This window comes from Sminthopsis crassicaudata, chromosome 4 (assembly GCF_048593235.1).
Source record: "Sminthopsis crassicaudata isolate SCR6 chromosome 4, ASM4859323v1, whole genome shotgun sequence".
NCBI classification, from domain to species: domain Eukaryota; kingdom Metazoa; phylum Chordata; class Mammalia; order Dasyuromorphia; family Dasyuridae; genus Sminthopsis; species Sminthopsis crassicaudata.
Genome location: NC_133620.1, coordinates 216,214,305 through 216,502,662, shown reverse-complemented (window position 1 = coordinate 216,502,662; position 288,358 = coordinate 216,214,305). Strand labels below are relative to the sequence as shown.

Here is a 288,358-nt window from a genome sequence, read left to right as displayed (position 1 = left end):
TCTCTATGAGATACAAACGCAACATTAATTGGAAATTTTTATTATTATAAATTTATCATTTTAGCTATTTTCAACTTTCCCTACAAAGTATCTCTCTCTATACACTTCCCGAGGTTGAGTGACAGAAAGCTATGCCTTCATCTAATGATCTCTAAGATTTAAAGCAAGAGATTATGGCATAAATACTTCTGACTGAGGCAAAAGTTCAGAAAGAGGTCAGAGCAGGTTGGAAAAAGGACAAATGCTATAATTATGATTAAAATGAGTTATTTATAGGTTATCTTCACAGAAGTCAATCATCCCATAATATTTGTAAATATCATCATGGAAAAGGAATAAGGTTATCAAGGTACAATCAGTCCCTAGCAGCCAAACCCAAGCCATGATATAAGTAAAATAAGGTGTAAACTTAGAAATATGTCCTGAATATAGCTGAAATGAAGAAAATATTGCTTTTAGATGTGCAAAAAAAAAAAAAATGGAAATAACACTCAATTAACAATTCCAGATTGTAGTTTACTGTAAGTATAAGCTTGAATTTAGTATATAACTTGAATTTAGACCAATTCTCTGGTACGTATTAGTGTCCAAAATTATGTCCCAAAACTAGATATTAATTTTAAGGATACTGGGAAAAAATGAATAGAAAAAAGAGGAAGAATGTTTCAGTATTTTTCCATCTCTATTTAAGGAAGAAGGTGACCTGACCAGCAGATGAAGAATGTTTTTATCTCCAGCGTGTTACAGGATTTAGAGATAGAAAAGAACTTCTGAGATCATCCAGAACAGCCCCTTTATTTTGTAGATGAAGAAACTAAGCCCCATAGAATTTAAGTACATGAATATTCATATAGTCAGTACGTGACTAAAGTAGGACTGGAGTCCAAGTTCAGAGTTCAATCCACACTTATCTCACTTTTTTTTTCATTGCAATTGAAGAATTAACTTTCTGATTTATAGGAGTGTGTGTGTGTGTGTGTGTGTGTGTGTGTGTGTGTGTGTGTGTGTGTGTGTGTGTGTGTGTTTAAGCCAATGATCTCAGGGTCTAATTATGTGGAAATACTCTGATCAATGGTAGTCCAGACTCTAGGTCTAGGAGAACAAGTCCTACACTGTATTGACCTCATTCAAGAGATGAGGGCCAGGCTAAAATGATTTACCAACCTCAAAGTAATGTTTCCTTATATTTGTAGAACAAATTACCATTTCAAAGTGCTTTATAAACATTACCTCAGGCTTATGGCAGACAGTTATATTAATTCTAAAAAGTGTAGCTATAATTCTAAATAGTTTTGCAATATTTAGTGTTATATTGTGTATTAGCAGTACCTAGACATCACCAAATGCAGAGAGACCTTTTTTATGTAATATTATCTTATTCAGATTAAAGATAATTCCTTATGCCAAGAGAAAGATTTATTCTGGATCCTTCAGAGACCAATACTATGCCACAAAGTAAAAAATATGAATTTACAAAGCTCCTGAGCTTTTGCTTTCCATTGTATCCCTAGTACTTAGCACAGTATCTGAAATATTATGTTATTAACACAGTATTTCTGTTAATAAATGATTGTTGATAATCATGATTATATCTAAAAATAATTTGAATGATAGTGAAAAAACTCACTTCCTCCAATTTGTTTTTTCCACAGACATATAAATCCTAAAATTCCTATCATAAATTTGCTGCTGCAATACACTTTGGAGATCATTTAATTCAGATAAAATACAAATTGAGACTCAAAGAAGCTAAATGACTTGTCCAATTTTACTCTGGAAATAAGTGACACATTTGAGATCTCCTAGCTACAAAAATTTGAGTTCCAGAATCAAGCACTAAATGTAAGAGGAAAGATTTCCTACATAGCATATAAGTAGAAGAAAGAAACCTTGCAGCTGCAAAACTAAAGTCATACCAATTCAAAGCAGGCAATCTGAGCTTTGACAGCTTCTCATGGCACCATCTTACTAAAGGTTGATTGGAAGGTGCAAGTCTCATATAAATGGAAAATATTTGTTCAACGGTTCCACAAAGCACTTCTACCTTACAGGTCAAATCTAATAAATATAACATACTATTTGAGTGTTTTGTCTGACCTGCATCTTATCATAAATCCTTTTAAATCCTTTGTGATTTACACACTTTGGTAGCTAAAATAAAAGCTGTCCCATTCCTGCTATCCATATTATACACAAATTGAGTGGAGTACCTTTGTGGAAGAGAACCATGCTGCCAAAATTTGGAGAATCTAAATAAAAGCCATAGAGATTTCCAGGGGTTTATATGCTGAAGTGGGATATAAAACAAGATAAAGAAAAGGAAATTGACATTTATAGATTAGGGAACAGCCCCCAAGCTTGAACCCTAAACTTGGAACCAGCAGACTAGGGACTGTAAATGGGTAGAAAAGATACTGAAACGTAAATGAAATCTTGAAATATTGCTTTGAGTCTTATCTACATGGAAGAATTGGAAGCCTTTCTAGATCCCCATCCATAAAGTATCTTTGACTGGGATGTGATGGCACACATTTAATAACTGTCTCCATGGGGGAAAAAAAGAAAAAAATATATACTTTTAAGTTTAATCTACATTATGAAGACTTCCTTGGGTCAAGAATAAATAAATAAATAAGACACAGGTTTCTATAATTTGCTGATTTTCAAGGTGTAAATGCTCACACTGAAAATCTAATAATTTGCTCTTGACCTGGATGAAGCTGACTCCAGTCAGATCTACTCATTCGTATTACTAATTAGTGAATTGATGATTTACTAATTTGTAAATGTATGCTCATAGAAGAACATAAGCTCTTTGAGGGCTGGGACTGTTTTTTGCTTTTTGTTTTGGTCTTTTTAACTCCTGTGCCTAGCACAGGGACTAACAAATAGTTTTAAAGTATTTGCTTTGGATTTGAATTAAAGACTACCACCAGCTTAATATTTAAAGAACTATACACAGGAAATAACATCCATCATCTGTTTTCAGAGTAAGTACTGATGTAAGTCATTAAAAGGAAAATCTTTCAGGAAAACAAACAAAAAATAAAACTACTAAACAGTATTTTTAAAAACCATCAAGTCATTTCCCATAACAATTGTAGGGAGACTGTGACTGTCATTCTTGTTTTACTAATTTTTTGGGGGGAGGGTCATTATGTTCTCAGTACTTAGCACAATGCTTTACAAATCTTTGAGCCAGAAAGTGTGGTGAATATGGTTCTGTGATTTCACTGGTGGAGGGAATTCCTTGTAGAAAACTCAACACATATGGACTGCCATTCTGCAACATATTCTTAGAACAGAGATTTACTTTTTTTCTATGTCATGGACCACTTTTATTTTAAGATACAGCTACAAAAAGTTTTAAAAAATAAAAGGTCCCAGGTCCCGGGTTTTGAATTCTTGTAGATTGTTGCCTGGAGGTTGCCTGAGCATTAAGTAACTAACTCAGGACCATAAATCTTTGTGTTTGTTAAGGATACCAAGAGGAATTTGAATTAGGAGGAATAGTTATACCCAAATATTTTTGACTCTGAGGTTAAAAGGCACTTAATATAATAAATGATAATTGAATGAATGAAGGAATTGAAAGAACAATATTACCTAACATTTATATGAAGCTTTAAGGTTTTAAATGCGTATTATAAAAGCTCATTTGTTCCAATTTTTGTTGGACTGTCCTATTCAATTAAATCATCAATTAAGCAGTCACAGATATTAGAATATAGTTGTTAATAAAGACAGGTCTTAGAAGACAGTCTCCTGGCCATCTTTGGATTTCCTCTAATTAGCTTGTATTTAATGACTTTGCCATTATTTGTATTTATTTATATTTAGACAGTTGTCTTTCTATTTATTCTGTTGATATTTATGTTGTATACACAAACATGTCCTTGCTGTTTCCCCCAATCGAATATAAGTTCCTTTTGAACAGAAATTGCTTTATTTATTTTATTTGAATCCCTAGTGCCTAGCATGGTGTCTGACACCATGCTTTTATTAAATACTTTGATTAAAATAGAAGGCTTTTATTAAATACTTATTGCTGAATCAATAGACCTTCCCTTTAATACCTCCCTTAACTGTGATCCTTCCTAAATATTTCCTTATCATTACCTGCCTGCTAACTGCTTGTACATGGAGGTCAGGTGAATGCCAGAGAAGTCAGGCTGCCTAGAAACCTTGCCTGACTTCTGGAGAGCTCCTGTTGAACTTGTCGCTTTGAAGGGGGAAATGTATTATGGAGCAGTAAGAGCACCTTGATATGTGTCACTAGAATTCATATCAAAACTGACACATCAGATAAACATTCAAACACTGTACTGGGCTGTAATAATAATGATTCAGAATGCTGGCATCATAGTACTCACACTATTGCCCAGATAAATTGCACCTTGAGATTATAATGTTGATTCAGATTTGAATCTATTCAAGTCCTGAGGAGAGAAGGAGAGGGAGAGGGAAAAGGAGGGGGGCGGGGAGACAGAGACAGAAACAGAGACAAGAGAAAAGAGAGAAAGAACAAAATAATTTCAAAATCTCTCCTCTATAGAAATTATTACATCAGGCATTTTCTGAAAGTAAGTTGGATCTAAAGCACAATTCAGCGACCCAGGAGAAAATAACTCTGAGTTTCATTTATAATTCCTTTCCTGACACATCTTTGAGAAGGATATTTTGTTTCTCTGTATTTCCACTTTGCTTTAATGTTAAATAATAAAAACAATAGGAAACATGGATTCATTCTTTTTTTCCTCACATCCTTAATAAATACAGAAATCAAGTGGCAGAGCAGTCAGTACCCACCTTGACATACTTAATCTATCTTTCGTATAATGAGAATAGGAATAACATATTTTAATACAATTGTTAGAGCAATAATCAACACTTGGTAATATTTACAAAGTATAGTTTAAAATCTGCAATTGAAAAATTCCTCTTTATAAATGCATTCACAAAGAATCATATGGATAAATTCATCTAACAGTGCAATTTTGGATTTAGAGATGAATTAAGTCAAAAATTCTTTTTAAGAAATAGCCTTAGAATTTTTCAGGATAATATTTCTTCCTTTGGAAAGGAGATATTATTTAAATGTGCTATTAACCCTTGATTAAATACTTTCAGAAGTACTCTCTTCTCTTTCAGGAAAACTATAGTTTCATTAGTGTAGGGAACATAGAGATGAGGAAATATGCTGAACTAATGTAAATCTAATACTCTTCTGCCATAAATATAGCCACAGAGAACTTCCTGTGCCACGAAGAAGTTGTGACTTGTGCAAGATCACATAGTCAGCTGCCACATCTTCTCTTGAAGAAGGCTTTTTTTATGATTGACCTATTGCCAGGTGCTCAATGGCATATGTGTCTCCATTTCATAACTGATTGACCTGACTGTGTACCAGGAAGTTCCTAGGTACCCAGGGTACCTAGGTATATTTAGGCAAAGAATGCAAGGTAAGCAAACTATTATTTTAGCAAATTTCACCTAATCTACGTATGCAACAGCAGTAAAGTTTATTAGCCACAGGGTCCTTGTGGTTAATAGTGGAGTGAATTATAGTCCCAACCACCTGTTGATTGACACTCCTCTAAATTCTCATTAGGGTTCACATCCCCCTATAAGCTTGAGCCACCCCCATTTGTCTTGTGGAGCTGTAGGGTTAGGGAACACATAATTGCATTCCTGTGAGTAACTAACTGCCTGACATATAATCCTTTGACTGCTTATGTTCTTTTTTGGTACCTATAATTTCTTCGCGTGTTTTTCTTTGTTTCTCTCTTTTTGAATCTCTCACTGTCTCTCTTTGTCTCTGTCTCTATCTCTCTCTGAATCTCTTTCTTTGAAACTCTTTTTTTCTCTTCCTTTCTTCCTCCTCTCCTTTTCTCCCTCTCCCTCTTTCCCTCCCCCTTCCCCCTTCCCCCTCCATTTTTCATCCTCTCCCCCTCCCACTCCCTCCCCTTTTCTGTCTTTCCCCATTTGCCTCTTCCTCTCCTCTAAATATTAATAGGTTCAAGTGTGAATCAGCACTATAATTTTAAAGTGCATTTCATCTGGATAAAACGCAAGCACTATGATGACGGAATTCTGAATTATTATTAGAGCCTAATATAATGTTTGAATCAAAAGTTGGTTTTGAACAAATGCATCTTCCCTCAAAGGCTAGCTCTCTAAGCTCCATGCAACTCTGCTGTCAAAGACTGTCAGCACATTCTATACTTTTGTGTGTTTTCTTCTCCTATAATAAATATATGCCAAATTCTCCCTGATTGGCTAGTTCTCTATCCACTCCAACTGCATAAACCGCCTTATAAATTAACTCACATAAAGCAGATAATGTCTGGAAATGATCAGCACTTTACTACATTCAATAGATCTAGTTATGATGTAACAATAGTTCTGAGTGAAGACACTAGGCAAAGGCTTATTAAATAAACCATCCTGTAGTTCAAAATTGACATGAAAGAATGAAGTAGAAGATTCTACATGTACACAAATTACTGGGGAGGTGGTAAGACATCAGCATACATTTTCCCATGCTGGCTAAAGGAAGATAGAAATTTTGTGACATCGAGAAAGTAGGTCCAGTCAGTCAAAAAAACAAAAAACAAAAAAACAAAAACAATTAAGCACCTACTATGTACTATGCTACAGACATCTACTATACTAAGTGCTAGGGATATTTAAAAAAAAAAAAAAAAAAAAAAAAAGAGTCAAAAGAAAGCCCTGTCCTTAAGTAAGGCACAATTTAATTAAGGAGACAATAAAGATGAAAATATGAATAGTCAGTCAATTATGATTTTTGTTTGTTTGTTGCTTCCCCACCCCCTCATCAGTTCGCCCATTCTGGAATTTTTCAGTGGGGAATTTCTACTACCAATGTAGATTGACACATTTTCTGTAAAGCATTTAGAATTTATATGACTTGAGCAGGGTCACAGTCACCAGTACTTCAATTTGTATCTTACTGGTTTCTAAGACAATTCTGTTTTTTTTTTCACACCATGTTGCCTTTCTTATCTTTCATGTTATTAGTATGTCACTTGGAATCACTTTCAAAAATAATCCTTTGTTGAAGGCTCAATGTGGTTGTTTTAGGGAATGGAGGAGAGGAGGGAGTCATCTTAAATATATGCCATAATTGGTAAAACTCAGATACCTCTTCCTTCCTCTCTCCCTCCCTCCCTTCCTTTCTTCTTCCTTTCCTCCCTCCCTTCCTTTCTTCTTCCTTTCCTTCCTCCCTCTCTTTCTCTCTTTCTTTCTTTCTCTCTTTCTCTCTTTCTCTCTTTCTCTCTTTCTTTCTTTCTTTCTTTCTTTCTCTTTCTTTCTCTTCCCTTTCTCTCTCTCTTTCTTCCTTTCCTTCCCTTTCCCTTTCCCTTTCCCTTTCCCTTTCCCTTCCCTTTCCCTTTCCCTTTCCCTTCCCTTTCCCTTTCCCTTCCCTTTCCCTTTCCCTTTCCCTTTCCCTTTCCCTTTCCCTTCCCTTTCCCTTTCCCTTTCCCTTTCCCTTCCCTTTCCCTTTCCCTTTCCCTTTCCCTTTCCCTTTCCCTTTCCCTTTCCCTTTCCCTTCCCTTCCCCTTCCCTTCCCCTTCCCCTTCCCTTCCCCTTCCCTTCCCCTTCCCTTTCCCTTTCCCTTTCCCTTCCCTTTCCCTTTCCCTTCCCTTTCCCTTTCCCTTTCCCTTCCCTTCCCCTTCCCCTTCCCTTCCCCTTCTTCTTCCCCTTCCCCTTCCCCTTCCCCTTCCCCTTCCCCTTCCCCTTTCCCTTTCCCTTTCCCTTTCCCTTTCCCTTTCCCTTTCTCTTTTCCTTTTCCTTTTCCTTTTCCTTTTCCTTTTCCTTTTCCTTTCCCTTTCCCTTTCCCTTCCCTTCTTAAAGGGATATTTACTTCAAATATATAGCAAGATCAAGCATATAAATATTTTGCCTCCTCCCTCAGTATATCTCATGAATATACTTTCCCATGAACCATTTCTGTCTCTGTGGGAATAGGCTCAATTTAGCTCAATTCACCAAAACCTTATTGTAAGCTACAAATTCATTCCCCATGGGAATTGTTCAAAGGAACTTAGGATTTATAGCCGAAAGAAGAGAAGACTTGGGAGGTGGATCATGACTGTTGTCTTTAAATATGTGAAGGGCTGTCCTGTGAAAGAAAGAACAAGCTTGATCAGTTGGCCCCAGAAGGCAGTACTGGAAATAATGAGCGAAAATTGCAGACAGGCTTATTTTGAGCTTAATTTAAGAAAAAAAAATGCTGCAAATCTAAAAATGATATTCTTGGGATGTGGTGGCTTTTCCTCTCACTGAAGACTTTAAACAAAAATTGGACAAGCCCTTGTCTAAAATGTGATAATGATAATTATTGTCTTAAGTGTAAGTGGAATGGATGCCATCTGAAGTATTTTCTAGTTCTGATATTCCATGGTGCTGTGAATGATCAACATAAATATAGTCTATTTTTTTAACCTGAATATTGGATTTAGAGTTAGAAGGAATCTTAGAAATCACTTTTTCTGCCATTTCCTATGTTAAAGATAAGAAAATTAAAGTAAAGCAATTGATTGATTTGTTCATATTATAAGGAACATTTGAATTCAAATCCTGTCTCAGACACTTTTTAGCTATGTGAGTCTAGGCAAATCACTTAGCTTTTTATTTATTTATTTATTTATTTATTTTCCTCATCCGCAAAATGGAGATAATAATAGCACTTACTTCCCAAGATCAGAATAAGGATAAAATAAGATATCATTTGTAAATCCAAAATTGATAAATAAATATTTTTCCAAGACATAATGGTTGAACTGAGATTTGAAATAAGTTCCTTTAATTTCAAATTTAGTGGGGTTTTTATGCCTGATTATTGTCAAATAATCAGACACCAGATAACTGTATTTGCATGATTTTATACCATGGTATAAATGATGGTAGGGGACAAGCAACTCTGAAGAGTTATTAAAATGGCAGATGATGAAGAAGCTATGATAAAAGTCTGAATTACCTGAAAGACAGATATTTTGGAAGGTATTTTGATTTATATCAGTAAGTCTGGCACCAGAATGGTGAATATCTCGAAGTGGGAAGGGATAAATAAAAAAGACAAGAGTTGGGGAGAGGAAAGAAAGACAATCAGAAAGAAGTAGAAACACAGAAGAAAGAGAACCTGGAATCAAAATTATTGTAGAAATTAGGAATAGAGAAACCAATCCCAAATGGAGTACATACAATTGAAAATAAACGAAATCATGAGTCAAAATTTGTGACTAACTTTAAATAGCAAAGTGAAGCCTGCTAATGACCAGTAAGGGAGTGTGATGCAAGTTTGGGTGGGTAGTCAGAAATCAGATCATTAGACACCAGAAATAAGCAAGATAAAAATAGATGAAGATGCTGATAGAAAGTTTTCACTATCAAGTTAACTGCTGTCTCTTCACACCTCATTGTCTTCATTCAAAACATCAGACATTCAAAAAATATTTAAGTGCCACTCTGTGGACTATAATCTCAGAGGAAGTTTCAAAGGAGTGAAAACACTTATAGTGGGTGTAAGGAGACTATGATATACTCCCAATGATATTGATATGCAGAGATGATATAAAAAGCAAAAAATAGGAAATGAAATAGGTCAGACATATAACCAGAAAGAGAGATAAAAGACAGTTTCAGAGTTACATCTAATCAGTAGTAAATGAATTAGTTGGAAGAGAGCTGGATGGACTTTCTATGGAGAAATTACATGGAAATGTGATTGATAATTGCACAGGAGGAGGTTATTAACTATGTTTGTTAAAGAAAGTATCCATGATAGTAAAATTCACCAAAATATTACACAAAAAGCACTAAAATAAGTACTGAAATGTGTCCTAAATGTTCTAAACTAAACTAAAACTAAGAAGAAACAGATAATTTCAACTGAAAACAGAAAGTCTCAGATCAAGAGAAAAGGCATTTAAGATGAACCTGGAAGGAAGAGACTTCAACAGATGGAGACTTGGATAGGAGAGATTTCAGCCATGAGAGATGACATGAACAAAGACAAGGAATACCAAAAATTTTGGATAATAATGAAACATGGAGAACAATCCTCTTTGGACCTCCTACCCAGCAGAAAGAACCTATTCTTGAAAAGGGGCACCCAGGAGACCTGCCAGAGAAAGTTATTGAATTCAGCTGTTTGGTAGGAGTGTGTAAGGGGGCTGAGGGGAGGGGTACAGGGAGCAGATGTCACTTCTAACAGAAGCAATTCTTAACAGGTGACCATGATAGCAAAGCAAGAATTGAACATTTCAGCCCTTAATTTATATGCTACTTTAGTCTTCTACCAAAAGATACTTTAACAGATTGTACAGGTGTTCCAGGGTAAAGATATCTGGAAACAGGCCAGTATATTCAAGTTAATAGGAAACGTGTGTGGGAGGTGAGGGGGAGGAAGGAGGCAAGAGGGCAGGGAGAAACTTAAAAGAATTACAACTTTTACTTTAGATATAAAGATAGGAACATTAAAGCTGGGGAAAATCACTCTAGTTTTCAAGATTTTTACATATAGATGCAGAAGATGTCATAATTGTAGTTCTTGAGCTGTCATGACCTACCTTTACTGAAGAAGGTTGTTCAGATAAAATATTTTTCCCTATTGTAAGTATACAATGCCTCCAGGAAAGCCATTCTTTGGAGCTTCCTCCCCTCCCTTTAGTATGAGGGTAATGCTGTGTTCTTGAAGCCTTTGCCAGAGGAATGCAAGCTTTGGCAAACTTTCCAGTGTGAGCTGCAAAATCTTTGAGTCTGGGTCCAGTGACAGACTGTGTGTCTGTCGCCTAAGTGTGAGTCTGGCTAAGTTTGGAAAGCTCATTACCAGAAGGTTGGCCACCAGATGAATTTTTTTTTTGGCCACTGCAACTCCTGAAGTAACTTCTATTAAGGTGGAGGGGAGGGTATAGGCCATAACAGTATGGAACTTTTAAATAATTGAAGGAAATCTATAATGAATGGAACTCTAAGAAATAATTCTCTTCCTCTCCAGTCCTGAGGAAGGCATTTGAATTCTAGGTAGCCTACATCAGTGTAATCTAGGGGTGATGATATCTAGGAAACTATAGCATGTGGACAGTCCTAGCATAGAACCATAGTCATAAAAGGGGAATCTTATAGGATCATAGATTTATAGTATTGCTGAAATTAGTAAATATCCTTCTAGACCAATCCTCTCATTTTACAAATGAGGAAACTGAGTCTTCGAGAGCATAAGCACATTTCCCAAGGTCACACGGTTAGTAAATGACAGAGTCAAGGATTAGCATCGACTTGTCACTTCAACTTTATCAATTATCTTAGGTCAGAAATGGACTTGGGGCTTAGCCAAGGGTGAATACTTATAGAAGGTGGCATTGACATTTCCTGACAAATACCACCACAAGACAGTCATTTAACTTCTTTGGAAATCAGTTTTCTCATCTATTAAATGAGGGAATTATACTTGATGACCTCTAAGGTCTTTTCCAGTTCTAAATCTGTGCTCTGATCATCCTACAACATACTCAACTTAAAGTGGCAGCCTAAACCTAAAAAAAGAAACACCTAGCAAAAGAAATAGAGCACAGATATGAATCTAAGTTAGAACCTGGAAGAGTTATCCTTTACCCAAAAGAAAGAGCCAACTATAATGACTGATTAATGAATATACTCAAATTAGATATCCAAAGAGAAGGAAATAAGTAAAGGGGATTAGGGACGTCAGTTTGATTAAAGTTAACATTTTTTTTTATTGAGTGCTTCCTCTGTAACTGGAGAAAAGCAACATAGTATAGAGAACTCATTTTAGAAATAGGAAGACATGGATTCATATGAACTGTCCAACTCTAAACAGGATGTGTGACCCTCCTTTAGTCAAATAACATTTCCCACGAAATTCACTTAGATTCTATTCATTACCCAATGATTATAGATCTGCATTGGTATTGTTTGCCTTTTTATAAAGAATTCCCTATACTCTAGAGGGGTTATAAATGGAAATAATTTAAGAAACTCTTCCCTATACCATTGAAATCACAAATCTACTATATAATATATATATATACATATATATATATATATACATATATATTACATTTATATGCATATATCTACACTTATTACAATATAATATACACATTGCCCATGGTGGATATGGATATGCATATATGTGTACATAAAGCACAACTCACTATATATATATATATATATATATATATATATATATTCCTATGCTTCTATATGTACAAAAATATTCATATATGTTGCATAGATATACTTATATACTTATGTACCTGCCACTGGGTCTAACAAGATATATCTATATCTATATATATCTATATCTATATCTATCTATCTATCTATCTATCTATCTATACACATAGTTACTGCCAACAAAAGACAAAGTTTATTGAAGTTGTAGGAAAATAGTGTCATAAAATTACCATGCCACAAGATAGGTAAGGTGATACAGAGATCAAAGATAGGAAGACCTGAGTTCAAATATTGCTCAGCTTCTTTCTAGCTGTATGATCTTAGGTAGTCACTTTATCTGTTTGCTTCAGTTTCTTCAACTATAAAATGAGGATAAATATAACATCTACATTACTGAGTTGTAAGGATCCAATGAGACAATATTGTAAAGCATTTAGCCTCTGCCAGATTGGTGTTATATAAATGATAACTATTATTATGTTATTATTAGAAGAGATTATGGTCAGTTTCTTCATTTTTAGATAATGAAAAGATGATAAAAAGATAAGTAAATGAAAAGATGGGCAGGTAGGTGGTATAGTAGATAGAATACCAGGCCCAGAATCAGAAGTTCAAATCTGACCTCAGACATTTAGCAGCTATGTGACTCTGGAAAAGTCACTTAATACAGTTTGCCTCAATTTCCCCAATTATAAAATGATCTGGAGAAGAAAATGGTAAGCCACTTCACTGTCTCTGCCAAGAAAACCTCAAATGAGGTCATGAAGAGCTTGACATGACTTAAATACAACTGAAATAGTAATAAAGTAAAGATCAAGAGAAAACTTTTAGCTGGCAGGATCAGGGAAAGTTTCATGCTGGAGATGGCATCTGAAATAAGCCTTGAAGAAAAAAAAAGACAAAAACAAAAATAAATTGTAGTAATAATAAAGAAGAATATGTTTCAGTAATAGAGGCCAGGATATATGAAACAACCAAACCAGAACAGTAAAATCAAAAAAGATTTAGAACTCCAGTTGTCTAGAACATACAGCATTTGAAGGAGACTCTATGTAAAGAGAAGAATATGAAGTACAGCTAAAAAAAAAAAGGTTTAATTTGTCCTGAAGATAATACTTAAGTCATAAGTATCATAATGGCTTAGATCTATGAATAAAGAGGATGATTTTGTTATCAGTGTGAAGCATCTGTTGAAATCAAATGCCTTCTTCTTCACCTTACCCCTCAACCCCGACCTGTGTTAGATGATGTCTATGAGGGGAGAAAAGTTAGAAATCTCATTGAAAAGTGAAGTGGATCAACAACAATGCTGTATGAAGATGTATTCTTATGGAAGTGGATATCTTCAACATAAAGAAGATCCAACTCACTTCCAGTTGATCAATGATGGACAGAAACAATTACACCCAGAGAAGGAATACTGGGAAGTGAATGTAAATTGTTAGCACTACTGTCTATCTACCCAGGTTACTTATACCCTCGGAATCCAATACTTAACGTGCGACAAGAAAATTGGATTTGCACACATATATTGTATCTAGGTTATACTGTAACACATGTAAAATGTATGGGATTGCCTGTCATCTAGGGGAGGGAGTAGAGGGAGGGAGGGGAAAATTTGGAAAAATGAAAGGGATAATGATATAAAAAAATTACTCATGCATATATACTGTCAAATTTTATAATTATAAAATTCATAAAAAAAAAAAAAAAGAAAAGTGAAGTGGAATAGGGAAAGTTAGTCAGCCAAATGCTAAGGCTCATGGGCAAAAAAAGTGGAAATATTGGAGTGCCAAACATAGTGGAAAGTTTCCATTCCATGATGGGAGGATCTGCACACAGAGAACTTTTAAAGGGGGAATAAAGAGGAAACTTAAATATTCATTTCAGTTATAGGGTGTCTTATATTCCTTACATGATAAGCAATACTTTTACATAGCACTTTTCAATTCATAAATTTTTTTATTCACAACAAATGTAGGTATCCAATTAGTATCATACATATCATTCTCTAGCTTCAAGTTTTAAAATTTTGTAAGCACTTTTCTTTGGTTACTTAGAATGATGATTACACACTTTTAAATCAGGAAGGCACAATGTGATTACATAATGATTCCAAATTACTCTTCAGAATGGTTAGATAATTTCATAATTCCACCAACAATGTATTAGTGTCCCAGTTTTCCCATATCTCCTTCAACATTTATCATTATCTTTTCCTGTTATATTAGTCAATATGAGAGATATGAAGTGGTACTTCAGTGGTACTTGTTTTAATTTGCATTTCTCTAATTAATAGTGATTAGAGCATTTTTTTATATAACCATAGATGGTTCTAATTTAGTTATCTGAAAATTGTTCATATCATTTGACCATTTATCATTTGGAAAATGAAGCTAATTTGTATTTTTAGAAATTGAAATGGCCACTTAAAGATATACATGAATTTATCCCAATTAACAATCTCTTGGGAGAGGACAATTAGAGGACAATTTACACTATTATTTTAGAAAAAAAGAAAATAAGGTATTGAAAAGTTAAATAGGGGTAGCTAGGTAGCACAGTGCATAGAACACCAGCCTTGGAGTCAGGAGAATTAGAATTCAAATCTGCCCCCAGATGTTTGACACTTAACTAGCCATGTGATCCTGATACTTAATTTAGTAACTTAATCCCAATTACCTTACAAGAAAAAAAAAATTAAGTAGAATTTTTAGCCACATAAGTAAATAGAGAATTTATTTATTTATTTATTTTAGTATATCTCAATATCTTTCTAGGTCATTCTATATTTTATTGTTGTGAATCTAAAGAAATAACTAATTAACAAGAATTTCTTAAGCATGTAATTTGCATCAGGTACTGTTTTAGGCACTGGCTCTAAGATAACAAAAATAAAACAATTCCTACCCTATTAGAGTTTGCAGTCTATGGGAAGAAATTATATATGTGTGTGTGTGTGTGTGTGTGTGTGTGTGTGTGTGTAAACATATACAGAAAAAAATATATGCAGATTGAATACAAAATAAATATAAGACAGTCAATTATAAAATAGTTTTGGAGGGAAGGTACTAACATGGGAGCATCAAAAAATGCTTCAGGTGATGCTTGATTTGAGTACTGAAGGAAGTAAATAATTTTATTAGGCAATGTATCACCAGATCAGTCTCAATCAGATCTCTCTTTTCCTAATCTTGGATTATCTAAAAAAGCAAAACATATTGTTTGGCATTGATTTCACATGGATATTATTCCTGTAAAACATTAAAGATTTCCTATGGATTTCAATCCACTTTGAAACAAATTTCATCACAAGAAGACCATAGGATGAAAACTTTAATTTGGTTTATTGCGTCATTTCAGTATTTTTCTTTTGACAAGATTTTTCTTACGGTTCAGTTTCTATTTTTTTTTTTTTTTGAAGGGAAAGAAAACAAGTGCCTGGATTAATGTACAGTTGGTGATGATTAAATAATGTTTTGGATTTATTAAGTCTAAGAATGTATTCTGAAAACAGAGTCAACTACTGAATAATGTTCATCTTCCCACTAAATCATGGCATAACACCAGCTATGTCTAAATGGCACCAAATGTTTTGATAGAAAGTAAAAAGTTCAGATGTTACTTGAGAATGTTTCTATCTTAATATTTTTTGTTTGGTGTAGGACTTCAGTTCTCCTGAAGGTTGCCTTAAGAGTAGGTACAAAAGTATAATCAGAATTGAATAAAATAATCAAATGCTATTTACAATACCGTGTGATGACTTAGGGATTTTAGAAAAATTGCACTTCCCTGGTGATCCAGGTTGATAGTAGCCAATAAATGTAATATATAATAAAAATGAAATATTTTCCAAAAAAGCATATGAATATTCAGGAAATTGTGTTGGCTTTCTGTTGTTATTTATTTTAAAGCAGAGGTATATTGGAGATGCTTCTATATTTCAGTTAATAAGATTAGCACTTATTTTCAGGATAGTCTTCAGAACTCACTTAGCCTTCTTTTGATTTAATTTAATCCCATGTAAAATGAAGCTAAACATATTTACTTATCTCATATGGGTTATGCAAAAGTGAACCTTAAAATAATTCTCGATAATCTTTTGTGCGCAGAAAGTACAAAGTGTTTTTATTCTATGACTGAAAGTTGTTGCTCCATAAAAGTGTTAAATGGGAATAGCTGAGAACTTTTCACAAAGAAAAACCATGTCTAGTGTAGAGTTAGAGGTACTCGCTAACCTATTCACTTATAACCCTGTAATAACATTTAGAAAACTTTAAAAATCTTAGCTTTTGGTATTGTACCATGTTATAGAGAGACCCATAGGGAAATATGTTCCCGCTTCATGAATCCCTGACAAACCCGAAGGAACCTCCTAATGTGTTCAAGTTTCATAAAAACAATTTTATGGCAATAATCAACATATCCATGGTGATCCAGAGGGATGATCTCAACTTCCCATTTCATAGCTGGGAAGGATTAACGTAATTAAGATGAATATTCTTCACCAGAAATTCTTCCCCCCCTCCCCACTTCCATCCATTATAGATGCTTCTAAAGTTCTATGAAAAATTGCAAGACACTGGCAACTGTTTCAGTTTACTTAGTAATTTGGAAGGAAAAATAAAAGATAGTTTTCACATAATGGTCTTTTTATAAACATATTCCAAGTGGAGTGGGGACTGTTTTAGGTTGTTTTGTAGACAGCTGCCTAAGCTGAAACTTGTGATTCCACAGATGGGCATATTAACATGAAGCCCCCATTTTAGCCCCCTCTATCAGGACTCTTATATAATAGGTATTTGCAAGCTGAAGATTGCTTTACCCTCAAGCAAAAATTTAGCTGGAATCTCTACTTAGTCATGCTTCCTATCCTATGAGGTTTAGGCTATCAAGTAACCAGATCCTAAATTAGTGCACAAGTGAGAAAAAAAAGGCAACACTGGCATCTGGTGCAGTTTTAAAGCTGATAAATATCACCATAACTAATAGGGAGGAGTCCACAGTAGCAGAAGACAAAGAGACAAGAACACAATCACCATCAGTAGATTTTATATTATTCATGAGAGACAAGCTCCATCTATATTATTTGTAGAAAAATATGTCTATGTTTATATATTTGTATATTTATATGCCATTATATTCTTATATACACATACATGTAAGTTTCATGATGGCATGCTTAAACTGAATAATAGATGATACTCTTAGACTTTCCCAGTCACCAATGGAGTGAAACAGAGCTGTGTGCTTGTTCCCATGGTTTTTAGCAGGAAATTTTCAACAATATTGTCAGATACTTTCAGTAAGAATAAAAACAGCTTCAAAGTTATCAACAACACTGATGGTAAATTATTTAACTTGAAAAGACTGCAAGCCAAGACTAAAGCAGAAGGAAAGTTGATCTACAATCTTTTGTTCACAGTTGATTGAGCACTCAATGGAACCTCTGAAATGCCTCTGAATGAGGCTGAAATGCATCAGAATATAAACTGATTCTTTGCACTTGTGTTAATTTTGGTCTAACACCACCAAGAAAATAAAGGTTCTCCACCAGTCAGAATCACACTATCCCACATATAGAACCATTACTTACAGCGAATAGAAAAATGCTGCACATATGTTTACTTGCTTTGGAAATATATTTTCCAGGGATATACACACTGACAATGAAGTTGATGCACCCATTTTAGGAGCAAGTTCAGCACCATTTAAAGATCACTTGGTAAGATAAGGAACCAGACACTAATAGTTTCTCAAGCTGAACTGCCAAAAATTCCAACTATATTGCAGAGGGGCAGCTAAAAGGTACAATACAAAGAGTATCAGCCCTGGAGTCAGTAGGGTCTAAGTTCAAAATAGGCCTCAAATTTTAACACTTATTAGTTATGAAACCCTGGGCAAGTCACTTGACCTCAATTACTTCACCCAGAAAATAATATTGCATTGTTGAAAGTACAGCTCCACTGGTCTGGCCACATTGTTTAAATGCCCAACATGTGTTTGCCTAAAAATACTGCTTTCCTGATAACTCACACAAGCAAAGCACTGACATGGATGCCAGAAGTGACACAAGGACACTATCAAGGTTCTCCTGAAGATTGTTGGAATTGGTTGGGAGACATAAGAGACACCGCTCAGGACCGCACAGTGTGGAATGCCTATATCAAAAGAGTAATTATGGTCTGTAGCTAAAGCAGGATTATAGTAGCTCAAAAGAAAAATGACACCATCATTACTGTAGACAAAATAAAATACTTGGTGTTCTACCCACCAAGACAAACCAAAGAACTATATGAACACAATTACAAAACCCTTTTCACACAAAGTCAAATCTATACAATTGGAAAAATATCAATTGTCCATGGCTGGGCTGAGTTAATACAATAAAAATGATAATTCTGCCTAAATAGATTTGATCAGTGCCAAATTCCCAAAATATTATTTTATAGAATATCAAAGGAATTAATGAAAAAAATTACAAAGAATGGTGGCTTGGTAGTAACAAACCTAAAACTTTATTATAAAGCAGCAGTAATCAAAATCATTTGATACTGGCTAAGAATTAGAGTGGTGGATCAGTGGAACAGATTAGATAGATACCCATGACACAATAACCAAGGCCTTTTGCAATGTGGTATTTGGTAAACCCCCAAACTCCAACTTCTGGAGTAAGAACTCACTATTTGACAAAAATTGCTGGTAAAACTGGAAAATAATGTCAGAAACTAGGCATAGACCTACATCTCACACCACATATCAATATGAGGTCAAAATGCATATATGATTTGGACGTAAAGGATGATACCATAAACAAATTAGAAGAACTAGGAATAATTTACCTATTAGATCTTATGAAGAACTAGAGAACATTATGAAAGGCACAATGGAAAACTTTGATTATATTAAATTAAAAAGGTTTTGCACAAACAAACCCAACTGAAACAACATTAAAAGGGAAATACAAAACTGAGAAAAAATATTTACAGCCTATTTTTGATAAAGGTCTCATTTCTAAAATATGTAAAGAACTGTGTCAAATGTATAACAATAAAAGGTATTCCTCAGTTGATAGATGGTCAAAGGATGTGAACAGACAATTTTCAGATGCTGAAATTTAAGCCATCTATAATCATATGAAAAAATGTTCTAAATCACTATTGATTAGAGAAATGCAATTAAAACAACTTTAAAGTACTACATCATACCTCTCAGATTGGATAAGATGACAGGAAAAGATAATGATAAATGTTGGAGGGGTATGTGGGAAAACTGTGACACCTATGCATTGTTGGTGGAGTTGTGAAATTATCCAACTATTCTGGAGAGCAACCTGAAACTATGGCTAAAAGGCTATAAAACTGTGCATATGCCTTGACCCAGAAGTGCCATTATTGAGTCATATTCCAAGGAAATCATAAAGGAGGGAAAAGAACCCACATATGGAAAAATGTTTGTAGCAGTTCTTTTTGTAGTAGCAAAGAATTGAAAAATGAGTAGATTTTTATGGTACACGAAGGTAATGGAATATTATTGTTCTATAAAAAATGATGAACAAGCTGAAATTTTACATGAACTGATATTGAGCAAAATAAGCAGAACCAGGAATACATTATATACAATAATAGCAAGAATGTGCAATTATCACCTATGAAAAAGTTGGTTTTTCTTAATGGTTCAATAATCCAAAACTATACCAATAGACTCTGAACAGAAAATGCCATCTGCAACCAGAAAAAGATCTAAGGAAACTGAATGTAAATCAACATATGCTATGTTCATTTCTTTTTTTTTTTTTTCTGTTTTTTAAATTTTGCTCTGATTTTTATCTCCCAATTTGATTCATAAAGCAATGTGTGTTAAAAAATAAATTAAAAAAAAGAAATAAAAATAAGAAGAGATATATGAGACCATCCAGTTTAGAGACTTCTCTACTCCAAATGTCCGTATAAACCATTTGTGCTTGACTCATCAAATAGGCTTTCGAGCTTGTATTGGTCTAATTGGTCACAAGTGGATGCACTGCACCTTGAATTGACATAGTAATATCATTTTGGTCATCTTTGAGCACAAAGGACAACCAACCAATATCTACATATATCATTATACTTCCTTTCACACAAAAAAACATATAAAACTCTGTTTCAAGTTATGAGAAAGAATAAAGCTCTGTCACTACACATTTTCTCAAGCAAAATTAAAAATTTTTTAAAGAAAATTACAAATTCTCTTGGGTTTTGACAAATGCTTCCAAATTTGGTTACAATTTCAGAAAACCCTGGTTGTCATGGTGATTCTTATCAAATGATGTTTCTATTTTATTTTTTCCTGAAATATTGTAGGCAAATTGCAAATGTTTCAGGATGTTGTCATAAAAGTTATAGGACATGAAACTGAAATTCAAGTGAATTATCTATTAGTGTTTGACTTATTATATTTGTTTATTGCTCTTAATATTTTTTCTTAATTCATGACTCCCACTTATATAATGAAACTAATTTTACACCTAGGAAATATGTTTTTAAACACAGGGCTAATTAGAAACCATTCCCTCTATTTCAAAGAGGGAGGAGGGGGAAAGAAAGAAAAAACTTAATATAGCAAAAATCAGTGATAAATGCATCTAAATGAGAAGGCAGTTGCCACAAGAAGACAGGATAAACATAATTATGTAAAATTTCATCTTTCTTTGGAACTAAAATAAAAGATCATCATTGGAAAGCAAAAAATCAACAAAAAAATGTCAAGTGTCATGTTACTTTTCATGTAGAATCATTACCACATATATCATTAGTCTAGCTAGAATTTTTTAGTTCAAATTGCTTTATACTATCTGATGTGGGGGAAAAATCTGAGGTATACATGATCCTATTTTAAAATATTTATATAAGAACAGAGCTTAGATACTCCTGAGACTTACTTAATACTTATTTGCCCATGTTCTTTTTTATAGTTATTAGAATAGCTTCCCTTATACATGTAGAATGATGAATAACTTCAAGATGGAAATTTCACTCCAGTGACAATAGATAAAGACAATGTGAAGAGAGATCTTATTTCCCTATAATTTTCATGAATATCTAGAATGCATTAGGAAAAGAAAAAAAAAAAAAAACAGCCTTTGTATGCTTACACAGTTCCAGGAAGTCAGATTATGGATATCTTTTACTTTAAATTAACCACCAATGAGATAGTTTGGAGAAAAGAACAAGATTAAATGTAAAGGGAAAATAATTAGATATTCCCTTCTCCGGGTTAGATTTCCTCCCCATTAGATTATGTTGGCCTTTCAGGGACAATTAAACAATTGTTCAGTATTAGGTTATGTTATTTTTAAAAGTGTCATGCTATCACATTTGATCACTTTACCAGATTAAGTCACTTGATTTAGAGGGCTGGATGGGAATGAATGGAGAGGAAGTCCAAATCTGTGCGTTCATATGGATAGGGAACTCCTGGTATGGAAATTTCCTCAACCTCAACAGTCTGTAACTTATAGTCTTAGAGATTGCCCAGGGACCGTGAGGATAAAAGTAAGTGAAGGATAAAGTGGCTTATCCTTTGTCATACAGCTAGTATGTGTCAGAGGCAGGACTTGAAACAGGTATTCTAGTCTCCTAGGAGGATCCTCTATTTCTTCCACATACAATTTTAGTTGCTTGGGGCACTTAAAGATTAAATGATTTGTTCATAATCACACATCTGGTATATGTAAGAGACAAAGGATTTAAAACAAGACATACCTGACTCCAATGCTGGTTTCCTATTTACGATACCATGCTGTCCCTTATTTAGATAGATGATAAGCATATAGATACATTCATACATGTAAAATACATTTAAAACAATGGACATGCTATATACATATACAATACATATTTAATATGAGTATGTATATATATATGTATGTGTATAAGCATTTGTATATTTGCATACTCTGAACCTAGTTGATTTTTTTTGTTTAATCATACATGTCAAAATTTTCATTCTATTTGTTATTTTTGCCCCTAATCATATTGCCTTGTCCCATTCTGTTTACATTTTCTGTATTTGTGATATCTTCTCAATTATAAGAATATGCTATTCACTTGTTAATTCAGAATAATTTAAATATTTTGCATCTATAAGAATCTGGAAGACTGGTTAAATATAAGGTATCCCCAGTTTATTGCTCCCTCTACAAATAATTTTGCTAGTCATAACAAAAATTAGACATGGTAACATCAGTGCTTATGGACCATAGCAAGATCTGACTTTGCCTCATGAATGGAGGGAAGAGTTGGGGAAAGTTTTAGATGGGGCCACTATAGGGCAATATAGGCTTTCAGATCTCACTGTAATTGAATAGTGGACAGTGTTTTGTTTTCTATTGCTGTTTCTAGCATGATCCCTGTTACCTCCTCTCAGAAATAACTGTCAGAAGATCTGCTTCTGAATCTGTTTTTCTCTTTTGATATCATGTATGGGTAAGAGGCTAGTTATCTATGCTCTACACCTCATTTTGTACCTCTACTTCTCAGAGTAGTCATGAAGAAGAGAGGACTTTTAACAAGTAAGGACTTCCTTAGTTATGCTTTTGCAAATCCTTATTCATCCTAAAACTCCAAAGCAAAGCCTGATGAGATTCATTTGCTTTGTTTCTTTGTTTTTTCATTTTTTCTGAAGTCACTTACTTTATCATAACATCTTAGAAGCCAACTCCAACTACCTCTTTGTAGTGGACTAGAGTCTTTAATCTGTATCTCATTGGTGCCTGCCAACACCTCTGCCAAGATTATTAAAATTAAGGGAAATACATCAATATTGGATGATATACTTGCTTTCTTCAGTGTCATATGCACAGCTCTACCAGATTACTCTCCTGACTTTCACGTACAGCCATAGGTTAGATCCCCAAAGTTTGGCTGGTACCTCAGCTTTTAGTAGTTACTTTGAGGGTCACTATCTTTGCTACTCTATCTCATGAATATGTACCAAGATTTTTCCAATTAATAATAAGTTAACAAATACAGTTAATGTTTAGAGATAGAATTTACTTAAAAAGCAATAGTAAGAATATTAGATTCAAAACATTTTCCCTTATAAATCTGGGCTATACTATTCCATGAATACATACAATATCCAATCAATAGTTTCTGGACAATGTTCACAAAAAGAAATAGAAAGTAGGCAATCAGAAACTTAATATTCAAGAACTCCCTTCTCACTTTCTACTGAGCAAGCATAAACCACTGTTCATGTAATTTTCCTGAAATTTTCCATTTTCTATTCCTGAGTGGAGAGATACACAGAAAGAGGGAGGGAGAGAAAGAGACGGAGATAGCTAGCTAGCTAGCTAGATAGAGATTGAGAAAGAGACAGAAAGGAGAAAGAGCAGGGTGGAAAGAGATTTTGTTCTCTACTTGCTGTACTCCAATCTTTTAGACTACAGAGTACCTTAGTTAGCAGATTATAAAGAGACAGTTCCAGTTCCTAGGAATTTTTCAGAGGAATTCTCTGTTTTGTTTCAGTTGACATTCATTTCAATGTCTATTATATTGGGAGATGATCTCTTAAAAATGTCCTGACTCTATAATAGCTAGACAATATTTGTGTTGTTGTTGTTGGTAGTAGTAGTAATTGTAGTAGTAATTATGATTAACTCTTATTGTTAAGGTATAATCTAATAAAGTTGATTGAGTATTCATTGAAATGATTAAGGTCTTCCCTTATCAGTATGCCATAGTGATGAAAAAACTGAGGCTTTGAGATGTTGTATGACTTTCATATACTCACAAACTTAGTAGGTATATGAAGTCGCATTTAACCACTACTGTATTGGACTGGTACAGTAAGCTATACACTTTCTCATACTGCTTCTATATGAGGCAATTTGATAATCATCTACAAAATTACCAAAGGAACTATTGTCAAAAAGGAAAAGAGCAGGGACCTCTCTTAGCCCCTTTTTCTATTAGTTATCATGAAGACAGAATGATAGCCTTTTCCTGAAACATCATATATACATATATGTACACATACCTATATAGATACAAACATGTTTGTTGTATATATGAGTATACATATATACATATATTTACATAGCTAAAATATTGGAGCTCAAAAACTGCAGTAAAATAATGATTATATTTTATTTTTATTGAAAAAAATCACTGTACTACATCAGAAAAATAGTATTGCAGTCTTGACTCTGGTACTTATTAACCATATAATCTTGTATAAATCACAGTTTCCTCATTAATAAAATAAAAAGATTTGACCAAATTGCCTCTAAGGTCTTTTTCACCTTTAAGTCAATCTCTCTGTATTTACTTTCATAAACTGTAAAATGGTGATGTTGGACCAGATTGTATCTAAGATGCTGTACACCTCTATAATGATATGATTTCAAGACATTTAATGTCAAAAGTTTTTTTTTTTTTTAGCTATCTGATATATTGTCAGTCATTTTATTTCATTTCCAAATGACCTGAAACCTGGGGAGAAGGGTCAGATGAGGGTTCCCATGACTGAGGTAAGTATTTACATTCAGGTTGTAAATCTTTAAAATTACACTAATCCCAAAAGAATTATTGACCCAGTCCAGTCATATTGTTTCAATTCAAGATGTCCTGTTTTAATCCTATAGTTGGCACTTCACAATGAGTCAATTCTCTGTAACAGCAAGACCAAATGCTTTCCTTCCACTAATAGCAAGACCAAATGATTTCCTTCCACAGTGTGTTTAACAAAACAAGCATCATTAGAGCTACATAAAAACAAGATTAAAATAGTTAAATAAAATTGTACACCCTTCCCCCCCAGAGTGGAATCAAATAAGCAAAAATAATTGATTAAAGACATAACACTGTTAAAATTCAGCTTACACTTACACTGAAGGGACTAAAACTATCCCCCTCCTCAATTCCCAGCCCATAACCTTGGGGCCAAAGCACTGAATGTGTGATAGCCAGGGAACTCCAGGTGGGCTTTAAGAACAGATAAATGGTATGTAGTTTAGAGCGTGGAAGACATGATTTAGAGTTTATGGGATTAAGAGACCTCACAGGTTATGTGCAGTTAGATCGCAGAAAGCTTGTGAAGTTAAAAGGGAAGGAAAAAAAAGAACCTTGAACTTGAGTTTGCGCTTGACTGGAAGGCACTGAAGCGAGAATAACACAGGGGGTAATGTTGAACTGCTAGAAATACGTCACTCTCCAGTCATGGTGCCCACATAGCTGCAAGAGGTCAGGAGACACCAAAATATTTGGGGATGAAGAGAGATATTTTTCCTCTCTGCTTTCTTCAAAAGAGCCATTTTTTAAAAAAGTATGGTTAATAACCTTAGGTAAAGCAGATACGTTATTATACCACTGGTGAGTTGTTGTTTTTTCTCTCCTAAACACAGATTGGAATTTGTCAAAGAAACTAAATTGAGACAGATGGGGAAGCAACTGGTAACATAACCAATTCAAGCCAACTTGCTCTGGCACTCAAAAAGTAGAATAGGATCTCAGACAATATTTTTGTTATGAGGCCTCCAACATGTAGCAGGTAATGTCTCATCTTGACCAATAAACAACTGTATAGCAAATCATTTCACATTTCTGGACCTTTGTTTCTGTTTTTATAAAATGAGATTTGGATCAAATGATCCCTGAATTCCTTTCTGACACTGTTATTCTATACTTTTATAGCTCTAAAACATGTTTCTTTGAGATGAGGTTAATAATAGCACACTGGAACAAATGATAGTACAATTGTTCAATGTAGGAAAATGTTGCTCAAACTGATAAAGCAAATGAAAGTCTTTTTTTAAGATGAGCAAACTACTTAAGGAAGAAAATGATTCTTCTTAGTCTAATGAAAAAGTAAGGGGAAAAAAAAGAAAATATATTTCCTACAAACACACAGACAGAGATATGCACATCTATGTGTGTATAGGTACAGACAAAGTAATTACTAACATTCATATGCCAATACATTAAAAATAAATAAGAAACAATATTTAAATAGTTCAAAGATTCTATTACTATGGAAGGCTTTTTTTCAACCAACACAAACTCCAACTTGTGACTTTTAAATGTGATATTAACCTTAAACAAACAAACAATAATATGTTCTTTTTGGTTTTGTTCCCCAGAGGCAATCTTTTGTCCCAATTCTTTGGGAAAAGTAAATTCTAAGGTTTACATAATAAAATGATAATACTTGTGTCAGTTCAGTGATATGATAGTAAATGTTCAACTACCAGCTCTCCAAAAAAAAAAAAAAGAATGCATAATACAGTTTGAAGTTTAATCTGCATTAACATTTTCTCCATTACTTTATTAAATCTACACAATCAACAAAGTAATAAAATCTTAATTTAAGGTCCTTGATTTTTAAGGTATACATGCTCATATTGAAAATTTAATAAGTAGGGGCAGCTAGGTGACGCAGTGGATAAAGCACCAGCCTTGAATTCAGGAGGACCCGAGTTCAAATCTGGTCTCAGACACTTAACACTTCCTAGCTGTGTGACCTTGGGCAAGTCACTTAACCACAGCCTCAAGAAAAAAAAAAAAAGAAAGAAAATTTAATAGATACTTCTTGTGAGCATTAGTGATTATTGTATTTAACTCAAGTAAGAACCAAATAATGTGAAAATCATGTCCTACTTAGATAAATATAAAAAAAAAAATGAGGGAGAATATACCAACAGCTATGGGACTCAGGAATACTTTTTGCAGGAGATGGCAAGTGAGCAAAGATTTGTTATGAGAAGGAAGTACATTCCAGGAAAGGGATACTACTTAGTAAAGTCATAGAGGCAGGACATGAAAGAATGAGAATAGGAAACAGCAATAGAACCAATCATTGGGCTTTAGAATGTGTGGAAGGCAGTTTAGTGGAATAAGATAAAGTAGGCTTGATATTATGAAGACTTTAAATACCAAAATGAAGAGTTTATATTTTATCCTATTTTTCATTCTTGAGCAGGGAAGACAAATGGTTATATTTTGTGCACTAGAAAGATTATCTTAATAGCTGTGTGGAGAATGGATTGAAGAAGAGAGGAGAGAGAGAGAGGGGGAGAGAGAGAGAGAGAGAGAGAGAGAGAGAGAGAGAGAGAGAGAGAGAGAGAGAGAGAGAGAGAGAGAGAGAGAGAGAGAGAGAGAATGAAGAAACCAATGAAGGCGCTATATTGTAACATCTTAGGCAAGAAGTAGTGAGAGCCTGAACTAGAGTAGGGGGTATTTAAATGCAAAGAAGATAGATTATGTAGGTGATGTTGAGGAAAGGTTTGACAAGATTTGGCAAATAATTTGGATACCTGAAGAGATAAAAAGGGGGAAAACTCTAGGATTACTGAGGTTATCAAACTGGATTACTAAAAGGATAGAGATGCCATAGATACATATTTAAGAAATTTCATTTTCCTGCATGATTGGATCTGCCTGGTACTTATAATTTATCAGTACCATATGTTCTTCTGGTTCATCCTTTGACTGGAAGGCAGGGTCACAAGTTCCAGGTTTTCTTTAAAAACAGAATTCAACACAGTCTTTTTTTTTTTTTTTCCTTTCTTTTTCTTTCATTTTTTTTCTCTCTCTCTCTTCCTTCCTTCCTTCCTTTTTAAACTTATATCACCAATTGTTAGCATAGTGTCTGATACATAATAAGTGCTTAATAAATGTTTATTGACTGATCTTCAGAAATGATCAAAATTAGTTATGTTTTGGTTATATTGAGTTTGAAATGCTAGTGAGATATTCAAGTATAATTGTTCATCAGTCAGGGCTATGGGAATGTAACTCAAGAATGAGAAAAACATTAATTACATAAAATTTGAGGCATCTGAACAGAGATGACTATTGAATGTTGTTGATAATTATTCAATTTTCTGTAGAAAGGAATTGATGAAATTATTGAGAATACCTTGAGTTACTTAGTCTTTACCTTTAGAACCTAAAGAGACGTATCTCTCTCTCTCTCTCTCTCTCTCTCTCTCTCTCTCTCTCTCTCTCTCTCTCTCTCTCTCTCCTGCAATGAGATTTCTACTTTAGAATTATAGAATATATGGAATCTACAAATTATCAGAAAGCTTCCTTATAACTGTATTATTTGAAATAAAGAATATTTTTTCCTTTGCTCCAATACTGTAAATTGTGTTTTGGTTCATGTGATGTCTTCTAAAGAACTATATTACTCATGAATTAATATATTATTAATTCAGCTAGCTCGAGCTCTGAGGAGAGAGGAAGAAAAACGGGAAAAAAGACACTGTCTTTTTCTAAGTAAAGGGTCAATTCCTGAAAAAGAATGTGAAAGAATAAAATTTATCTTTGCCATTCTCTCATCTTCGTTTATTCACCTTTCTCACCTTCTTGTATCCGGATCTGCAGGCCCTTAGGCATTTAATAAAGAAAATCATGTTAGTCCTTCCTTATTAGTATGGCTCCATTCACCATGTCAAAAATTACTTATCCTTTTTTCCCTGATGAAAACTTGTACTCTTAGAAAATGTTAGAAGTAAAGCAATATGACTAAACTAATTTATACTACATTACAGTGAAAAGAAGCATGTTATAGTAGATGAGAGTTAGCCTTTAATTCTGGGGGAAAACAAAACAAAAGCAAACAAACAAACAAAAAAATCAGGTTCGAGTCTCCTGTCAGTTCTTAGCTGTGTGATCTTGGACAAATCTTTTAAGTTTTCTGGTCTTTAGTTTCTTTATCTGTAAAATGAGAGTATTGGATTATGTAACCCCTTGGTCCCTTCTCGTTCTAAATCTACTATGCTAAATCATTTGGGCCATAAATGTCCCCATGTAATACTTTAAGACTAGAAGTTGTTCATCTTCATTGATAGAAAATTTTCCTTCCTTACAGTTTTCACTGTTAAAGAAATCACAGGTCTGGACATTCCTCCCCCTCAGTCCCACAGACATGTATGTGCCTGATATTTACCTAATTCAGCTGTTTGCATTTTTTATTTTTCATTCATTCATTCATTCATTCATTCATTCATTCATTCATGCATGCATTCGTTTATTTATTTATTGCTAGGGCAATTAGGGTTAAGTGCTTGCCCAAGGTCACAAAGCTGGGCAGATTTGAATTTAGATTCTCCTGACTTCAGGGCTGGTGTGTTTGCATTTTTAAAAAGAGACTCTTCATTATTCCAAATGGATCTTTAAGTGGTAAGATTTTAGAAAGTGTGATAAAGTGAAAAAAATTCAGGTAATATAATATGGCCAAATATATTTTGGTATGGGGGATAACTCCTATTGCTAAGTGGATCAGCTCTATTAAGAGTCTGCCTTCTTTTGATTCCACATTTTCTCCCTTCACTGCACTGAAAAGGTACACTCAGAAAATAATAGTTTATATGAAAAATACAAGATTTTTCATGACTACTCCAAAGACTAGGGAAACAGATATTCTACTACCACTGGGGACAGAGAAAAACAGTGGCAGTGGTTGCATTAGGTATATGATTCATTCATATGACTGAACTTTGTAAATCAGAGACTTTGCTCAGTATTCATTTTTATTCTTAAGTGAATCTGACCTGAGAATAAAAAATGTTTCTAATCCAAGTATATGGTAATGCCTACAGAGTCTTTGAATCTCCTATCTTATCTTAGCTACTTCATGAATTAGCCCTGGAGTTTTAAAAATAATCATATCTAGCTTCTACAAAGGAAATTTCAGGGGACTTAGAAGGTGAGAATGGGGTACTGTCTTGAAGCTCTAGACCCATAGGAATCACTTATATGCTTGGGGAGAGGACATTATTGGGTGAGGGATGACATTAAAGTATAAAACTTTCACTGGGCCAACAGATGCAGTGGAATGATTGCTATTCAGTGGATTATCTATTTTGCAAAGGCCAGGATCATGGGAGCTTAGTCCATGGAAAGTCTTCAGAAATGGAATTGTGTTCTGAGCCATGAATTTTGTCATGAATGGGATTCTGAAGGGCTTTCCCACTCTGAGGCCTGGTGAGGATCTTGATTCCTGGGAAAGACAGTGAGTTATGGAGTTGACAATAAAATGCATAGAACTGCATACAAGATAGCACTAACTAGGGAGACTAAAGTGCATAGTAGAAAGGATTTTGACTGTAGAAAGTGGTGTACAACTTCTGTTGAAAGTTATAGGTATTAGAGAGGGAGCAGACTACAGGTACAGGTAGCAGTTAACGGTACAGTGGCTAGAGCACTGTGCCTAAAATCAGAAAGACCTGAGTTCAAATCCAATCTGATATTTATTGACTATGTGGACAAGTTAGTTATTCTCTGCTTGCCTCTATTTCCTTATTTGTAAAAATAATATCTATCTCTCAGGATTGTTGTGAGGATCAAATGAAATAATTGTATTTAGTATACTGATACATAGTGAGTCCTTACATAAAAGCTAATATTTATTAGCTATTATTATTACTAAGTAGAAGGCATGAACTGCAGGCAGAGAGAGGTAGTGAAAAGAGCCAGGAAAAACAACATAATTCACCTTTCATGAGTCTTGACTTTGAAAATAATGACATAGAATATGTAGATATCTATGAAGGATTACATTGAGAACAAAATATTCTTTATGTATGGTATCAAATTTATTATATATAATACAGATTAGATATAAGAAGTGGGGAGTCCATTCTCAGAATTAACATAAATGAAAGCATATTACAGTGGCAAATGATTCAGTGATATGATTTGAAGTCTCTTATGCTGCTATTTTGCTCACTGTGAATTTATTGAAATAGTTTATACTCTAGAAACCTCAATTTCCTCTTCTGTAAATTAGGATAATAGTATTTATACTACTTCACAGTCAATTAAAATCTTAAAATTAAAACCTGTATTATATGGGTTAATATAATTATTATTCTTCATAATTGGGTCTTTTTTCTCTAAAGTTATACAAAGAAGGAGCAAAATAACAAGTAAATTATATATTCCAGAATTTCTATTTATTCTATCCTACTTTCAAAAAAGGCAAATCACTATAAAATTCCAGAGCATTCCTGTGAGCCTAAATCTGAAGACTGTAACTATATATTTTCTTTATTTGAGTCATGTTGCATTCAACTAGTACAACCACCTTCTTTAGTAAAAGAAGGGTTTTGTTTCAAGTGGTTTAAAATAAAATGAAAAATAAACATTTAGTAATTGGAGGTTACATTATTTCTAGAAGCTTCTAGATCAGAAATATTCTTATGACAAGAATTATATTCAAGCATAACATTGTATATTTTAATAAGTAACTTCAATATTAGCATATTTCAGCAGAGCCAAGGAATTTAAGTTCACCAACCTATTTCATGTGTTCTGTAGTTTAGACATCATCTTACATGTTACATGTTACATGCATACAGGTGCTAATTACCTCCTATCATCATTTATAATGAATGGATGGAAAAGGATTTATTTATTACTTTATGTCAGACACTGTACAAAATAAATGCTAAAGTTATAAATGCACAAAAGCAAGACAGTCCCTATCTTCAAAGAATTTATATTTTAAATACTTTTAGTGGAATAGTGGACAGTGAAGCATGATTTGTTTTGGGAAGTTATAGGACAGTGAGGAAAGTCATGGGAAAAGTGATTGATAATTCTTTCCAGAAATGGTAGCATTGATCTGTGACTGTTGTTGCCTCTGGAACTAATTAAAAAAATTCTTAAACCTTGTCAAGGAGCAGAGAAAAAGCTTTGAAACTCATCTAGGCTATAAGGGAGAAGATTGTGATATCTTTCTTCAAAGCTAAGTAAATATGCCACTTCTTAGGGGAAGCTTTCATTACCTGTCTAATTGTTGAGTAGTCTCTCCCTCTTCTAATTGTCTGAAATATACCTATCTATCTAGTAGAGTACCTGGAAAGAAGGGATTATTTTTATTTTGTGTTTGGATCTCTAATTATTTGACCATAATAGACACTTAATAAAATGTTTGGTGAGTTGGACTGAATCAAGAAGGCCTTATACTACCAAGACAAATTCAGGAATTATATGAACACAATTACAGAACACTTCTCATACAAATAAGGTCAGATCTATTGAGTTGGAAAAATATCATTGCTCATGGATAGACTGAGCTAAAAAATAAAAATGACAATTTCTACCTAAATTGGTCTACTTTTTCAGTTCCATAGCAACAAACTGCCCCCAAATTTTTTTTTAGGAAAAATAAAAGCAAAATTCAAATGGAAGAACAAAAGGTCAAGAATATCAAGGGAATTCATGAAAAAAAATTCAAAAGGCAGTGATTTATCAGTACTAGACCTAAAACTATATTATGAAGCAGAAGTCATCAAAACCATTTGGTATTGGCTAAGAAATAGAATAATGGATCAGTGGAATAGTTTAGATACAGATGACACAATAATCAATGGCTACAGTAATTCTGTATTTGATAAACCCCAAAACTTTAGTTTCTGGGATAAGAACTCACTATTGCACAAAAATTTCTGGGAAAACTGGAAAATAATATGTCAGAAATTCAGCATAGACCTACATCTCACACCACATACCAAAATGAGGTCTTAATGAGTACATGAATTGAGCATAAAGGATGATACCAAAAACAAATTAGGAGAACAAGGAATAGTTCACCTGTCAGATCTTTGGACAGGAAGGGATTTATGACCAAATAACTAGAGAACATTATGAAATACAAAATGGACATCTTTGAATACATAAAATAAAAAGGTTTGGCATAAATAAAACCAACACAAGATTAAAAGGGAAGTACAAAGCTGGGAGAAAAGTCTTACAATCTGTGTTTCTGATAAAGGCCTCATTTCTAATATACATAAAGAACTGTGTCAAATTTATAAAAATATAATTCCACATTTGATAAATGATCAAAGGATGTGAGCAGACAATTTTCAGATGATGAAATTAAAGCCTTCTAGAGTCATACGGAAAAATGCTCCAAATCAATATTGATTAGAGAAATGCAAATCAAAATAACTCTGAGGTACTACTACCTTATACCCCTCAGGTTGGCTAAGATGACAGGAAAAATAATGATAAAAGTTGGAGAAAATGTGGGAAAATTGGGAAACTAATGCATTGTTGCTGGAGTTGTGAAATGATCTAACTATTCTGAAGTGCAATTTGAAACTATGCCCAAAGGTCTATAAAACTGTGACTATCTTTTGATGCAGCAGTGCTACTCTTAGGTCAGTATCCCACGGAAATCATAAAGGAAGGAAAAGGACTCACATTTGCAATTTTTGTAATAGCAAAGAATTGGAAAATGAATAAATGCCTATCAATTGAGGAACGGCTAAATAAGTTATGGTATATGAAAGTAATGGAATATTATTTTTCTATAAAAATGATGAACAAGGGGCAGCGAGGTGGATAGAACACCAGTTTTGAAGTCAGGAAGACCCGAGTTCAACGCTGGCCTCAGACACTTATCACTTCCCAGCTGTGTGACCCTGGCAAGTCATTTAACCCCAATTGCCTCAGCGGAAAAAAAAAAGATGAACAAGATGATCTCAGAAAGGCCTATAAAGATTTACACGAACTGATACTGAATGAAACAAGCAGAATCAAGAATATATTGTGTACACTAACAGAAAGATTGTGTGATGATTGACTATGAAGGACTTGGTTCTTCTCAGTGATTCAGTGATCCAAGGCAATCCCAATAAACTTTGTATAGAAAATACCATCTATATCCAGAGACAGAACTATAGAGACAATGTAAACCAACACATACTATCATACTATGTTCAATTTTTTTTTTTTTGGTATTTTTTTTTTTCTCTCATGGCTTTTCCTTTGTGTTCTGATTTTTCTCTCCCAATATGATTCATAAAGAAATGTATATTTAAAAAATTCAAGTACACATATAACCAGGAAAAAAAAAAAACTTAAACTTTTAAAATAAAAACAGCTTTATCTCTTGATTTATACTTAAGGACATTTTAAACCAAAGAATGACTATAATTAAGATGTTTTTGAAGGAAGACTGATCTGTCAGTGTCTTTTACCCAGTGACATTCTCAGAAATTCCTTTCTTTTGTCTGAGAGAGAATGTTGACAGCATTCTTTACAAGTACTAAGGAAGCACCTTAGTTTAGAAGGAGTTTGGCCTATCAAATAGGAATGTTTCATTTGTAGGCCCTGTCTAACTACTATAATAGGCTAAAAGAAAAAATCTATGGAAAAACCTAAAGTTCAATCTATAGCTCAATCTCACCTGGTTCAGAGCCTTTTAAAATAAATTAGTAATTCTAGAAGAGTGGCAAATAAATCTGAAATAGGTACAAAGATGGTAAAATGGGATTGAATGAATAAAATTCTGTGGATTTTAGGGAAATATCCATGGGATTCTTAATATCTAGGTTAGGCCTGGAGACAACAGAGAGGTCTTTCTACCAGTGCCAACCCTTAAATAGACTAAAAGTTCCTCATAGGTAGAGACTGCTTTGTTTTTATTCATTGTCCTCAGCATTTAGAACTGTGCTTACTCATAGTAGATGCTTAATAAATAAATGTGTAACAATTGTCATTTTATTTTTAGCTCTAGCATCTCAGGTTGATAAAGAATAATTAGGCCAGTTTATCCTCTCAACTTTTCTGTCTTCATTAATGGAAGCATAATCTTTTCATTAGTCAAAGCTAAAAACCACAAAAATTTTATTCATTTTCCCCTTAATTCCCCTTTCTTCACCTTTCACTATGAATTTCTCTTTTTTTCCATGAATTTCTCTTTTGAAATGTATCTTGTGTCTGTCCTGTTTCATATATACAACTTAGAACTTCTTTTTGATTTCAAACTTGCATTATTTCAAGAACTTCCTCGCTAGCTTCTGTGCATATCACAGCCAGACTAACTTCCTTCAACATTGTTTTTATAAATTCAGAGGTGTCTGCTTATATTTTTTAGGTTTCAATTGGCCAGCATTGGCCAAACTATCCAATATCAAGTTACAAGTTCCTCCAATGAGGTCTGTCACTCAGACTGGGTTTGAGCCTGAGAACTTGACCTATATGGGCATCATTTGTTCTTGTTGGCTTGTTGCCCCCATCCTACAATTTTAATTGAGAAAAATCTCTGAAATAAAGTTTGGTTATAACTCAATGCTTTCTGAATTTGGTTTTTGAATTTAGAGATTCTTCAACTTCCATATGAATGCTTTATGTAAAGTATGAACATCAGAGAAAGGGCAGCCTTTATTTATTGTATTTTTCACCACTATAGAAAATACATAAGCCAAATGACTAGGATCTGGGATCCTCAAGCTTTGGGAATCCAAACCATAACTACATCTTCTACACAGAAGATAAGGGGGTCAATGCAATTATCTGTGTATAACTGTTTTCAAACTACAATTAAGCATATATATCCACTACTTTCTTGTGCTTCTGTAAAAATTCAACCAATATTCCAGTGGCTATGATATAGCAGAGTGAAAATCCATTTTCAAGAACTGTAGATCTGGGTTCAGCAAAGAAAACAAAGGCAGAAAGTGACCACAATTCCAAAGTCTATGAATTCTTATATCAGATCATTTGGACATCAGTATAGCTTGCTATATCCTTAACTGATAATTGCCATGGTCTCTTCTAAGGGAAATTGCATTCTTCTTTGGAAATCCAGGAATTAACAAAACACATGAATATTGGTGTTAAACTCATAACACCATAAACTGGTATTTTAGCTAAATTTTGCATAGCAGAGGTGAGATATTAGTTGTTCTCGTGAGATTCCAACCCCTTGTTCTTCTAACAAATACTTTTAAAAAAACCCCAGTCTATCAAAAGGTAGTCATTATTAACCAATTAGGAAAGTTTCCTATGTTATGTCAAGAAACTATTATCATGAGAAGTGTTACAGTTCTGTCTAAGATCCACACCTGATAATTTCAACCTATTGATGGGGAAAGTAATCAAATTTATCAGGGAATCCCCTGAAACCCCTCCCTCACACTTTTCCCCTTCACTCTTTTATCAAATGCAATCTCCTATGTGATTCTGTATTTTTTAGTTTTATCTTTCTACTTAGCTTATAAATTCCATAAGGAAAAAGATTGTGTTTTATATTACTTCTGAATTCCTTTCCATATATATATATATATATATATATATATATATATATATATATATATATATATATATATATATATATACACACACACACATATACTATTATCCCAGAATATAGTAGACTCAAAATATTTCTTGACAGAACAGTCAAATAGGTGATTAAAGTCACTAATCAGGCAAGTATCAGGTCATGCTTCTTTGCCCCATCAATTGAATTTAATTAATCAAATATTTATTAAACATTTTCCAGCCATTTCCACGTCATGCCACCAATTTTCCTTAAGGAATTGAAGGTCCCATTCTCATTTTTTTTTTTTTTTATCCATTTTTACCTTGACTTAGGCAATTTATACTATTTCTTGGCTACCTCAAGGCTACCACAATCAATCAGTAAACATGCATTCATTACATGCCTGATAAGCAAGTGTGCTTTTCCCTGATAGCTCTGATAGCTATAATCAGATCAATCCTTACCATTCTCACTTAGAATATTTCAATCAATTTTCTTACCAGTAATGATTCCTTCTGATTTTACAATTCAAGACAATTATCTTCACCTATTAAAATGAAAGTTTTCTGAGGGCAGAGTCTTTTTGCTTGTTCATATTTGTATTCTCAGCCCAGTCACATAGTAAATATTTAATGAATATTTTAATTAATTCATTTATTTACCAGTTAAGAATTCTTAACCTTAAAAGTATATAAACTTTTTTTGAATGTTGATAACTGTATTTCAATATATTCATACTTTTGTAATCTTGTGGATGCTATTTTTTGCACTTAAAAACATTATTCTGGGAAGGCATATACAACATACATAAAAAGGTTATGAATCTCTGAAGCTATACTGCTATCCTTTAAACCTTAAAGAACTAGGTTTTCATTGAAATTAAGTGCTGGGTCTATGGCATAAACATATAAAAGGCCCATGAGGCTTTGTACTAAGCACATAACTAAATGGCAGCATAGAACTATTACAAAGCCTCTGGAGAGCACCCTCAGTTTATCTCAATAACCCTGCCTAATCTCAAAATGATAGCCAGTTTCACCTGCTCAATTGACTCAAGATGTTAGAACCCAGAAAATGGTGAGCCCTTGCTCATGTTCATTGTAAATTTAAGCTTTCCAGTCAGTCTTGCTTTGAATGTCCCAGTGTAAGTTATTAACAAAAAAGATGGGAAGAGGTCAGGTTATACCTTTGAAATTTCTAATGTGATTCATTACCAAGTCTTCTCTGATGCTACTATCAGTTTCAATGAAATCCGGGTCATTGTAACCTCATTATCTTTATAAAAAGTTAAAAAAAAAGCTTTGTAGGTTCCTCCATCTATTCTATTCAATTTTTAAATTCTTATTAAGAAGAATATTAGCTATAATTCATAGAACCAATGCTTCAGAATGTATGTTCTTTCTATTATTTTTTATATCCTGGTTCCATATATCCAGTTAGTCCATTTAACTTGGTTATCTTCAATGTATGCTGTTATTGGATCTGTTTCATGCTCATTATTGTTTCTTTTCCTGAACACCTATAATGTGTGGAACATGTGGCTTCACTTAGTCTAATTCTTCATTTCTTACACATGCTTAAATCCTGTAGGTATGCTCCACAAAATACTATCTAGATAAGATATCTACTTAAGTTGAATAAAATGTGCATTTTAAATATTTAGACACAAACATGTCTACCTATATCATCTGGTTCAACCTCCTCATTTTAAAGATAAAGAATATGCCATTCAAAAAGATGAAAAAGCTTGCCCAAGTTTACACAGTAAGTTGTGGAACTAGATTTAAAAATGGGTTTTCTGATGTAAAATTCAAAACTTTTCATTATGTCATGTCATAAATTTAACTAAATCATATGCAGTATATAAACATATATACATGCACACATATAATACTTTGAAATCCTTAGATAAATACTAGTTACGCATACTAAATATAGACACATAAGCAGATATACACACAAATATATATATAGTTATATACATTTTGGTGTTCAGTAGTATTTCAGTCATGTCTGACTTCATGATCTCATTTTCTTAACAAAGATACTGGAGTTGAATGCTATATCCTTTTCCAGCTAATTTTAACAGATGACACTGAGATAAACAGGTTGAGGGACTTACCCAGGGTCATTTAGTTAGGACGTGCCTGAGGGCAGATTTGAACCCAGGTCTCCCTGATTCAACTTACTGTACCATCTAGCTACTTTATATACACACATGTGCATACACATACATATACCCTAATACATATATGTGTGTTTACAAGTATACATGTACATACATATATGTGTATGTATGTATGTATGTATGTATGTATATATATATATGCATTTGTGTGTATATATGTTATATACTTTTATATACTAAATTGTCAGCTAAACTTAAAATCAGAAAGGCTAGCTTCTGGTCTTGCCTCTTGAAATCCATGACCATGACCTTGGGCAATCTCTTAGTGCTCCATATGCAATTCTTTAAAATGCAAATCTGAATTAGAAGAGGAGATTTCCTCATCAGTATTATTCAGTATATTAATGAAATCACAGGTCTGATCAAATATGCAGGCAGGAATACGTGCATATGTATACATACAGAAGCACATAATGCAGTCTTGACTATATCCTGGTTTTGCCATTTATCATGTAACCTTAGGGAGTTATTTCATATTTTGAGATCTCATCTCAATTTCTTTATCTCTAAAAAGAGTGGATGAACTTAAATTCTTTTCTAGTTCCAAAATAATGATTTCACACAAACATATAATTATATATACATATATAAATTATATATATGCATCTATATCTATACATACATACATCCACACCCATATCCACACACATACATATGATATGCATATACACACATATACCTGTATTTGTATATGTCTATATCTTATTATATCTTATTTACTGACCTATCTCTCTAGATAGGTAGGTATATATTTAAATATCTAGATAAATAGATACATACATATATAGGCAAGACTTCATCATTTAGAACCTATATTGTTGGGATAAAAGAAAAGCACAATAACAAGTCATTTATATAATATTTGAAGGTTTGTGAAATGCTTTTACATAAATTATATTTGAGTCTTGCTGCAACCCTGTGACCTAGCTACTAAGGGCATTATTATCTAAATTTTATAAGATCTTAATAGAAAAACCATTTACCTTTTCATATGAATAGTAATTATCAGAGTTCATCCTGGCTCCAAGTCATATTGCCTACCTTACTTCACCACTGAGTCCACTTGACGTAGAGTTCAGATAGAAGGGTTTGGGTTTCAGGAAGGAGACTGGAACGTCAGAATTAGTTGGAGTCTTAAAACATTATCTAGACCTTTGGGATCTTAGCTTCTATTTGCTAGCTGAATGATGTTGAGTTAGTTATTGTTCTGCTCTGAAATTTCATTTACTGATTTCCTGATTTAGGAATCCAAAACTTTGTACTACCTACCTTACAAGATTGTTAATAAGGGAAATACTAAAAAAAATAAGATTATTAGACTGAGAATGTCATATTTAAGTACTATTTTAAATTCAGTTTTAGAATCTCTTCTCCTGAGAACTTAAGATCAGTTGTTTGGACTCTAGGAAAATTTGATTAAGGCAGGCCTATTGATACTGTCAATCAACATGCAATTGAATCATTGTCATTGGATGAGTGCATTCATTTTGTTCCATTAGATGGTAAGCTCCTAGAGGGAAGGGATTTTCTTTTATCTCTTTGTTTATCTCCTGAATTTAGCACAATGATTGATTCCTAGTAGGAGCTTAATTAATCTTTATTGTTTGATTGATTGGTTGATTTTATTCCAAAAATCAATGAGAAAGAGAGAATATTTTTCATTTCCTCAGCTCACATTGCTATTGGAAATCCATTAAAAATATTTGCTCTTTAATGAGGCTTATAAAAAAGGCTTCTGAAAAAATATGGAGGTTTCCTTTACCTATGTTTCTAATTACATTTTGGTTGCTATTACTGGAAGAAAAAAAAATGTCAGATGGAGGCTCATTGAGCAGGGTGCAAACATAAAGAAAAGAAAGCTGCTATTCTCTTCATTGTTGCTTTAGAGAATCACCCAGAATTTAATGAAAATGCTCTAACTACAGAGAATCACATATTTTATTCAGTCTTTTCTGAATATCAATAATTATGATTCTGTGACCTTAGCAACTTGATCATTTCTCAGCTTTGTATATATGTTCCTTCCATTCAGCCACAAATCTAAGAAACCATGGATGGGCCTGCATTTCAGATATGCACATAACTCAAAAAATGAAAGGGAAAAATGTGTATTTTAGCAGGATTTAAATTAGAAGACTGCACTTTCCAAAGACATGTTATCTTTCAGCAATATTAAAGTTGTATTGATATTCATGTAGGGAGGGTTAGGAGAAGGAGAAAAACACAGAAAGAGTCAGAGAAAAATCATTGGTACTAGTACAACTTTGTATTTGTATATCATTTAAGAAATCCCATGTTTTAAAGAAATATATAGTTTTTATTTCAATTAACCAGTCTAATCATCTTTTTGTATATTGTCCAAAAGATGATATATATATATATATATTTTTTTTTTTTTTTTTTTTTTCCATCTCTTGAATGTGCTTAATTGGTCGGGTACTGTGGATAAAGAAAATGAAGGATGTTTTGGGGGCTATGTATCTGATGGAGAAGAAGTTAAAGCTACTAGCCAGAATGAGCTTTATGGATTAGTTGTGGGTTTTAGTTATCTACCTGTCTGCCTCTCATTTTCACATATATGTAACTAATAGCATCTTCCCAGATCACTGTTTATAAACTCATGTTTGTGAAAACAGAAATATTGTTACCAGGGGTTATTAATTATTATGAATTGTTATGTTCAGGCAATGACAGGCTAAAGCATATCAATGTCTATTCAGTAGGCCTCAAAGTTAATGAAAAGAAGTGTGGAGGCAATAATTTTGCATTATTCAAAACCAAAATTTTAAGCTAAAAAGAGATTTAGCCAGCCAATAGGATTATATTTCCTCCATCTATCTAAGTCATTGTTTTTTTCTGCCTGTATTTCTCTTTGTCTTTGTCTCTCTTTTCTAGGATCTCATGATCACTACAGGCAGCAAATTAGCTACTGTGCTAGAAGCTCTCTATTAGACAGAAGTGTTATGTGGGAGGTCAAGAAAACAAATGGAATCATTTGCTTTCTTAATGAAAGCACAGCATCCAAGGGGAGCATGAGTGTGGTGATGTAATAAGGAGTGAATCTTGGTCAGACTACAACTATAGTTCTATCTCTCAAAGATATTTTAGAATCAGTATTGTCAAGTGGAGGGCATTAGAAAGAAAATGACATGAGTTCGAATAAAAATGAATGAAGAACAGATTTAAAAATGCAGAACAAAATCTGTAAGTCTGAGTGGGGGACATGATTGCAGTTTTCACATCCCTCAAATATTTGAAGTATTGTTGTTCACTTAGTTTTATCCTAGGCCAGAATAGAGAACAGAGCAGAGGAAATTGTGGAGGTAGAAATACCTGAGAGACAGATTTGACCATATCTAATTGGGGGAAAAAATCCTAATAAAATTGTCAAAAATCAATGGAACTGGCTGCTTTGAAAGGCACTGAGTTTCTGGGCACTAGAAATTTTCAAATGATATCTAGATAAAAGCTTCTTAAATATTGGATCATGATCTCATACAAAGTCATGTAACTGAAAGTGGGGATCGCAAAACTATGATTTATTATCAGTATTTTACATACCTATATACCTTGGGTCACATAAAAATTTCATGGGTCACATAAAAATTTCATGGGTCAGAAGGGGTTAAGAATGGAAAAAGTTTAAGAAGTTCAGATATAGATGACGGCTATTAGAGAGGCCGTTTTTATTCTGGTATGAATTGAACTAATTTCTGAGGTTTCTTCCTATTCTATGGTTGATTTACTAGTATTCAAATATCCCAAACCACTTCCATTGACTTCTATACTATACTCATTTAAATAGAAGTTTGAAGAATATAGGGAAATTCATTCAATTTTTTTTCTTTGAAATTTTTTCTTGCTATAATAATAATAATGATAATAATAATTCACATTGTTTATAGCACAATACATTTTATAAAGCACTTTCCCCACAACAACCCTGTGAGGTAGGCAGTGCAAGTTATGTTGTCCCCATTTTACAGATAAGGACAATGAAGGCTCAGAGAGGTGAATTGATTTGTTCAAGATCACATGACAAATACTTGCTATGAGCTAAGACTCTAATACAGTTCTTCTGACTCTATGTCTACTGTTCTTTCTATTCAGAAATGCTATCTACCTACCCTGTATATGAATGACCAAGGTAAAAAGCTTTTGGCCCAGGTGCTTGTCAATAGTGTTTTGAAGGCATACCTTTCTGCAGGCATGTATAATAGTACCAAAGGACTAGAAGATTAAAGGAGTATACACAAGTAGGGAGTAAAGTGTGAGAGAGGATAGTTTCTGGCAGAACCAGATTGGCTCAATTAAATGTTTGAATAAAACACTGAATGTTCTGGGGCCTCTTTCCTAACACTAAATAAGAAAATAAAGGATGGGTAGGGACACCAAACAATCCATCAATGATTACAGACAGTGTATTCTTTACATAGTCTATTAGACTTGTTTATTATTATTATTATTATTATTATTATTATTTTGCGCTGGTAAAAAGACTTTTTTAAGATTGATGTTGAAGAAAGAGTTATTTGTGCTTGATACATTAAGATACTGTTCAAAGTCAGTTTGACCTTATAAAAGGATGACCCTTGTGGTAATTCTTAGGCAAGGAGGGACAAATCCAGCAAACAAAAAAAAAAAAGCATATCTCTCCCCAATTCCCCCATGATTTCTCAACATCTAGAAAGAAAAATTTACATTGACAATCGCTTTGCACATGCACATCTCCTAGTCATACAGTGAATGAGCAGTCTGCTTTTCAGGCTGCTCATCATGAAACAGAAGGGAGAATACCACCATTGCCTAAATAATATATTTTTTAAAAGGTGAATTACACCCATTTTTTCAATTGATGTAAAAACACTGATAAGAGCAATTAAAAGAGTTCCAAATAGTCCTAGCTAATGTAGATTACATGAGTATACAGCATGATCCAACTAATAGGGCTCTGACAAGCATTACCCAAGAGTTCCAGCAAACAAGGCCCAATCCAATTGCTCAGAAAAGGTTAGATCCAGATTTAATAAAACAGTTATTTTTATTTCAGTACTGAAGGCAAAACACAAGTCAAGTGTGAAGACAGTGTTCTTTAAAAAAAAAAAAAAGGTGGCTAGATTAAATCAAGGAGGCCATGTCCTTTGCAGCTTTATAATTTCGGAATCTTATTACTGACTCTCACTTTCTCATCTTTTCCTCCCCTGAGCACTAATTTCTCAATAAAAGTTTCAAGGTGCAATTTGTACATTCTTGTCATTATGCTGTCTCATCTCTTTCTGAAAGAAAGCATTACAATCAGCATTACAATGTTGAGTCTCTCTGAGTCAATACTTGGTTCACATACATGTAATCCAAAATGATAATGGTGAAGGGGATAACTGACCTAAAATGAGATAGCGGTGTAAGCATACATTTCCTATTGTGCTCTGTGTCTTTCCCATCCCTTCTCCCTTTTCCCTGTATTGAGCTGTAAAAAATTTAAGGCAGATGAGGTATATTGCTGAAGAAAAAAGTCATTTCTGAAAAAAACAAACCCAACACTTTTATTCTGCCCTTCTACTCAAGAAAGATTACTCAGCTATAAATCTAGTGCTAGAAAAAAGCAGGAAAGACACAATTTGCATGTACCATATGCTATATCTCCTAGGTCTAGAATGGCTTTTTTGTTAATTTGATTTCTAATAGAAAAAATAAGCACCTTAAGCTATGAACAAGAAAAGAACCCCATTATTAGTGAGTTTAAAAGCTAAACTGTACTAATAGCACTCACTCAGTCTCTTTCACTCACTCTCTCAAAGGCCAATGCTACTGATTAGAATTGTAAAGTGCTGTACTTAGTATAAACACTGATATACACTGCCGACACTGAAAAATAACCCTCGAGCACATGGTGTTATAGTTCCAAAAATATATTTACAGTCTATTACAAAGATTACAAATGGAAGTGTCTATGGAACGGGATTATGCTAATTCAAAGCATTTTTTACATTTTTTTTTTCTTAAGGGACAAAAGAAAACAGTTTAGTGAAATTATATTGACTGCTTTTCTAGCTGATCAAACGAAAAATAAATAAACTGTCAAATAACACTGTACAGTGATCTAAAAGAAAAGTAAAAAGGGGGAACTAGAAGGTCATGGGGAGGGGTGGGAGCAATCCATTTAAATTTTTCTGTAGCCATCTTTGGTCCTAAATGTGGGAAAACACATTATGTAGCACTGAAAATACCTGTTCTTTTGTGATGCTCTGCAAGTAAAATAGAAAAATATAGTGCATTTTCAATGTATTCAGAGCTCACTACAGAGAAATATGTATACAAAACAAGACAGTATAAATAAAATTTACAAGTTTTACAAAGGAACATTTACAGTTTTTGTGTGGATGCCCACATTATCAAACAAGACCAATTTATGACCGATCCCTGGGATCTTTTCTCTATTAAAATCAATATAAACAGCCCAATTCTCTTTGGAAGTACAACAGTTCTCTTCTGGGGTAGTTCATCATTTTCCTGACTTTTGAAAGCCTCACTTTCACTTTTTGTATACATTCTTGCAATATCTATAAAGACACATTTGATTATTGCTTATGATATTCTAACAACTTTGTCAAATCATATACTTCAATAAATAAAGTTAAAAAAAAAAAAAAGCTAGGCCCTTCCCACTCTTCCTCACTGTGTGAAAGAGTTCTTTTTTTTAAAGTAAAAATTTTCTGCATCAGTGTTCCCAAAGGAAAGACTTTTCACTGCAGTGATAGGATTCTGAGCAGCAAATTTGTTCTAAAAAGGAGAAAATTGTGAACTGCCCCTTTCATCATGCTCCCAAGTTCTAATATAAAATCTAATTCTTTAAGCTCACATTTGGACTGCATTCAACTGAATCAGATATAAAATATATGCCAACTATTTCTCTTAAATTTCCTAGTGTTCAGATATTGAAAAATCATGATGTGCTCAGATCAAATTTTAGGTAACACTGGATAACTTCCTGCTCTGAGACATGGCTACACACATGTTCATTACAGGAAGCGCTTCATCCTTTTTTTTTTTTTTTTTTTTTTTTTTTCCCCTTTTTGTTTAAAGTTGTGGATCTACAATTTGAGCTTTCTTATTAAATTATGTCTAGTAAAATCATCCTACAAATAACTTTTTTAAAAGTGCCTTATACTATTTAGGGGTCATTATTGCTTTTAAATTTTCATTGAAAAGATAGTGTCTGATTTTTACAAAAAAGTATTCTAAAAATATCAGAGCTCTTGGCAACTTGCATTTTCTTGATGACCTGCCAATTAGCAAACCATGTCAGAACAGCACTGATTTAACAGAAGAAAATGGCACAGAAAAAATACCAATGTTCCGACGGAAATACATTTTCAGTCATGCTTTCTATGTTTCTAACAACTTGAGATTCCTTCAAAGGTACCCAGTGTAGTAATGTGTCACAGAATTAACACTAAAAAGATCCAAAGCTATAAACAACTTACTAAAACAAAGTCCTTATGAAGAATAAACAAAACTGATTTTAAAAAAAGATTCTGAAATCACATATTTAAGGAAAATATTTTGAATTTAACAATAAGATCATGATTTTATTTGACAAATATATTCTTTCTTAAATTTTTATGTACATTTTAAAAAGTCTATAAGATAAAAAGGAGGTTAGAGAGCTCAAGGTGTTTGGATGTTTTTTTCAGGTAGTACTTTGTTTATTGTCACTGCTGTTTTCCTGGCCACCAGTGGTGGATCCATATTCCCTTTTTGTGAATTCTGGTGGCACTTAGGAGTTCAAGTCTTTAGGTGCTTCTTGTAGATCTGTTTACTGCAGGAAGGAACCAGCAAATCAAGTGTCTTCTAGCAGCACTCCTCGCCTATAATGAAGGCCAGTACTGTTCTCTCACAGTCTGTCACCTCCCTCATAAGGGAGAAATTTTGTCTATCACACTTGGATGCCAGTGCCATGTAAATGTAGCATTTGTGCTCTCATAGTCTGAATGCTGCTCATGATTTTCTTTTGATGACCAACCAATGTGATCCCTAAACTCATCACATCCCTGGGGAAGAGAAAGAAATTTTCAATTAGTTACCTTACATAGTGGTTATGTGGTGTTTTCTTGCTAACAATCATGTCATTAAGTAATCTTTTGATCTTAGCCACCAGTCACTGTCCTCATGTTATTATAAAAATGATTCAGCTTTGTGCCCTAAAGTCTTGCTCAATTTTGCAAAAAATTTCATTGCTCAAATGCTCAGTTTAATAATTATGTGAAATGATTTTGATTTTATTGATTTGATCTTTGATAACTGAATTTATAAGCAGTTCAAAAATTAAAATTTGCTAGCTTTGAATCTATGTACATTATAGAATCATAGAATTAGAGCCTGAAAAAGACCTTAAGGACCATCTATATAAATTCCTTCAAACCTCAGACCCCAGAGTGATTATGTACTTGTTCAAGGAAGCCTTAAAAGTTTTAAGTAGCAGAGCCAGAATTCAAGCTCATATTTATTGACTCCAAAAACAGAAATGTTTCCACTTGCCACATGAAAAGGAGTTGCAATATTCATGGTATCACAAGATGGAGAAAAGGAAGAGAACTAAGATATAATCTAATGAAATCATCATTTTATGTATTATTGCTTTTTTTTTTATTTAAAGGATATGAAAGCTCAGGTGCTTTAAATGTGATTATACGCAAGTGAGTGAATTTGAAACTAGGTTCTCTGGTATCAAACCTTAGCTAGTAGTAGTAGCAGAATTTAGAAGTAATTGAAATTTTCATATTTATATACATATGCATATACACATATACACACACACATATATATAGACACACATACATATATAGATTCTCTCTACACATGCACACACACACATATATATACATACACACACACATATATATAGACACACACACATATATATAGACACACATACATAGAGATTCTCTCTACACATGCACACACACATACACACACACACATATATACACACACACACACACACACACATAGAGATTCTCTCTACACATGCACACACACACATACACATACACATATATATTGGCATAGGTTTTACCTAGCTCATTATTTATGAAGTGCTTATTGAAGATACCATTACTTATAAATTTTCTTTAATTCAGTAAATTGTTATGACTGTATGCCATAAAAATTCATGGTGAGAATATTGAAGTCAGGTGCATAAAATAATGAATTCCTCTCAGACATGTAGTTGAAGCTTGTTTTTCTTTTACTCCTTTCTTTCTTTGACCTTTCGGCTCAAAATAGATGTTAAAAGTAGGATAGTATGCATTATTCAGCATAGAGACCTCTAAAGTCTGAATATAACACAGTACTGAAGCGCTCCACAGCTGTTGTATAGTAGGATTTTGATAACTCTTTTGGTTCATAGGTAGTAACTCTTTGAATAGTACATATGGGAGAATCTCCAGGCTCACTGCTGTGACCAGCAGAGGTAGAATCAAGAAAAACTGATGCCATCAAAAAGATGAACAGTATACATTTACTGATCAATGGCATCAAGTATATGTCTTCTGGGAATGTCTCATTTTGATTCTAATTCTATGATCATCTGCCCTTGAGTGTAGAATAGATCCTTCATAGTACTGGTTGGCTACCAAAACAATGAATCATATTTCATATTTGCATATATTTTTACACTTTAAAAAATCATATTATGTTATAGCATTATTTTGACATACATAGGCTTGCTGCTGCTTTCTTCATTTTAGATACAAATAAAGTTCTGGAGGTTAAATGAATTCCCTAAAGGTCATAGGAAGAAGTAACAAACTGGTACAAAATACTTGGTGATTTGACAAGCCAAATGTCAGAAAACTAGGAGATGCAGTGGATATAACATGGGATCTGGAATAAGGAAAATGTGAGTTCAAATTTCAGTTTTAGATATTAATTATATAATACTGGGTAAGTCACTTAACTTCTGCTTGCCTCAATTTCCACATCTATAAAATGAGAGTAATAATATCATCTACCTCCCATGAATGTTATGTTGATAAAGTGAAAAAAAAAGTCGTAAACTACATTGTAAATCATAAAGAACTATATTAATAATAGTTTTACTACGCTTGCTGCTGTTGTTACTGATTCACTTTACAATAACATCAAAGACATTTAGGGCAAAGTGTTGCAGCAGAAATTTCAGCAAAAAAAATTAATTGGGTTAAGTAAATAACAAGTTGAGAATCATGGTTCCCTAGTTCAATTCAAAGGAATCACCATAATGCATTCCTTGGTGCACTTTGGTTATGGTATGTTCAAATTTTATGCCCAATAGGATTGCTGTTCGTAAACTGTCACTTTAAGCACAAACTTTCTTCCCTACAGGCTTCTCAGCATATGTAAACTTAAAGGTATATGGAGTGGAAAGAAATGGTCCAGAATGAATTTTTGCCTCATGTTTGCAGCACAAGACACTTGGCTGGAAAAGACTAACTTTTTAAGCATGGCAGACGTAGTAGTATAATTTCAAATGAACCCAATAAGCCACTTGATCTCTAACCCCCTTGAAATAACTCAAACTCACACTTACTCAATAGTCATTCTGGCCACTGATTCAAGAGAGTTGTAGCCGGCTGCTGTGAAATTATCCTTATATCTTTCCATCTTGATTGCTTGTAACCATTCTCCCACAGAACAGAAGGTAGTGAAGTCAGGAGTATTCTGATCCAGAAGAGGACTAATTGGCCTAGTTAAAAGCGAGAGCAAGGCAAACCTTGACTGACCAAAGTAAAGGTACAATACAAATTTATGGCACAAATAGAATTGTCAGCTATGTTTCCTTTGTTTTTATATACTGAAAAATAAAGAAAATCCTTTACTACTATCTTTTTAATATAAAAGTTGTAGCCACCTAGATTTTGTCTTTATTCAGATTTTAAAACTACTATGCTAAGTCTTCTGAGTGTGTGTGTGTGTGTGTGTGTGTGTGCGCGCGAGTGTATGTGTTTAAGTACAGACTGCACTATTTATATTCAGTAAATATTTGCTCAGCTTCTTCTCTGGAAGTAACTGCTAGTAAATTAAGCACATTTGGCGCTACACTAACTTGTTCAGGCCACAAGGGGACTATTTAGTAAATTACTCTTCCACCGTAGTAATGGCACCCTTGTGGGCTGCATGAGTTAATACACCTTTAGAAGGGTCTAACTTACTACCAATAACAACCAAGGAATACCAGGATTACAAGGCAGCTGGGGGCTAAATAACAACTCCTATGTTACTATCCAGGAAAACTACTCATGAAAATGAATTAAGTGTCATGATTCTTTTTACTAAATAGATATTCCTCTTTCTTACTTTATTGTATTGTCATTTATAAATGTGTTCTCTGCACAATTACCTCAAGAAAAATTAAAAAACAAATTTAGAGCGATAGAAATAAAATTATAGGTTAAAAAAAATGATTATTTAAACAGGATATTACTTTGTCACAAAAAGCTAGAAGAAAAATGTCTTTTAAGACACACCTTCTAAGAATGGATAATATGTGGCATAGATGGCAACTTCTCATGGGGGGGAGTTGGTTAATGGAAACTAAAACTAGTAGTTAGGCTTAACATATTTAAACAAGATATCAAATAAGAATATTTGGGGAAAGATTACTATATTTAAACTAGCATTCATGTTGCAAGTATAATTCACTTTTCTAAGAAAGCTTGAATTTATCCTGTGCAAAAATTTTCCAACATGTCAAATTCTTATCCCTGATAGAAATTGGCACTTACCTGCTACAGGTTCCCAGGGGTGTTTTCAAGCTATTTGGGTTTCTGATCATTTTATCCAGAATTCCAACTATCTGTTCAAACTTTGGCCTTTCAGCACGATCCTTCTGCCAACAATCCAGCATTAGCTGATGGAGACCAGCTGGGCAGTCCATGGGTGCTGGCAAACGATAACCTTCTTCAATTGCTTTTATAACCTAATAGTGAAAATGGCATTAAAAATAGTGATTGACAACACTGAATGAGTTATCTGTGTATAATCAGATTACTAACAATGGTCAACATGTAATGCAACAATGAAACAATATACAAAAGCAATATCAAAATAATAAAGAAGGTCAGAAAGGATTTAAAAAATCAAGACAATATGGACATTAATATTTTGAATGAAATATAAGCTTCTTTCAGTGTGAATTCAATAAATGGTAAAAAGAAGTTTACAGACAAAATTTTTGCCAATCTCCTTTTTAAAAACTTATTTCTTCTTACATGATCATTTTTCTTATGTTTTTTTTAATGTATCCGACTTTTAATACTCATTAATAGAAGAAAAAATAAAATGTAAAGTTTTCAGCCCTCCATATTGATTTATTTTTAATTTTGATCAAAATTGATCAAGTAGAATAGAATTTGTTTGAATAAAGATTTTTCAAATAGCCATATAACATTCAGTATATTTTATACATAACACTTGTGAATATTAAAGAAGTTTGTCTAGGACAGGATTTCTTAAGCTTTTTATTTATTTATTTATTTTCCCCCCTGAACTCTGGGAAAAGTATGGATACATTATAGGAAAAATATTTTAAAATGTTTAAAATAAATTACATGAGATTAACAAAGAAAATCAAATATATTGAAAAAAATAAAGTAAATATAAAAAAGCTCAAAGACTCAAGGTTAAGGATATTAGGCTAAAATGCAGTATAATTTTTAAACCAAATATAACTATTATATCATATATTATATTTAATATAACTAAGTTTTCTAGTTAGTTCAGCAGCAAGGGAACTATATTTAAGTTCATATGGGATACAGTAGATGGCAATATTATTAATGCTCTCCCAGAGATTTTCAAAATAGGGAATGTAATAGAAACAACTGACTTAGATATAGCAGGAAGCAAACATATTTACCCACATATTTCCAAACTGTGCAAAGTATAATGGAAAATTGCTACCTAAAATGATTAGTTTCATTGATTTTCCAAATATTTACAATGACACTTTTTCAAATGGGTATGCATTTAAATTGCCATTGGAAAAAAAAAATAAGTGCTAGTCCTTTATCACATTGGTAAAATGCTTATTTTAGGAATCCAGAGAGCACCATAATATGCATATATAACTGCTCTGAAGCTTGGAATTCTATATTCTTACATTGCCTTTTCCTTGAGCTAATCATTCTATTTTTATGCTAGATATCATAAAGATATTAAGATTCTGAATTTAAAAATGGAGTAAATAATAGAAAAAAAGATGAACATTATGAACTGATAAGACAGGCATAAGAACTAAGACTTAAATTTATTTCTTTCAAACTGGACCATTTGGATTTCTATGGAAAGAAAGATGGAAGGGAGAGAGAGAGAGAGACAGAGACAAAAAGAGAGAAAAAAGAGAGAGAAATTGAATTGCAAAAAATATAAAAATAACTGGAAGATAGGAGGATATGGCACAAAGGGTTTGTTTAAAAAAAACAAAATATGTTATATTACCCTTTATGAGGGTTTTCAAGAACATTGAAACTGACAGTCATATCATTAAAATGCCTAAAGAACTGTGATTGTACAACAATAATACACTGCTTCCAAATATTTGACAAAATAAAGACTTGAAGTGAACAGAAATATTTACTATAAGAAAAGTTAATGAACCCTATATTGAAAATGATTTTAATTTTTTAAGGAAAAATACAGAAAATATTCACTGACTTTCAAGAATAAGATTATGATGTAAAAAGCTACTTAAGAAATTGAAGATAGCAACTGACATGAACAATTTTCTAGATAGAAGCTTCTGTGAAAGGAGAAATGTAGAGAAGTTTAGTTAGAGATCACGAGCTTTACTTTTGTGTAAAATCAACATCCTCATAGGTTTATGATCTTAGAGTCATCAAGAATCTTTGAGACTATACTCCTTCCTTCTCTTCCACTTTTGGAACAAACAGGAAAACACTTGAGGCAAGGTAAATGATTGATCACACATGTAGTAAGTAATAATACCAGAGTGTGAGACATACCAAATTCTTGTGCTTGTGGGTACTTTCTTTCCATAACACTATGCTTCCTAAAACTTGTATGAGTCACAAAGAAAAGAAAACCAGTTGTGACAAAGGACAATTATATCATGTAAAGGAGGGGAATCTGCAACAGTTATTTCATTAGTTTGGGATATGCTCGGTATGGAGAATCTTTCCTAATACATATTAACCATTTTTAATTTTAGAGTTTGCCTTTGGCAAAAATATTTAAGTGACTGGCATAGAGTCATATAGCTAATGTGTAACAGATACTAGAATTATTTGAACTTTGGTCTCCTAAATCCAAAGGTGGCCTTCTATCTAACATATCATACTGACAAAAATTCAGAAAATTTAGTATGAGCACTGGAAATTTAAGACAGAATAAAATACAGTATAATGGTGCTTGAAATTATTCCTTACAATGAAAAATAAACAGCAAAGCTGAAATACACTAAATAGTGCCTACTATAGTGGGATAAATGAGTGAATAACCTATCCTGAAGTCTCTTTCTTATTACAAAGGAATTATTTTACCTTTAGAGAGATTCAAGTTATAAGATATTTTCATGGAGGGTAAAAATTGGATATATAATTTTACTTCTATGGGTTTCAGTTTATAATATGTAAAAAGAAATGAGATAACAGTCTATGATATTATTGTTTGTTATGGAGTAGAGGCTCCTTTATCCTGCCACAATATGAAATATCAAAGAACTGAAGATGTAGATTTTATCTCTCTGTTACTATACATATACCAAATTGGAATTTAGTTCAGCAATCACAAAATCATAAGATCTCAGAATTGAAACAGATTTTTAAAATCATTTCACATTTCTGAACACAAATTTTCTCTACAATATTATGACATACTCTAAAAGGGAACCCCCCCCCCCAGACTTTGATTATATCTAATGAAGGGAAAGACATTTGACACAAACTTGCCACACTTTGGGGTACCTAAAATTATTAGAAAGACTTTCCTTGCAATGTCTTTATCTGAGTCTTTTGCAATTTTTATCTTAAAATTATATTTTTTCCTTTGAGGCCAAGTAGAATGAATTTAATATTCTTCAATATGAAATCCCTTAACATTCTTAAAGACTTCTCATTTCTCTCATTTCCTCTTCCGCTATCCCACAAATCACAACTTCTGATTGCAACTGAAAGTAAATGTTAAGAAAGTCTGTACTATTGGAAACCACTGAAAGTTTCTATTTGTATTGGAAAGGTACCAGAATTAGAGGCCATATGAATAGCTGAACTACAAAATATAATCCTGGTTTAATATAGATTTCCAATGTAGACAGCTTAAAATGGAAATAGGAAAAGGGAAGGGAAGAGTTAAAACATCCCTGGTACTAAAAAGTGGCTAATTTATGGATGGGGTCTGTCAACAGAAAGGTGTCTGCAATTGTCAAGGGAATTCTGATAAAATCCTTCCTTTTGTCTTTCTTTTGGTGGGAATGGAGGGATATGGAGAGCAGAAGGAAGGAGTTAGAGCTGAATTACTCAAATAATTATTCTTATATTTGGCTTTATGGATCTGAATTTAAGTGTGGTTAAAAACTCAGAGGAAATTAAGGAAACAGTTAGCAGTTTTCCAAGTTAGATTTGTTCTGTACCCAGAAGTGACTAAGGTAATGACATTTTTTTTTTTTTTTTGAAGGCCATATGTTGTGAAAAAATTCTTTGAAATGTTAAAAAAAAATCACTCAATTTGGAATAATCTTAGCAGGATAACTATAAGAGTTACTAGGAAGTAAGAAAGAAAAAAGACCCCAAATTTAAAATTTATTGATATGTTTACATGAAAGATGAAAATTTTTAACTTAGAGGTTACTGCTAAATAAAAGTAGAAACCCAAGAACTACTTATTAATGAGAATATAAATTTTAGCCATGAACTGATTATATTTTCAAAGGCTGAAACTGATTACTAATGCAATATTTTAAGAACTATCTAAACCCCTGCCCTTATTACCTTTACTCCCATTTATCTTGTTCATGAAAGCTAGTCATCTCAGAAACTATTTGTTGACCTACTTAAGTTTTCAATAACACTTCACTGGGAATTGGGTGAAAAGCAACTTTATTAAAGTTTCCTTAACTGGAGGGGAGAAAAGGATAACTTAAAAATCAGCAACATTGGAAGAGAAGAGAGTACCATAATCAAGAAAAAAAAAATCGTGAAAGAATATTGCTTTGAGTAACTACCTGGTTACTATCATGAAGTAGGTATTAAAAATTTATCCACAACCTTCTCTGAGTACCCCTTTTCACAATGAAAGGGTTCTATCAGAGAATCTTCAATCTGGTGTAAACAGGATTTCAATCAGCTATGTAAGTAAAACTCCTCAAATGAGGAAAAGAAGGCCCAAAGAGCTGACTAATCCAAAATTAAATGGTTAGTAATTTTATGGGAAAGTCAATCTACAGATAGTCCCTCTGACGAGGGGGAGACCCCAAAATGCTCTCTAAAACTCCTTTAAGGAGAGATTCTCCTTGAATCCTAGCCTTTGTAAAAGACCCCACTGGAGGGAAACAGGACAAACAGCTTCATTCTATTATCTAGTTGAGTCCCAGAGCTGGAGAATGCCACCCCTATTGAATTAAAGATTAGCCCAGAGACTCATTCAATTCCAAGATTTTCCAGTTCAGATCACACCCAGCCCCCATCAAGAGCAAGCCCCAGCTTGTAGCCAAAGCTTATAAAATGAGCCAACCTGGGGCTCAGTCCTTGCAGAGGACCTAACATGCCAAGGAACCTCTCCCTGGCATAGTAGCAACCTCCTCCCGCTAAAATGATATTCTCTTTCAGTGTTACCCTCTCTTTATCTTTTTCACCTATTTCCTTAATAAGACTTTATACCTCTCTGTAGGGATTTCTCTGTTAGAAATTCTCTATCTCTCTGCCAGGAGTTCTCTACTAGAAACTTTATATCTCTCTGCCAGGACCTTGCCACTAAGGAATTCAGTTTCATGCACAGCAAAGGCTGACTTCCTAAAACGAATAATAAACTTCTTTTTACCAGTCTAGCTTTTTGAGTTGGTAAATTACTTTACGAAGGACCTCTGCACCACCAGAAGGGGGTTCCCAAAATTCCCTGCCATGCGTTGAATCCTAGGGGAATTTAGGGGAGCCAAACCTCTTCATTTCGTTCCCTGAAGCCTGAACCTGCCACTAACCTAATCATTTAATTCCCTGACCACCAGGAACCCTAATCTCATCACTTCCAACTAATAAATCAAAATATACATTCTTCCCCTCTGAACCATACTTTGGGGATGAGTTTTAAATGAGTTAGGATTTTATTTTTCTTTGGGGGAGAGCCAGGGAGAATAGTCAACATATTTTTGAATTATATAAGATCTGAGTAAAATGAAACTGAGTATTTTGTTGTTGGTTTTTAAAGCAAGCTTTTCTTGGACTTCTTTTCCAAGTTCTTTAAGTGATTTTTCTAAAGAGGGGGTCTACCCTGAGTCATTGTTAATTCTGCTTCAAGTTAGGTAGACAATAGTCACCTGACAAGCATTTGTTAAGCACCTATTATGTTCCAGATACTCTATTAAGCACTGGGAATACCAAAACAACAACAACAAAAACACAAAACAAGCAAAATAAAACAAAACAGCAACCCAGTCCCAAAAGAGCTCCTGGAACCTATAGGTGGTAAAAACTCAAATAAGATTAAGAAAGAAAAATTTAGGTGCTCTTCTTGTTTTAAATATAAATTGTTAAAATATGAGCATGGCTAGAGGGCAGCAGCTGCAACTAATTTCCCTAGGGCCTTCCTTTCTTTCATGTAAGAGCAGCCTTATATGGAAAAAAGAAAAGACTTCTAATGTGGGCATGTGCAAATTAACCCTCCTCATACTTTATTTTCAGTGTCCTATAGTGTTTGGAGAACTGATTGAGGAACTTTTAAGTTTGGTTCAGTACAGTCATGGGATTCAATTTTAAAATGGGAGTAAAAATAGCATCTTCTTTCCAGGGTTGTAAGAATGAAATAAAATAACATTTGTTATATGTTTTGCAAATTTTAAAGTACTATGCAACACTAGATATTATTCTTATATGCCTACATATCTTTCCCTGTGAGTCCAAAAGTGTGTTTCATTCTGTACTTCCTTGATGATTACACCAGCTACAGTTGCTCCAAATGAATAATCAACAAATACAAAGATGGCTGATTTTGTGAGACTTCAGTTCATTCTATTAGTAACTGTACCTCATTGAATTGGTGGAAGGCATATCACTCACTCTACTTGAAGTCTGAGTAAAACAATGTTAAATGCTGCTTCCAAAACTTGTTATTTAAATATTTATGTGTTTTACCATTCACCTACAGTATGAAAGACTTGTGTTTTCTTGTCTGGTTAAAGCTACTATTTTCTTCCTGGAAATTAATTTGGAGTCCAATTTTATGCTATGGGCTCATCCTTTCTTATGTTTCCAGACTCTGGTTAGCTAAATTTGAATTAAATTTATCATTATCCTTTCTACAAACCTGCTGTTCCTGCCTTTAAGAAAATTTCCCTTGATTTGATAAGGTTGCTACATAAAGCAACAATATATTTTGCAACTCAGCCATTGAAGGACTATATCCTGGACTTCTGGCCTTTCTCATAGACAATACTTTATCCTTAAGGTTTAGATGATACAGTGAATAGAATGTCAGGCCTGGAGATGGGAAGACCTGAATTTAAATCTGAATTGCTGCACTTATTATGTTATCCCAGGATAGACACTTAATATTATTGTCCTCAGTTTCCTCATCTATAAAATGATCCAGAAAGGAAAGAGCAGACCACTCCAGTAGCTTTGCTAAGAAAATCTCACAGGTCTTGCCACAGAAGAGAAGAGATGGCAGGTCAACTGAAATCATTGACAAGAGGTTATTTGGCATATCAGAATTAGTTGCAGCAATGATAATAAATTTCTAACCATACTTCTCCTTCTTAAGTCATTTCAGTATCAAAGATGTGTGTATCATAATAATGAGTTCTAAGAAACTGACACCAACTTGAAAGTATTCATGTCTTGACGAACTTTTCTTCTCCCTGATTCTACCATCTCTTTAAAAATTCCTGCACTCTTTTCCTTGATCTGGATAGCAGGCAAGCTGTTCTTGGCCAAAGATCTTGGTCTTATTATAAAGAATCATGTGAATGACTGGTTCTTCTGTGCTGCTTCATTTGTCTTCAAAGTAATAAATCCCGTGTCTTTCTTTCTTCTTTTTCTACTCAAAGCTTAGCTAATTCTTCCTCAACTCGTCTCCAGCATTCTCTTTGACATCTTTGTCTCTTCTAACTCATTTTTACTTTGTTAGCTCTGAAAGGTCTCTCCTTTTTCCTCTCTTAATTTGTGAGAAAATATGATGAGAACAGAATAGTACCAAAAGTGGCACATAGTTGCATAAAAAGGGAAAGGCTAAGTTTTAAAGGGAATGACTTGACAAAGTAAGTATTTGTGACATTAACTTCTAAAGTCTTGAAGAAATGTTCACAAGTCTCCTTCAGAATATCCAAAATTCCTATCTAATAGTTATGAAGTACACTAATTATATACGTTATTTAATTTTAAACATTCTTTAGGATAAATTTTTATAAAGAAATATATTCAAAAATAATTTTTGAACTATAGCTGGTAGAATTAAAATGTTAAATTTGGAGATACTAATTTTCTAAATTTAGACCTTATCATTATTCCTTTGTGAAAGGTAAGTAAACACTGAATTTTAGTCATCTTAAATTCCTGTCAGACCCCTTTATGTTTGGATCTACTACAGAGGGAAGGTGTCAAAAGAAATGAAACTCTATGGAGTGTCTAGGGAATGTAAATATTTCTCTTTCTCTGCCCCAAGGATTTGTTTGCCCACATTTTGACAGTCCATGAAATCTTTGACACTGAGACCTGTCAAATATTAACAACTTTGCACTCTGCCAAACTGACTCATCATTTAGACTTTTATCTTAAAAAAAGAAAGAGAACTTTCATGTCGATCACTCAATCCAAAATTCCAAAAAAAAAAAAAAAAAAATTGAATTGATTTAAATGTCTTTTCTAACCTCGTTTATTTTGTTTCTGAGGCTTAATATCAATCTATAAGTTTTGAAAATACCAACAAGATTATAGTAACAGAATATCAATTACTGAAAAGGGTATTATTTTTGTTGATTACATATGATTATGGAACCAGGAAACTATTTCAATTTCATTCTAATACACACTCTTATTGCCTTATGTTTAATACTACTGCATCAATTCTGTAGTTACCTATATGCAGACTTTCACAAACACGGATTATAAAGCATTTTATTATTATTGTTATTGTTATTATTATTAATTATTATTATTATTGTTAGTCCATCATTTTGAGCAGGAATTTCCAGGGACTTCCAATGGCCTTTTGCATCAACCTTGAACTCTTTTGCCTGAATTTTAAAAGGCCATTCACCAATCTTCCTTCTCATCTTTATTTCCTAGCTTCCCTAGCTTCCTTCAAGGCCCTGCTAAAAACATCGCCTCTACAGGAAGTCTTTTGCAATCTCTTTAAATTTTAGTGTTTTCCTTTTATTGATTATTTCCAATTGTGGCATATATAGCATTATTATGTGGTTATTTTCATATTCTCCATTAGGCTGTAACAGCAGGGATATTAATTTGCTTTCCTTTTTATCAGTAGTGCTTAGCACAGTACCTGACATAGTGCAGACACATAACGAATGCTTATTTTACTGACATCTTATTTACTTAATTTCTTTTTTATTTTTTTCTCCATTTCCTCCCCCTTCCATCTCTAATAATTACTCTCCATTAAAATCTGAAGCCTTGAAATTCTGGTTAGGTGACTGTCTGACAAAGAATTTGCTAGTTTTCAACAATAGAACCTTTAAGCACACTCTCTTGGAATAATCTCCTCCATCTAAATCATTACTTAATCTCTCTTTTAAAAAATAGAAAAGAAAAAAGAAAAATCTATCACAAAATTTAAATAAATGAAGACTTCCTTGATTGACAATTTCATTCAATATTTTCTTCTAACAAACTATGTATGTTACAGTTGTTATATATTCTTCTAAATATGAGGTAGCCAGGGGTAGCATATAGAGAGTTGGTCTCAGAATCAGGAAGAGCAAGGTTAAAATTCTGTCATAGCATATGCTGACAAATGACCCTGGGCAAGTCACTTAATCTTTATGTGGCCCTGAGCAATGCTCTAAGAGTATAAATTGCAGTTCAGTAGAGAAAGCTTCTTCATTGGGACTCTCCTATACCAAATTGCAATAACTATTCCTATTCATCCATACAAAAATGCTTCTTTTTAAGTCTTAGTTGAATGGTTTCTTCTTTCAAGAGACTTTAAAATATTTTGGCTTTCTCTTAAATGAGTTACTTGTTCATCTAATAAAACTGACAATAAGATTCTGAAAGCTTTTATGGTTACAATGATTTAATTCCACAATTTCTATGTGAAGTATATGTATCAGTGTTGATCACAAAATATTGGTTTTTTGATTAAAAATATAACTATTAAGTAATTAAGAAAGGAATAAGTAATTAATAGTTTCATTAGTTAAGGTTCAAATTTATAATATTTTCTGATAAAGATGTGGATATAAAATTCCCTTCATTTTAAAAATGATATGGAGTATAGTATTTAGATAAACTTTCTACTCAAATATGGAACATATTCTAATAACTGGAAATAATAAACTTTGAACTTTGTTAGTTATTTGAAAATGTACTATCATGTTTGCATTGTCAGTTATTTAAAAATTACCTATCAAATTTGCATTACCCATTCTAAAGGAGGTCATATTTCATAAGATTTGTCCTTCACATTTTAAATTGAGTAGATGAGATAATTATCCTGATTCTCCCATTTCAGCTATACAAGTAGAACAAATCTTCCTAATAAAATCAAAATCCTTCTCTGAATATATTCTTGTAAGACAGGCTTTTGAGGCACATTTTCTAAATATCAAATCAAAACATTGATTACTTAGAAGGTTTATGTTACTAGGATTTTAATCTATTGAGAAGCAAGAATTTGCTATGTGTTTTCTTTTTCTATTAAGTATTTTCATTATGGATAAGAATGAAGAAAATGTGAAATGTTACTTAAAGCTTACCTAAATAATATATAAAACAAAATATTTTTATTAATATAGTAAGCTCCCTGTATGAAAATGCTTTTCTCCCAAAAGAATTGAAATTTAGCATTATAGAATCACAGATTTAAAGTTAGAAAAATCTTAGACACTAATGATTTGACTTTAGTACTAGGTCCTTGAGAGATTGAATTAACTGCCTATAAGCACACATATACCCAAAAGTAAGCCCCCCAAAAGTCACACTATTAAAAGAAAACCTAAAATTATTTTAGGAAATTATTTATAAATATTATTATAGTAAAAAAAAAAAACTAGATTACTTTTTCATTTTTCTGTATGTGTTGATCTTAGAATGATTATTTACAAATCTCTAAAGACATAAGCATAAATGTATATGGGCACATTATTTTTGTGCCTAGGTAAAACCTACATCTTGATTTGACATATCCCAATAAGGCCGTTCTCCATAAGACATTACTTCCCACATGACTATTCCATAGCTCCATACATCACTGGCAGATGTAAATTTCCGGTACTGGATGGCTTCTGGGGCTGTCCACCTTACTGGGATTTTCCCACCCTATTTTAAAGAGAGATTATCAATTAATATACATAATTATGTATATGTGACATATCCATTGCATTATATCAATAAATAAATATTTATTAAAAGCCTACTATGTGCCAGGTACTTTGCCAAGTGTTGGGAGACAAAAGATAGTTTTTATTCTCAAAGATCTTATAATCTAAAGGTAGAGACAACAAGTAAATAGATACGTACAAATGGGCTATATATAGCATAAATAGAAAACAATTAAAAAAGGGAAGGCATTAAAATTAAAAGAAGGAAGAAAAGGCTTTCCATAAATGGAATTTTGATTGGAACTCAAAGTCAAGCAGAGAAAGAGCATTCTATTTATGGTGGATAGCAAAAGAAAATGCCTACAGCCAAGAGGAGGATCTTGTTCATGAAGCAGCAAGGAATTTGTTTTATTGAAGGACATTTGATGAGGTGCATGTAACAACACTTAAAAGGTAGATGGGACAGATTATGAAGGGCTTTAAATCCTGAGGGCTATTTGGAGTCACTGACATTTCCTGAGGGTGAAGGTGACATGGTTAGATCTGTGCTTCAGAAAAATGATTTGTTGGCTGAATGGAGGAATGATCAGGGTGGCAAGAACTATAATATAATTAGAGTTAGAATACTATTTGTTATAATGTGTAATAAAATATAAAGTGGAGTCTGTTTTCTGTGTCCAATAGGACAAAATGTGGGTTATAATAGGTCTTCCTGGCAGGAGTGTTTTGAGGAAAAATTAAATCATATATATATGAGGGTACTCTGGAAATGGCTATAATGATTTCAATATTATTGAGGAAATTTAAAGTCACATTCAATTAGAGAAGAAGTACAGTGTATTGGACAGAGAGTTGAATTTAGAGCCAGGAAGATCTGAATTCAAATCCTACCTCTAACACATACTGACAGTGTAACACTGGATAAATCATTTAATCTCTAACTGACCTAGACAAATCTCTTAAAGTTATTGAGAAGATGCCTACTTTCATTGATAGAGGGATTTTCCTCATCCAGGATTCTTTCCACCAATGAAATGAAGTCAGAGTTCCAATACCTATTTCTATTTTCTTGTTACAATAGAGGATATTTTAAGTACACTTGATTTATGGGCATGTATATGGCATTTGTTTAGATATCGCTATAAAACATGATGAACATGTTTCTGAGTCCAAAATCACTTGGCCTGTTGTAGGGTAAATGTATTTCTAAGAGATCTATTATTTCTCCAAAACAAGGGAAGCTCCATTATTTTAAAAGGTTTTGCCTTGCATTTTGATCTTGCATTTCTAGAGTTCTGTAAAAATTATTATTGTCACATTATAATTTTTAAATAATTTCAAATAGTGGGGAAATATAGAATATACATGCAGAATATAAAAGAAGGAGCACAATAACATATTTTTGAAAAATACTTACAGTAGTTGTATAGACAGCTTCTGGATCATCTTCTATAACTCGGGACAGGCCAAAATCTGACACTTTGCAAACAAGATTGCTGTTGACAAGGATATTACGGGCTGCAAGATCCCGATGAACATATCCCATATCGGCCAAATATCTCATTCCAGCAGCAATCCCTCTCAGCATTCCTACAAGCTGAATGACTGTAAATTGTCCATCATGTTTCTGTAGTAAAGACAAAAGGTGAAATCCAGTTAATTCAATTTTGATGGAGAAAATGCCATCATGGGATATTTTCTATATACTAACCCATCTCCCCTAGTCAGAGAGGAACAATTAATTATTTATTGAATTCCCATATCATATTAGACACTTGTAAAAGGATAAACTTAGAGATTATCAGATACATAGACTGTATCCAGATAGCACAGAACATAATGGGAATTTGCCAGTCACCTAGTCACTGTCATAAATGTCAATAGCCAAGACAGATAATTAAAACTGAAAAAATCCACCATGAAAAAAGACATAACCAAATATAAAAGCTATTAGAAAAATGCTGTTCTGGAGAAGCAGACACAAATATTTAAAAAAGTATAAAAGAGATACACAAAAACCAATGTTATCTTATATTTCTCATCCTTACCCCAAAAATATTGGTTTGAATTATAGTAGTTTTATTCAAATACACATATTAATTTTTTATTGACAATTTTTACTTTATAATTGTATAATGTCTTAAGGGTAATTCATTGAAAGGGAAAGGAAGGAAGTTCTGGTTGGTTTCTAAGCCCTATTCTCAGCCTCAAATATAAAGGCATGGGAGTGGGAGGTAATGATGGTGATTAGATTAGACTATTTCTTATTGTTTATAAGGCTGGCCCTCTAGAGATTTGTGGCAAAAATGGGTTTAAGGAAATTAGGGTCTGGAACAGTTTCTGTGTTCTATAGCCTATAGGCCTGGCATGTATTCCTAATCTAAGAATATTTATAGTCCTATGATTTCTTCTTTTAGGGCATGAGTTGTGGGGTGACTGAAGATGAAGGACCACCTCTGGGTTGTACTGCCTACTGCTAAATAAAGGGAGAAAATCTAAAATAGTGCAGAAGTTTAGTAGAATAAAAAGAGCCCTGAAATTGCTGTCAGAAGACCCGAGTTTGAGTGCCAGTTCTATCACTTACTAAATATGTAGTAGAATGAGGCAAATCACTTAACTGCCTGGGATTCAGTGTTTAACATCTGTAAAGGCAGGATAATGATACTTACAGTTCATACTTCACACTATTTGGTCAGCAGTGTTATAAGAAAAGCACTTTAAAATTTTTAGAACAAGTACATGAATGTCAGCTATTGTTATTGTAACAATTTTAGTTTCTACAAGTTCTTAAGCTCACATGGTGGTCAAAAAAAGAAATACAAGAATACTGTCAAGGGCTCTCTTAGCTCCAGAACTGATTGCATGACATGGGAAACACTGATACAGGACTGCCCAGCATGGTGTACCCTCATCAGAGAAAGTGATGTTCTCTGTGAGAAAAACAAAATTGAAGTACTTCAGAAGAAACTTAAGATGCAAAATTAGAGAATCCACCCAAAAATGTTCATATGGGCTATTTGTGCACAACCTGTGGCAGAATCTTCTAATCTCATATCGATCTGATTAACCACAGTCAGATACATTGTAATTTGATTCTAACATAGTGATGTCATTTTGGTCCTCTTTGTGAATAAAGGACAGCAACCAATATTTTTAATACTTGATCATGTACAAATACTAGGTGGTAGAATGGATAGAATCCTTGACCGGGAGTTAAATCTGATCTCAGACACTTACTTTTTAGGTATGTGACACTTGTAAAGTCATTTAGCCTGCCCAATTTAGTTTCCCCATCTATGAAATGGGTATAATTATAACACCTACCCTGTTGGGTTGTTTTAAGGATAAAATTTTAAAAACTCTTTGTAAACCTTAAAGTGATATATAAATGCTAGCTATTATTATTGTTTATTGCCATAAAAGAGAATTCTGACTGCCATTCTATTCTGTAGTTGAAAGCTGACATTTATGTACATATTGAAATGGAAGGCATGTAATTGTGATTAAAGAGTCAGAAATTATTTAGAATTTATTTATGAAACAAACCACATAACATTAAATTATTTTAAATAGTTTGTACAGCATTTTTTTCATTTTCTGCTTTGCTTTTATATGTTGTTAGGATAACTAAAAACACTCCACAGTCATACTGTGGTTTCTACTAGAAATCACTGCATTGTTTTGTCACTTTTCTCATCTTCTTAGAGCTTTTCCTGTGTTCTATTTCAGATATCTTTATGATTACTTCCACCAACCTGAACAAATGAAATGCTACTTTTTAGCATGTGTTCATGTGTTCCCTTTCAGGTATCTATTCTTAACTTCAATATCTAACAATAATGAAAACCACTTTTGCTCTACCACATTGTATAATTTAAAGTTTAAGGTTGTCTCGTCCCCTGATGTTTAATCTGATTTAGTTCATATACATTCCTGATCTGTTCATGTTTATAATGTTCATATTTTATACTGCAAAAAGTAGCTTATGACATTTGGCCAGTAGTATGCACAGTCTATTTTGAAGTAGTGTATATTTTAAGTTACTTACCCTAAGAAATGCATCGAGAGCTCCATTTTCCATGTATTCTATTACAATCATGACTGGTTTCCCTAAAAAGCAAGGGGATGGCAGTGAAGAAACAGTAGAAATTGAGAAACTATAGCCTATGTTGGAAGTGCCACTGTGTGTATACATATGGGTGAATAAAGCACATGTTGCTCTTTTAAGCATTGAATAGCTGAGATATGAATGTTTCTAATGCCTCCAGCACTGTTACTAAATTCTAATAAGTCTTTAAATGTCTGCATGGAGCATGGTCATGATTCACAAAATTAAACCATACAAATCAAAATGTCAGTATGTTCTCTTGATTCCTGCTGTGAGAATAGAACTCCTAGAAAGTGACACTTTATATAACATGTACAGATCTAAGAAAGTGTATCTTTTATTTTTGTATGACCTTTTTTAATAAAATGAAAGTAAAAACTGCATATGCATGTGTGTATATACATAATTACAGATGTATAAATGTACAATACAAAATATCTTTATTTCTTAATCATGCATGCTCCTTTTCTATTGTTCTCCTCCAGGATGTAGAACAAAATAGATACTTTTTTAATTAGACATCAAGAGAAAATCCATTAAAAGAATGCAAAAACGTTTGCAATTTGGATTTCTGATTATGTATACAGCAAAGCTATTTTTGTCATTCAGTCCATTAATCAAATAAAAATGTAAGCAGTACTTACCCCTTGTGACAACCCCTTCTAAATGAACAACATTAGGATGGTCAAACTGCCCCATGATGCTTGCCTCACATAAAAAATCTCGTCTTTGTTTTTCCGTATAACCAACTTTCAGGGTCTTTATGGCTACTGCAACATCTCTCTTTCCTGGGAGTTTCAAGCGGCCACTGCAGACTTCTCCAAACTCTCCTGAGGTAAAACAGTAGGGAGATACATGTAAATTGCAACTCATTCCATGTCACATTCACTCTTACAAAGTAAATGGAGCAAACTTCTAAATCACATATTTTCCCATAAAGCAGCTATTTCTATTCAATAGCTTTGTAAAGCTGTCTAAGTTACAATGGACATCATCACTGCTGCTGGCTGATTTTATCCTCAGGTCTGAAAGTAATGCAAACACAATGAAGCCATTTGTGAAATGGAAGGTGTGAATTAAATCAAACATAAAGTGATTTTAAAAAGAGGGACATTTTTGTCCACTCAAACAACCTTTCTAGCCTAGCCTAATCTATGTGATGGTTCCATATCTGACATAAATAATGGGTTATTTAGAAAAAAATTTGGGGTTTATTTAAGGTTGAATTTTTAGACTGGATGCTGGTCGTATCCAATAATATATGAGGAACTATGAACATTGTCATTGTCACTACTTCTTCCACCCACCCAAAGTTAAAACCTAAAGATCTTTACAAAAAGCTTATAATTCATGTGTGCAACTTATGCCAGACATAAGACTCATGGTTTCAAGGTATCTATTTTTTTTTCATGAAATAACATTTCCCTAAGAAAATTAAAGGAATTTTTTTAATTTAAAAATAATTAACAGTGAATTTTGTTATATATCTTGAATAATAAAAATATTAATATTCTTGTGCACACATGAAAATGTGAAGTCCTCAGAAGATGGTAGATGTTCAAAGAAGTAAATTAAATTTATAACCCTGACAAACATAATCAGGGACTTTTGGTGTTTTTTTAATGTGCCACCAAATTGTTTCCTGAACTACAAGTAGTAGTTACTTTTTCATCATCTATAACAAACGCCAGTGTTTTTTAAGCCAACAAAAGAGCAAAAGTGTATGAGCTCTTTGTGTCACATGGTTCACTTTCTTAAGATTTTTATAAGTGCAGGTTCATTGCTCCCAACAGCTTCAGTAAATGCAAAAGTTCTATACGTGAGGCATAATTATTTGCCTGTCATTATGATGTATGACTTTCGATCTTGGCTAAATGGAACAGCTGAATAAGGAAGCCACAACAGCCTTACCTGCGCCAATCACACGCTCAATTTTAATACAAGAGGCATCTAGCTCCTTGGCGAATTGATGGACAGCTCTATTTGGGTCCTCATAGGTTTCAGGGTCAATGTAGGTTTTGGTGCCTGGAAATTTAACTGTAATGATGTAAGAAAGCATGACTGTGATGAAGCAAAGCACTTATTGTGCAGTCAGCCCAGGAATTTCATTATGCAGAGTGCTCCTTGGAACAGTGAGCTTGCAGCCACACCACCTGATTCAGAGCAGTTTTAACAGACTACTTCAGTATGCTGGAGATATAGTCAAGATTGGGATCCAGCTCAAACAGGGCTAAACTGCATCCTTTTCCTAGTGAATGAAAAAAAAAAAAAAAAAAAAGATATCCTCCAAAATATTCTGGCAAGCTTCTTATCTGATTTGGTGACTACTCAGATTCCCTGCTATCACGGCATACTTTGCCATATTGTGAATGTCTTCTCCATGTCCCTGATGCCTTGAAACTGGCTCAGGCACATTTTGGTAATTCCAAAAAAAATTTTCAAAAACAAAAACAAAAAAAAAAAGAAAAAAGTAGCAGGCAAAATGCCTATAACATGAAAATGAAGAAATTTAACTCAAAGTCCATTTACTTCTTTGATAGAAATACTAAAATAATTTAGACATTTTCTTTTTGCTTTTTGGTTTATTTGTATATAAAAAAGTTCAACCACTCTTGACATTTACATAAAATTAATACAAGATGCTAGTGGCTGTGATTACAGAATCAAAGAGGTATACACAAAAGACAAACTTTGTACTCTAGCTTCAAGGGCAATTGAGGCCAGATATACAGAGCACAAAGTGAAGTGGATGGCTGGGCAAATGACAAGAGAATTCAGGCTGCACCTTGGATCTCGTGACCGGGTATCAGAAATGGGGGAATATTGGAGGGGAGCACCATGGAATACAATTCCAGTGATTTTCTGTCACAAGGTTTTAGCAGATCTTAATTAATACGTAGAAGGAAGCTCTTGTCCTCCTTAAAAATCAGCCATATTTTAAACCACATAGGGCTTCAGGGATAAAAATCATCTTTAAATCATACCCAGTACATGCAGGTAACAAATAACGATTGTGACAAGTTTAAATTGAATCCATTCATAATCATGTGTTCCCAATCTAAGAGTTTGATTAAAGATGTAGATAAAAATGATTGGCATATTGTTTGGTCAGCTGATGCAATGGGAAAAAATTATGTCAGAACTTAAACAGTACTTCCATTGTTTAAGGAAGCATTGGAACAATCTTTTAATTAAAGCTTAATGCTTTTAAAATAATGTATTTCCATACATGTCATGCCACAACTTAAGTGTGTTTATGTCATCAAATGATATTAAGCATTTATTAAGTTCCTTGAACATAGTAGGTGCTTAATAAATGCTTGTGGAATTGAATTGTTTGATATTTTAAAAAAGGATAAAAGCATAATGAAAAATGAAATAGAAACATATAAAGAAAAGAATGGAATAATTTTGAAACTCTAGGTTTTTCCTCATGGAATTGTTTATCCAAATTTGATTATTATATATATATTTTTTTGCTGCAGTTTATAGAACTGACAGATGTTCATTTGTCACTAAAGCTGAACAACAAAAATAAAATAAGAAGAAAAGAGGAAGACAAGAAGCAGAGAGAGGATAGAAAGAGATAAGAGAGAAGAAGCAGGAGGACAGGGAGAAAGGGGGAGAGAGAGAAAGAGAGAGAGGGGAAGAAAACAATAGGTTAACCTCCTATATTGTGTTTTCAGGCAGGCAGATGGAGAATAAGCCATCCTCTCTCTTTTTTTCTTTCTTTCTTTCTTTTTCTCTTTCTTTCTTTTTCTCTTTCTTTCTTTCCTTTTCTTTTCTTTTTTCTATAAGGGGCCTGAGCCTACATTGGAATTAACCCTCTGCATTTCAAACAGTTCTCTGATGGTTCTTCATTCAAGCTGTCATAAAACATTTTGACAGGCCAAAGCTATTTTGGCATACCAACATGAAACATTGCTGGCTTGAATTCGAAGACATTGTAAGATTCAAATGGGTAGGAGGAAACAAAATGTAAATTGGAATTGCTTCACTTAAAACTCCTCCATTGTGTTTATACCTTTAAATGTAGCACTTGGGGCCATGGAAAGTTAAGAGTTTGAAATAAAGGACTGGACATTTTATTAAATCCAGTATTATAAAACCCAGTTAAATGGTTGCTTTCAAGTTGTTGTGAAAATTAAATCTGGTGTCTTAGCATATAGGAAAATTGTACATACATGAAAAGAATGAAAAGATATCAACTTGTAAATAGCTGGTGACCCTAGTGCTGTACTTTGCCCCCATCTTGGATACAGTCATCAGAGTAAATTAGTGTCAGAATTTCCATCCAGTGATCCTGAACAAATATTCTCTAAAAAGGAGTGATTTACAAATATCCTAAGCCATCAATAATATTGTATGCCCACTGCTCTGGCAGATTTTTTTCTGGTTATTGGATTGGAAGTAACTGGATGTATTGAATCAAGTTAAGAAAGAAATGACTGACACAATCCCTTAGTATTCTGGCCAGTTTTTTGGTCTCAAGTATAAGTATGGGTAGTTTTAAACTGATTTCCACTTTCAATGAAAGTTTAAATATTTGAAAACCAGCATCATTAACATTCTGGGCTGTCAATGAAAACTGTTACTGTATAGCAATTTCATTTTACCTATGTTTGAAGGAAATAAACACAATTGGGTTTTCCTAGTCCAAAACTGAATGTCAAATGTGAAATAAATAAATGGCATTAAAATATTAAAACTGGGTGATGACAACTCAGCATATGGTGTTTAGGCAACTGTTGGAATTCCAATTTTACCTTAGTTTCAAAATGCATTATAAGGAAACAAATTGAAATGCATTGTGTAAGTGATATCTTATTACTATTTTCCTTTTTTTAAGTATTTAGAAAAATATTTGTGGAGAAGTGAGAATCCTCACATTAATTGGCACTGCTAATCACAAGTCAAATATGAAAGGATCTATTTTATCTTGCTCTCTTCTCCATAAACATGAAATGTATGATACATAAAAATTGAGATATTTTCATTTTGATACTCTCTTTAATTTCTAGAATACTGTTGAGCATGTTCCTTCCAATTATATAGGTCAGGAAGAAAAGTGTTCTTTGCCTCTCCTAAGTGTTCTCTATTTTAAAGAAAATCCAAATACAAGAATTTAAAAATAAGAAGTCATTTCAGAGTTGGCTTGAGGATAAAAGTCTACTTGGGAGAGGGTGATATGAAAATCAAACTAATAAAAATTTTTAAGTACTATATGTCAAACACTAGGGATGGGATGGGGGAGAAGGATACAATTTAAAAGAATAAAGTGACAATTTATGTTTCCATTATAGAGTAGCCACAACTCTTTTCAGACGTCAATTACTAGAAGCTGAACTTTAATTTGTAAGTATATAACTCCTTTTTTTTTTTTCTAAAGAGGAAGAATGCCAACTATGGGAGAGTAACTGATCTAACAAGTAAAAACTCATACATTTAAAGGGATTAGATGAACACCATCAAAATTTTCAGTTTTTTGGAAATTATTAATTCCTTGCTTCAAATAGTAGATGTTACATTATGTTCTCACTTCTTTATAGTGACCCTAAGAAACTTACATGGTATAATCTTATTAAATACCATCACACAACTTAAAACCCAATATCTAAAATAAAAAGCAATGAAAGATGTCATTTTATGCTACTTCTTTGAGATCTGCCTTTTTTGCCATTATCACCAGCCAAGCAGTATAAAATAAGATTAAACTAGTAAGGGCAAATAATGAAATGGTTTAGCTATTATTTAATTAAAGTAAAAGAAGGCCCTGATCTTCTATTTTAAAAATAAATAAAATTAGGTGGCGTCAAAACTGAAATGAATTATACGATGTGTTTTATTGGCATATTTTTATTTTTTTCTGGATAAATCAGTATTTATACATAGTCTTATTTCCCATGGTTACTATTGCCCAGACTGTCTATATATCTAGTTAAGAGTTTTAAATGATCTATCTAGCAAAATAGGATGACAAATTCTTGGCCCAGAATTTAAAAGTACCTAAAACTTATTGACTTCAAGAATATATAAATTTTATGGTATGAAAAGTGTCCTGGGATAATATAGTGAATGATATAGAAATATGAACTTTTAAAATAAGATATCTATATCTATATATCTCAAAAACACAAAGAAAGCAAAGTAATTATGTATCTTATTTTTCCTGTGCTATTTACATTAAATATATTTCATATGATATCAGTAATATAAAGTTTACAATAGCAAGAACAGAGAGCATTCTTGACCAGCTTAGCATTATTTGTGGGGGTGACATGGTGACCCCATGTTTCCTAGTGAGGAGCTTGCCTGAGGAAAGTCACTTGGCCAGGCAGCTATCAATTATAAGATCTCATGGGGAATCATTAGGATGGTGTGACATACTTAGGCAAAACACCACAGAAGGAAAGAATGCCAAAGAAAAATAACCACATAGCTTACAAGTGCATTAAACCCTAGAGAATGAAAAATGTTTATTTCAGTATACATTTTGTTTGTTTTTCAACTGCAGCATGCATTTTTCATTCCAAATTATTTTCCATTTAAATGCTCTTAGAGCAGTCATTTAAAGCTTTTAATTTAAAACCAAGCATGATGTTTTAGTATTTTTTCCATGTAATTATTACCACTAATCGATTCTCTATTGTAATTTGGCTATGTATTAATAAAGAAAAGCCAAACACTTACAATGAAAGTAAAGTTCTTCATCTCCTTCTTGGTCGGCTTTGCTATAACCACAGTGCCTAAAAAAAGGGAGGGAAGAAAACATTTTTAGGATCCAATATGGAGATTTTACTTTAGACATTTATTTTTTTAAATAGCCATTTCTTATTTAATGATGATGAAATTTCTAAAAAATAAAATCTAAAAAAATTCAAATAATGTATATTTTCTTCATCTATTGACAAGAAAATTAAATTAGGAAAACCAAATCTCCCACATTATATAAAATGTGTCTAATGACATGGAATTAATTCTATTAAGAAAAATGAATTTATTACATCATATTAATGTTCAAAGATCTGAGACTCAATGGAATAAAGGAAAAGTTTGATTTTAGTTCTCCAAATGAGTGATCATTCTAAAATTTTCAAGCTAAATGTAGAATCATTTTAAATTTAGCACTAGACACACATTTTCAAATACTAATACTTAACTTCAAGAACGTAGTTTTTCTAGGTTTGCATTGGATATGCAAAAAAATAAAATCTGAAGGCAATGAAATTAGTGCAAAAACTTATAGAAGACATATTATCCCACATAAACAAACAAACAAAAAACAAACAAAAATGAAACAAAACAAAAGAAAACAAAAAACTAAAACCCAAAAGAAACATGGGTTCAAACTACTTTTCTGCATTGAATGCATGCATTTTATGCTGCTATAATGAGGAACATTTTCATTATGATTTAATAATTCTCATATGTCAGAATCTAACAAGTTACAGATCTGTCTAGCTCAAAAAAGACCAAACTAGTTAAGCTAGAAATGTGAACAACTGTATACTATACCTTCTTCCAATGATGAAGCCAAATACCATGAAGACCAGAATGATGGTTCCTGCCACAGCAACCACAGCTATGATAATTACAGGATTCTGTTCACTGGACACAGCCGTGGCTGTAAAAAAGATAAAAAATAGCAGAGGAAACTCAAAACTATGTAGAACCACAGGTTAGGTTAGATAAACTTTTATAAAGTAAAAATCAGTCTATTTACTTGTCTTTGATAAAGAGGTTCTTAAGCTGGGACTTAGGATCTATGAACTTTTTTTCTTTCTTTCTTTTTTTTTTTTTTTAAACTTCCTAAAACTATTTCAACATAATGACTTCCTTTGTAATCATACATATTTTAAACTACTATTCTGAGAAGGGATCCATAAGCTTCAGCAGATTGTCAAAGGGGTGTTTGACATGATATTAGATACTTTGACATGATATTAAATACTTTTGAAAATATCATAAAATTTAAAGATAGGAAAACACCAGAAATATATAGATTTGCCATTAATTTTTTGACAGGTTAAAAGCTAAAGAATCTAAACTATCTCCTTGAATAAGTGTACAGATTCTGAATGTAATAAAGATTAAGGGATCCAGATTCTAAATTTAGTTCTGCTGTTGGCTCACTGTATGAACAAGAACATGTCATTTTGCCCCTCTTCATTTTGTTAGAGCACCATGCCTAGATTCAGGAAGTCCTGAGTTCAAATATGATTCTCTGTGCAACCCTTGGCCAGTCACTTAATCCTGTTAGCATGAGTTTCCTCATCTGTAAAATAAGCTAGAGAAGAAAACAGCAAGCCACTCCCTTATCTTTACCAACAAAAAGAACTGAACACCTACAAAAATGTTATGATTCCCCATTGGTACAATGTCTATAGTCATTATGAGTTAGTTATTTCAAAAAAAATTTCTAAGTCATTTATGGATATATAATTTTATTTTTTGATCATAACTGTAAAGCAATAAAGCCTCAACACACTTAAGATTTATCATAATTCACAAAAGTATTTGACTGAAATTTACCCTACATTTTAAAAACATATATCCTAAGTGAAATGATAGTAAACAACATTACAGGAGAAAATACAGCCTAACAGATTTTTTTTCCTTTCAAAGCATTCTTAAGGAGAGTTTACAAGTCCTCATTTTAATTAAAATGTAAATTTACAAATGAGGGATAACTGTATAGCAGAATGGACTTGGAAGATACCTAGATACCTGAATTCCAATCCTGGTTCTGTTATTAACAAACTCTGTAACCTTAGAAAAATAATTGTCTTTTTTAGGATTAGTTTTCTTATCTATAAAATTAATGAATTTTGATGATTCTTGAAGTTATCTCTGTGTTCATATGACCCTTTAAAAGAAGCGCAGCAGGAAGACCTTTTAAGATACTTTGTATTAAATGAAATTAAGTTATTATTTGAACCTTTTCACAATCCTAAAACACTAAATTTCTAACAATCTTGGTTTCTCTTTCTCTGGCTGCCCCCAAATGGATTAACTTTTTTTCTTTTTTGCTGTATTCAATTAAGTTAGGTTAGGTTAGATAAGGTGACATTCAATAAGCATTTATTCAGTGTTCACTATACTTCAAGTATTGTATTTGGCACTGGAGATGAAAAAGGCAAAAATTAAAAGAGGAACAGCATGATGATCATATTTTTCTTTTTTATTTTAGATATCCAGTCCCCACTGAAATAATGAGGAACAATAAACTTCATATACCCATCAGAGACACATAAAACAATAACTGATAAATGCTCATCCCATTTTAAGATACAGTTTGCAAGTAATTCCTTATAATTTGCAATGTGATGAAAATGAACATGACTTTTTCCTGAAGCAAATAACATCTGTACTCTGATGCAAGGCAGAATGAATGGAAAATCTTTCACCCTCTCTGGGGGAACAAAAGACTGTGTCTCCAGATAGGGCAGGAGTAGTATATTACAGGTAATCTTACCATGCCTCACCACAGTGGGGAGCATAAAGTTCTTTCTATTGCCTCCCCCCCCCCTTTTCTTGAAAGTGTGATTCATTTGCATGCTCCAACTTTGTGGACTGCCATTATCTGAGGTCATTGTATGCATACACTGGCAACAGGTATATACCCTGATTGAAAAATGCATCAAATAGTAAAAACATCTTTCAACCCTGGTCTAGACAGTTTCTGAACTGAGGTCATTATATATACTTTAATTCAGCACCTGCTTCTTTACTCCATCTCTTCCCTCTCTCTCCTTCCCTAGGGGAACTGAGGAGAAAAACACAACTGTTAAGCTTTAATCTCTGAATTATTACCTATTGTTAAATAACTGATCAAAGACAGCTTTCAAGTTTTTGGTGTGTTTTCCTCTCTCTTTCTTAATCTGCCTCTTCAAATATATTTTAAGGAAAATGGAGAAGCTCTGTTCATGTGGGTGGAAAGATTTATACATATATGGGTTGAAATAATTTTCCACAAATCAGATTGTGTCCCATGAGTCTAATTCTCTGCTTGTCTTAGGTTCAATACTCTCATTAGATTCAGAAACAGGCTCCAATGAGAGATCTGGACTAAGATAAATGGCAAACTGGAATTTGTGTGTCTTTGTTTATTCTTTTCTATATATAGCTAATGCTGAGAAGTTTGGAAAAAGGTCTCTCAGCATCACTCACTTTTTAAATCAGGCATAAATATGAATTTCAATCTTTCCATATTCAACACTAGTGGCAAAAATTACAATCTATTTCATCACAAATTGATTTTGGAAAGGAAGTTTGAGATGTAGTGATATTGCCTAATTTATGATCACAACAATCCTTTTCTTATATACATCTTAAAATTTTATACTTTTTCCCTAGACAGATTGGCAAAGTGACTGTTGTGATTATTCTGACTAACAGATAAGATGTTATATACAAATACAATGCTCAGGTTCCCAAGTTTTCAAGCATTAGGATACAAAAGGAAAGAAGGAAGGAAGGAAGGAAGGAGGGCAGGAAAAAGAAAAGGAGGGAAGGAAGGAGAGAAAGAAGGAAGGAAAAGGAAAAGGATGGAAGGAAGGAAAAAGAAGGGAAGGAGAGAAGGAAGGAAGCTATATGAGCACAATTTGTTTTTTCTTTGATCATAACCCCATTGGGATCTTGAAAGGTTACAGGGTGATTAATATAAATACCAATTATCTCTTTACACTAATATAAATGTAAAGGTTGTGAAACATAGGACCATAGATTTTAAAGCTAGGAGGAACTTTACTGGCCATCTAAATTCAATCTTATCATTTTACACATGAGCAAACTGAGGCCCAGAAAAGTTGTCAGTTGCCTAAAACCTAAGAAGGGATAAAGGAAGGAAATGAAATCAAATTGATTTGACTTTCTCTATAATTATTCTATAGTATAAAGAATAGCAAAATGTTAGAATTTGAAGGCATCTACTTTGGGTACTATTTAATTTAATTTCCTATTTTACAGATGAACAGAGATTTAAAGAGGTGAAGTAATTTGTGCAACATCAAGGAACAGGTAACACCATTACTGGTATCAAGACCTCTACTTTCTTGATTTGCTATGAAATTTTCTCTACTGCAGCTGCCCCAGAGATGCTTCTTAAATATAAGCTTGTGATACCAACTTATTGGTTTTTCATTTGTTTCATGAAAGTAGCACACAATGTTCCAAAAAATCTATTTGAGCTTTCAATTGACTAGTTTAAAAAAAAAAAAGAAACCAACAACAACATTTCCACTTCTGCTTTAGGCAAAGTTGCCTGGTCAAAGCAAAATGTTTCTGATAGCAAGCATGTAGTAAGCAACAAAGACTTCCAGGGCATATACCTGGATCAATACATATTTAACCAATCAATTTCTCCTTGAATACTACTGTACAGTGAGAAAGATATTCTGAAGGATTAACCTGAAATGTTACAATATCCAGTATTATTTAAAAACCAAAGGGTTCAATTATACTAAGCCTGTTATATTTATTAAAACAGAGAAACAAAAATTATTTTGGAAAGCAAAACCAAGAATAATTCCCAATTACCACCAAGATAAAGTTTAATTAACCACATACTTACCCTAGCCTCTAAACAAATAAATTTAAAAATATTTTAACTATAAATAAATCAATAAGTATTATAAATATAAGCAAAAATGTTATTTTAATAAGACATTTTTTAATTACCTCTTACCAAATTAGAAATTGTGAGAAGTAGCTGCAATCACAGAAAATATAAGAACTTTAGTCTTTCTTGACTAGGTGAGGCACTTTTTGAAAGGGTAACAATTTGGAGCTTTGATGAAGATATGATAGAGATGAATTGTCAAAAGTGATTCAAGTTAGATTGCAGCAATCTTTTATTTTACAAAGAATCATACAAACCTATTTTCAAAATATTTTAATAATTGCTGTAGTATCCAAACATATGAATTATCTACCCATCTATTGAAATAAAGAAACAATGACTTCCCCCCTTAAAATTAATCAGATCTGGATCTTCATATCAACTTAGATTATCTGCCTAGGTATATGGCAATTTTCCACGTTTTTTGTCTTGCCTAAAATTTTATCTTTATAATTTCTATTTCAAATTTATTTTTAAAACATTTTTGTTTCTTAGCCATATTTTGTAACAACGATAAAAGGCTCAGGAGACCATTGTTATTTGGCCACTCTTAGTGAACAACATGTTAACAAAACCATGAGAATAAATTTATAAGTTAAGGATTAAATATATTTCCCAGACATACTCCATCAAATTCTACAAAGATCTACAAAATAGAATAGATTAAAACAAAAAGTGACCAATATAAGTAACATTGATTTTCATGAAAATCAGAATCAAGATTCACATATTATTTCCCAGAGTACTAAGAATGTCTATAAATATTTTAACATGTAAAAGCTTAGGCAACTTCTTTGTAACAACATGTGTACAGGAACAGTTTCTGTGATTTCACTGATACAGGGAATTCAAATATGTTCATAGGGAAATAATAAAATTTTGAGTTCCTCTTTTGTAAAGGTTCAACAGAAGCATCTTTCTTCAATAATAACCAATTCTCTCCATCTTGCCCCCTCAAAAACCACAACCATGAACTTTAGCCTAAGATAATTCATAAAACAGAGGGAAAATAGTCTAAGTTCCCTCATATTCCTTCTTTACACAATTCACAGAACCAATGCCCTTATTCCTAATTTCCAGGCAAGATGGTAACCCTCAATCCCTATCAACTCTATAAATTATAATGAAAGGATCAATTTTGATTGCTCATTATTGTGTAGCATACATATACTATCTAGTGGAAAGTACTGTTATTTTTTAGAAGATTTAGGTATTTTTCAATATGTAAAACTTTGGCTATTAATTATTCATTAGTTGCTTTCCAAAATAAGTAGTGATTTAATTCTTTCAAAAGGACCAAAAACTTATTATATTTGTTACTGAAACAAATTTTAGTAAAGAAAGGATTACAGTTCAACCTCAGCACTACTATTTTCGGGGCTACCTTGGGTAAATCGCTTCATTTCCTTGACTCTTATCTTCCCTATCTATATAATGAGACCTTAAACCTGATATAAATACAAGTATTCCAAAATGTTTAAATAAATGGATTCAATGATAAAAAGATTTAAAGGCACCTATTTTAATATTATAATCTGGGATTAAGATTGGTTTTGTGATGTGGAAGATAATCAGCTCATCTCCTTTTGTAAGGTATCTAAATCACCACAGAGTTTATGGAACTACTACCACATATGCCATAAATGCTTCAGTTAAGAGGCTAGAGGTCAGGCTGAAGTATTGGAATAGTGCCTCCTTGTTGATTCACTCTCATCTGTAATGGCCATGGATTATAACAATGACCCATGTATGTGCAGGATATCAATCCCACACTGAATAGCTAGGCTGATATCTTCAGTCCAAGGATATGAAGTTTTATGATATAATTCTTATTCAAGGGAATCAGAGGTCCCATTTAAAAATAAGGTTTCCATTATGACTAAAGACTGATTCTAAGTCCCATTAACCTATGGATGACATTTTATCTAATCATTAGATTCCATCTCTCCTCTCTCCATTTTATGTTCCCATACAGCAGACAAATTGATATTCCTGTAAGTCTGACATATCACTCCCCTGTTACAGAAAGCTTCAGTAGGTCCATAGTACTTGAAATATAAGTGTGTATATATGTGTGTGTGTGTGTGTGTGTGTGTGTGTGTGTGTGTGTGTGTGTGTGTGTGTGTATTCAGCCTGGCATTTCTAGCCCATCACAATCTAGCTTCAACCTATCTTTCCAGAAGGAATTCATGTTGCTTCCTCCAAGTAGATTATAATTTCTGAGTGCAAGATTCTTTTCACTTAGCCTTAATACCTCACCACCTAGCACAGTGCCTAAAAATACGTATATAACTGAATTGAATATAACACCACAAATTTATTACTATAATTAGCACAAGAATTAGCCACAAATATATATACAAAAATTCACAGACATTTCATAAAACAAAAGGTAGGTAATTATACATGAAAACAAAGAGTCTATAAAAATTCTTTAGGAATGTTTCTGATTCTCAAGACCATAGGAACCATTCATCTGGTAGTTTATTGAATGCTATAAATTTAATATGTGTTCTATGCTTTGTATTCTTCAGAGAAAAGTCTACATTTATCAAAACAAAGACCTCTTTGGTAGGGAGAAATTTTATCTTATTTTTTCCAATTTCCTTGAAAATTCTTCAATAATTCTGTCTTTTGAAATTCAGAATTTATTATTCCCTTTTCAAGAGAGGGAAGGCATTGTAATTATTTTGTTCCTAAGCTACTTTACATATCTTTTGAAAAGGTACTGATACTACTGCTATTTTAAAACAGGTATGATTTATTGTACAAAACTAAAAATTTATCTTTGCCATATAAAAGTATATAATTTACTCTTCCAGTAGTGTCACAATACATTTGAAATTTTGTCTTCCTTTTTACTTTACAAAGACTATATATATATATAGTCTTTGTAAAGCAAATATAGTCTTTGTAAAGTAAATATATAGTCTTTGTAAAGTATATATATATATATATATATAAATGGTACAAATGAAAATTGATCCAGATCCTTACTACACATTAATCTTTGGAGATTGCATCTGACTTAGAGAGGGTCAGAATCCAAAGCATTGATGGTAATTACCTTCAAACATTTTACCTGTAGCTTCCTCTAGTGTAGCAACATCAAGCCTGGGACTGTAATTTCCATAACCAGCAGCAGTGAAAGCACGAATCTGGAAAACATACACTGTTCCTGGTTTCAGGTTATTAATGGAGGCTGAAGTGGACTTGGTTTTTACTGTCGAATAGGTTCGTTCCCTTTGATCCTAGAAACAATATTTACAGGGCATATTTAATTATTGTTGCAACCAGGCAATGTGACAACCAATTCTTGCCCATTTATTTCAATTTGCCGTATTGTTCTCATAAAGATTACACTGCACCCTGTGGAGTGTTACAACACTGCTGTTTCATTGAGGTGTTCCTAAGTTGATATAAAATGTAAATGACAAACACATGCCTTTAGTCATAAAATTTCTCAGAGAAAATGAGCACTTTATTCCAGTTATAAAGCCAAAACCAATCATATTTATTTTTTGGGGGATGAGTGTTTTGAAGAGGGAATATTTAGGTATAAATAGACTTCAATTTTTTGGTTAGTTGAAACAAGGAAAACTGACTCTCAGTAGAGGGCCTTAAATCTAAATATAATTTTAAAATGTTGTTTGTTTTTTTTCTCCCTTAAATGTTAATAAATGTTAATAAAATTTTCTTTGAATATGAAAAATATTTTAGGAATCTTCCATTAGTAATTGATCTCTTTTTTATAAGTTTTAAAAAATAATTTTAAAGATTTGTTTTGGAACAAAATTGCAAATAATACCAAGTAATTATTCACAAGTCCTTTCAAAGTATGCAAAGAAGTAAAAAGCAAATGAAAACTCTTTGCATGTGTCTTTCCTTTGGTTGTGTAGCTAGATCCCAATTAGTGAAAAATGAATCCCCAAAAGTAGTAAACTTATTCAAATTCATACTACCTATTTCCTTTTGGTTAGAACTATCATATTTGTACTAATTAAGACCTAGCTATTTAATGGAAGAAAAATATTACTTAAAAATTTACTTCATTTAATTAGCTAATCAATCAAGGTTGTTTTTTTTTTTGTTTGTTTGTTTTTTTTGTTCGTTTGTTTTGTTTTGTTTTTGTTTTGTTTTTGTTTTTTGTTTTTTGAAGCTGAGTCTATTTCTCTATTTCACCTAGACTGGAAGTACAATAGCCATTTATGGTCCTGGACCCATGGTGATTTGCAAGGAATTTCTGAGCTGCTCTATTTTCAACTGGGGCTGGAATTTACCTCTCCTTTGACAGTGACCCTAACTGGTGTTGGACTTACTGAAAATATCTTATTTGCTTTATCCATACTACAACTCAGAATTCCTAAACTCAAGTGATCCATCAGCTTCAGCTTTCTCGGAACAAGGATTTATGGGCATGTGCCGCCATATTTAGAAAAAGTCCATTTTAACACATTCTATATTTTGTGTCACGCTTATTTTAAAATATGTAGCAAATGACACTTAATGATCTTTAAGTGTATGTGTCAACAATATCTAAATATTTTTTCCTAATTCCATAGATCAGAAATCCATGTTTTGGATAAAAATATGTCAAAAGTTGTACTTTTAGTTATTTAAGTGTGAATCAGTCTATGTGACAGAAAAACAGCTAGTTCTCGAGTGAAAATTTCTGTCAAACAATTTATTTACCATTTTATAGATTTAGCTAGGTTTAATTAAGCTAATGTGTTTTTCATAATTGGTTTATCATAATCATGTGCAAAATGAACTATGAGCCATTTATTAACTTATATGTGCATAGCTTGAATTAAAAGAATAAAAGGCTACATTATATTAGAAGATAAGGCTCTTCATTTATGGTACTCAATTACAACGAAATAAATCATTTTACCAAGTTAAAAATGTATAGCAAATTCAATTTGAATGTTGTTACTCTGGATATACATTATAACCAATTAAAAAATAGATTTGGCAAATAAAAGGATAATCAGTGAAGACCCTCTAGGTAATTCTGTAAGGTCAGATTGTTTTCCCCATTAATGAGGGAGACATTCAAGAGGTAACTTTTGTCAGGAGAAACAAAGAAATAAATAAATGTCAAAACAATATCATTTAAAAGTTAGTCTTTAAAAACATATCTTCATATCCTAAATTCTACAATAGTTTATGAGAGAAATAGATAACCTTCAGTTATTGAAATAACTTGTTTGTTTATTAAAAGAGCTCATTTTTTAACATCATTACTCCAGTTTTGTTAATAAGACAAACTGGTTGTTTGCATATAAAAAATTACAGCTAACTTAGGGAAGGTGAAAAACTGCCTAAGTTATCAGTTTTCTAGGATATTTAAAATTCTTTCTGTCAGTTATAACCAATATAGTATTCAATTGTTGGATTTAATTTAATTCTATGTTATTAACTTTTTTTTTAAATGATTTTTTTCCTGACAAAAATATTAATAAATGGAAAATATTTTAAAATTTGATGAATGGAAATTGTTCCATTTTTTTCTGTCACATTTTAATAATTACAAACATGTAATCATTCACATACTAATTAGATCACATATATTATATTTATATCACCCATTAATTTGTCCAAAATAAATTTAAAATAAAATATTAATAAGCTATATATATATATATATATATATAGCTATTTTGAACTGAGAAAAAAATAAAGCAGTATACTGGCCAACAATTAGATATCTACTTTTATAAAATCAAAAGTGTTTTAATATTAATGTCATGACTTTATAAACTCTTTTAAAATTGTTCCCTGCTATTTGACAGGTACTCTCATGAGCTTTATTAAAAGAGCCTTTCTACAGTGATCATTTCATACAACACCAAAGTTCTGCCACAATTAGTGTAGGAAAGTAACAGATTTTCAATTTTAGTAATAATATAAAGAAGAATCCAGAAAAGTCCAGAAAAACACATTATATTTTCTATTACTGTTTTGTTTATTTTTAGTTAAAGAGGTAATTGAGGACCTTTATTTTATATTAGTTCAGAGTTATAGAACAATCTAATATTTCAATATTAAGGACACATGTGGTATCATAAAACAAACAGAACAATTAAAAGAGAATATTGGGTCTAAAAATTTCGATGTTACAAAAACATACTGAACCTAATTATTTTAATAATATTAAAACTGACTAGAAAAGTATGCTATCAAATGGATTATTTTCATTTGTGTAATATACAAATATAACACACAGAAATTATAATTATAGTAATTAACCAGAGAATCTGGGAGATAGTTATTAAAAATGGGTAAAATTAACTATGAATTTTGAAGTGGCTCCAAATAGATGGCTGACAGATAATAGTTGGTATAATTACCAACTTTTGTCTCTGATAGAGTCGGCTGACATGATGTGCACAGCACACCGCTGTACATTTTAGCTGCTCTTAGCACTTACTTTCTCGTAATACTTGATTTCATATTCAGTGATGACTCCATTGGGATGCTCTGGCTCCTGCCAGGAAAGCTCGACGCTCCGCTGCAGCACTCTCTCCTTCATTACTCCACTAACTTGCGAGGGAGCTGTTTGGACAAGATGTGTCAATAAACAATGAGAAAATTCACTGGATGCTTCAAATCAAATGTCACAACTGATCAGTCCCATGCTGTGCCAGTTTCATTAAGGTAAAAGAAAGCACCTTTTCATAGCTCACAATTCAAAAGCTAATGAATATTCAAACAGGACCTTATTACTGTTCATAAACCTTAATAGAAATTTAAATTAAAGTGCAAACAGCAGAAGATAGCATTGTTCAAGTTAGTGAAAAACTGGAAGTGATGGGGATGAGAATGACAATTAAGCAAATGAATGCTAATTAAGGCCAGAAAATGATTTCAGATAAATCTCTTGCGATAAATTAAAAGTACAAATATTTATTGTACATGCTCCTGCAATGAACTTTTTAAAAGCAAAAACTAGGGTCATGCTGGAGAATTCTTACAAGCAGTTACTTTAATTTTCAATTCAGAGAAAGACCTATCATTTATTAATGTTTCTCTAGCAGTACTGTTTAGAGAATCCTAAAGAACCTGAATTGTTATTGCAGATAAATTATGGCCTCATCCAAGTCATCCTCAAATCTGTCCCCTTTTTCTGGGAGATAAGATTGGGAAAGGGTGGGAATAGACTTCTGCACTGCACTGATGCAATTTTACACCAGCCTTACTGAGGCTTTGTGCTTTGGCCATGGCTGAACAAAACCTCAACCCTCCTCTTTCCCTCTCTTTAGATAACAGAATGCTTAGAGTATTTTCATTCTAATTAGTGGTATATACTTCTTTTGGTAGCTAAGACTCTGGAATACAGCGAACTAATTTGCTCTGTCTAATTTGCTCAGTGATGATTAACTAGTTGTCTTCTCCATCTAAACGAGAGACTGAAGTACACTGACTGAATTTCTGTGGGGTCATTATGTTTCATGTATCACATTCTCTCTCATTCTGTAGAATATTTTCAGGCTGTTAATTTAATTTTCAAATGTCCAAAATCATTAGCGTTCCTGCTGACAGAGAAACAGTTAGACATGGCCGAAGCTATCTAAGATTGTTCTTCATGTTTATCCCTTTGGCTTTATTTTGTTTCTTTAGTGATAGCCTATATCGGTACCTAGAAAGCATAATTTTCTGCTTCCTTCTGGTCTCAGCTATCTTGAGGGAGTAAACAGGCAAGATATATGACTCCCATTTCCCCTCAGACTGCATTTAACAATAGCATAACTAGGGCAGATTAAGTGGGGCAACTTTCCCTGAAGGGAATGCTGAGATTCAGCTACTTAGTAAACTATGGACTGACTGGAGGAGTTTCAACAGAGTTGCTAATAAAGCAAAAATGCTTAATTCTGAGACTTTATTTTCCTGTTAGACTTTAAATTTGGATTTGTTCCTAAAGAGGAAAACTTGGCTCCAAGACATAATAAAATATTTTGCACTCAAGGCATGTTGTCCTTTGCAGGAGACATAAGCATCATCGCTGTGTCTATTGGGACTCATATTCTTTTTCTTCCTTAGGAAACTGAAAAAGCAGTCATGTGTTAACATACACGCTAGAAGATATAGGGACACACAGGAAGGGAAAGAAGACTGGGACTTAAGAATACCAAGGTTCACATCCTAATCTGTAAACTATATTGTGTTACATTGGACCACATCACAGCCTGAGACTCATTTTCTCCTTCTGAAAATGGCAAAGACACCATTGCTCCCCTCTTATAGAACTTCTCTGGGGATCTAATGAGAAAAAAAAGTATTGAAAACTTTTTTAAAAATTATATAAAATGTATATAAAAAGAAAATCTACATTAGCACATAGTATATGCAAGATTATAAAGGAAACAAATATTTATTAAGTATATACCACTATGCTAAGTACTTTATACACAGCTCATGTGATGTTCTTAACAACCATAGGGAGTAGGTATTATTATTCCAGTTTTGCAGTGGAGGAAACTGAGGCAGATAGAAGATAGTTGACTTGTCCAGTATCACATAGATTTGAAGTCAGATCTTCTTGATTCTATACACTGTGTACCAAGCTGCCCCAAATCATGTAAATAATATGTACACATATAATTTTTGTTGTTGTTGTTGTTGTTGGTAGAGACAGGAACTACAGAGATACTCACTGCCATAGGAAAGTCCCAGTCAGGAAACTAGGGTCTTAGAGCTTCCTGCGACCCTGAAAGCATAACTGACTTGTCTTGGGTCAAATAATCTAATCTAATCTAATGTCAGTATCTAATAGAGTCAACAACTGAACCAGATCTTTCTGACACCCAGCTTGGTTCTTTACAGATTACATTATTAAACTGCCTCTCTGTCGACAATTTATGTTATCTACTTTATTTTCAAAACAAATATTGTAAAAATAAATTTAGTATGCTCTTATGAATTGACAAAGTATTTAATAATAAATTAAGGGGGGAATGGTACTAATAGCCACTCTAAGGCATGGTCTCATGCATATTCACATATAAGCAAAAATAAGATACATAGTATGAGACTGTATGGTTCAGTGCTAGGCTTGTGGTCATGAGCACCTGGATTCAAATCTTTCCTCTGACATTCAGTACCAAAATGACCCTATACAAGTCATTTAAACTTTCTATAACTTGAACAACTCATTAAAATTTATCTAATAATTATTAAATGTGATTGACACAATAGATCATTCATGGATATGTATATGCAATATTCTATATAGTAGCCATAGATTATAAGGTGAGATAATAATTATAAAATGCTTAGCATATACCTAGCATATAAAAAGCTATATAAATGGTTAGCTATTTCCTATTATTAACAACTTTGGCTGTTCTGTTCTAGATAGGATAGAAGCTATTTATTAGTCTGGATATGATCATGCTGTGGTCTTTGGAGAGAAAGGTACTGTGTATAGGCCTCTGTTTTCCCAAAAGTGATCATATAAACTTTCATAAATATTAAACATATATCTAAAATTATAGAATTCTTTCTGACATTCCAATTTGTGAAGAAAAGAGTAAGAAAAAAGCAATATAGGTATGTAACTCTACAGGTCTGTCTGGAGTAAATAGAACAATTTTGACTCAATATTAATTAAGGTATATCAGAGATAATTATGATACCAAAAGAATGATCACATTAAAACACAAATTTCATTATTTTATTCTTATTCTGCTTTCTCAAAGAAACATTTTAATAAGAATTAGGGCAAATCAGGATCCAAGGAAAAAGAAGGAAAATATATTATTTGAAACAAACCACCAAGGTATTTTAAGCATGCTATTACCTGAAGAGACACATTATTACAATCTTAGGCTAATATCACGTTATCATGTAACAACAGGCAATGTCATATTTCTATCATATACTAAGGATACATCTCTAGGCAACAGTATACCTCATTTCCTGCTTAAACAGATGCCTACTTTTTCTTTGTTATCCCCTGCTGTTACAACATTTAGTCCCACAGTAAAATAAGTAGACAAGCAAAAGTAACAGCACATGTCACATAAGTAGCATCTCTTAAATGGAAAGAATTGGAACTTTTGCCTTTTGAAAAGTTCTTTAAATATAGCATTTATCAAAAGAAAATGGATTTTTCACTTAATTTTAGTGTTTAAAATAGAACTTTATTGGATTTAACTGACAAAAACTCCAAGTCACCTAGGTTTCAAACTGGATATTATTTTTCTATAGCAGGTTGTCCAGAAAACTCTAATGTAATAGTAGAGGATCAAAATAAACTTAACATTTCTCCACTATGATCCAGAGACAATGTATGTGTGTAGTATACCACACAGGACATGTTGAACTGATCTTGGAAGCAACATGTTCACTAAGCATGTGAATATTTATATTTGTAGTCTTAAAAGATTAACTTTTGAAGGAGAAACATATACTTTTATAGTCCTATGCACTCAACTTATACTCAAAGGTCAAAAAACCAATGTGGAATCTACTCATTTAAATCTAGATTTTTCCCTGGAGAGGAAAAATGCCAGACATTCCATTATATTAATATGAAAAAAAATACATTTTAACTTGTATTTCTCTGAGGATAGAAGAGGAAATAGTCAACCACAGTGAACATAAACTAGTAAAAACTGACCTTGTGGGAAAACATGACACTCCTCCCTCCCTTTTTTTTTTTTTTTTTTGAGTACTGACATATAGTAGCTAACCTAAAAGACAGACAAATCATTTAGTGCTTACTATGTGCAAGGCACTCTGTTAGACTACACATGAAAATAAAAACAAGTAAGAGTATTCCTACTTTTAAGGAGCTTATATTGTAATGAAAACAGATAAAAGATAGAAGAAATGGAGGATGCACCTTAAAGCACAGGGGCTAAGTAATACATTTCATTTCAGGGATGGCAGTGGAGTGGCAAGGAGGCCAGAGTAGAAAGAGGAATGTTTTGGGCAGCTGAGGTAGGGGGTTAAGGCTCATTTCTATTATTTTCTCACATGATTATCTTCAGTCAGTCAATAAGCATTTACAAATTAAATATTTTGGCATTTTAGGATATTCTCATTATTAGCACAATCTAGAGAAAGATCAAAAGGACCCTCCTCAGCTCTGGCATTACATAATTTTAATAAAATAATTAACTAGACCTATGATAAATAGTGCTTCGGAAGACAGAAATATTAATTTTCAAGTTGAAAGTAATGAACTCTGATTCTTTTTTTAAGAGAAAAAAATTTTGGATAGAAATTTTCCCAATTATTATTTTTACCAAAAGAGAAAAAACTCACAAAATACTGTTCTCGACTAGTACAACAAAATGGTGAAGAATAGTATTTGGTTCAAAACAGTGGATGACATAACAATGATGCCTTCAAACATTATGCTAAAATATATATCTAAAGTTAAGAGAAGAAAGTAAGGTGGCCATGATGTTAAAACAAAATAAAGTTTTGGAATAAAGTAGAGATATTGATGAAACTTTAATTATTATCCCTATTTAGGCAGAAAATATCAGCTTTAAAAAGAAATTAATGTCCAGGAAAATTTTTGTTAAAGAAGAATACTTCTGTGCGTAAAGACAGAATTAGTAAAGATTACACAGCAAATTATACTTGGTATTTTGGATTGGAACTTAACTCATTTGTGGAATGAGCCATTACCATGACAAACATGGTCTATATATACATATATGTAAACATATATACAATATACATATGTATGTATACCTTCAGCTACATATACATATGTAAATATATAGAAATATATGTAGCTGAATCTTGTTTCCTAGAAATAGAAATGGATGAAGTACATGGGAATAAGAAAACTCCAATTTTTTTCCAACTATCAAATAATGTCAGTTAGTATGTAATCATTTTAACTGATAACATAATTAAGATAGTTTAAGTCAAGCTTAAAGAAGCTCAAAAAATTGGCATACTATGTGAATAAAACATTAAAATACATATGAATAAAGAAATGTAAAATGGATTCAATTCATATACAAAAGAAAAGTGATAGAGAAAATACTACTGTACTGACCACATTTTAGCTAGCTATCTTTCATTTTTAAATATCATCTTATTCAATTATCTGTAATTCAAGTCAAAATCATACAGAAGGGGGAAACTGACAAATGACCCCTCAAAAATTCCTTTGATTTTCAGCATTCTATCAGTAGAATAATAAAAATGCAAAGGTGTAAACACCACCAAATTTCTATAAGACATAGGGTGCCAAATATAGAATAAATTAAGTGATAAAGAACAAGTGATGGAGTAAGTCATGTATGTAATTAAGAGAAGCTAAATTAATGAAAACCAAATTAATTTACAGGAGGTTGAAGTAGTATTTGTTGGATTTTTACTAAGTTGAGGCAAGTCCTCATGATGTCCTCCTAGGGAAAAACAAAACAAAACAAAACAAAACAAAAACAAAAACAAAAAAAACCTACCACATCCTGATTGTTATTAAAAGGGTCAAGAAGCAGGAGGAGAGTTATTCTAACTTCATCTCAAAAAAATCAGTTGCTATTTTCAAACATCAACTAATAGAAATGTTAAAAGATCTCAGTAGTGTATTAAAGGATGGGGAAAAAAGAAAGGCAAACACTTTGACCCTGCTCTCAATACAGAGCCACTCACATAGTAATGGGGGAGACAGTATATAAATAATAATATAAATGTAATCCTTTCACTTAAAGGTGACATGGGGAAGTTCTTTCATGGACAGGATAAGGACACTGCTAAGGCAAAAATTTCTACTAAGGGAGATATCACTCATTAATGGCTGAAAATTCTGTGCACTCACTATACTGTATGTTGACAAGGGAGAAGTAGAACTGGAGAGAAGAAAAAAAGGTAAGATGTAAACATTAAAATGACTAATACTTCTTTGCTAATCATAGGTATGTGAGAGAGGTAACTCTTTCTGATATGTACCAGGATTCCTAATTCCTAAAACCCCTGAGACTGCTAAAAATAAATATTCTGGTAAGACTTTTCTCTTTGGAGTGAATAGGTTTTATACTGCCTCCCAGTAAAATAGCACATCCACTCAAATGCCTTCTATTTAATTTGTATAATGCCCCTGATTTATTTCCTATTTGCTCAGATACATGTGAAAGCTTGCTACTTAAGACTATTTCTTTATATAAGGAGGATTTACTGAGAAGAAGCTAGACTTGGGACAGTGGTATGCTCTTTTATAGAACAACCAGGTAAATTGAAATTTATCTTGAATTCCAAGAGTTATAATCCTAGACTAAGGCTTCTTTAACTTTTTCCATTTGTGACCCCTTTTCATCCAAGAAATTTTTATATAACCTCGGGTTTATAGGTATATAAAATAGATATAGAATCAAACATTTACAGATAATAAATCATAATTTCACAACCCCACATTCAATTATGAGACCCCATATTAGATTGTGATCCATGCTTTAAAAATATGAGCTTGAGACTACCAGTATTTGAGATACAGTATATAGTTATTCTAGACCAAAGGATCTATTAAATATGTGGACTGATTCCACTCCTAGGCAAAAGGCAGAAATATTTAACAAAATAAGTAAAAATATAATGGAATACAGGTAATGTTAATATGTGACTTTCTAAGTGAAAATGCATCCTATAGGACTTTTTATATATGGTTTAGTGATCCCCTTTTGTATGAGTTTAATCACCCCTCTTCTATACTAATAATCTTTCAGGAGATAGGAGATCCAATGAATGATTACTCAGTCAGAGCTATCCTGGAAACTACCTATCCTTTCTCTTCAAAATTACTATCAATGCATCCCAGCTGTCATCCATAAGGATGGAAATTTCAGCCATCTTTTGTTGACTTGGAATGGCGCTTTCCAGATCCCAGATCATATCTTGATTTATTCATACCATATGTGGATGAACCCATATTATATTAGATAGTCCATATATCCAAATCACCTAACACACACACACACACACACACACACACACACACAGAGAGAGAGAGAGAGAGAGAGAGAGAAGAAGAAGAAGAAGAAGAAGAAGAAGAAGAAGAAGAAGAAGAAGAAGAAGAAGAGAGAGAGAAGAAGAGAGAGAGAGAGAGAGAGGAAGAGAGAGAGAGAGAAAGAGAGAAGGGAGGGAGTTAGGTAGAACACACAGAAAGCAATCTCAAAAGTAAGGCAAAAGTATCAGGAGTAGTGGAATTGATGAAAACTCCTGAAGAAGATAAGATCTGAGAGGAGTCTTGAAGGAAAAAAGGAGAAGCTAGGAGACAAAGTTGACAGAGAATATTCCAGATATGGGAAACAACTAATACAAGGCACTGAGGTGCAATATCTTATCTAAGTAAGTAACAACTGCTGGGCTAATATATTTAGAATGTAGAAGGTGTGGAGGTTAGTAAAATTTAAAATGGCTGGGTAGGTAGGAAAGGACTCAATTATGAAAGACTTTAAATACCGAACATTTTATATTTGATCCTAGAGATAACAGGGAGCCACTTTAATTTATTCAGTCAGGATGTGACATTGTCAAACCTATACTTTAAGAAAATGATTTTGAAGCTGAGTGGAGGATGAACTGGAAGCAAGGAGTCCAACTAGACAACTACACAAAACTTAGATCTTACACATTTATTCTATGATGTTCAGAAAAGCCACAAAGAACATGTTTACTTTTTAAGAAAAACTTAAAATTCAGTTAGTAGGAAAGTAACTTGAAACTTACTGTACATAACCAGATTTGTGAAAACATGTAGGTAGAGTCTACAAATATGAAACAAATATGAAATTAATTTGCATACTTTTAGAATTCACCCAGCCAAATTTTGATATGATTTCATTAATACATGTTCAGTCTAGGAATGGAAAATGCAATAAGAATGTTTATAGCAACATCTTCACTACCTGGACTTCTAAGTTTCTAAAGTGGTAAAGAATAACTTCCTTGAATAATAGAAAAATAACATATAGATGATCTAAAATAAGTCAACTTTATAAAAAGTGTATATTCCCTAGAAAGTCATCGATTTTATTACCTCTGACTGACAATATGGTATATGATTAGTCTAAACTTAATTATGGGATTTCTCTAAACAATCACTAAATGTGATTTCCTCTGTCTAGGGAACTTTTAACTTAGAAATTTTCTTCATCAATACAAACCACCATTCCCTCTATAAATTAAAATCTTAGTCTCTTAAGAGCACTGAGAAGTTAAGTAATTTGTCCATGCTCACCCAACAAGTATACATCAGGGGGAGACCTTGAACTTTAGTCTTGTTGACACTTCTCAAGTCACCCTACTAATCAGAAATCTCCAAATATTTGTTTATGCTACTTAGGGAATGGTACTTAAAATATCATGATTGAAAGGTGGTGAAATATGTTATGTGATATAGATGAACAATAAAAAGAAAGACTAGAGAACAGCAAAAAGAAACACTCAATTATTTGGAAGCCCAACCTAAACATAATATATTTGATCAGAACATTTTAGATAGCACAGATTTTAATGTATTCAGATTAATCATTCTTTAAATTCCTAATTTTATAGTTGGTTTTCATAAAAAAGTCAAATATGTAGAAAAACACATTCTTTTAGTTTATCTATGCTTTTGCTTTTACTCATACTTTTTATTATATTTTCAAAAATAACTTTTATATATTTTTAAATTATATTTTACTAATAATGGTAAATAATTTATTATTTTTCCAAATTAATTTTGTTATGTATATACCAATATAGAAGTAAGCAGTATGCAATATGCAAATACTCATAAGATATGAAGTATAGTAGAAACAGCACAGGACTAGGAATCAGTAGATCAGTGTTCCAGTACCACTGATGTAACTAACTAGCTATGTGATCAGGGTCCAAATATAACCTCAAATATTTACTAGCTGTTTTAATCTAGGCAAGTCACTGGATCTTTATCAGCCTCAGTCTCTTTATTTGTAAAATGGGGAAAATATCAATTACCTTGCAAAAATATTAAGGGAGAATGTTAAAAGGAGTATTCTAAATTAGGCAATTTAACTCAGCCCAACATTATTTCATGGGACCTCTAAGGTCCTTCTTTATACATGCAAAATTTTTAATGGTATGGGAGAGCTAAGGAACTAGAGAAAGGAATAGTGGATATTGGTACTCCAAAAAAATTAGTAAGTGCTTTTCCTAAAGTATCTATACTTATCTAGCCCCAGGAATATTTCTGTTAATTGATTTAATACTCATTTATTAAGTGATAGCTATGAATAAGGCCCTGTGTCTTTGAAGATAACCATACCTAGATTCCCTATCTCACAAGGTTGTTATGAGGTTCAAAAGAGATGACATATAGAAAGTAGTTGGGAAACTCTAAAACACTACATAAATTCCAGTCATTATTTATTCTCACATATCACTTTTGTCCTCCATTGCTTTTTTGCTCCTATTCTGTTAGGAATGCAGTGAATGACAGGAGACACATTTGAAAGGTTGCTGAGCCCTGGGCCAGTGAGTCTGATTCATGATTTCTACCTTGAGAAAAGCTAGGGATGCCAGAGATTAAAAAGTGACTGAGGACATAGACAAAATATCAGGGTTCTGGGACAATAAAGACAAGATAGGGACCATTGGGTGGTTTCCAGACAACAGGCAGCAGTCACAGAGCATGCAGACACTGAAGGACAAGGCAAACAAAGATCTATAAATAGGCTGGCAGGCAGGATCCTAGAATGCTGGAATGAGAGGGAGGGTGTTAGCATTATCTGTGCCTATCAGAGATTCATAAACATCAGCAGTTAGATATCTGAAACATGCTATTAACAGAGGGCAAGATGAAGTAGTGAGTCAGGTACCTGGAAAAACAAACATGTAGTGGATCAAGGTCAAGTAGACAAGATAGTAGAGCCATCAGAGGTGAGAATGAAGCAGATGGTGAGAAAGCCAAGCAAATAATATAGGGACTACGGAAAACACAGTTACCAGTAGCCAGGGTGAAGCAGTGGGTCAGGAATCTGGACAGACAGACAAGCAGACAGCAAAGTCAATATTAGGCATCAGCAAGCAGAAGACTGTGAGGTCTCGACGGTGATAATGACATCTAGACCAGCCAGGAGTTTCTTATATGCTTCTTGTTAGGACAGGAACCAATCCCAGGACAGGGAGAGCAGGTAGGTTGAACGCACCTGGCTAGAAAGGGAGAGGGAAAGGGCAGCCATTGGAGGTAGAAGCTAACAATGACAAACCCCACTGGGGCTCAGTGCTTTTAAAGGGACCTGATGGCTACAAAATAAGAAAATATAACTATCCTTGAGCACAAAAACAAATACACAAATAGTATGTGTAGTACTCAGTACTAGAAAAACTGGGTAAGATAAAGCATGAATATAAGATCCAGTCTCTGCCCTTATGGAGTTTCCAGTTCAATAACACGTGACACCAATATAAATGGCTGTAATACCCAGTTTTCTATGTCAAATGCATTAAAATTAGTTCCAGAAAATAGATTGTTAAACATATCTCCCTTAATCATACATATATGAGATGTTGCATGCACTGTCAGATATGATTTCTGTGATGATTAGTTTTGCTTCTGATTTTTTTATGATAAAAGAATGCACCATGGTAGGTGGGGGCCTCCCACATGTATCAGGACATATTTATAGTATAAAAAGCAAAAATGGCATTATAAAGCCAATAATTATTAAATATCTGTTTTCAAAATACTCTCTAGATGCCATTAAGAATAAAAAAGTGCTTTCCCAAATTCTTCTATTCCTAAGCTTCCCATATAAATCCCTGCCTCCATGTCTCAGCAGAGGATCTTATTTCATGCTTAAATGAAACAAAAAAAGGTCATTATCCATGATCAGAAATCCCTTTTCTCTATTATTCTACATCTCTGAATTCTGACATTGTCCCTCATTTTGTATTTCTTCTCCTAATATATGAAAACTGCATGAAGGCTAAATACTCTCTTTTACCATTGAACTTATGATCCACCTTTCTTTAACAGTTTATCCAGGCATTGTCATTCTCCTTTTCTGTCTAACCTCCTCTCTCCCTAAATAGCCTCTCTTTCTTTCACTTATCCCTCTCACTTCCCCCACCTTTCCATTGGATCTCTCATGGATAATCATAAATATGCAGAAGTCTTCCTATTAAAAAATGAAACAAAATCCTTTCACTTGAACCTCCCCCAAACTCCCAACACTGCCCTAAATCTCCTTTTCATAGTCAAACTCCTAGAAGAACACTTGGTCTATAATCAATATTAAGGACTTCTTTCTCACTCCTCGATGACTTCTTTACCTTTCAACATCAATTGTATAGTCTGGCTTCAAACTTCATCACTCAACTGAAATTTCTGTCCCCAAAGCAAATAATGATTTCTTAACTGTGAGATCAAAGGTTCTTTTTCTGTGATCTTCTATTTCTTGACTTCTTTGTAGCATGTGATTATTGACTACCTTCTCCTCCTTGATATTTTTGTGACTATTGATTACCCTTCTATCATTCTCAGTCTCAGTCTGATAATTCATGCATTATCCCCATAAATATGAATATAGAAGACTTTCTCCTTGACTCTATTCTCTTTTTTTTTTTTTTTCCAACAGCCTTTTATAAGGTGATCTAGTTAACTCCCATAGATTCAATTATCAATCTCTATTCAGATTACTGCCAGGTTTAGATATCCATTCCTAGTTTCTGAGTTCTAGTTTCCTATTGCTGTCTATGGGATACTTTTCAATTGTTACACTTGCATCTCATGTTCAAAGCAGAACTCATAATTGATCCTCCTTCAAATAAATATCTCTCTCCTTAATTTTTTTACCTCTTTCAAGAGAATTTTTATTGTTAGCCCTGGTCTGTATTTTCAAAGTCATCCTCAACTATTTCCTCTCACCACTCATATCTAATTCGTTGTCATATTTTATCAATTCTTTCTCCATACATATCTTTCATCTTTCCCTTTTTCTCCATTCAAAAGCTGACATTCTGGTTCAGGGCCCTATAGCCCATCCCTGGATTATAGCAATAGCTTTCTAATTTGTTTCCCTGCTTTCATTCTCTCCCCTCTCCAATCCATCTTCTACACACCTGTTAAAGTGATATTCTTAAAACTCATAGCACTGCCTTATTCAAGAAGCACAACAGGCTTCCATTTATTTTTAGGATAAAATACAACCCTACTTGTTTAACAATTAAAGATTTTCAAGATCTGTGCTATGCTGTTTTTCCAGTCTTAGTGCACATTATTATCTTTCTAGTACTGTATATTGCAGTCAAGCTAACATGATTGCTAATCCTTTTCCATTACATTTAATATGCTATTCTTTCTTTTTACTTCCTGACCCCATGTATTCTATGATCACCTTCACCTCATAGAATATTTTTCTTCCTTTTCTCTAATCAAGTATTCTTTCTAGATGAGACCTAGCTTGCTATAACCAAATGTTACTGCCCCTCTATTGCATTGTTTCCCAGCTACACTGTATATACTTTGCAATAACTTATTTGTATACATGTTATTTCTGTGCTTAGAATGTAGACTCATTGAGTGCAGAGATTATTTGTTTTTGACTTTTTATTCTCAATATCAAACATGATATCTGACACATATTGGTGCTTAATAAATGTTAGTTGAATTAATTGTGTGAACAAAAGACAGCTCCTATCTAATCCACTGAAGTAGATAAACACAACCCTGAATAATAAGACAAGCAGAACTATAATAAAGCATCTATAATTACTATGATATGAGAATATAGTAAAAGGAGAGACAAGCAATTCAAATAATTTTGTTATTGCTTTTATCTTCAATGGACTGATAAATGTAAAAACAATGTGTCCACTATAATTAGTGCTTCTATTTACATAAGATCTCATACTGTATATGATAGAAATTTTTCCAAAGGAAGACATATACCAAAAACTTTATTTATATAATAAATATTACATATACACCAGTCTCAGGAATAGCTTCAAACATGTTTTTAATGTTTTTTATGCTTTTGAGCATAAATGTCAATATTTTCTGAAGCCAACTTCATCAAAGTAAGAAATAGTCCATGTAGCACTTGGATTTAACCCATCAAATTGTTTGGTTGGACAGGTCTCCTTCTGTGCATGTAGAACTATACTGTACATTAAATAAAGAGATTTTTTTTCAAAGACAAGTTAACAAAGCACTCTACTATATTAAAATGAATATATTATGTTGGGTTTCTTAAGTGTATTGTGATCTTGGTTGCACTCAATAAAGTATGGTTCTGGAATACTAATATGGAATACTAAAATATTGGATACTAATCTCTATGTTAGTAATGGAAAACATGAAGATGATAAAAAAAATCATGAACATGCTTAAATGCCTCATTCTTAATGATAATCTTACATCGCTTATTACCTTTAGTTGTATGAAAGTGTTTTCCATCAAGTTATCACAGTTTATTCCATAATATCCCAATAAGTAAGATTTTTTCATAGATAATAAAGTTAAAATTACTTACAATGTAAAAGAAACATAGACAACAAATAGTTTTGTCAGTTTTTGCTTCTCAAATAAGAGTACTTTCTTGGAAAAAGCATCTGCAATGGTAGGAAATTACAATTAAAATGTCCTTTCTTACATTCTGCCCAAGTACTACATACTTTTATATTTGTTTTATACAAACCACTACCACTTACTGTCATGCCTAGAATGTTCTTCCTCCTTACCCCCTGTATTCCTTCAAGCCTCAACTCAAATCTCAAATACTAAAAGATTTTCCTCGTCTCCCTATCCTTCAGATGATATTGCTCTCCCTCTAAAATTGCTTTTCATTTGCATAGTATACACTTTGTATATGCAAAGTTGTTTGCATGACACCCTTCTCCCCTAAAATGTGACCTCATTAAGAGCCTGGAAGAGAGAGAGAGAGAGAGAGAGAGAGAGAGAGAGAGAGAGAGAGAGAGAGAGAGAGAGAGAGAGAGAGAGAAGAGAGAGAGAGAGAGAGAAGGATGAGAGTTAGATGAGAATTAGTTAGTTTTCAGGTATTCAGTCTGAAAGTCTGACTTTTTGTGAACCTATGGACCATACTGTTTAAAAGGTTTTCTTGTCAAAGAAAATGAAATGATTTGCCATTTTCTTCTCCACTCTGTCTTCATTTAACAGATGAAAAACTAAAGCAAATAAAGATTAAATGATTTGTCCAGAGTAATACCGTTAGTAAGTATCTGAGGCTGGATTTGAACTTAGATCTTCCAGGCACTAGGCCTGATGTTTTATCCAATGTACTAAACAGCTGTTAGAGATAGTACCTAGAGAAGTTTAATTCTTGATGATGAGGGTCCTCTTAAAATTCCAAAGAAAATACATATTATGTTTGGTTTTTTTACTCTGTCATTTTATCTGAATTACTTAATTGCACACTGATCATTCAGAAAGAGTAAAGAATGACAGATGGACAAAACTAGTGCTATGTAGTACCAGGGAAGTAATAAAGAATCAGAAGAAGGTCTTAATCTATTGGAAAATGCTATGTAGGAAATTTATGGAAAGATATCATAAAATCATACAGGACCAAGAAGAATAAAAATAACACAATGGACAGTAATTAATAAAGTATTTGATCTAACAAAATTCCAGATTCTTCCAACTAATGAAATAATTTCCTCTCTGGTGGCACAATAATTACACTTTCCTACATATAGCATCTTTACTCTTATTTTCTTCTCTGAATTCTAATTGTTCACATTATAGAATGGTTGGTATTGTCACAATTCAGCACTTTTTTCTTAATAGTGTATGCTGTAGGGAAAACTTATACTAATTATTTAATGAATCAATGGGAGTGGGATTTTTTGTTTTGTTTTTGTTTTTGTATTAGTTTCAGCTCTCCAGTTACACTGTGTAATACTGGAGGTCTGAGAATATATGGCACTGAAAACAAATGTTTATTAACTGTCTACTATTTGTAAGGCACTGTGTTATGTCCTAAGGATATGACGTTTTTTTAAAAAAAGAAGAAAAATAGTTTCTGCCCTCAAAGAGCTTACAAACTTCTAGAGAGCTTTAACACATGCACAGAGATGTATGTATGGCAATCTGATGAAGAACAGATAGTAAATGATTCCTGAATACCTAGAAAGATTTCATGGAAGAGGTGCAATTTGAAGAGAATATTGAAATGAATAGTAACTATCTTATGCTTCTCAAATCTCAGGCAAAAGTTATATTCTTTTTTTAGTTAAAAGTTATATTCTTGAGGTTGTGCTTTTAGCATTCTATATGAAAATTCTGACAAGTTTTTAACCTTTTGTTATTATCTAGATGGATCTTCTTACAAATGAGAGGTTGAAATGAATAAAAATCCTCCCCTTCTCCCCCCCAAAATTGTACTTGGGAATACTGTAAAATTTACAATATGACAAAACTCAAGACCTCCAAAAACCTAGAGTTTTGGGGAGTTATGAGACACTAGGAGAAAAAACACTGGAATAAATGAGACTAGCTAAAAATGGAGGGAATTAATTTTTTTCAGATTGAGAAATTATCACTTAATAACAACAGCAAAACAACAAAAATAATATACAGCATTTTATAAATATTATTTCTTTAATCCTCATCACCACCCTAGAAGGAAGGTACTATTATTATCCCTATCTGACATAAAAAGAAACTGAGAAACAATTATTAAATGACTTGCACTGGGTCATACAGCCAGTCAGGTGTCTGAGGTTGTGTCTGAACTCATATCTTCTTGACTTCAAATTCACTGTTATAAGAGTCTCTGATATCTATGATCATATATATATATATATGCTTTTTACATTATAGGGACATAATTGTTATTTTTCTATTTTCTAATATATTTTCTATTTTCTAATTTAATTTTCTATTTCTATTTTCTAATATTTCTAATATAAATCCTATTCATACTAGGCAGAATACCAGAATTTCAGAAACACTAATTCGATTCTATTAAATAGGTATTAAGGGCTTGCTTTTACAGAATACTGGGGAAGTTGCTATTACATACAAGATAAAATATAAAATACTCTGTCAAATCTTCTTATACTTTATTCCTCTGTTGTTCACTGTGTCATAATATCTGCCTTTTTGCTGTTCTTAGAATATGAGAATCCATCTCCTGACACCATGTCTTTGCATTCATGATCACTCCATCGAGAATGTTTTCTTTTCTTATTTTGATCTCTTGCTTTATTCAAGATGACGAATATGAATGTCTACTTTTCTTGGTTTCCCTGCTTTTCTATTGCCTTCTCTCTAAGATTATTTCTTACTCTTTATATATCTCATATATGGATTTACAAGTTGCCTTCTCCCAGAGCTCCTTGGAAGAAAGGATAGCATTTTTGCCTTTTATTTTATCCTGACCCTTAATACATTTACTGGCATATAGTAAATTCTGTGCTAGATTAAAAAAAACACATTTTGACTGAATAGCAGATTCTGTACCTCTTCTAATTTTCTACATACCTGACAAATTAATTTTTGAAAAATCCTTTCTAGTCATATAGTAAAAATAATCTAGTAAAAGCAAAAATACTCTACCTCACTTCTCCAAAAAGACTAGTATGCCATATAATCTTCAGTATAAATAAAACAAAACAAAAACGCCACAATCTATAAATACTTTCTTTCTTTTTTTTTCATAATGAAAAAAAAAGAAAAAAGGAACAAGCCAAGTTCATGAGAGTTTGAAATTAACAGAAATTCTCCTTCAATGATTAGAGGGCAGAAATAAAATTTCCCCCAAATTTTTCCTATTTCTATATTTGTCACAAAGTAGAATTTTAGGTGATCAAGTTCTAAAATGTGCTGATGAGGCCATTGCTAGCCACTAATTTATTATCAACTCAGGGTTATTGCCTTATTTTAGCTTTGGGAAATTAATGAACTTTTTACATTTTTCCACTTTTCTCACAAGATTATTTAGTGGGATACATAAGCCAGCTGTAGCCCAACTTCAAGTTCACAGTGGTAATTTCCACTGTTACAACTGAGCATCTAAAAATGACAAAGATAAATTCCACTGGCATCCTGTGTGTCCTACCTAGGCACAAGGACATATATCTTATTTGTATAGGTTTACTATAAACTTTCAAACCTGTTGATGCAAACCATAGAAGTAAATATTCTATCCAATTGGTAAGGGTCATGAAATTTTGGCAGAAAATTTTAGATGCTTTATAAAAATGCATTTGCAAAGATAACCTACTCGTATTGCAATAATATAATGAGTGAGGTATACACAATATAAAATTTTCTGGTTTTTATTTTTACTTATAGCTAAAGATAAATAAATTATACCAATTTGAGTGTATTGATAGTATAATGATAAAATTATATTTAAAACAATATTTCATCTGTCATTATTATAAAGCATTTATGTATATGCAAATGCTTATCTGGAAAAAATTTACATAAATGAAACATTTAAATAATTCAGCATATATATACATCAACAACTATTGCTATCTGCATGTGATTCTGTTTATGCATATTTAAGACAATTTATCCTTTTTTAATGTGATTTAGGAAATTTTTAAATTTAGGAAATTTGATTTATTATAAATATTATTATAAAAATGAGTATATTGGGTTTTCCTATGTTTATATATTCTGAGTATGACAATGTTTTTTGTCCAGTCCCAATGACATTTATTGTTCTCCCAGTGCTTGCTTAACACTGTAAGATATAATTATTAAATTTAATCCCGGTTCTAGATAAAATCATATGCTACATTCATTTGCTGATATAAAACAAACATATGCAACAAACCAAGCACATTTACAAAATAAAATGAGTGAAAATTAATAGAGTAAATTAATAGTGATAAAATGAACTTGTTAATAATTAGCATCTGTATAGTAATTTAAAGTTTGCAAAGTATGGAGAAAGTATATGGAGAAACTAAGGCACTCAGAGGTTAAGTGATTTGGCCAAGTTCACACATTTGGTAGAAGTCTGAGAGTGGATTTGAACTAGGTCTTTCTGACTCAAATCTAGCTCTGTATCCACTCTGCATACATAATTCCATTGTTATTGTTTAATAAAGCATGAATTTGGGGGAAAGTATGATACGCATTAATTGAAAGAATACTTATACCAATGAAATAAAAAACACTTTAGAAAAGCAAAAGCTATCCAATATTGGGTCATATTCCCACCTTTAATCTGTGAAACTGCAATGATGAAAGAGACTATTAGAAACAAAACTTTTTGACGTCATCTTTTCTACTTTACAACTCCTCCCCTGCCCCAATGCCTCTATTTAGCTCATACTTATTGCTTACACTCTTCTATAAAACTGCCATTTTTGGTATTCTTTATAAGTTCAAACTTTATATGTATGTAAGACAACTCTTCCACAAAATATTTTACAATACCTTATATTTTTGTGCACAGTGGTTTCTTATGGAATGATTTTTTTAAAAAAATTCAGTAGTTTTATTATGCTTCAAGATTAATTATATTCTAATTTTATACCATTTTACAATTCTCCTAGTATTCATATGTACTTCACGCTAAAAAAAGAAGGTAACCTGTATAATTAAAATTGTTCAAGATAGCCTAATATCTTATATTAAAAATAAAGGAAATCCAAGCCTCTTCTTATATAGTCTTAGAATCTATGCTTATGTTAACCTAATTAAAAGATATATTTGCTTATACAATTATCACATAAGTGTATTCCTGATCAACTTCTTTATGAGGTGTACCTACTTCAATGCAATGTGATAATGCTTAATACCATTTGACTAGCTGACCCTTTGTAAATTAAAGAGTTATTGATCCAGATTTTTTCAGGAATAAACTGCCTAGAAATAAAGTAGGTACTAATGAAAGATGCATTAACTTTCCCAAGTCACTTGGGTGCCAACAGCACATGGCAGTTGTAATTTCCTAAATGACATCCTAGTGGCCATACAAAATTAATGCAGCTTCCTAAAGTGCCTAATTAATACCCAGGAGTCACTTAAGCACTGAGAAAAATATGGCTTGTACAGAACCATTGTTTATAAGGAAGTTCCCAACATATGAATGGACTGTGTCCCAAAAGTTCATTGCTAAATGGCTTGTTTCAAACATTGAAAGCACCTATCCACACAAAGGACATTATCAAAGTCAAGTAGTTTTCTTGACTGATAATTCCACAATGTACCTGAGATGCTATATAATTTCAGCATAGGGAGGTGGAGCCAACCAACCAAAACAAAAATAGGATAATGACCTAATCCTATTATAAAAGTAAAATAAAAATGTTTAAGATATGATTTTATTTATATTTAGTATAATTATTTTATTATACAAAGATATTCTCCTTTTTGGAAATTCGCTTTCTGCCTGAGAAAACATCTCTTGGCATCTGTTCACTCTTCTCCTTTCTTCCTATTGCCTTTTTCCCATGTTTGAAACCTCTGTCCAGACTGTCTTACCTCCAAAATGTACTGTTTTAGTTACACCTTCACTTTATTTAATAAGATGAACTGGGAAGAGTGCTGAACTTAGATTCAGAAATATCTGGATTAAAATTTGCACAAGATACTCACTTAGCATTATGACCACATAAAAATTGCTTAAACTATCAAAGCCTCAGGTACTTTATCCATAAAATGGGGATCTAAGGCCTTCAGTTGGAAAAGACTTTAAAGGTCATCTAGATCAATCCCAGGTTTCACATATATTACATATCTATAGTACCAACCAGCCTCATAAATTTTTTTGTGAAGCTTACCTGAGATCATATATGCAAAATGCTTCACATACTTTAAAAAAATATAAATTTCCTGACTATGCTCTCATCATTTTCAGACTCCTCAAAAAGAATTAAGAGTTCAGAATTATAAGACATCATCCTCTCTGACTGCCTTTAGGAGAAGAGGAAAGTATAATACTTATATGCCTGTCCCAGTTAAATTTCAATCGTCTTCTCTGTCCCTTCCCTCTCTCTTTGAAAAAAAAAAGAAAGAACAGAAGGCAGCCAGGAAGGCTGGCTCAGCAAATTCACCAAATCAGTTTCTTAGCTAACCTAGATTGTATGCTCCATTGATAGCAGGGACTGTGTCTTATTTATATTTGTGTCCTTGTTAGGGAATTCGGTGTCCAGGGCATAAAAAGCTCTTAAGAAATGTTTTCAGAATTTACTGGAGAGGTTCAAAGGGAACTAAAGGGAATTCACATGATACATATCTCTCTGTCTTAAGGATAAAATAGGAAAGGGAAGTAGACATAATGATTATGAGGAAAATGAGAAAAATCTTTCCCTATCAGCCCTTTTTTGGGGATGTGAAGTTTTGCATGATTCTGGTGTTTCTATGTCAACATCTAATTATATAGACTTATCCTTTAGAGGAAAGACACAGCATAGGCCCCATTTATAAATAAATGATCACAATTGACACTGACATAAGGGTTTGAAGTTACTATAGGTATCATCATCTTTTTTTTACAGATGAAAAGAGATACTTAGAGGTTAAGGAAATTTCCCACGAGCAAACAATTAGGAAATTATTAGGTGGAATTTGAACTCAGATGTTCCAGTCTAACAATGTGTGTCAGAAAAATAAAGTATGCCATAAAGAGAAGAGAAATAAGTTAAGCATCTAATAACTAATGCTCATAATTAAATAATATACACTAAGCCATTATTAAAGTTTCAAATAATGAAGATAGTGATATTGTCATTATTTCTAATGTCTTTCAACTTTTGATAAATTTGGAATGTTATTATTATTTTTTACCAGTACTTACAGCAACAATTGTTTTTTTTTTAATTATATTTTTAAAATTCCAATTTAAATCATCTTTCTTATCACAGTAAAATGTTTGCTGCTAAATGACTTCTACTCATAGAACCATAAAGTAACTGGGGGAACATTTTAAAAGTCTAGCTAAAGCAATCATGAAGCACAAAAAACCACTAGAGAAAATATTAATTTTAAGTCTTCAATTTTTACTATAAATTCATTTCTTTTGAAGAAAAAAAATCATAATTTTACATACCCTCTTCCTCTTCCACTTAAAACTTCTTTGGCTAGAGGGAGAATGTTCAAGAACTCATTATCTTTGCCCCTCAACCTTCCCTCCCTTCTTTTACTGTAGAGGGGTAACACTATTGTCCCTCAGGCTCACAACTTGGTGCCATCCTCAACTCCTTACTATCTCTCATCCTCAACCTCATCTCCATCCCATGGAGGCCATCTCTTGCCAAGGGTTGCTGAATTCACCTTAGCAATATTTCTAAACTACTTCATCTTCTCTCCACTGCCACCACTTTGATGTAAGCTCATTGCTAACAACATGTTGATAAGTCCTACTGCCTCAAGTATTCCCACATCCTACTTAATAAACTCCAGGGGCTTTTGATTGCCTCCAGAATGATAATGGCCTCCCAGCTGTAGAACAAAGCAGACATGTTCTCTGTCAGCTCTAGTAAATTTCTGTTCCTCATGCCTGCAAACCTTCCTCACCTCTGCTTACTGACTTCCCTGGCTTTCTTTAAGTTCTATATGAAATTCCATTCTCTATAGGAATCCTGAATATAACATTTTTTGCATAGTTATTTGCTTGTTCAGTCCATTAGAATATGAGTTCACATTGGGCAAACAACAAGCAAACAACTAACTGCAAAGTAATATTCAGGATAAACAGGAAATAGCTAATGAATAGAAAGCGCTAGAATTAAAAGAGGATAAAAAGAGATTTCCTGTAGAACATGTGTATGTATACAAACATATATGTACACTTTCACACACGTGTATATGTATCTTTAAAGGTGTTATAGATGACATATGACAAAGCATTTTCATTTTTATGTGTCAGTACACTACCACAGTAAAAATAGACATGTAAACAACTCGCAAACTTGCAGGTAGATTTTAAAACTATTTTTTTGGTATCCAATAGCCAACTCCCACATTGTGGCTTGATAAATTAGATAATATAAATTAATGATATTTGGATTGGTTACTGAGGACATTTTCTCTTCAATCAAAATCATAATATCTATCCATATTTTTTCTGTCACATATATTTATAACTGGCTTGTTTCCTAAGTCATGAAGCAGTAACTTATGAACATTTTTCACTGCATATTCAAATAATACTATTATCTTACTGTGCAACATAGCATGACTCTTTACTTTGTTTGGTTCCCTAGCATTTTAAAATTACTGACCTAGCATGAAGTAGAATTAGCACTTTATTTAAAAAGCACATAACTTTCAAGTAAATACTAACTTGATCATCCATCCCAATGACATGAGAAATCATGCTGAAAGGACTCATCTTTCCAATCAAATGTAAATATAAGACCATGATCACATTTTGTCCCAAATATCACACTGATAATGTACAATAAATGTTCATATACTTAATGCTGGACAAAGTAAGTACATTTTTAGTTCAATAATACAATGTCTTTTTATGCCCTTACTTTTTAAAGTCTCCATTATATTTTTTGAAAATACCTAAATTCCAATTCTAAATTATCTGAAAATCTGATGAAAGTGATGATGTAGTGAATTTTATACAGAATTTGCTACACAGCAGAAGAAAATGGAGTGAATTTTCTACATAGCTAACATTTATGTAGAGTTTGATTTTACCTTGAAATAAAAAAGTATCTTATTAAGAAGTATATGAATATTCAAAACAAAGAAAACTTCAGATTTGATTTTAGAGCTCTTTAAATTATTAATCAAGGATTAAGAAATAAATGATTTTACCAACCATCTGATGTCTGAGATGGAAGCAACAACAACAACAACAAATAGTTCAGGGAACAGGGAACATCAAATACTCACAATTTTAGACCTTGCTACCCCACCTCATCCTAGAAAACATTCTCAGGAGGTTGAAAGTTATATTGTCAAATTCAAACAGAAATGGAGTACTGTTGCCACATATTAAAAAGCCACAAATTAACATTTTTATGTTGTATTGAATTTAATGTGCCAATTATATTTTCTTCTGGTTTATGGACTTTTTTTTTGGCTCCTCATGGTGAACTTGGCAACTTTGGTGTAGAGGAAAGAACATGAAGAATCAGAAATTAAAGGTTCTCATGTTGGCCTTGCTTCTTATTAAATATGGTACCTTGGGCAGCTCATTCAACATTTCTTTCTTTAATTTTTTGACATCTGTAAAATGGAGATAAAATCTTTCCTCATCCTATCTCACACACTTGTTTTCAGGATCAAGTTAAGATCACAGACATAAAATGATATAAAAACAAAATAAAAACTTATACACAAGATATTTTGTGGACACTACAATGTCAGAAATGTATAAATATTTTATCTAAATGGCATTTAAAGAAAAGAATATCTTTAGAGCCTGTCCTAAATATATGTCTTTCTCCATATCTATACCAAGCCAATTATCCTCTTTAACATTTCAGGTATAACAGTATTAAAATTCTAAGTCAGTAGAATATTTAGTTTATTAATGTCCATGCAAATAGGGAAATATTCACATGAAACCAAATACACCTTGAAGTCCTCTGCTATTTCTTATCACTTAGGGTTATAATGGCTAAAATTCAAATTATAAAGAGTGTGGAATGAAAATCAGATTTTAGAAATTGTGCAACAGAAGCTTACCTTTAAACTCAAATACACCTATAAAAAAGGTTTAAAATTTAAAAAAAATACACTTACAAAAATGTTTAAGTAAGTTCATTGACTTAATTCAATTTCCAAATAAGCTGACTTTTTTTCTTAGCAGTTTTTTCCCAATGTTATTTGTTCAAGATCCATGAGTGTGCTATTTATTATTCATTTTTAAATTTAAATGTCTCTTTATGATCTAACAGTTTTTTGCATCAAAATGTTATCCTAATTCAGTCCCACAGAGATGTGCTGTACATTCAAACATCTGTCGAGGTGTGGAGGCATGCTGCTTTATTGAATTATTGAGTGCTACTGAAGTTATTTCTCAGCTGTAATGAAGGAAACTTTATTTGTTAAATATTTGGAACACTTAATATTGTTCCTATCAGTTATAATAGCTTTTTAAAAAATACACTCCCAAATGCTTACTATATATTGGCAGATAAGTTGAAAATGTCATATTGTTAATTATAGTATTTTCTTCCAACCCTCAATCCATGATTATTATCTTATAGCCAACCAAAAGAGCTTTCTCTTATGCTAATGTGTTTTAAAGTTGTATCTGAATCTAATCTAAGTATGAATTAAATCTAATATCACAGTTCCAATCAAAATACTTTCTATGGAACATGGATAAGTTATTTATTTGAAGAAGTCTTTAATAATACAATGTAACTCTTTTCTATTTAGAACTTACATTTTTACATCTCATCTATTTTATATACTCATCTATTTTAGAATTACTTAATACGTTTCATTTTAGCCTACAGTGTTTTTCATGGGTGGGTCCAAACTCATAGTCGTAGTTAGAAAAGCAGCAGCAAAAAATATTTAGAGCTGGCAAAGTGAATAGATGAAAGTGGCCCCAGTGCTCTCACTTTTGTTGGAAAGTATTTCTTTGGTCTTCAGTTAAGTCACCGCATGACAAAGCTGCCTGTGATAAAAGGTTATTGAGTACCACTGTATTATGCCATTAGTACCTCTTGCTCTGGATCAATGCCGGAGAAATTCCCCACTGTGTTTACTAGCTCCAGCATACTGAAACAGTTTCAAATAAATCAGTGATTTTACACTTGTAACAACCTACAGAGAAACCACTTTTACTTCCTCTCAGATAGAATTTTCCTTTCCGGCTCATAAATATAGCACAGTCTGCTTACAAGGTTCTGTAAACTGTGGGTAGATAGGCAAGCATTCCATAGAACCACATGGGAATTTGAGCAGTTGCAAGTTCAGGGGAAGGTAGGCCAGTCAAGCATCGCTGCGGTACTCCATTACTATGCTTTTGCGATTGTTTTTTTGTGGTTGAAGAGCTCTTGTACCTGCTGCTCTGAGGCTAGCTTTGCAGACAATTCTACTTTGAGTATATTTGTAAAAGAAGTTGGAGAATCAAAAAATAAACTGGGACAAGAAGGGTGCTGGTAACATTCACAAAGTATAACTTATCAACTACATTTCCCTTATATTCAATCCAAATCTTTGTAATGTTTTGCAAATTCACTCATAGTATACAAAAGAATGATGCACCAAAGGAAGCATCATGTAAGATAAAGCACATTCATGAATTACTACATAATCATTATTCTAACTCACATTGTACTTGGTCAGGTTTGAGTTAGTGTTCACTGGAATTCATTCTTGTATATTTATATTCTGACTAAAGGCAATTAGACTTTTGATAATTACTTAAGATATGGATTACAATATACTCAAATGAAAATATGATCAGAAAAATACTGAGATCTGAAGAATGCTTCATAAACTGATAAAATGTGTAAGATATAAAAACACAGTAAAGCATAAGTATATACGTGTGCATGTGTGTGTCGTATTGTGTGTGTGTCGTCGTGTGTTTGTGTGTGTGAACACTTAGGAGAAAGAGACATGCCAATAGGTGACATAGAGAAAACAGATGTGAAGGCCTTGTCCTGTCATACTTTTACAGTTAGGGTCTGCTCCTAAATCCTTCTATGTGAAATCACCTGTTTATTTCTCTGACATGCAGTACAAAAATATTGTCATCTGAATGTCCTATTTTTTTTTAGTCATACTGCTGACATAAGTATCAAACATCCTTTGAACTGATGTTGAGTTGTGTAATAAGTGACAATATCAACTCCCAAGGCAGCTACAATGCTTGCTTCGTGAATGAGTTTGACAGTCAGAAATGAACCTGATTCTTACAAATGTGCGACAGCAGTAAACTAGCCTTTCAAATAGTAGAGAAAAGCTTTTTATTCTGCAGTATGATGCATTTTCATTCACTGAAAAAAAATGGTTCTATATTAATTATTTTTCTTTTGTCTTGTCATTGTTGGGATTCAGCTCTTGTGCCATATTTTTCAAAAGAGAACCATTTGCCACCTGCTTTTGGATTAAAACTCTGGCCCGCAGCAGGTATTGCTGTTTGTAAATGACTCCCAAAGGCAACAAGACATCGTTTTCCCAGGTGGGCTACTCATTTACTTTCTGTTTTCTTTCTCCTACTATTCATCTACAGTGACAAGTGTCAATTATGGACACAAGATTTATGGGAAAGGAAAGATAAAGCACAATTTACAAATCATTTCCTGTGGAAGCAGACAGGTGTAATGACAGAGACTGCTTGCTGTAATTGAATTTCTTGCTGCTCTCTACTCAGTCACAAGAAGATGTCAACTTCAAGGATGTTAGTCATGGAAAAAATCTTAATACATGCCGATTCTGACTGTGCAGATGACAATGCCATCCAAGTTTAACTTGTCTACAAATGAGAACAATATTTGCTGTGGTGAAATACAAAGCCAAAATGCACAAAATCATGGCTTCCAAACAGTACAGCTTTATCAAGCTGGCTAAGGAATCCCTGCATATATTTTAAACACATAAAACAAAGAATTTTATTGTTTTCCACACAACTGACAAAAACCTAAAAACACAAGCTATTTACACAAGAATCTCTGGATCACATAATACCATTCATCTAATACCCCTTTACTTCCAAACAAAAATTACTTCATAGCAGTATATTTTATCCAAACTATTCAAGTTGATGACAATAGTAGATAAATCATTTTTAAAAAATGTTCTAATAGGATTTTTTCTTATTTCCATGTATTTTATAAGCTTGAATTCTGTCATGTAACAGTGTATACTCATCACTATCTCATATTAATTATATAATCTCACTCTTGAAGTGGAACATATTACACAGTTTTAGATGAAATTTGGATAAATTTGGATAATACACTACAAAAATGCAAGTTCAAGAAAAAATATTTCATAAAAAAATCACATGTAGCATCCTTTGAGAAAATATCTTATGATGGAATAATTCTCCATTGTATGGATTTTAAAATGAAAATAAAAAAGATATGCTTAGCTTACTATTACAAAATTCCACAATAAGCATGGTAAAATATGGTAGTTGAAAAGAACTTAACTAATAAGTTGCAAATTTAATTATCTGTCCAGAAAACATACCACGAAGGCATATGTATACATTACATTTTTTCCCTCTGTTTTGAAGAATTAACATAAAAATACTGCTTAGCAAAATTATTTGCTTTAGGTTTTATGGTTTTATATGTGCTTATGGATGGACTTAATCTATATAACAAAAAAAAACATAGATCAGATGAGAATCATGCAATAAGATGTTTAAACAAATATTATAATGTATCCAAAAATGTACAATTGTATACGTTTTCCCATTTCAATCTAAGAATGTATTGTTATAACAGAAGATAGATATGATCTATATTAGTAGCCCTATAGTATCTCCTCAAATTCTAATTTTTTAGTAAACATAATTAAGATATTTAGAAAATGTCAACTGTGCAATGATTCCATACATTTCCTAGTTTATTCCAGGATTGTTAGATATAATGACACTTTGATAGATTATATTTTCACATTTTTTAATGTACAACATATGAAACATCCCTGTGGTTTTAACTAATAAAAATATTGAAACAGATGATGATAAACTTAGGCACATTATTTATATTACTATTACTTCATTTTTATAAGCATTTCTAGAGCTTTGCAATGTATGGATTAAATCCTTTAGATAATATTGGAAATTCCCTGTTGATGGAAATATAATACACCTGAAGAAAAAAAAAATGTTCATATAAATCTAATACAGTGCACAATTAGTATACATCCAGAAAGTACTAGATATATAATCAAAAATTATTTTTTGTTGTTTTTATAAGATTTGAAACTGCCCAAATCTCAAATTGTTAAGAGAAGAAAGTTTGTTTTAGACTCTTCTATCACTCAGTTTTCTCAGTTACAATGTATATGTCCTAATTTTATTTTTCTAATGTTACATGCCTTCCCTTTTGTAACAATAACAAACAGAATGTTAAGAATTTTGAAACAAACTTGAAATAGCAACTCTCTCTTTCTTACAAAAACACAAATATGGTGCACATTTCATCAAATAGTAAAAACTAATATAATGATATCCAACCCCTTGAATTTAATTTAAAACATCCCAATTCTTTATTAGTTATGATTTATAGCCACTTAGCTTTAAACTTCTCTACATTTTCAGTTATTACAAATAATGCAATTTGAAAGTCAAATCATTTGTAGTAATTTCTAATTACTAGGGCATGCAGAAAACAAAATATATTATAGGTATCTATATACATAATTGAGCATCAGGATTTTCATTCTTTTATTTGTAGAGTCTTTGCTAATACTGTTATTTTAAAAATATTCCTTTACTAAAATTTATAAATGTTATAAGCTGTATAACAATTTCTGTTAAATAGTTTTTTTTTAATATTTCTTTTCTAAATTTAATATTTACAAAAGGCTTCTGATTTTAAAAATATATAATAAATAAAAATTCTATAATCATATTTTTCAATTGAAAATGAAACAAAACAACCTAATCTGTACCAAACACAACTTCCAGCCACATAAATAAGAAATGTATCAATCATTTCCCTGGCTTTCTAATGACTCCAGACTGTGCTCACCTGTATTCCTTCATATTGGTCATAATTGTCACAAATCATCTCAATGTGTTTCTGAACTTCAAAATGCAATATGCTTTTCCCCCATGAAAGAAAAAAGGAATAGCTGAAAATAGTTCTACATTTTGGCAAGTAAGAGGGTATTACCAAGCAAGACCATTTGGATTTTTAGAGACCTGAATTTGAATGTTCCTTCTCTTTTTTTAATCTTTCTGTGTTATCTGTTCTGTTTTAGAAAAAAAAAAAGTCATGATATAGAACTAGAAAGAGTCTTTGGAGATTACTTAGTCCAATTTCCTCATTTTACAGACGAGTGTACAGAGACATTTAACTTGTCTAGGCCTTCATGTCTTCATCTCTGAAATGGAAGAGGTTGCACTAGATGACCCCTAAGACTACTTTATCCTCAATCCGAGCGAGTTATATTCTAATGAGCCTCACTGGAGCCTTATACTGACACATTCTATTAAAGCAGTCCAAGTCTAAGTATTTTATTGCATTTCTTTTTGTAGTGTATAAATGCTAACATCTAGATGCAACTAGATTGCACTGAAATATAAAGATTAATATGCATTAAGTTTATATGAAATGAAACACAAATAGCTTTCTTCTCCTTCTTCCCCAAGAAGTAATACACACTTGACAAAAATTCAGCTTAGAGCAATGTGTATGTGAAACATCCCTCAGCTACTACAAGTCACTGACACAGTAAATGTACTGCATGGAAAATGGTTTGCTGGTAAAATGATTACAGCTGTATAGGCTCCTCTTCCAACTTACTGAAAGCTCTTTCCTGACTGCATGAAAGCAACACAACTGGATCTTGTTCAGCAAAGAAGGAGAATTTAATCCCTTATGTATGTTGCTTTTTTTCTAATGAATCAATAAAAAATAAAAAAAAAATTATTAAGTACTATGTGTTATTTTCAGTTTACTAAATGCCAGTGTTTATGATAAGTAACCATGAACTCTAAAGTCCTCTTTGTCATATTTGGTCAGAAAAAGGCCTCAATTCCATTTCTTAAGAATGGAGTTTTGGCTTTTCAGGTATGCCCAAATGGGCTCCTCTCAAAATGACTGCAGTTCAATAGTACTGATTATAGCCAGGAAAGTCCATTTGTGCAAGAAAGGGGATATTCAAATGTAAGCTGTGGTTGGTTATTTCAATTGTAACATATTTGTTTCCAATAGAAGATATATATTTATGCATGGTTATCTAAATGTTGGTGTGGGAGACAATAGTAGGTGTCACCTGATGCCTAAAACCTGTTTAAAAAAAAAACACCTTTTCATCAGTAATACTGAGAATAGGGCAGCTGCTTACTACAAACAAGAATTTAACAAAGTGGGACATTATGTTCTCCTTTCTGAATCTAATTATGGTATCAGATACAAGTTTAAGCTTATTCCTTTTTAATGGCTACTGAAGTCCCTATTTTATTATGAAGCTCCGAATGGACATTAAAAATTGTTACTGTTGTTGAATCATTCAGTTATAGCCAATTCTTCAAGATTCTGTGGATCATACTGTACAGGTATTTTCTTAACAAAAATATTGGAGTGGTTTGACATTTCCTTTTCCAGTGGATTAATACAAAGGATTAATGATTTATACCAGGTCCCATAGCTAGTAACTGAAACTGGATTTGAACTTAAGTCTTTCTGATTCCAGACCTAGTATTGTATTCATTAAAAAAAACCTAGTGTCCCTTCCAATTACACATGGAAGTCTATTAATGAGAAACAAAGGGATAGAGATATCCCTCAATGATTAAAAATAAAATAAACCACCTTCAGGTGCCACCTTTGTGAACACTGTGATATTTTATATATTGATTCTAAGTGACAGAGAAGAGGGACATCTCTGGAAGCTGGGTTAGGATAAAACTGGCTTTTACAAATAGGGGAACAGATTGCTTTCAATTGTAGACAGGTGTCTTTTGGGAATCTGCAAATTTTAACAGGTGTTTGCTTTAACAAGGAAGATAGGATTGGGAGTCCTACATCCTGTTCAGTGTAATCTTACCTCCTCCTTCCTTTAAGCATTCTTTTTGTCCTTATAATAATCTCTTATTATTATAAGGACGATGTCAAAAGTCATCTCAACTATTATAGGATTCAGGTACCTGCCTGGATTGGTGTCAGGAAGTATATGATATCACAAGTGAAATTACTGTCCAGATTAGGGGTTCTTAATCTAGGCTCTGTAAGCTTAAAAAATGTTGATAACTATTTCAACACAATGCATATCAGATAATTTGTATTTCACTTCTTTGAAACATTCTTTCTTGAAGCATTCTTTAAAGCATTATTCTGGACAAGATTCCTTAGGGTTCATTGGCCTGCTGAAAGGATCCATCACATAAAAATGTTAAGAAGTTCTGACCTAAAGAATTATGTATCTAAATTAAGGTTTGACTTTTACTCAAAGATCCCAAAATAATTCTATCTTCAATTACTTTAAAGACAGTCTTACTGATAATACTGTATAACAGTAGTAATCTGTCATAACTGTTACTTTCCTGATAATAATCCCATAGGTCAGAAATCTGGATGTCTTTAAAAAAGCTATGAAGGGCCATTACTTTTGAAATTCTCTTTTCGTTACTGCCAAAGAGATGGACCTTTAGCCACTGTATAAAGTACTTTTGTGAGGCTTTCAATTGAATGTACTAGCTAAAGGAGAATACATAATTAATTATTTATAGTATATTATTTTATTACTCTGGACATTGAGTCCAGAGACCTATAATGATTTTCTGCATTTTATTAATTAGAAAGTAGATATTTTATTGTACTCAATTCTGAGTTATTTTTATTTTTCTCCCTAAAAAAATCAGTTTTGGAGAGAGCACACATTTTATCCTATTCACAAGTTTAATATCTATTTTGCTGGCAATGTCTTACTACACATTCTGATGGATGCTTTCTAAAAAATAATAAGTGAATTACTCTTTTGAACAATGTAAGCTTTCAGAAGCAATAAAAATTAACCTTTCCCTAATTCTTTTGCATTTCATACACCTTATTTAATAAATATTTTCAAAAGACTTAAATTCTTCACCCATGGAATATGTGGTAAATCCAAATGAAATATGTTTTAAAGCTTTCAAATTTCATGTGAAGAATTACACAACCTTATTCCTAAGGGTAATGGTGACATTGAACAGTTTACAACATTCACCTGAAGCAGATCTGACTAATGCTATTAGTATAACTTCAGATAGTGGCATTATCTATTTTTACAGCTGACTTTAAAAAGCTCATCTACCTCATTTTTCAAAACTTTGTCTTCTTATACAGATGTTTACAGTTTGAGCTTATATTCTTTGCACAAGTCCAAATGAAGATCTTTGCTTGAAAATGTTGCTAAATGTTTAAAACAAAACAAAACAAAAAACAACTGTCGGATCAGCATGAAAAAATGGTCACCAAAAAGGATTTACCTCTTCTTCAACCCTTATTTGACTGATGACATCAGATTTCAGTGTAGTTTTCCTGTCCCTGAAACAAATTAGAATGGAGCTCTTCTGCTCTCAAGAAGCAAGCAGAACTATTTTCATCTTGATGTGTAAGGCTCCTCTTATGAAGGCCATGTCAAGGAGTGTAGACATCCTTTCTACTTGTGGGCTGCTTATCATTCAATCAATAAATATCTATTAAGCACTTATTATGGACCAGGCACCAGGGACAGGGAGATTAAAAATGAAACATTCATGGCTCTATAAGTTTTTATATTTTATCATGGGAAACAATATGCATTTGTAATAAATATGCAAAAAAATCAAAATAAAGGATTCATGTAAAAACACAAACAATGGTATTTAAGCTGAATTTTGAAGAAAGGGATTCTGAAAGAAAGCAACGAGGAAAGGCATGCATTTCAGAAATTAACCTGGATAGTCGATTTTGAAAAGGCAGCATATTTCATCTTGCAAAAATAGCCAGTGCAAAGGTTCAGAGATAAAACAAGTAGTGTTATATATGAAGAACAGCAAGGAAGTCAGTTTGACTGAACCATTAAATATAGGAAGGAGAGTAACATAGACTATTAAGGTAAATCTTAAAGCAAAGCAAATAGTTTTTAAAGCCGGAGGGGTTCAGATTTTATCTTACAGACAGTTGGGAGTCATGGAAGTTAATTGAATGGAGGTAGGTCGGAGGCAAAGGAATAGCATAGTTAGATTTGCACCTAAGCATACAAACTTTAGCAGTTATGCGGAGGTTGATTTGGAGTAGAGAGAGGAGGGGAGATAATTAGAGGTGATTGCAACAATACAGGTGAGAGGTAATAGCGATTTAAACTAAGGTAGTAGCTCTGTGATTAATATGAAGTAGAAACAGCAAGGCTTGACAAATGATTGTACAGGTGGGGTAAGGGAGTGTGAGGAATATTGGAAAAACTCTGTAATCATCAACCTAGAATACTAGAATGATAATAGCATCCTTGCAAAAATATGTAAGATTGAAAGGGGTGAATTTTAGGGAAAGAAAATGAATCCTGTTTTGTTCAGGCTATATATATGGTGTATCTTAGTCATTTAATTAGAAATGTCTGATCAGCAGAAGCTGATATAGTACTGGGGTTCAAGTGAGAAACTAACACTAAAGCTAGGAGTTGTTTGTATAATTAAATGGATGGACTTGATACATCACCAAGTTAGGAAGTCAACAGAAAAATGAAGAGAGCCAAATAAAAAAAGGAATACCTATAGTTGATATAGGTGATAGACCAGCAAAAGAAGCAGAGAAGCAGTCAGGCGGCTATCAGAACCAGGAGAGAATTGTGTCACAAAAAGTTAGAAGAGGAGGAGAAAGTGTTCAACAGTGTCAGATACTGTAAAGTTCAAGAAGTTTGAGGACTGAGAATATAATGTCAGGTTTCAACAGAAGAGAAAGATATCATTGGAGACTTTAGTAAGAACAGTTTCAATTGAGAAACAAAATTGGAATCTAGATTGTAAAGATGTGGATTGGGAATGGAGGAAAGGAAGTAGAGGCACCAAATATAAGTAGCATGTACAAGGACTTTTAACTGAAAAAGGGATGAGAGATATTGAATAACATCTGGAGATAGTATGGTCTACTGAATTTTTCATTAAGAATGCTTAAGATGCAGTTTTAAAAACTGATTTAATAATTAGTTAAGTAGAGAAAATAAAACCTTTTCATCTGTTCTTTAGAAACAAAAAGAAGAAAATATCTATTAACCAGAGAACAATATTTTTAAGTGCTTGAGGAGTGCCAGATGTGTTTTATATGTGGGCAACTTAAATTGTCAGACCTCCCTCCATTGATATAGATTTTAGCTTGTTTTAGAAAGAAGGCTCCACAAAAGAGGGAAGAGGATTAAGAACCTTATTGATCATAACAATTTGTTAAAATGTTCTATGTTCATTTTTCTATTTTTTTATTTTCTATTGAAAAAGCTTTCAAATAAATGTCCTATCTGATATCATTTCAATGTGATTTTTGGAAGGAGAAAAAAACTTGCTACTGATGAGAACAATGGACACTTTTTAAAAATTTATTTTTTTCTGTTTTTCTTGCATGTGTTCAGGGTGAGCAAATGTGAGAAGACAAAACATTAGAAAATACTATCAATAAAGAAATGCAATGACCTTAAAAAAAAAGACAACTCCAGAAAGTTAAACCTATGGCTACACATCTCATGTATCAGAGGTAGTCCTTGAATCCAAATCTTCCTAACTTCAATATTGGCCCCTCTATCCACATATATCCATGAAATTACATAGCTACTCATGTTCACATGACAAGTCAGAAAGATCAGAATAAGATTTCATGGTTGTTTGTTTATTTTGGCAAAACTATACCCATAGAAATTTAGAACTAAAAAGTCCCTTAAAAATCACCTGCATCAACACTTTCATTTTACAGGTGAGGAAACTGACATTTTGATGAGTAAAGTGATTTGTGCAGGTTATATATCAGTTATTCAGGATTTGAATCCACATCAAGTCAGTGTCCCTTCCACTACACCAAGCAGTTTATCCTTCACTTTAGTTAAACTAAATAGGGATTCATGGGACATTTTTACTTTTGAAATTTTTAACTGCAGGTGGGTGAACTATAGTTCAGTTAAAATAAGCACTGATATAGAATCTTTGAAGTACAAAAAAGTAAGTTAAAGACCACTCTTTTTGTTCCTGTGAATGGCCAGAGGAACCCCACCTATCTTCTGTAAGCCACCTTTCCCCATGAATTTTTCCTCTTGCTTTTCTTTGATTGAATTGTCAAGCATTTTATCTGCAGAAACCTTTCTTCAGTAACCTGACTACCACTTAATATGCCTCTCACATGCTGTAAGACATAAATGTCGGGGGGATGTATAGCAGAAAGATTGTTTTGCATCTGCCCTTAAAGTAAGCCCTTAGTGCTTTCAGGGGGAGAGGACATTACTGAGCTTCCTAGGATAAATCACATGCTCCTTTGTAGAAATAAATATAATCAGTCTGTGCACAGGGAGGTATAGAATTTACAGGGAAAATAAAAAAAAAAGAAGAAGTTTGGGATAAATGATCAAGGTATACTCTCCTGTTTAAAGGCTTATGATTCCTATATTTTTCTAGGTTAATTATGGCAAAAAAAAGTCTGTTGAAGTGTGTGTGTGTATGTGTGTGTGTGTGTGTGTGTACATGTGTGCATATGTTTTGATCTTCCAAGTGGGATTAGCATGGTATTCAATTAAAAATGAATGTTGGGAGAGGGAAAAGTCCCATAAATATAACAATTATATAAAGGAAAACAGCCCTGAAAGACTTTACAGAAACCTAATCAATTCAATGACAATTTAAAATTTCTCAAAAATGAGAGTGAAGCATGCCTCCTTTATCACAACAGAAATGCTAGGCTCGAAATAGGGAATGAAGCATACATTTTCAGACATAGTTAATGTGTTAACTTATTTTTCCTGACCATACTTATTTTTTAGAGGGTGGGATGTATTGATTAAGGGTCAGAAGTCAGTGGAATGTAGCAGTAATTTTTCAGAGTACTAAATAAAACATTTAAAAAAAAAGAAAAAGACTTGACTAATTTCTCTGTCAGTCACAGCTATAAAGCAGAGAATAACATAATCTCTTTTTATTTCACTCTCTTCTCACTCTAGTAAATTTCATCCTGCATCAAGTCAAACAAAATTAGTTATATGTATTTAGTATCTATAATGTACAACATGTGTAGTACATGGCATGCAAAACTTTTCTCTCCAAAAAATCTGACAAAAAGTAGTTATGTATTTGATCTCTATTCTTCTTCTTCTTACTTGAAAAAGTTGACATTAAGTTTAAAGTTTTCTTTTAAAAAAGTTACATCTTTATAATTTCTGCTTTGATTACTACTATGAACAACTCAGATAAAGAAATGATTGATCATAATTGCTTGGTTTTTATATCCTTTATCATTTTTGATTAAAGTGATAAAAAGAGGGAAGAACAGCAGATAAGTCACAAAACAGTCAAAATAAGGAATTATTGAGGGCTCAGCAAGATGAAGAATCTTACTAATTATTATTTTTCTAAATTTCATGTAAATTAAGTCTTTTCTAAAAGAGATAATGTGGCTGGCTAACAATGGTGGGGCTGCCTTTCCCCATTTTTTCCTTTCACATGGGCTCATAAAAATTCTACTTTCGTGACAGAGGGAAGGGAAATGAAGGTAGAAATGGAGCCTAGCGTATTGACTAAAAACAGGCAAGCTATGGCAGAAAAAAAGAGGGGCTCCAAAGGATTGGTGAAACCTGTATTCCATGGGTGAGGACCATCAAAGAGGAAGTAACTAACTTTCCTTCTAATCTTTAATAGTCAACTTGTATTGCCATATTGCTGCATATATAATATGTTAAATCTCACCTCTGTGTTTTTGCATGGGCTTTGCACAGTACCACCCCTATTCCTATTGAAACTTCTATTTTTCTTCAAAGGTTCCAGAGATTTTACTTGATCCTACCAGCTACAAGTGCACCATACCCTTGGAAGGTACTTTGAAAATCTTTTGTATGCAACATAGTAAGTAGAAGTAACTATTGGCATTTTTATAGAGAATATTAACTATCAGTATCCTATACCAATAAAATCACAGTTATAGTTTCCATACTTACTCCTATACCTTACAATTATCTCTATGTGGACATGGTTTGACATAAGGTAAACTCCTTGTATCCAAGGACTATTTTTATTTTAGTCTTTGTATCTCCATTGATTAGTACCATTTATAGCACAGAGAAGGCATTTAATAAAGTATGGATTGACTAATTGAAAGACAATGTCAGGAGTCAAAAAGATCTCAATAAGATATAACAAAGGGACAAAACCAATAAAATGAACAGTAGGGGTGCATGTAAAATCACTTTAGAATAAAAAAAATCTACAGCACAGTTATGAGATCAAGTGCATGAGGAAAAAAATGAGGATTTTCATGCACTGTAAATTCACAGTATGACATGCTAGGTTAAAAAAATGGAGGAAGCAAAGCAATTAAGAGAAGTATAATGTCCAAAACAAACTCTCAATGGTATTGTGACTTTGCTAGCATATATTTGAACTATTTGGCCACCACATTTTTTGGATAGGCACAGATAAGCTAGAATAAGACCAGAAGTGTGCAACCAAAATGCTGAAATAACTAGAAACCATGCTATATGGAGTGTCTTTGTAAGACTAATAATAATTGTATTGGAAAAGAGATGGTATGGGGGCATGGCAAGATGCAAAGAGATATCAGATTCATATTGCTTGTCTCAAGAGAGCAAAATTAACAGGAATGAGCGTCATAAAAAGAAAGAGTCTGGCTTTGCATAAGGAAAAAATAATGAAAAGTTGAATTGTCAAAAGATATAGTGAGTCTTGGGACATTGTGAGTCTCCCTTCCCATTTTTTTTTTAATTAGGCAGAGGCGATTGATTACTTTCAAGACTGTCTAAAGGAAGTTTCCTATTCAGGTTTGGATGGACTAATGATCTCTGAAGTCTCTTTAAACAAAAAGATTATGTAATTTGAAGACAGGATAGAATATAATTAAGTAGGGGAAAACTGTAAGAATTAGGTAAGCTACAATTTCAGAGGAAATAGAGGTCAATGTAGGTTGGAGTGTTAAGGCTTCAAGGAGGGAAAGAATGATTAACTTGTTCTAAAAGGATGGTTAGGATTTGCCTATGAAAATAGCAAAGGAGAGGAATTCCAAACAGGAGACAAGGCATGAGCCCTTAGGCAGAGGGACGGAAAAATAAACTGTGAACAGGTGACCAATGACTAGACAGAAGGTTGGTATATAAAAGTAGGGACAGATAAAATCAAAAAGCTAAGTCAGGGCCAAATTGTTGAGAGTATCAAGAGCCACATAGATGAAGGCATTTAGACTTTATTCTATATACACCAGAAGGGGACAGGAAGAGTGTTATGTATCATTGCTGCCACATCAATCTTACTGAAATATTACAGAATAGTAGAAAGAGCACTGTGAAAGAGTCAGGGAAACTCTTCTATTTGTAAACAATATATTTATTCAAAAAATATCATTGGCTTAAGTGACAGCTTACTTAGGAGGTATTTTTAATACCTCCCACCTAGGAGTGACTCCCCATATCTGTTTTTGTTTGTTTGTTTGTTTGTTTGTTTTGTTTTTGCACAAACATATTTATATATAAACATATTTACACATTTTTATCATGTTATATCCTCCATTTGACTATAAACTCCTTGTAAGCAGAAATATTTTGCTTTTTTTTTTTTTTTTTTTTTTTAAACTCCAGTGCCTTGCACAATGCCTGATACATTTTAAGTACTTAAAATGTTTACTGAATGACAATTTGGTTCCCTATTTCCTGCTCCATGAATTCCCCAGGAAAGGCACTGTGGTATGTAGCCAATTTTAAAAAAATAGAAAAAAAAACCCCAGCATTCCAAAAAAAAAAAAAAAAAAAAAAAAAAAAGCCTTATATGCAAGTCCTAATCTCTGTAATTCTGGCAAGTTATGTAACTGCTTGGTGTAACTGAAGCAATTGAAGTACTTTAGATGCAAAACTTGTTTTTCTGTACTGAGTTTTCTCAATTATAGTTATACCTTCCACAATGTTACTTTCCCCATCACAGTTTCAATATATTGTTGGTTAGCATAAAAAATAGATTTCTTCTCTGGTACAAAAGGAGGACCAAACAATTTTCACAGATTTTCCAGATTGCAGGGGTGCCATACTTTTGGCCACATGGAAGGGGTAACTGTAATTTCCTATAAACGAGAAATCACAGATTGAGAAATAACAATAAGCAATGACAATAATATCTGATGAAAAAGCTCTGATTTTGGAATCAGAATAAGTTCAGATCTTACCCCTGTTACCTACAATTTATATGATATTGGATAAGTCACTTACATTTTTAAAGTCTGAGCTTTTTTCAACCATATTTTTAATGAGGGGGGCTGGATTTAGAACTGTACCCCTATGTTTGTTACTTTGTTACTTATTTAAAATCATTTCAAACAGACGTTTTAAAAATAAAAAAAGAAAAAAAATTAAGATAGAAGAGACCGTTCACTTAATCCTATCCATTTAAGTTGGTAATGAGAATACTGAAGCAAAATAGTGTCAGTTAATAAGCATTTATTATGGAATTACTATAAACCAAACACTACACTAAGCACTGAGGATACAAAGTAAATTCTATGTTATATTCTAAATGTTATATTCTAAAGGAGTAGATAACATATAAGTAAGAAGTATAATGTATATACAGGGTAGATAGATGATAAGTTGAGAAGTGAAATAAATTTGATTGGTCCCTCTACTGAGTTCCTTGAAAATGTTTTCACTACCAGGAATATCTTTTCTTCTGTTTTCTCCCTATTCAATTCTTCTCCACATTCAAAGTCCAAATCAAGTCTTACTTCAACCAAAAACCTTTTCAATCTTCTAACCTTTCAATCTTCCTTCTCTTGTACCAGTAGAACTTATAATGGACTTATAATTGTATATTCCATACTACATATATATATATATATATATATATATGTATGTATATATGTATACACATACATATACATATATATGTACATATATAATATACCATATAGAATCTTCTTTATCTGTATACTGGAGATATAAAGAGAGGTATGAGAGACCATTTGTTAAAGGAACCTACATAGGATCACAGGATTGGAGACTATAAAATCACAGATTTAGAGTCTGGAAGGCACCTCAGAGGCCATTTATTTCAACTCCTTAATTTTACAGATGAGAAAACTGAAGTACACAAAGACTAGGGATGGGGTGGGCAGGAGAGTGAAGGCAAGATTGAATTCAAGCCTTTCTGACTCCAAATCCAGCACTATCCCAATGGCATCACCTACAATCTAATGAAGCAGGAATCACACAGAGAGAAAATAACAATGACAGGCTATGTGATAACTGAAAAGGAATGGCCCAAAAGAAATACTCTATAGAAACTGAGGAAGGAAGAGATCATGTTCACTTGAAGATCCTTAATTTCAGCTTTGAAGAATAGGTAAAATATCTAGTAATGGAGATTTAGTAGCAAGAAGTCCATTCTAGTTATAGTAGATGGAATAAAGAGTAATGTAGAAATAAGATAGTCAGATAAGAACCAAGAAATAAATCCAGTTGAACTATAATATAGAGTACATGAAGAGAAAGAATATGAATTAAGTGTGGGCAAGTTGAATAAACAACCTTATGACCTTTCAAGTCTCAGTCTTATGATCCATTATCTAATTTTAAGTTTGGATGCAATACATGAGAAAAGGCTTTCATATGATCATAGTGAAAGAAAACTGAATTTCCCCTTTCTTCCCCAAATGTAGACACTAAATACTTGCTCAATTCAGTGAATACAGGACACTATATTTAGCACTGTTCCTAGACATCGTTTCCCGTTTTTTCATTACTTTACATTTCATTACATTCATTACATTCCCTCAGGAGTAATTCTGCTGTTTTGTATCTCATGAGAATCTTAACAGAACATTTTAGGATCACAAAACCAGAGATGGTGGGGACTTCTGAGGCCATCTAGATCAAATCCTTCATTTTACAGATGAGGAACCCGAGACCCAGGGAATCCGTGATTTGTCTAAGATTACACAATTACACAAACACACACACATATATATGTGTGTGTATATATATATATATAGATATAGATATAGATAGATAGATGTAGATATAGATAGATATAGATACACACACAAACACACACACATATATATATGTGTGTGTGTATATAGATAGATATAGATATAGATATAGATAGATATAAACACACACACACACACACACACATATACACCAGTGCAAGGATGTACAATACAATGAAAGGCTAAAAAGAATAACATTAACATACAAACAATATTTATTTTCTAATTAAACTTGGAACTTTGGCTGCTAAAGGTAGATACCAGTATGTTTAGAATCAAGTTTTGTCTATTCTTATTTTATTTTCAAAGAAAATGCCTAAACTAATGATATACTGGATTCTTTATATTTTTGGAATTGAAAATAAAAATTTATTTTCAATTCCAAATATATCATATTTATAAAACATAATCAAAAGACCATACAGTACTAGAATTCAATAAAGTCCTCTATATTTTAAATTAATAAGACTTATTTAATTTTAAAGAGTAACTAAAAATAAAAAATACAAACTAAAAATGATAATTAATCTAGGAAAAACAGTAAAAATTAAATCATAAGTTACCATTTGTCTGAAAAAACAGATTGAAGAAGTTCTTTTCTTTCTATTATTTAGAACTTTTCTTAGAACCAAAAAAATCCATCAACCCTTAACTAAAATATTTTGTAGAAAAATATTTTAAAAGGTACTTTACATACTTCATTTATCCTCCTTGATACATACACTTGAGATTATCAGGATGATGTGATATGTAATGTCAGCAAGAATAATGATAAAAGTAGTTTAAAATCCAAAATTTCAGTTCTAGATTATTTTATACTCCCCTCAGGCTGATTAACTAGGATTAAATTTCATAAATAAAACAGCTACAAAATCACGAGGATATAAAGCTTATTTTTGGTAAAATTAGCAACATTGACACATACACATATATGCTGTGCCCTAATTTAAAAAAACAAACAAACATTACTTTCATTTTCTATTTTACAGGTGGACATTTCTGTTCTGTCTGTGCTTTCACTCTTTCTTCTGGGGAAAAGTGGATTCCTCAAAAATGTTGATAAGAGAGAATCCAAAAGATCTAGTAGAAATAAAACCTGTACCTGCATGCTCAGTTGACAATAATGAAAATGCTTAACATCTACTTAGTTCTTGAATTTCAATTTTTTTTAAATGAATATGGATTGGCACATTTTTGTGAGTTACTATAGTGAACAGTATAAAAAGAAGTTAACCAGAAGTCTTCCATTGGCATTATTTGGGGACAAAGGAGGCAATAAACCAAAATGATCAGAGTCAGAGAAATTTGATGGGTTTCAAATAGACAGAGTAGTCTTTATTCATTATGAAATGCTAACCATTTTGAAGCTTTTGAAGCTTAATCACTATTGAGTGATGTGCCACTTGATAACTCAAAGCTAGTTTCTTCTCAGGATTTAACTAAACTTGACCTTTATTTCTAAAAACTACATGTTATTTTTCTTGATGGCTTATTGCATTGAACTCATAGTGTCACTTCTTCACCTGTTCTAAAGAGTGGGTAAGAGGTTTCAGTTAGATATAAATTCAAGAGACCTGTCAAAAGATTTCTTTTGATTAAAAATACACAATGAAAAGAAAATGGTACTTCCATTCTCTCTCCAAACTCAACCAAATGTAATATTATTTCAATACAGTTAATAACAAAAATAATAAAATTACAAAACTCCCAGCTGTCAATATGCTGGTTCATGTATTGAAAAAATTGAATCTTGCAAAAAAAACAAATCTAAAATGTGATTTGTTCTGACCTCATTGATAGAATCCATTTAGACATTATAAAAGATTCAGTCATTCTATAACAACATGAATGTTTTGTAATCCTCCCTACTTTGAAAAGATAACAGACAGAATGGTTTTAATTTCTAAAATTCTTTAGCATGCTGAAAAGGATCACTGTAGAAGAAGACTTTGCTGTCTGTTTTGAAACATAAAAAGACTGAGACTTAAGAAGGGTAATCATTGCAGCTGCAATTATTCCCTCAAAGCATGTGTATATTTTCTTTATCATATTATTTATATCAAAATGTTAATTTTGATATAAAGTTAGCATGTGGCTTACTAATTTTTTATTACAAATCGCAATGGGGGAAACAGCAATACCAAAAAAAATTTGCACCAATAAACTTATCATCTCTCAATTTTCTGGTTAATTTTTAAAATGACATCTTATTTAAAATCCAAGGTAAACATCACAACGATTTCCATGAGTTTGTTCGTATCTATTTGGAGGAAATTTTAACATCAAACATGCTGTAAAAATCCTTATGAATAATGCCATCCTATGCACTACAAAACTTAATGATAACATTTAGGAAATGAGTTAAAAATACAAATGAAAATATCCAGTTCTTGAAAACTAAGAATTAAAATAACTGATCAATTTTATATAACATAAATATTTTTGCAGCAATAAGGAAATTTATCATATTTAGATTAATGTACTTGGAGCATTCAAGGAAAATCACTTAATAAAAGAATACTAATAATATATTAATAGACTTATAATAATCTCATCTAAAGTCTAACTAATTAATATGCTCACAAATGGTCAAAATTTTGTTTGATAGAAATATTTGATTTTAAGTTTATTTCAGAAAGCAAATAAACAAAATTTGACTTTTAATATAGAAAATTAATTTTTTCTAACTTTTCTGAAATGTTTAAATTTGTCTTTGAGCACAAAATTTTATTAAGTTTAATTCTTTGCTAATTACATATTTAAATATTTTAGTAGGTATATTAGGGATCCTAAATATGACAAATAAAAAAGAAGTACATTTTAAAAATATTTTTCTTTAAAATTATTTTAGGTAGTACAGTTCTTTTAAACTAATTCTTCAAGGGACATAAAATAATGCATAAACCCAATTTTCTATGACATAGGGAATTTCATATTAATTTTGGCTATGAATTATAGAACTCGCACTTTCAAAATTATTCTTAATTTTATAAAAAATGTCAATATTGAAGGTACTATAAAATTAAAAGTTATTTAATCTCAGAAAAAAAACTTTCAGCATTATATATCATGATTATTTGTTTTCATTACTTCAATGTATACATGCTTACAAAGGTAGTTTCTCTCATGAAAATGATTCTTCTCATCAAAGGAAAATATTTCCTTAAAGTTAAAGACTCAAAACTGAAGCATAAATAGAAAATAAGAATAAATAACACAAAATCTCAGAACTATTCATTAAATACAACAATTATTTTCCCTAAAAAGAATTAAGGAAATTTTAATATTTTCCCAAAATTTTCTTGAATTTTCCATCTAAAATACTTGATAAACAGGATAGATACTAATGTTATTGTGTGTGTGTATGTATGTGTGTGTATGTGTGTGTGTATATATATATACATACACATATATACATATACATAATATATATGTGTGTGTATATATATATATATATATATACACACACACATACACACATATATATGTGTCTGTCACCTATATTTATGCATTCTTTTCTTATCTCTATTCATTTAGCTTTTTTATGCCTTCATCTTGGCTTTTCTTGCCTTATGTTCTTCCTTTCCATTCCCTATTCATTCTTTTCTTTACCTTTTTATCTATTCTCCATTTCCTTCTCTCTCTCTCTCTCTCTCTCTCTCTCTCTCTCTCTCTCTCTCTCTCTCTCTCTCTCTCTCTCTCTCTCTCTCTCTCTCCAATCAAACTTCCTAATTTGTACCTGTTAGTGTAATGTATTCTCTTGCAGCAGAGTAAAATTGGTTCCATTTTATAAAAGAAAGTATGGTATCATCTACCCATTTATAGTATAAATAGAATTGTTTACTATTCCCTAGTTTCTTGGTATAGAGCATAATTGCTTAATATTTTTTAAAGGATGCTCTTTATGTCGTTTGATAAACATAGGGGCCACATGTGGCAAATAAATAAATAACATACAAAGCAAAATCAATATTAAGCAAGTTTAATATATCTCTCTGAGTTGAGATGAGAATGTTTTCTTGAGCTGATGTCAGAAGAACAGCAGTTAATACCAAAGGATTTACCCAGGCATGCTTTTTCTTTATAAGACTAAATAGAAATAGGGTATTCCAAAGAACAAATTTTGAAAAAATAAATTGGCATATTGTTTTTTCAGTTTTATATACATATTTTTATGTTATTTTCTTGTTTTAAAGACAGTAACAAGAACAGAAAAAAGATCTCATATCTATAAATGGCAACTTCATATATAATTCAACAAATGGCGATAATGTAAAGGAAAACAACTGACTCAAATTTCCATGGGTATTTCAGCATGCATCATCCTGAAGAATCCAAGAAATAAAGAGAATAAAGAAAAAATCATTCTTCTCTGCAGATATGTCTCTGTTCTGACATATTTTCCTTTAACTTACTACAATGCAAATAAATACAAGATTAAAGTACACAGTACATTTATTATTAATTGTTCCAGTAATGGAATAAAGTTTAACATTCCCATTTTAATTATTTTTTAACTTGATACATGTGAAATTCATGATGATTTTCAAAATTTTTATAATTTTTTATAAATGCATATTAGTAACTAGATGCAAACTTTGTTAGATAAAAATCAACCAGTGAACCAAAGCATAACCAAGAAAGCTATCGAACAAGCATATCTAAATAGCCTCTGAACTAAACTAGAAAAGAACCAATATTTCATTGTATACCAGTCCCTTATAAAAATAGATTTTGTTTAGCAGTTTGATATTCAACAACATATACATGACATTAATTAGGAAAGCTAACTACTTTACCCAGGCTATATGTCAAACTCCCCAAGAAAGTCACTCTAAATTACAGAATCATTAAAAACTACAGTATTAGAAGACAATTTGAAAAATCATTTAGTCTATTCCTTCTGCATGCAGAGCACTTAAATCAAAGGAAGATGTGAATGAATCACACATGATAATGTTTGGTCATATCTCAAAATAAAGAGAAACTATAACTGCTCTCCCTTGCAACACATTCTGTGTTCAACTCTTATTATCAGGCAATCCTCTTTAAGAGAGTTTCTACTGCAGAATTCAGCTAACTATTGTTTTCAAGACATTAACTCATTTTTATACAATTTAAAAACTTGAAAATCCACGCAGATATATTTTAAAAATTTAAATAATTCTGACTTTTGGTTCCTCTTAAGTAAAGCATATTTTTGAATGCTTAAATAATTGTTATCATTCTCTGAAGAAGTCTTAGCATACTTATATTCTTTTTCTATTGAAAGACACAATGTATTAAATGTACAATGTAGTAAAACATAAGGAATCCTTTCCTTGTTAATCCTATGTGATTTCACATACTAGTATATTCTCGTTCCCCAACTTTTCTGTTTCTATCTCTTGTCTTTCTGCCTCTCCCCTGTATATAAAATAAATGTGCTCTTGATTTATTTTCTGTTGGGGATCTTTCTGAAGGATGAAAAATATGCCTCAGTTGTGACAATTACACTGTAGGCCTAATCTCCACAGAAGTCCTTATCAATTCATGTTCCAATATAGTAACCTGTTTTAAAATTACTGTACAAATGGAAGACATAATATACTTTAGATTTTTCAAAGTAAAGAGGCAGAAAACTGGTTGATATTCATCTACAGAACTGATGAAAGCAAACTATATAAACAAATCAGACAACAAAAAGCTACATGAATTAACTTTGCTATTACAAGAAGTTTCCATACTTCCATGGTTAGATTAATAATCATAAGGCATAAGATAATCAAGGTGAGCTTGCAGATTTTACTCAAATCATAACTAATAAGATAAATGGGAGTTTATTTCTGAAAATCTTTTCAATTTAATAACACACACTTCACAGATTCACTATGTTTAAGAAGGACTGCATAATGGTAGCTGTCAATTTATTTATACAGCTGGGGTCTGCTAAGTTTTCATTAGCCCCTGTATTGATTATGCTAAGGTGAAATAGCACACTATTGATAATTTTAAGAAATACTATTAGAGAAATAAAAAATATCTGTAATAATTACCTATGTAACTAAAAAGTGTCTTGTGTTATTAAAATAATATGTTAGTAGGATGACATACTAATGTTTATTTCATGCCAAACCCTTTGAGTTTCATATATATATATGTATATATATATATATATATATATATATATATATATATATATATATATATATATACACATGTATATATATATAATTTTAAAAGAAAGTAGTTATACTTGTAAGATAGTATTTACTCTTTTTTATGTTTAATTATGAGGGATGCTTATGGTACATTAAGCATAAATCTAGCCAAGTTAGGAAGAATTGGGTTCAAATCCTATATCTGATATACACTATCTGTGTGACTAAGGACAAAAAATAATTACTTAGCATTTCAAGGCCACAGGTAATAGTAATGAAAACTCCTGAATTTGTGGATAAGTACATCTATTTTCATTTGCCTGAAGTTTAAATTATAGATGATGTTTGGCTGGAGCAATAATTAACTTAACATGATGTAACCTATTTACAAAAGATGATTAAGGTAAGCCATTATGAGCTGCAGATTTAGAATCAAGAAGGGCCTTGTTTCATGTCCCTTATCTGGCACTAGCTAAGTAACTCTAGTCAAATCACTTAATTTTGATGTATCTAAGGCAATTTCCCAGGACTTAGATTAGTTATGATCTACACTGATGGATAAAATTTCCATATAAGTAATCCCCATGGTGATTATCCTTAATAATTTTGTAGTAGTATAATAGGATAATTAGGCATGTAACTTCATTGGCATCAAAATTCTTAAGGAGGAAACTTCTACCATTAGAGATCTGCATTATATATGTAATTTATTATCTTAAAGAATTGCTTGAGGGCATTGAGAGGTTAAGTAAGTGGCCCAAGACCTCTTAGCCAGTATGATCAAAGGCAGGATTGGGGCTCAGATCTTCCTAATTACAAAGCAGGCTCTTTATCCACTATGCAACACTTCCTTGAAATAATATAATATGCATTTAAAAACTTTCTATTACTTTCATATATTTAGCCTTATCTAAAATGTATAGTGATGTTGTACATTTTCATATTATAGTCCCCCTACTTATCTAGATTCCAAAGACAATACTAATTAAGTTATATAAATGAAGAATTTATAAAAGTTAAAGGACTACAATTTGAAAATACTATTCAACTTCCTGAGAAAATTAAATTATAACCCAATATTAGAACCTGACATTCTCATATCACATTTTGTCAAACTACCTACTGGATAGTTTTAGCATATTTCTCACTAGTTAGCCTTTTTTCAAACCTATAACTATCGTGGGAATTTTCTAGGTAAGATTTTAGTGAATTTTTGGGAGGAGGTAGAATGAGAAAAAGGTTGTGCTCTTTAATCCATTTCCAAGTGTAAGATATATAAGGTAGCAACAGAAACCTAGGATAACATTAAAATTTTCAACTTTATAATTTGGATGCAAAATCTAACCTGTACATAAGCATAATTAAGACCTTAGTGGATTAGAAAAAAAAATATATATATTTTTTCTAATCCACTAAGGTGTATTTATATATATATATATATATATATATATATATATATATATATATATATATATATATATATATATATATATATATATATATATATATATTACCTGGGACATTTGCATGAATCTCTGTGCTTTATGTCTAACAATATTTTCTATTTTTGATTTACTTTTTAAATAAATATCTCAAATTATCTTTCTAGTAAGTCCTAAAATTAAATTTATAATGTAGTCATGCCATGAAACAATTTCTAAAGCAGGGATGATGTTTTTCTTAAGGCCATGGGATGTAAACTTTTAGTCTAAAATAGGGTTCAATTTTGGCCATGAAATTAAACCTACTCCCAGTCTATGTTACACTCAGTTATGTCATGTTACTAAGAGTACTGCAAATAAGCCATAGTCAATAGATTCAGCTTCTACTGTTCTTGCCTCCTGTGCCCCCCAAAAAGCTAGAGGTGTTAGAACCTAATTCTAGCTGTCTAACATCCTAAGTATGACCAGTTGGCCCTTGCTTTAAAGAGCAACTGCTTCAGGATTCCCTTTGAGCAAAATAATAGAGCAATCTGTATGACTATATCTAAACTCATTAGCTAATATTCAGAGTTAGATCAAGGCAATCATCTTTACTATCTTATGCTTTCAAACACATCATGCTCATTCTCCCATCATACAATCTGTATCATTCTTCAACAAGAGTCAAGATGATTGGCAAAGAATCAGGATGCAGTGAGTTTCCTTGACCGTTATAAATTAATGTTTTTCCCAAGTTTTACTTTGCCTGAGGCAAGACCCATTCAATGACTAAACTCTAGGTTGTTGAAGGTAGCAGGAAATAAAGGAATGTTCAGACCAATATTGTCATGCATTTTCTTAATTGAACTTTGAAATTTTTGACATCAAAAATAATTTTTATATTAAATTAAAAATGAAAAGCTATGAATCCCTGATCCAGATGATATAGTTTAACTGGGGATGAGGATTAAATGCAAATACATGGATGCCTGAAGACTGATTAATGATTTAGAAAAACACATAATATTTTCTGTGCTTTATTCTATTTTATTTATTTTGTTAAACATTTCCCTGTTTGAATAACACTTGGGAGTGTGGCAGGTCACATGAAGCCTGTGTTATATATTATACTTCTGCTCTAGTGTATAATCTCTTATTGATGGGACCTTTGAAGATAATAAGGTATCTAGATAGGAATTTTAAAGAATCAAAGGCATGGAAACTGCCCAGAGCACAAGATTGCTTGTGTCATGACTGGATTATACTACTTGCTTCTGAAAGAAAGCTAAATCAGAATTATATTCTTATTCCCACATCTATAACTTTAACCTTGCTCTCCTAACTCCCATAGCACTGAAAACTCTCATTATATTTTCACATTCCATCTTAGATGATAGTTTTCTGTTTACATGTCTCTTATCTTCCCCTTTTATGTAAAATCCTTGAGAATAAGGGACCTAGATGTTCTCAAGTTCATTAACTTCCACACCACCAAGTTCTTGGTGCCTAATATATAGTCAATGAAAAAAAAAAGAATTTGGGAAGGAAGAAAGAAGGAAGGACAGAAAAGAAAGAAGAGAAGGAAGGTAAAAGAAAGGAATGGATAGAAAAAGATTTAAAAAAGGGAAAAAAGGTTTACAGAGCTATTGCATTCCTTTTCTAGTATCACTTCATTATCTTTTAATAATGTGCTGAATCTTTAACTTTATTTTACTTCTTATGTGGTATTCAATTCAAAGATTCTAGCTGTAAAAGAGAAAGAAATAAAAGAATTAAATTTCAATACTCTTCTTCCTCCTCTTGATGAAATATGGATGAACATAGCTGTCATAAGCACTCATCACACTTTTACTGGATCCTACCATTCCTTTAACTGAATGAATAGAAAAAAACACAATTGAAACTGAAGATAGAGAGGATCTGAGTAATTTCCATATCTGATGCTGACAATCTCTGTGGCTGAAGAAGTTACTTAACTTTTTAAGGCTTCACTTTCATCACGTGTAAAACTAAAAGATTGAACAAGATTGTCTCTGATGTCTCCTCAAACCCTAAATCTATTTAGTATTTTACATAAAAGTTTAGCCCTAACAAAAAATTGTAATTATCCGAACAAATCTGATATACAGACATACATATTTCATTTTCAACCTTTTTTTTCTCTTATGGAGACTTAGCCTTTAATTCTTATTAATCACTAGTGAATTAAATAATTTAGATTCTTTCTGCTAAAATTATTGGTTGCTATTTTTATTAACCAAGCAATTATAAAACATGTGTAAATAACAATAAAGGATCATAAAAATGTAATTCAGGCCATATCTTGCAAAATCAAGAAAGCATCTGTTGTTTTTAATAAAGTTCATGATAAATATCTCTATCTAAATATCTAAACCTTGGCCTATTTCTTAAGTTTCACAAACATATTGACTAGCACTGAAATATATGAGTGGGTTCATTGCCTTCTTAAATAAGCATAATAACTATAGTGGCCCCCTAACAGACGGTACATATTTCACCACTTATTTATCTCTTTAATTAGCCACTACTGGCTTTTTATTAAAATGCTTCCTTTGATTTAGCCCATAGGCCACAGTCCATAGACCATATCTTAAAGATCTAGTTAATATATATGACATGAATTTTGCTTGAAATGAGCGAAGGAAGTATGAGGTGTCTTGGAGTCAAAATTTTATTTCTTCATGCTTGCTTTTATTTTAACTAGGTAGCATTTTAGTAAATGTCAAATTTTAATATTAAGAAGAATCAAAATAATCTGTATATATTGCTTACTTTTTAAGCAAGGCTGAGTATATTGATTTATTAGTAAGATTAAAATAAAGATCTAGCACATCAATTATTTCCTTCCGAAAGATGGCTCTATAAAAGTAACATATTACAGTGATAGGAGAGTTTATTGGAGACTGAAGATGCTGGGTTATTTGAAAAGAATACAACAATTATCACAAAATGTAATGTAATACAATTTCATTAGACTTGGGAGAAATACAATCCCCTTTGCTATCTGGTAAATACACTTAAGAATGCAGTTTTTATAATCAAATCCTATAGTGGCTCTTTATTTTGTATTTTTCTATTTTAAAAATATATTCTGTAATTTAAATATAATTCACACTTGCAATTAAAATTGAGAGAGAAAAGAGGTATTTTGTAATAAAGGGATTTATTGAATTTATTCATAATATGTGAAATTGCATAAGCATTAGTCTGAAAATATAATTTGGAAAATTATATTTAAAGCTTGCACAGCTTTGCTGGTATTTAATTCTTTAGAGCCAGTATGGCCCAACACAATTAGTGAACCCCTGACACAGCATTAAAAAGCTAAAAGGCAAGATAAGTACAAGCTTCCCAAGTCAGAAGTTTTCAAAGCCAATTTTGATTTCTATTAGAATATGATCTCAATGTCATCAAGTTTCATGCTTTTCTAAGCACATATAAGCTATGATTTCATGTACTTACTCAGTGAACAAATGGTTAGGAAAAATATTTAATGTAAAACACACAGTACCTATCCTGAGGAGTTAAGGCAGTTGAAAAATAGACACAAAAATTAACTACCTAAGAATGAAATCAGAGACAACAAAATAGATGGTACATAGTATATATGTGTAAGAGAAGAATGAAGGAATGAGGTAAGAAATATAGGCCAAATGTGTTATGAATCCAGGAGAAGGAAAGATCAAGGAAAGATTCATAAAGAAAAATGAATTTAAGCTTTAAGTTACTTGAAGGGTAGGATGGATTTATTTACTTAGAGAATTTGGAAAATAGTATTCCTGATGTGGAAATTGTATACAGTCACAAAATATAAAGAGTTTTGAGGGACTAGACTAAGAGGTCTAGAAGTCATAGATTCATTGTAGAGGAATGATAGATTATATTTTGGAAAATAATGTTGAGGTAAATTGTGAAGAATTCTGATTATTAGTGATGTGTGTGTTATCCAGTAATTACAATATAGGCTTAAACTCTGGATTAGAGTATATATAACAAATAGCTGTTCAAAGTATGTTTCCTTTCAATCAGCCATTAGCACCATATGCTGTCATGACAATGAAATTCACTTCCTTTCCAAAAACTAAATATAAATAAATGAGGGAAGTTTGAAAAATTAATAACTAGTGAATATTGTTAGTATGGGAGAGGGTAGAGAGACAGTGAGGCAACAGCCAAAGATACATTATAACCCACCTACCTTTACAGAAAGCTCTTAAAATTACTTTCAGAACCAATAAAATTTTTTTATCATGGAATTTTAGTTAGAGTAGGAAGCAATGGATTTAGCGCATAGTTTTCTGTCATTTAGACTAGTATTTGTAAAATTGGTGCTGTGTTCTTCTCCTGAGAAGAAATTCTAAGAAGTATGAATTATTATGCAAACAACTATGACCTCATAACATTTTGGCCTATATAGAGAGAAATATAGCTATATAGATATACATATATCTTCAGTATGGCAAAAAAGCCATTATTCCAATCTTGCAAATGTATTTTTGCAAGATGTTAAAATCAGATCTGGGACCTTTCTCCTCTATCGGGGAAACGCATAAGTAGTATCTCTTGAAGGGACATTTAACATGGAATTGTCCAAAAATTCTGAAATTACTATTTTACTCTCAAACTATCTCTCTCCAGTATGTATCACCCATGCCTAACCATAATTATTCTTTAAAGAAGTTTGATCCATTAAATTTGACCCTATTACAGTTCAATTAAAAATTTAACCTAAAACTGTACATGAGAATATTTTAAAATTTAACTTGCTGGGGCAGCTAGGTGGTGCAGTGGATAGAGCACTAATCCTGAAGTCACGAGGATCTGAGTTCAAATCTGGCCTCAGACACTTAATACTTCCTAGCTGTGTGATCCTAGGCAAGTCACTTAACCCCAAATGCCTCAGGGGAAAAAATTAACTTGCTTATTAACTCCTCACTTTTGTAAAAAATAACAACTACACCCAGTTGCAGCTCTTATGAAAAGGCCATAAGAATTAAAAGGCAAAGTATACACAGTATAAAATTCAGAGAAACATATGTGATCACTGAATTTCTAAAGATAACCATTATTCATTAATTGGATCCTAAATACCAACATAAGAAGAAACATGGAATTCCCCAGCCTGCTGTGATCAGATATCAGACAGTTGTTGTACACTTTCATTTAATTTTTATTATTATTTTAAAAATTCCATCTGGATTAAAAGATATCCCTACAAGGTTAGAAAACCCCCAAATGAAAGAGCTCTTACTCAGTCTGATCAAACTCAGTGTGTCATCTTGGCTTTTGTACAATGCTGCTCTTTAGTATCTTTCAGTTTGATATCATTTTTGGATGTAGCTAAATGCCAGATACCCTGACAAACATATACTCTACCAGCTGGATCTCCTTCTGTTCAACTAAACATTTTCACACCAAATCTGTATGAAAAGCAATGTTTTCAGAGATAGTTTTCTACAACTGAAATATTAAAATCTTAACTCCAGGTGGCCTTTCATTCTCCTTTCTCTGATGTATGTAAGGAAGAGCCTACCCTTACCTTCAAGTAACATCAGTGGTCAACTCTAAGTTATCAAAAATTATTTAAACTGTCCATGCAGGAGTCCATAGAGCTCACGAACCACCAACTCCTTTGGGAGTTGTTATCTCTTCTATTACAGAAGTGTTTATACTGTCTTGGAATATGTTTAGAAAGAGTACAATATTAATATTTGTCCTCATTCTGTACTGAACTGTTCAAAAGAAAGGTGTTTTATTCATTCCTTGTCCCCTTCAAGTGAACAGTCATTTACACAAAATCTGCTTAAAGTTAATATTCTTGAATCATGCCAAAGCTCTTTGACTTTTTTTTTTTTTTTTTTTTGGAAAACCTAAGTGTGTCAGACTTTCAAATACTATGATTATATATGCAATTAATTAATTCCAATTCAACAATCAATTACTAAGCAATAAAATAGATTCTATGACTTCAAGGATCTTACATAAAAATATAGAAGGGATGGATAGGAAGTATGCACAAATAATCATACAGTTTATAAGGACAATAAAGTGAGAGCCAGATAAATCTACAGTAAAGAATGTGAGGAGAAAGGGATTAGTAATAGCTAAGATCTGAGAGAAAATTTAAAGGAATTGGTGGCATCTAAATTTCAGGGATGAATAATAACAATGATACTTATTAGTATTAATATATTGCCTTGTGGTTTGCACAAGATATGTTATTTTATTTTTACAAAAATTAATATGATTACCCTGATTTTAATGAGAAAAGAGAAGAGAAGAGAAGAAACTGAGGTTCAAAGTATTAAGCAATGCCCAGGATTGCACATGCAATTAGTGACAGAGTCAGGATTCAAATTCAAGTCTTTTCTATTCCAAGTCTAACAGTATGCATAACACTGCCTAGCTGCCTGAATATTTAACAGAAGAGATGGAGCAGTCCAAATATAAACAAGTATATGGAGATGTGAGAGGACAAAAGGAGATCTGCAGATGATAAATATAGTTAGAATATGAATAGCATAGGGAATAGTGTAAAATGAGGCTATAAAGTAAGTTAGAGGCACATTTTAAATGGCTTTAAATGACATGATCAAGAATTGATATTTTATCCTATAATCCATAGTTTTTTAACTTAAGAATGCCATGATCTGGGTACATTTTTATGCTGATTACTTAGGAGAGAATGAAGAAGAGATAAGATTGTTGGCAAAAAGACACGTTTGAAGATCATAACAATTATAAAAATGTGATGAAAGGTGAAGAAGGACTGAAATCTTACTCTGGTAGTAGAATAAAGGGGAGAGAACTGAGGGATTATAGAAACAGAATTAATAAGACTAGGTACATGTGAGGAGAGAAAGTGCGTGTCTGTGGGGATAATTTCAAAATTTTACACATTGGATTACCAGAAAAAGGTTGGTGGTAACAAAAGATGCAAATAAAGAAGTTAGAATAAGGGATAGATGCTTGAAGGGGAAAGAGTATTGATTTTATAAATCCTGAATTTGAGATGTAAGAGAAAGATATCCAGTGGGGAATAGAAAACAACTCCATTTATTTCAATGCTAGTGTTAAAAGAAATTATAGCATGGGATAAAGTCCTTGCTGTTGTGAAGGGTGGGGTTGGTGGATTACTTGAGCCCCAGAGTTCTGAGCTTCAGTGGGTTAAACTGATTGGATCTCCTCACTAACTTTAATACCAATCTGGTGACCACTCAGGAGGAAAGGGCCATTGGTCTGCCTAAGGAGAGACAAACTGAACCATATCTGAAAATTGGATCAGGTTAAAGCGTCTGTGCAATCAATATTGTTAGTGGGCCCATTAGTCATCACTGCACTTTCAGCCTGGGCATAGAAAGACCTAGTCTGAAAGAATATAGGAAGGGAGAAAAAAGATGAGAAGAGGAGAGAAAGGAAGAGAGTAATTGTAATCTATGTTGGTTAGCTTAATTTCCAGCTTTGATAAAGGAAATGAATTTTTTTTTAGATTTTAGAGAATATAAAATCAAATAGGACTAAAAGAGGAGCCTATAGAAAGGATATCTTTTAGATAGGACGAGAGAACTCCAAATATATTTCACAGCTTTGGTTTAATAAGGAGGATTAGAAACATGAGTCTGTGAATAATCAAAAATATAATTAATAATATAGCATGCTTACATAGTCCTATATAATTTAAAGATCATGTTCATGGGTGGTAGTATGAGTGCTATTAGCTCATAGTACAGATGAGGGAAGGGTGTCTCAGAATAGTTGCATGACCTCCCACAATCAAATCTGCTCATCATTCAGCTTGCTTTTCTTTTTCTTCCCCTATTTAGGCAGCCTAGTATCACCTATTTCACTTTTCTCCCATTTTTTACTTGAAGTATGGTTGACTAGTTTAACCAATGTACTCTCCTTACCCTATATTCTTCCATTCTTCTGACCATCCCCAATCCTGTGTAACTAATTCCTATTTCCAAGTTAGTGAGGACTGTTGGAAGAAGAAGTAATTTAGTGATGAAACTACGCTGACTGAATCTGCTAAAAATCACTCTAAAGACATGTATTGCCTCCAGTTTTCCTTTTGTGCAATGAATCTTTAAGTCACTGTCAAAGTAATTTTCCTAATGTACAAAACTGATCATGTTATTCTTGTACTCAAGGGCCTTCAGGGTACTCCTCCTTCCCCTCCCCAGTGCTGACCAAATAAAATGTGAATTCTCTTTCCTCTTTTCAAATCTTTTCTTGATTATGCTCTAAACTTCCTTTCCAGCAAAATTTCACAGTTCTCAAAATTTTATATTAAAATAAAACTAAGTCAAGATTTGGAATTTCATCCAATAATACAACAATACAAATAACAATCCATTCATGTCTAAGCATCCTGTGTGACTGTTGATCATGTCTACTCATCTCAACTACCTATCTCAATTGTCATCACAAGGTTACATGAAGAGGACTTGGAGTATCCATCTGCCAACCCTTGCCTTGGGGAATAGCCCATCTTCTTTTCCTATCATAAATTTCTTGATGGATTTTTTTTCTCCTCTGAAGTACCTCATTAGTTGTATATTCCATCCTGTTTGTACTCTAATTGTCCTCTCCATTGCTTTAAGATATAAATTTTTAATTTTTCTTAGACTATTGCATTCTATATCTTGCTGATAGTCACATCAGTAGATGTTGGCATTTAAAAATAAATGCTTTTATATTTTTATTTATATTTATTTTTTATATTTACATTACTACCTTAGTCAAAATTTACTATCAACCAGTATGTGATCTAAGACTAATCATCCCCATTTTTATAAATTTGTAGAGATTCTTTCTGTAGCTATGTCTCCTTAAAAGTTTTTTTTTTCTATAAAATCTAGGTCAACTGCCTCCTACTCTTTTTCCTCCTTCAAATGATACCAAAATGTATATGAGGAAGTGGAAAGAAAGATACTTGAAAGAAAAACAGTTTAAAAGAAGAAGCATTGGTCTTATTCTTTGTATTCCTACTACAAAAAGATATAAAACAATCAATATAAAAATCATTTTCCTGATATTTACAAGATCTAAATTATGATATACATGTTTACTATAATTTTTTTCTGCTGAGATCTCCATAACCTAAATTATCTTATTCACCGATACGTATATGGCAAGTTTATATAGAACACTTGTTTGCAATATAATTATGGTTCAAGTTGTAACTGAAAAATATCTGGATATAAATCAGAACAAATCTTTTTCTTGGGGAAAACCCTAAAAGTAAAACATATTAACACTCTTGATTTAAATATTTACGATAAGTGTGTAAATAGTTGTGTACATAAGTAGCTATAATTTGCTATTATAGTTCTCATATATTATCAAATTATTATATTTATATTTATATTATCATAGTTATCATATATCATATCAAATCATCATCAAAATGATCATATATCAAATCTCACATAATACTACTCAATTTTATAAGAAAAAGTCTTGCTTGTACTATTTTAGAAGAGATAGCATCATCCTGTAAAAACAAAAATATCACTTATAGTAAATGGTACAATAGAAGACATAGTGAACTAAAGGCCAAAGACCTAGATTTGAATACTGATTTTGCTTCTTCCTTATGAACAATGTCACGTCAAGCAAACAGTTTTACTTCTTCTAAGTCCTAAATTCTTCATAGCAGAATAAGGGAATGGGATGAAATGATATCTAGATTTGGTAGTATACTATAAATATATGTAAACTGTATACAAACAGTGGTAAGAAATTCAATATAAAAGTATTGAGAGCAATTCAATTAAATCCAATGAACATTTATTAAATACCTGTTATGTAATAGGCATCATGTTAAGTGCACAGGGATATAAGTAGTACAAAGAAAATCTTTCTTCTCAAAGAGTTTACAATTTAAAGGGAAGACAATAGACAAAAGGAAGAAGGAAAGTAGGCAAGGGGTTAGATGGACATCAGGGTTTATTTTGTTCAGTGGAGTTGAAAATAGGAAAAGAGATTGAAAGGAGAATGAGTTGAAAGTACAGGCTCTGCACAATATAAAGAAAGGCACTGGAAGGAGTTTGGAACTGTGTTCTCCAATGAAAGGGAAGAGGAGGCTGAGGGAGGTGGTATTAAGCAAGGCTTGAGTTAGCAGCATAGTGATGAGTTTCAAAGTGATGAGCTTTTATCCTTAGAGGGGTGTCTTATTCTATGGAATTGAAATCTGGCAGAGCAGCTGATGCAAACTAAAGAATTTATATTCCCAAAAGCTAAACACTTTGTCTGGAAGATCATAAGTACTTAATAAGTGCTTGCTGATTTGACTTGTTTGTGGTTTTTATTGCTATAGCTCAGTGATAGCAAACTTAAACAGAAACTAGAGCACTAAAGTATATATAAGAATTACTGCAGGCTACATACAAACTTAGAAAACCACATATTAACATTCTCTATATTTCATTTTAAAACTATTTTATTGAATATTTCTCAATTACATTTTAATTTGATTTGGGTCACCTTCTGGAGTGTTGTTAGTGCAATGTGGCCAACAGTCAAGCATGTTTGACTCATCTGCTATAACATATTATGGACACTTTTCATTCTTGGCTAGTTGAAGAATATCAAATATCAAATGATTTCCTATTAGCCAAAAGGAGTTAATAGACATTGTAAAACATCTAACTGCTTTTGAGAGTAACTTATATAGAAGGAAGAGTCCAAAGAGAATATGGACTTCTTAAGTATAACAGATATAATTTTATTAAAGTCATATTTTAATTAGACAATTCAATATCCATTATGCAAGATTGTATGGTTCTTTAATTATCAAATGACCAAATTAAGAAGCAACAGAGTTCTAAAAGGTCAAATTTTACTAAAGTAAATTTAATACAATCAATTTACAAAAAAAAAAAAAAAAAACAAAAACAAACCATTTTCAGTTTTCATGAATAATACGGCTAGTGGTGATTTTATTATCAAGGAAGTCTAGTTTATTATCAAAGAAGTCTAGCACATACCAATACAGACTGAAATGCCTAAAATTTGCTCCTTGTGATGCTGATAAAATGAAGTAAATCAGTTTTTCATGTAATTTTTGAACTGGTTTCATTGATTTAGAAAGGTTACTTATAGCTTCAGTAAAATAAATAAATTAATAAAGAAAATAACTATTTATGAGTTCAGGTTTATGTTCCCCCTACTCACATAACAGATTCTGACTATGTTGGAACATTCATCATTTAATATGGCACACTGCTCAGAGAGAGGTATCAAAGCCTTATCTACCAAACAGCAGCAGCTTTCAATCTCAAACATAGAAGTTTTTAGGCTTTTGTCAGTTATTGTCTAAGCCAACCCACAAGCAGTTATTATCATAATTATGGAAACAAAATTGAGGAATTTTTAGATGTGGTAACATGGCAGCAGCATATGGTCCAAAAGCTCTTCCAAGAATTTTACAACATACTTAATGAAAAATGAGAGTGCTAAGCTATGAAATATGAATCCTGACACATTTGATTTTTCTAATACTTTTCACAAAGTACTAGTTCTTTAAACTCTGTAAAAATGTGACATAAGGGATCATTTTCCTTTTTATATCACCATGTCTGAGAGGGATGCAGAGGTATACTGGTAAATGTGTAACAACTGGCTGTATAGGGAAAAATGTATACATGGCATATTTTAAAATTCAATGTGCATTATTAACATTTTATTCTTTACATCCTTAAATCAAGACAATCCACAAAACAACAAATTAAGCCCTAATCTGTAATGTTTGATGATTTCTTAGGTATGAATGAACATACTGAAATTTAACAACTGATTCTGGAGGTTAGTTTTAGTGGCTCCAGCACATACCTGGCGGGAGGAGCTGGTACATAATGATCATATATTTTAAAATATTTTATAATAATTATACACATGAATTTCCCTGGTTTGCTTTTTATACAGCCTGTAAAAAGATAATTTAAAAATAAATAAAAATTTTCCCTGAGATTAAGTTTGGCCCATCCTAGCTATTGATAAATTAATAGCATATCACCTGCTCCACCCTTCTGCAGGCTCATGATATGCCGTGCAGGAGTTGAAAAGCCAAACAAACTTCTATTGTCACTCTTCTAGGTATCAAGGGGCCAGACTAGGCACTTGAAAATCTGTGTATCTTGTCTTGATTTAGGATTGAAATGAAACCTATCAAAAGGCAGAAGAAAACAGCAAAAAGGGGGTGAAAGTGAGGGTATGGAGAAAGTCTATAACTATAGAAAGTGAGTCAATAACATATAAAATTTGACCCCCCAAAAATCAGGTCAACATATATAGTTTAATGGCAAAGAAAACTATTATCCTAAAATAGTTAAAATGAAAAATCAAACAAAATAAACAAAAAATATCCTCCTCTAAACATTTTTAGAGAGTTGATGGTGGGAAGAAAATTCCTAAATTGAGGAGAAGAATAAACTAAGGAGATGAGCATTATATATTATGTGGTATTCAGAATAATTATAAACAAATCTTAAAAGTGTAACAGACCGAATAACATTGTCTTCAATTCAGGCAACTAGCAAAGCTTTGTCAAATAATCAGCCTGCCACCACCGCCTCTTCAGTTAGCATCTGCCCAGCAGGTGACAACTTATAGAGTGGTTGCATTTTATAGTCTCTCTGAAGGTTTATGGATAACTAACAATGTTTAACATTCAGTAGCAATAGAGGAGGCTTGGTCTCATATTGTGCACAAGTGCCTCAACAAATACCAGGGATACTAGATCAAGATTTTCTGACAAAGCAATGAAAACTTGGGAGGAAGCAAAAAAATGGCAGTGACTTCATATTACTAATGGCAGAAACTGAATGGGTTTGGAAAAGACAAGGTATGAATTTTAGAAAAATATAATATGAAGTATAAAGTGTCTGTTATATATGTATATCTTTGGATACACACACACACACACATATATAATTACACATTGTATACAACTCCTGTACATATAATGTATAATAAGGAATATATTTTATAAACCATTGTTACATTAATATTCTTTCATTATATAGCCTGTCTTAAAATGAAAAATTACTGTACTTTGTTGTCTTAATAGAAAACTTAAAGTTAGAATTGCTAACTGGTATTTATTCTTCACTTTTCTATTGACTTCTCCCAGGACTGTTAGTAACAAGTGACATAATTAATATAATGTTCAATAGGCTGCTAAAAAAAAAAAAAAAAAAAAAAAAAAAAAAAAAAAAAAAAAACTTGGGCTATACATTTAAGGTTCCTTGAAATTTCAAAATGCCACAAAAAAAGCAAATTTTACTGAAAACATTATTTTATGTTACTAAAAATAAAATACAATAAATAATTATAAGTAATACATCTCTTATGGACTCAGCATGGAAATTCTTCAAAGCAGATAATAATCCATCAATCACTTTACAAATAATTTTAACAGTTATTTATTCTGCAGTTATTATATATTAGAGTTTGGATTTAAAACCAGATCTTTCAGTCTTCAATATCAGAAAAATAAACAGGAGGCCATGCTACTTCTAATAAAATTTGTTGCTATACCCTCATTTCAGTCACATCCAAATCTTTGTGTCCTCATTTGGGGTTTTTATGGCAAAGATATTAGAGTATTAATGCTACAGATTAAAGGAGCAGAGAGAACTGTGTACTCTTCTTCCCGTGTTTATGTAAGGATTTATTAATTCTACTTCTCTCTATATAACAACAGTTAATGTGAAAAAATACTTGCCTCTATAACTTCAGGTGATGTAGTAGTGTTCCCTATGGACCTAGGATGGGAAAAATGTACCAACTACTTAGGAAAACAAACAAAAACTTTAATTTTAAGTTCCATTTCTATTCGACTCAAACTCTAAATAGGTAGTGAATTATAACACTTTTTTGAGACAATTATTTATTTTTGAGATATACTGTAATATGTCTGAGCATAACAAAAATAGTTTAGCATATGTTCTTTGTTCCTAAAGTCTATTTCTAGAAATTTCTCAAATTGAATGCGTGAAAGTTCTCTCAATATCCTCCATACCTTTCTACAATTAAATCAGAGGCATTATGCACTACAGCACATTTCTGAAGTGATTTGAACATTTTAGAATTAAAGGTACATATGTTACTAGTGACCAATAACACCATTTGCCAAAAGGTTGAAACAAGTAAATGAGATAGAGGTTTGGTAAACAGGGGAGGGAATTATATCAAATATGAAACAATACATATTCTTATTCATCAAAAAATATAGATGTATATTTTGCAAAACAGCAATAATTTTCTTTCTAAATTAAGATAAATATTCTCTAACCTATAATTCCATTACCTATAATTTACATTTCCAAATCAACTATAAATTACCAGAGACCAATCCTAATGAGGAATGTTGTTAACAGAGTCCAAAGAAATGAGATAGAAGCTCCCTTGTGTGAAATTTACAAACAAATTGTATAATCTTAATAGCATTTCCTTTGATTATAAAATGAGAATCACTAATCTAAGATATAGATTTCAAGGTTAAAACAGGAATAAATATAATGGGCTTACACAGTCCCAGACAGATTTGTATTTTTTTTTTTTACTTTAATATCTAACAGAATTGCAGTGTAAGGTAGGTTATTTTTCATTATAGTAATATATGGTAGTTACTTAGAAATCCAAATAGATAAGAGAGTTTTACATGTAGAATACTTTTTCCTCCAGAAGAAAAAAAAATTACAGCTAGAATTTTAACAGTGAGATGATCACTCGGAAAAGTGAGAAAGCATTAACAGGCTGTACTGGACCCTTCAATGGTCTCCTGTACATAACTTATTTTTTATCTCCTAAAAGCTTGTGGGGCTATTAAAAAAAGATACCAGACTGTAAGAAAAAAATTCTCCCTACTTCTGTTTTTAGTATTAGGTAAAAATGCGACTTTTCATCTAATTTAAAACATAATAGTCTACATATGTGATATATTAACTGGCTAGGACTGTAATATAAGCTTTGTATCCTGACCACAACTGGGGTATGAATGGCATTTAGACTTTTTACAATTTCATTGGTATTTATGTTGTAAATCCAATGGATTTGTCAAAGTTTGGATGTCATTAGGGACAGCAGGAATTACTTGAAAGAGAGCAGTGAAATACCATGGGAAAAACACCTGTGCTCTGTGTAGAAGACTATAAGAAATATAAGTAGTACAATGGTGAATAGTAAAAGAGAAAATGGGTGGAAATACTATCAAATATTAAAGATGATCAGTGAGGTGGGAGGCCATTGACTGAATAGACAAAGTTTTTTTTTGGTGTGTGTGTGTTTTTTTTTTTAATGGTAAGCTACATACCTGCAACAGTGAAAAACAAGTATTGACAGTTCTTTAATCTATACAACAGAAATTTTAAAGCCATGATGTCATTTGGAAACATGAACAATTGTGTATTAAGTACTTTTCCTTTGATGATCTTATTTCATTTGTAGAAAATCTAAGCAGAGAAGTAGGAGTTTGGTAGTGTTGAAGTCATGAACAGGGGAGTAACTGGGATTCAGTATAATTACAGCCAAACTCTATTACTCATATCAAGGTCAAGACCTCTAATCTTCATTACAGTATATGGAGCATAGTAAGCAGAAAAATACAGAATTCCTCTAATATTGATGTTATATTTGACCACCAAAAACAATATATAAAGAATTTTTTGTTATTTGAGTCTCTTCCTGTGACTTCTTCAAGGTAAGCAATTCCTCCTGTATAAATAGCCTCCATTCACTTCCTCTGAAATTTAAAGCCTCAAAGCAGGAAAGGTTAAGTAACTTGCCAGTTTCACCTTGCTAATAATTGTCAGAAGCCAGATATTAATGCAATTTGTGCTAACTCTATGATAGACCCTCTATGAATTATGTTGTAAGACTAATATAAATTTTGAATCTTGATTATTACAAATGTAAAAGCTCAATTACATAGCTCTTAAATTTTGCAAAATATTTCATATATATTGTTGTAGTTTAGTCATTTTCTAGTCATGTCTAAATTATTATGACCCCATTTGGGGTTCTCTTGGCAAAGGGACTGGAATAATTTGGTATTTCTTTCACTAGCTCTTTTTACAGATGAAAAAACTGAGGTAAAAAGAGTTAAATGACTTATCGAAAGTCACATATCTAGTAAGTGTCAAAAGCTACATTTGAACAGAGTCTTCCTTGCTCCGACCAGTTATTCTATCCAATGGGCCACCTAACTTCTCTTTTATATACATTACCTCATTTTATTTATACAATAGTCCTATGACTCATTGTTTTCCCTATTTTATACATAAGGAAACTGAGGCTCAGAGAAAATATGCTATTTCTCAGAATGACTCATCTGGTGTATATCTGAAGTAGAATTTGAACCTCAGTTTTCTAGGAATCCAGTAATCTGTTCATTACATAGCAACATTTCTGTGAATTTTTGGTCTAATTAAAATTGTTTCAAGTCACATGAATTTAAGAAAGAAATGGCAAAAAGTTGATTTAATTTTTTAAAAACTTTAACTATATCATAATATATATATGTACAAATATATATATTATGTCTCTTGCTTTATAAATTGTAGACATTTAATAAATATTGAATTGAATTGATGTATCTCTTGGTCTTTCAGTTTAAAAAAATAGTTTCATAAGAATACACCTAAAGGCAACACTACACATGTTTCTTTTAAGGTTGCCTAAAGGAAAATTCCTTTTTCCCTTTTTCCTTCTCCATGAGTTTATCATCAGTAAAAGGAGGTAAATAATGCAAGGCATACCATTCTAGCTTTAGAAACTGATTCACATGCCAGGTGTTAATCATTGGTTTGATGTACTTTTCGGCAACTGCAAAGATTTTGAAAGCATGAAGGCCAGTCCAATGCCCAGGGAGCCTGCACTCACTCTAGCTGTTTTACAACCTGTCACACGTTATGAGAACAGTAGATGTGAAACATACCACCCCTGACACCCACTCACACAGGAGCTGCCAACCGAGCAGCAGCCTAAAACCATCTCCATGGGTGAATGGCATCTTCAGCTTTGATGACTTTGGAATGAGCCTAAAACATACTGAGGATGATATGAATCTGATACCCACCTTTTTGGAGTCTGTTTGGAAAAAGACACAAAAACAATTACGTTTGTGTCAGCCAAACTGTTCTTTTGTTTGCCATCTGAAGGGAAGGGAGACAGAAATAAAACAGAAGAATACTTAACATGATGGATGATGTCCTTTGAGTTTATTTTATTGAAGGTCCATACCCAGCAATGTTAGCATCCTCACATAAAGCACTTTAAGCATCAGAAAAGGGTATTATTGCTACCTTTTAAAGTCCACAATTCAAAGGTCCATTTCTCTCCCACGGGAGAGTGATCTAGAACACTACAGAAAGATTGTTTAGGATAAGGTTGCTAAATGAATGTCAAAGATGATTAGTGATCAAAATCAAAGTTCCAGTGACCGCACACCATTTCCAAAAGGTCAGAAAATCAAGTAAGTGAACATATTTACAAATCCATTTGAACAAGAGAGTAACAAAGGACTATTTTTAGTCTTTAGATTACACTTTAGAAATGAGATCTAATCCCGAAAAGTACTTCCTCAGCCAATTTTACCTGTGAAAAGTTGATTTTAGAAATGTATGTGCCTATAGTGTTGGCAAAGCTACTTAAGTAGTTTCAGGGGGGTCTGACTAATAAGTTCTTAAAAATATCCTGCACAAATATTCTAATCTATATCAACCTTCAGTACAGTTTTCATATTTCTAGAGTTAGCAGAATAAATAAAAGGCTGTGAAAATTTTCCATATTAAATCTTGGGTTATTTGACAAAACTGGTGTTATTTGATACAATGTGGCTCACAAAGCTCCTGAAGGGAAGTAAATATCATGAGGCAAGGGAGAATTCCATGGCTTACCCTGGAAGCAATGAAGTCATTTTTAAAGTGAGCAACCTGCTCTTGCTTTACCAGGTGCCGGAATTCTATGAAACTTGAAGAGTGGTTTCAGATGATAATATCATTTCATCTCACCCAGTTGTTCACCAGAAACAAAAAATGGGGGCACTAGGGCAGTTCAAATGAGACCAGTGTCAAAGGGGAAAAAAAGAAAGTTCTTTTACCATCTGGTCATTTTCTGCAAGAACATTTACTACTAATTTTTTGGAAAGAACAAAAATGAGTCTGTTAAAATGGTGAAGAATTTATTTCTGTTACTGAAATGATTTGTCTAGAATTTTCCAAAATTACACTGTATTTGAAAAACCTTTCTGTTTCAAGATCTTTTTTCTCATGATTTCTATTACCCTTTATTCATCTATTCAACTGTTTGTATAATATTCTTAAAGATGCATTTTTCCTAGCCCATGCTTCAAGAAAATATTTAATGTAAATGTAAGAGACTAAATTGTTTTTCAATTGAGAAAACATTTACCAATGTCCACCACATCTACATTCTGCAACCTCTATGTCTCATATTTAAGAAAAATGGCCACCACTCATTTTCTTCACACAGTATCTTCTCTTACTTGCCTTGCCTTACCACTTAATATCTCTCATTTTGTTTTCTAATAGCCATAAGCATACTTTCAGATTTAAGCGATCCCAAGTTCTTGATGTTTTCTCAAATGTTATCTCAAACATTAACTTTGCCTTATTTTAAAAAATAAAATATCACTAAAACCAAAAAGAGAATGTAAACTGTTTGGAGTACTATTGACTTTTGTGTCTCAATTATATTCCAGTGAAGGCAGAAAAAAATTTATACAATGATTTTAAGGTATCCATTTTTGAAATTCTATTATGGGCATTTTCAACTAAATTCCTCTTTATTAATTAGGCAAATTAATTCTTATAATAATGTAAGTTGAAGCTCTATCTTTTTTTAAATAAAGAATTGGCATTACCAAAACTGATAACTGGAAGGAGAGATTTTAGTGTAATTGCCATAAAAGTCTTTACTCAAGCATTTTTTACCAATCTACTATACCTAATTATTCTGGCTAGTTACTAGGATGTTTACTTGCCAAAAATATTGCCAAACTATTGGTTATAAGATGACATCATTTAGAGAGCACTTCGCTATTAAATTATGAGTCTGCCCTTTTGAATCTGGTAAAGAGCCTTAATTTGGAAATACCAAACACCCACTGCATCCCAGGCCATTGTCAGTCATCTTGACTTTTATTTGGTACCTGGGCTTTGATAACTGTGAAGCTATTTCCTGCAGCCCTTCTTCACTTAAATTTAATCCACATTCAAGTCATTGGTCCTTATCAAGAACAAAGAAAGAACAACAATAACAACAATTTATTGAACTTCTACCAATCATGAGCTGTTCAGAAGTATGAAAATATGTGAAGAATAACCTTCATTGTATTTGCCAATTTGCTTTACTTCAGTCTAACTTAAAAGTACAAATCATCACATTGAAGAAACACAGGTTAAATAAATATTTCTCCAAATTAAGGAAGAAACTAAGGAAAAGTTCTTTTGTGGAATTGGTAACTTACTGATCAAAGAATACTTAAATGTGGTATTTTTTTTTCAGCTAAAGCAATATCCTTCTTTATTTTAATTCCTAAATACACTTCATTTAATCAATGTGAGTATTCCCTCATCTGGTGAAGAAAGCAATGTGCACATACCTTTTCATTCTGTAGAATTTTTCACTTTTTTCCTGTATATTCAACATGTTGGAAAATTTCCTGTGTTTCATGTAAAATGTATGGGATTGCCTGTCATCGGGGGGAGGGATTGGAGGGAGGGGGAGATAATTTGGAAAAATGAATACAAGGGATATTATAAAAAAAATTTACTCACGCATATATACTGTGGAAAAACAATTCTAAATAAAAAAAAAAAGAAAATTTCCTGTGTTTAAAAATATGTTTTGAGGAAGAAAATGCAATCCTTGAATATGCCATTCTTTTCTTGGGTCAAAACACTGTCTCTTTTTCCAATCACAAATTTCCTCAGTGTCACTTTTGTTTTTAATCTCAAAGGTCATCAAGGAAATATGGTGCTGTCTAATTATGTCCAAGAGACAGTATGGCACAAAGATAGGAAGTTTTTGATGGGGACTAAAGACCTAGGTTCAGATGTGGTGTCTTACACATTTTTATTGTGATTTAATTGTTTTTCTTCACATCCAAATTATAATGATCCCAAATGGTGTTTTCATGGCAAAGATACTAAAGTGATTTGCCATTTCCTCCTCCAGTTCATTGTACAGGTGAGGAAACTGAAGCAAACAGAGTTGGATAACATGTCCAAGATCATACACCTATTTCAGACAATTAGTAACAATTGTCTGAAGCCAGATATGAAATCAGAAAAGTATGTTTTCCTGATCCTTCAGACTCAAAGCTCTATCTACAGAGCCAATTAACTCTTACACAGTGGCTATGTAATCCTAGAACAAGCCTTTTAACCTCTCAATGCCCTAGGCAACTCTCTAAGACAGAAAGTTTCAGAGATGATACTAACCTATATTTGTCATGAGAATTCTCTCCCTTCTGAATTCATTATACTAAGAAATTACAAGTTCAGTTCCTATATCTATCCCTTTTCTTACCTGAGTCCATTGTTCATCTAACTCTTCAAATCAAACACAACTTACCATAGAAATTGTTATTTTCCAACATTTAAAAAGTTAGAAGACTATTTACATTTTAATTTAAAAATTACATTTTTGCATTGAGTGGTATCTTGGGATCATGAAAAATGTTGAGAAATTCCACAAATGCAATCTAGACTACTCTTTCTTTTCAGTCTTGGCAACAATTTAATTTCCATCTGCAAAGCCTTTCCAAATATGTATAGTAATTCACACATTCTTTTGATGGACTAACTATTCAATTCATTGTCTGGACAGGAAAAGTCTATCATAGTCTGGACAATAAGAATTTTTCATCCCTTTTACTTAACTTGCAGATATTGTCTAATCAATAATTTTTTGAATAATCATGAAATCCTTTATTATTTGCAAATAATTCACTAACGTCCTACTTGATGCTCCATCATTGCATGCAGATGATCTTAAATTCTTAAAGATCACATCAGTAAATTAAAACCTTTGGCAAGATCTGCCAAGTCCAAAATGATTCAAAAGTATGTTTTAAGAAAGATATTATGTATGTCTTTCACCAAAGTTAAGATGATAGTAATTTATCACCAGAAGGCTGGCAGCAGTAGTTCAAAAAAACTAGCTGCTAAATTTTGAAGGAAATTACAATCTGTATCAGTGAATAAAATAATCTAAACTCCTTAAAATATTTAATAAACAACAATGCTTATTTGTACTTAAAAACAATTAATGATATTAGTTATGCATAGAAAATGAATTAGATCACATGATTATGCTTATGTATAAATATGGCTAAGCCCTGCTTAGGGCTTTCTGGATTTAAGGATCCTAGTTTTGAGAGTTTGTTATGTAATTTCAAAAAAATTTGTTTGCTTTATCTTACAACTATCCTTCTATCTAAATGTGATGGATAATAGTACAATGAAGCTATAGGGAGAATAACAATGAATGGAAAGTATGTGGCTAATATTTCATGCTTTAAAAGCATTCCAAAATAAACAAAATCACAAATATATACAAAAAAGTTACAGCTGGAAGCTGCATTAAGAATCCTGTAATTCAATCCAAACCATTACAGAGAAAAATGCTGAAAATAATCAGCACTGATTTGGAAAGAATCTTTATAGATTCACTCAACAGAACATAGTTCTATGATAGAAACATTCACTGGCAATTACAGCAGTTTAACTGCTAGTTTTTATCTCAGAAAACCATTATTACATTGCCCTATATGAAAAAAAGAACAATATTGCTCCTAATACTTTTCAAAAATTCTCAATATGTTAAGAAAAAAGAGGGAACCACTTAGTCCAATTTACTTTCTCTCAGACAAAAATGTTAAAGATGGGATACCAAAACATTATAAATAAAAATTTTGAAAACAATATCGTTGGTAAAAGTGATTCATATCACAAATAATTTATCATTATTTTATAAAATTAGTATATTTTGTGTTTACATCACTGTCATCTTCCAATTCATAACATTCCAAATAGGAAGTCATTTTTAATAGCAAATATTTTTTAAAAAATTATCTAATTTTGTAATTGAATGTCAGAAGGTGTTACTGCATTTAAAATATGTTTATTCCAATAAAATTAATTTACACCTAGGTTTTATGAACACATAATTATATAAAGTGTGGTATACCTACTTATACTAATAAAATGGATTATATACATATCTGTTTTTTGAAAACATTTAAAAATTTCAATTATAAATTTATATTTTATTAGACACTCCTATAGTGAAAACCCTATAGGACATATGTTGGCAGCTAAGTGGAAAAAATAGATAAATAGATATTGGTCCTACACTCAGATCTACCTAATTTCAAATTCAGCTCCAATCATTTACCTGCTGTGTGTCCCTGAAAAAGTCACTTAACCTTTGTCAAACTTCGTTCCCTCATCTATAAAATGGGGATAATAAAAAATTCTACAAGGAATGTTGTGAAGACAAAATGAGATATTTGTGATCATCACAAGTATTTGTGGAAATTAGAGATAGAAGGTTTTATCCTTTCAAAGCTACGGCTAGGGGAAATATAGTTAACCAAACAAGATAGAAAGAATAGCAAAAGATAAAATATGTAATATTATTATACACAATAGAAAAAACTTTTACATAAGTAGAATCAATGTAGCTAGAATAACAAGTTATGTGAGAAAATAATTTGCATCAAATGCCTATAAGTCTGATATTTGAGCTCCATAGAGAAATGAAACAAATCTCTAACTCTAAAGTGAATTTAACAGCTACATAGTGATAGAATACAAAAAAGGTTAAAAGTAGACAGAAGATATCAACATGTGAAAACTGTTAAAATTAATTATCTGAAATGAAAAGAAACTAAGATACAAAGTTACCGAGTATGATTTAATTTACAAAGCTAGTATTTGCATATCAAACCTAGTCATCTGACTCCTCAGATGTCAGAGACAAGGAGGGATTTACAGAGAGCTGATTTTTATAGCAAAAGAGAGGAATTTTTTTTTCCCCCGAAAATAATTCAATTACACAAGACATATCATCTGATTTAGCTTCTTCCAGGCTTTCTTCATCCAAATTTGTAATGTTGGTAATATTTAAATGTCAAAATGAGATAACCCCAGAAGTCTTTGCCCTGCAGGTGATGCTTTTTTGTTACCAGAAAGTTCACTTTAAAGGGGAACTTGTGGTTTGTGCTTAGCACTTATCCTTTCCACCCTTCCCCCATCTTACAGCTACCAAGATTACATTACTTAACTTGGGCACTAGCTCAAGAGAAAGGGAGATTATCAACTAAGGGTAGAAAGAGAAACTTAAACCTGTAGTCAACCCCCACTTTTTTCTCCAGCTGCCAGAAAGGAAAGCTTAGCCTTTAAAAAAGAAAAAAAAAGTCTTATGATTATTTTATTTCTACAAAGATATGTCTAAATCTAAATTATTCATTACTGAAGGAAAAGTCTTATCAATCTATCTATTCATTAAATCTGTAGATAACCTACAGATTATACATATACAAAGGGGACTTAAGAGACTATGTTAGTCTAGTGTAGTTGTTCAGACTAGATTTCTGAAGAAGTGACTTTAATCCTATAATTGAACTAAAAATAAATTAGAGTAATCAATATTAACTGATTTCCTTTTCAAAATATTTAAGTACTTATTAGTAATAAAAATAGAAATTAAAGCATTTTCAGGTTTTAAGTCAAATTGAAAAAAAAAGATAAAATATAGTGACATAATCAGTATTAAAAGGTTTTGGGGAAGGCAGGCACACTGATAACTCACTATTGATGGAGATATGAATTATTTTTATCATCCTGGGGAAAATGCTGTTATGTGGGAAAGATATTAATCTATTCATACCCTTTCATCGGATCATATCACTACAGGATATATACATATATATCAAAGGGCAAAAAGATTCCATATATTCTATAATATTTAAGTCAACACTTTTTGTGATAGTAAAGACTGTAAACAAAGGGGAGACTGGCGATCCAAAAGATTGAAGAATGATTTAATAACCTAAAGTACACAAATATAATGGAATTTAGTCTATTCTAATAAATTATGAATGTAAAGATTTCTGAGAAAGGTAGATTTGCTGGTGAATTGATACAGAATGAAGTAAACTGAATCCAGAGAACAGATAGCATTCAAATAGTACTTTAAGGTTTGCAAAGCACTATACTTGTACTATCTCATTTGATCATCACAACACTGTAAGATAGCTCCATTGTACAGATGAGGAAACTCAGCCTGAGAGAAGTTAAAACAAGCAATTTTCTGTGATAGGATTTTTAACTCATATCTTGCTAACTCAATGCCCAGTTCTCTTACTCATTGGTCATCATATACAAATGCAATGATAATTACTTGTTCTACATTAAATTCATTTTCCTTTTCTTATAAGGGAAGTAGAAGTATGTATGAGAGTAGGGGAAGTAAAAGTAGGTATGAGATACGATATAAGTTGTTAGATATATTTATTATAATGTCTTGGTTTGCTTTACATTGATATAGTATGGAAAAGGACAATTTTTTCATTTTGGAATTTTTTAATTCTCAATAAAACATTTTTAAAGATACTAGTTTAGAAAGCAAATAAAAATAATTACAAGTATCATCTGATTCATAGTCAAGAGGAAATTAAATATGTATAGGTATATATGCACACACAAAACACACACACACAAACAAGCAAATAATAAAATCCTGATACTAAATTTATAGGACTTTTTCTTGAATATACTTTTTAAAATGATCCAAATTTGTTTTTAAAAGTATTTTTAAAAGTCCATTTTAAAAACCTAATTAAAATTATCTTAAATTTAAATTAACCTTATACTTAATATCTTCATGACCTTGCACAAGATAATTCACCTCCCTTTGAGTCTCAATTTCCTTTCTGTAAAATGAAGGATTGAACCAGTCTATAAATTCCCTAATTCCAATTTAGAAAATATTTCCACTATCATTAAATACTCATACTCATGCCTTCTTCAAATGAAACATACACAAAACTCACATTTTTAACTGAAAGAAAATTTGCATAACTTCACAAGATCAATAAATATCTTTCTGTCATCTTACTATAGGCACTAATAATCCATACCAATTCTCTTCATCATTAGGATGCTGTATTTTTACTAACTTCCTTCCCTTGTTGAAAACTCTTCCCTTATTCTACATCTGCTACTTCTTAGAGCTAAAGAGGAAGCATATCTCTCATTGATTTGATGAAAACTCCTAAATGAATTTGACTGACTCAGTTCAGAAGCAAGTAGGCAGGATTTTAAAAAAAAATCTTGCTATGCAATTTGCAATTAGTACATGCATTTGAAACATCCATTAAATCTTTTGGTTGTTGGATAAGAAAATTAACAGGACCAGCTGTATGCTGCTTAGTAATAATATTACAACTGAGACAAGTAGTGGAAAAAATGGAAGTGCTGGTCAAGGGGTAGTTAGAGATAAGGATAACTGATTAGCTCACACTGATATTTAACACATTTATGGCTGTTGAGTATCAGTCAATCACAAGATTTCTTAAAAGGGAACTCAGTGGCCATCTAATCTTACTCACAGCTGAAAAAGGATCACTATGCAGTATAACTAACAAAATATTCAATTTTTTTTCATGAAAGCCTTCCACTCTCCCCTGGACAACTTTTTCTGTATTCTAATATTTTCTAATCATTAGGAAGTTTTTCCTTACAGAAAAAGTAAATTTTTTTGTCTCTGTAGCTCTCAAACATTGCTTTTATTTTTACTTTCTGTTCACACTAAAATATTTGGTGAGTTTATTATATATGTTAAACCTCTCACCAATATCTTCCCCTCTCCAGGCTAAACTTGCCCAGTTCTTTCAAATGATTTGTATATAGTATGAACAAGAAAACTTGATCTTCTTCTGAGTTCTCCTCTGAGCATTCTCCAGCTTATCAATGCCAATCCTAAAATGCTGTACTTGCACTTCAACCAATTCTAAAATATGACATTTATCTCATATCCAAGATGTAGCCTATCTGAGGCATTTGAGAGTGGGATTATTATATCCTTATTTCCAGATGTCAAGATTCTTTTAATACAACACCAGATCACAATGGATTTCTCAGCTGCCACACATACTGTTGATTTCTCAAAAAATTATAGTAATCATAAACACCAAAGTCTGGTTCCATAAACTAGCATATGTGTTCCCATTCCCTGCTCCCACCAACTTATACTTGGGAAGTTTATTTTAACTGAAGATGTAATCATTTCATCTTCTTGGAGTCAGATTCTTTAACTATAAAGTCTCTATGATCTCTAAATTTCTCCCCAATGGAAGCTCATATAATAATATTCATAAGATTTAGCAAAGTAGAGGAAAATAGAGAATTACCATGACTGTGAAATGGAAGCAGGATACTCACATGAAACTGTCCAGCAGACCTAGAGATCTAGATATATGTCACCTGTAGTGACATTTTAGCTGAATCTTGAAGGAAGCCAGGGCTTCTAAGAGACATAGGTGAGGGAACAGATCATTCAAGTCATGAAGAAACCCAAAATAAAGGTCCAGAGAAGGGAGAGAGAAGCTCTGTGTCAAGGACAAGAAAATGCTTAATATTGCTTCATTATGCAATTTGTGAAAAGGAATAAAATGTAGTAAGACTGAAAAGGAAGGGAGCTGCCTTTGAAGAACTTGAAATGATAAACAAAGGACTTTCTATTTGATCTTGGAAGTAATAAACTAGGGAACTTTATTGAGAAGCAATATTATATGGTCATACCTTCACTTTAGGAAATGCACTTTGGTAGATTTCTGTAGGATGGACTGGAGTGGGGAAGAGATCTGAGGCAGAAAATTCAATTATGAGGTTTTTTTCAATAATCCAAGTAAGTGATGAAGACCTGAACTAGAAAGGAAGCTATGTGAATAAAGAGAATTTTACATGAGAGATATAAGGGGAAAAAAGGACCAAGAATTAATAACTGATTGGATAAATGGTTGAACAAGTGTGAGGAGTTGTGGAAGACACTGAAAGAATTGTGGGTAACTAAGAGGATAGTGATTCCTTCAAAAGTATATTTTAAAAAAGGAAAGATTTGGGGAAATATTATCTGACAGGGGACTCCCCCTTCTTTTTCCCTCCCTCTGTCTCTCTTTTGTCTCTTTCTGTCTGTTTCTTTCTGCTTACAATTAAAGCGTCCCTAAAATTTTGCTCCAGTTTTAAGCTTTTAAGACATATTAAAAGTACACATGCATGTGAAAATACCTTTAGACATATATTTTTTCTTTCTAGCTATTTTCTTATGAATTGTGGCAAAATACTTTTCATATTAAGAAGCAGCTTTGTGTAGTAATTAGAGAGAGCTTATTGCAAGGCCAGAAAAACTTGGAATAAAGTATCACCTCTGACATTGAAAAGCTGTGAGCTGCAGAGTGATTTGCTCAACTGCAGGCCGCAGTTTTCAAACTCCAGTAGAAAGGGATTCCTGAAGGTACTGCATACCGACTTAGAAAAACAAAAATTAACATTGTCTGTGTGGCATTATACTTTACATTTGTTTTGTTAAATAAATATTCTTCAATTATATTTCAATCTGGTTGTATTATACTACTGAATTTTCCTGGATATCTGAGGTCCTCCGATAGTTTCATACCTCTGTTCTGGGTACTTTCTCAATCTAACCTTTCAGGAAAAGTAGTGATCTCCATTGGCAGAGGGTATTTCCTCATTCGGGAGTTCTCTTAAGATACAGAGAAATCTCAGGTCTTGTCCCTATTCACTTACTGTTTCACACATGAATACATAAACACACACACACAAGCACATCTACATATTTTTCTATTTTTTTCAAGTACTATGACAAATACTTTTCAAATTATCTTCAGAGAACAGCTAAAACTCAACATTATAACCTCTCTTTTTACTCTAAGCCTGAGTATTGGATCCATATATTATAAAATATAATTGTAAGTAAAAGAAATTTAAATTTTAGCTTTTCTTTACTGATCTGTGATTGCATTTGGATGATACCTCCTGATCCAAATCCCTTTACCATGCCTTCTCATCATAAATAATATGTACATAAGAGTCATGTTAAATGGGGAAAGAAAACTGGCTAAAAGTCAGGAAGACTTAATATGTTTCAGAGGCAGGGCTTGAATCTATCTGTGGGACCATGAGAAAGTCATTTAATTTCTCTAAGACCATAAATTGTGGAGAAGGTGCTGACCTACTTTGATAAAATGAGTTTCTTCATCTCACAGTTTCTTATATCAAATTAAAGATATTATGTGTCTAGCCACTATCTTTATTTTAATAAGCTTCTGAGTGGGTGTATGAATGTGCCTGTACACATACACATATTCCTTCTCCTTCCTGTGCTTAAACACATATGTACACACAAATTTTTATAAAACCTAGATATGGTGTAGGCTGAAGTGAATGGAAATTCATACCATTTAAATTTTATTTATCATTTCCCCCTTGATTATAATACTTTCTAAACCTCAAGAGGCTGTCAAAGACTGGATCAAAATGACTAATATACTCAATGCCTAAGTAAGAGATTTCTGGGACACATTTTAAGGATTTAGAAAGCCTCAGATTTGTTTCAGTGTCTGTCTGGTAACACTGCCCCAATACCCATTCAAGCACACATAATTCAGGAGGCCTGCCTGCCAGCAATAAAGGCCGAAATTGGATACTTGGTGAGATTAATTACCTAGATAGGGCATGATAATGCAAGTCAAATGGGAATGTAATTAAAGTGCACCTTCCATGAAAATTATTCATTGCTGATGGATCAGGTGACAGATAAATCAAAAGGCATTTTAAAAAATGCTACAGGTTAACTTGAGGCAGGTCCTTCCTCTTTAGAGAACTCAGTCACTGCAGCTGTTGAATTCAGTTCTCCTGTCTTATCCGCATCCCAGTACCATAAAACAATAGGAGAGCTTGTAATGCAACCTGCTAGAAACAGAAACCAAGAGAGAAGCTATCAGGATTGAGGCTGCAAACAAAAGGTCAGCTAGAGTGGAACCAGTTGGCTGGCAGCTTTCAGATTAGGATATCACTCTACTTTTATGCCTTTAATGGGGACTGCAACCATAAAAGAAGGCAAGTGATGAATTAATAAGTTGACTAGTCTCCAGGGTGTAATTCTTGCAGATGAAAGGCATGCTGGTGTAATCAAACAGGGTTATAAATTAGGTAAATCGAATGGCACAAGATGTATCTCACAGCATTATTATTAAATAAAATCTTCCTGTGGCTGTCATTAATTCTTTACTGTCAATACATTTATTTACAGTCTAAAAACAATAAAAATAAAAGACAGAGGGTTTTATAACAACAGTGGGGTAATTCCAGGTACCCAGAGGGACACTAATCCTAATCATTATGTTGAGTTCTCTTTATTATACACCTTTCAGCAGACAAAAGCTACCCAAGCAAAAATAGATCCCTGTTAGATTTGCTATCTGATTAAGGGGGAGTTATTGGAACAAATGGGCCTCACAAGTCACACACTTGCCAGGATTAACAAAGTAATACACCTTTCTCTTCAGGAGCTTATATGTACATTTAAAATACCTTTCTTATCTTTAAGGTTCCAAATCGTACACAACACAAACATACTCTGTCAGTCAGGTCATTAATATAAACAACCTGAAGAAAAAAGTAACTATGTCATCAATAACCAAAATAACCAAGTAATGTCTTTGGAGAAAAATAATTTGTTTTGGTTGTTCTCTTAAAAATAATGTAGAAAACTCTTTATTAATAACTAAGACATAGTTAACTACTAAAAATCCACAAGGAATTCTGTATTCTATTGCCTTTAGAAGTTAACATTTTCATTATTTCTAGTGCTATGGAAAAGGAAAACCCTCAAGTTATTGACTCCAAACTACTACCAGTGTTCAATTTTTCAAATCTCAGTGGAGAAGCTTTGCAAATGTAACTTTAAAAACAACTAAGAATCTAATTTAGGATTGAAATGTGTAAAATTATACAATATCAAATTAATTAGACTAATCATTAATGCTACATTTTCTCATTCAAATAGGTGAATTTTTTTGTCAATTTGTCAAGTTAAATTATGAGATTTAAATCAATAGATACTCATCTATTTCTATTTGTTAAGGAACAAGTCACATTCAAAATGTTTTCAATTGCAGTTTACAAAAAAGTATAAGTTACAGAAACAAACTCTACTAATATCTGATGCAGTCTTCTCTAGGTGTTAAATCTGCCCTTTAATGTTTAAAGTCTGTGTGTGTGTGTGTTCCAGTGTGTATGCATGTGTGTGTTTGTGAGACGAAGCTATAAGTCACTATATAAAAACACATCTGTTAGAGGATTACCCATGTGTAGCTCTCCTTTCTTAAAAGTTACTGATTAAAATAAAAAAACACAAGCATTGTAAACACCTGACACAGTTTAACAAGAAACATTACTTTTTACTGTTCCCTGCATGTTCCAGCTGGTAACTTAATCCCAGCCAAACTACAAAGCAAAACGATTTTGATTTGTCAGATTACCCAGGGTTTGTCCAGAAAAATGGCCCGAAATTTAGTCACTAGGACATTGTAATTAAGATGCATTCATCCATTTCATCCCTGGCTATGAGAAAATAATGAAACATCAAAGAAACCAGACAGCAGCTTAAAGAAGAGCAGTTAGCATCTTTTCAAATGTAACACCTGTATTTAATGTTTTGCTTCTTCTAGAGCAAATGTTCTTGAAGTTAAATATAAAGGGAGTTAATCTCTAATTTGTTTAAATAACATTGCTGCTTTTTGTATTTATTTTGAAATCATTTTTTAGTGAAATTAAAAATAGCAAAATTGAAAAGAATTAACTTAGGAGAAATACCTATAAATGCCAAATGATTAAATTTCAGAAATGGCCTTACAATGTTCCCATGGTGAGGGGAAATGGTACCTTTCAGAAGTAAAGTTAAATGAAATAGATTGGATTTTAAATGTGACTATTCAAAAGTCAACATATGATGGAACACACTTTGCAAAATATATACTTTAAAAATTCTAAATTTGCACTTGGTGTTTTATCCCAAGTATTGATTTTCAGTATTTTTTAATACTTCTTATTTCTTCATGCTTTAGGGGTCAAAGGAAATTGGATGAGGCTAAAAGTACATAGAACTGGCAGATTCATTTAGCTGAATTTAAAAATATTCATTAAGCTCTTATTATTTACAAGATATGAGAGACTGAAAAGAGAAGTATGGAAGTTTAAGAAAAACAGAAAGAGAAAGAGAAGATTGTATGTGTATAATACACTCACATACACACATGCCATTTATCAGAAAGATATGAATTAAGTTGAATGTGTAGTTGCAATATCATCACTTTATTACAATACTTATAAAAGTGAGATGGAGAAAAGGTTAGGAGAAAGATTGTTATTAAAAAAAAACACTTCTCTGTGCTTACAGAAGTCATACTACCTTTTCCTTGACTTCTGCTATTTCTAAAATGTCCATGCTTTCATCTTAGCAAAAACTTGAACAGAAGAGGAAGTATAATTAAAAGTAGCAAACAAAATAAATAAAATGACTTCCTGAGGTCTCAGTTTCCTAAATTGTTAATAAAGAAGCTGGACTAGATGACATTTAAGGTCCTTTCCAGATTTAGACTGAAGCTCCTAAACATTGCTTTCATAATTTTTCATCTACTTCTCTGAAAATATGTTACGTTAACTGATATGTAGACTAATCCATTTCACTGAACTGAAATGTTGGTTTTTAAAAGTATATCTAGTTGTTTTTTTTTTTTTTCCCATGAGGCAATTGGGGTTAAGTGAGTTGCCCAGGGTCACACAGCTAGGAATTAAGTGCCTGAGACCAGATTTGAACTCAGTTCCTCCTGACTTCAAGGCTGGTGCTCTATCTACTGCACTGCCTAGCTGACCCTATATCTATTATTTTCAAAGATCATATTGATTAGACCTTCCCTTTTGGGAAATTTGGAATAGTGTCAGATACATACTATGAATTTGGGAAAATAATATTTCCTTTTGATCAGGATATGATTCATTTTAATTAAAATTAAGAATTGGAATTCTGGACAAATAATACTTATAAAGTCAACTTTCTTAATCATTTAAATTTATCAGAGAAGATGGTAAATTGTACTGGATATCAAGTACTACACATATGGACCCATTCATTCTAAGAATTCAAATATGATTCTCTCTTTTTTTTTTTTTTTTTTTTTTTTTGCTGAGGCATTCAAGGTTAAGTGACTTGCCCAGGGTCACACAGCTAGGAAGTGTTAAGTGTCTGAGGTCAGGTTTGAACTCAGATCCTCTTGACTTCAGGGCTGGTGCTCTATCCACAATGTGCCACTTAGTTGCCCCATGATTCTCCTTTTAAAAGAAGACAGAATATTCACTTTTAATTTGGTTATAATGTTTTCAAATTATCTAAAATCTGCATCAAAAAATAAAGATCCACAAATTTAAATTCAAATAACAATTCTTATAACAAAGGCTTTTGAAAACTGAATCAATTTTCAGAGAGTCAGATTTATTAAAATTCCATTATTTTCAGAGTTTCCTGTGATTCTCTAAAAATAGAGTAGTCAAGGATTTAATGTTCTTTTGATAAACCACTATGACTCCCAAAATTACTTCACCAAATTTGTGAAATCCCATAATTACAGTAATGTAAAAGTTAAGAAGCAAACCATCTGTACAATGAAGCACTGAATTTTGTTTTACTATTTTGCACATTTTCATTTGTTGATATTGTTATAAATATATTTATACATATCTAGATGCCTTTCAATTCTTTTTCATACATATTATTTTACAGTTATCCAGAGACACCTAATATGCTACTCCCTAAAAAGAAGAAATTTTGACAAGTCACCCCAAATTTTTAACATTATTCTATTTTCCACTATGTAATTTAGAACCATTAAGTGAAGATTTGAGAGACTAAGAAACTAGGTAGGATTGTAATTGTATTAAGGGAGCAGTTTAAAATTCTAAGTGCTAAAATAGGAAAGGGGGAAATAGTAATACAAGTAAGCAGAATTAACACACCCCATGTTGGCATCATGTCAAGGAACTTAATTCTGTATATCCAAAGAATCATAATATACACTTTTCAGTGTTAAGGACAAAATGTTTCTTTGAATATGCATTTTCTCAATGGAGGAAAATTCCCTTTTGGGTTTAGAGGGATTACTATTCTTCAAAATATACAGAAAAATAGCAGCAGGATTATAAACAAAGCTTCATTGGAGAGTTTTAAAATATCAAAGAGAAAGAATTCATTTTTATATATTTTTATATTTCTACAAATATATGTGAAATATATTAAATTTTATAAAAGAAAGAAAAATTAGATTAGAGGCTTTACTAAAAATTGATAGGGCATTATAACACCAAATATATATATTTTTAAATTATCTCATCTCTTTAAAAATGTAGCAGACAGTGAACACATTCAAATCTATTGGTACATAGAATTTTTAGCCAAACCCTTAAATCAATCAATCTCTTTCTTTATAAATGGACAATTCCTATTTTGTGGAAGGATTCAGATGCAAATTTTGTTGCTATTTGTAGTTTTCTATGTTCAGATGTTTAGAATGAGACTCCTAATTTTTTAGTAACATAATGTGTTTATCAGATAAAATCTTTATCACCAACATATGACCCTATAATACATGAAGTAAAATGAAATGAAATATGGCCCAGATTCCTTGCAAATTGTCTCATTTCACTTTTTATCCATTCTTCGTCCTTCTGCCACTGACATCCTAAATAACTGTCATTTTTAGTGATTTTCAAGAGATCAAACCCTTGTGGTTCATTCATATCTTTCATGTTTATTAAATTATCTAGAAAAGAGAAATTAGGTTCCCTTTTCCCAGTTCAATTGTGGCTAAATTTTCTCAGAGTAACTGAAAGTAGTTCAGAAAGAAAAAAGGAAATGGATGTCACTACTTGCCTTCTCTATGTGTAGCAGTGTATTTTACTCCTCCCAGGCTAACTATACTCTATTCTGTTGTTTTCTCTATATGCCAATTAAAAGAAAAATTCTGTTAGGGAATCTTGAACTGAATCCAATGATCTGAGTACCAATACAGGCTCTGCTACAAGTAGAATAGAGGAAAAATCAAACCTGCTTCACAGATAAATTGTAGAACTAAAATTTTAAGAAGGACTATACACAGAGTTCTAAAAATGCTGGGTAGGCAGATTAGATAAACATGTCTATTATAAATGACATGAAAGTTCACAAACTTCAAAAGATGATTAGTGAACAGGTGAATAGTTAATGGTGTGAAGGTCAATAGAGATCAAAAGATCCTGGGTGGATGAAAACAAACTTATGAACAAACATATCCCTCAGGCGCTCTACTTATATTTTATTTTTTTGTTTGATTTTTTTCTTTTTTTTTCTTTTCAGGATATTTTGTATTGTTATAGAAGGGTGAAAGCTCTGCTCTAATTCATGTAAATCACACTTGGCCAAATAATGCACGATTATCAGTTTCTAACATTTTTATGAATTCACATGAAAGCTATCATTCATATGATACCCGCAAATCATGATGTGATTAGTTCTCTTCAAAAATTGAAGGCAAACAAAAAGACATTGGAACAAATAATAAATTAGTAATTAGGGACCATATCACCTATAAAGAAGAAAAAGTAGAGGAGGAGAAGGAGGAGGAGGAGGAGGAAGAGGAGGAGGAGAAGGAAGAAGAGGAGGAAGAAGAGGAGGAGGAGGAGGAGGAGGAGGAGGAGGAGGAGGAGGAGGAGGAGGAGGAGGAGGAGGAGGAGGAGGAGGAGGAGGAGGAGGAGGAAAGAGGAGGAAGGAGGAGGAGGAGGAGGAGGAAGGAGGAGGAGGAAGAAGGAGGAGGAAGCAATAGAGAGACAGACATAGAGAGGTTTAGTTTTCAAAAAGTAGAAAGACGAGTTTTAAAGAGAATAAAAATTTTAAGGATTTATACTTGAGCTACATGTGATTTTTTCTGAAACATATAAATTGAATTTTTGTAAATAATTGATAATATTATTTAAATTGATAATAATATTTAAAGTAATTTCATAGTGAGTCATTTTAAGATAACTGATCACTATTGCTATCTTTCATATTTGTATTTTGAGTTAATAAAATGTTCACATATTGGATTTTTGTAATCAAGGTACAAGTTAAAACATTTATTTTGTTTTTAAAGGTAGAGGTTGCAAATTAGCTAACTGGGTAATTATTACTATTCAATGCACTGTGTTTCATATACAAAGATGACAGCTACAAGAAATCTGAGATTGTTTGCTTTTTTTTTCCCTTCAAAAGTGATATCTGTGACATCATTGGCTGGGCGGATGTCTTTAGACATGTAACAGAAAGATAGTAAGATAAAAATATACCTTTAAAAGAAATGCCATAAATATATACCATATTGCATATATCCACAGTGCCTGGCACATAGTAGGCACTTAATAGATGTTTATTGATTGAACAATTATATCTTTAATCATTAAGATTCCAGGTATCTGATTTAATAAAATTATAAAATTTAGAGGAAACATGCAATAACCAGATTGCTCTGTCACTGCCTCCATCAAGATAAAGGGGAATGCTACCAGATTAAGTCTTGTGCTCTCCTGTGCTGGCAGTGCTGTCATGTACAGACAAGGTGCACAATTTGGCGTCTTTCTATACAATGAAGCTAATGGCCAAATATTATTAAAAATTGGGACACTAATTATCAGATGTCGACATGCAATGGATAATTAAGAAGAGTTCATTCTGAAGCTATGCTAATTGTTTTTCGCAGGTCTCCTTCTCTTGTCCTTGTATCTTAAACAAGGCAAGCAGCTACAGGTTTGTACGTATATCTCTGCCACATACTTTCTCACAGAACATACATCATTCTTTCTGGCTCATCCCCGATTAATTTTGCTGGCTCAGGGCAATTATCTCTCTTTTTGTGACTGACCTCTTAGTAAATGGAGTGCAGGACTGCTGGATGTTTTGTTTTTGGTTGTTTTTTTTTTTTTTTTCTCTTTCTTTCTTTTATTCCCCCTTTTTAAAACAAAGCAAAACACAACTTAATTGATACTTTTTGGATTTTTGGATTTCCCAGAAGAGCACACTGTGAAATAAGTCATAAAATAATTGAAATTGAAACAAAATAGCAATCTTGCCTTTATGGTTGTAATTGACAGATTTGAAAAACAAGATCCTGATAGTGTTCTCTCATTTACCCCATTACTCGGATCAGTTGGTTAAAGCTGTTAATGATCCTCTTGGATCAATGTCTTTTGCTTGTAGCTATAATTTACTGCATTGCTGGATTAGTACAGATGTTTTTGTAGATGGTTCTGCATCATTCCACCAGATTGCTTGTCTGAATCAAATCTGCTTCAATTCATCACCAATGAAGCAAAGAATAAAATAATCAACATTTACTATCTTAACACTAATCCTGAACACTAGATAACAATTAAGGGCTTGTTGACTGAAAGGTTGTCTTCTAGTTTTTTCAGCACAGTATCCCTCACTTTCACCAAGAGGGGGAAAAAATCTAATTATGTGCTTCAACTTTCTGAGTGAAAGATTTTTTTATTAAAGTTCCATTACACATAGCCTAGAGTGTACACAAACATCTTAAGAAATAACTACCACTAGTTTAGCTTACTGTGAGATACAGTATAAACTTTCAGCCCCTCTAGACAAAGCTCCAAAGTGGTCTGTTCCTACAACAATAATGCTTTAAAAATATATTGAACAAGTAAGTAATACATAATCTGGTCACTCATAGCAATCTTATAGGTATACTGTGAAACTATGAGACTTAAAGAAAAAAGAAAAATCCTCTTAACATCTAACACCATCCATTACTTGGAATGGACATCCATGAAAGGTTACCCTCACTGGAAGTTTTGAAGCAAAAGTAAGATTACTACTTCTCAGTATATTATATAAAAAATTCTGGTTCAACAACCAATTGAACTAGCTGGCTATTAAGTTTTTCCCCAATTCTACAAATTTCAGTTAATTGGGAAGTAGGAATCAATGCCCTATTTTAAGGAGTATAATAAACTAACTGAAACTAAATTAAGATCCTTTCTCCATTTTTTGCAATGTTTCTTTCAAATATTTGTCTAAGATATTAATCTTTAATAATAAGTAGTATTTATATGGACTTCTAAGATTTGCAAGTTTTTACTTGTTTTTTACATATGTTGAGATCTACACAACTAGGGGGTGAATAGATGCTAATTTTATCCCCATTTTACAGATGGTAAATTGAGGCAGAGAAACTAAGGGATCACAAAGGTAAGAAATATCTGAGGCAAGATGTGAAGCCAAGAGTCTTTCTGTTTCCAAGGTCAACACTTTAATTAGTCCTAATCCTCTGTAATTTAACTCTTGCCCTCAGATTACCCCAGATTTATCCTGTGTACGTATATATAAGATATAGATAGGTATGTTTTATAAGTAGTTGTTTACATGTTGTCTCCTTCATTAGACTGTGAGCTGCTTAAAAACAGAGACTTTCATCCATTCATTCATTTATTTATTTTGGCCTTTCTTCGTATCCCCAGCACTTAACACAGATATATACCATAGATATTTATTAAACACTTGCTGAGTTAACTTCCATTGGAAATAGATTTGAAATGTAGACAATATAACTAATTTACTTAAAGCTAAGATAGTATAACCAGGTAATCCCACTGTGTATTATTTATTTTTAGGGAACTAGATTAAAAACTGAATGAGGTTCTGACCTTTTCCCTTAACACACCATAACATAATAATTACCTTCCATCAAAAAGTATCACAATAGGAGTTAAATGATGCAAATAAAAAATCAGATTCCAAAAAGAATTCCCCTTATGCTGTTTTTTATTTGAACACACACAAAGAGTTTTTAACTTCTTCAAGGGGTATAAATCAACTCACAACTCTTTAAATTACACATATTTTATATAAAAGAAAAAACAACAAAAATTAAGCAATACTCTTGTGTTTTATAGTTACTACAGAATGTATATTTTCTAAATGAAATATTCTATGGAAAGTATGAATCGTTTTTAAAATTCTTCACACCAGGTCACTATCTATATTGCTTTCAATGTCCTTCAAATACTGAAACTGAGTGTCATTATACCAATTAAATTTTTGGATTTATTTTACATAGAAACTGGAGGGATGAAGAGCACTAAGAATGAGAACTGCTATTATATATGTCTTTGTTATTTTACAAACTCATTACATGAGATTTTAGTTCTTAAAAAAACACTTTAAAATGACATCGTGGAGCTGAGTGTGGTCATCCATGCCATAGTCCCTGCTATCTACAAAGCTTAGGTTGGTAGTTCTACTGAGTTTGGGAATTCTAAACTATAATGGGCTAAGCAGATTAAGTGTCTTCAGTAAGTCCAGCTAATAAGTCCCTGGGATTGAATGGCATTCAGAACTCTTTGTGAACCCATTTGGGGTTTTCTTGGCAAAGATACTGAAGTGGTTTGCCATTTCCATATCCAGCTCATTTTATAAAAAGAGGAAATTTAGGCAAAGTTAAGTGACTTGCCTGGAATGAACGAGATATTAAGTATCTGAGGCTAAATCTGAACTCAGGAATATGGGTTTTCCTAATTCCTGGTCTGACATTCTATCCACTGAACCAACTAGCTGCCCTAAGGGAGTTAGGAATGGAGGTGAAGTGAGGTAAATTTCCTAAGAAGGGGTAAAAAAGACCAGGTCATAAATGAAATAGGTTAAAATTGTGGGGTAGATCAGTAGTGAAGATTAGTACTTCTGCCTGAGCAAGAAAGGGAAATTTTTTCTCAAAATAATTATAGCTAATATTTATGTAGTGGCTACTATGTACCAGATATTGTGTTTTACAAATATTAGTACTTTGAACCTTAAAACAACCTTGAAAGTTATTATTATTGTCCCCATTTTAACAGTTGAAAAAACTGAGGGATTAAGTTTCTTGCCCAAGGTCACACAGTTAGTAGTAAGTGTCTTAAGGCCGAATTTGAACTCAGGAAGATGAATCTTAGATGGGTAGTGAATGTCTAAAGCTACATATAAAATCAGTCTTTCCTGACTGTAGGACGAGAGCTCTAACAAATATACCATCTAGCTCCTCTATAAACAAACAAAAAATACAAACTACATAAGGACTAAAAATCCATCAATGAATTATTTTGTGACCTTATTGAAACACCTCATAATTTGAATCATTTAGAAAAATAAATGAAACAAAATTCAAGTATTTCAAGTATTTAAATAACAAAAAATATCCCCCAAAGAGCAAAAAGGGTTCATTTCTTTGAATCTTTGGGGAAAATAATGAAATGAAGTTCAAGTATTTGAAAAATTTCCTCAATTAAGTCAAAATAATGTATACTACAATCTTCTGAGTAAATACTTACTTGCAATAACTTTACTAGAATATTAATGCTCTTTTAAAATATACTATTTGGGTCTTATTTTATCTAGACAGGAGAGCTTAAAACATAGAAACTCTTTTCAGCAATCTTCATTGGTATTTGGTCTATAACTCAGAATCTTGGAGAATTTACTAGGGCACTAAGTTGGTAAATGACTTGTCAAAGGTCATATACCCAGTGTGTATCAGAGACAGCTTTTGAATCTAAGTCTTTCTGATTCAAAGTCTGACCCTCTAATTATACCACTTTTCTAAAAAAAATATATCCTCCTTACTATGGTACTTTCCCTGATCTCCAGTTTAAGGACTCTTGATTTTAAGTCAGAACAAATGGAAAGTGTGAACTAAAAGAGCCCACCATTTATTTCATTTCTCAATGTAAATTTAGATCAGATCACCTCCTTCCTTGCAGAACTGAAATTGCCTCCTAATCTGTCTTCTTGTCTCAAATCTCTCTCCCATCCTAAGTCTTGCATATCCCTTCCAAAAATGATTTCTCCTAAAGCACAGTTCTATATGTCTCAAACCTTCTCTTGACCTCCAATATCTCATTTCCAAAGGCGTACTATATAGTTCAAATTACATGTCCTATAAACATCTTAAACTTAACCTATATAAAATTGAACTCATTATCTTCTTCCCTTCTCACCCTACCTCAGACCTCACACTTCTCCTCTTCTAAAAGTTCCTGTTAGTGATGAGGATATATCACCATTCCCCCAGTCACCTAAACTTTCAACTTTACTCCTCACTCTCAATATTCAATATATTACTAAGTTGTCAATTTTCCCTTCACAGGATCTCTTATGTGTTCCTTTTTCTCTTCTGGCTTTGCTACTATTTTGGTAACTAGATTATTACTGTAACCTCTGGTTATCTACCAAAATTATTTTCCTAAAACAGATTTGACCAGGTCATCCAACCCACTATTCAATAAAATTCAGTATCATTCTATTGCCTTTATGGTTTCCTAGCTTGGCCTCTTTCTACTTCATGTTTATTCTTTACTTCCCTTACCACATTCTAAAATCCAATGACTTTGACTTCCAAGCTGTTCTTCATACAGCACTTCATTTCCGAACTCCATATTTTAAATTTTGATCATTTTGTGGCCATCACTCTTCTTGCCTCCCTCCCTCCCTCCCTTCCTTTCCCCCCCCACCCTCCTTTTTTCCTTCCTTGTTTCTTTTTTTGCATGCTTGCTTTTCCATTAGAATCTGAGTTTCTAAGGGCTGAGACTGTCATGGTCTTTCTTTGTATTTCTGGTGTTCACAGTGCCTGGCACATAGAAAGCATTTAAAAAATGATTTCTGATTTGAGACCTGTGGTGTCTACTAGCACTGAACAAGATATTAGCATTATAAAAAGCATTAGCAAGCTGGTACTATCATCTAATAAAAACATTTCTTTGAGGAAATGAACAATTTTTAAAAATCTAGACCAAAACCAAAAAGGTATTTTTTTTTAAATTTCCGTTAGTAATTAAAGCATGAATGTATAAGAACATAATTAAACAATATGCTTAAGAAACTAAACATCAGAAGGGTTAAGGATCTAAAACACCAGTTTGAAAATATGGAGAGATTAATTTCCATAAATGACTTGTTCTGCAGCATAAAGTACCAAGATTTAATATTGTTTTATTTTTCAGACTTTTTTTTTTATTTGTAAAATAAATAGGATCAAAAAGAAAATGTAAGTTTTGAATAGTTTACAATAAAAATCTATCAGGTTAAATAAAGTACTGTACATTATATTAAAAAAACGTTTGTTTAAAATTTTAGCACTAATTCTTGAGCAAATTTCTATTTTATATTTATGTCTGTTGCACTTCATAAATTTTAGCATTTATATTATTGGAAGAAATCAGTGAGCTGGTTTCCCACGCTAAAATAAATTCCTCAACTTCATACTAAAATATAGAGCAAGCTTCCAAAATATATAATAAATATATTTAATTATTTAAAATAAATTACTAATTTTATTTTAATATATATGGTTGCTTTTAATGTTTCTGCCTTATTTAAACAAGAATTTTGACCAAGACTAATATTCAGAAAAAAATGATGTATAGCTGAACCATTTTTTTGGTAATTTACTCAAATGAAAGAGGATACATAGATATAACTTTTAAAGGAAACTACTTCTTATTTGAAGAAATACATACATTACACACATCTATATACATATATATGTATATACCTCTGAATATGATATATTGTATATGTATATATCATGCATATGACATGATTTTAATTCATTGAGAACACTCTATAAACTTAAATCAGAATAAAAGAAAAGCTAAAGTAAATGCTAATTTTGACAGAAAAAGCTCTTTAATAATGCCTTGAGAAACATTGGGTCATTAGTCAATCAATAAACACAGCTGACATTTTAAAACTTTGAGAAAGATGATAAAATGATAGCTGAAATATAATTGATAGCTCAATCTATCGATATTTATATATAGCATTCTCCAGTGATTAGATTCATTTTTAGTAATACTCCCTGAGAAATAAGAATTACAGGAAGGATTTTGTCCAATTTTCAACATTTATTCCAAAGTCCCCATGGGGTAGAAAAACATATATCGTATGTTCAATCTGACTTGTTGATCTGTAAATTCCTATATATTAATTTTTATATCTTGGCTAGAGAACATAATGCTTCAAATTTATCTTATAAATATATTTAATATTTAAAGTAGTTCTTTTTTTGAGAGTCACTGCATAACACAATATAGAGAATTGTCTATATTTACACTGTAAGATGATAGCACCCCTAAGAGAATCTCATGTTGACAAAATTGTCTTTTTCTGCAATATTGTTAGAATAATCTTCCTAAAACACATTTTATTATTAATCAATAACAATTTATTTAACATATATGTCACATTGCCAGGCACTATGATCAATATATATATATCCATATGTATATATATATGTATATATGTATACACACACACAAATAAAATATCATCTGCCCTGTAACATCCTGAACAAAAATATCACATGATTTCCCTTTGCCTAAGAGATGATGTTCAAACTTCAGCCCAGTTTTATTTTCCAATAATATCCTAAATGAAAATTTTTTTTCTACTAGCAAGCTAATCTATTCAATATTCCCTGAAGACACTCTGGTTTTGCCCTCTGTTTGTCCTTAATTACATCATCACCACTTCCTTCTCATCCTTTCCCTCCAACTACTTACTCCATTCCTTCTAGATTCAGCAAAATCCTGCATTCTTCCCACCCCAACCACATATTAGAACATTCTTAACTCACATCATTAGACATATTATTAGAATATTATGTCTCAAGTCAGAAGACCTAAATCCAAGTGCCTTCTCTGTCCTTATTTCTGTGAGCAGGAAAAAAAATTATTTAACTATCCTGGGATTCCATTACTTCATCTATAAAATAAAGGTGTTAGAATAGACTGTATTTGAGGAACTGTCCATATCTAGATCACTAGAATCCTATATTGAACAATGTAACTTAACTAAATTTAAATCTTTCCTCAGATCTTTACCACCTATGTGACAATATCTCTCAAACTTTATTTCCTAATTTATAAAATGGATATAATAATTACACTTAAGGCATAGAGTTATTATAAGATAATATATAAAATGCTCAGTTATATCATTTATAAAATGAGCTGGAGAAGGAAAATACAAACCACTCCACATCTTTGCCAAAAACAAAACAAAAATAACACCCATCAAACACAAACAAGAAAAAAAAAACGGTATCCTAGAAAAGTCAGACACTACAGTAACTAAACAAAAATAAATGTCATTATTTTGGGCCTATAGGACTCAATTTGTGGCTTTTTCATTTTTTTTATATTGCAACCCCCCCCCCCAAAGTGTCATTCTCCTATAAGATTCTTTTTTAATATCTTTCCATACAACTTTCATTGTAAATATACTAAATGTTATATTTTCAAAATTTAATTATGTATATAATAAATGTACACTTAGATTTTGAAGCTGCTCTAAAATGTTTTGACTATCTTTATATTTCACATAGCATCTACAATAATGTACTTTGTAAATAGCTGCTAAACAAATTAATTAATTTTAATGTAAGTATCAATAACATGAGTATAGTATTTTGCTGGGTACTACGTCTTTCTCTCCTCTTCTGAACTGATATTGTTTTTCTGTTTTCATTATATAATTGGTACTTAACACAGTGACTGGAACACAAAAAAGTGATTAATACATGTTTATATCATTAGCTAATTGAGCTAATGGATGTATCATGTACATATTTGGGTTGAATGAATGAATATTCTGTTTTTACAAGTGTTCTGTCTCCAAATATATTTATACACCCACATACTATATGGATAGTGGGATATAAATCTATATGTATAACAATCTATTCCATCTACCTTGTATATATACACACACACTACACATTTATTTATCTATTATAGAATATAACTATTTTGATATTGATATATTGCCATTCAGAAACATCTAAAGATCTCTAGATCTATATGAGTTCCATAAATAGAGAAATACATTGACACATCCTTTGTAAAAACAATAAAACCAGTAGGTACAGAGCAGACACTCAGTTGATACCTATTGGTTTTACTGATTTAAGAAATCTAACCCAAATTTGATTCCTGTAAAATCTGAAATCTATAGAATAGAAATTCCTGTAGAATGTCTGATTAAACCATAAGAGATCAATGATCTACTTCATCTTGTTTTCATAGCATTTATAATTATCATAATTAAGTATCGGCAAGAAATCCTATAACAGAGATTCTTAAGTTAAAGGAGTCTATAAATAAATTTCAGAATCCATGAATCATTTAAAAAAATATTTGATAAATATTTCAATATAACTGGTTCCTTTAGTAATTCTATATGTTTTGTTTTTATACATTTAAAAAATATGATAGACAGTGGTAACCTCTTTCAGTGTAGTCACCTGTAAAATGGGAATAATAACAGCACTTATCTCATCAGGGTCATTGTAAGGATTAAATGATAATACACAAAGCACTTTTTAAACCTTAAAACACCACATAAATGGTAGTTTTTATGACTGTTTTAAAAGCAAGTAGTTCATAGGTTTTATCAGATATCGAAAAATGGCCCATGATACAAAACAAACAAACAAACAAACAAATAAATAAATAAATAAATAAGTTGAGCCTCTGTCTTAGAAATTAAAAAAAAAAAAAGTTTATTAGAGGACTGTCTATTTGTGGAGGCAGCTATTGGAGAAGGAATAAGAAAAAGACTTTTAACATTCCTAAATATGTCATTGTCACCACCAGGCTTCGATTAAAAGAATAGCTTCAATTCTTGAAGAGAAGTCAAATATACATTTTTCTAGGCTCCTTTACATTTCCACAATTACTAAAAAAATGTAAAATATATCTAAAATAGAAATATTTGTTTTCTTTTCCCATCCCTTCTACTGTTCCTTTGCTCAGACATAACTTAGACCCACCTATGAGATAATCACACTTAAGTACAAGATTTTTGTTTATGCTAGATTAAACTAAGTGTAAGGTTCTGAAATTTTTTCTATATATTTTTGGAACATTACTGATATAAATCTCAACACATTTTTGCATGAATGAATTAAAGCTATACATAAGCTTTTCTTCCATCTGTCATGTTTTTGCCACAATGTTTTAGGTTCAATTTAGGGACACTGAGGAGGAAAAAGGGAAGGAAGGAAATTAATAACAAATAAACATAGTAATATTTTAGCTGTTTTCTTTCCATACCTTCTACTTCCCAGAAAAAAGGGAAGAATCAGATAATATTAGTTTCCTAACACACAACAATTTCTCTCTTTATTTCTGTATTTCTCTTTGCTTCTAGTCAAAGCCTTTTGTTGTCTTGAAGAATGTCAGCCCCATGAAGAGGTATGAGTAATAAACTGAGACTGAATGATCTGCCTCATTTGTTTAAGGCACAAACCTGAAATTTTAAAGAAAAGGAAATTCTAAATATAAATATCACCTTTCAATTATTTGCACAATATTGCCTTCCTCATAAAATCATAAACATTTCATTTAAAGCAGCCTTCCTAAGAAATAAAATAAAATAACAGTGATTCTAAAAAAAAATGTAACTTTTTCATTAAGAATAAAGGAATTACTAAAGGAATAGCAAATTGATAAGGTTACAATTAACATTGTCACTAATATATGATATTGTGGGAGTCATTTTACATTTTAATAAATGTTGCGGAGAATTTCAAAGATTAATAAAATTTGCTGAAGAGATCTTATACTTAGATCTAGATATTTATATTCCCCAATTTTTGTTTTGGGTTTATTTTGTTTTTACAATAGTATTTTATTTTTAAATTCATGTAAAGATTATTTTCAACATTTATTTTTATAAAATTTTGTGTTCTACATTTTACTCCCTCCTTCCCTTACCTCCTCCCTCCTCAAAACAGCACATAAACTGATATAAGTTAAATATGTGCAATCCTTTTAAGCATATTTCCATATCTGTCATGTTATGCAAGAAAAATCAGAACAAAAGGGAAAAAACAAATAAACAAACAAAAAAAGGTGAAAATCCTATGCTTAGATCCACATTCAATCTCCAGAGTTCTCTCACTAGATGTGGATGGCATTTTCCATTTTAAGTCTATTGGAATAAGTCCCAATTTTTAAAGGGAAAATGTGAGGATAAAAAGAGAGAGGGAAAAGAAAAGCAAATACTGAGTCAGAGCTAAAATCTATATAGCACTATAAATTTACAACATACTTTCCTCAAAGAATCACGTGATATAGATAATATGGTTAACAGTAGTCTCCTTTTACAACAGTCTCAGAAATGTTCAGTGACTAATCCAAGCTCACATAGGGAGACAGTAGCAGAGCTACGATTATAAGTCAGCTTCTCTTACTTCAAGGCCAACGTACTTCCTACTATATCATTCTGCTTCCAAAAACTAGTATAACAATGACTTAAACATTTTTCTTAGGGAAAAAAAAAGAACAGAAAGGAAACTCTGCATTAAAATTATATTTCATTGTCTATTTAAATGCAAAATAATATAAGCTTCCCCCCAACTTGAACAATGTGATTTTTTTTGAAAAGATAAAATAAATCAAATGTAACTTCATTGCCTTTTAAATACAGTTGAGAAGTATTTATTTATATTTGAGAAGTAAATGTGCCTGTGTAATTTTTTATTAATGTACTATTGTGACCTTTTGTAATTTTGCCTGCATGTTAAAGACCTCTTAAATTTAAATTTAATATCATTAGATGTTATAGTAAAAAGATAAAATCAAAGGCCAGATTAAGAAAATTATGGTAAAACTACCCACTATTTTACTTGAGTGGTAACAACAGGATAAACTAGACAAGCGTAATTAAAAACAAATAGGAAAGAGATCCTCAGTGGTTCCTCTTTTAAGCTACATTTATTTCATGATCTCCAGGATTAAAAAATAAACAAACAAACAAGCAAACAAACAAAAAACTTAAAAAAATGTTGCCAGCTATACCCAATGTTGCAGAGTTGAAAAAGTCAGAGATTCTAATCAGCTTACTTAAATTCAGTTGATAATAATAAATTGATAATTTAAGGTTTTGGCATTAAGGAAATAGTTCTATTTCAAGTAAATAGAAATAGAGATATTTTTAAAAGCTACAGGAAAGCAAAGATGAAAAAAATGAGATTACTCCATGAAAGTTTAAGTAATTCTTAAATAAAGTATTCTCATTCTATCTAAAGAGTAAAATTTTCATTTTAAATACCACTAACTAAAATATGCATATTTATAAGAAATATACATATTTAACTATCTATATATATTTATTATATCTTTACATATAATATTTATGGAGTACATGGATCTCTGCATATGGGTTAAGTCACTCATTTTTTTTACTATTACATTAAGATAATTTCATTGTCATCATTTTAGGCATATGTTTAAACCCCACATGATCAGATTTAATATCTGAATTATTATATCCTTTTTTAAAGTAGAATAAAGCAAAGAACAAGAAATTTAAATGAGAAATCTAATTTGGTTTAAAAAGTGAGAATAAGATCCCCAAAAAGTTTTTATTCTAAAACCTAATTGAATTAATATTGAATAAAACTTAAATCTTAAACTGGCATTAAAATGGAGATTATACCTGTCAAAGTGCCAGAACCCTAGCTCTGACATTAGTTATTTTAGATATTTCTTTAATGTGGCAATTTCACCTTTAAGGTAATTGTACATCATTTATGGACACCCAGGAAAGCTTATAATGATGTGACAATCCTAAGGCAGTCTTTGGCCAAATCCATTTCCTAACCTGAAAAGTGATAGGCCTACTAAATGGATGAAAAATGGACAATTTCTAACACCTGTTTTCTGTTTTGACCTTTTTCAAAGTATTCCCCCCCCCCCCACAAAACATGACTGACAAGGGCAGCTGAAAGGAAAACCATGATGTATTAGAAAGTAAAAGGCAAGTTTGTACCCAAAGAAATAACACCTAAATATGACATTCACCTGTCTGAGGAACTTCATTCTCAACTGATCTGGAGTTTAGTCAAGTTCTAATCCTATCACTGTGGGTAGCTAATCAAATGGTGAATTTAAGCACCTGTCTCAATTTGCCAGTGTAGACCTAGCAAAGGAGAACCATAGTAATTGTTGTGGGGTATAATCATAGCTAACAATGATCTTAAATGAGATAATGCAATCAATTCTTGATTATGTAAAATAATATAGATTTTTTTTAAAATGCAGATAAGTGAAATCCATTAAATTTTTTTCAAGCTTAATTATATTCAATAACTCCATTTTCTTCCCAATTCAACTGCTCACCAGTACTTCTTGAAATCAGGAAATAATTGGTTTGAATTTCATTTCATTTTATTTCCCCTTCAAATCCTTTGCCGGACATGATCTTAGAAGAGGAAATGACCAGAAAAGCAGTAGAAGAGAGAAAAAAAAAAGTAAAAAGAATTAATCACCAAAACAAAGTAACAAGTCCATGTATAACTAAGTGCAGATTAACCCTGTTCAAAGGAAACATCTCAATTATGCAGGTATCTCATATGATAAATCATAAAACCTACCTGCTTGACCAGTGGTGATACTGACAGCAGCAAAAAGCCTCTGGGAACGGCTTAAATCTGAAACTCCATTGACAGCTTCAACTTCAAAAGTATAATTGGCATGGGCTAACAAGTCCATGACAGTGACATAGTTATCTGCTAATCCAGTTTGCTGGGGCATGTACCCAATGTTACTCCCACAGGGTACACATTCACCTTGTTCCCAACTGCACCGTTTGCACAAAACTCGGTAGGTAACATCATTTCTTCCCCCGTTGTCAGCAGGAGGACTCCACTCCAAGCTCACTGTGGTTTGGTTGATGTTGAAAATAAGGTTCTGTGGTGCAGATGGAGGTCCTTAGAAAAAGAGAGGAAAACATTATATACATATATATGTATATATATATATATATATATATATACACACACACATACATATGTATATGTGTATGTGCATATGTGTGTGTGTATTTGTGTGTGTATAAACAATGTGTGGCATTGAGCTAGTGGTTTAATTACTGAAGAACAAACTACTTGAAATGCTTTCCTTCACATAAACATTTCATTATATTTACTACAGAAGTTTCATTAAAAATAAATAATAAAAACCTTAAATTCACTTGGCAAGAAATTTCATTTTCCACTTAATACATAAAGACTGAAAGAGGATAACAACTGTCTTTGTATTTATTGCCACTGACTTCAGTTATTTTTCTTTCATGCAATCAAAAAAGATCAGTTAAAGTACCTCAAAAATCACATCGTGAAGCTATTTTTAATTTTTTGCACTTTTTCAGCTAGACAGCATAGAATGCATTTGTTCATTCTAGGTGTGCTCTGATGTGATTTGTAGTAGTATTAAGGATCAGCTTTGGATTCTGGACTCTCAAAATTTCATTAATTGAAGGACCATTCTTTCTAGGTTGTTCTTTTTGGTGATGGAATTTTAATCCAGGCCCTATTATTTTTTAATCAGACTTCAAATCCATACAAGTTTCTCATCAGTTTCTCATTTTATTCATTTAAATAAGAAATTGTTAGAAACATGTGCAAATCTTTTTTGAAAAAGTCTGCAGAGGTTCCCCTAGATACAATTAAGTATTTATCCAACATACTAGTTTAACCCTCAACTGAAGTCCTAAGACCCAGACTGGCCTGGGTTCTAAAAAGGTATGTAATTTGATAATAAGCTATGGAAAGTCTCAATAATTATAGCAATAACACAAGGATCATTATCACCACCATCACAATAATAGAAGCTAGCATTTCTATAGCACTCACTTGATCCTCATCCAAAACCTTGTGAGATATTGATGTCACTGTCTACATTTTACAAATGAGGAAACTGAGGCTAAGAGAGATTAAGTGATTTGTCTAGAGCCAAAAAGCTAAATTAGTATATGTGACTGAATTCAAGTTCATAACTTCCTGACTCCAAGACTCCACGCACCACATCTACAGCACCATCTTGCTGCTGCTACTATGCTACTAAAAGGCAAAAACTTCTTAATATGAGCTCAGAAATTGACTACCTTATCTAAATTTACTGAGGTTTATCACCAAAAATCTGGAGACCAGGTGACAATCTCTTCAATCAACAACAGTTCAAAAAGACTCTCCCTTAAGTCTGAGAGACATAGCAATCCAAATTGGTAGAGACATTATCTAGAATCTTTTAAAGCACTGGTCTTTTAAAGCTTTATTTTGAAATAGTGAACTGGATAAAGAAACATTAGTATGAACATTGTCCTAGATTTCTTCAGATCCTCCATACTCTTTGTCTATTAGTCTAAGTTAGTCTAATTTTACCTTTTCACATAAAACTATTTAAAATATTTTTATTTTACAGCTACTTTTCCATATCTTACTGAAAACAATATTAATAAGTGAGACAGGCTGATTAAACAATAGCCTTATTTTTCTTTTGATGATTGTGTCCACTCACTTGTGCAAGCGACATATGGTGGATCAGAAATAGCTCTGTAATACCCATCTTCACAATCACATCGTGAGGATCCTTCTTTGTCAGAAAAACTGTGACTTGGACAGCGAGAACACTGAAGATCTTGGGAGGAAGATTTGTAGAATCCACGACCACAAGCTAAAAAGAAAAAACATAATGAAAAGGTAAACAATGGGGCAAGAAAAAATTGTTTATTTCAGTGACATTTAATACAAGTGTAATACAATGAAAAGCAAACACTCATGGAAAAGCAAGCTTTTTATGCTGAATTATTCTTTTCCACGCTTGCCAGGAACCCGATTTCATGGCAATAGTTGCAAAATGCAAACATACAAGCAATATCACTGCATAGGCAGCTGGTAAGCAGTACCATTGTATCACCAGCTGGCATTAAGAAACCACCAAGTCTTGGTCCTAAAGAATGAACATACAAAATAAGCAGCTCATGAAAACAGCAAACATGGCTCCTTTTACAGGTCTCCGTACACATTTTTTGAATATGTGTATATTATGTACGCTCTGAATATGTGTATATCTCATACATAAATGTTTACAACTTGTTATATTATTTTTACATGTTAATTTCATTTACAATTAAAATTTTGATAGAATCTTTTCACAATGGTTAATACAATATTTTAAAATCCTTATGAAAATGTCATCAGCATACATTAAAAATTATTTTTATTTAGTAAACTATAGTTTTAACCAATTAAAACTATACAATTTCAACTGTTTTCTATTAAGTTGTCTTTATCCCTACCAAGTCTGAAGGAAAGCCATGAATAGAGAGGATGGCTTCATCTTTAGAAACAAAAGTATGTCATCAATTGTAAACAGATTATGACCCTATTTCACCTTTGGAGAAAAAGGTTAAGGGAGCATCCATGCTAACATAGCAACCACTGTCACTCAGAAAAATTCAAGAGTATAGGATTCCTTGGGAAACTCCTATTGAAGTTTCGACCTTTTTAATTGCTCTACCTCATTCAAATCTATTTGCCATTAAATCAGATAACCAGAATAAACATAATGCCCATTTAGCAGTTTAATGAACTTACATTTTCTTTAGTTAGTGCCCTTTTTTGGGGGATGCTTTCACACCCTCCATCTATACTAATAGGCAGGTTAACTATTGGGGTTTCTGGAGGAGCAGTCAGACTTTAAGTACTGTCACTCACAAGTCCCCATTGGTATGCTTCCCATTTCAATCAGTCAGCAGACAATTAGTGCATTAATAAAGTACATTTACAAAAGTGGCATATAGTAAAAGAAGTTAATTTGACAAAAAATCCATCCAAAAGTTTAGGGTACATTCTCTACCAATTATGCATATGTCCATCAGAGGAGAATGGCCTTTCTGATCATAATGTGGCCAAAAGGTATTTTTTTTCTTGAGATCATAATCAGCATTCCTCTCTGGTGTACAAGTTGTTTTCTTCCTCATGTATTTATCTTTATGTCTGAGTCAATGTTTTTATCTATATTTGTTTTTCAGTGTTTCTACTCCTGGTTCAATGTATTGTGTCCAATCTCTCCAATGACATAGACAGTAGGAAGAGAGAAAGAACAAAATATAATACTCCCTCTGGTCTCTATAGGTACAAAAATCTGAAACCTCAAAGTGCCCCTACTAATTCTTGGAGTGTTCTACAATTGCCTTTATGCTATTATGCTAAACTGTATGTAGCTATCTAAAGCACCTGAAAGCATAGGTTAGTTTGTTGAGTTAATTTCCTTCGTGATCCAGATTCTTACCTTATAAAGTGATCATAAGGCATTTAAAAGTTTATTGCATCATTACATTTAAAACTTTCATTATATTATATACTATATTAGGGGGTATGGAAGCAAAGGAAGGAAAAAAAAAAGCTTTCATTAAGTGTCTACTATGTGCCAGACACTAGGCTATTTCTTTACACATATGCTCTTATATGATCCTCACACTAGCCGGAGGTAGTAGGTGTTATATTATTAGCACCATTTGACATTTGAAGAAACTGAGGCAATCAGTATTTAAGTGACTTGGCCAGAGTTACATAACTAGGAAATGTCTGAAGCTGGATTTGAACTCACTTCTTCATGACTCTACACCAAGCTCTCTATCAACTGTGCCACTTAGCTGCCTCCACCCAGCTGTATGGAACAACTCCAGTATCTTTAGAACTTAAAATGTAATAAAAAAAAAACTGCAGCTTATGTAATTTCAATTTTCTGAAAAATATTTACTCTGAAAAATTTTCATATATATATAATTTGATGTTATGCAGAGGTACAAAAATTTCAAAAAATTGGCATCCTGGGAGAAAAATATTGTGTCAACTTTATCAGCAAACATGTATTAAGTACATATAAATTGAAATGAATTATACTATACACATCAAAGTAGGTAAGACACATCCCTTAGCCCTCCTATTTAGATGTGATATCTTTCAGTAGAAAGTTGTGTAATTTTGTGCACAGTCTAGGACATCCTGGATACTTAACATATATCAAATAATAATAGTAATTATTTTGGACAAGATCTATGATTTCACTGGTATAGGGAACTTCTCCTAAGTAATCTTTCTTTGGCAATGTGGGTGGCAGGAGCTATAACTTAGTGTCTCAGAAAGTTGCCTAGGAAACTGAGAGGGAAAATTATTGGCTCAAAATTACATAATCACCAAGTGACTGAATCAGATGTTGAAATCAGGTCCTTTCTTAGTCAGGTCAACTCTCTAGACACTGTGTCATAATGCCTCTAATTATGAGGATGATAAAGGGTGAAAAGACATATCCTTTATATATATAAAGGATATGTCTTTTCATATATATATATATATATATATAAATTTTTTTTTTCAAATTGTATTTTCTAAACATTTGCATGGAAAAATGGGGGAGGGTTTTGAGCTGATAAATGCTAAACTGTTAAATGAAAGTGCACTAAAGTAGGAAGTAATGATATTGGAATACTTAGCATTAATAATTATTAAATTATTGGATTCACCATCAAAAAACAATCTGATGGCCACAAAATTCTTAATCTTTGATTAGTTTCCTTGGTTTTGACAATGATAAAGAAAACACTGGTGAAATAAAATAACCTCTTTAGCTTAGAGTTTTATTAAGAGCAAAGAGCAGTGGAAGAGGCAAAGAAATACACTACAAGTCTTATTTTGTCTTAGCAGGCGTTATTACAAATCAATGGTAAAGAGACACAGTAAAATTTTATTAAAGTGATAAAACAAAAACATAAATTTCTTAACGTACAATCTGAACAATTAAAAGAAAATTCAAGTGGTTTTTTGTTTGTTTGTTTGTTTGTTTTTTAAGCACAAATTTCCTGTTACAATTCAGGTATTCCAACTGCCTATTGGTATGATCTGGGATCTTTCTTCTTATGAATTCTTATAGGCAGCCAATTAGAATACTTGTATCTTTCTCTATCTAGTATCTTTAATTCTAATGAGGGACCTTTGCTTTGACATTTAATAACTATCCATTCATCTTGAAGATTTCATAATATAAAAAGCAACAGTACAGTTCTAGTATATTATTTAATGACATTAAGTAGTGCTTCTGATTATTTCAGGGTTGCAGGCCAGAAAGAAATTAATAGGGATTCCAAATATTAAAAGAGTTCTACAGATTATATGACTATAAATGTATATTAAATGCATACTATCTTGATATATGGTCTTTAGGGTCCATAAAGTAATAAGTATAATGTTACTTCACATCCAGGAAGGAAAAAACCCAGGGATTTACAATTTTATAATACAAGGTTTTAAAGATTCAGTATAGAGGGCAGCAACTTACACAGCTAATACTGCAGACCTACAATCCATCGACTCTATTCATTCTCCCTGATAACTTCTGGCACGCACTCTCATTGAATCTATCATGAAACAGGTACCTATAAAACTGACCAAAGCCAATTTGCCAATCCTGGGCTTTCCACTTAATGTTGATATAGATATATAGATATTACAGTATTATAAAAGATATGTAGCTATCATGAAACAAGAGAAAGAAACCCATTTGTTACTCTTTCTATAATATTGTTTTAAAGGCCAACCAATTGCAATTGATTGTTTTCCTTTTACTTAACTCATCCTTTTAAATAATACTGAAAATAGTAAAGTCAAAGAAACAAATTTTCATGAAGCTTGAAAAGAGGATATATATGTATACACACACAATGATTATCAATTCTTACTGAGGGCATATGGGCATAAATTAAAACTGATCAATAAGTCTTTCATTTTAGAGTTAAAAGAGATTATAGAGATCATCTAGTCAAACCCTCTTTCATTCTACTGATGAATAAACTGAGGATCAAGAAGGCTGCTTGCTGAAGATCACTCATGAATAATTAGTCAAAATTCACGCCCAAGAATCCTGACTCCTGGTCCAGTATATCACAAGTTCTTCTCTCCAGATATTGTAGTGTTACTTTTCAAAAAGTACATGACTTTTGTTAAATCAATGATTTTTATTTAATTATAAAGATTGGATTGGAGTTGTTAAAGAGAAAAACCATTGGAAAGTTCCTGTAGGTAATAAAAGATTCAGTATTACATTAAAGAGAATAACTGGGGACAAAGAGGCAGATCCACGATTCAACCTATGCCTGTGAATAGGCTTCCCAGTTGCCTTCCTACAGATTTTCTAAAAAAAAAAAAAAAAAAAAAAAAAAAAAAAGCTAATTTACTTTCTCTTTGAACTCAGCTAATTTTCCAGGAAATACTGAGAGAAATATTTAAGTGTAATATATATATATATGTATATATGTATATATATATATATATATATATATATATATATATATATATATATATATATATATATATAGAAGATATATGTGCAATTATACAAAATTTCAAGTAAGTGTGGAATAGTACAGTTCCATGATAACCTGTTTATTCTTTTTTTCCCAGACTTCTTCAATAGTTGTTAGCTGCCTAGAACCAAACTTTAATAGGAAGAGCATGTGTAATGTTGGAAAGTCAATGTTACAATAAGAAACATACTATTTTAATTTCCTGTCTTTTGAAGATTTTAGTTTAAAAAAAACTTTGTATTAATAAATATAATAATGTAGCAATGTTATAATTGAAAATTCTGTGGAATATATACATATATCTGTAATCTGTGTAAAACTTTGAAAGATTTTTATGTATATAATATCTTGCCTATTATATGAATGGCAATGTTTTATAGTATTAAGAAGAGAGAGGCCTGGGTTTCATTCTTTCTTCTATTCTTTCGATCCCTGGGGCCTTAATGAATAAAACAACATAAAATCATTAGCCTACAGTCAGGAGCTATAATCTTGTCAGATTTCATAAACTAAGCAAGCTTGGTCTGGTCAGTACTTAAATGGGAAACCTCTAAGGAAAAAGGGAATCTGTGAAACACATGTACCTTTTGCAGAACAGACAGGGCCTGTTTATCTACCATGATATCTCTAAGTTTGCTGTTATTTTTTCACATTTTCCATCATTTAAAAAATTAATGTTTCATCTTTCTAAATGTTTTGTGTGGAAACATGCTACTTGCAAGTAGCTATATGAATTCAAATTATATGTAGGATTTAAACACTAGACAGCCAGGAAAAAAATACAACCATGTTTCTCAGATAATGCTTTTAATATTTTTTCCAAATCAGTATTATAACGTTGTTTCATTACATTCATGATACTAAAAAGTAAGACATTCAAAGATATATGACTTGCATCTAATTAAATCACTAAACTTAAAGATGATTATCCAATGTTTTATTTCAAATAAACACTATTCTTTAATGGTTTAGGAGGAAGATAATTTAGGGAATTGGAAACTTCTGCCCTAGAAACATAAGTACAGTCAGCTCTAATCACAATAAAAGATTTTGGTAAGTGGTCCTTTTCCTGTAAGAACTGCATAGAAGCCAAATCCCCTTTCTCCATCATCACCTGGGTTACACCTTTTCTTTATCCTGGAATAGAATTTTCCTGGATCAACACATTCAAATGGGAGTAAACATCCCATGCTTGCCTAGTACTGCAGTCAAACAAGTCACCAAGCACTTATTAAGTATCTGCTGTGTGCCCGATTGAGCTGTGGCTCAGTTGTGTCCCATTTTGATCTCAGTAAGAATCTTAGAGTCACAACAAAGTACTTAGCTACCTCTATGGTGTCATTTTGAGAGACCACATCCTACATGCTTCAGCTCCATTTTTCAAGATTTGCAAAGGATAAGTTAAGTAAAAGAACTAACTTAAAAGAACTTACCAGTATTTAAGTTAGTTAATTCTGTGGTAAGGTATTTTTAGACAAGAATTGTTCGAAGATTCCTCCAGTAACATAACTTCAGTTTTGAGCACTAAAGAATTTCCAAGGTCATATTTCATGAAAGTATTAACTCCTGGTATGTGAATATGTTCCATACAGAAATACATACAAATACACACATACACACCCTCCAATGTGTTACCATATTAGATAAGATTTTAATTGGATATAATTTTATTATTGTATAATATAAAAACAATCTTTGAACTAAGGAACTCTCTGAAAGAAGTTGAACAAAAACATAGCAGAGAAGTCCCAAGAAGTTGTTTAAGGCATTTAAAGCATAAATAACTTATCCAGGATTATAAAGATAGTGTCAGTACTGGGAACTGAACTTGTCTTCCTGACCTCAAGTCTAACATTCTGTCTATTCCCAGCCCTGCTGTCTCTCTATAACATACAGATTTTTAAAATCTGAGATTATATTTTTAACGTCTGAGTTAAAGTTTGTTTCCTGTTAGGAAAAAAAAAAAACAAAACTGAAATCCAAAGCTTTTCTATTGCTTACTTTTGTATTTTAGTGACTTTTAAAAATTATTACTTCATCAAACAAAGCTTCTTGTGAATAATGCAGTGTCATCATGAACAAATGAGTTTTAGGGTCCTGTTTTCTGAAATTAAATAATTCTAGGCTCCAACCCAAGTAGATGTTAAAGAAGATGAAGATTAATTTTGCGGCAGATATTTTAAAATTAACTTTCCCAATGGCTTACTACATTTAGGGGATCAGTTTTACTTTTTGGGTAATTGTGATTCCTCCTTATTAATTAATGGACAAGTTTAGTATCCATCCCTCACTTCCCATCCTTAGCCTTTTATATCTAAAACTCTTTTGGAAGCAATGACTGCTTTCCTTTTTTCCTTTCCACACACCTACACTTGCTCCTTGATCTTTCTGATCTCTGCAACACCACTAAACTAACTTTCCTTAACTCTTGTTTCATTTCCAGAGCTATAATTTTAAGCACAATTCAGCTCTACCTTTTCTATAGAAACTATGTGTTTGTGTGTATGTCTGTGTGTGAAGTATGAAGCTTAGCAGATGTTTCCTGGCTGAAGTTATGCAGCTGCAAAGAGTTTATTAATTATAAAGTATAAATGGCTTGTTCTATAATTGAAACTCTCTGGATTTTCATACATTTTAGAATTTACATACATCCATAGTCAGGGGTTCTAATGAAAGCTATTATATTATTTATTGCAGATGGGCATTTCACCTAATGCAGGAAAGCCAGGCTGTCTCCATAGGAGCTTTCAAATATTTGTGTCATATTAATGTCTATGATTCTATAATGTAAGATGGAAAGCACAGCTTGCAGAAACTGTACTCCCACTGCTTATACTGCTGACCTCATCTAGGATGGACAGGTCTAGATTCTTTATTTTAATCCTATTGACAGTACCTCAGTGGGAATAATTACAGAAGTCAGCCTCAAATCCAGACCTCCTGTCACTGATACACTATGATTTTTCACATTGAAAGTGAACAGCAGGCAGGGAAGATGAAAACAACATGGTGTAATGATTATATTAAGATTTGTCAGGGAACTCACATATTAACCTACTAAAAACTTGTGGCATTTTGGAAACATAAGCATGTAAAATATAGTTTGTGGTCACAGGTGCTGAATATTATTAAGAAAAAATTTTAAAATGGAAGAAAAATTCTATTAGCACATTAGAATCATATATATGTAAATATGTGTATTAAAAGCATCCAAATATGAATATGTTAAATGTGTATAAGTGCAGGCATTTCTGTCATTTTATTCAAGCACAAAATCATTACGCTTAATTATTGCTAAGCATCAGAATGATATACAGGTATAATAATCAGTAACTAACATTTTGGTGAATGAATTAAAAAAATAGGAGTGTCAGAGAGAAAAAAATTAGACCATTTGCAACAGCATGTAGTATTTTCATTAAACATGTCTGTACAAATGTTTGGTGCCTTTATAAAGTTGAACATTGGTAGAAGTCCTTTGGAAAAGAGAAAAATAACAGTAACTTTTAGGGATTTTTACATCCAGTGGCTGAAAAAATAAACACAATCTAATAAACAAATTTGAATTATATGAGAAATGTTTGATCTGTGATTGTAGATTTTCTTTTCTTATTAATGGAATATTAGTTGTAGAGTTATTAAAGATAAATGAAATAGAATAATTTTTGTCAGATTTACAATCTATTATACTTTCTACAACTCATAATATACATTTATGTGTATATTCTATTTTATTACATTTATGTGTCTATGACATATTTGTAATTAATGATATTAATGATTAATGTCTAGACATAAAGTATATTTATTTTATCTTATATATTTTAGGTGAAATAGTATATAAAGACTGTAAATTTCAATAAAAAGATTTTTTTTGGCTTTATGGTTAAGCACAAGTAAACACAAGTCTTTTTAATGGTGCCTCAGCAAAAAGTGTGAATGACATATCTAAATAGGGCTGTCCAGTGTCTGCATACCATCCCTGACAATGTTTGCTGTTGCTGTCAAGAATTTCTCTGACTTGTTCCTCGCCTCTCCAGTTCATTGTGCCATTGTTGTCAAAACTTCTATGATATATTCATAGATGTATACATTCTCTTTAAAAATAATTTTCAACTGATAACATTTGTTTATATTACCTACACTTCTTATTTTATTCTCACCTCAGGCCCTCTCAATAAATTATTCTTTCTAATAGACACTGTTTTTGAAAAGAGGAAGAAAAATTATTTTATCAAACCTAAACAACATATCAAACAAATCTGACATTACATACAATGTTCCACACTCATAGTTCTTTACCTTTTCTAAAAAAAATAAAAACAAAAACAGGGGGAGATGTATTACCATATCTGTTCTGAAGTTCCCCAAATGCAAAAATGAATAAAATATGTCTTCTTCAATAATTTAGTGAAAATTTTAGTCTCTAAACAATGAAATACTCAAACTTTTAATGCACAGAAGGCATATGTTATTTCTAAGAAAAGATACTGGAATCCTAAAATAAGGTCTTCAGGTCTCTTGCCCTAAGAACTACTATACAGCTGAAAAATGTATTATCTTATTGTTATTTTGGTTGTTGATTGGTTGGGTATCAGTAACTATCCTCAGATACAGCTGTACAAAATCCTTTTATTAGACTAAATTCCATTTGACAGAAAATAGACAAATTGACTTCAAAAAGAATTCAATAATATAAAATATTTCATTGACACTTTTGTCCAATGACAATAGCAGTACCCCTTAGAAATCAAGCTATAGTAAAAGGTGTGTTGGGAATGGGAGTACAATGAAAAAGGTTTCCACTTGACAATTACAGTAATTAATATTGGTCTAAAATGGGATTTAAACTTTTTCCAGTCACGACCTCTTTTCTTTTTAACACAACCCCAGATATCTAGGTATACAAATCAAATATTTACTGATAATAAAATCATAATATCACAACCCACATTCAGTTATGTGACTCCATAGGGGCACAATCCACAATTTAAGTTTTGGTCTAAAACATCATCATGAACAAGAATTCACAAAAAGCATAACTGACTATTGGATTAATATTGCCTCTTCTAATTTATCCTGCCTTTTTATGTTATTGATTAGACATTATATTAAGATGTATGTAAATTTTAAGTCATTCTTCAGCTTTCTTAATGTAAATTGTTCTACATGGTTTTAGGTACACATACATATAAAAGGAATAACACTACAGTTATTTATAAATAAGAATATTTGTAATCCTAGCAGCAAATGACTTTATTTCTTAAATAGTAGTGGCTGTCCTAAAATCATATTTCTTTGAGAATTATTTACAACTAGAATGGTTAGTTGAGAAAACAACACGGACTGTGATTAATCATAACTACTAGTATTATTAATATCTTACATTGATATAGTGCCTAAAGGTGTTCAAAGAGCTTTATAAATATTTCATTCATCCTTACAACAATTCTGGGAGATAGACACTATTATCATCATGTCTATTTTTACCAGTGAGAAAATGGAGACAATTTTTTTAATATGATAGTCTGAGGACTTTGAATCTTACATTACTTTATACCTTGCCTTTAAACTTGTGAATTATTTTCTCAACTTCTTATGCTCAGGAAATGTACATTTATTCACCATGATGGAAAGGCTTCCTGTATGAGCCTAATGACAGATTTTAAATGAGACTCATCTTCAGAGAGATGTAAGATGACTTTTTTGGGGGTGAGGGAGGAGACACGGCTAAGATGGTCTTTCAAAGAAGTAGAAGAATTGTATTCTCCATTGAGAAAGGAAATATAAAATCACAGATCTTTTGAAGCCTTGAAGTACAATTTCTTCTAAAGAATTTCAGATTATCTGCATGATTGTTTTTGTCCATTAGCATGGATAATCACTGTGCTGTATTTTAAATTGTTATTTCTTGAGATTATCTAAACTTACAAATCACTTAAGTTTAAATTTTCATTTTGTAATTTATTACACCCCCAACACTAATGCAGAATGTCATATTTACAATAAGATTTTTCTGTAAAAAAGCAAATATATTCTCATAACAATTAATCATGAAGCCAATCACAAAATGTGAAAAAAAAAGTTCATTATGTGTTGGGATAGGAAGGGGAAAAGGAATAGCTAATGGTAAACAGATATGGTGCAGAAGTTAGATCAGAATAAACATTTCTGCTCCCTCTCTTGATGCATTAACTACTGCCTAGAGATACAAGAAATTACATACAAATTAATATGGAAAATCCTTTTCATTAAGTTCAGTGGTTAAGTGGAGTGGACATCAAACTTGGAGTCAAGAAGATATGAATTCAAATGTGGCCTCATATATGTATTAGCTTCTTGACTCTGGGCAAGTCACTTAACTCTGTTTCAGCTTTATTTTCTGTGAAATGAGCTGGAGAATAAAATTTGCCAGGAAACTTCAAAAATAGGGTCCACAAAGAGTCAGACATGCTTAAAATAGCTGAACAACAACAACCTCAATAATTAGTTTCCCCACCAACCTCCTAAAACCTTTGAGTAGGATTGTAGAACTACAGATTTAGATATGGAAAGGATCTTCAAGGTCATCTAATCTAATCTCTCTCCTTCTACAACTGAGAAAAGTTGAGCAGTACCACTTTGACAGATCTGAAAAACAAAGTTCTCTGACTCTAAATTCAGCACACTTTCATTACATTGTGCTTAAAAACGCATAATTGCAAAGAGCTTATAGTTAGCTTAGTTAATCTTAACAACTTGTTTTTAAAGGCCTTATGGAAACATTTTAAACAATTACTATGAAACCGATTATCCATGATAAGTTTCAAAATAGTTTTCAAATAGTTAAAAACCACAATCATCAGTCTTCTTCCACAACTAATTTTTCTAGGTCTTCCCAGCTGATTTAGTCACCTATAAAATAGGGACAAATCAATCCTACTGACCTAACTCAAAAGAGCGCCTTGTGGAGGAACTAATTGATCACCCTGAAGCAGTCTGAATATTTCAGGAACTAAATAATCATTTCTGTTATGTCAGTGGAATATTCTATATAGATCAAAGGGAAATTAGTCCTCCCTGCAGCATGACATTTCTAAGATGATGCATCAGAGGGATCCGGAGCTCTACTCAAGCCTGAATACTTGCAAGTAAAATGAAGTAAGGATGGCAGAATATAGCCTGATGAAAAATCCCATTTTATAACTCAATTCTTTTTTTAAAAATAGATTTGAAGGAGCTAGCATAGACACAATCCTTAATATACTCAGTAAGAAAGCTGCTCAGTAAACACAGAATACTGACATTGACTCCTTGTACCAAATGAGAGGTTGAAATTGAGAAAGTTTGGTCCATTGATTGTTTATTTTATTACTAGGATGTTATATAGTAGTGATTTTTTTTTCTGTGACTGAAATGACTACTTATTTTTGTATCATCTTGACACAGCATTAAAATCTAGTTCTAGTACATAGTAGTAAAATATAGTTAGTACAGAATGACATTGGAGGTGTATTTTCTTACACTCCTCCCAACTAACATACTTTTAAATTTCAATAGTATTACAAACTCATAGCTTTGAAAAATGATCTTGAGGAATTTATTTTTCTTTGGAATAATACTTGATGACAATTCTGCACTTCCTAGTTATATAGAATGACTGAAATATGATGCATGACACTTAAACAAAAACTAAAATAAAAAGAAAGCTTTGAAATGTGGCTCACAGAGTAGTTGTTCAATGATGCAGATTTTTAAAAATCATAGATTATATCCTATGAAAAAAGTTAGACATTTGCAATAAAATCACAATAGATTTTCCAAATGATAGACAAAATTTCAGTTGCTTTTTATTTATTGTCCTAATTAAAAATGGTTTACTTCCAAAAGCTTTTTTTCTCTTATTATTCCATGCAAAATCTTTACTTGAAAGTTTAAGTAGTATTACTTTAGTGAACTAAAGTCAACTAAAGAAAGGAAACTTTGAAAAGGATATAGAAATAAATACTTAAAAAATAATTCCTCTTTTTCTATAGGTCACTTATTCCTTAAGATCAATCACATAGTGCTCATTTTAACATCATACAGTTGCCAAAAATTGCTTACTTTTGCAACAGTTGAATCAACTTTCTTCTGTCTTATTTTCATGGAATGATTTAGGAAAGTGACATTTTTTTCCTCGCTTGTATTAATACAGAAAGATATTTAAAGGGTGTACCATTTTATAGGGCCCAAAAAATACTTTCTGTCCATGTTACACTGAGAGACAGGACAGATGCCAAGTCTTGACAAATAGATGTGATTATTACTTCTCTGAGTCTATAAACTTCTATGATACAGTGGTGAGAACAATAGTTGACGTGGGAAGTGAATCGTTTCATAATACTGCAAGTAAAAAGTATTCTTAAAAGATATCTCGGCTAAGAAGAATAAATAAAAGAAATGGCTACACAGTATATAAAATACATTAGACAAAGACTTCAACAAAAATCATTCTTTTAAAGCAACTATTAAAGAGTATCCATTTCTCTCATTTAGAATTTTAATAAATCATTTTTTCTTTCAAGATTAGCAAAATTCAAATTCACTAAGCACAAATATCTGAGTTGAGATGGCTTAGAGTTTCTGTAGAAGAAATACATAAAATGGGTTCACTTATGATATATCATAATCAGTAACATCTAGGCCATTATTGGAATAAGCATTAAATTCTTATAATTACATTTCAATTGGAAAACCCATAGAGATGTCTGTTGATGCCTTACATTATGAAAAAGTCATTTTGATTTATTTCTTACTGGCTCTTCTATAATTGTTAAAACAATTACTGTCAAGTAAATGAAAAACCTAATTTAAACAAAATGTGTCCCAGCTTTTTATGCTATTATTTTATGAGGAAAAAAAAAGCTACTCTCTATATGTGGCCTTACCTATAAAGTTTTGAAAAGAAAAATGATTTTAACTCTCCAATGTAAATGAATTTATTTGATAATCAAATCTAATTCAGCACCTCATTAAGATCCTATTATGTGCCAATACCATATCATATCATGTAAAAAGTGCTGAATTTGGAATCAGTAGGCCAGGAACTTAATTTCACGTATTCTACTTACTATCAGTGTGACCTTAAACAGGTCACCTAAAATCCTAAACTCAATTTCCACTATTTGCAAAATGATTAGTTTAAACTAAATGACATAAGGGATTTTCTAATCCTAAATCTATGATACTAAGATGAAGTTCTGGGAAAGAAACAGAGATTATAAAAAAAAATAATGATCCCGGCCCTGAAGAGTTTAAAATATAATAGAGGAGAATATGCTTGACACACTAATTATCATGTCATGTGGCAGAATTGATTAAAACAAAGGCAGATTAAAGGAAAGTTCAAAAGCAGTTCAGGGAAAGAGAAATCACTTTCACTTCAAGGAAGACTTCATGGAGGAGGTGATATCTGAACAGAATCTGAAGGAAGCAAATGGTTTTATAAGTTGGAGATATGGATAGAGCACATTAAAGACAGGAAGAAGACAATGGAAATGCATGGAGATAGCCCAGTTTAGTTGAATCTTAGTGTATAAAAAAGTAACAAAATTAAGTAAGTTTGGAATCAGGAAGTTGGAGCCAAATTGTGAAAAAAAAATTAACATTTATTTCACAGTCTATGATTTAGATAATGCTTTCCTTGCAATCTTATAAAATATGTAGTAAAATATTATTTATCTCCATTCTCCATTTGAAGAAATTTAGTGGAGGGCAGAATGAGGAGGGGTAAGTGAAAAGACTGAACCATGGTTTCACATTTACTAATTTGTAGCATATACTCACAGGTTGTTGTGAGGATCAATTGAGTTACTGCATACAAATAATTCTGAAAACCTTAAAACAGTTTATAAATGTAAGTAGTGGTTTGTAGTGGTAATGGCAGCAGTAACAATAGTATGGGTATAGTCATCCAAAAGTCAGAAATTCCATTTGAACCCAGATCTTTTGACTCCTAAGTTAGTAATCTCTCCATTTCATCATTTTGATGATAAAAAAGGTGGGGAAGAGAAGTACTGAGTAAAAGTTATTTTATGTGTTAATTGAAAGGCCACTGCTGACTTTGGAGAAAATAATTTCTATTAATGGTAGAGAACGAAAATATTTCAGGAACTTAAGAAATAAGGAGAGTAGAATGCTGACTTCCTTTTATAAGTCTGATGTTTAAAGGGATAAGAGAGAGGGAATAAACGCTTGACAGAGAAGTAGGATTAAAGAAAATGTTTTTTTTTTTTTTGTTTTTTTTTTTTTCCCTTGGGTCTTGGTTTGTTTTATAGTGATCTTAGAAAGAGAAACTTTTAGGTAAAGGGAAAACAAACATTACAAAGGAACAGACTGCAAAATGAGATAGAGAGAGGGAAGGATCCAAAGAATAAGGTAACATAATAGACAGAAAGGAGGAGACCAAAGATATAAGAGGAGATGTCATCTATACTAAGAAAAGGGGCCATATTCTTTGAGACTAGAGGAAGGAGATAAGGATAAAAGAAGATGAGGAGAAAAAATTATGATGTGAAAGTAGGGAGATGAGAAAGCCTTGGTGTCAAACTTGTCAGAAATTTAGGAAGAAAGGTCATCAGCTAAAAAGAGAAGGTGATAGAATTGGAAGCTTGTGGAAAGAAGTCTGCATTTTCTTGTGGGAAGAGACTATATTTTCTGCAAATCAAAGTCTTTCCAGCTCTAAAATTCTGTGATTCTGTAAAATATTTAATTAAATTTCATAAAATTCTTTAAGTTGTGGAAAAATATCATTTAACTAGGAATGGGTGATTTAAAAACTAAAGAATTTAAATAATAGAAGTAGGATTTCAATTCAAATTATGTCATATTTATTTATCAATGCACTTCCAGATAGAATAAATAAAATAATTGATTTAAAGTTTAGATATAAATGTTGCTTATCTCCATACAGAAAATAATATTTAAAAAGTACAAAATTGGGGGAAAACACTAGCATAAGAGGTACTTTTAAGATAGACTGTTTTTTTAAAAAGAATACTAATTTGCTTAAATGTAATCATTTTATCTATTTTTTGCCAAAACATCCTTGTTTACTATTTTACACATAATACTATATCAGATATGAATAAGGAGAGTTTGGAAATCTCATATCAAAGAAAAGACAGAAAACAGGTAGTGCAATAAAACAGTTCAAAGATAGCCCTCAAATGAAATGATAAAGAACATACAAGGAAAAACAGATGACAGATTGTGAAGACAGAGCAATCACAGATGGATACCAGGTGGGATGGGCCAAACAATTCTTAAGTGGTTTATTTTTCTACTTAAATAGTGTCTTGTTATATAAAAGTTCAACAAAGTATTGATAAGAAAACTAGTTAAACTGTCTGAATACAGAGGTTTGTTTTTTTTTGTTTTTTTTTGTTTTTTGTTTGTTTGTTTGTTTAAGTGAAGGAGAAACTGAGTGATAAGTAATTAAGGGATAATTATGCATTTTGGTAAAGTATGTATACAAGGTAAGTAAATGAATGTCAGTGGAAAACTGAGGCAGTTTTGTCAATGTTTTCTTTCTCCCACTGACTTACCCTCTACCTATCATGCTTATGATATTACAAAGAAAAAGAATAACAATAAAAATAAAAAACATTTCTTATCTTTTAGAATTAGATCATCTTACTTATTTTTTCCATTGCTACTATTATTTTTGTGGTTTAAATTAACAATCCCGTAAGCCTGAGTTAGAAGGTGAAATAAGTAGTCAAGTACCAGAAGGATATGGACTATGTCTAGACATCATGTCAATAAAAGTCTTGATGTTCTTTGAATTTCCTAGACTATATACATATATTTTTTCTCATCATGCAAAAATATAATATTAAGTGCAATAAAAAACTTATCAGCATTATCAAACAGATTAAATGATTGTATGAAAATATGAAGCTTTGTATTTTCAAAATTATGGCTGAATGTTTTGTTTATATGATTTGTATTTCTCAATCTTCCATTTTGTTTTCAGGTTGTATTCCCTATGGAAACATACACACAGTTTAGTTGCCCATAGCAGAAAATCACAACTCCTTTTCATTTTAAAAGCATTAAGAAACCATTTCAAAATTTGAATGAATTTCCATTATAAAATTTAAAAAGAATTCTAATGACAAATATTTTACTCTGAAATAAAGATTAGAGATTTCATACTTCAAAATTTCTTACTGCAAAACTGTCATCAAATTTAGCCGAGTTGATTGTCAAGTAAATTGATTATTTTTTTCTTTGTTCAAATGTGTATTTTAGTAATAAGTACTTATCCAATCAAAGTGACATTATCTATAAAATTCTGACATCTATTCAAAATACTTAATAACAACTTTAAAGTGAATTACTAGAAATAATATTGTGATTATTCTTTCTATAATTTTTAAGTCTATCTAATTTACTATTGTGTTTTTCAGAAGAAAAACATAAAAAATTTAAAAACAACAAAAAACAAGGCTACAAAATACAAACACCCATTTTTTCTTTAAAATAAAGATATTTTAAGTTTTTAAAAGGACCAGAACAAATGGAAAACAACATTTGTTTCATGAATAAAAAGTAAATATTGAATTATTAAGAATCTCAAAGATTTTAACCTGTGGGATCTGTGACCTTAAAAAAATGACCACTGCACTTCAATATAACTGTTTTCCTTTCTGATCATATTTATTTTATTTTATTTGAATTTTAAGCTTTCTGATTAGGAGTTCCTTCACTTTACCACACTGCCAAAGGAATCTATGATTCAAAAAGAAGGCCTCCTTTATAGTGACCACAAAGTAAAAATTTTGGCCAAATTCCAGAATCACCACTTTTTCTTCCCAAAATATAAACCAAATAAAATTTTCTCTGAGCATTAAAGCATAGGTTTTGACTGAAACAAACAATATTTTTGGATTATAAAGTAAATTTAGATTACTTTTACTCAGTGCCATCATATTTAATGGAATAACATAATTATTGATGTATATGGATCAAATTCATCTCTTCTGAAATTATTACCTTTATTTCAGTAATTTGAAAGGCAGCATACTACAATGAATGGACCCAGCCTTTTATTCATAAAGATCAGAGTTCAAATCCTATATCTAACATATACAAGATATAGATAAATAAATGATGAGCATGCTATTAGAAAACATATTTATAAATAGCTTTTATACTAAAATTCTTTTTGGAAAGCATGTAGCATCTTTTATATAGTCAACATTTGGTGAACTAAAATTTCTCAAAAAATATAATGACAACAAAATATATGCTGTGGTTCACTTTGGATGTTAGCCTAATGGTTTAGAGAAAGAAAAGGGGAAATAAAAAACTTTTCATGGTATATCTGAGTATCTGAACAGACTAATGTTATTTAAGGAACACCCATATAGTATCAAACAACTGCAACATTGATTTAAATCATAGCACTCTTAATACTACTCTAATGAGTGTCCAGCAAGTATTGCCAATAATACACTGATAATCAGAAACAGGGATTTTAAAACTAAAGACATGTAAGTTCTTCAGCAGAAAGAATGGTATTGAGTTGCTGCACTGCTAGGAACTGATCCATTATAGGTATTTTTGCTAACAGCTCAAGCTGCTGCAGAGACTTCCCGCTGAAGGACCTCATTTGGCACCAGAGGGTTTCATTAGTCATAGAATTTCCTGCCCAATAGGAATTCCTCTCCCAGGGTGGGCAGGATGATAGAATGAGGGACAGCAGGCCACAAAGAGGAGCAACCATTGATATCTTTTATTCTGCCAAATTAGAAGTCCAGTGCCAAAGCTATCTCCTTCAGATTTGGCAGCAATTTCAGTCTTATGAAATAAGACTTCCCTAAGCTTTAAGCCATCCTCATGCACAAACTTTTTTACAGTAGTTAAGGACCGAGAAGACCACTCATATTGTTGTTTTTTTTTTTTGCCAATGAAGACACAATCTTAGTTTATCCTTCAGTGTATTGAAAGTTGCTAGTTACCAAATGTAAAAGTCTTTGGTGAATGTTTTTATTTTGTCACAACAAAATCCTATATTTACATAAATCAGAGAAGACTTTTTTTTTTTTAACCAAAGCACAGCAAAAATTCTACAAGATCACTGACACTTAAAAAAGAAAAACAATGTATTCTACTACAAGAATATACAAATTCTCTACACCTAACTTCTCAAGACCATATCTGTTAATTTTAAAAAATAGAATTCACAAATTAACTATTGAACATTAATATCCGTTCCCTTAAAAACTATCTTAATAGAAAAATTAATTGGGTCTTCCTACTTTCCCTCAATATCAATCAATGTTATGTTAAGATTTGAGTTGCCCTCAGCAACATTATAACCATTCAGCATCACTCTATTTTTTTTCCTTTAATAAATGAGATAATACTCCTCTTCTCCATGCCATCCAAGATATACAATTACAGTTCTTATTCTGTGTGACAGAAAAGAGAAAAGGCATTATGGAATAAATGAAAACCACATTCTTTGTTGTTCTCTTGGTTTTTAAGCTTGCATTCTATCAATTCCTAAAGCTTTTAGTATTGATATAGAAAGGCTCAGGAAGGGGAAGATGGACAGAACATCTCTTCATTAACACTGAGTCTGAGAAGGAGCAAGGAAGAAAGGTGAGAACAGCCAAAAAGATAAAAAGGGCATTCCAGAAAGTACAGTATCACAATCATCCCTCAGTTCAAAGTGACAGTTTTCTTTTGTACTCAAGCCCTCATCACCTCTTACCTGGACTACTGCCATAACCTCCTAATTGGATTCCCTGTCTGTTTCTCCCTTCTCTGATCCATTCTCAATATAGTTGCCAAATTGATAATCCCTCAAACACAGCTTCTGGCCATAGCATTCCCTGCTTAGGAAGCTTCAGTGGATCTGTATTTCTTATTTTTAGAGCTACTTCTATCTACTACTTTTATCTACTCTGATTCTTTGTAGCCACTTGTCCACTTTTAAGTTAAGTAGGTAGTAAAGTAACCACTTTAATCAAGTCACTCTCCTAATCAGGGAACTACAAAGTTCCCTATTTATAGTGAAAATTCACCTATATAGAATGTCCCAAAAGACACTGCATTTTTGAGCTATTAAAACTTAAATATTTAAGTTGTTAAAGCTTAAAAGTTGAACTAAGACTGTATATGCAATTACTTAAAATGTTTTCAAAAAGAATAAATTAACTTTTTAAAAATTCTACTTTATTTTCTAGGAGAGACCTGCACATACCTCATATGAAATAAAAACTTCTATTTTACATATATAGGTTAGTCAGTAAGGATGCACTAGGTATTGAGCAGTGAAATAACCTGATAAAAGTGCTGAAAGAGAGTGAATTTTTTGTTCATGAAATAAATCCATCACTTCACATACCTGAATTCTTCATGGAACAACACTTTTTGATTCTCAATCTAGTAAGTCAATGCACTTTGAAATTAGTTTCAGAAAAGTTAATCCTAAACTTCTTTAACATTTTTTCCTTCTTCTCAAACTTCTCTGGGTTGATAGTTAATCCATCACCTTGAATGTTATACCTTTGTAGGTCTCCTTTGTGATATCTCTCATCCTACCCCAGCTGTTAGTAGTGCCTTTTAATCTAAGGTTACTTTACATATGCTCTATTCATATTCTATATATTCCTAGTTATTTATATGTTGGTTTCCCTTCATTAAAATGTGAGCTCCAGGAGAACAAGGAATGTTTTTGCTTTTCTTTTGTACCCTAAGAACATAGCACATAGTGTCTAGTATATAAGTGCTCAATAAATGCTTGATTACAATCCTGCTTCTTTCATATAGTCAATAAGGTATTTGGCAGCTCTACTTTGTACTTTATTTTTTCCCAAATACTATATTCCTATCTCAATTTGGATAGAGTTTCTGAAATGAATTGGTTTAGTGTTTAGAGTTTATTCATATGCTTTGAAGTAAAGCCGAAGACACAAATGTATTCCAAATGCAGATTTCAGTCTTCACATAATTGATTTTCCTTCATTGCCCCACTGCTTAAACTCAAGTTGATAATGTTTGGAAGGATGCTTTAAAGTTTTTATTCTTACATTCGTGATAGTAAGATCCAAAACTATAGTCCAATCCGGACCCTTTCACTACAACCTAAGGGCATCTTTCCTAATTTTGGTTCTCCATCATAACCCCAAAAACTACAGGCAGAAAATCTAATTTATTATTTTTCCTTTCCGCAAACTGACTCCCTTTCCCATATCATAAAGATCTACAATATCCACTAGCATTTAATTTTGTCATCTAGTCTTGAAACCTGAAAGAGTGAATCTTCCCTCTATTTTACTTCCAAAAAGCAAATTGGACAATGAATGGTGCCAATTTGTTTTCCTTTTTCATTTCTCTTGAATTTGTTCTTTTATTTTTCATACCAAATTCACTCAAGTTTAGGTCTTCATCATTTCTCATCTGGATAGCTGATACAGCTTCCTAATTTTTCTCTTCCCTTTCCAGGTATACAGAACATTCATTTCCCCCTTTTTCATCACATTGCTACTATCTTTGACTGCCTAAAAGAACTTTCCCTACCCTTTCAGATCAAGCCAAACCAATAAAGCTTTTATGACCTAGTTATGTATGTAACCAACAGCATTTCTCACTATTCCCTAATACAAACCTTTTTATTTTTTGCTGCCCTATCCTAGTCCACTCTCATGTGTACTTTGATTATGCTATACTAGCCACATTACATCTGCATATCATATCTTTTCCACCAATCCAAATATTAAATTCTCTTTAGTATCTAATTCAATGACATGTTACCCACAAGATTTCTCTTAATCAACCAAAGCTACTATTATTTTTTTTCTTTTCTCTGAATTTTTGTACTCTTATCTACACTACCCGTTTCTTCCAGGAATTGTTCTTTAATTTTTCACTTATATATGCTTTGTATATCTAATTAAATTTTAATTTCTTTGAGTTCAAGGGGTTTGTGATCTATTCCTTATGATCTCATTTGAGTTCTATATCTTCCTTTCCCTGCCTCCAATATTTCACACAGTGACCATATTGCAAACAAGTTTCAACAATTAAATGTTGACCACACAATATAGTGTATTGTGTAATGTAAAGGGTTTTCTTCCATTAACAATATGAATTTGATACTGAAATAATCTTAGTAATACTAGACTCACCAAGATTATCATCTTCTTTAAAAACATATGTAGCTGTAATTATAAATTTCTTTTAGACAGATATTTACAAAAGAATCAATTTTAACAGGAAGCAATAACTAGGTCCAGAATCCAAGACCTTGGCTTGAATACAGGCATGGAAATCAGCAAACTATTTTAACATCTTCAAAAATATAATGGGGATGGAGAACTGTGATTAGATAGCCTGGCATTAAACTATTCAAAAGGAAATAATTATAATTTATCTATTTCAATAATAATAACAATAATAATATATCTATTTCAAGATTTGCAAAGTTCTTTCTTCTAAACAGCCCTGTGAGGTATATAAGCAGGATTTTACAAGTGAAGAAATTGAGGCCCAGAGAAGATAAATGATTTTGTTATATTATTAATATTAGTAAATGATATCTTACTACCTCTCCTAAGAAATTTATAGACAAAGTACTGGACTTGGACTTAAGAAAACTTAATTTCAAATCCTGACTCAATTACTTAATAGCTTTCTGACTGGACAAATCTCTTAAATTTCTGTCTTTCTCAGTTTCCTCAATTATAATGGGGGAATAATAATATCATCTAACTCCAGATGGTGGCTGTGATATTTAAATTGCATGATATTTGTAAAGCACTTCAGCATAGTAGCTAATACACAGCAAGCATTTAATAAAATATTTCCCCTTCCCTTTTCCCTTTCCTTTGTCTTAATAAAGTGTGGATGGTATTGAATCTATGAATTCACAGGCATCTTAATAAAATAACTTCACAAAATCAGCAGATTTGTCAATGTCACTAGCTTTAGTCTCAAAGTGAAGAGTCACAATTTGTATATTAGAGGCTAGTGCTTTAAAGCAGATCAATAGTATAGTGTCAAACTGTTGGATCAATGAACATAAATAGTGGTGCCAGTTTGGAAATGAATGCAAGTCCTTTCACTTTTCTGGCCCTTGGTTTCCTCATCTGTAATAAGAGATTAGTCTAGAGGATCTCAAGACCTTTCACATTTCTAAATTTCATTGCCCCAAGTTCCTATAGCTCGGCTAACTTGTGGTTCTAAGACTAAATTCTCAATCTCTAAAATGGTCATTTCCCTTTCTTTGAATGTCATTCCAGTATATAAACCTATTTTAATAAATAATAATTTTACAAACTTCTTCTTTTCATGGTTATAATTTGGTATTTGTAAGAAATAAATCCCCAAATAATCACTTTAATGACTATACTCTTGAATATTTCAAGGATTTTCTTTTTCTGAATAATTATCTACTTGGCCCCAAAGAAATCACATATATGTCTAACTAATGCTTACTTTAGTTAACAAGAAGCAATTATCATGTGCGTGAGTCATGGTACTGAATTTTGAATTAAGAATACTTATTTCATGTTAATGACATAGTCTGTTATTTGGAATAAACAAGAAAACTTAAGATGTGAGGCATTATAGAGGATATATTGATCTGAAAATGTCTATTAATGATCATATTCTTTCCATCACCATCATAAAGAAAAGAAAAAAGGCAGAGATACCAATGAAGGCAAAAACAGAGATGTTTTGGGGAACAAACATGAAAATATGCTTTTACTTTGGCATCTATCTTATGAAACTAAAACATTTTTAGAGCAAGCTTGCATTAGGCTGAATTACTTCTCTAAATTCCATTAAATATTTAAACTCAGATGATACTGTCAACTAAATCATAATATTAAAATATATATATGTATATATTTCCAGACTGAAAAATGTTATTAGAATTTCCTCCTGAAATGACTTATTATATGAATGTAAAAGACTATGTGTGATTTTTTGCAGTGATATTAAACACAAATAAATATTTACTACTTTCATTTCCATTTCATTGTGTAATGGTCAACTAATCCATCCAATGTCACAGTGGCAAACAGATTTTAATCTTCAATAATGTGATTTTATATTTCAATGATCAGTTTTTACAGAGTGCTTTTCATCCTTTTTTCAATCCATAAAAGCAACTCTTCAAATGATTTTGAACATCCAAGTAATTAAACCTAAATAACTCCCTCAAAACAAAATATGCAGTTAAATTTTAAATGCTGCCTGGTTAAAAAAAGTTTATGAATATATTAGACTGATCAACTAAAACAGAACTATTAAATTGTGGATTTCTTGGATGTAAGCCCTCAAATTATAAAACACTAAAGCTGTATATCTCTAACAAACCAATCCTCTCCTCATTTCATACCTTTAATTGGGTTTGCAAAAAAGACAGGTGGTGTTAAAGTATTGAAATAGAAACTGAATTTTTAAAAAATGATAGTCAAAAGGATACCCACTGGAAAGCTTCATTCTCACTGGGATTACATTTCCTGAATATTCTCGGTCAAGGAGAAGAGAATATCAGTTTTTACACTTTTAGTTCAGGAAAGCGATAGTCTGAAATCAGAGCTGCAAAACCCAAGCAGGTTCTGTGAAATTCAAGGAAATGCAGCATCAAAAAGCTAGGGGGAAGAAAAAAGGATAAAATTCTCTTTATCCTTACAAAATTGGCACATTATTCCAATGGAGGTAACAGGCAGAACCTCAGAGCAGATTAAAAGGAATTTGAGGACAAATGTTTCATTCAGTAGTCCTTTCTTTATACCAGATAACTTTCCACACAGTAAAGAAAAGACTTGTCTTGTATTAAGACCACTTGAAGGCTTGTGTTACTATATGAAACCTTTCCTTTTTTTCCTTTATTCATGAATGTATTGGCAAGAGTCTATATGCATCATTCATACTTAAAAAATTCAACATGGCAGGTGGTCTATAATTTTTCACTGAAACTATATTAAAAGCTCTGTGGACGATGAATGCTCACATTTGATTTTCATTTATTCCCATTCACTATTAAAATGCAGCTGAGGACTCATGGAAATTTTTGACAATCATTTTCTTTAGAAACAATATAGCCCATGTGTCATGGATTTTCTATATATTTCTCAGTTTTTTAGTCACAAGGTAAAGTCACATAAAAGGATAACCTTTACTGCTCAGAAATGTATCTGCTTCCAGTACCTAAGTACCAACAAATTTCACAAAGCTCTTTGACAAGACAATTATTTTCTGAAATGATTCTAATGTAATAGAAAGGAGATTTCAACTAGGAGAAAATAAACATCAGGAGCAACTAAATTGAATTATAACTATTTTCATGAATATATTCTGTGAAGTTAAAAAATGAAGAAAGTCTTTGCTACAAACTACATATATTTCAAAGTTCTGATATTTTTACTATCTTTCCTGGAGAATTTAAAAACTATTCTATCCTGAAAATGTACTTGAGTAGAAAATATGTGCTTAGAGATTTTGATTTTAATATGTTCAAAAAGATTCCCCATTAGAGGTGGCATGGTATGGTGGATAGCTGGCTGACTTCAGATTCAAGAAGATGTGGTTTCAAATTGTACCTCTGGAACCTTAAACAAATTGCTTAACCTCTCATTGCCTAAAGTGTTGATCTACATTGGTATAAATCATTGCTTCACTAGGAGCTCCTTACATATATGAAATCCATGATAAGATTCCCAAATTAAAAAAAATGAATTGTAGTACTTAAGAAACAGGCTTGGTGTACAAATCAAATCAAATAATCTATAAAAAGAGCTTTGTCCAAGATAAGGAAACAATAGTTAGAAACAGTAATAAGATTTACATATAGTAACATCATAGCAAGTAGATATTAATTTTATTTTACTATAGTCACTACTGAAAATATTAGCACAATTTGAATTCTGAGAGCTTGGGATCTAAACTCTGCTAATGAGTATCCATGAGGCAGAGCGGAACAATTATTAAATTGGAGTCAGAAAGACTTGACGTCAAATCCTGTCTCAGACTTTTACGTAGGTATGTGATCCTATGTTACCCTAATCAAGTCACTGAATCAATTTTAGCCTCAATATGCTAATCTGTCAGATGGAGATAATAATAAAGCCTACCTCAAAAGGATGTTATATGGATCAAACTTTACTTGATAAGCCTTAAAGCAATATGAAAATGATAGCTACTATTATTGTTATTAAATCAAGCATCTAGTGACATTATATTTGTAAGGCATTTCATAGTGTTCAGAGTACTTCCATCTATATTGTGGCACAGAGTATCAGATCTAGAAATAATGGGCCAATCCATCCTGCCCACTCAACTGTCAAATTGCTCTTTCTAAAGTGGCGGGTCTGGGGGACAGTTAAGTGTGCAATAGATAGATCACTAACCCTGGTGTCAGAAAGACCCGAGTTCAAAGACCTCAGATATTTATAAGCTGTGTGAACCTGAACAAGTCAACCTCAACAGCCTCCAAAACTATGATGATGATGATGACGATAAATGAAAGTAGAAGTCTTACCATATCATATACCCCCCGCCCCTTTATTCAACAAACTCTAATGACTTCCTACCACATCCAGGATCAAATGTAAATCCACTGTTTTGAATTCAAACCTCTTAATAATTTCAGTCTTTTCACACCTTATTCCAACTTCATGATTTCTGTCAGCCAGTAACACTGCTGTCCTTGCACTTGCCTCTGAATTCTGAACATTTTCACTAGTACCTTCCTCATTCCTGAAATAGTCTTCCTCCTCATATCTACCCTCCTGTGTTCCTTGGCTTCCTTCTAAACTCAGCTAACATCCCTTCTAAAATAAGCTTTTCCCAAGCCCTTCACCTTACCGATCAAATATATCCTATACCTCTCTGGCTTATAAAATTCTTATTTGCATACATGTTGTGTGCTCCTTGTATGTTATCCTACCTCCAACATTAGATTATGAGTTCCTTGGGAATAAGCACTAAGTTTTGGTTTTTTGCCATTCTTCGTATCCTCAGCATTTATCATACTTACTGGAACAGATGCATTCAGTAAATGATAGTTGACTTGGCTTGATCTTAAATCAGTTTTTGGCTTTTTACATAGTCACTTAACCCCACTTGGTCTCAGTTTATTTTTTTTAACATATGTAACATGAAGGAACAAATAAAAATGCCTGTCTGCTTAACCCTATCTTTGCAGATCAGGAAAAATATTCTAGGAGGTTAAGTAATTGAAGTGAACAATGTCTTCTAAGAGTCACACAACTGATGAGTGGTAGAGAAAGAAGTGGAAATTAGGAATTCTGGCTCCTCAATACACAATTCCCAGTCTTCATTGAAAGTAGATGTCACCATCTAGGAGTTTATAAGCCAACAAAGTCTTATAATCATAGTTCTGGAATTCTTTATTAAATCACTTTTATCTATTTGGATCCCACAATGCGTGTCAGTTTGGACAAAATAATAAGGAACAACTATGGAAAGAAGGTTGGGGGAAAAAGAACCAAAGTGTAAAAAAAAAATTAGTTACCTTCTTTTTGGAAGGGAGGTAAATATCAATGGAAGGCAAAAAAAAATCACAAAATTATATAATTACACAGTCTGTTGGAAGGGCCCAGAGTCATAGAATTGTAGAATCAAGCAGGTAGTCAAGTCATCAAACATTTAATAAGTGCTTACTATGTCCTAAGCTCTGAGCTAAACACTAATCAGGGAACTTGAGGAGCCAAGAAGAATTGCCATAACACTTCAAGTACAGAGAACAAGCAGAGCAAAGGCATGGAGATAGGTGTATTAAATTCAAGGAATAGCAAATAGGCCATTGTTGTTGAATTATAGTTTGCTGATGATAGCGTATCGTAAGATGACTGAAAAGGTAGGAAAGGAGCATATGATGAAGAGATGATTAAAATTTACATGTTATCTAATCTAACCCCCTCATTTTATGGATGAAGAAACAATCTCAGAGAAGTTAAAAAGTGTGTCCAAGTTCACACAAGTAATATATGGAAGAGCTAGAACTACTTTGTTTAGTCAAACCTGAACCTAAAGAAAAATCCCTTCTACAAACATCGTGGACAATTTGGTTATCTAGCCATTACCATCCTGGGTATCCCATTCACTTTTTGGATACTATATTATCAGGATCTTTTTTTTCCTTTTCCATTAAGCCTTTTTGCTCCTTTTAATTTTTGTTCTCTGAGGCCCAGCCATACTTGTATGATATGATTTCAAGGCCCTTCAATCTCCTCATTACCGTCCTCTGGACTTGTCAATGTCCTTCAAAAAAGCAACATCCCTACCTCCTTTATTTTACCAGTCAGAAGATTCCTGATCCACAAAACATGTATGTTGACTTAGCAAAATCACAGTCCTTACCCACAATAACAATATTTGCTATAATACTTCATTCAAGACTATGAAGAGCTAGAGACTTTGGTTGTCCTCGGCAAGAAAGTACAACAATACATAATTTTTAAAAATAAAGATCCTACTCCATTAGACTCCATTTTAGTAGCCACAGAAGAGGAAGGCAGGATTTTATCTGTTTCTTTGTTTGTTTTTAATAATGCTCCCAGAGGCAAATCATAGACTAATAGGATTTTAAGATATGTGGGATCTTAAGAGATGCAGTCCAAATCTTTCATTTTATAGATAAGGAAACTGAGGTCTATCAGGGAAGAGTAACTTGCCGAAAATGATACAGGTAGTAAATAGCAGAGGCAGGTTTCATATGGAAAAAAATTTATATTATATAAAGTTAGGTGAAAATTTAACTCTAATTAAAATTAATAATTTTATATGTTATGCTTTAGGTATTTTTTATTAAAAATATGCAACTATGTAGTGAGTTTAGCCTTACTATATAGATATACAAGTAGGCAAAAATACCTTTGGGGAATTAGAGTGTTAAAAATGATGAGAACTCATATCAATTTATATTCTGTTCAATAAATAACATACATTATTGTAAAACAATGCAATTTGTCACAAATTGTATAGGGATTTACCTATAATAGCTATAACTCAAAATGCTATTAAAACATAAAGAAAGGAAAATATATTTATGTGTTTCAATAATATACTTCTATATGGTATCTAGCTTTCAGAAGGGAATTGTGTAAATGAAATGTTTCATTAAATTTTAAGGCCTTGAAAATATCCTTTCCTCTCCAAATGCCAGTAGTAAAATTGTATATTTACTTTAAATAAAGTACCAATTTTGAAACTCATTCCTATAATAATCCTATGAGGTTGGTTTGCCATGTTGATAAGACAGAAATATCTACCTCAGATAAAAACAAAGGGGAGGAAAGGAAAGAAGGAAAGAGAAAGATGAGGTTAGCTTGCCATATTGATAAAACAGAAATCAGATAAAAACAAATGGGAGAAAAGGAAAGAGATAGAGAGAAAGGAAAAGAGAGACAGACAGAGGGAGAAAGACAAACACACACATAGAAGAAGAGAGAGAGGGAGAGAGACAGAGGGAGAGGGAAGAGAAGAAAGTAGGAGAGGGAAAGAAAGAGGGTGAGAGTGAGAAAGAAAGAGGGTGAGAGTGAGAAAGAAAGAGGAAGGGGAGAAAGAGAGAAGAAAAGAGAAGAGGGAGAGAGAGGGAGCGGAGAGGAAAGGAGTGGATAGAGAAAAGAAAGAAAGAAAAAGGGGAAGAGAGAGGACATACACACATACACACACACACACACACACACACACACACACACACACACACGGTTTCCCATGTAAGAGCTGCCACAGCATATAATAAAACAATTTATATCAGGAAAAGGGATGTTAAAATGAATGAAATCATTATTTTTTTAAGGATTTTTTTAAGAGGAGGGAATAATATAGTGAGTAGTAGACTGGATTGGGACAAAAAGGAAGTTCAATTTGTATTCTGGCAGCACTACTTCTAACTGTTTGGGTAACCCTCAACTAGAATGCCCTTGACATTCAATATCAAGCCTTTTTTACCATTAAAATAAAGAAATTGAACTGGATGATCTCTGTCTTACTATCCAATGAAAATGAGAGTTCCTCTTTGGAATTAATGAATAGATACAAATCCAAAAGTTCCATTTGGTTTATTCAGTATTCTACAAAATTTACTTAGAGTGCATTTTAAATTTCTCTAAATACAACTCAACAAGTGATTTTTTTCCCCTCAAGTCATTATAGAAGGTACTACTTATTTGAAATCAGCAAGGAAACTACATCTGTTCTCAAAGGGTTTCCATTTACTAGGGAAGGAGTTAGAAATATTTATATTTAAGTATAATCAGTCAGTCAATAAACATTTATTAATACTTATTGTCCATCAAAATATAGTACAAGAAAAATTTAAAATGGGGAAAATCAATGAATAAATTTATGGAAATGTCATAGAGGAAATTGTGGCTGAGTTAAATCTAAATAAATTAATGATTCTGAGAGGCAGATATAAGAATGAATTCTATGCATAGGGGTATAGCCACTATAAGGGAATAGATACAGGAAACATTGACAAGAGGATAGATCTCAAGTTGGAAGAGATCTTAAGGCTTTCTAGTCCAAGTTCTTTATTTTAGACTTTAGGAAACTTGAGGTTTAGTAAGGTTAAATAACAAATTACTTCTTCAAGGTAAATTTCAGAAGCAGTAAATTTCATCTCATCCCAGAGTTAATACTCTAAGGCAGTGTTATCAGAGAATAGCTAAAAACCCAATATAGAAGAAATATAAAGTTAAAGTCAGTGTGGAAGAGTTTTAATTGATAAAGTGAAGAATTTATATTTGATCCTATGGACAATGGGGAGCCACTGAAGGTGTAGAAACAGAGAAGTGTCATATCTAAGCATGTGTTTCAGGGATATTTTGGTAACACTGTGGACGACAAATTAGAAAGGGAAGATATTCCTGATTTATTACTTTGAGACAAGCCACTTTCCCTCTCTGAGGCTGTTTCTTGACCCGTGAAATGGGGATAATACTTCACTGGATTGTGGTGAGGATTGATTCCTTGGAATCTGAGTTGGAAGGGGCTTCACAAGCCCTTTGGTGCAAGCACATGAGAAATGACAATTCTCATTCCTATTAAAGAAACCAGAGCCCCTGGGTATCAATATTCTCTGCCTGTTCACTCACCCACTTCTCTTCAATCCTTTTGAGTTTATTTTTTCCTTCCCATCCTTCTTCAAAATAATGGTCTCCTAATGAAAAGTTATGCCAGGGCACATAGAATAGTTTGTAACCTCAGATTCTAAGAAGCCTGCTCTACTTCCTCTTACCCCAAGATAATTACTGTCTCCAACAGTAATTGTTGTTCTAGGGAAATCCCAGTGCTGGGGAATGATCTACATGCAATCAAACTAACAGAAGAAAGGACTGGACAAAAAAGAGCTACTCTCAGGCCTAAGAGCTTGAAATGGATAAGATTTGTGTAGGGATACCACCATAGAATATAGTGTGGCAAGAATGGGAACATCAACATTCTGGGAGACCTGCATTCCAGTCCTGTTTTTAGTAGTAGTTGTATCAAATTATATTTCTAGGGTACTTCAGAGTTTTCTAAGACCTTTTTCTTGTGAAAATCCAATAAAGATGGTGATACAAATATTGTTTTCTCTATAAATGAGGAAAATCTATGTCTGAGAGAAGCCAAGCAACAGCCCAGAGTAATAGATATTAAGCCACACCATTACAGACTCCTTTCCTTTCAAATCACTCCATAACCATTTGGGGAAAAAATATCTTATATATTAGACAAGAGCTCCCATTTCACTTCCCATGATGCACACTCAATACCCACAAGGTTTTAAAGGTATATTTATAAAACATAATCAACAATTAGCATTTTATTTTAAAGCAAAGCAAGAATGGTTTTGCCCTGAGAATCTTAATATTTAAAAAATTATAAGTAATTATGTAACTCAAAAGAATAAAACTTTACAGGGTTTCAATGGAGCCACATATTAAACATTTTAATATAGTTCCTTTGACAGGCTATAAAGGAAATGAGTGATAAATCTGAAAGTGGTCATGGTGCTACTTTGTTTTATTAAAGGTTAAACTTGCTAAACATTTAGCTAATTATCTTTCACTAAAGGCATTTCCATACTCAACCTATTGAAAAGATCTACTGGAAAGGAAACACTAATCATTGCAAAGTTTTCTTTAAAAGAAAAATAACTGCAACCAAATATCTAGGGGGAAAATTGCAACAGATTTACATAAGGAATGAATTTCATCACTAAATTATATTAGTAATAGGAACTGTTTTAAACATAATAAAAATTTTATCTCAGCCTCCTAACAGCAATTGTTTTATTTTTTTAAATGGCCTTCAAAAAAGGTAGAATTAGGTTCCTGATTAGGAATAAAAATATGACTTCTTTCCAGTGTCATGTCAGGGGTGAAGAGACAATATAGGCGAAGAACACTGGGTTTGGAGTAAAACAGTTGAGTTTAAATACCAGTTTATAATTTCTCCTATTTATTACATGTACAACTTTGGGCAAATTATTTAAATTTCTGGGATGAAATTTCCTTATTTTTAAAATAAGGAGATTCTGTTAAATGATTTCTATGCTCCATTGCAGCTCTACATGCAATGATTTTTATGGATATAAGATGTCAGCAGAGCCAAGACTAGGGTTTTTGTTATGAATATTCAGTCGTGTCTGACTCTTTATGACCTCATTTAGGGTTTTCCTGACAAAAATACTGGAGTTTGTTATACCTTCTCCAGGTCATTTTACAGATGAAGAAACTGAAGAAAATAATCATATGACTTGACCAGGGTCACTCAACTAATAAGTGTCTGGGGAAATTTGAACCAGTCTTCCTGATTCTAGGCTTAGTACTCTAATCACTGCACTATGTTGCAGCAATGTGATTAACTACCTGGATTGTGAAAAACAGGAAAGGGATAGATATAGGACCTGGAATTTCATAGGCAAAGGTAACTCCTACAAAACAAACCAACATAGATGAGCATCCTTTTTGCCATTTAAAATGTTAGAGAATTGCCTTGGGCACTGAAAATTTAAATGATTTACTTTTAATCACAAAGTGGATTATATGTCAAGAGCAGGAACTAAATTGAGGTTTTCTTGGTTCCTAAGTCTACTTTTTTCATCCTCTGTATCCTACTGCTCTTCATCTTAAATCAAAAGAAAGATAAAAATGGATACTTTTTTTTTTAAAGGCTAGGTGCCAGAAAATTCTCCTCTATGTTACACAGTAGTTTGTTTTGTGTTGTTTGTTGGTCATGCATGTCAAAGGAGATGGTTCAAAGTCTGTACTGGACAGAAAAATAAAGGAGGATCTAATTTATACCAGAGAAGGGGATGAGGTGTTTTAATTTTGAATGCTTGAATAGGATACAAAATTGCTTTGTTTAGACTTGTTATCAGTCTATTGATTCATTCTACTTTATAGTCATTTTAAGCTTTAGTTCTAAAATATAAGGGATTTTGTTTCTTATCTTCTTATTTCCTTGAATGGCATCTATCCAAAACATTTTTTAATCATTTGTCCATTTGTCTTATACTTCCCACTTTCCTTCTATGATTTTGCTCATCTTGGTCCCTTCATTTGAATAGCCCTCTCATTGCATATACAGTAATTGCACTTTTCAAGGTCCTACTCCAGCATTACTCATTTTTGATGTTTAAAGAGCTTTATCATGGAGATATGAACACTAGAAGTAAGGTTCCAAAGGAACTATATTCTTGCTCAGGCTCAGATGCTTACTATATTTATCACCTTGGATAAAAAATTTACTTTATCTAAGCTTAAGTTACTTCATCTGAAAAGTTAACTGATCATGAATTATTCATCTTTAAGATCCCTTACAGCTGATGTGCACATACAAATATAGCATTATACATATATACACATTTGTATATATTTGCATGCATGCATATATGCATATATAAATACAAATGTGTATCAATTACATATGTCCAGATGAATTAATGGACTATGTAAAACAAGCCAAGCAACAAATACCATAATGACCAATCTTGACCTTGAAAAAAAAAAAAAGATGTTATTTTCCTCTTTTTAGACCAAAGGTAAGAGATTATGAGTACAAAATTTTGAGTACATTATAACATAAGGTTATTCCCAAGGCTGCTTTTCCTCAATTGTGTATTTGTGTTTATGTGTGTGAAACCCACTTCTATGGTCTTGAGTTGGAAATGATTTTGTCAATATTAAGTCAAGGTACTATGAATTCATTAGTATGAGAACTCCTTCCTTTAAAACAGATAACAAACAAGAAAAATTTCTGTAGCTAAATTTTGGGAGCTCAGACCCAGAGGGATTAAATTTATTCATGATTCTAGCTACTAAGTGTCGGAGACAGGTCTCAATTAGAGGTCTTCCTGTTGAAATGTCCAATACTTGCTCCAGAATAAAAAAGTAATGTATCCTATCTGTTATTGCATAAGAAATACAAGATTACGTATGTATAAGTTGAAGCACCATCAAGCCCACACCTCTCATTTTTACAGATAAACAAACTGAGTCTGGGAGAGTTAACTGACTTGCCCAAAGTCATACAAGAAGAAAGAGTATGAGGAAGTATTCAAACTCAATCTTTTTTTGACTTCCAGTTCAGCACTTATCCACTGTCCTAATACTGTATTTACACTAAAAGTTAAAGGCAAGAATATCATGTTTTTAGAGAATTGTAAAATGAATGTATGGTTATTGTAGTAGAGAATAGATATCAATAATAATGAAATATACAGAAAAAATAATTAGAAAGAGTCCGAATAATGGTGTTTATATATTTATTCATCAACTTCACAGCAGTGGCTCAGGTAGTATGCATAGAATGTACTGACATACACTCTAAATGTAAGTTTCTTTTACTTTACAGCACTAATTAAAGAGTAGTGTGTTTATGCATATATGAAGTATGTATATAAATTTAGGGAAATTTTAAAGCATAGCCAATTCATTTAAAGAAATACTAAATTAGAAAATATAGCTCTCTAGTGTTCCATGAAATTTGCTGGCATTCAATAAAGATTTTTTTCATAATTATTTTGTAAAATTAAATAGAAATTTATAAATTTTATATTAAAAATCTACAGAAATGATGTTTATATTTAAAAAAATTCTCTGGGACTTTCTTTTTTTCTCATGACTACAGTCCCTACAGCAAACCATAATTTCATTCCTATCTATAATATGATTCTATTTCTTGATATATATATATATTTTGGGGGTTGGATATTCAGGGCATAACACCTATTCTGTTACTGTTTGCCTATTATTTAATTATCTCAACATATTTCAGTCATTATCTTTCTTAAATTGAGTCAATTACATTTGTCTAGAAAAATGTGTGGTCTAAAATAAAATAATGAATAGCATAATGACCAATCTTGAACTTGAAGGAAATTCCAATCTTTTCAGAAAAGAGGTAAGAAAGACTATGGACATAAAATGAATGCAAATACTAAAACAAAAAGATACTCTCAAGGCTGCTTTTCCTTAATTATTTATATTTGTTCTAAAGGAAGGTATTTTTGGATAGGCTGAGCAATTGGGTAATGGTAAGGGGGTATATTCTGAATTCACTGTGATGTAAAAACAAAAGGCATCAAGGAGACATTTTAAATATATTATCTGGTCTCTTCCCCAACCCCCCCCCCAAAAAAAAAAAAAAAAAAAAAAAAAAACTTGTCTTGGGTTACAAAATAAAGTACACGTTAGATCTAATTCTTTATTCTCGTCCTGCTGGTGAAACCGTCAATGAAAACCAAAGATCTGCTGACAACATGATACAAAATGAATTACATTCCATTCATTTCTTCAAAGACTGACAAGTAGAAAAGTTGAAAATTACTTCTCATTGTTTGGTACAGAAGTGGGCCCACAAGCCCTAACCTCATAGAGATATAAGGAGTCAAGAGTAAAAAGGAGCCTAGATCCCAGAGAGAATTCTATCTTACTAATATCGCTTTCCTCTCTAGCCTGGCTGCCTCAACAGAAACAGCTGGACAAAACAGAAATGTTAAGCCAGCTGTTGATACTGCCAGTCAGTTTTCCCCTCAGACAAACACAAAAGGGAAAACAGCAACCTCCTCAGACACCCATGGTTCACAGCTAGCTATGTTACTATTGGCCTAATGAATCTTCCACTGACATTTAGTACAAAGAATCCATCTCTCTTTCTTCTTTTCTTTTTTTAAACAAGGAAAATAAACAAAGGTATATTAAACCAAATATTTTCCATCTACATTATTTTTGGATCACTTCCTTGCTTGTTCCTTGCAAGAAAAAGTAACATTCTGTCAACTTTAATCTCAAACAGTTCTTAAAATTCACTACCAGAAAGGAAAATGTGATTCACTTCTCTTGACTTGATTAAAAATAAGTTTATTTTAGAATACAGTTTCTTTTTAAATCTAAACAAATAGTGCTTCAAAATTTACAAAACGCCTTCTTCCAAATAATTAATTCCCATCTTATGTGCAAAGGAATTGTTAACTAGCATCACATAACAAATAAAAAAAAACATAAGTGGAATTTCTATATAAAATTTAAGTTGACTACAAGGTATTCCAAAATTATTATTGCCATTTTAAGATTTAATAGCATCAAATTGCACTAAAAGGTGAGGATCAAATTCCAATCCTCAATCCTGGTTAATAGCTGAGGGAATATGGTCATCTTTATTTTTGTTTGACTTGGTTTCTGGTCTTTACACAGAAGAAATTTTGACAGAGGCATGTAGACAATTACCAGCTGTATGACAAGTTATTCCATCTTTGGTACTTCAGTTTCTCCATCTACAAAATGGGAACAACAATGATGGTTGTTGTAGAATAAGAGTACTTCATTACTACACAGTCAAACTAAGCTGATATTGATTATGTGCTCCCTGTGGTCCATGTACTACAGTAAGTATAGGAATTTCTTTTAAAAATCCCTGCCCTTATGGATATCCATATATACTGGAGGAGAATATGAGGATGAAATTACTTAAAATAACTGTTAAATTAATTAAAGAATATGAGGATGTTACTTAAAGTAATTGTCCTTAAAGTTTAATATAACAAAAGATTTGCCTATTGATTTAAAAATGAATAATTATTGACCAGTAATTCCATAAATCAGAATCAGTTATTTTTAACTAATTTTTAAAATTATATAATACTTTAAACTATCTTTTCCACTGACAATCAGTACTGAGAATTACTTTCTTCCATTGTGTAGAATAAAAAGAGGAATTGGCAAGCATCAAGGCAAGGGTCTTGGCTATAGCATTCACTAACTACCTATGTGATATTGGAGAAGCTATTCAGCAGCTCTAGAATACAGTTTTCTTATCTCTAAGATGGAATAATGGGAAAATATTCTGGAAAGCAACTTCCTTCACTAGAATTCCATGATTTTATGCTCCTATATAAAGTAGAATTCAGTAGACATTGATCAGGACATATTAAGAAACTAGAACAACTAATAAAATTTTGTAGGTTATATAATATCCTTAGCTCAGCTATCTCATAGACACAAGACTTATATCTACAACAATGGACTCTACTAAATTCTTCCTTGAATGCCTCATGATGACCTAAAGATGATCCTGAATTGTGGAAGCCAAGGATGGCAGAACATAAAATCTAGTGTATTTGTTTCAAATATGGGTCTGCTATAGTCAATATTTCATCCAAGATCCAGTCCAGCTAAATTCTGGGAGGCTCATCACAAAATTGGACCAAAAAGATTAACTTTTTGGACACAGCAATTTGGAAAAAATCTTATAACAGTACATGAAAATGATGACCTACATTGGTGGAAGGAATATCCACAATGAAGAAATCACAGATGTTTGATTTATATTATGTCACAGATCAGAAGGGACATTTGTATAGAGAAGGATTCTTAATCTGGGGTCAGTGAACTTTTATTTTTTAACAAACTATATTGATCTCTTTGTTTCACTATGCTTATCCATTAAAAACATTGTTTTGAGAAAGGACTGTTCATAACTTAACCCAGACTGCAAAAGGGATCTCTCTCTCTCTCTCTCTCTCTCTCTCTCTCTCTCTCTCTCTCTCTCTCTCTCTCTCTCTCTCTCTCTCTCTCTCTCTCTCATATATACACACCCACACCCACAAACACAAAACACCCACACCTACAAATGAATCTGTCTGTCTTTCTGTCTGTCTTTCTCATACACACACACACACACACACACACACACACACACACGTGCGTGAATCCCTGAGGTTAGAGATTATACAATTGTTTCATTGAAAATCCATCAAAATACTTCAAGGCTATTTTGTACATAACAAAATTTATATAGGTTGACATAAGATACATTCAATTATGAATATCGTTTAAATAATTTCTAAATTCTTTTAAAGTAGCTGGAAAAATTCTCATCATCATGCACAAGACTATTTAGCCTCAAAACTTCTACACATACCAGTTTGACAAAACCTATTCAAGTTACTCAAAAATTAAAAACCAAACAAACAAACAAAAAAAGTCTTGCTTTCCACTTGTTTCCTAACCTGCTTAAAACATAATGTGCTGACTGCCTAATTTTAACCTTCTGAGTTGTTGTTTTTTTCTTTTCTTCAAATCCATCTGTATGTCTAGACACAGCCTAAATTTTTAAAATCTTGATACAATGGTAATCATTTGTATAGAAATTCTATTGTTATTTTTAAAGTATCAATGATAGAAGCTTGAACCAAAACAAAAGATATAGAAACACTACTAACAACATTGTTTATCCATTTCAAACAATAATGTGAAGATCAAATATATCTCATTGTTAAATTTTGTGAAGCAGAAGTGTCAAAGATGACCTAATATCACTTATAATACTTCTAAAGATTAAAATGTTACTAGAAAATATATTTAATATTAATAAAGATGTAACAAAACAGATAACAACTATGTGGTTTTTGTAAGTCATTATACAGGTCCACAGGGATCCTTATTTATGTATAGTTTAGTGGCTCTTGTTTCTGAGTTTAACAGTGCTATAAAGGATATCACACCTCTAGAATTCTATCACTAAAATTCATGACTATGAGGATCTGTGTCAAATTCCTGATAAATATAGAAAAAATAATAAGCAAAGACTTAAAAACAAAATGCTTAGTAACATCCTCTGATTAAGTTCAGGAATGTGGCCAGAAATCTAGGTATGTCATCTCATGTGACTTATTCTCAAAAAAAAAAAAAAAAAAAAGCAAAAACTACATGCTAAAAATCACATAGCTGATCAAACGCTGCCTCAGAAAATCTGTTACTACAAAAATATGCCCACTTCTTTAATAAGTACAAATAAACAGAGCTGGTGACGTGAACTAAAATCAATATGTAACTTCCAAAAATTTTACAAGTTTATTTTCAGATTAAATATGATTGATGCCAATTAAATGCAGATCTGTTCTGGTGATTCTCATGAAATCCTGCAAGACAGATAATCATCTACCATGAATCCCTTTGAAAACACCACTCAGTGTTTAACCTTTTCCTTTCCAGAAACAAACAGCTAAGATATTTATGTACTTTCTTAAGTGATTGTTATTTTGAGGAACAAATACTATTTTACTACTTATGTTTTGTCTACAGTACAATTTGGCACATAGAACCTATTACCATTAATTTATATTACTCGTGTATACATTTATTTACAAAAATACATATATATATATATGTACACACATATATATATATATATATTCACACACCTAGTAATGAAAGATTAATGTCCAGTGCCTTGGCAATTTGCCCCTTCCTGTTAAATATCAAACAAACATTTTAATGAAAATTTGCCCTAGGAAAGTCCTACAATGTTTAGCAAAATACAATCTAAATATAATGTAAAATTTCTCATAAACTAAATGTTTACAGATAATTTCACTTGAATTAATAAATTATATAATAATAGATCCTACTAAAGAGAGTGGAAAGGAAATTTTTAAACTCCTTTCTAAATGATTACAAAATATGCTCTTTGAAATCTTTTTCTCTAATAAAGTCATTTACTTTTTAATAATCATAAAGAAACATAGAAACTATTCTTTGAATGTAAAATCATTTTCATTTCCCTCTTAAATACATTTCTATTAAATAATCAGTTCAAACTGAAACTTATTAATTTTAGTTAAAATGGCAAATACGTGGTTATAATCAAAACTAGCTTATTAAATATGGGATATTTAAACAATGCTTCTTTGCTTACTTCCCCACTAAATACTCACTTTCTCTCTCTCTCTCTCTCTCTCTCTCTCCTCTCTCCTCTCTCTCTCTCTCTCTCTCTCTCCTCTCTCTCTCACACACACACACACACACACACACACACACACACACACACACACACGCAAATATCCTGCCAACATTTGCTTTTGAAGTGTCAGATAACAATATTTCCAAAATGACACAGAAGGGCTTCATTGGCTATGCATAAGGTCAGTGTATATTAACTTCATTTACACTTGGCTGAGAATTGGCTGGTGTCAACAATAGAGGCTTGGCTCTGCCACTGAACAGGGTTAGGAACTGACAGAAAGCTGCCACTGAGGAAGATGGATGATTTACTAGCTGACCCTATTCCCCCCAAAGTGTCACAGTTTGGGCCTCCTTTCTATCTCCACAACAAAAGACCCTCTCTGAGCTTCCCAGTGGCTTTCAGCTTTATTGGTGCTAACAGGTCCAGACATTTTCATCGATTGGATTCTATACCTCTTAAACACAAGAGCTTGCCCTTTTTGGCTAGCTAAACTTTGGCACAGATGTCTTTTTTTGTAATTGCTTCTCTGCTGTCTGTTCGAAAGGATGCAATCGGACAGGCGAACATCATGTCAACAAGAAAACGCTTTACTATTTATCTCAGTTTCCCCCAATGGCATTTTTAGAAAAGCATTGTCATTTGCCTAAATTTAACCCTTAATACCTCATAAAGTGATGATGAACTGAAAATTAAAGCATATGACTTTCAATTTCGTGTATATCAGGAGCTGTTAGTTTCATGCATGCATTATGTAGAACCAGACAACTGGATTATTCCATGATGTTCCACACAGAATTTCACACGAATTTTATAAATGCATAGTTATTCACAGATATATTTTTAAATGCACACACCTGAAAATACTCAGAGCTCTAACATAATCTCTATCAGTTGTTCACAAATGAAAATTGCTTTTATTTCTCTTCAAAATGCATAAAAGGTAAACATAATTATCTCAGAGAGATGTAGTGTAATAAATTTAGACACATTTTAATATAGATAAATGTATTGGAAAAATTTTATTGGTGTTCTGATTGCTTAATAAGGTTGACTAATTTTCAAAGCTTAAAAACTTGAAAAACTCATGAAAAAATATACTACAAAATTACATATGATACAGCTCTGTGTAACAGCATACTTTGAAAATTGTAGCATATGTATTTCTCAAAATTGTTTATTGCAAAAAGTATGTGCTGAAATTCATAAGAAATTCTTGAAAGTAAGATATAATTGTAGACTGTTTAAATACTTTAAAGATTAAACTCTCATTTTTTCCTAGTTCTTAAGGAACAATTGAAAATGAATTTTTACTTGAAAATTATTTAATTCTTCTTCACCCATTAGGTGTTTCCCCTAACAAATAAAAAAGGGTAATAGTGAAGATAAGAATGCAGAAATTTTAACATTTAAGATTACCTTTTTTATTTTAAGCTTCACATTATTATTAATTTTAAATAGCAATCATATAAAATATTACATTTTTTTTTTCAAATTGCTGATCTCTGGAGTAGTGATTGCTGTTTAAATTAGAAACTACATTTTACTTTACAAGAATCTTTTTCATGCATTGATTCCAATTGAGAGCATTAATAAATTATGATTTAAAGTAACTATTGAATGGGATTTGAGCAGCTAAACATAATAAAAAGAGTATTTCTAAACATTGTCAATTAACTGAAATGTGTTATTGATCCAAATAAAATATTAACATTCATTTAAAAGAAAATGAAAGGACAAAATTAACTCCAAATTTAATTTTGTTTATATAAATTCATAGCAAATATCAATATCCCTGAATTCCTTTCATTTTATATGCAAATGTGAACTCCCCTTTCTGAAAAGAGTGAATAATCATGAAACAGCTTTCTATGATTTACATTAGATTTTACTTCAAATTATGTTTTTATAAAACAAAATTAAGCTAAAAAATCCCTGCTTCAAATTTAGATATAGATGGACTCAGAATAAAAATCCTTTGTATTTGTCTAACTGAATCAAATATTTATAATTGATAAAAATGTTAGAAACTAAGATTTACCTTATCAGTCAAATAATTTTAAATATTGTTGTATGTTCTAGAAATAAAGGAAAAGGTTGACTAATCTGGAACTAGAGTGGTTTTTATGTATTCCATTGACCTAAGGAATCTGATTGCACATATTCTCAGCCATATGTCCATCAATCATTGTCAATGTCCTATCAGACTCCATTCTGACTGGCAAGTGACAGTCACCTATTGAACATTAATGAGTCATAAATACCCATGTCCTTCCTGAACCATATATGGGTTTTAAAAAATAAAACGTATATGCTATTATTTTATGTCTGGAGTGGGGGAATGATTTTTTTTTCTTTCTATATATCATCTATTAGGAGAGGCAAAAATATAAATCCTGAATAATTCACATTCAAAGTGAGCTATGTATACATCATGTTTTGTTTTTTTAACAAGCCCACTTGTCTCTTCTTGTATTTTACAGGTTAAAAAGAGCTGAATTCACTGCCTCGTGAATATTTACAATTTCCATAGAACATGATTGTCATTAGAGATCTCTGCAACACTGTACATAATGATAGAAAATCCTTAAAAACTAAAAATCACAGTCTTGCCACCTACCTTTTACCTCTCTTTATTTCTCTCTCACCCACTCGCACCCACAATGTGCTGTCTTGAAAAGAATGAATATTAATATTCTCTTTTCATTTCTTGACACATTCTCCATTTTTCCCCTTAGCTCAGAAAGACCCCTATACAATGTATGTCTACACAAATTATCTTAATTAATCTGAACACATCAATTTACACAACAAGCTGGGAAATTCACCCAGCTAACTTAGTTTTCACTTTATAGACTGATTATAAATTTCACCATTGACTAGGTATTTTTGAAATTCTACAGAATTGCACAGATTAAAAGACTTATTGCTTACCACTTAATAGCTATGTGACCTTGGAAAATCACTTTGCCTAAAGCTATTGGTTTTTTTTTATTTTTTCCCCTTTAGCCTACATTCACTCACTTCACAGTAGCTGGAATATGGTCTCTTCACTATTTCAATATATATCAACTGCAGTGGTTCTTAAATCAGGGTCCATGAACTAATTTTGTTTTTTTTTAAAATATATTTTGATAACTCAATTTTAATATAATTGGTCTCCTCTGTAATATTACATATTTTATTAACTTTTAAAACATTTTAAAACCAATTACAGAGGAAGATTTTTGGAAGGTAATCTTATGTATTTTATTTTATTCATTTTAAAACACTCTTCTACAAAAGGGCCCACAGGCTTCACCAGACTTATGTAACATAATGGGTCCATGAAGTACTACCTGATCCATTCTTCAAAATTAAGTATAAATACCTGGAGCCATACATACTATGTTTGTACTTTTGACAGTTATCATTAACCATATCTGGGTCAAGTGATAGAAGGCATTCTCCATTGGATGTACAAGTGGACATCAACCCCAGGAGAGACAGATACTTTGCAATAAAATAAAGTTTCTATTTCTACCCCAACAGGGAAAAATGTACTTGGCACTTTTCAACTTAACACATAACAGAGACAATGTATTGTCACAGATAGAGAATCAGCCTCAAATTTTAAGTTCAAGTCTATCTCTGAATAGTATTAGTTATGTGACCTTATGCAAGTCACTTATACTGTTCTCAGTGCCCTTTGTATAGGTAAGATAATAATGAATTTAAAGCGAGAGAGAACAGAAATGGATTTTAACATACTTTACTAAAATCCATTAATTTTTTTGACTATGATATGGGTTGCATTTTTAGTAGAAGATAATTTTAAAAGTGTATGCAAATTCACTATTGTTCTAGATATACCTGGGTCTATTTTATGTATTTTCAGTGTGTGTATGACTAAGGCATGAATACAGAAATGAATGAAAAAACTTTGCAATAAAGTCAACGTAAAGGTTACACAGCTTTTGGGCAATTTGTTAATTATTGTATAATTAAGTTGCTCTTTACACCCCTGGGATATTTTGGCACAGCCTTTTTGTTCCTGGGCCAATATATTATTTTCTTGTGTTTATGGACATTTTCAGTGATATGAGCTATGAATGCTTTGTAAAAAGTATAAAAGCATGTAGTTGACCCATTTTTGGAAGGGTTGCTGGCAGTTCAGCTTTTTTTTTTTTTTTAATGTGATCCAGATATACTAACTTCTCTCACACAAGGGACTCTGGAGATTTTTAAATGTCTCTCTTCCCCATGCTGCCAATTCTCCCCCTCCTCATTTGTATCTCCTAGCCTCCTGGGCATCCTTCAACTTCTAGCTAAAATTGCACCTTCTATAATAAACCTTTCTCAGTCCCTCTTAATACTAGTACCTCCCCTCTGTGAATTTTCTCCAAATAACCTTGTCTATATAAAAGACACATTCCCTCTCTAGGTTCCCAGCATTTCCTATTCTTGGAGAGCTCTCCCTTCTGAACTTTGCCCACTGGCCTCTGTTAAGTCCCAACTAAAATCCCATTTTTTAACAGCAAGTTTTTTTTTTAATCCCTCTTAATTCTAATTCTTTCCCTTACTTACTTCATATTTATCCTTTTATAATTTTTTGTATATACTTGTTTGTTTGTAGTCTACCCATTAGATTATAGGCTCTTTGAGGGCACAGATTACACACACGCACACACACACACACACACACACACACACACTCTCTCTCTCTCTCTCTCTCTCTCTCTCTCTCTCTCTCTCTCTCTCTCTCTCTCTCTCTCTCTCTCTCTCTCTCTCTCTCTTTATCCCTAAGCACTTAGGACAGTAGTTTAGCACATATTAGGTAGTTAAGAAAAGCTTATTGACTGATTGTATGGGTTGCTCATTTGATGTCTTTCCCATTAGACTGTGAGCTCCTTGACATCAGGGTTTCCTGCTTTTCTTTCTTTGTAACCAAGAGTTTAGTACACTGCATATATTAGGAGCATAATGAATGGTAATTGATTGACTAAAAATATGTGAATTCTTCTGTTAAGAGAAGTAAGATGAGGCTAATAGAAAGTGAAAGTGAGAGCTAATAAAGTACCTGTATATTATTGTTACTGTCATTATTTTATTTTCTCATTTTTATTATCATTTTAAATTATTCTTGAATAGAGAGTACAAAATCAGTTGTTTCTCTGGGTTAGATGAGAAATATGCACATGTTTACGATATATTGGATTATTTGCCAGTCTAAAGAAAGGAATGGGAGGAGGGGGAAAAATTTGGAACACAAGGGTGAATGTTGAAAACTATTTTATGCATGTATTTTGAAAACAACAACCTTTAAAAAAGAATGGAAGAAGTACTGATTGTTATTGGGATTCGATGGAATGGTAACCTTTACAACAAAACTTATGCTTTGTGAAAGTAGGCTGAAGGAGGGCTTGAAGCCAAATCCAATTCCCCATCCCATGTCACCCCACACCTCCCACAATAAAAAAAATCTTCAAACCTTAAATAAAGCATTATGTTAGAGCTGGAAGTGTCCTGTGGAATCCTCTACCCCAACTACTTCATTCTGTAGAGGAAGAAGATGAGGTCCCTAAGATACTCAGCACAAGGTTAGAGAGGAAGACACATTCATCTCATATAAAAATTAAGGTCATTCTGAGTTAACGTTAAATAGAATCTAAATATAATCCCTTAGATTTAAAATATCAGAGACAAAAGTTATCTTAGAGACTATCTTGTCCATCATAACCTGCCATTTCACAGAGAAAGAAACACTCAAAAATAGTGTCAGGGTCTATAATAGACCCTAAAATCTAGAATCCAAATTTTCTGTATACTAGACCAAAGCTTCTAAAACTGTGGATCATGACCTCATGGGGGATGGCATAATTAAATATAGGGGGTCACAAAATGATTTATTATCAGTAATATATTTGATCTGTATACTATTTTATATACCTATGTGCCCAAGATCATATAAAAATTTCTTGGGCTAAAAGGGGTCATGTGGAATGGAAAAAGTTTGAGAATCTCTTTCCTAAATTAACATTATTTCAACTAGGTTGCTGAAATATGGTCTTCTCTAGAGGAACAAAGGTAAGGAGAATGGGAAAGGGAATGAGCACTTCCAGAGCAACAGACCTTGGTCTCAAAGCTCTGTATATTCAACTGAGCAAGAAGGGTTGTTGATTTTGCCAAGTTTCCACTGACCCCAAATTCAGTCTAGGGGCTCCACTGCACAATTTGAGGAGTTTAGTAAGGAACTCTTATAGATAAAGAAAAGATCACAAAACAGAAGGTAGAAGTATCCCCAGGAAGGTATGGTCCTCTAGACGTGGATAAAGGCTCATTCTGGCTCCTACCTTGGTCTGAGTGACATATACTCCCAAAGTCCATTATCCTTCCTCAATATGCACTGTTAAAAGGAAGACACAAATAAGAATCCTTGGTGAAGGATTTTACTCTCCAAGGAAGAGATCCAGCCTCTCCCTTTTCCTTCCCCAGGACCTTAGACCCCTTAAAGTGTTCCTCTTTTTAACTCATAAAGAATTTTGCCCACACTTTCAACCCAGTCCTCCTGTTTATTTCCAAGCCTTCAGATCACAGGAAATTTTGAAAAGATAAGTGCAAAATTTGAGAAAAATTTAGAAGATCTTTTCAGTGTTATATGTAAAATCATATGTGGGTAGTTCATGGACCATCCAGTCATATCACATTTTCCCTGGGCAAAACATGTTGTGGGGTACCTTATAACCACTGATGGAACTTTTAAAGACTGGTTGACTAGCCAGGCCAGGCCTCCGTATTCACCCTTAATCAGGCTTGAGAGCTCAGTCCCCACTAGCCAATACCCCTACTTTTACTTCTCCTTGACCCAAATAATCCTAGAAGATAGTCCATGTGCTCTCCCAATGAGAGCCCCTTATTTCACTGACTTTAATAGTAGTTCATACTTATCAGATTCTATATTGTGTTTTTCCTTTGTTTGTGAGCAACATTTTACATTTCCTGTGCTAGGATAAATTTAACCATGAATAAATCCTTGGTATGGAGCAAAAACCACTGCCCTCACCCTAGCTATTAATTTATGAAAATTACTCTTTGATTCTCATAGCTACAAGTTCTTGTCCTTCTCTGAATTTTTACAGCACTTTGTACCTCTCATATATTTCTACTACTCTAATATTGCGGTATTTTATACTTGTATATATTACCTTCCCAATGAACTTGCACAGTTCTTAAGGCTAAGACTATATCATTCAGCAGTATAGTACTTTTACATAGTAAGAACTTAATAAATGCTTGGATAAGCCGAATAAAAAGACTGCATCCCACTTTTTATGAATGAAAATTGAAAAAGAATGAAATCCAAGTGGTACAAATATCGCTCATTTCTAATACATTTTAGAAAAATTAGATATATGTACTCATTCCTTAGCCCCCAATTCCCAGTCCAAATTTTAAAACCAATATTACAGTCATATTTAATGGTCTGGTTTCAAAGAATAGGTTTTCTTCCTCCTTGTAAACATACCGTCCCTACAAAACTTAGAGGGCCCAGAGACTGAAAAGCTGACCAAGTTTCAGCTAAGTCTTTATAAGAAATTTAAAAAAAATCCCACTCAATTCTCAAATCACCTTAATACTTCTAAACATGTGGAAGCTACTTACTTGGTAAAGAACAATTGCTTAGTTTGTCATAAGTTAATTGTTCCTGTTTTGTATGCAAAATGTGATGAAGAGGCAGCTAGAATAAGAGTAAAGGAAATAGACAAACTATTATATCTTTCTCTAAAAATAAAACCCACAAATGCAGAACCTGTATTACAAGAGACTTGGAAACATAATAGTTTGCAAATAGTAAAGAAAAAAACTGCCCTTCAGAATAAATTTTCTTCCACAGTTCAAAAGTTTTAGTCACACTACTAGATTATGTTTTCCTTCTCCTGGTTTTTATTGCTTGCTTGTACTTTTGAAAATGACTTCTAAAATATGTGAGATTTTCTAAAATACTTTTAATCACTGAGTTTTACAATAGGAAACATTTAAGTTCAGCCATATCACCACCATATGCTGAAAATATGGAACAAAAATATAAGTATAATTTTGTTGCTTAACTAGTGTCCCTTAAGATTAGTAGAAGGGTTATTAGCTAACAAGAAAAGAGAGGATCTCTACTAAATAGCTGTATGAGTTGAGGCAGGTTACTTGCTTTGAACCTTAAGTATTTCATCTGCAAAATTAAGTAATCAGACAAGATGATCTTTAATGTCCACTTTAGTATTAAATTCAATTATTTTTTGTTATAACTTCTTAGTCTATGCAAGAATATCCACAGGAAAAGTAGATAATCAAATGCATTTATTGTTGTTTATAAATGTTTCCACTTAAAAATAACTATTTTAAAGGAAAGAGATCTAAATAAAAACTATTTTAAACTACATTTTTCATTATTTATAAAAAAATTAAGTACTCAAGAAAATGAAAAAGAAACACCGAAATATTAATTCATTATTTTCCCCTTCTTTCCGGTGTTTCAAATAAAGATGATCATTGGAGGATAAGTAATATACAAGAAATTCATCCATTGCATAAGAAATAGAGAGAGCCAACTTTGGAGTCAGGAAAATGTGGCTGAAGTTTAATCTCTGACACATACTGACTATGTGACCATAGGTACATCATTTAACTTCTCAGTACCTCAGGTAAACTCCCTAAAGTTTTTAACTTTATTTCTGTTAACTTTAGAGAATTATTAGTGTTCCTCTATATAACTGGTTTCCTTTGAAATCCTTCGTCTTTTGTTTAAAATATCTTTTATGAATTCAAAAACATTATTCTGAGAAAGGACTCATAAGTTGAACTGGATGGACAAGGAGACAGGAGAAGGCATCCCACATACAAACACACACAGTATATACAAAACTTAGAATCAATATTCTAAGGCTATAATTTTCAGAATAGTTGCTGATTTGCAGCAATAATATTTTTTCAGTCTTAAATTCTACATATCAATGAAACCACAGGTGTGCACAAAATGCTGTGAGTGTGACAGCATGTGTGTGTTTGTGTTTGTGTCAGAAATAGTAGAAGATATTACTAAATTTATTTTAATTAATATATAGAATATACAAGACAATATACAAGTTTTAAAAAGATAAAATAAAAATAGAAATGATTAACTAACTTTCTGATATTCAGTGCATATACCTGAGAATGATAAATATGTGTTTTCAATAAAATGTATGGTAAGCTAGATACTTTCCAGGATATAATTTTATGTGTCTTCCTCCTACTATTTAAAAGGAAATAACACATTTAGGAGAAAAAAAATAAACCTCTAATAGGTTTAATCAAAACAGTAGCTATAGCACAGAATGTAAATTCTAGAAGAAACCTTAAATATCATCTAGTCTAGTTCCTCATTTTCCAAATGAAAATCCTGAAGCAAAAAGAGATTGAGGGTCTTGTCCAAAGTCAATGTTGTATAACAGTCAAGACAAGACTAGAAATTAATTTTCCTGAACCTCAAAATATTCCTTTTTTCTTTTTTGATCATAAAACACAGTGAATGAAAGAATAAAAAAAATAACAGTGATTCTTCTGCAATGATGATATATGTTTTAATGGAAAAAAACAATTCATCTTTCTTCATATCTTACATAAGACTTCTACATAAGGCTATAATTTATAGTGTTAATGATTTCAATGTAGTGGTCTGAGACTAACACCATGGGTGAAGGGATAAACAAGGTGTTAATTGGGTAACAGATGCACTAAAATAGGAAACACAGTAGGTGTCCTTTCAAAATCTCTTGCTTTTCCAACTCATTGAAGTTAAGATATAACATAATAATCACCATTAAACAATTAAAAATACCATGTAGCTGGACAAAATCGAACACTCACTCATCAAGAAAGCCATGTGAAATATTTTCCTACTATTTCAAAATCAATCTCTTCTTCATGTTCTCTTCGCATGTCTATTTATTAATATCTGCTAGGTTAGCTAAAAATAGTTCTATTGGTTTGAAGTTTATTGTTTTTGAGTCTTCTGAAGGATTTATATTACCAAACTGCTGGCCCCTCCATATATACTTTTGGTGAAAAACACAACTTTTAATTTTGATAAATATAAGTAAAGAATGCTAATTATTTGCACTGTGACCTCATAACTTTTCAGAGAAGAGAACTGGAAAGAAAGACCATAGCTGATACATTTGATCACAACTTAATATTGTAATGATTTTATCCATAGCAATGAAGAAAGAACTTCAATATGCAAAGGCATGGGTTTTTACAGAGCCCAAATATTACCTCAATCTTTGTTAATGCAATTTCTATAAATCTATACTAGCATACTGTGGCCATTTGCATTGGCAGAGTTAATCCTATGAAAATTTTAAAATATGTGAAACAAAGTAAATTTTACATATATTTTCCTTTCCTTTCCTTTCCTTTCCAAATTCCAGATTTCCAGTGTACAAACAGAGATATATGATTTACTGAAAGGTTAGATCCATCTCTATGCAAATAATGAGAAAAACAAGTATTTCTATGAGATAATGTGGCAACTAAATTATTTGTCTTTTAAAAGTGTCATTTACTGAAAGAAGAAAAAAATCTTTAATTTGTAGAAATCTTAACTGATATCATATCTTGCCTCTAGCACAGATATTTCAGCATAGAAGGAACATAATAACATAGAAGGAATATAATAAATCCTTACTATTATTTGATTATTTATTTATGCTTGACTCCACTGACCTAAATTCTTCCCTTTCTCCCTGAAATAGTTTTGATATAGTCATGCACGATAACCAGTAGTTTAATTTTTGACCTTATGTTCAACACCTACAGAATTATTATAACTATTGAGGGACAGCCCCAATAGGATACATAGGATTGGAGGTTTGGATTCAAAAGATTTTTGTTCAATTCTTAGTTCTTGCATTTACAAGCTATATCTTATATCACAGCTTCTCTGTGACTCCCCATTTATAGCAATATTCTCTATGCTCTTGTTATATTATATAATCAAGGACAAGGAATTTATACATTCTATGCAATGTTTGAAATTTGTACACTTTATCCCTTCCTCTGAATGTTACATTAATTTCTGGAGGCTTTTAATCTTGTTTTATATATGTAACTAGATATCACAAAAAGTGACATTAATATGTATGTAATTATGTATATACATTTATAAAGTGTCCTCCTTTTCTTGGAACTCTTTCACTAGCCTGCATGCTGTGCCTAGTTCTGGTTCCTACATGGTACCTTATAAGGTCAAACAGTAAAAAACTGAGAATACATCTAAAAGAACTATAATGAAATTCTGAGGCCATAATTTTAGAAACTTCCACCACCACCCCATTTTTTTCTTATTCATTGGAATATTTTCTTGCAGGAAAATTTTCATTTTGGATGCTATGGGTTTGATATTTGTATTTTCTTGCTCAACTTAAGAAAAGAAATAATGGGAAGTCTAAAGAGACAGGAATGAGTTGAAGAATTATAAAATGTATATGATAGTCAAAGACCCATGGAAGATGGAGGGAAGAAGAGGGAAAGAGAGAGATGGGGGAGAGGAAGCAAAGGAGAGAAGGAGGGTAAAGGGAGAGTGGAAATAAAGGGAAGAAGGAATAAGGAGGAAAAGAGTGAAAAGAGACAGAGGAAGAGGTACATAAAAAATATGATTAACAGAAGAAAGAATATCCCTATCTCCTTCAATTTATAGATCTTCTGACTTCTAGTAAAGTGGACTTTTCACCATACAAGACTATCTTCTTTCTACTACACTGAGCCTTTTTTAGGCTGACATGATCAGTCATGCATTTATTAAGCCCCTAATAGGTGCCAGGCACTGTGCTATACCCTAGTTTGCAAAGATAAGAATGGAGTATTACTGCCCTCAGAGTTACATGTATATTCATAAGTATAGGCAAAGTAACTTTGAGGGGGAGGCACTGGCAGCTGCAGAGAAAGAAAAGGCATTGTGTAGGAAGTGGTATTTGATCTGAGCTTTGAAGTACCCTAAGGATTCTAAGTGGTAGAGGTGAGGAGGGAATGCATTCCAGGCATGGGTTTAGCCTACATAAAGGCATAAAGGTGGGAGATGGAACAGAATCATGTTTAAGAAACAGCAAGAAGGACAATCTGGCTGTCCCACAGAGGGGGTGAAGTGGATTAAAATATAATAAGCCATGAAAAGACAGGCTGGGGGCACATTATAAAGGGTTTAAAAATGCCTGAGAAGCTTCTATTTTTCCCCCTAAAAAAAAGGAATCACTGAAGCTTATTGAATTTTTGATGACAACTAATAGTTTTCATAGCATTAATCTATGTGATATGTTGAGAATCTAGAGCCCAAGAAGAGTTAAATGAAAAAAAAGTCAGATAGGGACAGTAAGGTGTTTTTGAATATAGTACAGTATCAAAGAAGGCCTTTAAATGAAAGTCACAGAAAGGAATGAAGAGAAAAATCTAATATTTTACTAACCTCATTTTAGGAGATGTATTCCTAAAAATTTTAGTATAAACTTTCGGCTGAATCTTATGCACAACAAATCAAATGCACAACAGGAGTACCCAATTAATGGTATACTCTCCTGTCAGGAATTCTCTAAGAAAGCAAATATTCTTGCTCTAATTTATCAAAGGAGGGGAAGGGGAAAAAAGGGAGAAAAGTGGAAGAGAAATGGGGCAAGAAGTAAAGGATATTTATAAAATAATTTTATAAATTTTAATAATTTAAAAGTTTATATCTTATCAATGAAATAGGAAGGTGAATGCAAGCATCATTTCTAAAAACTTCTTTTCTTACTTTCATTGTACTACTAGGTCCTTATCACTTTTCTTATTTGCCATATTTTCCTTTTAATTTCTTCTCCCTTACAATCCATCCTATGTAGACAAATCAGTCAAGTTCACCTTCTTAAAACATCACTTTAGTCATATGGTCACCCTGCTCCAAAACCTGGAAGAGATCGCCATTTTGGAGAAGACAAAGATCAAATTTCTTTGGCATTCAAATCTCTTCAGAACCTGGTCTCAATTTTCTATCCTCCTTTGTCCCACTTTTTCCCTCACAAAGTTTCTGTGCTTCAGCTTGTTGGATAACTCTCTCTTATACATATCATGTGCATCAAATGTTTACAATCTTCCTTTTGCTAGTAGTTACTTCTTTCTTCTCCAAGTATCTGTGTGGATCATGTCCATCCTTCAAGGAATAACTCAAGTTATTCTGTGAAGTTTTTCTGGGCCACTTCACACCTAAATGATTCTTCCCTCCTCTAAACTAATATATCCATTCACCATCCTCAACTCTTTCTAGCCTCCTTGCTTAGGATTTCCCTATTTTGGACCTCCTTTTGCAATCCCAGGCCACCCACTTATCATTCTTACAAGCACCCTCTCTTAGAGACTTAGAGCTGAAAGGGATTTTAAAGCCTAATTTTCCAACTTTTTCATTTTACATATTAGGAAACTGATAATATATAAGCATAACATAGGTTATAATTGGCAATGGTGGGATTTGAATCCAGTTAAATTCAAAATACAAAGGCAGGACTTTTTTTCACTCAAGTAGGAATGGTTTCTTCCTTCTCTGAAGCCTTAAAGTATTTTATTTCTAGCATTGTTAGAGATAGGACTGAATCTATAATTACATTAATAAAAGGAAATTCTCTCTATAAACTCAAGTAAGCACTTTCTGTTGCAGTATAGAGTTGTCTAAAACATTGACAAGTCAAGTTTCTTGCCCAAATCACTCAAGCTGTAAATTTGGACTTGAACACAAGTTTTTTTTCTTTTTTTCTTTTTCTTTTCTTTTTTTTTTTAACTTGAAGGCTGCTTCTGGTTATCCCATGCTTGGCATTTATATTATTACCTTGCAATGTAATTGTTTATGTAGCTATCTCAGGTCTCCCACTAGAATGCAAAATCTCAGAGCACAAAGCTAACATATCTTATATATATATATATATATATATATATATATATATATATATATACATATATATATATATATATATATATATGTATATATATATATATACATTTGTGTATGCATCAAAACACTTACAACAGAGCCATGATGCACAGCAGTAATATTTTCAAACTGCAAACCAACTCTTGTCTTGTAAAAATGTTTAAGGCTAATACCGTCATATACATTTGTATATGTGTACATATTTATGTCTTATGTGCTTTAATTTTAGTATAAATTAAGGGCAAGAACCCATTATTATATTTCCTTCTTTCCCCAATAGTGTTTAATATAGTGCTAAAATAAGACTAAAGACCAAATAAATATTTGGTGAATTTATCCAAAGAAGTTGACACTAGGTCACTCCTTCCAGTCTGAGGTTTTAGTTTCAATAAATCAATGTGATAGTATACTCTTCTTTTTTTCAAAGTCACAATCTTTCTAAATATAAACCAGATTCCTATTCTTCCTCTCTCTTTCCTATAACATACATCTTGAGAACAATCTAGTAGCCTATAATCCACTCTCTACCATAAATAGTTAAATTTTAAGTCTTATGGCTCATAATAAGGACTACTGTGTCTTATTTATTGGGGCATCATTACAATGGAGTATAGTGTAGATAGAAGTTTCAGAAAATTCTGACAGCACCAGCCTAAGCTTTAAGATTAATTTTATTATGTAGATAAGAGTCCAAAGTAAGAAAAATAACAACAAAATAAAAAACATGGCCATGTTTCATATTGATTGGAAGGGGAAAATGGTATTTTCCCTGCTATTTACAAAATTGTTCATAAATTTTAAAAGGCTCATGCTCAGGAAAATTGAAAAACACATTTCATTTCCAATCCTATTATGCTAGAAAATTTGAAGGTAGTTATGTCATTTTCAAGTTTAGATTTGCTTTTAAAAAGCAGTGCAGTGTCCTTTATTCCTTTGGTGTTCCATGTTTATAGTTTTCTTATGTGGGCCAATCCAATTCATTTGCTGTATGTGACAAAAGATTACAAGAAATATCCTATGTGCAACAGTGGTTGGAATATACTGAAGAAATATACATCCTGTTAAGTAGGCCATGTAGCAAAAAATTAACATATTATTTTTTTAATAATAAAATAATGTTTGTTTAAAATTATAGGTATTTACCTTTGCATTTTAGAAACTGCATTTATGCAATAGTAAATCAAATGAGTGTGCAAATTAGTATATACCTGTATTATTTGCCCTATGATTTCATATATGTTTTTGTTACATGCTTTATCTATTTTAAAATACTCTTCTGAAACAAAAAAGTCAGTAAAGAACATATTTTTTTAAAATTCAAGCACATTCCTTACCAATTTTTTTTTGTATTAAACCACACAATAAAAACTAATTTATATGAAATAGATTCTCATGGTTCTGAAAGCATACTTTGCCAGATCAATTTATTAACTAATACCTTAGTGACACAAAAAAAAGAGTTAAAATGTCTTCCAAAACTATCTGAATTACTTCCATGGGTTATAAAAAGTATAATTAGTTTGTATAACCCAGTCTAATGGGGAAGAGGAGAAGTTAGAATGGAATTTCTTAAATTGGAAAAGAATGTCCAGACATATACGGCTTTGGGATGAAAAAAATATTTTTTTTCAGAGGTACAATTCTTGTATATTATGGAGAAAATGTACAAGATATACAAGCCATCTGTATATATATGAAATGTATGATGATGACCACCAAATTTTGGTCCACCAAATAAAAGAAAAATGATGTTTAAATATATAAGAAAAAAATGTTGCGCACAGAGTAGTCATTGCAACAATATCTAAATTGCTTCAAAATGTTAAATTGAGTAAATTCATTTCTGATTATATGCGTGAGACATACCGTATCATATGGCAAAATGTCATATCATACATTAAATAAAAATAAGATTCTGAGCATGTCAGAAACTACAGATTAGAATCACATTTGCTTAGGACAAAAATGAGGTTTCTAAAAGTAAAATATCTATATAGAGAAAAAATAATGCAGCATTGCAAAATATTCCATATGCTTATTGATATTCAAACTGACATATTAGGGTTGAAGTCCTATTATGGAAATGATTTTTAATTCCTTTAGACTTCCTTAAATGAGAAATAAAAAAGGACAAATTTTAAACATATCAGAAAAGTAAAATTAAGATATGAAAAATCTACTCAGACAATAATTTTTCTTTAGTTAGAATCCATGAGAATGGAAACAAATAATTGTGGACATTATTCTCCACAATATTTTTATCCAGATAAATTTACTTTCATCACCTAATAATGTAGTATAGAATACAGCAGTGGGCATGGAGTCAGAAAATCAGAACACACATGTTACTTCCAAAATGTTTTAACTTGAGTAAGTTATTTAAACTCTGAACCTCTATTTCCTTATAGACTCTGAAGAGTATGTTGTTAAAAAAAAAAAACTGGAAATGGTGTCAGAAGTAATTTTTCTTCCAAACTCTCTTTGGGATACCAGCTTGTTGTATGAGTTTTTGTGCCTAAGTCACCTCATTTGTAAAATGGGTTAAAGATGTAATATCTACACCTCAGGCTTGTTCTACAGATCAAATGATAGTCATGTTCAGAGGGATATAAACTTGAAAAATTATATATAAAAGTTACCTAATATTATATGTAAGAATGAAATTAATTCTACTTGTGCTACTTACCTCACAATGCAGTTGTGAGAAAGGTGTTTTGGAAAAGCTTTTAAAGTGAGATAAAAACTTAAGGTGTTAATTTTTTTTTTACTAGCCTGAAAGATTCTTATGGGTAGAATATCTTAACATTTTTTTTATCTTAATATCCCAGGCCTAAAATAGAGCTCTACATCTAGGATTTCCATTAATGAGATTTGCTATCTTATTAATATAATTCTTCATTTCTATGACACTACAAATTATAACCCCTCCAAGAATGTGCAACTCTTTTTTAAAAATCCTTCTAATGCTCCCACCACAATATGTTATATGAACTAGATCAAGATCTCCTTACAATGCATGAATATCAATGATACACAAAAAACTTTTAATCTATTATATAGATAAAGTGCCAGACCAGGAATCAAGAAGACCTGAGTTCACATTCAACAACAGGAACTTAACTATTTGTGTGATTCTGAGCAAGTCACTTAAACCCCGTTTGCCTCAGTTTCCTCATTTGTAAAATGAGTTGGAGAAGGAAATGGTAAACCACTCCAATATCTCTGCCAAGAACACCTCAAATGGGGTTATGAAGAGTCAGACATGACTGAACAATGAAAAGGCAAGGTGTAACCCTTGATAATTAATAAAATTCCCAGTGTTTTAGACAACTGTTTAAATCATAAGTTTCAGAAAAAGCGCTGACCTGAATTCATAGAGGAACTTCCTTCATGTGGGAATTCCCTACACTAATGATAACCCAGATGCAGGCCCTATCCCTATCCCTGTCTACTTATCCTAAAGATAACCAGGATTAACAAAATAACACAAGGAGACACAATATCCCAAAACAGAACATCTTTTTAGATTTTCATACATGGAAATGTCATTATATTACTTGGAACATCACACTGTGAGATTACCTTGGGATAGTATTTTTGGTAGTCTGAAACTAAAATGCCAAAAATACTATCCCAAGTAGTCTTGACTTTTACAGAGTCACGATACCTTAAAAAATAGTATCCTGATTATAAAATAGTATCAAAAGAATGAGACTGGGCATTTTTAATTAGCTTTTCCACTATCAATTGTATCAATGGAGAAACAACCTGCCCACTGGAACAGAATAATACTTACTCAAGAGAATGAATTACATTAGGATATGATAACACATCACACCAGGTAATATGGTACAGTAGAAAACATGCTGGATTTAGTATGAGAAGACCTGAGTTCAAGTGAGCATTGCTACCTAGAACATATACTACCCTAGTTAAATCAATTGATTGGACCTCAATTTCCTCATGAAGAAAATGAAGGGCATAAAGTAATACTAATCCTGAATATATCATTAATAATCCTAGTAACTCTTAGTTAAATTAAATTGTTACTTCTGACACAAGCAACCAGGTAGGAACTAAGAATATTATAAAGCTAGAATGGAACTTAGATGTTTACTCTCCATTTTAAAGATAAGGAAACAAAGGCTCAGAAAGGTGAAGTGCCTTGCCTAAGATAATACAAATGCTAAGTTGCAAAGTTAGAATTCAAAATCAATGTTATGTCCCTTATGTTACTCTGTCTCTTCCTAAATAATAGTAAATATAAAACTTTTTAAAAGATTAAGAAATTGGGTCCATAAAGTGAATGGATCAAAGAAACTCAGAAACAACCCTTCTATATAGAATCTATCAGTGTAACAAATAGCTGATTTGCCTTCGTGCATGCCATTGTACTTTCATGCCTCTGTGATTTATCAGGATGCTCTATGTAGTTAAAGATGCAACACCTCAGTCTCAGTGTATAGATAAAAGGATTTTTTTCCTCTTTAATAGGTCATCTCAAAAAAAAAAAAAGATAACAATTGAATTGCCTATCAGTGACTTCATGGTTGTCATACTTCATAACATCCTCAAGAATAGAGAAGGCCAACAAGTATCACAGTCTGCAAAGGCAGCAATCAAACATTGAGTGCCTTACTCAATTTGATTTTAAGCTGCTAACAGCCTTCATTTGGCTAGGGGCTCACTCCCATCCTCTCTCAAACCCGTTTCCCTCAATATTAGACTGGAGTTTGTTTTCAAACTCTTAACAGGATCATTGAAAGAAAATGGGAGGAATACTATAAAGAAGCCTCTGGATTCTTTCCAGAGTGGAGTATTTTCTTAGCAATGACTCTGGAATTGGGCCAAAGAAGAAAGTGGTTTTTTGCAAACGAACACTGGGCCATACTCAAGTACACGTTATCATTTAATTTCTTTGTCAATAGCACTAAAGTCAAAAATTAAGAAAGCTATACTTATTTCAATTGTCATTAACAAATGATAATTTTTTTAAATTGCTCTTTAATCAAATATCTTGTCTCCTTTAATTCATGGTATATTTTGATGGTTTTTGCTTTGCTTAGTTTTATTTAATGAACATAACTATTAATACCTAATTCATTTATTCTAAAGCAGAATTAATGTAGATGATAATCTAGTAATAACTGTTGTTGTTCTTAAAGAGCATAAGTTTATTCTGGGTTGACAGTTATTTTAATAGGCTAATGGACTTTCAATATTCTGAACTTGAAGATGATGAAATGTGAGCAATTTTCATACTGCCATATTTAACAAGGTGAAATTTTCAGTCAGACAAAATGTTACTGTACTATTCATCCCCACAGAAGTTATTCCTTGATAACTTTTACATTTCTATTTTTATTTCTATACCCTTCTATATTTCTATACCTTTACAAATCATTAGTATATATTCTCTAAAAAAATAACCTTCAATTTATGTAGTACTCCTAATTTTTTTATTTCCTTAAGCTAGAAAATGTGACTTTTGGGGGAACATTTCATTACATTTTAAGGTTGTTAATACATGTTTAATGTATCTCTTTTTATGAGAAACAAGTTCTACACTTTGCTTTAAGTGACTGTCCTGCCGTCTTTCAAGTCCATTCTGAAACCTTCATCTTCTGCAAAGACTTAGATCTACTGTTTGCATTCTCTTTCAGTTGCAAGATACTAGGTAGAAAAATACTTATAAATGGTTAATGAATATTTCAGCTCATTTAACTCATAAAATTTCTAAGAATTTCTCCTGTACTTACTATGTAAGAATTATTTCTAATCAATAAATAAATGCTGATCAGTTTTTAGTTTCTTCATACATAGTATCTGCGAAAGCTTCTGTCAAATCTAAAACCTTGCTAAATCAAAAAGGAAAGAAAAGTAGGTAAACAGATTTGACCCTTGTCAGGATCTTAAAGATAACTTCTAAATAGGCAAGGAAATCAATGTGTCCTTTCACTCCTAAATGTATTTCCATCTAAAGTAAATACTAATTAAAAACCTTGAAAATTGGAGATGATGGGACCCCTATAAAATTGTTAGGTTAATTTGTAATCATTCTGAAATGCTCAACTTATATGATAGATACTTTTTTCCAGCTCTATGCATTGTATATATGTATATAAATGTCATTATATGCATGTTCATATTAATATATATGCATATATGTATATATAATTTTTTTTGCTTTGGCAGAATCTCATATGGACAGCGAAAAGTAGCTTGGGAAGGCCTGGAACACATATGTGGAAGAACATTAAAATGTCCTAGGAATGTGAGGAATCACCAAAAGAAGATCGAAAGATATGTTCTAGTATTCTCTGTTTCAGGCATTCTTAGCTATATATAATCAACTAAACAGTAAACATGAGCGGTAGGGAGATTTCACACTGAATGGAAAGGAAACTAAGGCACTGACTACAAAAAAATCTAGCTAATGCTTCTAAGTATAATGAAAATTAACTACTTAAAAGGTTATTCTATTTAATAATTTGTAATTTTAAATAAAAATTATTAAAATGTGACTATACTGTTCCTGTGGACACTATATACATTTAACCAATTTTACTGAAGAGAACACTGTGTGAATCTGGCCACATTGTTTGAGATACCAAATATGTGCTTTCCAAAAACATTATTTTGCGGAGAACTCACACAGGGCAAACATTCACAAGGTGGTCAGAAAAAGCAATTCAAGGACACTCCCAAAGTTTCTCTTAAGAACTTTAGAATCGATTGTATTATATGGGAGACACTGGCACAGGACCACCCAGCATGGTGTGACCTCATCAGAGAAGGTGCTGTGTTCTATGAGCAAAGCAGAGTTGAATTAGCCCAAAAGAAACGTGAGATGCATAAAATTAGAGAAGCTACCCCAAATGTTTATAGGAATTATTTGTGTCCAATCTGTGGCTGAGCATTCCAAGCTCATCTTGGTCTAATCAGCCACAGTCAGACACACTGTAACTCAACTCCAATATAGTGATGCCATTTTGATCCTCTTCAAGTACGAAGGACAACAACCAACAAACAAATACTTAACTACTTTAAAGATTCCGTTACAACTGTTTTATGTAGAAAATGGTTGTAAAATTATATTTTATATATTATATAACAATGTTTTGCAGCAAGTTTCTTGAAGATGATGAAAAGTTTATACAGTACTAGAACAGAAAATTGAGTAGTTCAAGTCTCATAATAAAATTGCTAAGTTGTTTGATATTACCACATATCCTTGGACTTTTTGTCACATTACTCTTATTAATTACCAGGGGGGAAAAATCTTTATCTTATTCTCTAGTCAAAATAAGAATAAAGGTTGAGTCATTCAATAAAATTTTTAAATAACTAAAACTAGCATATGTTATGTGCTCTGATGATGGAATTTAAGACTTAAAGACAGATATATCTGAAAGGTACCAACTCTTTCAGTCAAATCTGCACCTGATACCCCAGAATCACACTTTTACTCATTCATTACTGAAAAGTGCAAAAAATTCCTTCCCAACTTAGTTTTTCTCTTTCTGTTTGAAAACTGTTCTGCATTCTTTTAAATCATTCAAGTTTCATGTCAAACATCAGGCAAATTCCAGTTGGACACTTAATATCTATGTCAGCAGTATTTATTTCATTCCCTTTGTGTGCAGACTACCTTGAATCAATAGTAATTTTGCTTAGGAGAAAGATATATGGAATCAGACTCCTTAAAATAAAGAGGCTCTAACACATTCAAAGCCTTACGATTGCTTAAGAATTTTATTGGATAAAAGGGGTTAAAAATTGCAAAGAAGAAAGAAAAAGGATCCAAGTACTTACGTTCACAAGTGTCTCCTTTTTGCTGGTAGCCGGCTTTGCAGATACATTTTCCAATAGGCACTAACCATTCTCCTTCTGCACTGCAGTGCATCCTAGGAGAGTTTTCTGCCTCCTCTTCCGCACTGCTAACACATGTCCCTCGGACCTCCACTAAGGAGGAAAATTCTGAACCAGTCACTGTATCTGGAAAGATAGCTAAGTTCTCAATAATGGACCAGCATTTCTTGTAGTACACCTTGACAGAAACCAAAGCAATGCAAGCCCCAACATCCTGAAAGGCCAAATAGAATCCCTTTCTGGACAAAGGACCAATCTCTCTCACCTCTGTGTTAAGTTTCATTTTTCTCTCCCCAAGGTCACCCTGGGTAAAACTTTCATCTGCAGCAATAGTGTCTATTTTTACATATAAGTTTTCCCTTATATTCCTGCCAGTGTCGTAGTCTGTTTCATAATAGTACAAATTAAAGGTTTCTTTGCATGTTCCCAGCACTCCAGGAAGACTGTTACAATCCCTCAGGGTGAATTTCAGTTCTACAAAAATTCTTTGTGCATTGCCTTTTGCAATCCAGTTAGTCCGGAGCCAGTTGTTTTGGTTAGGTTCCATAACCTGGCATACCTGGTACGTTCGTATAGGTGTGTAGTTTTCATCCAATCCACTAATTTCTTCCCACTGTAAAATTAACAAAAGAGAAATCAGCTGTAGTGAAAAAAGAAAATTACATGTTTTTATGTGATGATGCTTACAGACTTTAATGTAAGATTGCACATATGGAATTTGGGAAAGGTTGTGGCAGCCCTCTTCTCCCTCATAACAAACAGTGCAATTCATGTTTCAAACTGCGCTTATGCTACCACAGCAGAATAATTTATATTATTGTTTCTGTAAGATATAAATACCTTGAATGTTTTATATTGATATCTCTACTTTGGTAATGCAAAATGTAAAATAAAATAAAAGCATGCAAGAATACCTATATTTTCTGTTATAATCTGCAAACTCTTATAAAAGAGAATTTGGATCTGCTAAAATTACCTGGTATGCATACTAATATAAAAATCATTAAATTAATGTATGCTTTAAAAGTTTTTGATGGTTCTGCTCACACATTATGTGTGTCCATGTATTCCCTAAATTACCTCTAAAAACTGGAAAGAAAAACTGACATGGATAAGTATTTGGCACATCTATAACATGATATATTTTTTGAAATAAAGTATTAGTAGATTGCAACACAGAAAGAACATTTCATTCATTGCTACATTATGCATAAAACTGCACATAAAGCCCATCTGATATAAATATAGTTGACTTGGAAGTAAATATTTGGTGATTCATCTTTTATAAATGAATAGTCTTCAAAAGATAATCAAAAGTATACCAATGAGCAAATCATGCTCAGCAAGATGTTTTGAAAAGAAATGGATAAAATGGAAAATTTTGACATTTTTCTTCCACATTCAAGAATATAAATCGATGTGTACATGTATGCATATATATGTGTTTGTATAATTTATGTGTCTTGTTATGTATAATTTATTAAATATATATGGATATGTGTTTTGTGTGTGTAAAGAAAAACTTAATAAACTGATAAAATCTCAAAATTATTGATTATGGAATGCTTTGTACTACACATTTATTACATGTTTATAAAATACCAACTACAGTAACTCTACACAATAAAAACTCACTAAACATAGTTAATGTATGAGGAATATTGTTTACACTTCTGAAAATATGTCATAATGTTAAACGTAGAATATATTTTACCAGTCATATAATCCAATTCCTCCATTTTTAAAGGTGGAAATCAAAGTCCAAACAAGTTATCTTGCCCAAGATCACATGAGTTGCAAGCATTATTGCTATTAAACTTTTGGTAACATTATAAATATTATGAATCATTGATGTAAAAAAAAACACAACTGATTGCTCTTCATATTATTTTAATTCCAACACTAATGAGAAAGTGTAGTGACTGAGCCAGAATTCAAACTTGGGTCCGCTAACTGTGTTTCCATTATTCTTCCCATGGCATGGCATCATGCTTATCTGCCAAAACTACTTTTATTCTATTGTTTTTGAAATCATCATCATTAACCAATGAGAAGGGTACCTTATCTCTGAAATTTTCCTTCCCTGGTTATCTTATTCAAGGTGAACATCATGATTAGTTTTAGCTGTCCTTTCATATCCCCTACATGACAGCAACCTAGACTTTGCATACATTACTTTACCAGCTAAAGAAAAACCATGTTGGACTATTACTACCAAACTTTTGAAAGTGTTGCAAGTATTAAGAGATGCTGCTGTTAAACATTTTTAAAATTGCACTTCTTACAATTTTAATGTCAACACTACTGAAAGAGATATGTACTACTTCAACTTAACAGTTTCCAAATTAACAATATATTCAAGTTCAAGTCCTCTTTATAAAATTGAAATATATTTTATTTGTTATGATTTTATTATACATGCCTAAATAGTTTTAAAATGTCCTCAGCTGCAGCAAGGTTCATATTTCTCATCTCCAGCCTTATTCTTCAATGTAATCTAAACTTGCAATTAGCTGAAAGTGTGCCTATTCCCGCCTTGATTCATATAGTTGTTTATCATCTGTTTGGAAGGCACACAGCCAAATGTACCCAAAGTCAGCCACTTGCAGGTGCAGATTTTGGTCTATTAACTAAATGAAAGTGAAGAGAGAGGGAGAAGCCGACTTAAAATGTAAATAAAAATTGTGTCTTTAAAGGAAAAGGTTTCCCACTAACATTTTTTCCTGAGGTAACAGAATCCAGGGTGGACTACTCCTAAAAAAGTCTATGCCTCCTGATCTTGTCAATTTGATGTTTCATTTTCTAGCTTCATTTAAAGCTGAATCTTTTTTTCCCTTTTTCTTTCTCAAAGGCCAATTTCTACAACAATGAAACTAATAACTGTTAATTTTAATAGGAAAATTGTCCATTCTTTAGGAGTTTAATTTGTAAGTATTTCTAAATATGAATCCATGTAGGTTTTTGTAAATAAATGAAAGTCAAGGGAATAAAGTTATATTCCATTACATACAATGTTGAATGTACTTCCTGTTCTTTAAATTCACTTTTTCAGACCCTGGAGATAATGATTTTAGTTTTGTTTATACATGCATTGATTTTATAAGTTCTGTTTACAAAATAATTACTATTAAAATTTTGAGAAGTACCTTGAAAAACTGAAATCTTAGTTCTGGCTAATTGAACCATTTCACTTTACCTGAATTGAATATCTCTAATTCTCTTTTACTAATGTTATCAGAGGAATCTCAAGCAAAACATAGAGTTAAATGTTAACTCAAGATACTTTAGTTTGATAAGCTGGCCATTAGAGCCTAAGATAACACTGACAATCATAATTTATCATTGTGTGGATTACATGGATGATGTACTACAATCATATATCAGTTTCCTACTATTCAGAGATAAAAATCTTCTTTTTATCACTATTTGTTTTAATTGATGGATGGTAGAAAATGGGTTGCATCTGTCATTGGAAAGAAAGGTGTTCCATTTTTAATTTAAATGTCTTCTTACAATGTATGTTATTTTACTTATGGAAGGACACCATTTTCAAAGAAGCACTGGATTTACAACCTAGAGTCCACATTGACAAAAATCTTTGCTTTCGTTCTTTTATCTTTAAAATGCTTTGGCATTAATGCAAAAAGTTAATACTGTGAAGGTAGACAACCACAATCTTCTAACTAATCCCTTAAACAATTTAATTTAAACAAACGTGTTAATATTTTAAACAGAGTCTCATTATGCATGTTCTGATGTCTTAAATCGACTTCCAGTTCATGCAGTATTGATTTTATGATGTTACTTTTAAACTAAAAGACTCTTTTAGACTTTCATTCTTCTCTTTTGCTAGATTTGTTACACTTTTTATATCCTCACTCATACTTCACGCTCTTCTGGCTCCAGATTTCTTACTGTGCCAAAGATTAAGTTAGAAACAATGGGGTTTATTCTCTTTCTTCAGAACCCTCTTCCTCAAGGGATGAAGAATGTGCCCTCTGTCACAATTAAAGTAAGAACCAAAGACATGGCTATTTAAATAACTTTAAATAGGTAGTATATCTTTCGAGATATGTGAAATATAATATGGTCTGCATCTTTATAGAGCTGCTTTACATTTAAGTATCTTTTCTAAACCTTTGCTGGACATATTTAATGGAGAAAGCACTTAACTATATAATACTCTCATCTTTATTCCATGGGACAAATGAGAAAAAAAATTATAACTAATAATACCAAATGTGACATTATCAGAATTTGGAAAATTCCATAAGACATGCTGTATCAAAAAAATGCCAAATATTAGCATGTTCAAATTTTCTAAGTTGACTTTTATAAGTAATTTTGAGTGATGTTGAAAATGTTTCTAAAAAAGAAGAAAGTGGATCCCATACTGTTTTAAAGAACTATATACAGCCTACCTGGTGATTACACTACAGAAGAATAAAGCAACTAAAGAGGTTTAAGTGAGTTTGTGTAGAGAATGTTCCCTGTAATTAATTGGCATTTGTAGTCTATAACCTGAGGTATGATTCTTCTCCAAGTAGAAACTCAACAGCCCGAGGTTATGGGGAACTTTTCTTTTTCCACCCTGGAGCTAGTTTTAATCATGCCCTGCTTCCCCCACACTCTTGTCTTCCCTTTTCTACATGTTCTTCCACCCCAACCACCCCCCAAAAACGTGGCAAATTAAAACTTCTACACTGGTCCCAATTCCTAAGGGAAGATTAGGATATAGCAGGTAATGTTTGACATGTGAATAGCTTCCTCAGGTGGAAAAATGAATTAGATCCTTTAGATTTTAAAAAAGTTTATAATATACACACACATATTGTAAGAAGGCACACTTACCCCATTAGGAGGAAAGGAAATCCACTCCAATTCTGTCTGTTGTGCTTTAGAGTCCAGCAGAAGTACTGAAAAAAGAAAATGCCCCTTCTGAAGATTACATATTATTTTTAATGCAATTTTTAGTATTTCTGTGCTTAAGGTAAACAAAAAAAATTCTTCACATAAGAAATCATTAATGACCTAAGTATACACACATATTTGCTCCATACATATGTACAAAAAACCAATATATATGGACTACACAAATTTAGCACAACTTTACTTTACTGTATCCTGTGGTGAAATACAGTATTAGACTGGAGTTATCTTTTCATTATCAAAGATCTAAATAACAAAATCAGCAGCAGTAGTTGTATGAACTAGCTTCCACTCTTTACATTTTAAAATTACATAGTTAACAATAGACTCACAAAATCTGGAGGCCTTAACATTTTGTGAAACCATATGATACACTTATATGCCATAAGATAATTTCAACACATCTCTCAATTCATTTGAATTAATTTGTCATTGTGTTCTGGCATAATAGTTTCAAGAAGACTTTTCAGAAGCTGAACTAAATTTGCAAAATCATTAAGCAAAAAATTTTTCAAAATTATCTTCATTATTTTTGAAAAATTAGTCATCCATATTTGAATGACTAATAAATTTTGCTAAAAGCAACTGCTCACAATGTTTTATTTGTCAAATTTAAAAATACTAATCTCACTTCCTTTTTTAAAAAAAGGAACATTATCTAGCCATGAAAAGTTTGTATTACTTTGTACTACTTTCGACAAATAGGATTGTTAGCAAGTTTTTTTAATTTATCAAAATTATTAAAATGTATATTAGTCATAGTTTTAATTCAAGTATTTATAAAAGGATAGATATATAGATGATAAATACACACACTGATTATATAGATAATAGACACAGTAACACAGGATACATGAGAAATAATAGATACACTTAAACTTTGTTTGGTTTTTTACTGATGTTCTTTTTCTTTTTAGTAGAACTACCCCTCCCTATCATTTATTATTAAAAAAAGATTGGGTTTAAATAATTTTTCACTTTTAAAAAATGTTCTTAGGTGTAGGAAACTACTTTTTACCAAAAGCAACATTTCTTCAAATAGTATATCAATGAACTTTCAATTTAGTCTTTTTTTAAAGAAAAGTTTAACATCTTTTAGTAAAAATGTTAGATTTTGAAAGGCATTTCACTCAAATTTTAATAGTACAGTAATATAGATTCTTTCAAGTGAGTTTAGTACTGTATTATTATTAGGTGATGGTAAAAGAAACGTGTCAATTTTGGAAACAAGAGAAACTTAGACAATTGGCTATGTTTAACCCTTTCAAGCATGCCAATTCTCCCTAACATATCTATTAATCATCCCTCCAAAGACACTATTATCTACTTTGATCCAGTTGATACAGTAAATATTCACACACATACATCCACCCCACCCACTCCTGAAAGACCTGGACCTGGAAAGCAGGCACCTTGTGCACACGCACCTTGAATGCTTCTAAGTTCTTCTAAATGGAAGAATTGAAGGTTAATCTAAAACATATTTAGACACTTTTTTTTTAACCAATTGTAAATCGGGGATTGGTACTGTTCTTTGTTTTTTTTTTTTAAAACGTGGTTTTTTTAAAGTGGATTTTGTTTTTATCTATTACAATTCAAATAAAAGGCAGTAAAACAATGCAAGATTTATAGGTATTTTGCCTCTGAGATAAACGGGGATGGTGGTGATGTTAACTACGGCACAATAATTAAAGTTCAAAATCACATTAACTAGTTTTATTTCTTTTCTTGGAAGATTGCTAGGTAGCTCGCGATCATTTTAAAGTCTTTTTGTTTCACTCTTGAACATTGTGATTAATTTTTAAAAATGGGGGGAGGGCACGATATTAAAAAAAATCCATTTAATCTTAGACATAGAAATCAGCTAGGGAGCTTAATCAGCAGTTCTAAAGTGATCAATCCATCTGCCCCTGCTGTTCCACTCCCCAGCTCAGTTCTTAACGCCCGGTTTCTCGGCCCACTCAGAACACAGAGTACTGGCTTCACCCTGAGCCACTCACAGAATCTGCCGCCCAGTCGGTTCGGAAGTGGGGGGCGGGGAGCGCATAGGAATTCGAATCCCTGAACTCGTACTGAGCTCGGCTAAGGGAAGACTGAGAGATGTGTTCGGCATGGGGTGCGGCTGCACACTCTAGACCTAGAGAGCAGTTTGAAATTGAGGAGGGTACTGTATATTCCTCTATGAAGAGCCGGAGCAGGAGGCAAAGGGGAGAGAAGCTGCAATTGTCCCGCGGCATCTTTAGAGTTCCCAGGACTGTTAAGACTTTGGGAAAGGAGGAAGTGGCTGTTAGGCTGGGCTGTGGACGCGGTTCGGTCTGGCTTAGGAATCACAGATGTAGTCAGTGGCCTGAGCAAGGGGTTTCTGGGACGAGAGGACACTCCCTCCCCCCACCTACGGTGTCAGAGAGCGAGGGGGAGGGTAAAGCGGGGGGAGGGGAGGACTCGAAGCCTGAGTCGGGGATGAAGGGGGAGAGGCGGGTGTCACACTGGAGGAGGAAAGCTTGGGGCTTGGGAGAAGTGTCTTCATTGAGTGAATGGCACAGGCGGAGTTTGCTGAGAAACAGCTGTATTTCGCCTCCAAGCGTCTGACCCAGAATGTTCAATTTCTCTGTCTTAATGTCTCTATCTGTTTCTCTTGGTCTCTGCCTCCTGAATCTCTGTTTCTTTCGCTTTGTCTCTCTCCTCCTCCCACCTTCTCCTCCTTCTCTCCCCCCAGGGTAAGGAAGAGAAAATACGCTCATCCCAGGCCCGAAGTCTCCTTGCCCTTAACTCTTCAGGGTGACTGAGTGGGAGGACCGGGCACCTGCGTAATAGGTTTTCCAACTCTGGCCCTTTTGGGAGGAAGGTGTACAGGGACCGCCTGAGGCTCGATCATTTATTATTATTACCTATTTATAGCTTGCACTGTGGGAATCTTGACACTTTAGGATCAAAGCTCTTCCTTCACAAGAATCTCTCACCTTTTCCTACCCTCAAACTCTCCTCCCCCCATCAAAAACAAAACAAAAACAAAAACAACAACAACAACAAAAAAAAAAAAAACCTCTCTGCATTCTGGACTGAAATGGCGTTGGAATTTAAAATAAGAAACCTCTCCATGTATCTTGAGGGTGGAGGAAGAGATGAAGGGGAGCGTAATAAAACCAGGATTTCTGGCTACAGGAACCTCTCCCCCTAGTGATACAGATATTTATAGCTTAAACTCCTGCTGGAAGTGTGTGTGCCTGTGCGCCTGAGTACCTTCCATCCTTCTGTGCAAACTTTTCCTCCCCATCCCGTTATTTCAGTACAAAGAGTATAAAGTGCAGCGAATAAATATTTAAATCTTCATTTTAAAGAGAACGTGTTGTCCCTTTTAATTGGGGTTTCTGTCTTCAACAGTCTTGCGCTTTTATAAGCATTTGACTGCTTAGCTGCGAGTTTAGGGTCCTTTTTTGCTTAATGAATTCATCTTCAGCACAGGTTGCAGATTACTAAATTGGGATTTTTGGGGTCAGATGGAAGGGGATGAAAGAATGAGAAAGAAGGCTGGGAAATCCTTGAAAAGAATGAAGAGAAAATAATCACTTAAGTTTTCATAGATTTAGCAAAAGAATGTCAACCTCACGTTTAGTGATTTCTCTGCAGTCTCTAGAAAGCAGGTTTTCTTTAGAGATATGTATAGCCCCTTCTCAGATTCACACACACACACACACACACACACACACACACACACACACACACACACAAACACAGCCACGACCCTAAATATGATTTCTGGCTTCATTTTAAATTCATTTTCTAATCTCAGTAATATAAATGTTTTTCAGTCCTTTGAAGGTGAACTTTGGAAATTGCCCCCTGGAAAAGAATGAGATGTGATAGTGCTCAGAAGCAAAGCATTTTAATTGACAGTTTTTTTTTTTCTTTTTTTTTTCCCCCAGCTCCAACTACAGGCACAGAAAGGTATTTTACCTTCTGTCAATGGTTCAAAGAAGGGAAAATATATAACCACACACAGACGTAACTGGCTAGCTAAATGAAACCATCTCTTTGCATTGACAGAATCAGACATCGAGGCCCAGGTCATTTAGGCTGGTTTGATTACTGACTGCTTAAACTCCAGAATTAGGTGGGGGAGGGGTTGATTTTTCATGGATTACTCTTCAATTCAAAACTATACAAGCTCACCTAGAACCCCATTCATCCCTTCTGGAATCAAGATCTTTAAAAAAAAAAAGGGGGGGGAGGGAAAGACAATAAAAATTTTTACCCCAAACGTTGGATTTATAAGGTTACTGTATGTGAATGGAGATACACGTTTAATGTGCCGCCTCATCTCTCTATGCACTATTCACCTTTTCAATGTTATTGTTCCATCCCGGTAGCTGTGTTCCAACAGCAAGGGCCTGGGCAACAACCTGAGTCGGCAGTGAAGACTTTATTAGGGGCCCGATCTTGATTATCTTACAGAAGTCTCCACAGTTCTCTGGGAAAGGACCGGACTCCAGGAACTCGGCATCGTTTTGGCTAAGACACTAGAGGATGCGCGCCCAAGTCCCCTACCAAACTCTGGCTGCAGCTTCAACAGTCACTCACACACACAAACACACACACACACACATACACACACGCATACCTTCAACCCTCCCCGGGGTGCTAACAAAACAGCTTGCTCAGAAAGACTCCCTCCGATCTTTCCCCGTCGCACGCGGTGCCCTCGGATCGTGCAAGCCACAAAACCCCGTCCCGATTTCTTCAGCTCAGCCCGTGGCGCAGGGATGGATGGAGGGTTCTCCGAGCGGTCCCCGCTCGCCTCCCTCCAACCGAGCGCTTACAGGGGTGGAAGGGAATTGGGAAACAGATGCGAAGCAGCTCGTCTCCTAATCCTACCGACGAACCATTTCTTACAGAGATACAGCGAAATAGATAGCTAAGTCAGAACAAACTTTGCTTTCCCAATCGCCTTACCTTCTTTCGCAGCCTGTGCTTCCCCCGTGTGTGCAAAGCGGAGCAGCCAGATGTAGCATAAAATAATCCAGGAAGGGTACCGAGTTTGAAAAACCATGGTGCATGAGCAGGTTTGAGGGTTTATCTTAATTATCTCAAAGGGGATCTGCTTTAAATGCTGTTGGTTCGGAAGTGGGTTTGGGTTCTCTTTTAGCATCAATTCTTCTTCGCAGTCCAGGCCCGTTCCTCCGAATTGGATTTTTGTTGGATTTTTTCTTCCCTTTTCCTTTTTTTTTTTTCCTTTTTTTTTTTTTTCCTTTTCCCCCCTCCAATTCGTTCGCACCGTATTTGCTGTCTGCAAGTCTCCGACTGCAGACCGGCCGCTCGCTCCACACTCCAATAATATCAATTAGGGGGAAAGGGGCGGGGATTCCAGGCCGAAGAGCAACCCGTCACTCTAAGAGACTGGCAGCAAGAGGCGGCCTCCCAGAAGCTGATTCCCAGAGCCAGGGGGCGGATCTTGGGGAAGAAGGCTGCCCAGGCCGTGGAGGAGGGGTCGGAGGCGCAGACCAATTGGCGGAGAGTGGAGTCAGGTTGCTGCTGGTAGAGGATTCCCCTCAGGTTCCGAGCTCTGCGCGATCTAGTTTTGTGTGTGGAAAGAAGAGTTCAGGGTTGGGAGAAGAGGCCGGCGCTGCCGTTGGATTTCTGATTTTAAGAAATCGGTGCTTTCGCCTAGCAAAACAAATGTAAAGATAGTGCTCTAAACTCAGATATCCACTGACATTCATCCACGTCTCTATGGTTCAGAAACCAAACGCGAAAGAATCTGAATTTCATTTAACAAGTTAGACTCTAAAGCGGTGAAAATCGCTGTACCTTTAAGCTAAGTGCCTTTTATTTTAAGAAACTGGTATTGAAAACTCCGTGCCTGGTAACTTTTTTAATCACCTTTCACCGAAGTGTTCGGGATTCTCTTCTTTTATTCTCGCAGCTGCTTGCTTCCCTCCCTATTTGGGGGACACCCCCACTCTCCTTGGAAGAATGAAAGCAATTAAATGCATCATACTTAAATAATGTTTCCAATGGTTTAAAATAAACCGTGGCAAAAGAAACTGAGGAAAGGGGAGAGAAAAGGAAATCTTTTGTTTTTTGTTCCCCTCCCTTTCTGTTTCTTAAAAGCATTAAATAGGAACTACAGTATTCAAGATGAAGTGAAAATCTTCATACTCAAACCCGAGACTTCTTAATATAATATAATCATTTCTATAAAGTTGTCCCATTTTGTAGCATTTTCCATTTGTGAATACACACTTCTCTCTCTGAATTTTGCTTAAATTGATTTCATAGAATGCTATCACAAACTTAATTCAAGTCATTTCTTTCCAACCAAGATATTTTGCAATTCTCAGGTTTTCGCTCTTGTAATAGCTATGTTTTTAAGTTATTTTTTTCAAATTTTTTTAAAGTTATATTTTCCCTTTACCCATCCTATAACAACTATGAAAAGTAACCTTCGTGTTGGTTACTAGAAGATAATTTCCTCATTCTTTGTAATTCAAAACTATGGTTAAATCTATAATAATGATATTTCTGAAAAAAAAAAAAAGTCAAATCATTGATTTCAAAGTTTAGCAGCAGAAAAGAAGAGATTCTCTCTGGCCCTCGTGGCCCTATTTCCCTTTTTGTTTGACTAATTTTTTTTTTTTCCTTTTCTTTATCCCCTGTCATTTATAAGTTGTCTCTTGGTGACAAACATTTTTTTTTTTTTAAGAAAAAGTTGTTTCTATTTAAGAATTTAATTTCATCTCATCTTCATTTAAAAATTAAATATAAAATAGCTGTTTCTGAAATTCAAGGTAGTAAAACTTAGAATTGTCCAGAGATGACAGCAGCATACTGTCCTGTATAGTTTCTAAATTTCTAAGCAGTTTTCAGTTGAAGATAGGAAATGAAATTTTCTCCCTTCCTTTCTTTGACTTGGCAGTGTGAGTTATTATATATAGATATAATTGTATGTTTCTAGCTGTTATGCCTATTAAAATGTTTTTCAAAAATTATATTAAAAACATCTTGAGTGCCCTTTTAAAGGATATAAGGAAAATGTAAACAGCATAATGGATTAAGCCTTGGAAAGAGATAAAGAAAAATTCATAGACTTGCAATGTTTTACCAAGGTTGTAGAAGATTTTGGAACAATCTTTACAAAAATAGATGCTTAAAGAGTGAAAATTGCAGACTAAAACACATAAATTAGAAACATAGATTTTCCCATATCAGCTTCACAAATATCAGATATCAAAACTACAAAAACTATATATATTAAACAACTTTTGATACATGGAATAAATTCTCCAGGATTTCAGCACTTTCCCCAGGGTCTCATCCCTATTTCTAAGAAGGATACCAAGGTAGCCTTTAAAGTTTAACATATTCCTTTCATCTACTGAATGACTAATACTCAGTGGTGAGAATACAAATACCTTTCCATTACATTCAAAAAACCCATGAAAGTAATATCTTTCTATACTTTGAGTGGTATAGTTAGCATATGTACAATCTTTTATTTTGTTTTTTCTCTCAAATATATACTCTCATATGTATCTATGCTGGAGGTGAGGGGGGTAATCTTAACATTAATGTATATACAAGGCAATTGACTTTTTTTTTTTCTTTTTTTCTTTTTGGCTGCAGATTTGCACAGTGGTAGAAAAAGCCTCCCACCCAATTAGTCTTCTATAATACTAAGATGCATCTGTGAGAAGTGGGAGCACTTAAATACAAAAATTACTGAGTCAAAAAAAAAAAAAAAAGAAAAGAAATTTCATTCTGAAGCTTGTATGTTTAAAATATATAAACATGTGAGTTGAATTTAGGCTGGAATTAACTTGAAATAAAAGTCCACCAACTTATTTGTAAGCTAGAACACAGGGCATATACATATATAGCATATTGTACTTTTTTCTTTTTTTAGAATTTGCAATCGCATTTTAAAAGAACTTATAACGTTTCTTCTATTATTGTAATCACATTTTTCTCCTGCATAGTTATACTTTTACAAAATGGATGTGAATAAGTTATTAATATATTCAAATTTGGTTAAAGATGAAGTCATTTGCTTGACATGTCTTTTTAAAATTACTTCAAGATCATCTTCCCACCCCCTATTTTCTTTAGGTAGCTCCAATTCTTGCACCAGATCATATTGAATTTTTAGCAATTGTTTATGAGTTTAGGTGTATGTCATGCCCTATAGCTGATAGAATACCATAATTATATTCAGCTAATATGAAACAAATGGGAAGTTGAAGTTTAGAAAAATAACTTTTAAAATTCTACTTGTATTCCCCCCTCTTCTTTCTGCCTGCTCCCCCCCAATTCTCTAAATATACCACATTGAAAAAAAGGCAAGAAGTGTCTTGTTTTGCTTCTGTTTAAGAAAGAGATAAAGTAATACTTTTAGAGCACAACAAAGTATTTTTCTTCCTATTTAACAGTAGTCATTTCAGTATACACAGTTATACATGTGTGCACACATGTATGCACACATATACACACCTTCAGTGAAGCCTTAGTCTTTATCTTCTCGTTTCCTGCTGGGAAATTGCTATTTACTTTTGGTAAGCAAGTGCAGATTTTAAAAGAGGAACTATTTCTTAGAAATAAATTAGAATGACCAAGGGAAATGGAACCTATCAATTTTCACATATAAATCCTTTGTGGAGAAGGAGAAGGAACAGGGAAGGAAAAGGCACAATTGGAAGCTCCAGTTGGTTACAAATCCCACATTATCAAACTAAATGGTTAACTGCAACAATGAAATCAAAGGGCTGCTTCTGAACCTACTACTTTTGCACTTACAGTCTAAATGCATTCACAGCTGGCAAATGTGAAAACGCAAGTTCATCACAGAAAAGGGGTAATTTAAACTGAATTAGAAAAGGTACTGTGCAGAAGAAACTGATTATAAACTGAAAAGAGACATTATGTCTCAGTTAATAGAGATTACAGAAAAGTAGATTCTCTGGTTGTGATTTTAGTAAAATATAAACAATCTTTTCCACTGTGTAAGAAAATAATTTAGATAGTTATATTAACATGATTTATGTAGTATCTATAAAATAGTTATTTATACTCTAACATAAAATATACATAATCTAAGCTCTGTTCAAAAATAAGGTATCATTTAGCTTTCTAAAATTTAACATGACTTACACTATATAAAAACCATACGTTAGGAATGAATTTCTTTTACCATTTATAATTTTAATTGGGAAAATTTAAATTTTCAATATGAAAAATTTGGAAATCCTAAGGACCTAATGATCTTAACATGATTAATAAACAAATGCACTCAGATTCTTAGGTTTAGTTTAATAGAATAATCTGATTTAAAGCAGCTAAGACATCATACTATGAAACTTTATGATCATTGAAAACAGTTTAGGGCATTAGTCAAAAGGGTATTTGTCAGTGGCTCATAGAAAGCATTGTGACCTAATTAAAAGGGTCAGCAAACATAGCCTGAAAAAAAAAATTAACACATGTGAGCTTGAGAGAATTTATGAAAACTATTTAATTAAAAAGGAAAAAAAAAACTTTTTTCTAAGAAGTTTCTTGTTTCTCATATATACCTGGCATATTCTGATAAATCACTATGTATGATAAAATATAACATGAATTATATAAATTCTCTCTCTCTCTCTACCTCTATATGACTCTGTGTCTCTTATTCTCTCACTCTCTTTTGTCTCTGTCTCTGTCTCTATTTCTGCCTCTGTCTTTCAATTTTAGTGTTTTTCTTCTTTTTTACAATAAATTTTTATTTCAAGGTCTGTCAGAATGCAATAACCACCAGGGGGCACTAGAACCTCTGGGTGACTGTCTAGCCAATCAAATCCATGCAAAAGTTGCTATGGGCCAATTGGATGCACAATCATAGCATCCCAGACTATTAGAGAGGAAATGAGACTTAATAATCATTTAGTTCAATCCTCTCATCAGCAAAGCACTGACCCAAAATAACATTTGTGGTATTGAACCTCTTGCTAAATCTGTCAATAGCCCCCAGGAGTTTCTTGAAGATAGAAAACAATCCAATGATTTGCTTCAATCTATACTCATTCAGGTGATTGTATGCCACAAAATAAGATGACACCAGAGACTTAAAGGCACTGTAGATGAGAGAACCTGGCAAATATGAATGCACTTTGCAAAGAAGCACAGGAATTAGAATCCCCATGAATCTTTAGCTGGACCTCAGAAACACAGTATTCCAGCATTCCTTCTGGCTGGAAGTAAAAGTTAAATGTAATGCAATCTATCTGACCTCACTGCTAAGGAAATAAAGTCTTGACTATTATGCTTGAAGGTTATGGTAGGAAGTCTCAGAATGTCACTGTTAATATTGAAAATAATTTATTTTCATCATACATTAATTATGCACCAAGTACATTTAGAACACTTCTCTGGTTATTAGTGATATATAATAAAATATGATACCATTGTAGCTTAAAAATGTAGTAGTAAATAGACTGACAGATAATTGTGATAAGCAATTAGTACATTAGAAGTACATTAAAAACTCATAAGAAAAGAGCTACGTGTAGCAGTCTTTAGCTAAAGGGATATTCAAGGAAGGCTTTATACAATTGGTGGCATTCAAGTGGAACTATAATAGGCAAAATGGGGAGGCGCATTAAAAGCAATGAGAACCAATGTGAATAAAGGGATTTAAGTAGGAACACACTTGAAGGAAGCCAGAAAAGCTAAGAGAGACAGAAATGACAAGGGAGAGAATATGAGGCAAGAGAGATGGTCAGTGAAAATTCACCAAAAAAAGAAGATTGAGTGTTTTGTTTGAGAAACCCCAAAGAATTAGTGTCCTTGGATTGCAGCGCATGTGAGAGCAAGTAAAAGAAGAACAAATAGAGAAACTACAAATTGTCCCAATTCCACCCGAATGAAGAGTATATTCAAGTAAGTAATGGAACAAGAACCATAGGTTGGTGTAAGATTGTAATGGTCCTAAAAGTGAGGCAAAAGAGTTTAAATTTTAGTTAACAGTCTGTAAAAAGACAAGAGAAATTTTGAACACGTGAGTTGCATTGGCCAAAATTATGTAATTAACAAGCCATTTCATGCAATACTAGTCAAATCATCTGACTACTATCTGATTGCTGGCAAAAGAAAGAGATACCATTCCATAATGTGTCCAGTTTCCTTATGTGGACTATTCCTGCCTTCAAAGAAAAGAGAGAAAGACTGTTCCATTTTGTACCAGTCTCCTGTCCTAACCCAGCCTGCCTAAGAAGAAAGTAATACCATTTCATCCTGCACCCTCATTTAGAATAAACCTTTAGACATGATAGCCTACCTGAACACATTCCTTAATGATAAACAACTCCTACCCAGTCATACCTTCTCCCTCCCTGAATCCAAGGCTTTTATTAATCAAACCATATTCTTTATTCCTCTACTACTCTCTCTTATTCTCATCTCCCTCAAACTAATCCACTTTCCATTTTAAATCTACCCACCCTTTCTACTCTGCTCTCTAGAGTACCTTCTCCATATATAATGAACTACCTTAAATCTTTTCCTTTTCCATTCCTTCCATCTTCCTTCCTTCCCTCCTGATGACAAACAACTTTCCTGAACATCCTTTCCATCTGTGGCCACGCTTTTACTTATTCTACTGAACTTGTTCATTCATCACATTGAAGGAGTTGGAATACTCCTTGTTCCCCATTTCTACTTCAACATTCCGCACTTCCTCTTATCACTAAATGGCTTCTCCTTTCAAGTTCATACAATTCAAATCTTCTACTCAATCAAAATCCTGGTACCTATTCTCTGTAGATTTCCTGGAACTCCCTTTCATTCCTCAAAGAGTTTGTTGTCTATCTCACAGTTTTTCCCTCATTAACTCTTGACCTCATATTAGGAAACTTTAACATACTTACTGACACTCCTTCAAACACTGTAACAGCTCAGTTCCTTAAACTCGATTTCCCATGACCTCTTCTATTCCACATCAGCCACACTAATTTGATCATACTCTGGATCTTGCTATCACACACAAATGTATCATATCCGTGTTAAAAACTCTGAAATATTCTTATCTGATTTTAATCCTTTGACTTTCCACCTCTTCCTCTGCTTTTCATACCAAATCGCCTATTCATACTCTTCCTACTCTTTATCTACAATGTGACTTCCAATCCTTTGATCCCTCAGTTCTCTGAAGCCCCTTACTAGTCATTTTCTTTTCTTTTCCCAATCCCAATTTTATATTTTTCTCTTTTCTTGATTCCTTATTATATGGCCAATTATGTTCTCACAGGACTCAGTTTGAATCATTCTCACCATGTAATGTCTTTGTCCTTATATAAGTGATTCTGAACAAAGGTAGAGAAAATAACATATCCACTTTGATTGGGAAGCACCATAAATTTATGTTATATAATACTGAATCCTCACAAATAGTAGGCAGTATTTCTATAGGCCTCTTATGAATTCAGTAACCCACATAGGACAGTGTCTGCTTTACACCTTTTTATTTCTCTTCATACTTCCCCCAACTTCTTGAAAACTTAGCCACATATTTTTCAAAAAAGAAAGAAAGAAAGAAAAATGGCCTACTATGTACCAAAAAATGTGCTAATTGCTAGGAATAAAGAAAAATCCCTCTTTTCAAAAAGCCCATACTCCAATGGGAGAGACAACATGGAAACAATTTACAAATAAGATTTATTCCCAATAAATCAGAGATAATTGAGGGAGGGAAAGCACTAACATTAAGGCTATTTGAAGGGAAATTTCTTTTTTCTTTTCTTCATCATCTCATCTCTCTCAAATGCCTTTTGCCTTTATCTCTTCCTTCACCTTTATCTCATAAAATTAGAAGGCTTTATTCTTTGTCAAACAAACCCCTCTTCCAGCATCTTATTCCATTGCATTCTGTCTCCTTCCCTCTACCTCTCCTGTCCATTTTCTCACTTATCTTCAATTTTTCCATTTCTACTGACTTCTTTCTTACAGTTTATAAACATGCTCACATCTCCTCCATCCTCAGAATACCCTCACTTGATCCTTGTTTCTTTGCTAGTTATCATTCTTATTTCTTTTGTCCTTTCTTGTGAAACTCTCAATTGGACTACTGAGCCAGGGATAATGTATAAAAGTTCAGTTTCTACTGGAAAGGCCGGCAAGGAAGTTATATCATGAAGAAACTAGTCTCAGTGATTGCCAGAAGGTGGAAGAAGTGAGAAAGAAAAAGATACAAAATGAAAGCAAGTTTGTTGCTTATGGAACAGGTTTTCTAGTGGACTCAGAGGAAGGGATAGGTAGCATTTGGGACTTTTAGTGGGGGAATGGTGCATTGAGGGAGATGGGAATGAGAAATTAGGTTATGAAGAAGAGGAAAGGGGGATTGGATGATGATCTTTAGGCGCTCAGAATCATTGGAATATGTAGAGTATGATCATGAGTACATTTTCCTCCTCTCCTCTTCCATATGAAGGCTATAGATCAGTCAGTATGTGGAACAATAAGAGACGAAAATCTTACTACCCAGTGACTTAAAGATGAAAGAATGGCAGTGATAAAATTGAAGGTAGTATCTTCCCAGGTCTGAAAAGAGTAGTAAGGTATTCTTAGTAGTTATCAGTCGGGTGTCAGTAAGAGTCTCTTCCCATAGGGATGGAGATTATATGGGTACTCTACAGAGTTAGATGCAAAGGATGCTGGAGATATAAATAAATGGATCTTGCCTTACTGTATTAATTAATATATATTTGAAACCAAGAACCAACATTATATATAATGGAGAAGCAATAAAGGCCTTTCTAATAACAAGGGTTAAAGCAAGGATGCTCATAATCATTACTATTATTTCATATAGTTCCAGCAATGCTACCATGTCAATAAGATCGGTGAAGGAAATTGAGAAAATAAGCCCAGACAAAAAAATAAATAAATACCTGCTTAGTTTACTGGCTATTATTCACATTTAGTAAGTAGAAAAGCCAAGACTTTGGTTCAAGCTTTCTGAATTTAAACCTAGTGTTATTTTAATTATTACACAAACTTTGATGTGAAATATGAGGAGGAAAAAAGTGAAAAGGAGAAGTTCCATTAAAAGTTCACTGAAATAATCAAAGAATAGGATATAGAACAAAAATGGACTTCAAATGTATTCTAACTCCTCTGTGTATCTTAAAAGAGTATGAGACAAGATGTTACAGTAGGTATATGGAAGAGGACAATTATATCATTGAAGTCAAAAGATAAAACCATGATTTGAAAACTGAAAATATTTTAGTTTATCAATACAGAAATAGATAATATTAAATATAACTTTGAAAAATTGAACTAATGATAAGTATTTTGGAGAACAAAGAGGATTTAGTAATTAACTAAAATTACAAACCCACAAATGTGGAATGCTTATTAGTAGTGATAATGAGGTTGCCAATTTGTTTGCTCTTTTGAGACTTAACCATATCTTTTGGTTAATGTCCATTTTAGCTAGCTATTGTTGACATAGGTTACTTGATCATTAGGTTTTCAGTGTAAAATTTAACCTTAATGGGCCAGCAGTGGAATATTGAGCTATGCTTCAGCAAAATAATAGTTTAGGTCCATTTTGTCCAGGGTTAAGTTTTTAATTCATTTCTTTTTTTTAAAAGCAGCTTATAATGAAATATAATTGATAAAAGTTCCCTTCTTAGAAATCTGATAGCTTTTTTGTGTTGCCTTATGCACTTTATCTATCTATCTATCTATAGATATTGCATCAGATCCTGTAGACCCAGTCAACTGTTTCCATAGTCACTCAAAAGAGAAAAACTCAGTACCTAAATAGGGCTGGATTAGAGAGAATATAGATGAAGAAGGCACATGGCCAAAATTATAAGCTACAATATGTATATTAATCTATTATGGGGGAACCCAGAAAGACCACCTGTGGAAAGTTAGATTTTAGCTGGAATTTAAAAGAAAGCAAAGAAACTGGGAGACAGATATGACAAGGGAAAGAATTTTAATCAAAGGGAAGGGGGGCAGTCAAAGAATATGCCTAGGGAAAGGAGAACTATCTTGTGGAATGAACAGCAGGAAGATCAGTGTTTCTGAATCGTAGTAATAGTGAAGTTAGGAAGAAAAGAGGTTTTAAAGCAAGGATATTCATAATCACTACTATTATTTGATATAGTACTAGCAATGCTAGTCATAGCAATTTTTTTTTTTGCATATTAAATGATGGTCTACTTAGATCCCTAGGGATTCCTCTAAAATTAATTGACACAATTAATAGCTTCAACCTAGTAGCTAGGTTGTACAAGCCTGGATTGGTTTTGTTCTTACTTCCAACAGTGTTTTAGGTGATGCCTGAACAATTCATGGTTTCTTAATATGTGACACTCCCTACTTTGAGATAATAAAGAGTTAACTGCCTGTGGTCATTCAATAAGAAGAAAACAATGTGAGTTCACTATCAATGTTTTTAAGAACTAAATCTTAAAGATAATTGCGCCAAACTGTCTTGTAGACCATTCACTTTGATTAGAGGGTTTTTCCTCTAACAGTAGGTATTCCAGCCACTAATTTAAGCATCCTCTAAGTTTTACATGAGACTTTCTTTAGAATACAGCTTACTTTCAAAGCATCCTAGATAATGTTTTCGGTTGAAAAAAGATTCTCCCACTCCATTCCACCTAATTAGGAAAAAAATTCACAAGAATTAGTTTTTCTTAGTCCTTACTGAGACTTGATATCTTTTGTATTAGTTAGCACAGTGCCTGAACTGTGCTAATAGTAGATGCTTAATAAGTATTTATTGATTGCTTATCATCCAATTTCCTTGAGGGAAGTCACCTAAAAAGAAGATCTTATTGTAAAGGGCTGAAACTCTGAGTTGAGATCAGACAACCAAGTACTTGAGGCTAATTACCAATTAGACAATACTCTATTAGAATATGTTTGGAAAATGGCTCTTCCCACTATTCTGTGCTGGCCCAATCTTTTGGTGTATACAGAGAATTGTGGGAAGGAGTGAGATTAGCCAGACTCGCTTTGGGGATAGAAGAGAAGAGCAAAGGTCTTAAAGATCCTGTGTCCATTCCCTTCACTTCTACCCCTAAAGACCAAAAAAAAAAAGACCAAGAACTTTTGCTTATCCTTACTCTAGCTGATTCTAAAATATCCAGAGTAATAACTCAGTCTTCACCTTTGGTGCCCAATATGTAGACCAAGGACCCTAATTTACCTGAAGAAGTCCCTGTTAAGAGCCCTTACTAAACAAGTAACCTTTTCTAACTGAAATGGGGCAGATATTAGGAAAAGATTCTCCCCCATCCCCAGGCCCACCCCCACCCCCACCCCAAGGAGGCGCTATAGAAAACATACTTAAGTTGATCAAGTAACAAGGCTTAATTATAACTTGGTTGCAGATTGCTAGACTCTTGGGTACATTGGAATGCATGTCCCCTTGATTCTTTTTTTTTTTTTTTTTCTCTTTTTTTTTACATATGCATAGGTAATTTTTTTTTTACAACATTATCCCTTGTACTCCCTTCTGTTCCGAATTTTTCCCCTCCTTCCCTACACCCCCTCCCCTAGATGGCAGGCATTTCCATATATATATTAAATATTTATAGTATATCCTAGGTACAATATATATGTGCAGAACCGAATTTTGTTGTTGTTGTTGTTGCAAAGGAAGGATTGTATTTGGAAGGTAAAAATAATCTGGGAAGAAAAACAAAACAAAACAAAAACAATGCTCACAGTTTACCATCATTTCACAGTGTTCCTTTTCTGGATGTAGCTTATTCTGTCCATCATTGATCAATCTCTATGTTGAAGATATCCACTTCCATCAGAATACATCCTCATACAGTATCATTGTTGAAGTGTATAATGATCCCCTAGTTCTGCTTGTTTCACTTAGCATCAGTTGATGTAAGTCTCTCCAAGCCTCTCTTATATTTCTCCTGTTGGTCATTTCTTATAGAACAATAATATTCCATAACATTCATATACCATAAGTTACCCAACCATTCTCCAATTGATGGACATCCATTCATTTTCCAGTTTCTAGCCACTATGAAAAGGGCTGCCACAAACATTTTGGCACATACAGGTCCCTTTCCCTTTTTTAGTATTTCCTTGGGATATAAGCCAAGTAGTACCACTGCTGGGTCAAAGGGTATGCACATTTTGATGACTTTTTGGGCATAATTCCAGATTTCTCTCCAGAATGGTTGGATTCTTTCACAACTCCACCAACAATGCATCAGTGTCCCAGTTTTCCCACAGCTCCTCCAACATTCATTGTTATTTGTTCCTGTCATCTTAGCCAATCTGACAGGTGTGTAATGATATCTCAGAGTTGTCTTAATTTGCATTTCTCTAATCAATAGTGATTTGGAACACTCTTTAATATGAGTGGAAATAGATGAAATTAAAACTATTCTCTTGGTTCTTAAAGGAAGAAGAAATAGGGCTAGATAATTGGAACCTGGTGGGACAACAACTTTGTGAATAAAACAATGATAAAGGTCCTCATTCAATTTCAAAGGAAGCATTCTATATATACAACATAATACAATTGGCCTTAAAGAATCCTGCAAGTTATAGAAAAAAGAAAAATTTTAAGAACAAGGGCATGGTGAAAGAGAGGATGATTTTCACTCTAACAAGGCAACCTAAACCAGAACTGGTTTTTGACACGCCCCCATCAACTTCACCTTCCAGAATGGAGGGAGGAGGACTAGTGGGAGGGACAGTGATATCACCAGCACCTGACCCACAGCAATCACCCCCTCCTATGACTAGATTGAAAAGGCACTACTTAAAGCCACAGAAGAAGGGCAGGACTTACCTGATTTGAAAATAGGAATGTATCCTGTGATTTAACAGTTTAACTTTTCAGATCAAGAAAGTAAAAGATAAACTCCTTTTGATACAGAAATCCTCAAAGACCTGAAAAAGGCTTGCACTCTTTATGAGGCTACATCAGCTTATGTTAAGATGTTATTACAAAATTTGGCTTATGAAGTCTTAACCCCTAGGGATTGGAAATCTATAGCAAGGACATGCTCAGAACCTGGACAAAACTTGTTGTGGCTTTCTGAATATAGTGAGCTCTATAGGATACAAGCCCAACAAAACAGTCATAGTGGAGAGTTAATCCTGCATTCACCTTTAACCAACTAACAGGTGTAAGTTCTTATGCAGACATTTCAGTACAGATTAATTACCTCATAGCAGCATATGAGCAAATTGCTGCTGCTGCTATCAAAGCATGGGACTTTCTCCTCAGTAAAAACGACAAGGGTGAGGCCTTCCAAAAATTGCATAAGGGCCAAGTGAACCCTTTGCTGATTTTGTGGGACATTTGCAGACAGGTGTCATATGAATTAATGATGAAAATCCAGTAACAGAGATTATGATAAGGCAACTTGCTAAAGAAAATGCTAATGAGGTTTGTAGAACAATTATACTAGAAATACACAAGCATGCTCCTTTAGAGGAGCTCATAAGATGCTGTATCACAGTAGACACAAATACCTTTTATAGCCAGGCTATGATGCAGAAATCCCAAGATCTGAACATGGGAAGACAGGTTCCCTTTTGGCAAGGGACTTCCAGAGAGACTCATCAATGCTTTCAATGTAGTAAAGTAGGGCGTCTGAAAGCTCATTGTTGGCATAGAGACAGAGTGAGAAAACAGGGTGGGAGAACAAGACCCAAAACCCCATGTCCAAAATGCAACAGAGGCTTCCATTGGGCATAGGGGCCCAGCCCCAGGGCCCAAGGCAAAAAATAATTGAGGTATGATGGCAGCTGATGCTACACCCAGAGAGTGCCCAGAAGTTCAGTACCCAGACATGACCAATCAGCCAGGAAGCCATCTGATGGGAGAAAGTGATTACAATTGAGGAGAATAGAGTTGTATGCAGTTGGGACAACTGAGATATCCCCTGGAGAGGTGAGATCTGTTCCTCTCCAGCCTATGGATCCCTTGCCTCCAGGTACATTATGCTTGATCATTTCACCTCCTGAGAGTACTTATAAAACAGTGTCCATCCATACACTGATGTGGGAAACTGGGGAATATGTAGATAATATCCCAGTCACTAATACATGTAGACAATGTGTGACTTCTCAACTAGGAGAAGTAGTAGCATCAGGTTTACTGATACAGATTCCTAATAATCAATCTGGTGATAGTCACCCAGATTCTGACTCCAAGCAACAAAATCCAGGAATATACAGGGCAGCAGCTGTGACAGCTGACTGACCAATGCTCACCATCTATATAAATGGCATACCATTAGAAAGACTGGTAGACACTAGTGCAGATCATAAAGTCATGAGATGCACCAACTGGCCCAGTCACTGGCCAAAGATTAAGGCAGACACCTACATGTCTGGGGTAGGAGGATCAATAGCAGTTGAAGTTAGTGCTACCCCTTTGAGATGGACTTTTGAAGGTGAAACAGGAGTTTTTACTCCTTTCATAGTTGAAAAAATCCCCATCAATCTATGGGGAAGAGACATTTTACAACAATTAGGATCACAAATGAGTACTTCAGATTTTTAGGCAGGGCTGCTGTTGAAGGCCTGCCAACACTCTCACCTGTTCCTATCCAATGGAAAACTGATATACCAGTGTGGATAGAACAGTGGACCTTAGGTAGTGATAAATTCAGGCCTTATTAGATATAGTACAGGAGCAACTTGACCAAGGACACTTACAACCTTCTCTAAGTCTGTGGAATTCCCCTGTATTTGTTGTAAGAAAAAAATCTGGAAAATGGAGAATGTCGACTGATTTAAGAAAGGTAAATGAATAGATAGAAACTATGGGAACTCTTCAACCTGGACTTCTATCTCCTATTCAATTGCCTAGAGAATGGCCTCTCTGGGTTATAGACATTTAGGATTGTTTCTATTCTATCCCTCTGGATAAGGAGGATATGAAAATATTTCCCTTTTTCAGTGCCCAGCATTAACTTAGCTGAGTCTTATAAAAGATATGAATGGACAGTTTTGCCACAGGGAATGAAAAACAGCCCTACTATTTGTCAAATGTAGGTTGTTGTTGCTGCTGCTTTTACTCCAGTAAAAAAAGCATTTCCAAAGTAATGTTATTACATTACATGGATGATATATTGGGATGTGCACCTGAGGGACAAATGTTAGAAGCATGTCTACAAAAGACCATGGAAAAACTAAAGAACTACAGATTGCACATAGCTCCAGAAAAAAAAATCAAAGACATGTTCCTTTTCAATATTTAGGATATGAAGTATACCCTAAGGTGCTTACAGTATAAAAACTTTCCTTAAGAACAGAGAAGCTAAACACCTTAAATGACTTGCAGAAATTGATAGGAGATATCCAATGGATGCATCCAGTGTTAGACTTGACTACCTATAAATTGCAACCATTATATGACATTTTAAGGGGAGACAGTGCTTTAAACTCACCATGCCAGCTTACAAAAGAAGCTCAAGTGACTTCGAGAGAAGTTGATCTGGCTTTATCCAATGTGGTTGAAAGAATCACTCAAAGTCCCTTGGAAAAATTAGTTTTTGCTACACAAGAGGCACCCACAGTAGTTCTTCATCAAGCAGACAGTGTGATAGAGTGGGTGAACCTCCCAGCACAACCAGAACAAAGCCTTATTCCTCACCCATGCTTGTGGCTAGACTTTTATTAAAGGCCATTAAGCAAGCAGTACAATTATCTGTGATAAGATCTGACAAGATATACACCTTTTATAATACACACATTAATGTATGCTGTGAAGCCATCTCAGAGTGGCAAATTTTATTAGCCATGGCTCCAAATTTTACACATGGGTCTCCATTAAAGACAACCAGACTGTTACATAATTGGCAACGGATTCTTGAAGAAAAGGTTTCTAAATAAATTGCAACCATTATATGACATTTTAAGGGGAGACAGTGCTTTAAACTCACCATGCCAGCTTACAAAAGAAGCTCAAGAGACTTCGAGAGAAGTTGATCTGGCTTTATCCAATGTGGTTGAAAGAATCACTCAAAGTCCCTTGGAAAAATTAGTTTTTGCTACACAAGAGGCACCCACAGTAGTTCTTCATCAAGCAGACAGTGTGATAGAGTGGGTGAACCTCCCAGCACAACCAGAACAAAGCCTTATTCCTCACCCATGCTTGTGGCTAGACTTTTATTAAAGGCCATTAAGCAAGCAGTACAATTATCTGTGATAAGATCTGACAAGATATACACCTTTTATAATACACACATTAATGTATGCTGTGAAGCCATCTCAGAGTGGCAAATTTTATTAGCCATGGCTCCAAATTTTACACATGGGTCTCCATTAAAGACAACCAGACTGTTACATAATTGGCAACGGATTCTTGAAGAAAAGGTTTCTAAAGTTCTTCTTAAAGGACCAACTATCTTTACAGATGCATCCAAACATAATATTTGCACTATATACTCTCGTGACTTAACTATAAAGAGAGTAGTCAGAACTCTTTTTCAATCCACTCAGCAAAATGAATTGTATGCAATCATTCTAGCTCTTATTATCCAGGAGATACAAATATAATATCTGATTCAGCCTATTCAGTAGGTGTGGTACAATGAATTGCCACAGCCCAAATAAAATTTGTAGACTCTTAATATATATCAGCTCTTTAAGGAACTTCAAGAGCAAGTGAGAAACCATCCAGGTAAGATTTATATCTTGCATGTCCACTCTCATAGGGGACTTCCAGGTCCTATTTTTGATGGTAATTCAAAGGCAAATAGCTTTCTAACCATGTTGGCCAATACTCCTTTATTTCAGGAAGACCAAAAATCTCATTTTAAGTATTATCATGCTGCTTGAGCTTTACATTTACAATTTGGAATAATAAGAAAGGAAGCTAAAAGCATAATAAAAGCCTGTACAGCTTGCATTCTTTTCCATGCTCCTACACTTCCTCCAGGTAAGAATACTCATTGTTTGAGGCCTAAGGAAATTTGTCAAATGGATGTTACCAATTATAAATCTTTTGGTCATCTGTCTTTTATCCATGTTGTGGTAGACTCCTTTTCAGGATTCACTTTTGCAATACCAGCAACAAGAGACAGCCTGAGTGGTCACTGAATTCCTTATACAAGCATTTGCAATTATGAGTGTGCCACAAGCAATAAAAACAGATAGTGGATCTGCATATTCTTCTAAACATTTTGCACACTTTTGTGTATAGTGTAAGATTTTACACACCACTGGCATACCTTTTAATCTTCAAGGACAGGTAATAGTAGAGAGGAGAAACAGAGTCATTAAAACACTCCTCCAAAAACAAAAGAAAGGGGGAGCCACAGATAACTAGAGAATTTCTAAATCTAGTTGTTTTATACTATTAACTTCTTGATTTTTGACAAAGATGCACTGGCTCCACCAGACAGGTTTAAAACGCATCAGAAGGGCAGTGTCCAGTGAGAGCAGCTCCACTATCTTTAGATAATCACTGGGTGATGTGGGGAGACCCAAAAAGTAGTGAATAGAAGGGACTAGATAGGTTAACTGCTTGGGGGAGAGGGTTTGCTTGTATCTCTACAGATGGAGAAGGAATCAGATGGGTGCCAATGAGCTGTATTCGCTTTGTCCATCAGAGAGAGATGGAGCAGACCCTTGAAATGAAGGTGAAGACCCAAGAAACATGAGGTGGTTCCATTGCTGACTGTGCCCACCACTGAAAGAACCTCGCAGTTATGGCATTTGACTCATGGACATCAAAAATTGTTGGACTTGAAAACCCTCAGGAATCATTTGATTCTCTGAGACGTGATAAGACCATTATAGGACTTGAAAACCCTCAGGAATCATTGGATTTCCTGATACATGGTAAGACTGTTGCAAGACTTTAAAATCTGTAGGAATTTTTAGGTTCCCTAATACATAAAAAGACTGTTGGAGGACTTCAGAAACTTGCAGGGATCATTGGATTCCCTGGCATGTGAAGCAATGAACAATAGATTGGTTTTGGACTATCTCTTGGCTGCTGAAGAAGGCCTATATGTGACTGTTGTTTACATACCCTCCTTCTAGGACTTCTGGAAATCTTTTACAACACCATGTTGATTTATATTGTTTGTTATATCACTACTTGCATGTACAATTTATGTTTGTTACACCACATTGAGCCTGCACCAGCTGTGGGGAGAGTCATCACTAATAGCCTGTGCATTATTGCTATGTGCTTGTGTAATACCTCCCATGCTGATGGGTTTGTGCATACCTGTTTCTAATGAGACCCTTCAGCCCAGGAACTGGCTAGAAACCCCCCACTTCCCTTTGGTGCTTTTCATCTCCTTTCCTGAGATGTCAGGGAGGGCGTGATCATCTCCTTTTTAATGCTTTCACCTCCCTTCCTGAAAAGTCAGAGGGGGCATGATCACCTACTTTTTGGGGTTCTCACCTCCCTGAGAAGTCAGGGATGGTGTGACCACCTGTGTTCTAAAACAAAGGAAAGCAGGAGATATAAAGGATTGAAACTCTGAGTTGATGCACTGAGGTCAGACAACCAAGCACTTAGGGCAATTACCAAAGTGGCCCTTCCCACTATTCTGTGCTGACCCAATCATTTGGTTTATACAGAGAATTGTGGGAAGGATTAGGGGGTGGAGTAAAACAAGCCAGACTCACTTTGGGGATAAAAGAGGAGAAGAGAGGTCTCAAAGATCCTGTGTCCATTCCCTTTACTTCTATCCCTTAATTCCAAGAATAAAGACCAAGGACATTTACTTATCCTGACCCCAGCTGATTCTAAGGCATTTAGGGTGATAACTTGCTCTTCACATCTTACCTGCTTTTAAGGAGTGACATTTGCATTAATTGTTTGGTTTTGATTTTTTTTTTTGAAATGACAACACAGCTGAATCAACAATTTTCAAACCTGTAACTGTATGACAGAGCCTATCATTGATGAGTGACATGAGAAACACCAACTGAGAGGATACAAACAAGCACAGATTTCTGGAATTTTAGAATTGTTTAATGTCTTTGCTAAAGGAACTGTGAAGTTTGTTTGTTCTTTAAATATGGAATTAAAAAAAAAACCAAACAACTTTGTCACATACATTTTTTTGTCAGCCATTGGGGAAGACAAATGAAAAAATTGTAAATTCTCCCCAGAAGTGCAAAGATAATTTTGAAATTGGAGATATGTATAAAGGTACCAATTTCATCCTATTTAGTTAGTTGAAAATAAGTAAAAGTTGATTCTCATCTCCAAACAGCATGGACAGTATAACAGTATACTGTGAACCATAATTCTATCTGTCTCTGTGTCTTTCTTTCTCTCTGTCTCTCTACTTTTTCTCTGGAGCTTCCAGAAGAATCACATACCTCAGTCTCCAATAACATGCCTTCAGTCCTAGAAGGAATAGCTACTTATTGCACAAAGATAAAAGAACATTTGTATTGGCTTTGAGAAAACTCTTTTTATGCTGTTTTATGCCTTTTGCCCAACTTGGAAGGGTAGAGTCAAACTCAAAAAGTAGCATAACTTTTTGTGCTCCCACCTAGCAGCAGTAGCAACCCAGGCTATAGTGAGCAGAGTTCTGCATAAGTAGAAAGAGTCAGAGGGGCCCAGTAAGGCCTGTGCAGAGCCAGTGCAGTAGTGTTCAGCTTAGAACTGCTCAGTCCCTCCTAACAGCAATTATCTTTTCTTGACATGTGAATGAGCAGTTGACCCTGACTTTGCAGATTGAAGTAAGAGACATATGCCTTAGGTGTCCTGGGAGTAAAGAGGGACGGAACAATAGTTTTTTGGTTCATTTTTCCAGTCTTGTCTGATTCTTTGTAACTTTGCAGATCATAGCATGTCAACCTTGTCCATGGACCAAACCACTGAAGTGGTTTGCCTTTTTATTCTCCAATGGAATAAGACAGATGAAAATTAATTGACTTGTTCAAGGTCATTTAGCCAGTGAGTGTCTGGGGCCAGGTTTGAACTCAGGTTTTCCTAATCTTAGGTTGCCCCTGCAGTCGGGGAAGGAATGGTGAGCACAGATAAGAACTGAAGTTATAGTAGCCAGTGGGCAAAGATATAGGGTATAGAAGCAACCAACAGAAGAAGGAAGTTGATAGACATGTGGGCCTCAATAGCCATGGAGAATGAATTGGTTCCTATTTTCAGTGGCAACATTATGAAAGAATGATAACTGGAATGAGCAGAGATGAACTATATGTCCACAATTACAAAAAAGGGCTATTACTTAAATAATTTCTCAACATGACTGCCAGCACAATGCCCAGTAATCATTGTGCAAACACCTTCCTAAGGAGAACCTAGAAGACAAACGGATGACAGTCTTGGGTAGCAACTTGTTCGTCAGCAAAAAATGGGAGGGAGGTAAAACATTCTAATTAGTTTGAACAGAAGAAAGGAAAAGTCTCTCAAAAAGTATCTCATGCAATAAAAATTTTGTATTCCACTTCTTTTTCATACGGTTCCCAGGGAAAGGATAATAGTGGGTTTCAATACAAAGCAATTCTCCCTCACTAATAATAATGATTGATGACTATGCAAGTAGTATCATCACATTTGCTATATCTGATTTTCTCAGTGCTATTCTTGATTATGGTCACTTTTTTACACTAAGAGAACCCTTGTTCACTTCAAAGATTAGCATTACCACCACATGATGCTGATTCTTTAGATCTAGGAGTTAGTTTTTTCCTAGATCTTGGACAGAGAATGCTACTTGAGGGAACTGTTACATTTTGGTTTTGCTATGTTTATGCTTTAATTTTACTCTTCATCCTTTAGGACTGCTTGTATCAGGCTGCTTAAATGCTAGAAGACAAGGCTGACTAGTAATAATCCTAAAGTTATTTAAGAGATGCAATGTCCTTTAGTAAGCCTTAAGGATCTTACTACAAAGGGGGTAGAATGTTGTAGGAACTATATTCTAATTCCTTTCTCTAAGAAAGTAAACTTATAAAATTACTTTTCATGAAAAGATACTGAGTTTTTCTTGATACTTGGTTGGTTTAGGGACTAAAAATTTTAACTAAAGCATTTGAGTACAAAGTAGCCACATGGACGTCCTGGGGTACTTTAGACTCTTGACTAATGGATTATGTTGAGTAATTCAATTAGGGATATTTTGTTTAACTCAATTAACTGAAGGTGGACTTAAGGCTTATACTTGAATATTTTTTCTGTCACAGCTATATTAATTTCCTTTTGTTAAGTATTAGGTGAGTTCTGAGTGTCTTATTTTATTACTTGTCTGATTCAGGCCCAGTACAGAATACATATAGTGATGTGTATGTGTGTGTGTGTGTGTGTATTTTTATATCAATTTTTTTCAAATACGTTTGTATTTTTTCTTGCTAAGTCATCCCATCGCCCTCTTTCCTATGCCCTGTTTATACTTCTTTTTGGCAATATCATCTTCTATTTTTACCTTTTGGGAATCTCTTGATCTATAAAAACTTCTCATAGTGTCTACTTTTATTTATTCATATCTCCATTTTCAATTCCTCATACAGAATTTTGTTCCAGGGTCAGGTTTCACTCCCTTCCATTCTTGGGTGAGATGTTTAGACCATGGTTGATCATTTCCCAAAATCCTTTAGTTAACACACAAATTCTGTTATGTCTGTTCTTTGAACTTTTGCAAATTCTGGAAGCAAGAACAACATAGTCTTTAAGACCCTCTGGATTAATTTAGGCCTTCAAACTTTCCTGCTGGTTTGCAGCCTTTAATCCAAAGTCAGAATTTTTGGATCACCTCCACTCCCACCCCAGCTTTTCCTGTCCAAATGTCTCTGGGCTTTCTGTCTCTGAGCAACAAAGTTCTGAATTTGTCAAGTATCCTTAGAGCCATTTCTACACACACACACACACACACACACACACACACACACACACACACACACACACAAAGTCAGTTTCTAGCTGTTTTGAATTCACATGAACTGGAGTCTGAATTAGAACTTTTCTTTCCTTTGTCCATATGCTTTTGAACAGTTTTAGGACAGATGAAGAAGTATTATATTTTTCTTTGTGGTTTCAGGAAAATTATTTAATATGATGCTTTCTTAATATTCTTGTTAGAATATATATATATGGGAAAGCTGGCCGCTCTACAATTCTTCCATCTTAATTGGAAATATATGTCAATAAAATATTAAAGAACAAGAAGATCTCTATAAGGCTGAATAGATCTAATATGGGAAATTTATAGATAAGTGACATAGGAAAAGAAGTTGTAGGTAGTATTGTATGGAGGGAACATTCAACCTAAGAAATCATGAATATATTGAAATTGTATATAAATTTATGGATAATATTCTATATATCACCAATGCATTGATCACTTCAAAAGAAGCATCTAGTAAATAATAAAACCTCTATGTAGTAGATTAGTATTATATCTGTTTTTTGAAAATGTTAAAGGATGCACATTGAGGGCAAAGCACAAAAGTCAGCTTAGATCTTTGTTAGTTCTCTTCAATAAAAACTCATTCATCAGCTTATTAGATATCACTTGTAAATGGAAATATCAAATTCAATATGTCAAAAGCACAACTCATTAATTTACATGCTCTATCACTACCCCAGCCAAATCTGCTTCTCCTTTAGATTCTCTGATTATGCTGGGTTACCCAGCATCATAACTTTGGAGTCATCCTTAACTTTTTCCTTTTTCCCCCCTCAACTCTCTAAACCTTTTACTCAACAACCAATAAATTGCTAAATCTTTAGATTTTACTTTTATAACATTACACACACACACACACACACACACACACACACACACACACACACACCCCTTCTCTCTTTTAATACAGCTTCTATCCTAGATTAGGATGTTTATTTTTCACCAGAACTATTAGGCCTATATACATCCATCATCAAAGATATATCTGGAAATTACATAAATACAGTAGACAAATCTTTGGATTCTCCACTTTGTTAGAGTCTAAGGTGTAATTTGATCAAGGTAATATTTATGGTTTGACTTTTCTAGTACATATTCTTTCATGTCTCACTCATGATGCCTTGATGCTTTAGTTAGAATGACTTATTTGCCATTTAATAAAACAGTAGTAAAAAGGTATGAAAAAATTCTCAGAAGAATTACAATCTAATAACAATCAAAAGAAAGATTGTTCCAAATTACTCATCAGAGAAATGCACTTCAAAACAACTTTTTGAGGATTTATCTATATCAAATTTCTAAGGATTACAAGAAGTGGGAATAATCAGTAATGGATGGACTATGGAAAGGCAGTCACACTAATAACATATAGTTGATGGACTTGTGAATTGGTTCAGTCTTTTTTTGCATTGAAAATGTGACTAAAAATATCCATACTACCTGATCCACAGATACTACTGATAGGCATAAGTTCCAGAGTATAGTAATAATACTTTAAATCATACTTTTCATAATAAAAAAGAAATGGAATCAAAGAAGGTGAATCTTGATTAATGATTGGCTAAACAAATTGCACTTCATGAATTGTTTTTTAAAATTATATTGAATATACAGAATGCAGGACATCATGGGAAGACTTATATGAACTGATACATAGTTGAGTAGAATCAAGAAACCAATGTATACAACTTTAGATTTTACTTTTATAACATTACACACACACACACACACAAAACACACACACACACACACACACACACACACACACACACACACACACCTTTTCTCTTTTAATACAGCTTCCATCCTAGATTAGGATGTTTATTTTTCACCAGGACTACTAGGCCTATACACATCAATCATCAAAGATATATCTGGAAATTACGTAAATACAGTAGACAAATCTCTGGATTCTCCGCTGTCACAAAAATGTGACTGTCATGAACATCATCACCATCAACTATAACAACAAAAATTGAACTCTGTATAATTGCAATGACCAAAGTTAACCAAAGAAGAAATGAAAATATGTATTTCCCTCCCTTTTTTGAGAGGTGGGTATTATGAATGTAGAGAAAAATGTATACACTCTCAGTATCAGTTGATGTATTACTTAGTCATAATGAATTGCTTTTATTTCTCTTTTGCTTTTGTAAACATTAAATACATATATATGTTGCATGTATATACACATATATAGACACATATAGAATATGCATGTATATATAACTGTGATATTTAAAATAATATATATATATGTGCATATTATTTTAGCCTTTTAATTTGACCTATTTTTTATAGTTTTTCTTTTATCTAAATAACACTCCATACAGCTGCCAAAATAATCATTCTAAGGCACAACATGACTGACTATGTCACTGCCTTGCTCAAAAATTATTCAGAGGTCCCCCACTGATTCTAGAATTTTTAAAAATGTTCCTTAAATTGACATTTAGGGCCCTCCATGGTCTCTCTCCTGCCAATTTTCCAACCTTATTTCATTTTACACCCTTTCATGAACTTTTTCCCAGTAAACTTGACTACCAGCTGTTCCTTAAAAAATAATTCATCTTCTATATCCATATGGTCACACAAAACATCCTAAATACCTGATATGTACCCTGGCATATTCTCTGTCTCTCAAAATCCTAGTCTTCCTTCATGTTCATGTTTTATCCTTCATGAAGCTTCCCTAGTGTGTTCCCCTTCACATTTTCTAATGTTATGCTCATTAATAATCACATTGTATTCTTTTCTCTGATCCTTCCTTCTATAAAATAGAAGAATTTAAATTAATTTCTTTAGGTCAGGAATTCTTTTGGAATTATATTTGTATGCCCAACATTGAGTACATAGTAAGTTCTAAATGTTTGTCATTTAAATTAAATTGAATCAGATTGGAGCCATTTCCAGAAGCAGAACACATGATATTTATGTTATGATTCTAACCATTACAATTATATTTAAATTTAATGAATACTAAGATGAAAATCAAATAGTATATTTTGTTATTTTTAAGGCTTAAAGTTTATTTTTTTAATTTTAAAAATTAATTTTATAATTATAAAATGTTTTTGACAGTATATATGCATGAGTAAATTTTTTATAACATTATCCCTTGTATTAATTTTTCCAAATTTTCCCCTCCCTCCCTCTACTCTCTCTCCTAGATAACAGGCAATCCCATACATTTTACATGTGTTACAGTATAACCTAGATACAATATATGTGTGTAAATCCAATTTTCTTGTTGCATATTAAGTATTGGATTCTTAAGGTATAAGTAACCTGGGTAGATAGACAGTAGTGCTAACAGTTTACATTCAATTCCCAGTGTTCCTTCTCTGGGTGTAGTTGTTTCTGTCCATCATTGATCAACTGGAAGTGAGTTGGATCTTCTTTATATTGAAGATATCCACTTCCATCAGAATATATCTTCATACAGTATTGTTGTTGAAGTGTACAGTGATCTTCTGGTTCTGCTCATTTCACTCAGCATAAGTTCATGAAAGTCTCTCTAAACCTTTCTGAATTCATCCTGCTGGTCATTTCTTACAGAGCAATAATATTCCATAACCTTCATACACCATAATTTACCCAACCATTCTCCAACTGATGGACATCCATTCATCTTCCAGTTTCTAGCTACAACAAAAAGAGCTACCACAAACATTTTGGCACATAAAGGTCCCTTTCTGCTCTTTAGTATTTCTTTGGGATATAAGCCCAATAGTAGCACTGCTGAATCAAAGGGTATGTACAGTTTGATAAGTTTTGGGGCATAGTTCCAAATTGCTCTCCAGAATGGCCGGACTCTTTCACAACTCCACCAACAATATATTAATGTCCCAGTTTTTCCCACATCCCCTCCAACCTTCATCATTATTTGTTCCTGTCATCTTAGCCAAGCTGACAGGTGTGTAGTGGTATCTCAGAGTTGTCTTAATTTGCATTTCTCTGATCAGTAGTGATTTGGAACACTCTTTCATATGAGTGGAATATAGTTTCAATTTCATCATCTGAGAATTGTCTGTTCATATCCTTTGACCATTTATCAATTGGAGAATGGTTTGATTTCTTATAAATTAGGGTCTGTTCTCTATATATTTTGGAAATGAGATGTTTATCAGAACCTTTAACTGTAAAAATATTTTCCCAATTTGTTACTTCCCTTCTAATCTTGTTTGCATTAGTTTTGTTTGTACAGAAACTTTTTAGTTTGGTGTAATCAAAATCTTCTATTTTGTGATTGATAATGATCTCTAGTTCTCTTCTGGTCATAAATTCCTTCCTCCTCAACAGGTCTGAGGTAGACTATTCTCTGTTGCTCTAATCTATTTATGATCTCATTCTTTATGCCTAAATCATGGACCCATTTTGATCTTACCTTGGTATATGGTGTTAAGTGTGGATCCATATCTAAATTCTGCCATACTAATTTCCAATTTTCCCCACAGTTTTCTTCAAGTAATGAATTTTATCCCAAATGTTGGTATCTTTGGGTTTGTCAAACACTAGATTACTGTAGATGTACCCTTTTTTGTACTTTGTACCTAATCTGTTCCACTGATTGACTGGTCTATTTCTTAGCCAATACCAAATGGTTTTGGTGACTGCTGCTATATAAGATAGCTTTAGATCAGGTACACCTAGACCACCTTCATCTGACTTTTTTTTCATTAATTCCCTTGCAATTCTCGACCTTTTATTCTTCCATATGAATTTTGTTGTTATTTTTTTTCTAGATCATTAAAATAGTTTCTTGAGAGTCTGATTGGTATAGCACTAAATAAATAGATTAGTTTGGGGAGTATTGTCATCTTTATTATATTTGCTCAGTCTATCCAAGAGCACTGAATGTCTTTCCAATTATTTAAATCTGACTTTATTTTTGTGGCAAGTGTTTTGTAATTTGCTCATATAATTCCTGAATTTTCTTTGATAGATGGATTCCCAAATATTTTATACTCTCAACATTTGTTTGCTGTTTCATTTTGTTGGTGATGTATAAAAATGCTGAGGAGTTATGTGGATTTATTTTGTATCCAGCTACTTTGCTAAAGTTGGGAATTATTTCTAATAACTTTTTATTAGAATCTCTGGGGTTTTCTAAGTATACCATCATATCATCTGCAAAGAGTGACAGTTTGATTTCCTCATTACCTACTCTTATTCCTTTAAACTCTTTCTCGACTCTTATTGCTGAGGCTAGCATTTCTAATACAATATTGAATAGTAATGATGATAGTGGGCAACCTTGTTTCACTCCTGATCTTACTGGGAAATATTCCAGTTTATCTCTATTACATATTATGCTTACTGAGGGTCTTAAATATATGCTCCTGATTATTCTAAGGAATATTCCATTTATTCCTATACTCTCAAGCGTTTTTAGTAGGAATGGATGTTGGATTTTATCAAATGCTTTTTCTGCATCTATTGAGATGATCATATGGTTTTTATTAATTTGATTATTAATATGGTCAATTATACTAATAGTTTTCCTAATATTAAACCAGCCCTGCATTCCTGGTATAAATCCTACTTGATCATAGTGTATTATCCTGGGGATGATTTCCTGAAGTCTTTTTGCTAATATCTTATTTAAGATTTTAGCATCAATATTCATTAAGGAAATTGGTTTATAGTTTCCTTTCTCAGTTTTCAATCGACCTGGTTTAGGTATCAGTACCATGTCTGTGTCATAAAAGGAGTTTGGTAGGACTGCTTTATCCCCTATTTTTTCAAATAGTTTATATAACATTGCAGCTAATTGTTCTTTAAATGTTTGGTGGAATTCACATGCAAATCCATCTAGTCCTGGGGATTTTTTCCTGGGGAGTTGATTTATAGCTTGTTCTATTTCTTTTTCTGAAATGGGATGATTTAAGCCATTTATCTCCTCCTCTGTTAATCTAGGAAGCCTATATTTTTGGAGGTAGTCATCCATTTCACTTAAGTTATCAAATTTATTGGCATAAAGTTGGGCAAAGTAACTCCTAATTATTTCTCTAATTTCTTCTTCATTGGTAGAAAGATCCCCCTTTTCATTTGTAAGACTAACAATTTGATTTTCCTCTTTCCTTTTTCTGATCAGATTTACCAAAGGTTTATCTATTTTATTGGCTTTTTCATAAAACCAACTCTTGGTTTTATTTATTAATTCAATAGTTTTTTTACTTTCAATATTATTGATTTCTCCTTTTAATTTTAGTATTTCAAGTTTGGTTTTTGGTTGAGGGTTTTTAATTTGGTCTTTTTCTAGCTTTTTAAGTTGCAGGCCCAATTCATTAATCTTCTCTTTCCCTATTTTGTTCAAATAAGCCTCTAAAGATATAAAATTTCCCCTTATTACCACTTTAACTGGATCCCATAAATTTTGGTATGATGTCATTATCTTGGGTGAAATTATTAATTGTTTCTATAATTTGCTTTTTCACCCAGTCATTCTTTAAGATGAGATTATTCAGTTTCCAATTACTTTTTGGTCTATTTACTCCTAACTTCTTGTTGAATGTAGTTTTTATTGCATTGTGATCTGAGAAGAAGGCATTTCTTATTTCTGCCTTCCTGCATTTAATTTTGAGATCTTTATATCTTAATATATGGTCAATTTTTGTATAGGTTTCATGAGCTGTTGAGAAGAAAGTATACTCCTTTCTAGCACCATTCAGTTTTCTCCAAAGGTCTATCATACCTAGTTTTTCTAATGTTCTATTTACCTTTTTAATTTTTTTTCTTATTTGTTTTGTGGTTTGATTTGTCTAATTCTGAGAGTTCAAGGTTGAGATCTTCCACTATTATAGTTTTGCTGTCTATTTCTTGCAATTCTCTTACCTTTTCATTTAGTTAGATGCTATACCACTTGGTGCATATATATTTAGTTTTGATATGACTTCATTATTTATGCTACCTTTTAGCAGGATATAGTTTCCTTCCTTATCTCTTTTAATTAGATCAGTTTTTGCTTTTGCTTGATCTGAGATAAAGATGGCAACCCCTGCTTTTTTGGATTTACCTGAAGCATAATAGATTCTGCTCCAACCTTTTACCTTTACTCTGTACGTATCTCCCTGCTTTAAGTGTGTTTCCTGTAAACAACATATTGTAGGGCTCTGACTTTTGATCCAGTCTGCTATCCGTCTCCGTTTGATGGGAGAGTTTATCCCATTCACATTTACAGTTAAAATTACTAATTATGTATTTCCTGCCATCACATTATCCCCAGATTATGCTTTTTTATCCCTTGAGCCCCCTGAACCCCTTCCCCAATATTTAATTTATAGACCACACTTGTGACACTCAGCCCTCCCTTTTTAGTATCCTTTTGTCCTCCATTTAAGTTTTTTCCCCTTTCTTGTACCCTTACCTTATTCCCCTTTCCCTTTTTCCTTTTCCTCTCCCTCCTTTTAATGAGGTGAGAGAGAATTCTCTGAAAAACAAATATGTCAATTATTTACTCTTTGAGCCTACTCTGATGATAGTGAGATTCACACAATGATTCTCCCCCTCTCTAAATTCCTTCAGATGTGGTAGATTTTCCTGGGATGTAGTTTCCCTCTTTTTATCACTCTTTCCCCTTTTTGTGATACCATCTTCTTTCCTTTACTACTTCACTTTTTTATATTATATCAGTAAAATCAAATTATCCATGCAGACTTTCAGTATATCCACAACAGAGGTACAGTTCTCAAGAGTTCTTTTTACCTTTTTCTGCTTCTCTTCAGTCTTGTGGTTGTAGGTCAAATTTTTTGTTTCAGTCTGGTTTTTTTTTTTCATAGAAACAAATGGAATTACTCTGTTTCATTAAAATGACCATCTTCTTCCAGGGAAGAAAATGCTAAACTTAGCTGGGTAGTTTATCTTGGTTGCAATCCTTGTTCTTTTGCCTTTCGGAATATCAAATTCCAGGCCCTTCAATCCTTTAATGTGGAGGCAGCCAGATCTTGTGTGACCCTTATTGTGGCGCCTTGATATTTGAACTGTTTTTTCCTAGCTGTTTGCAATATTTTTTTCCTTAATTTGGTAGTTCTGCAGCTTAGCAACAATGTTTTGTGGAATTCTTTTCTTAGGATCTTTTTCAGAAAGTGTTCAATGAATTCTTTCAATGCCTATTTCCCCTTCTGTTTCTATTATCTCTGGACAGTTCTCTTTGATGATTTCCTGTAAAATAGAATCTAGGCTCTTTTTTTGATCATAGTTTTCGGGAAGTCCAATGATCCTTAGATTATGTCTCCTACATCTATTTTCCAGGTCTATAGATTTTCCCAGTAAGTAATTGACATTATTCTCCAGCTTTTCTTTATTTCTTTTTTTTTTTTTTTTTTTTTTTTTTGATTGACTGACTCTTGGTTTCTCAATGAATCATTCATTTCTGTTTGTTTCGTCCTGATTTTTAATGAGTTATTTTCTTCATTCACATTTTTTAGTTCTTTTTATATATGCCCAATTGAGTTTTTAAATGAATTATTTTGCTCTGTTGAATTTTTTTCCATTTCACTAATTTCTTTTAGAGAGTTATTTTCTTTTTCCAATTCAGAAATCCTACTTTCTTGAGAATTTTTTATCTTTTCCAATTCATAAATCCTACTTTCCTGTGATTTTTTTAACCTTTTCTAATTAACAAATTTTGTTTCACTGCACCTCCTGTGAATTCTTTATTTTTTCCAGCTCAAATTTCAGGACGTTGTTATTCTCTATCATAGCTTCTCTTTCCTTTCCCCATTTTTCTTCAAACTTTCCTAACTTTTTAATAGTCTCTTCTAGGAGAGAGTTACATGATGGGGGGCAGGTATCATTTCCCTTTAGGCTGTTATCTGCTGACTCTCTCCTGTTAGCTTCCTTGTGGTTGGATACCCGCTCTTTTTCTGTGTAGAAGATGTCAATCATGCTCTTTAGCTTCTTACTCATTGTTAAAAATCTGTTGGAGTTTGCCCTTGGGGTAAGAAGTTTATTTATTTAATTATTCATTTATTCATTTATCCATTTTTTTATTTATTTATTTATTTATCCATCTACTTATTTATTTATTTATTTATTTATTTATTTATTTATTTATTTAATTGCCAGCTTCCTCCCAGACCGGAGGTAAAATGCAACAACCCTGTGACTGGGCTAAGAGAGAGCTCTGGGAGAGAGTTCCTCTCCCCTCTCCCCGGAAATGCCTCAGAGGTGGTTATTACGGCTGAGCTGTGGGGAGTGCCCAGTGAAGGACCCCACTTTGTGGCCTAGCAACTCCCCTGAGGTTTAAGGCTGAAAGTCACAAACTCCAGCCAATGCCTTCCATGGAGCCATGGATATCAGCAGCTGAGGTGAAAAGCCCCTGCACTCAAACCAGAAGTATCTGCCTGGAAACCTCGGTCCCTATTTCAAAGGTTCTGCTTCTCTGGGAGTTCAGCTTCTTTGGGAATTCTGCGGCTGCTAGAATTCCACTGCCTCAGGCTCAGCCCCTCACTATGTGGATTAGAGGCTGCCTCGGGCTGTGTCCCCTGCTGTTCAGGCTCTTAACTACCCCAAGGAGAAGCCCCAGGTATCAGAAGGCAGTGCAGAGATCTGTTAGGTAACTTCTGGATTGGGGTGGGTTTAGGATCTGGCTTTATATTTTAAAGTGGCTTTATTTCTCTTCTGAACTGCTGTTTTATAAACAGAAATTGTTGAAATTCCAGATTCTCTTCAGCTGGCAAGTTGTGCTTCTAATCCTTGTGGTTTTTATCAGTCCAGCATTATTTTTGAGGCTGATTTAACTAATTGGTAATGAGGGGAAAAGGGAGTTTACAAATTTGCATGTATCTTCTCTGCCATCTTGGCTCTGCTCCGGGATTAAAGTTTAAAGAGAAGACCTCATTTTCATGATCAGGAAGTCAAAGTCTGAACTTCAGATATATTTCTGAAGTTGACTAAAAACTTTTCCAATATATGTTTTTCCACACCATTTTTAAAAGCTCAATAATATCATATAATATGTTTCTATATAGTCCTCTAAGATTTATAAATCACTTTCTAAAAATCACAATACCCCTGCAATATAGGATAAGCAAGTACTTTTTTCTTTTCTTTACAGATGAGGAAACTGAGACAAGGAACTTAAGTGACTTGGTTAGTTATAGGATCACAAATGTAAAGTTGGAAGGAACAATAAAGATCTTTGTTTTAGAGATAAGGCAGGTACAGAGAGATAAGTGACTTGTCCAGAGTCTCATAGATACTGAGAGTCAGAGGATTCTATCCAAGCATTCCAAGTCTTTAATACACCACATTACTTTTTATATTAATTTTACTTTTATATTAATTTGAATCCTAGTTTTTTGACTCTATATCTACTGCTCTTCTCCTCTCATCAATGTTCTATGTTTATCATATTACTATAAACTTATATCTTTCCCATATTTCTTAGTCAAAGGCAAGTTACCTATTCTAGCATAGGGAGGTAATATTTGGCTTTAAAATGGGTCAGTTTGTAGTTCTGAATAAATGAATGTGGTGATTCAGGCCAATTCAAATAGATTTATGATCAAGAGAGCCATCCTTATCCAGAGAGAAGACTATGGGTACTGAATGTGGATCACAACATTGTGTTTTTATCCTTTTTGTTGTTGTTTGCTTGGTTATTGTTTTATTTCATTTTTTTCATTTTTGATCTGATTTTTCTTATGCAACATGATAAATGTGGAAATATGTATACAAGAGTTGTACAAGTACAACATATATTGGATTACTTGTTTTCTAGGGGTGGAGGAAGGGAGGAGAAAAAATTGGTACACAAAGTTTTGCAAGGTGAATGTTGAAAATTACCTTTGCATTTATTTTGAAAAAAAAACTTTTAAAAATAAAAAAATAAAAAAGTAAATAAAAAATAAAATTTTTTCCTGAGTTCCAACCCTGTGATCTGACATACATATTAACCCAATAGTCTGAAGAATTCAGTTTCCATTGTATACAACTTGCATTGGGGAATTTAATAATTAAGGATAGCTCTAAAGTTTACATTAAAAGTTACTGAGCAGTGTTTATTCCTAATTTTACTTAAGATTTCTACAAGCATTGAAAATTTTGCAATGTTAAAAACACTTTTTTAATGGAAGGAAAAAAAAACTTTTTTTTTTTTTTTTTAACCTGGAAACAACAAAAAGCAATATAGAGTCTCACACATCCTAATTCAATGAACTCTGTTAAGAAATCTGAAATTTTGTTTTTTGACTGTCATGCTTGTTTTTAAGATTAAAAAACAAAAACAAAACAAAAATAAAGACAAATGTAGGGGGATGGGTCAAGGACTTTGAACCCAGGGCTTAAAACAGCATTATTGTATCTTTGCTATGTAGAAACAAAAAATAGGCTAATTCTACAGATATAGTGAAGTGACCAATTCTTTGGAATATGTTATGAATGTAAACAAACAATAAAGCATTATTAAAATCAATAATTCCAGGAAAAAGAAAATAAAAAGCTATCATTTAAAAAATAAAATGTAAAAAACAAAACCAAAAAATGTATTATGTAGTATGATACCATATGTGATAGAATACAACTCATTTTATATGACTCGGGGTGGTTTTTCCTTATGGAAAAAGGAGAATTTCCTTCAGATTTTCTTGATTCAGAAGACTTAGGTTATGAAAATTCTAGACTAGGGCTTCATGGTTTCACAGATTTTTGACTGTTTTTTGAGACGTATTTTTTACAGAGTGTTGCTAAATTCACGCTGATTATGGAGACAGATGGGAGAAGCATCTGTTTTTTAGTAAAGTAAATTCTTTTTTCATTATTGTAAGAAAAGTTATTTTAATGCTTTATTGTCAGTGTTTAATTGAATTATAGTCTTGAGATTGAATCACAGAACTGACCTAATCTATACTGTTCCAGAATATTTGGCATTAGTTAATAAAGCAATGATTTCAGGC

At 32.7% G+C, this 288,358-nt stretch overlaps 1 protein-coding gene across 5 annotated transcripts; it reads right to left on the bottom strand.

Moving 5' to 3' along the window:
- Positions 1-46,016: 46,016 nt before the first annotated feature.
- EPHA7 (EPH receptor A7) lies at positions 46,017-254,909 on the bottom strand. 5 transcript variants are annotated; one of them, XM_074310277.1, is made up of 17 exons: positions 254,533-254,909; positions 249,505-249,569; positions 244,597-245,266; positions 182,726-182,881; positions 180,802-181,137; positions 83,322-83,446; positions 79,956-80,139; positions 72,784-72,892; positions 71,959-72,014; positions 67,180-67,305; positions 65,913-66,098; positions 65,209-65,270; positions 62,578-62,787; positions 61,009-61,158; positions 50,221-50,414; positions 49,026-49,181; positions 46,017-46,506 (listed from the first exon to the last, which is right to left on the bottom strand). In XM_074310277.1, exons 1-17 carry the CDS (start codon positions 254,726-254,728, stop codon positions 46,392-46,394), a joined length of 3,096 nt encoding a protein of 1,031 aa, XP_074166378.1. In that variant the 5' UTR covers positions 254,729-254,909; the 3' UTR covers positions 46,017-46,391. The 5 variants fall into 5 exon arrangements, with proteins under 5 accessions (XP_074166378.1, XP_074166379.1, XP_074166381.1 ...); XM_074310278.1 differs by having other exon boundaries at positions 67,180-67,293; XM_074310280.1 differs by having other exon boundaries at positions 79,971-80,139.
- Between the last annotated feature and the right edge of the window lie 33,449 nt (positions 254,910-288,358).

What these genes read in the sequence shown, in the direction of transcription:
- EPHA7 (XM_074310277.1), bottom strand. Translation starts at nt 254,728, where the DNA reads ATGCTAAAAGAGAACCCAAACCCACTTCCGAACCAACAGCATTTAAAG. An exon ending in AAATCAAGTATTACGAGAAA is followed by an intron (nt 80,140 to 83,321) that starts GTAAGTGCTAAG and finishes TATTGTTTCTAG; the next exon opens with GATCAAAGGGAACGAACCTA. An exon ending in TACAGGTAAAATGTTTGAAG is followed by an intron (nt 72,893 to 79,955) that starts GTAATTACCATC and finishes TCTTTTTTACAG; the next exon opens with CCACGGCTGTGTCCAGTGAA.